Source organism: Falco cherrug, chromosome 3 (assembly GCF_023634085.1).
Source record: "Falco cherrug isolate bFalChe1 chromosome 3, bFalChe1.pri, whole genome shotgun sequence".
Classification (NCBI taxonomy): Eukaryota; Metazoa; Chordata; class Aves; order Falconiformes; family Falconidae; genus Falco; species Falco cherrug.
Genome location: NC_073699.1, coordinates 18,426,634 through 18,714,991, shown reverse-complemented (window position 1 = coordinate 18,714,991; position 288,358 = coordinate 18,426,634). Strand labels below are relative to the sequence as shown.

The 288,358-nt window shown below is 42.6% G+C and overlaps 5 protein-coding genes and 1 long non-coding RNA gene across 37 annotated transcripts; 2 read left to right on the top strand and 4 right to left on the bottom strand.

Moving 5' to 3' along the window:
* Positions 1 to 50,800: 50,800 nt before the first annotated feature.
* Positions 50,801 to 88,497, bottom strand: TMEM65 (transmembrane protein 65). Of its 5 annotated transcripts, none has more exons than XM_055704904.1 (8): positions 87,918 to 88,497; positions 84,627 to 84,866; positions 65,803 to 65,847; positions 63,556 to 63,623; positions 62,201 to 62,255; positions 60,962 to 61,004; positions 59,853 to 59,958; positions 50,801 to 54,513 (listed from the first exon to the last, which is right to left on the bottom strand). In XM_055704904.1, exons 1-8 carry the CDS (start codon positions 88,246 to 88,248, stop codon positions 54,502 to 54,504), a joined length of 900 nt encoding a protein of 299 aa, XP_055560879.1. In that variant the 5' UTR covers positions 88,249 to 88,497; the 3' UTR covers positions 50,801 to 54,501. The 5 variants fall into 5 exon arrangements, with proteins under 5 accessions (XP_055560879.1, XP_055560880.1, XP_055560877.1 ...); XM_055704905.1 differs by lacking the exon at positions 50,801 to 54,513 and adding an exon at positions 55,726 to 57,627; XM_055704902.1 differs by lacking the exon at positions 50,801 to 54,513 and adding an exon at positions 55,726 to 58,271 and having other exon boundaries at positions 87,918 to 88,492.
* A 32,987-nt stretch (positions 88,498 to 121,484) lies between these two features.
* LOC129735544 (uncharacterized) lies at positions 121,485 to 128,127 on the bottom strand. Its single transcript, XR_008731252.1, has 2 exons — positions 122,386 to 128,127; positions 121,485 to 122,168 (listed from the first exon to the last, which is right to left on the bottom strand). It is a non-coding gene; the product is annotated as an uncharacterized LOC129735544 (long non-coding RNA).
* A 139-nt stretch (positions 128,128 to 128,266) lies between these two features.
* Positions 128,267 to 135,778, top strand: RNF139 (ring finger protein 139). 2 transcript variants are annotated; one of them, XM_055704141.1, is made up of 2 exons: positions 128,267 to 128,708; positions 133,725 to 135,778. In XM_055704141.1, the coding sequence occupies exons 1-2, from the start codon at positions 128,528 to 128,530 to the stop codon at positions 135,533 to 135,535; spliced, it is 1,992 nt and encodes a 663-aa protein (XP_055560116.1). In that variant the 5' UTR covers positions 128,267 to 128,527; the 3' UTR covers positions 135,536 to 135,778. The 2 variants fall into 2 exon arrangements, with proteins under 2 accessions (XP_055560116.1, XP_014134839.3); XM_014279364.3 differs by lacking the exon at positions 128,267 to 128,708 and adding an exon at positions 129,071 to 130,065.
* Positions 135,779 to 136,296: 518 nt separating this feature from the next.
* On the bottom strand, positions 136,297 to 154,075 carry TATDN1 (TatD DNase domain containing 1). Of its 5 annotated transcripts, none has more exons than XM_055704144.1 (12): positions 153,997 to 154,075; positions 152,743 to 152,808; positions 152,110 to 152,159; positions 150,085 to 150,148; positions 148,746 to 148,889; positions 148,599 to 148,641; positions 143,064 to 143,149; positions 142,903 to 142,943; positions 141,445 to 141,521; positions 140,676 to 140,746; positions 139,636 to 139,762; positions 136,297 to 136,552 (listed from the first exon to the last, which is right to left on the bottom strand). In XM_055704144.1, the coding sequence occupies exons 1-12, from the start codon at positions 154,016 to 154,018 to the stop codon at positions 136,450 to 136,452; spliced, it is 894 nt and encodes a 297-aa protein (XP_055560119.1). In that variant the 5' UTR covers positions 154,019 to 154,075; the 3' UTR covers positions 136,297 to 136,449. The 5 variants fall into 5 exon arrangements, with proteins under 5 accessions (XP_055560119.1, XP_055560118.1, XP_027660002.1 ...); XM_055704143.1 differs by having other exon boundaries at positions 152,665 to 152,808; positions 153,997 to 154,059; XM_027804201.2 differs by lacking the exon at positions 153,997 to 154,075 and adding an exon at positions 153,812 to 153,835 and having other exon boundaries at positions 152,665 to 152,808.
* Positions 154,017 to 158,076, top strand: NDUFB9 (NADH:ubiquinone oxidoreductase subunit B9). The gene is given in 5 exon segments (XM_005438432.4): positions 154,017 to 154,101; positions 154,104 to 154,209; positions 154,617 to 154,809; positions 156,723 to 156,836; positions 157,825 to 158,076. Coding segments are annotated over 5 exon segments (630 nt in total). The 3' UTR covers positions 157,957 to 158,076.
* A 2,334-nt stretch (positions 158,077 to 160,410) lies between these two features.
* On the bottom strand, positions 160,411 to 287,492 carry MTSS1 (MTSS I-BAR domain containing 1). Of its 23 annotated transcripts, none has more exons than XM_027804202.2 (17): positions 286,752 to 287,492; positions 270,558 to 270,619; positions 267,721 to 267,794; positions 263,247 to 263,312; positions 195,660 to 195,744; positions 194,300 to 194,391; positions 192,454 to 192,528; positions 186,641 to 186,652; positions 181,293 to 181,450; positions 179,935 to 180,042; positions 178,910 to 179,007; positions 176,684 to 176,894; positions 168,865 to 168,984; positions 167,666 to 167,860; positions 165,161 to 165,325; positions 164,641 to 164,803; positions 160,411 to 163,374 (listed from the first exon to the last, which is right to left on the bottom strand). In XM_027804202.2, the coding sequence occupies exons 1-17, from the start codon at positions 286,821 to 286,823 to the stop codon at positions 162,680 to 162,682; spliced, it is 2,451 nt and encodes an 816-aa protein (XP_027660003.1). In that variant the 5' UTR covers positions 286,824 to 287,492; the 3' UTR covers positions 160,411 to 162,679. The 23 variants fall into 23 exon arrangements, with proteins under 23 accessions (XP_027660003.1, XP_027660005.1, XP_027660004.1 ...); XM_027804204.2 differs by having other exon boundaries at positions 164,641 to 164,800; XM_027804203.2 differs by having other exon boundaries at positions 176,684 to 176,891.
* Between the last annotated feature and the right edge of the window lie 866 nt (positions 287,493 to 288,358).

The following is a 288,358-nucleotide window of genomic DNA, read 5'->3' as shown; positions in this document are numbered from 1 at the left end:
CCCACTGGCTTTCTTGTAGGGTGAGCTTCTGGGCAAACCAAGAAGGCAGGGAAACTAAGTGTATCACTCACTAGAGAAAAAGAAAACCTTTGCTCTGCGGTCCTCCGTGCTCTGGTTGATGTTCCCACATTGCAGTTATTTGGTTGCATACAGCCTGAGACTCAGGATACTTTTCCAACTCCCTGCTCTTCTATAGACTTTACACCTGATCCTTAACAAATCCATCTGAAAGATGTTTAAGCACCAGAATTCCATTTATATCAACAACACTGAAACATCAAAATAATTTGGGTCATTATTGGGCTTCAGTTCCCATTACAGACACAATTATGAACCCTATCAGTTCAGAGTGTCCACAGCAATGTGAGGGGCATGGCAGAACCAAATGATGACCTTTGGAGGTCTCTCCCAACAGCATTTTGAACCTGCGACACTGTGAGCTGGTCAGTTTACACCAAGTTCAGACTCAAGAGTGAACTAACATTTTGGCAACTTGGATGGTCACATGAACCAAGACCTTTACAAGTCAGAAACACCTTGAGGCCTTCCTCAGGTTCGATACCTTCTCCCACACAGCTGTTTCTGTCTCACACAGCTTGGAAGGCTTTCTGGCCAGAGTTGCTCCCCTCTTTTTTCTCAGGGAAAATTGTGCCAGTCTTTCAGTATGGACAGGGAAACCAGTTCACTCCATCCTGCCGGGACACTACCACAGGCTGCCACCCAAACCATCACTACCTGCCCCCAGCTTTGCCCAGACTGTCAGCAAAGCTCTCAAATGCCATCTGAAATGAAATGGTCAGGAGCAAGCAAGCCCTTCTGTAACTACTGCAGGAGCCCTGGGGAAACCAGCGTAAGTCAAGACAACTCAGAATCACCCCCCTCATTCTGAAATATTCCTCTAGCACAGAAGAAGAGGCAGGTTTTATGCTGCCTTCTCCTGACAACTGATGGTCTCAAAGAGGAGGGAGCTCTGCCCACCTCACCTTTCACATAAAGCACAGAAGTCCGGGGTTTCCCAGCCATCAACCTCCACTCCTGACCCTGCCTGCTCTGACCTTCAAGATCCCGCAAGTTCCTACCAGGCCCCATCAGCCCTTCTCCTTGAAGGGATTTCAACAGACTCTCTACAGGCTTTAAAAGAAGGAAGTTGGTACAGTCATCCTTTTGATTTGTATCACATTCTGTTTAGCTTTGTATTTCTTCAGAGCTTTATTTTATACCCTTCTACTTGCCCCAGTAACTGTATCCCATTGTATGTGTGATATACATACAACTGCCCCCACATTTTCATTCAAGCTTTCCTGTTACTTTTCACATGTAACTTCTCCATGCACTTCTACCTCTTCACTACCAATAAATTGCCCTCTAACCATCAGCTCAGCTTTCCTCCACTCTCAGTTTCTAGTCTATTAGACAGGCAGTACTGACCGACCACCTGGCGTGCACGTTGGGGGTGTTTGAACACTCGAGTATGAGCGGCCATGAACTCACAAATTAAATACATGATCTAACTATAGAGGTAGCTACAGTCGTGTTGGTCATCCATAACTCCCTTTCTAGTCAACGTAGGTGTCTATTTGAGAGATCATGTGTAGGAATCACTCCTTCTCTTGGCTGACTATAAGGGACGGTAGCTAGCTCCCTGTGCCCATATCAGAGATCTTGGTCCAATTAATCCTGCTCAACATGTCTGCAGGCACTCCCCAACTCTGTTGGACAGAAGATCTATAGTTTATGTCTTGCAGGCTTCTGCTGCAAGAAATCACTTCTTTCTCCTGCTCTTGTTACAGCTCATTCATTTGCTCTATAGCTCCAGATACACGGCATGCATGGCTTGGGCTATTTACATTTCCCTGTCTGAGTTAAGAAAGAACAGAGGCATCCAGGATACTATTTTCCCAATCCAGCCAGAAAAACATTCTCTCCTGTCAGGAAGTGTTTGACAATATACACACAAAGGTCTACCGCTCTACTTAGAACGTTTGAATTTACTGCAGCTCCCAGCTGTGCTGAGTGGGACTGCAATTCACATGACCGAGAGAGTAGATCATAATTCTATTCTGTCCCAGACCGATACTCCAGATTGTACCCTTGCTCCATCCAGACTATGTCTTTACTAATTTTTAGTATGGTTATATATTTAATCTGCAGGAGAAACACCGGGTCAGAATGCATTTTCTGCATTGAGGCTGTTCTGAATTATGATGATGTTGTTATCACTAACAGCTCTTCAGTAACACAGTGTGCTGGGTACCAGACAGATAGGAAGTGAAAACATAGGGCCGAACCCCAACACCTTAGAGAAATAGTTGTCACACCCTGCAAAACATCACCCCCACTAATTACCTTTCACTACACAGCACATACAGGCCTGGGCAAACCGAAAGGCAGGATTTTGCTTTCTGTTAAGCTGAGTCAAGTTGTGCTAAATAGGAAGCCCTATTTCTGTTCCTGCTGCTTCCAATACATGACCGAGCCACCTGCAAGTTACCGACCTGTGCTCAACCACTGCGCGCAAATACTCTGAGATCTCACATTAGAAGCCATTTTAAAGGCATTTAATTATTAATTCAATGCAAGACTTCAGAAAATGGGAAAATAGCTTGGTATGTGAGGAAGACCAGCGGCAACATCGAAAACAGCTTGCTAAATCTAATGTGTAGCAGCAGAGGGGATCCAGCTCTGCTCATTGCTTTCTGTCCTGAGTTCCTCCAGGCAGCTCTCATCTCAGGGAAGGCTAAATCCCTCCGAGCTGAAAGCCATGTCAGGAAGGACTCTGTGTAATGAGACTGCTGCCAAAACAACAACTAGGGGATGGACTTCCAACCTTTGACAGCGGCTGGGATGACTGGCTTGGTGACTGAAAGTCTGTGGAGCAAGGGCAGGGAAATTCAGATTCCCTCCAGGGGAGTGTCTGGGCAGCTTCCTCAGATAAGCCAAAAGGCCTAAGTTTGCACAGGGAGGTTTTGCATATTTATGCATTAAAAAAAGTTTTCTAGCTTTCAGTATTAGGGGCCTAGAGATTTTTACAGAAGCAGAGAACACTGAGTATATGTTTAGAAACAGGATTCCTGGCATACCCTACTCACAGCACTTTGGAAATCGCCAAGATGAGCATCCAGCACTGTACGGCTGCTCGGCTGCTCCTGTTCCTGGAAAACAAGGGAGTGTGAAATGAGATCTTTCTGGGAAAATAGAAGGATAATTAAATTAATCTCAAATTCATATGAAAAAAACCCTCAAATGTGGGTCACTGAATCACCATTCCTGGCAAGCAGATTTCAGATCAGTTACTGGTTGGATGCTCTGGTTCTAGTGACTCGGTAGCTAACCTTTGGTACATAGCTGAGCTGCTGCCACCAGCAGAAGGGAGAGGGTACATGAAGCACAAGGGATTTTGCATGACAGAGGGTGTCCTTTTCCAAAAATGCCCATCTGGATGGCAGCCATGACCTCACATCATCCCCCTTAAAGAACACATACACATGGGAAGTACCACTCAGGTCCCTATTATTACTAGGGTTTGAACTCCTGAAATTACTGCACTGCAAAGCTTGTGCTTTTGTAGCAGCTATAAAATGTACATAAATACACATACAAAATGTAAATACACATATAAAATACATAAATAACACACATATTCCTTTGCTCCTTCCTGCCTGAGTATACTTTGGCCCAGTTATTTCTCCATGTCAGATGGTAATTTATCGGCAGCAGTAAGTAGAAGAAACAGACACAAAGAAGAAGCACATGAGGTCAGTCACTCCTGAGCCCCTAGGGAGACAAACCCAAAGCTCCCAGGGGGAGGGAGCTATAGGATTTGACATTGCTATATTGTACTGTCTTTGCTGTGTGGGGCTGCATACCTTGCCATACGTAGCTCTGTGTGCCAGGGCTTGCTAGTTTATTCTGCAATATGAGCCACACAGTTGCTGGAACAAACACAACATGTGTCCCTGATTTTCTTTCCATGCCCTGCTCTATAAACAGAGAAAATTGTGAGATGTGCTTGGCTTTTCATGAAAACAGAAAGAAGCCAAAATACGTTGGATGTGAAATTTTATTGGTTACCTGGCATCATTACCCTTCCTGTACAGCAGGAGTACATGAGGAAAAGCATCCTTGATCTGCAGAGCAGGGACCTGACTCCAGCTAGGGTGGATCTGCTAGATGTCCCTGCAGGGATGCTGCACACCACAAGCTACTCACACACCATCCCCAGCCCAGGCTTTGGCCACAGGACCAGGTCAGGGTCAGGGAAGGACAGAGGACAACAGGGCTAAAGAAGCCCGTGCCCTTGAGATTCAGCTCCACACTGAGCAGTGGAGCACAGGGCAAGCCTTGCCCAGGTCTCCTCCTTCCCCACCTCTGAGGTCCATGGGACATGCCTTGAGGCTCTCACTGAAGGGAAGACTTGTGTTAGTTGATGTCCTACAGGCGGTAGGTAGTAACATCAGGTTTGAGTATCTTTCCCGACATCACCACATTAGTTCCCCTGTGGTCTTCCCACTTGACTTATAGAAGGACAGAAGATCCTCCCTGACTTCCTGCTATATGATAAGTCCCACAAGCTCCTGCAGCCCCCGTGGAGGGGAGAGCAAAACCTCAGCACTCTGCTACGTGAAGGGGTAATTCTGCTTTGAGTTTGCAGAACTGGAAAAACCTCTCTTGTCTTACCATTTCCTCTGCATGGGTCTTGCAAAAGTTGCACTTCAGCATCTCACCAACAATTCAGTTTTGGTGTTGTCTTTTTTAACTCTTCAACCTCTTTTTTTAAAATATCTTTGAACATTGAAGATGAATAAGCTGGTCTGGGAATGCCGATGATACATGGCTATCCTGAGTCAGATGTAAACCAGTTCTGCTTGCGGTTTATGCCCATCTCTCACTGAAAATTCCTACCTGTTAAGAAAGGCATCAGACAGATGAACATTTTTAAACCATGTAATTTGTGCAGTATAATAATAGGCCAGACTGAATACTCAAGTTAAATCAGAGCACTGCTTTTGGCAGAATTACTCCTATTTACAACAACAAAGACACACCATGTGTATTTGTCATTATTCACAGCCTCTACTGCCTTCACTCTGCTCACCATCCCTCCCACATCTGAAAGTAAGCAACCTAAATTGATATTCATTTTGATTAATTCTAATAAAAAGTTAATCCGTAGGAAGTGTAGTTCAAATGCTTCTCATATGTCAGTCTTCACTGGGCAGCCACATGCCCTTGCTTAGCAAAATCCCAGGAGCATACCCGATTCAAGGCTGAGGTTTCTCCCATTGTTATTTGTGATGCATGACAAATGAGCCTGGGAGTTTATGTGAATTTTATAAATACATATATATATGTATTTCTAATTCAGTTCATGAGCTTTAATTCATTATAGGTATTTAATTTTACTAGCCATCAGTAATACAATCAATAGCATTTGATTGTATTATTGATACGATCGGATACAATGCAATCCATCTGAACCTAACCAACTGAAAATCTTTCATTCTGTCCTACAGAACGTTGGGATGGTCATTAATGGCTCTTCCCAGCCTTAAATATTTCACTCTTCAATGGGATTTTATAGCTGATTTTTGAATGTATTCCTCACTGATTCATTGCCCTGTCCAAGCCAGACTGAGCTATCAGAGTGCTTACCATGGGCTGGACCAAACCAACTCCTGTTGATACCAGCAAGGAGGAAAAGACTCCTGGTCCCGCTTGCAATGTGTGCCCTGATGTCTCACCTAGCTAGAAAGCCTGCATATCCAGTTTTCCTCTGTTAACACACTGGAAAGTTAATTTATTTACCTGTGCTGAGCGGAAACTAACCTGACAGTAAGCTCTGTTTTGCTGCACAATTAACTTAATACACAAGTGTGAATTTGTTCCATTTAATTAATGCACTAAGTCACCTGACAACCCCTGTTTGCAGAAAGGGCTTTTCTTGCACAGACACACAAAAAAGCCATCTGTTCACCTCTGCATAGAACCTAAAAAGATACGTGATAACTTCATTAGACTATGGGTCTACTCAGTCGAGTCTTAACAAAATAAATGTAACTGGTATTTTTATATTAACAGAGTGAAGTGCTACATTAAAACAGGATGGTGATTAAAATGACGAGGATATTTTAATGTTTACTCTTGTCCCTTTCTGCAGGTTTTCTCATATTTTTTCTTGTAAGGTTGTTGAGGCTTTTAATGGTCTCTCTGTTGCCACCAGGACTCACCACTCCTCAGTGGGGCCTCAGGCTTTTTTTAGCCTTTAGGCTTTGTTCTGCAGAAGAGATCCAAAAAGACCAGTTACACCCGCTGTTGGGTGAGATTTGCAACCTCCATAAAGACATGGGAAGAAACACCCACAGCATTTAGTTGAGATGCGACTCAACTCATCTAATACCAGCCTCAAATGATGCAGCCAGAGCTCATGAAACTCCTCAGCAATGATTTGCTTACCAGAGCTGCTCAACTTTTTCCTCTGTTACTTAGCCTACAGACTTGGGTTTAATCTCAATTAATCTGATCGTGTGGAAGTCAGGCTCTAGTCTGAGAGACCTACCTGAGCACCTCCCGTTAGTTGGTGGGCACTACAGGAAGCACTTTGAAGAGAGTATCCAAGGCGAGCAGATTTCGTGAGTTCCTACCTCTTTCTCAAGGTTATACTGGGACCATGGAAAACTAGTTTAGAGGAGATGGCTAACTCTTAGATAGCTGGAGATGGATGGATGCACTCCTACCTAACTGGTGGGAGCGACAGGGGCAGATAGCACCCTGGAAGGATTTAAGAACAATTACGTTTTCCTAGTAACAAGCATATGGTTGTCAAGGATCCTTCTGGGTTTCCTGAGTAGGGTAGAGCTTCATATAGGGAGACACTGCCCACCGCTTCCAGTTGGTGTGGGAAAGGAAGCCTTTCCCTTGCTGTCAGGAGAGCTGACGAGGCAGGCGAGCCTCAAGCAGAGGATCTGCCACCTGCTTTCTCCCAGCTCTTCGATCTCACATGTTTATGCTGTTAACTCTTTACAGCATGGGCCACCCTTTGCTACACACACAGGTGCACTCTGTCTGCTGCAGAGAGATTCCATTCCTACCTAGCACAGACCTCGAAGCAGTATGGTGGTTCTAACGATTAATAATGATGATGATGATGATGATAGATAACACAGTACACTGAGGAAGCTTGGGAAGGAGAGTCCTTAGAAGGTGGGCTACTACTGGGATAAGGCCATGTCCATCTAGCTTTTATCCTGAGTTCCTACACATGTGCTCAAGATCCGTATTTCAGATTTTGCCACCTAAAACAGCCAAATGACCCTGGAATGCCGACGATGCCTAGTGCCAACAAATCTGTAGTATAAAAGTCATTAGGATCTCAAAGCTTGTCCGACCTGTGGGGAAGTTGCTCACAGGGCAGGAACAAAGCACTGGACCAAGGAGATGCTTTTATTTTCTGATAGTGTTCTGGGAACAGAGGTGCCCTTCAGAGCTCAAAGGAGCTTTTTTCTGGAACACTGTTATCTTAGAAAATATTACTGACTTGTTTGCTAGGGATAGTAAGGAGGTCAGACTAGCTACAGAGTAAGTTCATTTATAACATCTTATGAAGGGCTTTTATTTTTATATGGCTTTTGACCTCAAATCTAAAAGAAACATCAATCCACACTGTAATGCGAGGTCCAGTGAATGGAAATGAACACGTCAGACATTGCCGTATCAGCTGCAAGACCTTTAGAAGTACACACAGACTATCAGGGCTCTCTCTCTAGTGCAGTGTAAGTTAAAGATAAGCAACAAACAGATTGCTTGTCAGCAACTGCAAAGAGAAAATCTTCCTGGCAACATTTTTCTTTGATTTGCCCAGGGTGAGAGACGAAGCATGAGCATGCAGACACCTGCAGGAGAGGAAACCTGGGGGAGGGCACGAACCGCTGTCAGAAGGTGGGATTTTTCAGCTTTGCTCTATGAGCTCAGAGAAACCAATATCCCGTTTCGGTTCTCCCAGCTTGGTTCATGGTCTTGTTTGTTTAGGTAACTCCCTCCTCCTGCAGGAAGCTTTTGGGCAGTGACCTACAGCTTTCCATTGCTGCTGGGTTCTCCTCTCAGTATGGCAATATTAATAAGCTTGCTGGAAATAGATTTGGTCAGCCCCTGAAAGGAAATCGGATTTTACCAAAAGTCTCTGTCTTTCACCCAGATGCTTTTATATGCCTGTAGCCTATCCCTGTAGCCTTCCCCTGATGCAGCAGGTGCTTCTGTGCCCCATGACCTGACCTTGCAGCAGTCAGCTCTTCTTCAGATGTAAAACTGAACACCACACTGCTATGTCCTGCAGAATAAGTAGAGAATTAAAAGCCGGGCTGTATCCTGTACGGAAAACAAGTTAGCCAAATTTCTTTGGTACTTTTCAAAAGATGATTTGTATTGAACAACATCTTGAAGTCCAAATTCCCTCTTACTGCAACATTATCCTCTGATCTACAGGCTGTTGACTGATCTGCTTACTTCTCTCAGAAAATTAAGAAACCATGCGCCTGGAGACACAGCATTTCCCCTGCAGGGAGCTGGGTGACTAGTTTCAAGACAGCCATGTAATTAGCAGGCAGTCTACTATCATCACACTAAAATCAGAGGTGTGATCAGAGGTGCTTAAGAGGAGACAGTTTTCTTCCCAGGTCTTCAATGCACTTGACATAAAGTCAGTAACTTTATTTTTTAATGAAGCAACAAAGCCCTCGGCATTCATATTTCAGAGAGGCAAACCGTCTCAGACAACCTGAGCTCCTAAAATACTTCAGCAGCTCCTAAAGACATAGCAGGGCTCTGGTTTCAAATACCATGCTTGTTTTCCTGGCTAGCAGTAAAGCTCAGAGAATTAAACAAGCAGGTAGCAATGTGTTGAAGGAAAGCAGAGGCTTTCCCTGGGGATGCCACGCAAGCTCCGGGCTGCTGGCGGAGGGCTGGTCCCTCTGCAATGGAACTGCTGCAGATGGAAGAACCAGGCACAGCGTGGGAAGGCTGGCCCCTACGCCTGACCCATTTCTCATCCCAGGAAGGCCAAGTACAAGAAAATGGCCTTGCAGAAGGAGCACTCTAGAAAAACTGAACTGGGGGTAAGAAAAAGACAAACTCTAAAACACACAAAAGATGCAACGGCAAAGCAGCTGCTGGGACTTGTTGAATGGTAAATTCGTGCTGCTGAAAGGAAATGGAAATGTTGCTTGGGGTTTATACTAAGATTTGTAAGTGATGATAAAAATAAGGCTTCCTTCCAAATACACAGCCGCAGCAGACCCACTACAATTTGTTCTGTGTGGTAAAAAGCCCACGTCTCCTCCTCACCGTCCTGGTTTATGACTCACCTTTCCCATAGTGCCGGGCTTTGTAAAGGCTGCCTGGCCCTGATACAGGACAGGGTGGCAGCACTAAGTGGCCCTTTGAAATCTTGGCTGCCAACTGAACCCCTTCTCAGCATGCTGGGAATATAAACAGATTTGTTCTGTTGCCACCACCACAAACTACCCCTTTCAGAAAGGCAGGGAAAAGGTGCTGTTCCAAACATAACCTAAAGCGGGAGTCACGGCAGCACCGAACTGTTCAGGCTGAAAGGACCTGATGAGGTCTCCAGCCTCTTGAAAAGAGGACAGAGACTGCACAGCCTCTCTGGGCAACTTGCTCCAAGCGTAGTGACTCTCATCATGAATACTTTTTCCTTACATCTAATTAGAACCTTGCCCGTTTCCGTTTCTGACTGCTGTCTCTTGACCCCCTGACATGCACCACATCAACAAGCATGGCTCCACCTCCTTGACAACCCCCTCACAGGCACTAGAAAGTGCTGTTAGATCCCACCAAAGACATCCCTTCTCCATGCTGAACAAGCTCAACTCCCTCAGCCCTTCCCCATATGTCACGTGCTCCAGCCCCAACCACCTTAGTGACCTCTGCTAAACTCATTTAAGTTTCTCAACATATTTCTTGTATTTGGGGGTCCCAAAACTGAATGTAGTATATTAGATGTGGCCTAAACACCACACACACTTTCCCAGGTGGGTTTGCTCTGTGGATATGTGACACCAAAGCCAAAAGAGAGAGAACAAGAATGACCAATGACCAATTGCTCCAAGGGCAAAAGTTCACCAAAACCCCAAACACATGTAGGTATGTCAGAGGGCACCTTGCAAATGTTTTTCTGGTTTTAAGCTGAGAGACCTCACCACTAACATTTAGGTTGGAGTTCACAGCTTCTGGTGGGCCTGAAAGTTCCTGGTCCTACACACAGGCAGAAGCAATTGACTACATTGATCCTCAATTGGGAACAGCTGGTGAAGGTGGCTCAGGAATGCTTTCAGCTGGGAAAATGGTAAACATCCCATTAAACATCCCACTGGTACACGAAAGCAACTTGCAGGCATGTGAGGTGTTCCTTGCACATGTTACCATGCTCATGGAAGGAACTAGCCTTTGCACCTTTGCACTAGAAGCTCTTTGAGTCTTTGGGACATCACTGGAGACACTTGTGTCTGAAAGTGGTACTAGCACTGCTGGAATTACGTCCTAAGCATGCCAGAGCATCTTCTTCCCTGGTAAATGAACCATCTGACAAACTGAAGCTTAGATCATGTAGCTCTTGCTCAATTTACTTTGAATTAATAGTACATTGTTCCATGCTCTACATCATCAGAGAACTGATCTCTGCAGGCTCAAGTTGCACCAGGACCAGGGGACCTGACTGACAGGACCGATGGCCAAGACATGAGACCAAGGTCTCAAGATGATTGTTGTTGGCAGAGAACTGTTTCCATCTGACCTCAGAACCTTCCAGTGAATGCACAATAATTTATCATACTCTAAGCCTTATTTAACAAAGATCTGGTTTAATTGGCAAATGTCCCAAAAGATGGTTGCCTGCATGTTTGCATTTGTTCCTATTTGTGTGTGCACACAGGGATGCATACATATTAATTTTTTTTCTATTTTTCAGTATTCCTGCAACTCAAATGCCTGCCTTATATAAGGCTTGCATCGTTTGCAGATGTCTGCTGAAATTTATTAGGAAGAGTTTAGGCTTTTTTTTTTAATTTAACTGAGATAATAACACAGTTTATCACTTCCAAATTTAATAGAAGTATGGAAAATTATTACATGGCCATTAAAGTAAATGCTTGTGCTAGTAGATTTCATGTGAAGAGAAAAGGTACAACGGAAGAATCAGATGATGGGTACAGAGAAAAGGTAAGTCAACTTTCCTCATATAGAAGATTGTTCTGACCTGTAATTTTTCATCCCTTCCAATCCACTGAAGGGCTATACTACAACTGCTTGATTCAAAAACTGACATGAGTGAGGTCTCTGGTGCAGAACAAGACCCAGGTGAGGACAGGATTGAGAGTCCAGCTGTACAGGGGAACTCAATTCAGTTCTGCAAAGTGCTGTTTTATGGCTTTTTCCTCCTAGTGTGAGAAAGGACTTTGCTTCGCTTTACAAAGTGACAGAGAAAGCTGTTTCTGAGCTGCCCTTCCTCTCTCCTGAGAGTCTGTAAAAAAACATAGAGCTCATCCAAGTGTGGATCAGGATTGATGATCATTTAATTGTTCTTTTCTCCCACTCCTACTCAGCCTTTACACCTCTTTTCTTCTTTGGCTGCTTTGCCTTCCTCTTCTCCTTTTTCATCCAACTCCACCTCCCTTCATGGCAGAGGTTGTTAGCCCAGTTTGGTCCCACAGCTGCCAAGACTTCCATTTTTATCTTCCACAATTAATCACGCATTGCATTTGCCATTAGGCTCTCACTGCTGTTCTTCCCTTTCCACTGCTCCCCACTGGTAGCCATGCCCCTACTGCACTGAGTCCACTGTGCCACCTTTAATGGAGATTTCATCCCTTATAGCCAGCTTTGGACTGCTCACCCCATCTTAAACACTTGTGGCCCACCCCCTCAGTCCATCCCAATGTTCAGCTCACAGATCTCACAGATAACAAGAGCTCAACGTGAAGGTTTCTCTGGGTACCTGCCATTTACAGTAGAGACACATGGGTCACTGGGCAATGTCCCACTATGGGATATCTTAATTCCAGTGTGAAAGAGCAAATGCCAATGGAGTGGTCTCATGTGGCTTACCTCACTCCGTAAGTCTTCTGTAAGTAGTTATAAGGCAATAGGTAAGAGCAACAGACTCATGGTTGCTTCCAAACTTGTGCAGGCTCACCCATTTGTTATCTAGCTTCCCCAGCTATGTCGTTCCAGCTGAAGATAAAGCCCTAGAACAGAAATGATGCTTTATGAAGCTGACCTCGTTACAGATCAGCAAGCTGGTGAAATCTGCAACAGGGTAAAGAAAATGAATGAACTCAGCGCACAGCTCTATCCAAACCCCAGCCTAAAGGGCCTCATGAGATCACATTAAGATGGCAATTTAAGTAAGATTTATGGCCTTCAAGCCCCTTTCTGGGGCACTGAGGGTTGTGGACGCTAGTCAGCAGGCTCGAAATCACTGTAAGTACCTCTGAGCTTCCTCTGTGTGGTCTGGCATAGAAGCAGCATGGTGGGGAGTGATTTGCAGCAGGGAGCTAGTTTATCATGCCAATGAGGGGAAGGATCAAAGGAAAATACATATCATCATTTATGTTGGCCCTTCATTCCTGCTAGCAGAGAAGTATCTAGTGGGGACCACAACTCCACCCCGGGACAGGTACTGTGGACTAGATCTGCAAATACAGAGATGCTAAATCCCCATTGGCATTTCTTTGAGCACTGGGGGTCTAAATACCTTTGCTATAAATCCAAGCACCTAAAAGTTTCCTATATTTAACCTCCTAAGTATGCCCTTGTATACCACTTATACATACAGATGCGTGTGCATGTTTGCAATTTTACCTCTGGTGATGTAAAGACATTCCCCTGCCTGGAGATCCCAACAGAGACATTCCCTGGCATGGGAACCCAATTTTCCATACTGTTAAATTGCTACCATAGTTCTGGTACATTTTTGGCCCCCAGGCCAGCAAGCACTGTCCCAGCTAATCCCCAGGCATGGCTCAGGGGTGCACATGGAGCCGACACCATTGCCAGCAGGCGGTCTGGATGCGGCCACACAACTCAATCTGAAAGTTTGCCTTGAAGACATGGGCCAGCCCACACTGACTGGTCCCAGCAGCAGGGAACAAGTACAGGCATGTGCCTTTAGCCTCATCCAGCCACAGACATTAAGCAAACTGGCCAGGGTCACAGCAAAAATCCATGGCAGGAGAGGAAACACTGGTGTCCAGGGCCCTTGCTAGAGGTGATCATTCCTATCATAGAGCCAGAGTGACCTGTGGGGTGGCCCAGCATCTACAGTCCTCAGTTCACCCAGACCTTCAGTGAGAGACTTGGGCTGTTTCATTTTCAAAGGCAAGCATCTTTCTTTCCTTCCCTCTATAGCAAAGCTCTGCTGCTATTCCAAAATATGTTAGAAACTGAAGCAGCCCTAATCAAGCACAAATGAAAAGGCTGATACTCCTCTGCCTTATTTATAACCCCTTTATCAGGAGGACTCAAAATGTTTTGTAAATGCGCCCTCTCACCTCCCGATTATCACACAAGACACGTGTGGGACCCCCCATGTCCTGAGCGAGGTGCAGCTACACTGGGGGGTCTCCCACTTCTTCAGGAGGTCACAGATGTTGCTAACCACGTGCTACCTTGCAGAGGTGCCCCAGCTGTATGGGGTTTGATGGCTTGTGTTTGACACCAGGGCAGCTGTGCTGGGGCTGGCTGCCTTGGTGCACGGCAGGGGCAGGGGGATGGGGGAGTGTTGCAAGTAGAGGTGAAGTGCCTGGGTCCCGACTCCAGATCTGATGCTTGAACCACTGAATAGTATTCCTCCATGTGGTTTACCTAGAGAAACTGAGTTCAATTGTTCTGTTCACACAGACTGCATTTGTGATGTCTTTGGGCAGCTGAAATACAGTGTACTGCTTGAATCAGCTGCATGAGTTTGATGAGATCAGCTGTCTCTTCACAACCCTGTATGGCTCCCATGTAAATGACCTGTCTGACCTTTGTATCACCACTTCTCTCCAACTTTCATCTTCTGTTTTCCTGTTTGCCCTTAGTGAAATTTCACCCCCCTGTTCTCCTCCCACCATGTCCTGGCCTGGAGGAACAAGCCCTGAATTGATACTGAGAAGGTGAAGTAGGGCCAAGTCACAGCTGTAACTGCAAGAACTACCCTAGGCCAGAGATCGTATAAGTAAGCAAGTGGTTTTGAAATCTTCATCTATTTCTTTTATGGCTTGTGTCACTCAGGACTCAAGACTCAAAAGTGCAGAACAAGCAGACCAGCATCGCTGAAGCCAGAGCGACATTACCCTGAGCCGCTGCTCCTGCCCATCCACTGCCTAGTCCACTGCAGAGGTGTTATAATATAAAGACCTCATCTAATACAGCTCCCTGCCAAGCTGATGTTCCCACTATGCTAAATATTTTTTAACTCCATTTAAGAGCTTCCCTGCTCCCAAAAGCTCATGGAAATTAACTGGCCCCTCAGTGTTTATACACCCACAATCCTATAGAAAATGGCAGAATTAGCCACAATTTGGGTCCCTTGACTTGATTGCAAGTGCTCTCACCCAGACGGCAGCGCTGCCACGCAACATGGAAACGATGACTCCTCTCCCATTCAAGTGATGTCCGGGCACCCTTTGACTTCAGCAGTGCAGGTGGAATAAAGGTGCACACTGACACAACGTTCTCAGGCTGTTGAGTCTCCTACCTGTGCTGGTGGGGCAGGATTGTGCCTGTAGATCTCACCTTACACCACCAGTAAGCACCTTCCTGGGAAGCACTCCCTCCCTGCCGCCAGGCTCCGTCTCTATATATAACTCCACCATTATCTGTGAAGTCTAGAGGAGGCAGAGTGAAAAAAAAATCAATCAACAGGAGTATTTTAACTGAATGTAAAAATACCTTTCAAAAAATTATTTTTTAAGCTGGGGGGAGGGGGAAGAAAATTTTGTTTATATAACATGTTATTTTTGGATTAGCAGATAATAATAGTCAAGGCTGGTTGTAGAGGCAAGCATTTTAAAGTTGGACTAGCTTTCAAGATTGGTAAAAAAAATCCATTCAGGTTTTCTGTTCAAGGTTATCCCATGTATTTTACCAAAGGAAAAGTAGGGAGGATCAACAACGCTCAGTGTTCAGCTGAAAAGTGAAGAAATTAGGGCCATAAGGCAGTAGGCAGGCACAAGCTGTCTTGGACATCATGCAGGTACACAGACACAGAGCAAGATCCTACGGATGCTGTCTCCACAGCCAGCTCAGGAAAGAAGACAGGATGAAGATTAATGGATGCAGGTGCATTCCCATCAGTATGTCTGCTTGTAATAATGGCAGAAGATTGACAAGGTGCTTTGCAAAATCTTCCCATTAGTTCAGCAGCACACACTGAGCTACCAAGCAAACTCTGCTGCTAAAGCTCACCCCTATGTATGGCTTCATATTGGGAAGTCAATTTATTCTACTAGGGGCAGGTGGCTGGGGTAGGGTTTTTCTTTAAATGAGTGCTGAGGTAAAAGCAAGTCTTTTGCAATAAACAACACCTGGTGTGGCAACAAAGCCGGCCTGATTTTCATTTCCTGATAAAGCTCTGCCCATTTTCTCTCCTTGCACTGCAAAGAATTTGCAGGATCTGACTCTATGGCCGTTTTAATTTCCTGGTAATGTGATTGCCTTATAAAAGGTGAAATGATGCTGAAAATATGTGCATAGGTTTTGATGTGTGTGTTAGATTAGGGGGAAAGTGCACTGCAGCTTTCTATTGTTTGTTTGAGATGATGTGTGTTTACCCACCTCTGTGCACCATTTTCCATATTTTATGGGCTGAGCACTTACAGCTACCGTCAAATTAGTGAGAGTTATTGGTGTCCTTCACACCTGAAAAAAGGAAACCCATTCCAGTATACAAAGACTTCATGGCAGCACAGGACACTCATCAGCTCCTTTTCCAGAGACCTTTTCCAGCAGCGACCCAAAGCACAGGTTTATGTGCAGGGAGCCAGACTGAGCTCAGGTACAGGCAGCAGCTTGTGGTGCAGCTCGGCCCACACAGATGACTTTTCTGAGATTCATCTCTTGCTTAAAAGGTAGTTTTCTAGGTAAGACACCAAGCAGGCAGCATCTTGAAACCTCCCCTGAAATATTTGTTTTAATTTCTCTAGAGTCATGGCTGTTGTCTGAAGTCTCTTTTCTATATAAAGCAATTCTATATAAAGCAAACAAGGACATCTGCACTAAAAAGCTTGCTGTATTGCTAAGCAGACCCAAATCTGGCCCACCATCTCACTGTCTCCCTTGGTTCTGCTGAATCTGCAAGGTGCTTTAGTTTTCTGAGATATTTGCCTACTACAAGAGGAACAAATAGACAAAAACTTGCTGTAACTTTTTTGGCAAGTGTATCAAAACCTTGAGAAAATACTTCCAGAGAGGCATGTTGCAAAATTCATGCTTTCTTACTGCCTTTTCCCATAAAAACAAGAGACAGAAGCATTAAAGGAAAACCTTGAATGCCATCATGTGTTGTCTTGTTGCCTTTGATTTCTGGGTGTAGCAGAAGTCCAGTCCACAGCGGCCCAGACGACTGAGCTCTTCATACAGCACGTTCTCAGTGGCATCTAGATGAAACAGCCTCGGAATGTGAAGGTGCCAGTCAATGCGTTGAACAAACGTCGGCGCCAGCCTAAGCATCAGCCCGCATCGAGCAGCGTCTGCTGCCCTGCCTGTGTGGCACCAGCTTCATTTGCTGCCGGAGTGGCTGAGATCGCTCCACTGATCGCTAACACGTGGCACCGTGCCGCAGAGGAGCCGCCACTTTCCTTGTGCTCATCCGATACTGACAGCAGGGCTGAGCCGAGACACACCAGCCAAATCAGGGAGACCTTTTCTGGCTAAAGTGCCCACTTAGCCAAGAGATCCAAAACTGGTTTGGGTTGACAGCATGTTGAACTGAGTCAACAGCCAAAAGGGCCAACCGCGTCCCGGGGTGCACCAAGCACAGCACAGCTAGCCCATCAAGGGAGGTGATGGTCCCACTCCATACTGCGCTGGCGTGGCCCCACCGTGAGTACGGTGTGAGGTTTTGGGCACCTCAATATAAGGACATCAAACTCTTAGTGTGGTCAAAGGAGGGCAACCAAGATGGGGAAAGGCCTCAAGGGCAAGACTTGAGAGGGGTGGCTGAGGTCACTTGGCTTGTCCAGCTTGGAGAACAGAAGGCTGAAGCGTGACCTCATGGCAGTCTACAACTTCCTCAAGGGGGGCAGTGGAGGAGGAGGTGCTGATCTCCAGGAAGTGGAATTAAGCTGCATCAGGACAAGTCCAGACTGGACATTAGGAAAAGGTACTTCACTGAGAGGGTGGTCAGTCACTGGAACAGGCTCCCCAAGGATGTGGTCAAAACACCGAGACGGTCAGAGTTCAAGGAGTGTCTGGATGATGCTCTTAGTTATGATTTAGTTTTAGGTAGTCCTACAAGGAGTAGGGAGTTGGACTCAATGATCCTTATGGGTTCCTTCCAACCTGAGATATTCAACAATTCTATGAAAATCTTGTATCTTCAGCCACTCATCGACTATAAACAACGGCTGCAAGCCACACACTAGACAGACACTGCCCACGACATTTACATTTACAAGCACATACAAAAGTACCTTTTTGAAATATATTAAAACAAAATTATCTGCATGAGGTCCAGCTGGTGCTAGATGAAAGCCTGAACTGCCAGATACCGGTGGCAAATATCAGCAAATATCTACATGGTACCTGAGAGGCAGAGGCAGCTGCCCTGCCCATGATTTGCCCCGTGCCTTCTCCAGCTTTATGCCTACAAGAAAGTCCCACCACTTGCACAGCTTCCCCAACACAGAGTCCACCTTCAGCATCATGGTCTGTGGGCTGGGGTTATTTAATTTGCCTGTAAGCACCAAGCAGGCAGCAAGCGCCTATTAAATATAATACTGAGATTAAACTCATTCCCACCAAAAGTATGAAATTATCTTGCTGCGGTGCTGGATCACAGCGAACCAACACCTTTAGTCAGCGTGACCTAGGAGATGGTGAGGTTTTCCTCCATGTAGAGAAGGGAATGGATGATATAACTACAGATGGAAGAGAATTGCAGGAGGAAAACAGTAAGAAAGGCACAAGAACTTACAGGCAAAGATATTATTTACTAAGCCAAGGAAAAGCTTTTCCTTTAATTTACAAGTGGTTTTAGTGATGCCATAAGGAGAGACTGAGCCATATTAAGCAAAATCTGTTTTGCAAACAAGCCCATAATAAATTTTTTTTTTTTTGGACTGGCTGTTCACTGGTAATAAGACACAAGGACGATTTAATACCTTTATTTGTTTAATGCTTCCTGCTTATTGAAACTTCTCCCTCAAAAGCAGTTTAGGAGCCCTGAAAGAAGCACCAGGGGCTGCATGTGAACCCTGCTGCCTGTCTGGAACATTATTCTGACGGTATTTTAATATGTTTCGTGTGGATAGATGACTGCTTTTACTGGAGAAATGCTATTTCAATTACAGGTCTTCATGGAACTTATACCTGGGGGAGCGTGGTGACTGTCTGGAAAGTCAAAGTGATTTTACAGCTTCCTCACTGCACCACAAGCTGCTTTGGGCTGTGCCTACAGTCAGAGTCAGGTACAACCAAACTGCAGCTTTTTGCACTAAAACATGTTGATTTTGATGACATTTTGACATGAAAATCTTCAGATCAGCTCTCATCAGGTTGAGATGTGTAGGTTTAGACAGACAGTTGCCAGGCTTGTTGTGTAACTGTTTAGCTTTTCAATTCCCAGAGGTCTGTAAAATATAGAGTATACATCAGTTACACCATGTAGGTACAGACTGTGCCATACCAGTCCCACACACTGTCCTGCCAGAGACCGTGGCAGAGGGAGGCTGCCCGCCTGTTCGGCCTGGGACCTGTGGGCCAGGCACCATCAATGCCTGAGCAAGTCCCCCTGTGTCTGGAGGGGTGCAGAGCCCACTCCAGGCTTTGGCTCACCCATGCCAAACTGGGACTGAAGCAAAAGGATATATTTAACTCATATGATGTTTGGTGAATGCAGTGTTCAACCCACAGGAGGAACACAGGAGGAGGTGAGGTGCAATCTGCTAAAATTCGCAGCCAAGAGCCTTAGAGGGAAGAATCAGAGATGTTTCAACATCTCTGGGGAAACCAGGGAAATCACCACAGGGCTGAAAAGCTGATGAAGCTCCCAAAGAGGAACGTGGTGACCCCAGGTGTTGCACATTGTAGGAAGGCTACCCCGGATCACTAAAACAACCCTTTAATTTAGGGTCTAGATCAGCAAATCTGAGGGGCCATGCTGTAACACAGCATAGGCTCGTGAAAGAAAGGTTCAGGCAGTTTCCCAACAAGATTACAGTTCTATACGCTATATATTTTCTTGGACCATTCACCCACACTTCACTGTTAGGTGGTACGTTGGTCAATCAACATGCATGAGGGAGCAGTAGGTATCAGAAGCAGGATTAGACACATTGAAGGCTGGCTCACAGACGGGTCTCCACGTGCACCCAGGTGCAGACCACACCAGAGGGGACATGTTTGGTGTAGGCTGCTGCAGAGATTGGGCTTTGAGCCAGCATTAAATAAATGTTTTGATTGTGATACAGGCTTTTTGCTGGTAAAATATGCCGAAGATAACAAGAACAGAACAGTAGCAACCAAGCAGGAGAATGGCTTACCTTTGCAAAGTGATCTGGACAGCTTGGTAAAATGGCCACAATCCAAAAAGGATATGTTTGAATATGGGAAATTGTAATAAAGGACCAGTTTCTTTATACTGGATAAAGAAAGCATATTTCTAAGCATGGCATGGTATCAATGGTTCTTTGATAGCAAAGCATTCAAAATGGGCTGACATCTGTTGGGTGTGAGAGGACAAAAGTTACAGCTATTAGAAATATTCCTCAGTACCTTGTCATAAACATTAGTTTCAAGGGTGAGATTTGCAGAGGCAACATGCTCCGTCAGAGAATGCTCCCTGACATTTTAGAGAAAGCAGGAAGGAGCAGAGCGCAGCCACCTGTCTTAATTCTCATTATTGTAATTGCCCCAATATTACCAAAGAAATACAGGATTTTGGACATACATTACACCAACAAAATTCTGATGAGGTTTTGACTGACACAGTTATTAACATAGAGAACTGAGAGGTGTCAGAAGAGCAAAAATGTACATGGCAGTCAGGGAAGATATTCTGACTAATAAGAAAAAGCAGTCTGGAGCACGATATCAATATTTTGATTTGCAAAAGCCCCAAAGGAATGACATTAATCTGACAAGAACAGTCTTAAAACAGCAATATTTTTAACTTAGCAGTGATTTGATCTATTTACTCTCTTCTTAGTGGAAAATAAGAAGTTTCCCAAGATTGATACCATAGCCCACATCAGCAAATGAACTATTACTCAATAAAATCATCATGCATATTTATTTTATAGGTATTTGGGGGATAAAAAAGCCTATTCCAGGCAGTATTTTAAAATACATGTTTCAAGGAGGCCAATGCCCTTCCTAAGTTATTGGCTGTGGACTTTGCAACCTTCTGTCTTTGCTAATACTGTATCTCCCACCCAGGAATCCAGGGTGAAACCGGAGAACAAGTCTTTAAGATACAACTTACTTTCATCTCAGTCTATCAAACAGGGTTTGGTGTCCCTGTGGCATCGAGCCCAGGGGCCCATGCCCTGCCTGGGGCCACGTGGCAGAAAGGGGCCAACATCAGCACCCAGCCCACCAGCCAGGCTGCACGGAGGGCTGGGGCTGCCACAGTCACCTGCCAGCATCTACACCGAGGTGCCTCTCAAGTGTTTGTTTTCTAGTGTCCCAGGAAATGCTGATGTCTGTGCATGCTTCTTCCTGCTCCTGCACATCTTCCAACAGAGCTTTGTATCTGCATCCATCCTCTCTGAGCCGGGTCTTAGGTACCTCTGGTACTTGATGCCTGTGGATGTCTCAGTGCGATATGAAGATGGCTTTGGATGTACAGTTATGGCTCAGCCTTGCTGCCAGCCCCACTGGCATCTCCATGGCCACTGGTTATCAGTAACGGAAGATGGGTTCTGCATGTCCACACGCGCAGGGACACACTGTGCTCAGATGGTGTCAGACAGCACAGAAAAATCTCAGAAATGCAGAGCTCTTCCCCCCACTCCAGGGTTCCAGGCAGTCACTGAACCACAACCCTTTGTGGTGGTTTATTTGCACACTTTTTTAAAAAATAACATCTTTCTCATCCAACAACACAAAAATCAAACCTACCTAAGTGACAGCATGCCTTAGAGCACCACTTTGGACTCACTTCATTGAGCTTCATGCATCCAGCATGTGTTGTGATTTAATCCCAGCTGGCAACTAAGCCCCATGAAGTTGGTTGCTCCCTCCCCTCCCCACCCCACAGTAGGATGAGCAGAAGAGAACTGGAAGAGTAAACATGAGAAAACTCATGGGTTGAGGTACAGTTTAATAGGTAAAACAAAAGCTGATCAACCAAGCAAAGCCAAACAAGGAATTCATTCACCACTTCCCACGGGCAGGCAGGTGTTCAGCCATCGCCAGGGAAGCAGGGCTCTGTCACACATAACAGTTACTTGGGAAGACAAACACCATTGCTCCAAACATCTCCCCCCCTTCCTTCTTCTTCCTCCAGCTTGATATGCTGAGCATGATGTCCTATAGTATGGAACATCCCTGTGGTCAGTTGGGGTCAGCTGTCCCAGCCGTGTCCCCTCACAACTGCTTGTGCCCCCCCAGCTGCTCGCTGGTGGGGTGGGGTGAGAAGCAGAAAAGCCCTTGGCACTGTGTAAGCGCTGCCTAGCAATTACCAAAACATCCCAGTATAATCAACAGTTTCCAGCAGAAATCCAAAACACAGCCCCATAGTAGCTACTATGGAGAAAATTAACTCCATCCCACCCAAAACCAGCTCAACATGCGACTCACTTCACGTAGCTTTATAGCTCTCATTCTTAGCTGGTTAGCATAAGCTGTCTTCACAGTCAATGGAGGGAAACAGGCACCTTTATCCAAACAATTTAGTGTAAATATCTTTAATTCTAAATATTTTGAAATGTAGTTTCATTCTAAAACTATAGAATTACATGGCTGGAATGCTGGAAGTGCCAGGTTTCCTCCATGGGCTGTAAAGGGCACTTAGACAACTCACTCAGATACAGACATTCAATTGGTGAGAAGAATCCCAGCGACGGGGTCCAAACACAATGCACACAGAATTTCAGGCAGCACATCAGCATGGCACATGCCAGCCAGCTCTGAAGCAAGCCAGGACCAGTCCCGGCAGCCGTGCTGCCCTGCACCGAGAAACAGCATCCCCCACTGGCTCCAGCAGATGGGGAGGGGGTGCGGAGGGTCCCACCAGAGCCTGGGCAGCCCTTCAGCGGGACTGGTGGTGTGTCCACTTCAGCAAGCTGTTAATGTTCTTGCACACCATCACAGGGTGCACTCACAAGCAGGGACACGACATGGACAGTCTTAACACCATGCATTTTTCTAAGGGTCTGCAAACATCTGCTGCTCTCTAAGCTCCCAGACCAGGCTCCCTCAGCAAACCTTCCTTTAATGCTTTCTCAGTGACATAAAACATGATGTTATCCCTAAGCAAATCATCCTCAGCGTTTCCTTCCTCCTGATTTCCTGCTTTTTGCCTCAGTTTGGTGTTACACTCACTCTCCTACACGGTGAGGAGACCAGAACCGATGCCAAGCTATTTGGGAACAGCAGAACTTCCTAAACATTTTCAATGATGCACACAAAGGGATAATAAAATGATTCCTGATTCCTGTGATAATACATTATAAATAACTACATCCTCTTCCGATGTCATACACACTAAAATGTGACTTTTACACTGCTCTTTTTTAACATGTTCCTAAGATGTTCATAGGCGTGCAACATCTCTTCCCAGCTTTTCAAGACTCAGGAAAATGAACCCATAAAAAAAGTGAGAAAAGCAACTTGTAAGCCTTGGTGTTTTCCCTTGTGTGTGTTTGGTTTGGGTTTTTTTTTTTTTTGGGGGGGGGGGGGGGTTGGTTTTTTTTGTTATTGTTGGTTGTTTTTTTTCTCTAGGTGAACAGGCTTTCTTGCACAGTCCCTGGGGATGAGATTCTTTTAACTACAGTATACATACCATTCAGTTTCCTCAGTCTTTCTTTATAGTCCATGGAGAGAAACGGGCACTTCAGGTGATGCTGCTGGAGGTCTAACCGATGGCAGCCGATCGCAGTGTAAGAACTGCCTGAGGCTCTCCACAGCCTACGGAGGAGCCAGGAGCCACCGTCCCACATGCAGCTATCTGTAGACAGTTCAGGCGGCTCCACTCTGGGTTTTAGACAACACTTGTGCCATGGTGGTATTGGTTGCTTCTGGCACTACGGAGCCCCATCAGCCTAACACTGAGCCTAGAAACCTGCTCTCCTGTGGTAACACTTCATTATTTTGCAAACGCCGCACTCCATTGCATCCCCATACAGCAAGGTAGAGCATTTGGCAGTTCTGGCTTTCACTCACTCTCCCTAGTAACCCTCAGGCTTGTCCCCAGAGAGCTCATTTCCCTATCCATTACTGAGAAGAAAGGCAGTCTGATGCATAAGTATGTCAGTTTGGGACTCAGAAATCATTTCCCTTGACAGGTTTTTGTGTCATTCTGCAGACAGACATTGCTTTTTGCATGCCAGATGCCTGGCTGCATCTGCAGTGAGGTGGTGGCCTTGACCTGGCTGGGACACCTGAGCTCTTCAGGGCCACATCATACTCCATGGATGAAGTGCAGTAAGGTGAGGACAACACAGGCTGAGCTGAGCCTGTCTTTCGAGTTAAATTTGTGGTCCTTGCACTCCAACACCGTTTCCCCTAGAACCTAATGGCCCTACAAACTCTCCACCAGGTAAACCTGTGGACAGCTGATAAATTTTGGCTTCAGCCTGGCTCCAGCCCACGCCTGAATAGCAGCACCAAAACAGAGCACCTACCTCCTACCCACACCGTGACCATCACTACTCGCACTGACCTCCGAGACAACAAACCACTCTCACCATCGTGTCACTGTTATAGATGTTTATCTATCATTAGCACTCAGAAACACAAAAAACACTGAGTGCCCCTTGTGCTGGGGGCTCTACAAGCTTAGGACAGAAGAGACATTTGCCCTCTTAATAAGGAATGCCCCCCTAAAATAAAACCCACAATCCATTTACCTAATAGTTTTTTAACAAAGAATACAGGCTTTTGAGCCTTTAATTAGCATTAAATATGATAATTAATAGCATTTAATAATATCATTACATTTTAATTTAATATTAAATATTTAATAATATTAATATTAATAAATGACATTAAAAATGCTATTACTCAGTATTTGAACGAAGCATGAACTGAACAAGAAAGTCTCCATCTCTGCTTACCAGAGATGTTTCCAAAATATAGAACAAAGTTCCCCTTTAAGAATGTGCCTTCCTTATTAATACCTTGCCATCAGCAAAGTAATTTCTGCCATCACAATTGGTTTTATGCAAAATTTTCTACATACTGCAAGGAAATGGTACAGTAATTACTTATTACATCCTTTAGCATTTACTTACATGGAGTACTCAGAATTATCCATATCCAAAAAGAAAGTTTGTTTATGTAATGCTATCCCCTTGATCAGTTTGCTGAAATCTCTTACATTCTAAAACCATCTTCCTTATCTGTATTTTTCAGTCTGAATCTTTTTGCCTAATCCTAACATACATACAAACTTGCAGAAAGCCTGTGCTTCCATTCTCTCCCCCTGCCCTGGGGGAAGAAAACAAGAATAGCTTGGGTTTATGACTTAGTTCAAGAAAATGTACCAAGTGAAAATGAATACAAATTTTGCTACTGTGGTGAATTGCTGATAAAATGAAACCTGAAGTTGAAATCTAGGGTTCGTCTTCATTTAGCATAAGAAATACTTTCTGCTCACAGTTCAGAATACATTTCTGCAGATAAGAATGTTTAAAACAAGCCTGCTCGGCAAGAATTTTTAAAGACTCTTTTACACCTGAATAAAGCGAAGTAGAGAGAGACAGAAAGAAAATTGCTGGTTTACTGTAAATCCTGGACACATTTCCCCCCTCTCAGTAGAAGCAGACAATGTGTATATTTCATATTTAAGAGATCCCTGGCAGATCTGATGTAAATTAGCATTTATATGCAAGTGTCCTTTGAGGGATTTGGCTACTTTACTGTTGCAAGACAAGAAGTAATAGGTCAGATATGAAATATAACTCTTTCCTGAAACTGTTCTAAAAACTGGTGACATTCATTGCTGACTTGAAGCAAATCCCATACAATTGCGCAGGAGCAAAGGCACAAAAGAAATCCTGCTTTTTCTAACAACCTGACTTGGTATCTTCTCTATCACCCGCCTACAACCCAAATCAAAACAGACTGTAGTTTCCAGTAAGAGTAAGAGTGTTTCCAGTGATGTGTTGAGCATATATATATATATATATATATATATATATATACATATACACACACATATATATAAAAGATACCTTTTGGGATCCTATGGAGCTGTTTTTAGGGAGGAGAAAATAAGAGGATGGAGCTATACATGCAAGAGAAGTGTAGGCAGCAAAACATGGGGAAAGTTTATATATATATATACACAAATATATATACATAAAAAAAAATATAGAGCCAAGGTGCAAACCAGATCTTTTCATTTAACTTGCAAGTGGCTTCTATGCCTTAAGAACAGACTGAGCCATATTAAGCAAAATCAACTTTGCCGGCAAGCACATATGTGTGTGCATTTCTGTGGTGCTGAGTAATGGCTGGGTGAATGCCATAGGACATCTAAGAACTCTGAATTATGTTTGTTTGCTTAATGTTTTCTGCTGACGGCAACTTTTCCCTTGCCCAGCTGCTAAGTTATGGGTGAACCATTCCCCACCCCAACACCTCTGGCACAACAGCCTGCAAAGAAACGGCATCTTGCCAGCTCACACCTCACCTCCCAAAAGGCAATGGCAGACACGCTGCCTTGATCCACATAATTGCATTGAGAAAACACAAATTCAGGCCAGAGGTGTTTCACTATATCAGTATTCTTACAATAAGTACAAAACCAAAGTCAGTGAGGCTCTCAAAAGTGCCCAGCACAGGTTTTTGTACTCTATTGAGTTCAAACAAATCAGAGTTAGCTCAATACAGGCTGAAGTTCTTCAGAGAGGCTCATTTCAACTTGGCAAAATTCAATTACTTTTCCAATCTTTACCTGACAAAACTTGTTCATCCTCTTCCAGATTTCAGAACCAGTATATGTACAGCATTTAGTAAATCAAGAGCCCCACAGTCCAGGGCAAATGCTACCACTATAAAATACAGGAAGGAGGATGGGTAACCATCATACGATTCATCTGAGACAGAATCAGTACAAATCAAAAGAAATACCCAAATGTAAAATCACTTCTGCCTCACAGCCTGTCATAAACAGGCCAGTTGTTAAAGGAGAACTGCCTCTATCTTTTTTGCATTCAGACATTTGCTGCTTTTCAAACATCCAAGTCCATTTGTTCTCTTAACAGTGTTGATTTGACACTGAAGATGGTGGGTTTGTAAAGAAAATTTTCTTTGTACTCCTTCCTCACACACTCCAGCCTGTTATGGTAAAGACAACACAGTAGAACAACCTATTATTTTCTACTCATTTTTTTTCAGCAATATCTTGGCTGCTGCACAAACAACAATTATTTTTATTACTTCTAGGTAAGCTGATGATTTTTCTGTTCTGTTGTTTGCTGCTGGAGACTATGAGCTGTTCTACTATTCACTGCTTTTATTTGTATTTCCAGTCAATCCTGAACATTGTTCCATTTATGGAGGTAACAATTTTTGTGTGGAACTGAGCATTTAATCTGTGGGATTTGCTGTTTCGGTCTAAATTCTTCATGGTGCTTTTGCAATGTAACACGTTTAGAAGCTGAAGTCAATACAGGAAGGCTGAAAACCTGATTTGTATGGGGAAAGCAGAGGGGGATTTCAGTGAAAGCATCTATAAACTTAAGTTTTTCAGGCAGGCTGTTCCTTATGGACAGCACCAATGTGCCTGAGCTATGTTGTCTCTCATACAAACCCAAAGGAGAAGCTGCATATTGTTAAAGTGCTCTTAAACTGCAACTGCAGATTTATTTCTAATAACAGGTTCTAGGCTTCCCAGCATTGCACACGTGTTGCACACACCCTCATCCAGCAACAGCCTCCCCAGATCCCCACGGGACTCTGTGAGCTGAAGAGTTTCACCCCTTAATCTCTGCCTGTAACTTCTCAGCTGCAGCATGTCCCGTGGAAAAGCTTTCGGTCCTGACTGGCAGATTTCTAGTGATGCGGAAATGATTTTTTAAAATAAAAAATTCACAATGCAAAAATAAAGGTGGATCAGGGGTGTCAGCTGCTATACTCATAATCCACCACTTCACTCTGCTACTGTAATCAAGATTTGTTTACTGTAATTTTCTGCAGCTCTTTACTCATGAGTAACCACAGTGGGGGGCGGGGGACGGGACGACACCACTACTTTTGGATGGAATAATGTGGGGCAATGCCCGTATTAAAAAAGGATAAAAAGAGGACTTCCCCTGCTGTTGGAGCAAGCCAGAGGCAGCAAGTCGAGAGGCAGGACCCACAGGAGACACTGGTCTGGGGTGCGGAGGGGTAGAAGCCGAGCACTTCAATGGTACTGTCTTCCTGCATGACTTTAAGCAAAACAATTTCATCCCTCTTCACCTCTCATCTGTAGCCTGTTGATATCAGCAGTTTCCCATCCCTCCTCCTATCCCATTTATTCGTACTATGAACTCTTCAGAGCCACACCTTGATTCTGGTATGTATTTATACAGTGCCAACACCAGCTTGGCCACATGCACAGAGCTGCATCAGTACCAAATCCCTGATGCAAACCAGGGAGGAAAAATCATTCCTGAGAGCTGCCAGCAAGCCTTCTCGCCCCACACCTGTGTCTCCCTGCCTCTGCAACGCAGGTAGCATGTAATAAAATGCTCTTGGACTTGAGTATGCATCCCTGAGCAAGTGTGAGCTATCTCCTCCTGCAAAAACTGCAGGGGACTGGAGGTTTTCCCAGGCATTTAATTCACTTTGGATTTTAACTGAACATCTCAAAATAAAGGCGAGAAGGAAAAAGTACTTATATTATAATTAGATATGCCCAAATTAACCTCACCTTTTTTCTGACACTGCTTAAATTAGTATTCACCGGGCATAAACCAATGTGAATAAGCTAATGAAATGATTCATTTGTTCATTTGCCTATGCGTGCTGATAACTATAAGCCAAGAATCCAAAGACTTGTTAACAGCATCATTTATTTTAAAGAAGATGCTCTCATTCATAAAGCATTGGCCACCTGCCACGCGTCCCTTCACCCTTCCCTGCTGCCTTCATAAATCTCTGATTAACCTCTCGAGCATCTTAGGCGTTTTTGTGAGGAAAACAGCAGCATCTGCTTAGAGGCAACTGCTGCTCATCTGCTCACCTTGCAAAGGTTTCTTGGCCCCTGCCCCTTCCCCTGTCTGTTGCATCCTGCTGATGCAGCTCATCACTTCCAGCCTGCACAGACATTTCTCATAGTCATCTGGCACTTTGCCGTTGCTCCGTATAGGAGGAGAGGAAGCCATAGCTCTCCTCCTCTCTTAACCAAGCAGCTAAGATTAGTCATAAACCAGATCATTTGCTCTCAGCATGATTTTGAACGAAGCTGTTAAAAGTTACCATTATTCTCCATTATGCACAAGGCGCACACAAGAGCTCCTCTGCTCCTGAATTTGTCGGGGAGGCCACCAGAAACCAGTGACTGGCAACTTTCCCATCCACAAGAACTGTCGGTGCTTATCCAGCCTCTCCGGATATTTCTGAGCATCCACGTGAGACAAGTGAGTCGGTGCCGTGATCTCATTTTATAAATGGGCACTTGAGGCATGGAGCTGAAATAACAATTCAAGGTCACGCATAAAGCCTGACCAAGAAATGGAACACGTGTTTTCCCCTCCCCTAGATTAGATCACATCCCTCCATTTTGGGGGGAAAGTGAGTATCCTGGCCCACCCTGCCCCTGAAAAGTTGCAGGAGGGTTCAGCAGGATCAACAGAGATGGGTCTGTCTTGGGAAAACCTCCCCTGCTTCCAAAGCAAGTACCTCAAGTTTTCTTTGTGCAGAACAGTGCTGGGGTCACTAGGTCATGCTATTTTGGGTTCAAAGGAGGTAACCACACAGCCCCAGTACATGCAGAGAAGCAGCACTTCTACACCAGCTGAGTAGGCAAGTCCTCTTTTTTCCCTATCATATAGGTCCTCTCACAGCCAACCTGCAACAGGACGGTGTTGATGAAAACAGTAGGCTCCACTTCTGCCACCACTGAGCGACACTGTCACCATCTGCCAAACAGTGTCACACAGTTACTCATCTTATTTTGCACTGCAGTAGTTTTCCAACTATGGCCCGTGTACCCTTGAGGTCTGGTTAGCAGCCTGTAGCTGGCAGATTTTACGTATTAAACCCTTACACTGACAAACTCATCAATTAGAAGTTGGATGCTATGGCCACCTGGCAGCCCACCAAAGCCTGCAAAGGTAATAAATGGGTCAGCTCCCAAGTGGTTTGGGATTGTCTGGATCCTTATTACTAACAGGAAAAATATCTGCATCCCAGTTCGTGTTCCAGGTCCATATGGCATGTTTTACGGAAATATTAATAAAGTACAAGAAAGACACTGGACTACCAAGAGGAGTTGAATGCATTACAAGGAATAGGAAATATAGAGCAAGGGTAGAAAGGAACCATAATGGTGGAAACCCACGAGACACTTGTGGGGTGCAGCTTTGACATTAGGTGAAGTGTTGGTTAAGTCCTATATTAGTATTTATAGGAAGGAAGATTATCCTGGGCCTGGATGACTTCAGGAAGTCACTCTATTCTTCAGGTCTCCAGAGTGAGCTCCAGGGCTTCTGGCCCTTTCCTTGCAGTGCCTTGGTGCTGCAGACAATCCATGCTTACGGTGGCTGCTGTGAGCCCCGCCATGGGAGGGCTTAGCAATAAGAAGCACCCTTCATAACCAAATTCATAACCAAATCGCAACACCCTGGGACCAGTTATAGCTTTTCCTGCTATTTTCCAGTTTCTTATCTAAATTGAAGCAACACATGTTCGATTACACCAGTGCATTAAATGGGCGATGACTCTAGTCTCACTAGCTTGCAAATGCAAGACTGATAGATAGCACTGAGATGATCTTTACCCTGCACACCTCTCCTTCGCATGGTGCTATCCCCCATGTGGGATGCATCACCAGGACATGTTTGGAATGAGAATCAGCAACTCGCACAATGCTTTCGCTGTTTGTATACCCAGGATGGGGTCTACAGACATTTGTTTCTTCTTCTGCCACCTTCCAACTAACCGATGTATGAGGCTTCAGAGGGAAAAATTGCTTCTGATTTAATTAATTATGTGTTAACCTGGTGTTGTGAGGCAACGAAAGGAAAATTGAATTGTCTGGCCCTTAGCATGTAACACGATGGAAGCAGATAATATTTGTGCTGCTTGGTCTTCTATCAAATAATACTGAAATCACTCCTGCACAGGAGCAGCAGCAACGTATTTAGTCCTTGATTCCCCTTACACTGCTCAAGCAGAGTTGCTCTGGCACATCCTCATATGGGCAATCAAAGGCTGTGGGCAGAATTTCTCTTATTGGCATCTTACAGCAGCAACTGTGTCCTAAGTGTAGTGCCAATTCTGCAGAAAAGTCTTACCAACATAATATGTAGATGGATCCCAAGAACAAATTCTGCGCTTTCACATATCCACATCCAGGCCCATGTCACCTAAGGCTGTCACTTACAGAGTCATAGACCAGCTCAGGGTGGGAGGGATCTCGAGAGGTTGTCTGGTGCAATCCTTTGTGGAAAGCAGGGCCCAGGTATGATCATCTACCACCCTGTCCAATCCCCTCTTGAAAACCTGCAGTGATGGGGACTGCCACATCCCTGAGGAGGTTGTTCCAGTGATTCATTGTTCTCACTGTAAAAAATTTGTTTCTTATATAAAGACAAAACATTGCACCATGACACTTGGTGACTGCCCCATCAGAAACCCACTGCTCTATTTATTTTTCCAGGGTGCTGTTCCTTCCGACTGACTTCCACCTCAGCACCTCAGAATCCTTGGCAGGCATTTGGGATGCTGAAAGATGCCAGTACCTGCTACTCCTGCAGCCAACCACTGGCTTCCTTCTCCCACTGCTCCTGCAGCAGCCAGTTTCAGGATGTGTGATGAAAACAACTTGCCAGTGCCATACCCTAGCATGCGATTTCTACAGTGACTTTACCACAGCTTTTTGTTATTTAATTTTCAGATATAAATGCTTTTGTTGATGGAAGGACTTGGACTGTCACTAACTGCACTTCATCTGCTCAGGGACAAAAACTCACCTGTACTCACCACACCTCGCCTCAGCTGCTTTCTAAACCTCTTCCTACTGTGATGCTTCACCTCCTGCATCAGTGTTAATGCTTTGCACAAGGAGTGAAGGGGAAAGCTCTTCTGGCAAGGGCAACAGCAGAGGTGCCAGGTGCTTGTTCACATCAGTCTTGTGCCTCAGGCCACCTCATTGTGTCTTGTCCCCTCCATACAGACAGTGACTCCTGCCTTCTGCTATTCCTCTTTGAAACAGGGCAGCTGTGGCTCTTCAGACATCCCTCCTCCGCCCCAGCACTGACCAGAGACTGACAAGGACCACACATTTAGGTTACAGATATGAGTTGTAGCCATCAAGTTAATACGGCTAAATGATCTTTCATCGTGAGCGATCAGGTGAGCCATACATTAATTACATCAGTCTCCTCCACCTGTCCCACTTGTACTCGTGGTTGATTCCTGATGCTGAACGGACAAGTAACTCACTGCGCTCTGGCAGAAAGGCTGTACCCTCCACCCAGGGTAAGCATTTCTGATTTATGCAGAGGGATATAGGTTTTACATCCGTGCCTAGTAAATCACAAGATGCCAGATGCTAAAGCAGATCATTAGAAAGTTAAGTATCAGTTTCGATATTTTTAGAGCTTCTGGAAGGATTCACTTCTAGGTGATAGATATTTCTAAGATATTTCCCAATTTAAGCAGCAGCGGCTGGACTTATGTTCTAAGCAAACTAACTTCACAGCAAAAAGAAAAGAAAGTACTGGCAAGGAGTTTCAAAGTCAATCCACTTCACTGTGGAAGTTTGACAGAAATAAAATGAAGATGTTCCTTTAGGTGGATCCATATAATTCAAGTCAAAATGTTTATACCAGCTACGTATCTGAAAGACAGAAAATAAACTTCTGCAGTTTTCTTAGATTTAATAAAATTCCAATGATAACCAAATTCATTTGAAGTGGGTATCAGTAAACTGCTTTTATATGTGATTCTAAGTGGAATCTTCTTTCACTTTGATAGCTAGATTTGCCTACAGGCAGGATTTACCTCACTGAAATTTGGCTGTTCCAAAAGACAAGCACAAGCCTGTCAGTTGTCTGGGCTCCCCTCATCAGAAGAGGAAAACGGGCTCCTCCAAAACCAGGTGCTGCCCATCTCAACACAGGGACTCATCCCTGAAGCTGTCTACCTTCCTCCACTAAATATGGGGGGCTGATGTGGCTAGACATCACAAGCCTAATTCTACCCTTAATTAAAAAAAAAAAATAATGACAGAGAGCTGGGGGGGTGGGGTGGGGAAGGAAACATTTTTTAGTAACAACAAAATGAGCTTGAGAAATCTTAACAAAGCATCTTCCATGAGAAAGCACAAACGAACCATTGACCAAAGGTGCACCGGCTTTTTTATTGCTTCGCCTGCCTCTGTCTGTCCTGTAGCTTTTTGTCTGAAAAATTTTAAAAGTCAGTGTGGTTTCCAGTGTAAAATAGTGGAAATGGGAACTGAAGGGTGTTCTCAGGTTTTAAATTACAGGGAGTATTACTTCGCCATCGTTATTACTGATTTAATGATGATTCATAACCAAAAGAGATTCTAACTCACTACAGTTAGCTTCAACCAACCAGATGACTTTTATTTAACAGCCTACAGAATTAAAAAGTGAGCTTTAAGGAAGTAATTTATAACAGATGTAGATTGAGTGTAAAAGCAGTTGATCAGATCGCCAGTAAGAAGGATAATTTCTACTTACAGAAATTATGCAGACTGAACTACCAAGAGCACAAGGCTAAACCAAAACAAATGTGACCTCTCAGGGTGACCCTTTCCTTCCTAAAAATTCTATTTTTTAGGAATTCTATATTCCTATTATAATCCTATATAGGAATTCTATATTCCTAAAAATAACTGCCACTCTTGTGGAGTTAATAGTGAAGGAGATGCTCCATGACACTGTCACCTGGCCTGTTCAGAAGCTGCCAGCAGCAGAATAAACTATTTCAGACAGTAAAAGCCAATATTACAGATTTTTACGCATATTACATCAAGAGCTTCATTTCCACACGATGACACCAAAGTCTACTGAGTTTCTACACCGGCCATCCTACTTCAAACCCCAGGTGAAAAAGGCCAGAACAGCCAAGCTCTGACAGACAGCAGAAGAAAACAACAAAGTCCTCAAAGGATGTTAACCCCGTAACTGCCTTTAAACAGCAAGGAACGCTCTCACCGTTCACTTTATCTCACAGTCTCTCTCCCCTCAGCTCACTGCTGTTGATGAGAGCAGCCAGAGGGTCCTGTGGCCCTTGTGGGGTCCGTGGAGGAGAGCACTGCAGTGGGGCTGGGAGGTGGGTTACGGTTAGCCTGTGGTGGTTGTCCCATAGAAGAAAGCCGAATGAAAAGTGATGTGCACTGGGGAAAGTCACAGCACATGAAAATGAACTGCATAGACACATGCTTCGTGTGTTTAAATTGTTTATCCAGACAAAAATAAAAATATTATCAATCTCGACAAGCAAAATGCTGGAGATCCAGACTCAGACATACACATTCAAGCCGAAGCTAAGAAGTTCAAGAGGGTTTTGGGTGGGTTTTTTTCTCCAAATTTCTGCTTCCTGCCTAATAAAAATGTGTCATGACAATATGTTGTGTTAAGATAGATGAAGAACTTAAGTATTTTGAGAAGCTGTCCTGGGAATCCATCAATCAAACTTTGCCTTTGAAATATTGAAGTGATTAAATCTAATATTTGATGTTTGCTCATAATTTTTAATGGCATAATAAAAAAAACATGATAGAAAAAAAATTATTTAATCTGAAAGGAGTTGGAAAGAGAGATAAATCAGACTAATAAGAATTCCTATCTGTACGAGTAATCACAGGAAAGCCAGCTCAGAATGGATTAGCTATATGCATGTTTAACTTGAAAATGTCATTTCTGAGATGCGTTTAACCTGTGTTCAACCTACAGGCATAAAAACATTTTTTGCTCTGTATTTTAACAACCAGTTTAGGGCCCACATGACAGAGCTAACCAGGGAAACTTAAAAATTAAATACAGAAAAAGATTTTGGCTATTTGGAATAGGTTTAGGGTGTAATGCAATTACCTAAGCTCCCAGTAGAGGATTTGAATCAATGCATAGAAGGGCATTTAAGGTCACCATCACTGGGGAGGAAATAAATAACTGCTGTTTTTGAAAAGGTCTTCCCAAAATGGCCAAGCTCCTGCTGGCCAAGAGGCTACTGAAAAGCTGAGCAATGAGATTTTTGCTTTAGGTGGGTGCCTCAGAGCTGCCAAGTGGATCTGAGCAATATACTGAGGAGTCTTGAGTGATGGCTGTTGTCAGAGTCATTGGAAATTCAGTTAGAAAGTATAGATTTAGCATTGTGTAAACCATTCCAGAGATAACTGCAGCACCTTATCATTGTGAGGAAGGCCAGTTACCGGTGCTGGCCTCAGCCATGCTGTACGCGCTACAGAAATCTCCAGGGGCTTCTGCAAGTGCAGGAATTTTCCTGTGCGACGCTCACCACTGATTAGGAATATGACAGTCAGGTCTGGAAAGGTCATGAATGAAATCCCCAGTCAACTGAATTTAATCAGATTTCTGCTGTGGCTTGTTTCAGTGAGCCTCAGATGCCACCTGTTAACAACAGGGAGGGCTCTGCCCTGGGAAACACAACCAGTAGATTTAGAGGTCTGTAGTGGTATCACTGTATCACAAGGAAAGGAAAAATGGATAAGCACCAGGGCTTTTTTTTTCTTTCTTTCTTCTGTTCAAATAAATTATTAACATGCAATGTTTTGACTCGTTCGAGAAATTGTATTGTCTCATCCAGCAGTGGTTTTCCTAGATAACATTTACCTCTGACCACCACACCAGCGCTCTTCCCACTAGCTCCATTTCCAAGTTCGATGGATTGCACACCAATGCCACTAAACACTGGGGAAACAGTTACCTTTTACATCAACCACCAGTCCAAACAGCCAATAGCCGGACCCAAAGTTGCATATTTATGCAGTTAGAAAACATGCCAAAGCTTCTGAGAAAGCAGATAGACATTTTAACCTGCTTTCATTATTTATGTTGTCTTTTAGTCAATGCTGTGTACGTAATCAGCCAGTTATCTTCTGTCTTTACAAGGAAATTCTTACAGCTGCATAGGGAGAGACAAGAAAACCCTTTCACAATAGATTTTAGGGAATTACACAGGGAGTCGGATGTTCATCTGGCAATGGGCCAGCACATGCTTCACATTAATTGCACAGTATTTATGCCAAATTAAGATGTGGCCCACTCTCCAAGGGAAGCTTCAAAAATTCAGTAACCCTGAAAATAACATGTAAAATCTTTCTTTTTTTCTCCCAAGGCATGGAGTTTCTCTTTAAAACTGTAAACCTCATTTGCAGGATAAGTAATTTTCAGTCTTTAACAACATATCTTACAATCTTAGGAAATGAGAGCTTCTTTACTGCTAGATAAATTAAACCTCCAGCAAGATTCATGCCACCCTCAGGACTTCCCGGTCTCCTGAGGATGGTTAGTGGCGATGCACAAACCACACGCACTATCCCCTTCTCACTGCCTGTCTGTTCACACAGACCTGAACCACGGTCCCCGCGAGCAGACACTGCTCTTCAAGTCACCTGCTGCCAGCGATGCTCTGCAGCAACACCCACATCTGCTGGCAGCACCCACCAGGCTCACTCTTTTGCCCAGGATGCAAAGAATGAGGAGAGCACCCAGTGAGGGAGCAGGGAGATGGCAGGAGCATCCAGTTTGTGAGCAGGGAGATGGCCTTGGTGTCTTAATCTTTTCAGGCAGAGAGGATTAAGAGATTTCCCCCTCCACAAACACACAGAACAGCCAGAGCAGGGTGGTCCTGCTGCCCTCTCAGCTGCCAGTACCTGCCACTCAACTTCCAGGCACCCTCCCCTGAGCTGCTGGGAATGGGGAAACTCGCTGCAATACACTATCTTGCAGTCATTTATCAAGAAAAGCCATTGATGTCTCATTCTACTCCTATTTTTATGCATCAAATATTTGTTTTCCCCTACCAAGCGTGTAGAGACAGAGCTGCAACAGCTAAAGGGTCCTGGTTTTGCAGGCTGTGGCATAATGAAAAAATAAGGTAGTGTGGTGATTTGGTGGAATCAAGTTTTCCACACTTGTTCAGGAACTCCTGAATAATTCAGCGGTAGCTTTGCTTCCTGTGAGTAATGTACTCAGTCTTGAACTCGTGCCAGTAAAAACTTACATTCCATCATTGTGAATCTTCTGCTGTACAGAACACTCGCGGTGACGCTTACAGATAAACATTTAATGGGTTTTGGGTATGAATTTGCTCTGTGTGTGCTCCAGTAAAGACCCAGCCTCATGAATAACAACTGCTTACTGTTACTTAAATGCTCACGTAACACATTCGACTACAGTTTTCCATATCCCAAGTTGGTTGTTAGCTTGATTGCCTGAGATGGCTCAGGAGTCCCAGCATTTGCTGCCCCATCCTCTTCCTACTAATTCCCGGGCACCCCAATTTGCCTTTTTGACCACTGTTGAGCAACCAAGCCAATATCTTCATCACACAAGCTATCATAACCCACGTATGCTACTCCTGCATGGTAACGGATAGTTTGGAGACAAACATTTTTGTACATGAAGTTAGGATTGGTTTTTACCATGTATATCTCTGAACATTTACACATACTGAACCTCATGTTTTTCTGCTCAGTCACCATGCCTCAAAAGTTCCTTCTGGAATCCCTCACATTTGGTCTGATTTATTTTACTGCCCCAAAAGTTCAGTGCTATTATTGTTCGTTCCCTTTTCAGTCTGTTATGAATAATAATGAAGCATTCATTCATAAATAATGAAGCATTCAGCTGCCTTAGCCATGAAATCATTCCCTCCTTCCACAGGTTATTCATCCCTCCCCTCCATGCAAGCTGAAAGAACTGAATTCTGGAGATGGTCAAAAGACAGAAATTGCAAAGTCAAGGTGTAGAAAAAATATGAGCAGAAAGAAAACTACATGAAAATACATACAGGTGGGAAAGGAGACAGCTTTCCTCCCAGCCTTACATTTATCTACCTGGGTCACAAATGGGGCTGGATCGGTCCCACACGCACCCCTTCCTGTGCCATGGTGGGACAGCACAGGGCCACCTCCCTGCGACCTGGCTCTACACACACATTCATGTGTGTCTGCAAAGGGGACAGCAGCATTTCAGCGTCCCCCTAAAGAAGGGGCTCCGTTTGCCTTAGTGGCACCACAGTCAGTGCCTGCTGCAGTGCCCAGAAAGGGGATTCTCTTGCTTGCCAGCAAGTGAGTTATTTTGAATAAATAAATCGACATCTTAAACCCATCCAGAGCCTGGCTTCTTTACAAAACAACAACATTTCTTCAAAAATAATTGCTTGAGGCTGATTGCTGAGCACTGCCCCTTTGGCACGTTAGGTCCCAAGCACGCAGGCCACAATTGCTTCTCAGCAGACCAGAGAAACACTGAGAGCAGCCACCAGCAATTGCGCTTCTGCACCACAGCTCCACTGCAGGGGGCCTGGGGCCCTCCTGTCATCCCCTCCACCCCATGGAAAGGAAGGTGGAGGTAGATGATGCTTTGCGACGTGTCCGAGACTCCTCCTCCGTGCCTTAGGAAAGCACCACCCTGCAGACACATCACCCTCCAAACCTCCCGCAATCATTCATACGTCCCCTCCTCCATGCCCCAGGGTTTATCTGCCATTTGTCTACCTCAATCTGTTCAAGCTCCGACACCCAAGCAATGCATCAAGTGTCAGTTTAAGGGAATAAAATACAGGGTTTAGAAGTGAATAATAAAATGAAATTCCAGGAGTCCATGAGATCAGACTATGTGATCTCACAGCTGCTCCAAATCCTTAATAATAAGGTCCCCAAATACAAATCTTAAGCTCAAATATCATCACAGCCAAAGTATATTGTGTTTATAATAAATTCCCCTAAAAAATGTATTATTAATCAGCGCATGTATTTCTGCTAGTATATCTGACAACAAACTTACACATTTAAACTTTTAAATGTACATTTCTTATGGAACAAACCCTGTCTCTGCTCCTTCTGGCACTTCTCATTCGCAGCTTCTCCACTCACTGCAGTAGAACACCGTATTACACTGAAGGGATTACAACGATCTCTTTGCAGACCTAAGTCTAAATGAAACACTTTGCCACTTAAACAGAAGACAAGAGGTCTTCCAGTTAGAGACCCTTAAAAACCAGCAGGTATCAGGTAAACATTTACATTTTGATGAAACTACACTCTTCACTGGGAAATTATTCCACCTGCAGATTAGATTTATCTTAGTTAATAGTTAGAAATATCTTTGAATTGCTCCAAAATACAGAATCATAAAAAATGCCCAGGTGCAAGCGATGGCTGCCATTTGGTTCTGGCCGTTCACCTGCATGGGACGGCCAGCTTGCAGCACAGATGTAGGGAACACCTGGATCATACCAGTGCAACCAGTCCATCATTCCCAAAAATGTGAAAGAGGCTCTCCACACCTGATTTGCAGGAGCGTGGTGGTGCCTGTTGGATCTGCCCCAAGGGCTCAGTTGCTAAGCAGCCCTGGTGTAAATACCGTTGTACTCCAGGAGAACCTGCAAGTGAGACCCAGGAGAACGCTCTCTCTTCCAAAGATACAACTAGTGGTTTACGTATTTTCATTTTACCCTCCTGTTTGCTATTTGTTTATTCAGGTTTATACCAAAAACCTCAAAAACAATGCCCGAGATTTTACAGCAGCCCTTCCAGAGGTTACAAAAAATAGGAATAAAATTTAATTGCTCACCAAGCTGCAAACTCCTGTCTGCCTCCAAATCATATTTGTCCTCAAACCCACCTTATCTAAAAGGCAACAAACACCACAGGCATCTCTGCCAGGTTAAACTCAGCAACACGTCTGTGTTTAGTGCACAGTGCACCAAGGACATCCTCTCTGCCAAAGAAGTGATGCTCTGAAAGTCTCTCTTCACCTGGCTCCTTTGCCTTCTCTAGGCTTTCAAGACCAGGCTGTAACCAAGCTACTGGCAGACGGGTGACAGCATACTTCTCTGCCACAGCTGCATGGCTCGCTAGACACCCGTCTTCTCTCTCAAACAGCAACTGAGTCTCAGCATTCTCTTTTCTAATTATCACAGCCATCTAAATACTTTTTCTTTCTTATCAGGGTCCTTACTAGAGTGAGAGGGTCTGAAGAGGTGGTTCCTGCTCATGGTTTCCCTGTGCTTAATGCTTCCAGTCTCAAGGGCTTTCGTTTCTGGTGATGGGTTTAAGCACCCCCATCCTCACCATGATTTCCTTCTGTACCAGTCACCGACCTCTGCTCATCTCTGGTCTTTGCATTTTCTCAGTCTTGACCAGCACCTGGGACAGGTACAATGACAACCTGAAAAGCCTCTGTGCAAAGGCACAGCAGATGATACCCCAAATGGGAAAGCCTTCATGAAATGGCAGGCACCAACAGCCTGAAGAACAGACTGCAACACAGTGTTGATTCTCTCTAAGCCTAATATTTACGTTTACTTTTAAAAACACAAGACATGTACCTGACCCCCTATGATCTCCTGTTTGTTTACAAATTGTCACAAAAACTTGTTAAATGCTGGAAAATTGTTGCTGACAAGACCAGCCTCATTTCATGCTGAATTTTAAGTGTTCAGAGTCCAAGGCATCCTCAGAAGGCAGTAAAGGGAAGAGGCTCGCTCCAGCAGTTCAGCTCACATAAGACAGGACTGAACTTGCAAAAAGCAAATCCCAGCTCTTGCCACGGCTGCTGAAGGAGTCTCACACTGAAGCAGCTGTGTCATTGAAATAGAGATGGCCCCTGGGAGACTTTAAGGACACACACAAAAGCATTTGTTAGAAACAAAGAAAGTCTTTGTACAACTTACAACTGAGACACTTCTTGGGCAAATCCTTGATTTCTCTGGTTCAGATACTGCCTGTATCTGCAAGTTTGCACACGAAGCACCCTTTCTCTGATAGGGTCAAATTTGCAAGCATCAATGTTCTGGAGGTAATTTGCCTGTTAGGTACAGTTCCTCCAAGTTTCAAAATTCCCAGAAATCTTCAATTTTCCTCTAAATTTCAGTTTTAAGTCATTCCAGACATCCAGACATATTCAGGATCCAACCCTGACCCACCCTAAGTGAGTCTCCTACCAGGCCAACTATTATTCGTAGCAGTCATCAACTGCCACACCATCCTCTGTTCTTCTCCTGTGTTTTTTGGACCCCGACTCTTCCCTTTTGCTATTCCCAGTCCTAGCGCTTGGTGAAAGCCTCCAGCATCCAGCCTGAGCCCAGAGACAACGGCTCTCACCAGCTCCCTGTCAGCCTGAATGTTATTTGGGTACTGAGATGGTGCCATGCGTTTGAGCATCAGTGCAGTCTGAGGAAACACAGGGAAATGAGCCCATCCAGAATAATTTTTGGCTCTGTTGGAAATGACTCTTCGTCACCCATCCCTGGAGCTGCTGAGCAGGGAAATGCCAAGGGCCTGCCTTTGCCATGAGCGCTGTGAAAGTCAGGGAGGAAAAGGTAAAGAAAAAAAGAATCTACCTCTTTGTCTACACGAGGCAGCAGGATTTCTTTCTTGACGGAGTAATGCAACCCTGCATTGCCATGGGTAGGGATCAGCAAGAAGTTCCTACTGCTCACCCGGAAAATCCTACAGAACAAGCATTTGCAATACTCCCAACATACAGGTTTACTGCAGGATCTCTGCTCGGACTCAGGTTCTGGTATAGAGAATTCACACTACTCTGAAAGGGGCCCAAAAGTCTTGCCTGCAAAAGAAACCCGAGATCCAGGGACCTAATGCAGACAGCTGGGAAAAAAAAATTTAAATGTTTTCATCGTGTCAGTCTCATGCATTGCCCAAGGTCACTCTGGGTATGACAGTTTAACCAGAACTTGTCAGTGCACTGTCTGATGGCCTCCCCCGGAACCCACAGACAGTGTAAAGCAGCAAGGAATGAAAAGCAGGCCTATTCAGGAAAATCAGGGTTGATTTGCAATTAAATAACAGCCTTTATGTTTTCCAATAGTTCTATTCCAGCAGCTTTAAAATCTCATTGTGTGCAAGATGTGTCTCTTACCTAATATTTGCATAAAGCTGATGATGTGCAACAGCTTTTATTAAAAGCATCTCCTCTCCAGTTTTTTTATTTACAATGATAAATATATTTAGAAGGAAAATCTTTTCTCCAGCTGCAGTCCCACAGCCCACTCACACATTAATTACACCAGCAATGCCTGGAACCCAACACCACTATTTAGCAGATGGTATTTCAGAAGCTCCTGCTGCTAACATCTTTTTCACCTGCATTACTGCGGGTCTTTTCCTTACGCCCACCACCCATCAACTGCAGATTACATCCAATCACCAGCCATTCTTTAAACTATAAATACTGAGGATGGTTTAGAATAAAATTCTTCAGTTTTCATCCCTCCCCTACAGACAGAAATGCCCGCTCCCACTGCTGTCACCTCCAGCTCAGAGCGAGCCCTCAAAATCTGCCAAGTTATTCTCTCCCAGTGACTCTCCAGTGTTGATGAGAAAATAATGGCTTTCCAAAGGAGAACAGATCAGAGGGTAGGGCTTATATTAAGTGGTTGCAATGAGATAAACTTGGCCTGTAGGAGAAAAACTATTTCATGCCAAGCTCTGCAAGCTGCAGAAGGATTAGGCTGCATTTCTCACATGCGTTCCAAATAACTCATTCCAGAGAGATCATGTCCTGCAGCTGTTGTACCCCCAGCCTGCTCCAAGCCAACTGACCTGGAAAGCCAACACCTTTGGGGATAACACACACACAAAGAGGAGAGAGACAGAAATAAGCAACAAATCAGAGATGCATTTTAAAAAGCAATAGAAATCCTGGTCCTGCTCTACTGCTGGTAGGGAGGCACAGAAGCAGACAAGCTCTTCTAGGACCACCACCCCCCTCCAGCTGTGGTATGTCAGACACAAAGGTAGCACCATGTATGTGGTATGCTTTTTTTTTTTTTTTCCAGGAGCTTCTCCCTACTAGGAAATTCAAAGGCCCTTCTTCCAAACCAGGTTTCAACCACCAAATCCATCCCAGCATAATTCAAAACACGCACCCTTCCTTCTCTGACAAGAACTGAGAAGCCTGTAAAAGATAAAATGTGGGCTTGACCACAGCGAAGTTTCCAAGTTCTACCTACCAATGAACTTTTACCTGTACCATGCCTGTTTTCTCATATTTTTCACCAAAACCCTCTGAACAATTGCAGTTTCATTCCAGTGAAGATTTTTTTTTTTCCACAGGATAATAAAAATATATCCTTCGTACAGAATCGCATCATGGCTGAGGTGGGAAGGGACTCTAGAGATGGCCTAGTCCAACCCCTTGCTCGAAGTAGGCTCACCTACAGCATGTTGCTCAAGGCTGTGTCCAGTCAGGTTTTCAGTATCTCCAAGAATAGAAACTCTGCAACCTCTCTGGGCAATCTGCTCCAGTGTTTCAGCACCCTCACAATAAAATGTTGGGGTGTTTTTACAGTTAAATGGAATTTCCTGTCTTGACACTGGGAACCACTGAGAACCACCTGGCTCTGCCTTCTTCACACACCCCCAGTCAAGTATTCACACATGTGTAAGGTCCCCCTGAGCCTTCCCTTCTCCAGAATAAATAATCCCAGCTCCCTCAAGGCTTTCCTCATACAACAGATGCTCCAATTCCACCTTTGTTGTCTTACTGGACTTGCTCCAGCACCTCCATGTCTCTCCTGTACTGAGGAGCCCAGGTCGGGACACAGCACCTACAGGTGTCTCACCAGGGCTGAGCAGTGGAAGGATCACCTCCCTTCACCTGCTGGCAACGCTCTGCCTACTATAGCCCAGGGAGGCTGGTGGTTCACCGTTGCCACAGGGGCACGTTGATGGCTCACGGCCATCTTGGTGTCCACCAGGACCCCCAAGGGCCTTTTCTGGGGTCAGTTCCAGCCTGTAGCTGTGCACCGGGGCTACTCCTGCCCAGGGGCAGCATAGCATATCCCTATGCTGGACTCCATGAGGCTCCTGTCAGCACATTCCTCAGGCCTGCCCAGATCCCTCTGGACAGCAGCACACTTCTCTGGTGTATTAGCCACTCCTCCCAGTTTCTTATCATCTGCGAACATGCTGACAGAGCACTCTGCCCAATCATCCAGGTTCATTAATGATGTCCCAGTATCGACCCCTGGGTCGCCACCAGTGACTGGGCTCCAACTGGACATGGCTCTGGGCCCAGCCATTCAAGCAGTTTTCAGTCCACCTCATTGTCCACTTGCTAAAGGCAGGATAAACAACATCCATCTCCCTCCACTTGCCCACCGGGCCTATGTGACCTGTAGAACGCTATCCACATTCTCAGTACTGGATTCACTACTGAGAAATGGCATACGTGTAGCACACGATAAACTAAATATTTTAAAGTTCAAATAAAGATGATCCTTGAATTGTGATTCACTTTACGCGCTCATCTAAAACAACACACGCTTGTGCTCTGCTTGTGAACAACTAACGTAACATCAGTGTGAGGTCTGTATTATGAACAGTCAGGTGAGTAGCTATTCCTGCCCATATCTGCCCTCGGAAAGTACATTTGCTGCAGCTCCAACAGAGATATCAAGATAAATGTGCTCTTTGGTGAAAGGAATACGCCACAGCCATTCATATGCTGACTTAACCTCGTAGCCTCTTAAGTTAAATCCATCATCTATGTTAAGATTAATGAAGATTAAGTATGTGTTCCACAATACTCATGTTAATGAAGGTGGCTTTGTTTGAAGCCAGCTGAAAGGGAAATTTTGTGACTTCTCTCTGCTGTTGAGCTATACAGATTATGTCGTCCCCCCCCTGCCTCCCCCCCAGTTTATTCTATTTCCATTTTAAAATGCAAAAACCCTGTATCTCTCTGCTAATTCAGTCATACAACATTTGCAAATCCCCTGCCCCGAAATCATAAGTAAAAAACATGCAGAATTCAAACCTTTCAAGCAGGTTAATCAAAGCAACAAAATAGTCTCTCAAGCTCATCAACAGAAGCATCTCTGATTTTCACAGCAACACCCACCACCAGAGCTCAAAGAGTACTGGCTAGGTGCATCCCTGCGGTCCTGCTGCCCGCCTTCATATCCATAAAGGACCACACACCCCCACAGGCTTTTAATATAGTGGGTTCATTTGATAAGATTTTGAAGCATCTTTACTTATTTCTTGCTTTCAGTTTCTTAGAATTCTCAGTTTTTTCATTTCCCTACCCTCTATCCTGCTGACTCATCATCCCCCCTCCCCACCACCAGCCCAGTTTTTAACACCCAAATATTTTCTCTCACACTTCCCTGCTTAAACCCCCCATCCTTTGCACTCTAAAGCTCCACAGCAGCAGGCATCTCTCACATACACGCAACATCCCTGTTCAAAAAGGCTTTTTACATCCCATTTCAACAACCATGACATTCATTGCAACCTTCCATCCCATCTCCCCTTCACAATTAGGCTCCATTCCCTTCCCCTTTTTGCCACATGTGGGCTTCTGGCCATTTTCCAGGCCCCTCTCCCATGGCACTGAGGGTTCACTATGAGTAGCTGAACTTAGCGCTGTGCTGCTGTAACAGGGATTTTTGCATCCAGTGCCAAATTGATTTTTAGAAGCATCACAGGCTCCTACCGCGGATGTGAACCCAACTCTCTGCTGGTGCCAGACCTGGCGGGTATTTTGTGCCATCACTGGTGCTGTCCACCAGCAGCTCCCTCAGTCCATGAGCCTCTCCAGCAGACTCCTTCCCCTGTGTGACTGGAGGCCAAACATGGGGCCAGCCAGCGGGTCTGCAGCCCCAAGACGATACCTGAGGGTATCAGACAGGCTGAGGACACAGCTAGACAACAGGGGTGAAAACTTTCCACAGTGTCAATATCATGCCAGAATCTGTCACGTTTGTGACAGAAAAAACAGCTGTTCGAGGTCATAAGGAGAAACCTGCATTATGATTTGATCAAAATGATTCTGCACACACAAAATGTTCTCATCTTAGAGTCACACAATCATAGAACCACGTAGGCTGGAAAAGACCTTTGAGATCATCAAGGCCAACCATTAACCTAGCATCACCAGTTCCACCGCTAAATCATGTCCCTAAGTGCCACATCTAAACATCTTCTAAATACCTCCAGGGATGGTGACTCAGCCATTCTCTGGGAGAACAGACCGACCCCCCCCTGCCTACAGCCCCCTGTCAGGGAGCTGCAGAGAGCGACAAGGTCCCCCCCTCAGCCTCCTTTTCTCCAGGCTGAACACCCCCAGCTCCCTCAGCCGCTCCCCATCAGACTTGTGCCCCAGCCCCTTCCCCAGCCCCGTTGCCCGTCTCTGGACACGCTCCAGCCCCTCCGTGTCCCCCCTGCAGTGAGGGGCCCAACACTGAACACAGGGTTCCAGGTGCCGCCTCACCAGTGCCCAGTGCAGGGGGACAATCACTGGCCTGGTCCTGTTGGCCACACACAAGCCAGGATGCTGCTGTCCTTCTGGGCCTCCTGGGCACACAGCTGGCTCATGTTCAGCCGGCCATCACCAGCACCCCCAGGTCCTTTTCCCCCAGCTGCTCTGCCCCAGCCTGTAGCACTGCATGGAGCTGTTGTGACCCAAGTGCAGGACCTGGCACTGAGCCTTGCCAAAGCTCACACAATTGGCTTCAGCCCATCGATCCAGCCTGTCCATATCCCTCTGCAGAGCCCTCCTGCACTCAAGCAGATCAACACTCCCACCCAAACTGGTGTCATCTGCTAACTTGCTCAGGGTGCACTCAGTCCCCTTGCCCAGATCATCAATACAGATACTAAATAGGACTGGCCCCAGTTCTCAGCCCCAGAGAACATCACTTGTAACCAGCTGCCAGCTGAACCTAACTCCATTCACCACCATTCTTCGTACTTCGGCATAAAGCACACCCATCGGAGCCACGAGCAGCCAGTGTGGGAGACAGTGTCAAAGGCATTACTAAGGTCCAGGCAAGCACCATCCACAGCCTTTCCCTCACCCACTGGGTGGGTCATCTTGTCACAGGAGGAGATCAGGTTGGTCCAGCAGGACCTGCCTTTCATAACCCCATGCTGGCTGGGCCTGATCCCCTGGTTCCTCTAGGTTAAAGGAACATTCACACCTAACTCAGTGTTGGTGCTGTACCTTGTATACTATGAACTCTCTATCCAGAACATTTTCTGCAAGGAGACACTGAACAGTACTTACATATGTACTTGGATGTTAAAAGCTCATGTGAATTGATAAATGGTAAACGTACGGCATTGCAGAGGGCAGGAATCCACCGTTATCTATGGTGAGATGCTCTTTGTCTATGCAGAGATCTGATAGGCCCTATCAACTTTTAGTTAAAGAAATAAATTGGTGTGGCCTCAGCACAGCACAAGTTTACCCCAGGTAGACATGTCTTGTGCATGTGATGGATACTCATCCTGTGGCAGCTGCATCTTAAGTCTGAAGTTTAACCAGGGCTTATGCTCCAGGAAAAGGGGCCTTCCCAGACATCCATCCTGTACCCTATATAAATACTGACCACTTCTAATAAAACCTATGTATCTCATATGGTGGAGAATCAGTAATGGCTGAAGCCCCGTTGTCAGTTCAATGAATTTCACGTAAGTCTTTGCACACTTTCCATTTACTAGTGTAATCTAGATACAGCCCTGCCAAATCTGCATCAAACTGCCCCAAAAGACCTGATACACCATTACCAGCATCTGTCCTGGCCCGGTTTCCCACACTGTACAGAGAACTCGAGACTATAAGAACAGCTTAGCAAAGAATCTGAGCTGCTCTTCCAAAAGTCACTTGATTTAAAACATTGAGGCAAATCTCCAGTACAGACAAGGAACTCTATTTCTCTCAGGCCAAGAATATTAACAGCCTCCCTCTTTTCACAGTGAAGGACAACAGCTTTTTTGTTGCTTGCCAACAGAAATGTCAGTCTGCCAATCCCACACCACCACCAGAAATAACACTCTTATTTTCAATTTAGCAGTGTCTAGTCCTGAAGGTGAAAGACTTTATTATAGCTTTGAGTTTGCTCCAAGTTTGGAGCCTGGTCACATTCAAATAAATTGCCTCATACACCTCTATTATTCTTCTCTTCACTTACACCAATTGCAAAAGTCACTCATCTTTCAGACCCTATTAGCCATGTATCAAAATCAGCCAGGAGTTACAAGAGTCAGGGAAATGAACGTGGGACAGCCCTAGGAGTTACCTGATCTGCAAATGCCTGTTTCACCGGGCTGGGTCCCTGCGGTGACTCAGACGTAGAGTGGTCTTTGCTGGCTTGTCTTCTCCCAGGATGCAGAGGACTAAGCAACAAACCTCCAAACCCAGCCCCACAGCCCACCGCACGATGCACCATGAGAGCAGGATCCAGCCCCGAGGAGCCAGAAAGCTGCATGCCCTTCAAAAGCCATAAGGTGCCAACACTGCATTCACCTCACCTCCACCCCCCAAGTTTAAAGTCTAGGGCATAATTTACAGTTGGTCAGCTAAGCTTCCTCTTTGGAAGAAGAGAGACACAAGCATCCTCTGGAGATGTCTGTCTGACCCTCTGAGTGGCTCAGAGGTACGTGTAACTTCTAGAAAGCCACGCTTAAGTGAGACAAATCCTACCCCTCCAAACAGAACAACAAGCTCATGTGCCATAGGTTTCTCCAGCAACATTACTGGCAAAACTACCAGTTTCTATAAATTGATTCACTGTTTCTAAGATCAGAAAGAACAGTTTCCTCTTGCGGGTTGAGCATTTAATAGTTCTTGAAAATAATGAAAAAAAACCCCCACCTAGAAAAAAGACACGCACAAAGATTGTAAAACAGCAAAAAATATTAACGGTGTTCTCTGCACAGGCAGTCAGCAATGCCAAGGATAAGGAGTGTTTGACATAATCGGCATTTAGAAGACAAAGCAAAAATATTGCTGTTAATAAATAAATATATACACTTTTCCCTCAACTACTGCTCACACTTCAGCTAGCGACAGGATACTGTAAGAAGGATTCAAAAACGTTAAGAGGAAATCCAAACATTTTTAATACAAACTACAATCTAATTGCCCATGTAGAAAAAAATCTGGGAACAACTATTTAGTGTTAGTAGGGCTGGAAATTCGGAGATGAAAGAAAATGAAGAACATCTCCTTTGTGCAGTAATGAAAGCTGAGACAGTTTTTTGCAGACAGTAATATCAGGAGGAAGAAAAAGTTAACAGCCATAAAATTTTCCTATTTGTTATAGCTATCTCGTGGCAATCCCTGAAATACACCACCCTGTTTATAAGCACAGGAAAATGCAGTTTTATTTACTTGCAGAGAGAATGGTGCCACATGAGATTAATAGGATATACAGAAAAGAGCACTGTATCTCAACAGTGACTAAGAGTGGTTAGAAGAAGAGATATCTTTTCAACATATGAATATTTTTCAGTGTGCATATACACCAACCATGGGGAGGAATTACTTATATGACACACTGCGGAGTACTAATTCAAAGCAGCAAAGTAGATAACAGTTAAAAATGAAGGTTAGGGAGAAAAAAAAAAAAACAAAAAAAACCCACTACTGAAATCAAAATATACCAAAGCTGTAGACCACAGTTTGCAAAAGAACTACGGTATTACCATGCCTGCAACATCACAGACACGATACTGGCAAGCATAGCCAGAACAGTCAGTCAGTCATGGACAGCAGCATCAACAGCTAAGGGTGTTTTTTTGTTTTGGTTTAGTGGTTTGGTTTTTTTTCTTAATGTTTACACATCTCCATAGCATCCATGCAGAGAAAAAAGCATGTTGAAAAAATGCAGAAACTCGTCTGCCTTTCATTCTAACCCTCTATGCCACCACCACTTCTTCCACATTTTCTTACGGTCTGGAAGAAGCAAGAACAATTGCTCTGTCACCAACATATCCAAAGGAAGCTACCAGCAAACTTTACCCAGAATTAGATGAGGATGTGAGATAAAATATGCAAAACCCACAGTGCATAGAAGTCAGGGACTGCTCCAGATGTAGGCAAGATCAGAGGACACTTCATCAGAAGACACCAACATGTCACTCGTCCTGCAGCAGACCATTTCTTTCTTAAACGGGTGCCTCCTGGCAGCAGGAGCTTTCCAAGCTCCAAGACTCTGCCCTTGCCCTCTGGTCTCTGCTTTTACAGGCACAAAGCATGGGCACTGTCCCACGAGGGACCCGCTCCCCACTGGAATTACTGTCAATGACTGAGCTGGCTGGAGCTGTCAGTGTGGCAAGGCTCAGGGCACGTGGTGGCACTGGTGCAGTGTGGTCACCATGTCTCCTGCGCTGCCGTGGCCAGGCTTACAGACTGCATGTGGGCATCAGAGTCCCAACCCATCTGCTCACATTGCTGGATCGGACTATTTCCTAAATTCTTCCTAAAAAAACCCTACAGGAACCGAAACAGAGATTCATTTGACTAGATCAGATCACACGTGTGCGTGAATCAGAGCATATCTTGGAGACATATTTAAAGGGCTTTCATCAGAACATTTTTAACTCTATTTGCATGAATCAATGAGACAAGCCAGATTATTTTGATGGTGGATTACACTGAAAAAGTCTCTTCCACAACATCCAGGGCCACCTGATCAGGATATGTAAACAAGATCAATGCCATTAACAGAAAGCAACAGAAGGCTGCACGTTTAGTTCAGAGAGCAAGCAGCAAACGAAATTTTTGAAACTCATATGGTAACCACACAGTGAGCAAGTAGCTACCATTGTAGCTTCCACTGTGGCTGGAAAGGTCTTTTAAAGGAAAACAGCCAAATCATAAATAAAGTGTACTAATAATTGCCATCAGCTAATCAAAGCGAAACACAGACTACCATTAAGGGGGAAAAGAACGTGCACCCTAGTAACTTTTTCCATTTTAGATTCAGAGTGAGAAAACAGACTACTTGTTTACATGTGATGCATTTATCCAGCCAGGAGCTATATGATAATAGTTTTAAAATATGCTGAGTATTATATAGGGAAAAAACGCCATGCACAATTGTCCTCAATAATTTATAATAACAATCACAAAACAAACAGCAACTCTTGCTCTTTCACAGCCTGACTGCACATATGGGGAGCACCCTAATATAATAAACTAGAAAATTAAAAGATTAAGAAATAGACCACGCAAAATCCATAATTTCTGTTTATTATGACTCAGTTTAAATCAGAGTCAAGTCAATACAGAACTTGAGCCAAAGTGGTTTTTGTCAGCTGGAACTCAGAAATCTTCTAGCTTCTTTGTAACCATCTGTGGGACTGCCAGAACGAAAGATACCAGTTTAGACCAAAACAGTGCTATTGCTTTTTTTTCCAGATATTTTAATGAAATGAATAATTTGTTTGTATTTCGTTGAAGGGAAGGTTTATTTCCTTTCTGTGTTCTCTTCTTTTGCAATTATATTCTTCGGTGTTTCATTATGTGTCCCCGACACTGGCACCAGAACCACAAGTGACTCAAGGAGACACAAGCAACCCCAGCATCGAGAGGAAGCAGCTGCACAATATGCATGAAAATCAGCATTTTTTCATAGGCCACAATTCTCTTAAAAGATTCATCAGTAACACTTTTTGCTGTATCACACCACTGGCCTACTTGTGTTATACCGACTTTCAGCAACAGCAAGCTGACAGCATTTAGCAGCGCATTAGTTACAAGCATGCTATTAAATTCCTTTTTGTTGGCCAATCTGTTTATTTTAATAGATTACAGTTTTCAAGCAAAGTAATTTACAACGGAGAGCCCCACTGCTGTGCAACTTGTGACATTTGCATTGTTTGTCACAGCAGCTGAAATGCAAGCAAAAAAGCTGTAATTCGCTACCCACATGGAGCGTCCCACAGAACAGCCATCCAGAACAGAGCAGCTCTTCCCTGCTGGAAAGTTTTTAAAGAAGTAATTTGTTTCCCTGTTACCCCTCTTTGCTACCAAGCTGCTCCACTTGCAATTGAAGTAGGTTTGCTTTACTACAATAAAGTTTCCATCCAATGAACTAGTTATTTCATGTTGAAATAAACTCTTCCATTTCCAAGTACAAGCTAACTAGCATATGATTTCACTGACCAAAAACAACACTGCATGGGCCAGGTCAACCAAAACCTGGGCAAACTTTGGGCAAAGAACAGGACTGAAACTCTTAATACACCCCAAATACATGGCTTATCATCAGCCTTTTGGTTTTGGTGCAGAGGCTCCTGCCTGCAGAGCATGACCCATCCCATCCTGAACTGGACACCTACAATACATAAGACAAAATATATTCTCTGGTGGTGTTTCGAACATACACAAGGGGGTCACGGTGTATGTAACCCAGGTGAAGTTGCCCAGCTGCAACATGGAAAGTCTACATTTAGGCAGAGAAATCCCATTTCAGGAATCCTCCAAACTTGTACGAAAACTGAGGCTTGAAGCCTGCAGGATAGCTGCAAGTGACCAAGCTCACCAGTACCCAAACCATTCCCACGTCATGTGGGGGACACATAGAAACATGACATACAAACGGATTTTGGCTTTCCCAGGACTTTGTGATCTGAAAAAATGTACAGCCGCAGGCCATTTATCTACTGCACAGAGAAGATGTTAAGGTTTCCAATGCAGGCTGGGAAGAGTTTCTTTATTTGGGTTTTTTTTTTAAAAGTCTGCATGACGGATTGCCCTGCTCCCCAACATGTCAATATAACCACCCTTGGCGTAAACTAACACAATCCAACAAAATAATTTATTTTCCCATAGGAACCATCCTCCCACTGTCTGTCTGCCTTTACAAGGGAAACAAGATCCTACAAATGAAGATGAGCCTGCTCCTCACACCTAGGATGCTTTCCTACAAGCAACGGCTCTGGTCACAGCCTCTCTCCCAGTCCTGCCATCCCTTAGGGGTTTTGATGCCCTCATAAAAGCAAGCGGGTAGAAGGAAAACAATGCCCTTCAGCATTCCTACACAAAACGGAGCAAGTAACTAATCAGTGAAAACCACAGAGAGAAAAAGTTACTTGCAGATTCTGCATGAAAGCCTACCTGAAACTTCACCAAAAGGGGCTTTTTTCCTTTTAAGATCCAACTGGTTTTTGATGTGATCTTTCATAACTAGGCAGTTGTACTGCAAAGCTAAATCAAGTGTAATCATTCTCCTCTTCCTATTCAAGGGCTCCTGTGTTCAAAAGGGGGTATTTCTGGGCTATTTTTTTCCTTTGACAATTCTATGCAGGGATTATTGGCAGCTCAATAGCTGAGGTGTGCAGAAAAGCCACCCTGGGGGAGGTAAGCCTCATCAGCTCTTTCTTCCCATCTCCCAGCATGTTAAAAGCAATCTGAGGCACAGAGGACAGCAGGAAAGTAGCATGAATGCAAATCACAGGGGTTTTTTTTCTCTCTTAATGGATACTCTTATGCATCCCCATGTAGGGAAAATGACCTGGCAGAATCCCATTCTCCTCCCTTTCCTCCTCATTCCTACCTGGAAGCGACAGATAAACATTTTCAACAAAACTGCACAGCATCACCATGGTGCAAACAGATCACCCTGCCAAACCCAAGCAGCAGTGCTGCGCAAAGACAAGGCAGCGCTCCGTGTTATCACACTACCATCCTGCTCAGTGGCAACCCTCTTCCCAACGGGAACGGCAGCTGTAGGTCCAACACAGCAAATCTTACCTTGTTTTCTAAGCAGTCAATGGTGCCATTCAGTATACTTCATAACCCATTGCAATATAATCTCTTTATGGATAGATAATACTGATATTTACAGGTTTGGAAAGGCTTAAACCCTCTAGGCAAAAGCATACGGCCTTTTTCACAATCAAAGACATATAGATAAGACACTTTGATAAGCACAGCATCAAGAGCAGAACACAAAATGCATCGGGTTTAAAGTCTCAAATAATTTTGGTATTTCACAGCAAGTCAAGCCTTTGCCCACACAGACAGAACAAGCAACCCATGAAACCAGAGCAGCATTCATAGCTGCATCAGTATCTAAACCAACTGCTTAGATACCTATGCACTAAGGTGAAGACTGTTAAACCAGAACCCTCTCCTGCCAGTCCTCTTCACGCTGCTGCAAGAGGCTCATCTTGGCATCATCTACTTATAGGAGAGACACATTAGCACTCCACACGCCCTGTTGCTGCCCAAGGTCATGACTCTGAATTACATACCTGAGGCTCACAGACTGTCCTGCTCAAATCCTAGTGACTTGGGGGAGCAGGGCCAGCAGAGCTCACAGGTCTCTCTAGGTGGTGGTGTTTGTTTTGGTTGGGGAAGGTAGTTTTCCAAAACAAGCACAAAAAATAATATCCTTCTGTGTTCTACCACAGCTGGCTTTTAAATTCCAAGTTTGCCCAAATCCCTCCACTCCCCCAATACTATTTTGAAGCAACACTCTGGATGCCAAGGGTCCTGAACACAGAGACAAGTGTTCTTAACAGAGCTTTAACAAATATCAAATACTTTAAAAAAGGAGCTTGAATTCGTGTTGAGACCATTAACTGCAACCTGGAGTAGCTCTTGCTATTTTCTTAATACTTTAGGTTAAAAAATTCCAGAGGCTTAAGAATTTCAGAGCAGGATGGTAACTCCTCAATACTTTATTAAGGTCTTCAGTTTATATACTACTGTTCTGTCAGCTTGTCACTAGACCATGTAAAACATCAGAGAAGAAGGAAACAAGTTGGTTAGAAGTGCGACAGGCTCTTGGAACAGTATTAAGAGTTCTACTACACAGTGCAATTAGAATAGAGTAAAATAACAGCCAACCTATACACGTTGTCAAAATGAGATGAGACCATCCTTCCAGTACAGGTGTTTTACTCACAGCACTTCTTTATGCAGACATTCACAGAAGGGACTGAACAAGGAGTGGAAAAAATAAAACAAAGTGAGGATCTCTGAAGTTCAGGGAAGTTCAAAAAGGCTTAGTTTGCATACAAAACCTCAGTTAATTCCATAAATTCAAGTGCAAGTGGACTTCCGACTAACATGAATCACAAATGCCACCAATTTACCATGCAAATATTTTAATTGTTTAAATCACGCTCTTCCAAGCACGAAGAGACAGAAGTACCACCCCACGGTGGTATCTCCAATGACAATGACAAAGGACCACCTGCTTGTAACTTAAATAATAAATTCCTGTTTTGTATAACTGAGGCTGAATACCCACAGGATATTATTAAGAATACCCCTCCAGCATCTAGTCTAATAAAGAAACACAGAACAGCTTTGCTGTAGTACAAAAGTTTACAGAAAGTTCAACGACTTAAAGACAATACAAAGCACGTTGTCTGATTTCAAATAATTTATGTAAAAGTACATGCATGAGAAAATACTGGCGAGAAGATTTGCATAACCATATAATCAGATGCATGTTCTTTGTCCCTAGAGATAACATACAGTCAAAAATACATTTATATTTTAAGTTACAATAAAAGACAGCATTTTAAAATAAACACAATTTCAGGTCTACCAGCCCTTTAATGTGAAAGATCCCTGTTAACCCAGGACAAACTGATAGAATAAAAAAAAAAAAATGGAGCCATACTGAAGTCTCTGAACAAGCCTGTAGTGTTTGGTTTTCCTTTTATCAAGGAAAGAGGAGACAACAGAACACAGAGGAGCATTTTGTTAGTGCTCTCTTCTCAGTTACGTGTTTTAAAAAGCATGATCAGAGCATAAGGGATTACCTTCATCCATATACTCCAGGAAAACCCACCCTCCTCATGAGGAGACGGTACAGATCAGGCACAGATCTTCCCTTCCACATGAAGTAGCACCACCATCCACACAAGAATGGATCCTGCAGGCAAAGCAAGCTACCCTTACTGTATTCAGGGTGGCAGCTTGGCCCCAACAAGCACTTTCTCTCAGCCTCTAGCAAAGCCACTGTTCCTCTCAAATCACAAGTTATTTCTTCACGTTTGTCAAATATTGAAACTCCAGAAGTCACCTTCTTGATTACAGTATCAGACAACAGCCTGAAACACCCAAGATATCTTACCATGTGTCACTTGCCCTCCACGTTTTTGTGGTCAGCTAAATAGTTTAACAAGACGACACATGATTAATTTCTTCAAAGATATTTTAGTTCATTAATTTGACAAAAGCATTGGTTGCAGTACAATAGTTTGACATACAGTAACAGAACGTACTCAATTTACATGCACAAGCTATTTAACAAGAATACATGATCTCTCCTATTGCCATTATAAAATTAACACTACTATGACAGCTGACAGCCTTCTGATTGTTCTCATGAGCTCTTAAAAAAGTGATGGAAACAGCGTTCCAGTTGGTACGATGGCAAAGAACAGAGATTTGGCCACTGCTGGAAGATTCCAATGAAGATGCCAGTACCGTAATGGGAAAGTGTTGGCATTACTGTAAAAACTGCTACAAAAAAGCTATGCAAAACTGTTCTGATACGTACTTCAAAGAACATATGGGAAATACTTACAGCTTTGTATAGAAACATAACAGAAACAAAAAGTACATGTAGGGGAAGAAACGTTACGAGTTTAAGGCAAAACAAATGTGTGGATGACTAAAAAAGCCTGATCACTGAGGTACTGTAAACCAGCAGCAATCTGTTGGGGAAGGAGCGCATAATTTTCTAGCGGAACTGGGTTTTGTGCATATCTTTTGTGGTTGGAGGGGTTTTTTTGTTTCTTTGGTTTGTTTGGTTTTTTTGTGGTTTTTTTTTTTTTTTGTTTTGGTTGGGGTTTCTTGTTTTTTTTTTTAATAAAGCCTTCAACTTTGAAAACGCAAACCAAAACTCCTCTGCATTTGTGTTCTATGCCTGGCTGAGACTTCTTTCAGGTTTACAGTTCGGTCAAGATTCTCATGGTTTAACATACAAAGTACAGTATGTGCTACTAAGGACTGTATTTTCCAAGTCTGCTTTTCAAATAACAGATACAACACTGTCACCTTCATTAAACGTGGATGTTAAAAGATTCAGTACTGCTGTTAAAGGGCTTCTAGAAATGAGAACAGAGAAGTCAGATTTATGACCAAGAAAATAAGCAAGGAGCACTGTAAAACATACACGTTACAATAAGACTTTTCCTATAGCAAATAAAAGTCACCAGGGGACTTAACTTTTTATTATTTTTTTAAACATTTCTTTATAGCTTTCAAAAGTGCTAACAATTCCAGCAATAAAACTTTCCAGGTGCCCTGGCTGTACCTCTCTTTTTAGTATCTTTTCCAAATAGTATTTAAACCGGTACGAAATCCTCCCCTCTAATCAACAGTTATCAATTTAACATTATGCTCCTGCAAGTCTGATCCTGAAATATGATGAATACGCAACAGTTGTAATGAATTTATTCATGATTGTATAAAAAAAGCACAGTTAAATGTGACTGCACTGTCAGACCTATAATACACCAAATAAGACTGCAAAAACAGAAGGCAAAAAAAGGAAAAAGGCCTCAAGTCTCCTTTTTTCTGTTGCTTGGGTTTCTTTACTAATTCTCACGGCAAAAAAAAAAGTAGCAAAGGTTTAATCTTAAATACAAAGTTATAATCTGCAAATCAGGTCCTCTAATCCAGACTGATGTTACATTTTTTTTTCAACTGAACCACCCGTGACAAACCTGCAATGCCTCCACTTATTTACACTCCAAAGTGCTCCCCAGCCTCATCCACCCGATGAACTAGTCACACTTTATTTTAAGCAGAACAATAAAAGTTATTTGTGGTTTTGAAACAGTTGGTCTGAATTCTTTAATACCACACTCAAAACTCAGGAAGACAAATTTAAGAATCTCTCAACTCAATTCTCAAAATATCGTTCACAAAGGGGAAGAAAAAAAAGAAAAAAAGAGGCACGAATATGGACGTACAGGTGTTAAAACACCACTAAAAAAATCAGACTTGATTAAGAGCCTATACTGGAAACACTTACCTTGTCAAAGCATTAAAATGATCACCTCGGAAGATAATTCAGAGACATTCAGAACTGTGAAAAAAGGCAAACTAAACTGTCATAGATCGCTGAAATATCTAACCTAAATGCAGTGTAAATTGATGGCTGGTGAAGGGACAACCAGTCATCTTGCAAAACGAGGGACTTCAAATTACTCATCACCAACCTCCTGTAATAATCTGCATTGAAGGACCTGATGAACAGCAGTGAAATCTTTGTCATGCAATTACAACTGTTGAGCAACCAATATGCAACTCAAAGAGTGATACTGTCATCCATGATGGATTATTGAAGTAATAATCCATTAAAGAATAAGGTCAAAGGGAAAGTGGTAAACATATTGCCATAAGTGAAAACACTTCAAAAATTTACAATTAAATAAAAAGTTAGATGATATCTTATAAAAAGAAGTACTGAACACAACAAAGCCACAATAAATTAGTGTTTCCATAAAACGACATGCTGAAGGTTTTGTTCCCAAGTCTATACATTTTTTTACTGTCTGTTAATTCCTAAATATTGACAGCATAATTGATAATTGAGGTACAGTAGTTTACATTTGTATACGTCTTGTAAAAAGGTTAATTTTTTTCTTCCAGTTTTTCTTCCTCATCTCCAAAGAACAACAAAGGAAACATTCCTAAAATGCAGCCAATGGTCACTCCAATAGCTTTACCCTAGAGAAAGGGGGGAAAAAGTTTCTCACTGATCAGTAGTTACTCATTCGCTGTGTTGCACCAGCACAACCAGGAAAACAGACCCTTTGTTCTAGTTTTCGGTTGGGAGCCATATTTTTCTTAGCATGCAGACCAGAAACACAATCTATGAGACACACACAGGTATGACAACGTTGGATATAGCATGTGCTGTGATAAAAGACAATTCTGAATAAAGGGGAGGGGAATGACCAATGAAGAGCTGCACAGGTGATAACAGAGGAGACTGATTCAAAGGATTAGTAGGATGGCCAGGAAAGTGGAAGGGGGGAGCAACACTACACCAACACCCCCCCCCTCCCCCCCCCCAAAATGCTACACACATTTTCGGTGCAGTTAAAAAAACAAGCTTGTATCTGGTAATGTAAATTATCAGAGTCAGGAATGAGGAATTCCTTGCAAACATGATGGCTTGCAAAGGCACAAGGTGAAGACAAAAAAAAAAGTAATTGGAAAATATTTTGCAATTGGCCTAGAAGTAAAAGTCAAAAGCAAAGGAAAGACAATGGGCAACATCCGAACCACATCACCAGCAGAAGGTGGAAAGTATTGAAAAATTTGAGACAGCGAGCGAGAGAAAACACTACTGTACAGGCAAAGGTGCTCAGACGTCTTTTCACAGAAAAATGCTGTGAATGAACTGCAGTGCAATGACAGGCTTTTGCCACACAGACTCCGCTTCCACAGAGAAGACTTAATGTCGAACAGACTAAAGGGCAGCCCACAACATGCTAGTTTTTCCCTGCTCAATGCTTTGATCTAAAAAGTGCACTAAAAGCAGACTTTCCCCCCCCTCCCCCCAACTTGTCCTCAGAAAGTGCTATTTCTCTCCCCTTAGATCTGCAAAGGTATTTTTCCCCAAGAAGGTTCATTCTGGCAAAGTGAAAGAAGCACCTGTTCCTTTATTCAGCTTCTTATAATCTGTTTCTTTAATCAAAATAAACTAACACTCTCATTGCTGAAGTGGGACTACTTCAAATGTTTAAAATGTTAATTAAGTAATCACCCTGCAAATGAATTTGCAAGATTAGTGTCCCGCAATTTTAAACCCAGGCAGTGAATATTACTCAAATGCTAAAAGTTTACCCAGGGGAAACTAATTTCATATCCAAGCTAATTATAGAATATTAGAAATTAATATATACTAGAACAGGTATAGGAATAGCAAGCACCTGACAAAGAATGTATAGGAGTAAACTTCTATGGGGTCATAACTTTCAAATAAACTATCCTATCACAGTAGGCAGAGCTCAGCCCAGGCACCTGCACAGCATACATGAAGTCATTGCAGAGACTAATCCATGTTACTAGACACGCATGGCTTGTTGCATACAAAAAACACACCCAAGCTCAGAACAATCCAGTCTCATGATGCTCCCTGACATAGGCTCACAACTAAAGTTTCCAGGAGATGTGCAAAATGGTGGTGGTCAGTAAGGATTTAATGGCAGAAGTGACAAAAAGGATTTATCACATACGATTCAACAGAAGTTCAAACAAAAAAAGCTCCACACAAACAGTGCCTACCTAGAGCATACTCACCAAGTGTGCACTGAGACGCGTTTGCCACATATCAGCTTGTTTGGGTGTCAGATCAGGGATAGACAGACCCAGTCGTGAAGCTAAAGCTTCTACATAACCTGCAAGACTAGAAGAACAAGAAAACAAGAACAAACAGTTTTGGATCTGACTGTATCTTCTAGTGAGGATTTTGAAATATCTGAAGCACTGAACTCAAAATGAATAGAGCTTTTCCTTCAGCATACTGATAAAGCCATCGAGAGGTAAATATGGGGAAGTGTTCAGACTTCTGATGGTCACATTTTGCAGTTAGTTAACTATCCCACCGATTTAATATGCAGTATTTCCAGAAAAAAAACTTGATTCAGTAAGACATAACTGGTGTGAATATTACTGTGTTTTTGCAGAGCTGGAGGAAAGGTTACACAATCACTAGTTAGTAAAAAGCCTTGTTATTCGCAGAAAAAAGAAATATCAGAGGGACAGTAGGGGAAAAGAGATGCAACAGCCAGCTTTACTTTCACTAATTACACAGAAGCTTCCTTTAATACATTAAAAAAAAAACCCACATCAGCTGCATCTGTTTATATCAGAAATAGGTATGCCTCGATCTGAAGATACATAGTTGTTTTATCCAGGGAAAAGCAAATGTCTTCAGATCTAGACATAATCTGAGGAGGTATATTAGGTCCATTTTATCACACCAGGGTATTATATAACAAAAAAAATTATTTTTCCACTTCATATTTTAATGGCACACTTTGTAGAAATTCTAATACTTCTTTAAAAGCAAGCATTACCTACAGACTACACTGAATCAGGTTAAACAACATCCCAATTCCACCACTTAAAATATATAATACCATAATAGCGAGACTGTTATTCTGTTTCAGAACTATCACATGGCAGTTTTAAACTTGACAAGAACCACCTAATATTCCAACTTTTTCTCAGCAAGGACAGAATACATTTCTACAGACATACAGTTTACAGAAGCAAAATTCAAGAGCTAGGAAAAAAAACCCAAACAAATCAATTTCAACAGTTTATATGTTCTAGCTCAGTAGCACCAATAGTGTATGGAAGAGAGGGGAAAAAAAAAAATATTCTTAATACAAGTTCAGACATACCCCAGTCCAGCTAAATCTGAAACGAGGTTTCCCAAAGCTGCAGCTGGAGGGAGGAAGAGGGAAGAGAAGGGGAGAAGAAAGCAAAGTAGTATTTTAATAACAAATAAAACCAACCAGCTCCCGTCCCTCACCCCCTGCAGCGGCCCTTACTTTACTCAGTATATATAGCACAAAAGATTACTAGAGGTTTTTTCTGACCTTATTACAGTTTGCAATAACAGCAGCGGAATAACAATAACAGGAAGTCCAACTATTTTTCTGAACTTACCTGAAGAAAACTTGACAAATACAAATAAAAACTTGACAGTGACACCTGAAAAAATTCAATGTAGTGACTTTTCAGCTCAGAATTAAAAGCAGCCATGTATGACTGCCAGCTTCACACAGCTAACGCTGGACAGCCAGCAAGGCTTTCCAGTGCCTGCAGGGGCACTGGAAATAGAAGGAGCCGTTATTCACATATGTAGCATTGATAAACACCTCAGTACACCCATGAGCTGTGTCAGTTTAGGCATAAATACTGTACTTATGATGGAATAAAGTCACACACTTAAAACACAGGATTTTACAGCAGATCTGGTTGAGATAAGAGTCACAAGCAACAGAGGGCTGCAAATCTCCGAATTATTAACTCGTTCTGCTATATAAATTTTCATTTAAGCTATCTGCATGCTTTTGAGCAATGCTGCACCTGCAGTTGGTGGACCCGTGAGCAGGGTTTTTTCCCTGGCATTGCAGAGGCACCAAAGCTGTTGAGCAGAGCTTATCAGTTTTGGCCCAGTGCAGGAGCAGGGGGGCTGCCTGGCCCTCCCGCAGTATCACATGGAGGCAGGGGAGCCACCAAGAACACCAGCCAACACAGCAAAAGGACACCAGCACCAATCTTCACATAACACTGCAAGCAAACAGCAACTTACAAATGTGTATATACACATACATAAATAGCAGATCCTAGGGAATTTGGAGCAGTTCTATTACAGAAATGCAAATATGCTTTAAGTGACCCAGGATTTGAACTTTTAGATTAAAACTGGCAACAAGCATTTCAAAAGCTATTTGAACTGAAATTCCATTTCTGCAAATGGAGTATGTCCCTGCTTCAACTATATGTTGTTCTTTATTAGGAAAGGCAGCTGCAAGACCAAGAAAGCAACCTTTACAGCCCTGTGGCCTGCTTTCAGCCTAAAATATAGGCATGTGCCATGTTAAGTCTACACATACTGCATTTTTATTACTTGCCTGCCATAGTTGAAATTCCTAGGACAACTCCAATTGACAATTCTATTTGGGTTCCCTGAAAAATAAAGAGTTTTCTTATTATTTGAGGGATTTGGAATTAGAATAGATTATATTGATTCAACTGGCAAAAGTATTGCTTACTGCTTGTTTATGTTAAAATTAAAAGGATAAATAGACATTACTTCTACTAGATCTGCACTGCTCCTACCCTCCTGGAGTATATATTTCCTGCTAAGACAAGAGCCTACTTCTGATATTCTTTTAATATTTTATAGTTTCATAATGCCCGCCTAATGGAGAAAACCATAATGCCTATCTCTGCATACTATTTTCCCCACTAATTCTCAGCTGAATGTACAGCTCTGAATGCAAACTTCTACAAATACTGAGCAATCAAATAAAACACAGTATTGTAGCTCCTTACTTTTTCAGTTGAAGAAACAAAATCACAGTGAACTGCAGGATGAAACAGCAGTGTGTAGTCCAAAGATGACAGACAACGTGCGTGAATTAAAACAAGACATGTTCCAGTTGGATATAAGAAAACATTTTCCACTGTGAGGACAGTCAAGCATTGGAACAGGTTGCCCACATAGGCTGTGCAGTCTCTGCCCTTGGATCTTCTCAAGTCCCATAGGATAAAATGATCAACAACTTGGTCAGGCCTTACAGCTGATCCTGCTTTGAGCTGGTAAGACCAGTGACCCTGAGAAGGTCTTGAGCAGGAGCAAGACTAGAGACCTAGTAGGTCCCGCAGTCCTTTCCCACCTGAATTATCCCATAATTAAGATCACACTATCAACAATGATTCTACAGGAAGAAGAGTTATGTTTGACCTTTTATAGACCTTCCTGTTCCACTAGCCCATTTAATCTTCCAAATAAACAGGAAAATATCTCAAGAGCATTACTCAGGAATGCCAGACTACATCAGTACAAATCAACATCAGCACTAACAGTGCCTGCATCACTCAGAACAAAAGGGACACATCAGTAAAACCCCTGAAGGCCTATTAATCACACATACTTATCACATTATAATCAGTCAGTACAAAAATATATCACCTTCATGATTATAAATGTGCCTTACAGAATAAATTAGGAGAGGGAAAAAAACTCCCAAGCCTCTTAATTCAGTAAAATTTATTACAATACCAGCTTTCAGAAGGAACACTCCTTTGCAGAATGCAAAGGCTGAACAGAGCATGGACATTTTCTTTAAAAAAGAAAAATTAAGAGAGAATTTAGCAGGTTGATACAGACTGAACAGAATCTTCCTGAAACTCTCATAGTCTAGTCTATTCTGGTTGAAGAACATAAATCTAAGTTGATCAAGGAATTAAATAATGAACTTACCGCAGCAATCATAATTGCGTTATCCAAAAATCCAAACCCTACAAAAGGTAATGCATTGTGGAAGAACACTAAAAGAAATAAGTAACAAAGAAAATAAACATTTAGAAGAGTTCACTAGTTCACACTAACAACTGAAATGTCAGTCTAATACTGCCTTCAAGAGGAACAAAGACAACATACACAAAATCCCTTTCCTACTACTTCTACCAGTGACCTTTTTTATTTCTGGCAGGTTTGGTAAAGCCCTTTGCCACATGTAAGTGTTACTAATAGCTTGTGACGAACCAGTTAAAAGAACTTACTTTGCAAATACTCTCACAATTTTGGATAGAAGCCACTTATACCTACTAGTGGATAAGAGAAATACTTAAAACTATGCAAGTTTGGTACTATTTACAGTCCTTCCAACCAATGCTGCAGTATTACTGAAGATTGCCAAACTGTGTTACCAGACTCCCTGCATTCTTCTCTTGCTTGAAATAAAGCCCTTTTCTCTGCAAGTCCCTCTTTATTCCTGTGCAAGAGGAGCTCCATCTTCACATATTCCTAAAACTTCGTATTTTAAAAGTATTGCCTTGAGCTAGGCAATTCTTATCAAAACTCCCCCAGCTAAATCTGCAAACGCTAAGGTGGTTTTGGCCAGCATGTCATACAGCATTAACTACCTCACTATTATAACCCAAACTTCTGTATCTTGATTTTTTTTGGGGGGGCACTATGCTGGGAGCAAGTTAGACTTGAAGCTGCTCCTCAATACACTGTTCAATCAATACAATCAATCAATACAATCAAGTTTCGCTTTTTATTTCATGCGTTTTTTCTTTTGATTCCTGAAATTCCAAGTAAACTCTATTTGAAAATATTTTCTATTGCAGGAACTTGGAGCATGCTGGTCTGCATAATTTCTGACAAGAAGCACAGTAATACTATATCATTCCCTTTCTGTCCTGCTCCATTTTCTCTCTCAAGTTTTAGCTTGTAAGCTGATGGAGATGGGATTGAATTTGCGCATCATTGCCTCCAGCTGAGTTTCAAGGGGCTAGCTCCATAAAACTAAATACAGTACTGAGAGCAGACTACATGACTAAAAATACAGCTTAGAAAGTTAAACTTTTCTATTTTTTTAATATTTATCATGCATCAGCTGTTTAGGGTTTCCCACACACACACTTCACATGGGACCAACAATTCCTATATTTCATAAATTTATAGAGAGGCAAACACAGGAAGAGGGAAGCAAGAAGCATGCATGAACCTTACAGTCACATGACAAGAAACTGGTATGAGTCCCTTTTGGATTGACCTCTTGTAGACAGCACGAATCCATGACCATATAAAAAACAAAGCCACACGCAAGAGATCTTCCATGTTTAGATACTACAACATGTTTGGATTTCTGTAACTACTTTGTAAGAATACACATACCTTCTAAAATGCACAGGTAAAAGACTAAAGCACAGAATGTATGAAATTTTCCAATTATTTTTTTTTAACCATCGCAGGACAACTCCCCCCCCCAAAAAAAAAAAACCAAAAACACACTATAAGTAACAAAAAAGCACATAGATATGTCCAGTATTTTCAAAATGTGTGTACCAAACCCTGGAGCTACAAAGGGAGCTCAAATTCCTATCAAAACTGACAGAATTTTGGAATCCATGGAGTAAACAGAACCCCAGGGACCAAGCAAAGAAAAACAAAGAAAAATAAGTGTAGATACTTAGAACATGAAGATATTCAACTAAATACATTTGCTCACTGAAGGAGTACAAAAATTACAAGAATACACTGATTTGGAAACTAAATCAGAATTTGAATGACCATGGTATTATAAAGAATACCAAATCTATTTCCAATTTCTCCTCAATTTTATCCCACTTCTCATTCCATTTAAAATATAGGCAACTAGAAGCAAGTCAATAGTTTTAAGCTTAAATACAAAAAAACCCCACAAGGTACTGCAGCACCAACTCCACTTGGCTTAGGAAAACAATGTTTGCTGCTGCCTTTGAACAGCACGCCCTCATTTGGGTTTTCTGTCCTACTTTTCACTGAATGCTGCACATTCTCCAGCTGAGGTGTTACAAAATAAAGAAGGCAGGGTGACTGTTGGTGCTTGCTTTGGTTTTCTGTTACTCCATACAGCAGGGATGAGGACAGACCAGCACTTGTAGGAGAAAGATGAAGCAATTCAAAAGACAGACTGCACGAGTACTGAACCACATTCAACAAACATTCTTCTTTTACCATGTTTCAGTTGTCCTGGAGATGGTGGTGCAACCTCCAACTTCTCTAGAGAAGTCAAAATGAAACGAGAAAGTTAGCTAGTTCATTGCAAATTCAGTTTATAATAAAGTGTCTACCAAATTACTAGCAGGCAAAAGAGCAGTTAACATTATTTAACAGCTTTCAAATTTGAAGAAAAATGCTTCACATCTACTTTTTTTAAAAAAGATATATTAAAAGCCAAAAATTCTTACAATATTACAAGATTAAAGTAGTATAAGTGATTATGCAAAATAACAGCACACATTAGAAGCAGCCCAACAGCCATCTTTATTACTGAAAATTAGAAAAATACAGTAAAATTAGAAAAAACAGGACATCTAAGGAGAATTGTATTTTATTAGGTTTTAGAGGTCCTCTAAGCATGCAGCAGACAACCTTCTTTCCTCCAGAGACAGTCTGCAAAACACCCCCTACCATTTCAGTTCTGATAAAAATCTTTTAACAGCTAGTAGAAGAATAAAAGAAAAATACTACGATGACATTAGAGACCACTGATTTCAGCAACAGCAGATCAAGTTTAGTCATTTGGTCATGATTCAGGTATCCTGGCTTCAAACCAGTAAGACCTTGGAAGGACCAGGCCATCATTCCTGAGCCTGACAGAGTACTCTATAGGAGACTAATGCAGTCTGTTAGAGGTGACACACAGAATGCAGCAGCAGCAGCAACCCACTTCATAAGGCCAAGGGAAAGAAAACAAGCTACTTTTTTAGGCTTGTTGTGGTTTTTTTTTTAGATGTGGGTATTGAGCACAAGAACTCTTTCCAAAGCAGATAAAAATGTTGCCCCAATACTTTCCAGTATTCTGAACCCTTAGCTTTTGACAAGTTGCTTCCATACTTATGATTAGGTAACTTCTACAGGCAAAGGTAAAAAATGGTAAAACATGAGAGGAGCCTACAACACTACCTCAGGTTTTCAAATTTGACTTGGGGCAGCCAAGAACATAAAAAGACAATGCTGCAAACACAGGCTATAAATCATTTCAGCATGTCTGAACAGTGCAGACCAGAGTGATTATCCCTGCATCCAAACCACTCCACATTCAAAGCTACTGTAAAGGAGAAACTAAAATATTCACTTGAATTAAGTTTGGGGAAAAAAGATAGTGAGACCTTAACACCAGTATTCAGCCAATCAGGACACCTACTTCCAAAATAATTTCATTAATGTAAGGTCTTAAACTGTAACAGCTTTCAAGCTTTAGCAATTATTGAAGAGATGCTTCTTCCCTCTGCCCAACAGATACTAACTACCTAAGGTCTACAAACACCAGTTGTACTCATCACGCAAGCAGTAGAACTACAGCCCAAGTATTACAGAAATAAACATGATGCTAGAGGAAGAACAAAAGACCATTCCAGGGTAAACAGAGGGGAGACCTGCACGGGCCAGTCTTCCAAAGCCACGGGCGTCACTGGTGCCCGACAGCCAGGAAACATCAGACCAGAATTTTCAGCTTGTGTTCAGGAAGGACGAGACCAGGGATGAGATGCATGTTCCCCAACACAAACTTCTGCACTTGTCTGCATATGGTCTCCTTCCTTCCTAGTTTAAGTGAAGCTTTTACTGAAGAACGGGGTAAAAAAAAAAAAGAGAGCTATCTATATACACCAGCACTGCCCTTTCAGCAGCTTTTCTGAGACAGCAAATTCATACAACAATGGGGAAAATCAGAGACACTTTGAACCGAAGAGATTAACAAAGGCCACCACTGCCAGAAGCTCAAGATGCCCTGGGGGTGACCAGGCAACTTAAGCCAGCACCCTCACATTCCTGATGAAGCCTTCCTAGCCTCCTCTTGCTCCATCCTGCTGGATGCCAGGGAGAGAATGAAAACCCAAAATCATGAACTCAAGCACAAGAGGTCACTGAGAAGGTGCTGCCCTCCACAGCTTTCTGCTCCAACGGGAAGCTATCACACTGACCAGCATGGTTCCTTCGCTTCATGTGACACTGCCACTGAAACCATCCCTGCTGAAGTACCACCTGTTCTTCAGATCTAGTTCTCCATATACAAGGGTTTCATGATAAAAAGCTGTAACAGCATGAACAAACTTCCAGAAAACACTCTGTTCCCCTCTGAGGAAGACAGCTTTTCATAGTTTGCCTTGGTCATGATAACCAGTTAAGTGTTTAGGGTACCAACACAGAAGACTATTCGCTTTGTCACAAAATACTACAAAGCTCAAGAAAATCAGTCTTGAGGATTTAGCCACAACTGATTTCCGAGTTTGACAGCACATGACAGTCTACATAATTACACTCTATTCAGTGTAGCTAGAAAGCTATTTAAATTAAAAAAGAAAAAAAGGTAAAAACCAGGGCATAATTGATTTTAGAAAGTTATTATCCAAAGGAGGAATTGAGGGCGAACGTTTGGTAGGAGGAAAAAAAGCACTAAAGTCTTTCACATCTATGAATAATGGGAGTTTAAATCACATTAACTACACAGGACATTAATCTCTTCCTTCAAACATAAGTCAAGGACTATCTTGGGATGGTTTAAAAAGGAGGGAGGGCTGGGGGACACTACTTTGGGGTTAGAGGAAAGATGAGTTGGTGCAAGGTAGAGGGAAACAGCAAGGGATCAAACATAAGCAAAAATTACATTGACTAAACCTGTTTCAGTATCGTAACATTCCTGGTAAATAGCCATTTTATGAAGCAGGACACCCAAGGTGCTTCAGCACCACTAGGGTGGTAACTAAGGACAGAGTGGTGCCACCATGCTCTGGAGACCAGACAGCTCTTGTCCAGCCATAGGAAACTCCTGTGTAGGTAACAGCATCTTCCTGACGCAGCCATAAGAACTTTCTTTTATAAAAGAGTCTTGCTAAATTCATCTGGAAGCATGCCTGACATAGTTTTTATTTCAATGATGAGGGACGCACTAACCCAGGAAAAGAATCTGGGATCACATGTATTAATGAGACAGAGATGGAAGTCTGACAAACTTCAGATAACTAGTGCAGGTCAACCCTTCTCACACTCCAGAGAAGGAAGCTCCAACCCTGACACCCTCTCTGCCGAAGCCAAGACACATCTTTAGCCTGGGGAGGTTATCTAGTCCCACCCCTGCACAAAGAAGGGCCAAATCAGACCAGGTTCTCTTCAGGACCTCGTCACATGGCACCTGCAGGACCAGGCTCAAGGGAAAAGCCATCACTCATGGAGCACCAAAACCAGCCTTTAAAAACAAAGATGACTTCGCCGACGGCTGCAGTACACTCCAACACAGAGATACAGAGCACTGCCCGCTATGGAGAAGGGGGCTGGGCCAGTTCAGCTCCACTTGCAGAGGCCAACGCTTAGTTTAAAGCTGGGACACTGGGAGAGGTGGGAGGGGGGAATAAATAAATGAAAAAAGAAAGCAGGAAAACTTAAACAATTAAATAACCACTGTGTCATGAAAGGCAAGAACCTTTTTACAGCACCACTCCCAATATCACCTCTTTAAAGCATAATATACTTTAAAACTCTGCAAGATACAAAGGCACCTGGGGAACATATCTCAGAGACAAAAAGAGTCTTTAAAGCAAATTTTAAAACTCTTGACAGTGTTTCAGAACAGTGTATTTACTCATAAGAAACTGTCCCAACTAATCAAATTTTCAGGGCTTAGCAAAAAAAAAACAAACACAAAAAAAAACCCACAAAAAAAATGTTCAGAGAGTACAGCAAAGGAAACATGTCCCTTGCTTGTTTTACTGGAGGGAAAACAAAAATTCAAACTGCAAACCCCCCTTTCAGTAACAGAATTCAGTCAGAATCCAACAGTTCAGAGTGTAAATGTCCAGGGAAAAAACTAAAGTACTCCAGTATTGCATTTCACAACAGCTATTCACCAGCTTGTCCTGTGCCACAGTGCTGAATAAGACTAGCATTCATCTTATCATAGAAGGAATAAAATGAAATGGCAGAGTAAGGAATACTGCTGTTTTCTAACAGATGTTCATTACCATAAATGAAGTTATAAACCAAAGTTCAAATGCAATACAGGTCATGAGCCCTGAATTAGCAAAGCCTAGGAAGCAGAAAAAAAAAAAACCAACAACAACCAAACGGTCTCTTAAATCTGTTCTTGATCTTTTTTGAATTTACAGTATCACTTTTTTGCTAACTGAACATTTACCCTTTAAAAAAAAATAGAGAGAACCTGGGGATAATCTAAAATTGTCGACATAAACATAACCATTACCCACAACTTGGCCCAAATCCAGAAAGTTAACTCTGCCAACTGCAGCCAATTTAAACCAAGACAGTTATTTGCAATTTAGTTTTAATATTACTATTCTTAGCTGACAACTGTACTGACAGGTAACAGGGGTGCATTTATTCAGATAGAAAACAAACAAACAAAAAACCCAACAAAAACCAAAACAACCAAAACCTAGAAAGCTATCATTACCAGGTTTTGAGTTAACAATTACTTTTAAGGACTGGCCTACAAGCAATCTTGCAAGCGTGAAGGCAGGTATTATTACCTTTTGTTCAAGTTGCAGCTAACACTGCCATAAAATTTTATAGCTAAATCTGTTACTGTCACCCAGGGGCAGAAAACACATAGCAGTGGTAACAGGTACTGTGGCTAGGACTATGCTAGGAAGATACGTGGCTACAGCCGAGTACTGTTAAACCCAAGACAAAAGTATGAGCACTGTTTTATAAATAGTGACCAAATTGTTAAGATTAATGACTTAACAATTAATATCAAGAAGGCAAGGAAGAGGAATATGAAGATTATTAATAATTTAGATCCATTCTAACCTCACTGTAGGCTGTAAGGTTAGTATCTCATCTGGAAGTTAGGGAGGGGTTTCTCTCAAATTCATGAATCTGTTTCCTTCAAAAAGCCTGTCCAGGTCATTGCAGCAAATCATTCAGATACACATAAAGACAGCAAAAGTTCTTGCACAGAACAAGAAATCAAAGCAATTGTTGTGTCTACTAAGAAGAGGTAGTCCTTTACGTGGCGAGTTCATAAGAGGATCTTCAAGCCCAAAATTCTGGATTGGAGCCTAGAAATGAGGTGTGTATTATTGCTTTGTTCCATATCTAGAGGTGGATCCTTAATAGTAAATTCTGACTATGATGTACAAGTTCATGCAAGGAATAAGCTCATCAGGCTCATCCCCAACATCCTTTGTTCCTATGTTTTTCTCGACATTTTAACAAAAACTGCAATAGTTTCAGTACGTACAGCAAAACACTAACTTGAAAAATCATGTCCACTGATCTTCAATTGGATTCCCTAAATATTCCAGATGGGGAAAAAACAGTCCATGAGTTGACAGCAAAAAAATATTCTGCATCATTTGTTATAACTCACAAATGGTTTCCTGTTACTACAGCAATTAAAGCATGAAAGGATGCTGACTTGTGCAGTGCTAAAAATAAACTTGGCTGTTAGCCCGTTCAGTCATATGCACACAAGAGAAAGCTGAGCAAAGCCTTGTAAGACATGAATAGACAGAGGACATGAGAGAATAATTTCTCCACCACCTCTGAGAAGGTAACCATGTTCAAACAAACATTCTAGATGCATATAAATAGGACACTGAAGGGTTTGGGGTTTTTTATACTCTGTAATACTGTAGAAAGTTACACAGTGATTATGTTCCATCTCCCTCCTTGAAACACCTTGCAGTAGCAGAACAGATGAATTATTGTCTTTATTTGAAACTACTGATATACGTACTGGAACAAGGGCTGAACAAGCTTTGCAGGAGTGCCGTTGTTCCCCTGCCATCAACCAACCAACCCCCTCAGAACAAAACCTAGGAGTGATTTCAGGCATAGTTCATTCCTGGGGTACGCTCCAAGCAGGTGAGCAGCCCAGACATACGGGCCCCAGGACAAACCCAGGGCTAAGTGCCACATACAATGGATGCAGTCAGCCTGCTCCAAAAGAAAAACCAAAACAACCTATGATTTGGAATATAACTACTCTGCACTACCTCACCTAATGGTCGTTAGTTACTCCCTAGAATGGATGCATTTAGCAACAGAAGTGTACATTTCCCATCAGATGCAGGATAGTCTAGATTTCAGTATCATAGAACTTAATTTGAACTTTATCTGCAGCGCTGGATATTCACCACCAAATATTTTTAGTATAACATACACTTATCCTATTATCCCTCCCAAAACCATGATACATCATTCATATCCTTTTAAAGATGTTTAATGAATCACAGAGTCCTAAGGTGGAAACCCAGACTGGAGATCTAGGAGAAAGCATAAAATGCAAACAGGTATCCAGAAACTCAAATCAGTGTCTTCATCGTTAAGAGGGTCTTTTTCCTGATCTAATCAAATTCTCTGTCAGTGCCTTACAAACTTAGAAGGTCAGCCTTTCATTTCCACTCAGACAGGTTCACACCAAACTAGGGTTTGCAATGGTTTGCTTAACAAGGTCTCAAACTGGAGCTGAAAAAAATTAGAAATAAGATACCTGCCTAAAGAATCAAGGGGGTTAATCTGCTAAAATAATGACAATGCAGAAACGACTTGCAGTTTTTAAGAGATGCATGGTAAGGGTAGAAATACAGAGTTTAAGCTGTCTCCTTCAGAGAGAAATGGAAAATGTCATTAAAACAGCTGAAGTTTTATATAAAAATGCCAGAAACACAGTAACATTGACAGGAGAGTGAACAGGAACAATAATGTGGTGTTCTGATCTGTGCATTCCAGAAGTGAATCATTATATATTAAGAAAAAAAAACCCCAACAAACCTAGGTACTTGAGAGTTGCCAACAAATAAACTAACTGTAGCAATTCCCTAACCAGTGAGCCACCCCCGGAGTCAAAATTCCGTACCTCAAAAAAATCAAAAACTCATCAGCCCAAAGGCAGGCTGGCTCTTCTTCCCCTCTTCCATTTTCAGTGCTCAGGGACTGCAACGAGTTCTCAGGAGCTGGAGGAGGGACACCTCCCATAGCAAATTCTTCGCACTCTTCTCCCTTTGGATGAACTAATCTTCCCCTGGGATTATCAACACCCTCTCCACTAGCTATGGAAAAAGACCAGATAAGTACATCAAAGTAACATCAGACCGGAATGAATCTCATTCAAATATACTCCCCTGTTTAAGTAAGGTGAGGTGTTGGCAATTCTGTATCAGCACTGATTTTTCTTGGGCCTCTCTGGTTCGAGGTAAGCATCTATCAACTATTTCACTGCTTTGCAGTTGAGCAGAGCAGCAGCTCAGCCACAGCACCGAACTGGAAACAAGACCACAGTACCTATGTATCATCATGGTGCGAGATTAGGGTTTTGGCTGTCCTCCGTAGCAGGTTCACGTAAGAGGACAAGCAAAGCAATTCTGTGGGACACCACAAAAGATTTGTTAACAAGAATTATCAGAGTTCTGCACACAGCCATAGAGATCTGATCTAGCAGAAGGCTTTCGTCACCTTTAAATACAGCAGTGTTAGGCATCACTGATGCCTACATATGAGTGTTCATGAAATATCTGGGGAGTTATAGATACAATTATAATATTCTTTATTTAATCATTTTCCCTCCAGACCACGTTTGAAAAGAAATCTGAGAAGGTGGTGACAGATGAGTTTATTCCCACCCCTCCTCGCACCTGCCCAAAACCACACTTGTTTCTCCAGGAAAGAAGGGAGATAGGGGAAAGGTAATTTATGAATAACAGGGAGCAGAATTGGCTTTCAAGCCAGGGCACATGATCTTGTGCTTGCAGCCAGCAGCGGATCCCCTTGGAGGGCAAAGCTTACTTAAGACAGTCTGTGCAGCACCCAGGGGGGAACCAGGACACTCCCTCCTCTGCTGCCCTAGCACAAAACTGAGTGTATGAATAATATGGGGAGCTTATGCCACAGAGTGGATGCAGTGGACCAGGTCCATGCTATACTCACTGGCTTTTTTCAACACGCTTGCTGTTTATATTGCCATTCCCAGGCACAGAATGTGAGATTTTGCCTTCTGCAGTACTCAAAGGTCTTAAAATGAGAAAAAAGTGGCTTGGTTACTATCAAGACAAATGCTCATTGTAAGAGCAAATCCAAGGCTGGCAACAGCAGTGCTTCCCACAGTCCCTGGTACCAGCAGCACCAGCACCTCGACTCAGTCAGACAGCAACAACCCTTCCAACAGCCACCACCACTTGCAGGCTGTTACAGCAGTGCAGTAACACACCAGGAGTGCAACTGATAAATTTGATGTGTCTGGTGAGATTTTTTTTTTTTCGTTTAAGAGAACTCTGCTATGATCTTTACAGAAAGATGAAGAAAAACTGCTATTAAAGCACATACCACTAAGCACCAGCTTTTTCTTAAGCAGAAAGTTTTGTTCCCTGCCTGAAGACAACCTTGGAAGCAAGTAAGACTGCAGAAATAAGCTTCCCTCTGAAATAATTTTAGATGCATGTAGGATTTATTGCTTTTCATCTGTCTCAGAATTAAGACAGCTACCCAGAATGAGACGGAGATGACCGATAAACTGAATGATGTTCAAACATTTTGTTACAGACTCACATTAACTGTAATTAAGCTCCTCTTCATTTTTCACTGCATTAGGGCAATAAAGACAAAAGTATGAGCTTCCCTGAATTCCTTAAGAAACTATTCATACCTGTCACCAAAAAAAATACCATAAGAAATCACTGACAATTTAAGTTCCAGACATAAATTACACTGAGATAATTGGTACCTCTCTATGTAAGTGCCTAATGAATACAGAACGCAGCAGCAAGGAAGCTATTCGTAGCTCTTAAACCTAGCACTAGAGGCAGCACAGTGGATTCATCACCTGGGTACCTTTCTTCTTCCCTTCCGCACATAACTTAGCAAAGCCTCTGGCTACATTTGTGGGACCAGTCAGACTTTAACAGCTGACTCTGCATAGCCAAAGCGCAACGTCAGCTGTCTTTAGCAAACGGCTGATGGAAAGAATGCGCTATAATGTAAAAACAGATAAAATACACTTTACGTGGAACTTTAACTCAAAATGTTCTCTTTTGTCTTTTATGTTGTGAGAATATAGGATATCTGCTGGGTTATTCTGCAGCTGCGTTATTTATTAATCTATTCTGCATGTGAATTTTAAGTTCTAAAAAAAAATTACTCTGTTCATGAAAATAGTCTGAAGTTACTAAGATTGTTGATTTCGTAAATAAAGTCATATAAATAAGGAAAAGCAGAAGCCAGACTACTGTGTTCTACCCTTCCTACAAGTGAACAGTTCTAAGTTCACTTTTAACTCTTTCTAGCAATTGCCCTTATTCTGCAAAACAAGAAAAGGAAAATTCTTCTCCCAGTCAATGTTTCTGCCCTCTCTCAGGCGGATTAACTAGCTCAGTTTCAAGTGCATCTCCGCAGCTTCCAACCGCAGAGCTAACACAAGCTTAAGCCCACGTCACACCACTGCAAATCACAGCTGTGCACACACTCCCTCTAAAGCCACTTCAGGACCTCTGCTCTATGAAGTACTACACGCCTGGTCCGTTTATTTAATCCCAATGTTCCTTTAATCTTCTCAGGAAACTACCCAACACCAGGTTATGAAAGACAGGGTTCTGCCACTTAGCACAGTCTTTGTTTTTCAACTTGGCACATTTTCCCTTTTCCAGTGCTAGGGTTTTGGGTTTTTTTCTTCCCTGTTCTTCGGTCACAATTTCACTGTGAGCATGCAGCAGACTCCCATGAGTGCTAAAACTATATCCTCCAACTCCAGTTCTGATAATCAGCTTCAGAACTAGTAAATTACAAACACAAAACCACAGCTGAATCCAAGCTTTCCTGCACACATCAGCCTGTGCTGTTTTCTACACGGGAGGAAACATGGAACCTGATCTATTGAACACTTTTCCCCTTAGCAGTGAAAAATATGCTGTGGCACTAGTGTACTGCCTGCATCAATGACATACCTGTAATGCCAGTATTTTCTGGAGACCTTAACGAAATTTGTGCTCGCCTGCAATATTTTTCATGCTCTGTGATGGGGGCTGATCTCAGCATGCCTCTGGCATCCTTCCCTCCTGCATTCTCATCTGCTTCTCCAAAATCTGGGCAATGTTTACACCACCTCTTCTCCAGCAGTGAGAAAGGCGATGGATTCAGGCTGATGATGCCTTTTGCAGTGCTTAAGCAAAGTGATACAGGGGAGCAGCCACTGACCCCAGGAGGAATAATCCTGGGTACAGCACCAAAAGAAGGGAGAAGAGAGACAGCTCCCGACCTAGGCAACAAGGCAAATTCAAGGTCAAAAATGCATCCAAATATAACTGCAAGTACTTGACAATACTAAAAAAGTAACCTGGGAGACTGAAATAGTATTGCTCACTACTGATTCAATACTTTTCCTCCCATTCCTAAACTCCCTCCTGATCATTTATTTGGGACTCTTCCTTTACTCTAGCACTTGAGCTCAGCCTGATGTACAATCAGACCCAGAGAAGAACACTAGCATGGAAAGCAGAAACGGGACTTTCACACCCAGAGGTTTCCAAGACATGGGGGAAGAACAGGACGCTTCCTTTGCAACAACATGGGTAAGCCAACAGTAAATCCACACCATGAAGACAGGTCACATCCACTACACATTAGCTTGTCCACAGCTCATCTGCGCATGCTCTTATCCCACGGTGGGGAAGCCATGTAAATGTTTTTCCTCTGGGGTTGGGAAAGAATAATTAAAGTGAGCTTGCCTTTTTTTTTTTTTTGAACTGAGGTTTTAACACAAGGTCAGACACAAATCACCATAGAACTCTGCCATATTAGCATCCAGCTGCAAAAACTCATCTAAGCATGGGAACAAGGCTGATACAATAGGTTCCTAACATCCAAACCAGAGAAGTAAACCAACAGTGAAAACACTACAAATCCAAAGACCTTTTTTCTTTCTGATAAACCATAACCAATAAATGAGTAAACAAGTCACATGTATTTCTCACTGGAGCCATTAATCTTCAACACAGGCCATTTGTGCTGCATCAGAACCACAGACACACCTTTGTTATGTTCCTTCCATGCAGGGAGAGGGACACTGAATCTCAAGAAGCCTGTCCGACGTTTTCAAGAGGAAAAGGCCACTGGGCTAATTATTTAATAAAAACACTGCCACTTTCGCAGCTGTTTACTTTACTCCATAAAATAAAACGGCAAAGGGGGGGGGGGGGGGGGGCAGGGAGCTGGATTTCAGGCTGCCCTCCCATCTCCCATCTCTTCTCTTTGGCAAAAATCTTCTATTAGGCAAGATGGCTGTGGATCTAGCCAGCAATTCTTACATCTCTTCCCCTTGAACAAAATGGTTGATTTTACATTTGTAACAACACAGCTATACTTGTGCTTTGTTAAAAATCAGCCTGTTGCCAGGACTTAATGAAGCAAAGAAACAGCTGGATTGAAAGCCTATTTATGATCTGAAAATACAAGCTGGTGGCACTTAAAAGAGCAGTGGGCTAAAGAAATTGGTTTATCACATGCACATTTCTCCCCAGTCTTCCATGAAACCAAATAAACCACAATTTCTACCCATTCAGATTGCTATGAAAGATGGGGTAATATCTTAATGGAGATCAGCGATTCATACTCCTAGTGTAAGATGAGTTACAGCAAACTGGCCAGCAGTAAAGGATTGATCACTGCATGGAGTCAAAAGCTATCAAGAGCAAAAAATTGAAAGCCACAAACAAAAAAAGTTATCCTAACAGTACAATAACCAGAAACTGATGATATCTAAAAGAAAAATGCAGCAGGTCAAAATGCAACAATTGTTGGCTCACAGTAAGCATTTGGACCTGAGGAAAATACTAGAGTTTTGTGGCAGCGCAGCTTTATACACATCAACGCACCCCAAAGCGGACAGACCTCTGTCCATGGCATGAAGAACCACAGACCCCGTCCTGTGTCTCCTGACTCTGCCTGAAGCTTTCACAGAAACTTTTGAAAGAACTGCTGGTGTCCAGCTGACAGGTCTCAGACTAGCCTGGGCCACTGCCAAGACTCATGTCTCTGGCGCTCCTCTCAGTTCAAGTTGACTTCACTGTAGAAGCCTTTTTCTCTCAAACTTCTCCATCCTTTTTGACATGAGAAAGATTTTTCCAAGGCTTCATCCTTCCCCCAGGGTCATGCAGGAGCCTTTCATGAGGATCACTGCCAAACAGTAAGGCAAGTTTTAATTCTGGAAATGTCTGTGCTCCTATCTGAGACCCTAAAAGCTACAAAGTATTTAGCAAGCATGTTGAGGAAAGGTTTTATCCTTGGGTACAAGCAGTAGGAGAGAATGAAACAAGCCACTTGCTCCTTACATCTGCTTTAAGGTGATAGGAGAGTTGATACAGAACATGCTGTGTCTCCAAACACATAATACTGCAGTCTTATGTATGTTCCTATTTGCTTTTTATTATCTAGAGAGAAACATGCAGGTTAAAAAAAAAAGTCCTGTCAGGATTTGCCAAAAGCTGAAGGATCTCAGTTTGTCAAAATTAAATTTCAAAAAAACCCCTCAAGGAATACCCCAAAAGCAACGAACATGATGAGCCCATCATACATGAACAGAAACTGGCAAACGACACAGCCAAAGTATACAGAGTATCAGTATGTATTACAGCTGCTAGAGTGGATATTTTATTAATAATTAACATCTAAGAAATATCTAAGAATCCAAAGTAAATGAACACTGGAAAAAAGCTATGAATTCATGTCCCATAGTTTTGGATGGAATATACACTCCGCTGTGTTAAAAATGGAATTTTGTGGCCTTTGCCTTAAAATGCTCCCAGTGTTTCAGGGGAAGCAAGGGTTTTGTTTCAGGCATGGGTTAGTCACATCCCAAAAATTCCACGGGGCTCGTTCAGTGTTAAAGGAAGTTCTCACACACAGCAACAAAACAGAAACAAGAACATATGCTTTCAGGTTTTTGAAATAACACAGTGCTAATTTAAGGAGAAAGAAAGAAGGAGGGGGGCACAAGAGAGCCCATACACACAAGTTCAGCCCTCCCCAATACGAGCCACTTCTTGTAAAAAAACCCACCAACCACCACCAGAGAGATCAAAGAGAGCTTCCTTAAGTACTCTGTTTGCATGGCACACATCTCATTTTTCCATTTCCTACTAGTTTTTAGAAAAGATTTTCTCCCGGACACACCAGCTGCCTCAGTAGTTCCTTATTTGGATTGATTAAATAATAAATAAGGCTGACTAAAGCTACAAGTTTTCAGTTGAATGAGTAAGCTTTAAATAATTTCTTAGAGAAACTGGTAGACTTCATTTTAATTTTGATTACATGCTGAAACAGTACCCCTGTGTTCACAGAATAAACATGATCCATTTCATTCATGCCTATTACAGAAGATCCAAGTGTTTCAAATTATCACACTGAAAGGTTTAAGTTGTACTGTAAGTAAAAGTTGCATTTCTAATGATCTTTCCTAAAGACCTAAATCAAAAGCACCGCTCATACCAGACGAGATAGCTAAAAGCATTATCTGTCTCCTAATAACTATAAAATGTATTATTTTACACAAGACACATACAGTTGAAGAACAATGGCTCAAGGTTTAGATATTTTTTTAATTCACGATTTAGAAGTTGTTCATGCATGACCCCTATTTTGTACACATCACATGCTTAAACACATGCAAATGATGGAAAACATTTTAACTGGAGCAATCTTCTATCTTATGTCTAAAACATTAACTGCAGAGAAGAGCAAAGGCAGCTAACTAAATAATGATACTTTTAAACAGTAATATTACTTCTGCATTATGTTTGGACCATGTAATTTAATGCACAACACCTTTCTAGGAAAAGGCGTAAGGTAGATGACACTGAGCTTCAGTAAACGAAGCTGTTTCACAGTTTGAAGTCTCTGGTTGAGTATTATCTAGATACTATGGTATAGCTCAGGAGTTCCCGCAAGACTTGAAACACTTCTTTGGTCACATTAAGAGTAAGTCCCTGGAGTGCTATGGGGATCACTTAAATTCTTCAGACAAAAGCCTTTGTATTAATAAAGAAAAACTGTACTTTTATTCCTGGTAGCAATACATGCTAACTGCATCAAAACAAGCAAGCAGAAAGTCTGTCAAACCAGCAGCCTGCTGGCCTTATGCAATGCCACATCTTAGCAAACACACTTTTTTGTAGTTTGTTTGGGTTTTTTTTTACTGTACCAAAAGTACTGGTCGTCTCTGGTGATACTACCTCCTTCGCTGGCTTCTCAAGTGGCACCAGTGGTTTAGGGTATCTGGACGCTACAACAAGTTTTCAAAAGCAAGACAGCAGTAAGTCATTATTTTAAAATCTTCCGATCAATACTGGAGTATCAGCCAGCAAGGAAAGAGCCTTTACAAATACTAAGACTGGATTTCTCTGACACCGATTCCACTTGAACACTTGCAGGCTCTCCTCCGCAAAAAACACACAGCAAAGATTCTGCATTTAAGCAGAGAACTCAGACTAGAACCTGCTTTAAGTGATACGAGCACATAAAATTTCAGAATATGAAAGAAAACCAGCCACAATAACTAAACCAACATGTCTTTCAGAAAACAGTACCTTGCCGAATGTGGTTCAAAGGTTGGCAGTTACAGTAACATTTGACATTTTCAGAGAACAATTTCAGGTTAGTTTTACCACAAGCGACCAAGCACCAATTTATTGTTTATGACATTAAACCTCAGCCCCTTCTAATACTTAGGTAATATACACATGGCCCTGTCCCAAAATACTATTTGTACTAGCACAAACAGAATAAGCCTCACAAACAGGATTTAAAGCAGAAAAAGAGAATTACCAAATTTATTCAAAGTTAAAATTTTATGAAAATTTCTATATATAGTTAACATTTCCATAAGATACCATGTGTGCAATGAGATGACATGATGAAGAATCCAACTTTTGTAAGCTACCTAAATTTGCAGTTTTACTGTTACTCAAAAAAGGAAGTCCAAAAAGATCATGCGCATCCACTTGAAATAAAGCTTAAACATGAAGGAGCACTGCAATAAAAACATGCAATGTCTGACGGACTAATGCAACACATTCAAGTGCTACAGTGAACACCAGAAACAGGTTTTTCTACTACCCAAGAGCACACTTAGGAGGTGAGGTTTTGTTCATGCACTATTTTTTGCTTTGAAGTTTGGAGATTCAGTTGAGGTTTCTGTTAATTGTTTTGTTGGGTTTTTTTAAAACTATACTTTCACTTCTGAAAGGTTTCTTGGGGAATGGGGCACACCTCTTAAAAGGACTTCAGGAGTATTAAATCTTTTAAATAAGGCACCCCCATGCAGCATCTAGACCTTCCCATGCACTTCATCTTTTCTGATAACGGACATCTATATTCTTGAAAAGAGGCGTAAGAAGAGAGAATCTAGAACAAATTTAACTGAATTTCATAAGTGAGAACCCAATCTATGGATAAAAAGGAGGTGGAACTCCTGCCTCTACCTGTTACCCGCCAGAGTAGCTGCAGGGTTCACTTGATCAACCAGCCTTATCCTGGGTCACAACATCTACATAATCACTGTCAGCAGAGCAGGAACCCAGCTTCCCCCAGCCAAGCTCCATCCCAGCTCCCCGAAGAAGGCAGAGCCCTGCTTTTCAGCATCGAGGCCCGGGAAAACCAGATCAGTTTTATGCATCAAGTATTCCAGATATAGAAGCACATGACAGCTACAGGGCTGAATACAGCTTCTGACTTCTCCCTCTCTTCACCAAGGTTTAGGAAAAATAGTGTCAGAACAACTAGAAAAAGATACAACTCATTCCTCACTCCTCCCCCTCCAGCAAAATGGCATCAATTCAAATAAATGGCTAAGATTCAATATTAGCATTAACTGACATTTAGGGTGAGAAGTCTTTTATAAGTATATTTTATCCCATTTAATAAAATATTTTGCATTACACAGGTGACCACCATTTGAAAACAGAACAGTTCCAAATCGAGGCATTAATGAAAATGATCAGTAGAATCTGCGTAGCACTCTTCCTTCACGAGGGCTGCATGACTGGAGGGAGGTGGGGGTGTGTGCAAAAAAAAAAAGTTTCAGAAGCAAAAAGAGAAGTAGCATGTGTTTCCATCTGAAAGACTATATTCTTCTCACTACTGAGCATTTTTCGCTCAGCGGTCAGATTAGCAATAGCCCTGGCGTATGCTCTGATGATCTAAGACGACAAAGGGACTGCACACCGACAGGCTAGCAAGAGTTTGCCATTTTAGCAGCTTGACGGGGCACTTCAAACTTGCAAATGAGATGCTTGCCAGCGGTCTGCCAGGCAGCCTTTTCCTAGAACAGCAAACACTGGAGTTTAAAAGTTTCTGGACCTAGGTCAACAGCAAGGGAGAGGTAGATGATCCTTCTCCACACACAGCTCAGAGTTCACGTGCGTATGTTGAGTCTGTAGAGGAGAGAAGGAGAGAACACCATCCCCACCAGGTGCCATCATAGCTGCCACAGCATGCTGCCAAGACTGCTCCCTCTACCCCCAGCTCAGCAGGCTGGGTGGTCCTTGCAAGAACCCTCACACTTGCACTGTGAAATCACTCTTCAAACAGGACAAGTAGTTCCATAAGGATCAAATTATGCTTTGTTGTGTTAACACAGATCAAGTTCTATTAAAAAGGGGTACTAAAATCTGAGTGGTTCTAAACCACCATGGCAGATGAACCGGTTTGTTCATACTAGCAAGAAGCGTCTGACTCATGCAACAAAGGGAATCTTATTCATAGGAGATGGTGCTTGGAATGCCTAAAATCCACAGTGAGATCTGTCTGTCTTTGATGACATCTGCAGTCTTCTGGATTAACTTTTCTTTTTGAAGTTGTGGAAGTAGAGGCACCTAGGCTCAAACACTTCCTAAGCTATCCCTTCACAAGTCTGAACACCCAATCATAAACCATAGGTGTTTCTTCTGACACCAAAGTAAAAGCTTGCAGATTCCCACAGAGATCTTGCCCCAGCTGTCAGCCCTACTGAACACATGGAGGTGGTGACCTTTACCTGCACACTAACTTTTTAAGCAGGGATAAGATGCAGTAACTTGAAATTATGAACATTTTCTATCAGAATGCATGCTTTTGGTCAGATTATTTATAAAACCATGTATGGTTTATGACATACGTGCCTTCAGAGAGAATCTAGCTAGAGACTGAATTCTCCACGACCTGCAAATTAAACCAACAAAACTAGCTGTCAAGACTGCACTGCTACTGGGTTTCTGCAAGTTTTCCAGTTAATATACAACCTCAACAGGCAGAGAAACAAGCAATTACACTTCAGAAGGCCTTTTATTAAGTGATCACATCACAAGCGCCTTCCATTTAAACTATAAAATGCAATGTGGTGCTTTCAAGGAATTGTGTTCAATGTACATACATTACATGTTAACATACATATATTTTATATATATAATACACAAAGGTATATATTTTTTAATATATTCTATGTATATGTACAAAAAGACAGGAAAACAGGATTTGTTTTCCTGTCTTTGCAACAAAAGATGGGAAAATAACGGATCCTCTCACTATTAAGACCTGAGATTTCTTACAGGCCCTAGACAGTCATCGTGTCAGTATTATTAATGGAAAGTGGTTACATCTGGGCTCAAGAATATTTTAACAGCATAGATAAGAACAGTACCCTTAGAAGAAATGAAGACACAGCAGACATGCTAAGTTTAGTATTTCTTACCTAAGCAAGTCAAACCCTTCAGCATTTTTCCTCGTTACTGGGCTTGCTGCACTGCTTAGAACTGCTTTCATGAATCACTTCATATCATGCACTGAAAACTAAAGGTAGGAAACCTGAATATAAGCTCCTTAAGAAAGAAGTTACCTCATCTTTCTAATACCACTCTTTCACAATGGAAAATTGCTATAGAGGGTCAGAGGCATTAAATCATTCTTCACACTGCCAGTAAGACTTCTACATTTTCATCTCCCCCATGCAAGAAAGGAGCATCTGACAGGAAGGAAGATCTGACTGACTGTTGCCAACAAAACTAAGCTTTGATTATGAAGCATCACTTTCATGAACAGGAAAGCAGAACTATCATATTTAACAGAATTGGCCTACTTGCTACTTCAGTGTTCCCGTATTTATGAGAAAGAACAATACAAAATGTTTGTATTCAATTCCACATGCATCATCTTCATCTGGTGTGGCTGACATGCTTACAAGAAACACAAGCTGAAATTTAAAAACTTTGTTTCAAACCTTTTCCTGGGAAAATGTGAGACCTTATTCACAAGATTGGAAAAAAAACCAAAACCAAACCAAAAAACTTGAAAAAGGAAAACTAAATCCAGGTGAGAAGGTCTTGCAGCTGTCTTCAAAAAGAGCAATTTAGTGATATTTTGACTAAACTTTAAGATAGTAAGATACAGCTTATAGTCTAAATCAGGACAGTTCTCAAAGTATCTTCCATCAAGACTCAGTTTCATAGCCCTCCCCCCAGCTTCTCCTATGCAAACCCCATCTATTACTTTCAGCTCAGGCTCCCATCCTTTATCACTAGCTCACAGATAGAGCTCTGTCTTCCAGCTGATGCACAGAAGAATCTCTGTGTTTATTAATAAGCTAAACTGCTCAAAATGACTGCTAGTGCTCAGCATCTGGGAGCATTAAGAGCCCAGACATAAACATCCTGGTAGGACAGGTGACAATGTGATGGCAGGAATATATTCACGGACCCCTCCTCACCTACAACTTTTGCGACTACAGTGCAAGCAGATGTGTTAAGTTTCAAAAACGCTTCAGACTCACCTAACTTACAGGTCAACAGCTACGACTCACCTACCTGAGGACCGTCCTTCAGCGTAGCAGCCGCAGCAAAAGATGGGTTTCCCTGTAGCCTCTGCCATTAGCGGAGGCCACAGATAGTGTGGCCTGTCATATTTCGCGCTAGGGCAATTAGTTGATGGAACTGCATCCTTCTGGTGGTAGGCCTGGGAATGGGCTGAGGAACAGGCCCCAGTTGGTTCTTGCTGTGCCCAGGTCTCCCCATATTGCTGCCAGCTTCCCCTAGCTGATATGGGGTCTGTTAGGGCACAGAAGAGGCAGTGAAGGAAGAAGGTCAAAACTTAACCCAGTAAGGATTGTGTTAAGAAGGGTACGGACTAAGACCTCCCTTTCCATATGGAAGTATGAAAAGATCACAGGCACAAAACAAGCTTAAGCACAGTGGCAAAACTGCATAGACATTTTCTGATTAAGGAGAGACTGATTCTCCAGGCTCAAACAGGACACAGGAATTTGCTCAGTGAATTTGAAGGCTGCATTTGGATCACTTTCATTGGAAATGAAACACAAAAGTAGAACGAGCAACCTTACATAAGGAATAAGTTACTAGGAGCCGCAGCATGTTGCCATCAAACGAGAAGATCGAGAAGAAACCCAGCATCTCTAAAACCATCTCATCTTGATTGAAAAAAATCAAAAAGTGACACTAGTAGACTGAAGGAAGTACTTGGAAAGCAGGGCACAAATACCTCTAACTACCCATCTGCTACTCACAATCACAACCTGTCTACCTGTTGGACCATTCCTACACAGTCAGCATTTCAACAGCAGGAAAGAGCAAACGTACAAATTATTATCTAACCACAATAAAGCACGTTAAGTACAGAATATCAACATCTAGGCCAGAAATCATATAATTTTCTTTCAAGTGCAGCCCTTCTAGCCACTTTGCCTTCTGGTACTCCGTGGTGTTGAGAGTGATGATACACATCCAACGCTCCCCAAGAGCCTGGCTCTACATTCACTGCCTTTCTTCACATAAAATCTGAATTCTTCGTTATCAACCCTCAAAAAAAAAAACAAAACCAAAAAAAACCCCACACAAAAATAAAACAACCCACCACAAACAGCTACGGGCAATCCATCCCACCCAGGGATTTCTGGCATTACCGTTCCCTTCCTCAGCTCAGAGCAGCTTGCACACATGCACACCAAAGAGGATTCAGTGCTATGGTGGGTGCACCTAATGAAAGCAGAGCACTTACTTCACCAGCACTGAATGATTTTCTGGGCCACGTTTCCTCTTATTCATGTGGTTTTAGTTCACTATAGTATCTAGGAATGTACAAAGGTCCATGCTATAGTTTTCAGATTTTTATTTCCTCTGATTTTTTTATTCAACAGACTTACCAGAAGCCCTCCTTGATTATGATTTTTCATTTTCCACAACACAGGAAAAAAATCTCATTTCTTAGAATTAAAAGAGCTGACAGCTATTACCATGCTGCAGTCTGGTAAAAAAAATATGAATGGAGCCAGCTAAAGGAAAAGGTTACTTTCAAAAAAGTCTTATCAAGCTATAGGATGGGCTGCTCAAGAATCTGACTCCAAGGACAGAGGTCTGATGGCATCACAACACTGCACGCAGCCCTCACCTGTAAGACTACAATGCTCACAGCTGAGATTTTGTTCAGTCAGTCTCTCCAGTGGGATTAGTGCTCGGTTTCAGCACAAGTGAACTGCAATTTCCAGTAGCAGAATAAATTTGCAGTTTACTAAGAAGATCCCATGCAGTAAAGTCTCTAAACTCAAACTAATGCTTTTGTTACTCCTTCTAAATCCTGAAGCATCAGAAAGTCACAGTATTTTACAGAAACAGACTTTCATATTATAGCTAACAGTAACCGAGAAACAAAATTAAATAGGACCATCTGTTGAACTATCTCCATGTAAACTTTTAAAATGCATTTCAGTATAATGTCTCAAAGTCTCACTTTGATATCCACCGCACCATCCTCCAGGGCCACAGAAGCAGTGCCAGCAGTCCAGTTTCACCTGAGAAGTAACTGCCAAGATAGAAACCCACACAAAAACCTCACGGCAAGAACCCTTCAGAAGCAGAGAAGGCTCCATTTAGGAAGAGTATTAGTTGTTAGTATTCAAAAGTTAGTGTCAACTTACAGCTCAAAGCATACCTCCCACTACACTGGAAAACACACACAACTGATCCACGCTCTGCGAATCAGAAGTGCTGCTCCTAAAACAAACTGCTTAAGCAAACTACTCTCGATCTCACTAGAACAGTAGCGTTCATGTGGTTATCGGCAAAACCAGAGGTACCTGCAAAGGTTTTGTCTCTTCACAAAAGTAGCTCTCCTATGGCTGACCCCTGGACCTGTTCTCTGCCCACCGTAAGATTTCTTCCAGACACGTACAGAAGCGCCACAGGGCACAGAAATGCCCTTCCCAAGGGCACAGCACTACCAAAGACACAAAGAGGCCCAGATCAAATGCACACTGATCTCCTGAGTACCCGCCACCACCTTCGTCGCAACAGGGGCTGTAAATTACGGTTGAGCGTCAGAACCAGGAGTACTGAGGTCGCAACTAAAGAGGATTTGGCTTTGTCAGGTTTGATTCGTTTAAGGAAAAGCGTCAAGTTGGCAAGAACAGTTGGATCAGTTGGAAGAAAAAAAGAAATCACCGTGAATTATTTTAATTAGCGTGGCACAGCACTACCTTCAGAGACACATCTACAAGCCTCCCCAGCACAAGGCACACCTTCCCGCAGAGGAACCAACACTTGCAAGAGGTGATGCCGGCAGCTCCCTGTGCAGGGAGCTGTAATTCATGAATGAGCTCTCAGAGAAGCAGCAGCAGCAGCCGCCCCGCGCCTCCTAAGAGGTCTGAAACCAGTTTACTGCTGCGCTGGGCGTCAGGGGGATTTTAGAAGACAGGCTTTTCCACTGCCATGCCCAAGAACGGACCCCCGGCGCCGTCCCCCAATCCCTCGGGAGATGCCAACAGGGCCAGGAGCGGGCACGGTGGGCCGTCTGAAGTTCTGAGGGTACTGCAGATGCTTCTGGAAACTAAATTTCAGGTGGTGTGCCTCGTCTACAGCCGGCTACGATGCAACACGCGCTGCCCCGTCCTGCCGGAGCTGCCCCCTCGCCCCACGGAGCCGCCCGGGCCGAGCCGGGAGCACCCGGCCCGGCCGAACTTGGGGGCTCAGCCCCGGCCCGGCCACCCCCGCCCAGCCCCGCCCGCCCTCGGCGCGGCCCCGGGGCGCGGGGGAGGGGGGCGGCGGGTGCCGGCCCCGGGGCCGGGGTCTGCGGGCGCCGGCGCTCACCTTGGGCGATGGCGATGGACTCGAAGCGGTGCAGCTCCCGCAGCAGGCAGCTCCGCTCGGTGGAGTGCAGGCTGTAGATGAAGTCGCGGGCCCCCTGCGCCGTGTTCAGCGCCTCCATCGGCTCCTTCTTGGGGTGGGTGCCCAGCGCCCGCGACCCCCGCGGGAGGAGCAGCCCCTCGGCGCCCCCCCGCAGGCTACCCAGGCGGCGGCGGCGGCAGCAGCAGCGCGGCGGGCCACGCAGCGAGCCCAGGCAGGAGGAGGGGGCGGCGGCAGCGGCGGGGCCCCCCGGCCGCCCCAGCAGCAGCGCCGCCCGGCCGAGCCACGCCGACATGGGGCAGGGGAAGGGCGCGGCGCTCGGGCCGCCAGAAACACGCGCCGCCGAGTCCCCGGAGCCGCGCTCCCGCGGCTTCCTTCCACCGGGCCGGGGAGTCCGCGCCCAGTCACCGCCCCGCGGCCGCTCCCGCCAGCAGCGGCGGCGGCGCCGCGCCCCGCACCGCGCTCCCCCGCTCCGCTCCGCGCCCCGCCGCGCCGCTCCGGGCCGCCTCAGCCGCTGGCGCCCATGGCCCCGCGCCGGCCGCAGGGCGGGGCGGAGGGCGGCCAGCAGGGGGCGGCGCCGCGCAGGCGCGGGGCGTGGCGGGCGCCGCGCGGCCTGTGTTGCCCTCTCAGGGCGGCGCGCGCGGCGGTCCCCCGCTGCGCTGAGGGGAGCGCGGCCGGCCGGGGGGCGCGGGGCAGCGCGGGTTAAGCACCGGCCCCGGCCTTTGGCAGGGCTTCTCCCCCAGACTCTCCAGTGCTGCATCTATTGTTAAGGTACCCGTAAGCCCACAGGACGCCTTACAGCGACGAAAGGTGTGGCCCCGGCCCGCGACACTCCGGCATCGTACCGGAGTAACAAGGTTTTCCTGGTCCTTGCCGTTTCCCAGGCCCTTTGCTTTGGAGGACTGCGGTGTTGCAATACCCGCTGTCTGGTTCAGTCCGCTTTAGCTGCGTGTAACGTTTGTATTCTTTAATTAGTTAGCAGGCATTGTGTTTGAGCCACCCAAAACGGTTGCATTTTTTTACATACACCTTTAGGATGCAGATTATATCTTTCAGGAACAGAGTATGTTCAAAAACCAGATTTAAAGTGTTCTGCCACTTGGTCTGAACACCTCCCCACTACCTACACCATCCTAGGGAATAATCCAGGTCCTGTTTTTTCAAAGTACTATTCAAGAAGTGTTAGATTTTGTAATGAGACTACACAGAACCTAAATAACCACAACCACAATCAGATCATATACCTAGCTCATTTAATACTAAGATAAGTGATTTCTGGAGGCACTCAACATTTATTGCTATGTGTCTTGCTCTTTTTAATACCACAGGTAGCAGACTTCTGGAGTGGGGATGTTCGTCCAGGGAGTTTCTTTGGCAGGGGAGTCTGCTGCTGCCTTGGAGGGAGGCAAGCAGAAAGTTTTAACTTCTCCTTGCTGCCTTCTCTGCAGGGAGAAACTAAGACTTTACGTGCAAAAGCAGTGTTTTCGCTCCAGTTCCACTGCTGCAGAGTTACTGCATGGTATAAAAAGACAAAGATCTTAGGATAAGCAGAGGTTTCTTACCTAGAGTGTAAATTCAATACGCATATTTATATATAGTATTGGTACTGTAGAGAGGGAGAAGAAAGTGAGCACAGAAATACAGAAAGTATGTCATAAAGGCCTCATATACAATGTTTTAATTTTTACCTTGTTAGAGAAATAGTGGAGATAGATGGCTGTTGGCTATTTCCTGTTAAATGTGTTTTTGCCACACATCTAATAGATCCTGCCTCTGAGACGACATTTTTTACAGTTCTGTAACTCTTCCAGTGCTTACTTCTGATCCTGAGCCACTAAGCCTTTGATGATGCTCAGAACTGTACTTACCTTCCCAGGCATTTTATTGAAAAATGGTATCTTCTGCTGCTCTTCAGGGGCAATGTGGCAGTCACTAATAGTTTTCAGTTCCAGAGAACTGTAGCGACAGAGTTCATAAAAGTGTTCAAAGATGCTGTTAACATTTTCTTAATCAGCTAGCTTTTAAAATAACAATAGATGCTTCTACGCAGAAATGCAGGCCATGCAATGGGATTGCCAAACACCTGAAAAAACACCACCTGAAAAATAAGGAAAAAGCAGGCTTTCCTGATGCCAAAATTCTAATACTTCAGTTTGATGTATTTCTGATTACCTATGTTTTATTTTATTTTCTATTCACACAGCTTGATTACACTAGACTACAAAGACAGGTCAGAGAAGGAACACTGATACCTGGCAAGAAAAGAGACTTCCTGCCTTTCCCACCAACGCTGCCCATGCCATTCACGCTGTACATCTATTGGAAATGATGATTGCATTTGGATTATTCTTGGGGTGTTTTGACAGTACTTGAAACATCACAGGTGTTTCCAGACGCTAAAGGGGAGAGCTCCTTTGTCTGGAGGGGCTGGCAGTCTTATCATGCCAGTCTTTAAAGGATTTCCTTACAGACAGGACCCTGTGCCAGTGTGGATCTCTGATGAAATTAATATGAAATTAATGACAGCAAATGGGGAGGTTGTAACATAGCCTTTAGGTATTTGTTGTATAAGAATATCAACCATATGGAGAGGTGCAAGGGCATTATTCAAGTAGACATGCTGCAATACTACTACAAAAATAAACTTATTACTTATATTCCAAGACAGAGGTCAGGGTTTAGCAGACTAAATTCTTCTGTGGGCAGCAAGTGTGGCTTATGCCTTTCCAAGCCTTTAAAACGCCGTTGAACAAACTGGAATAAAAATGTCTTTGGTGGGTCTGTTCTGCAATGATGGGAAATTAACTAGGCAACCTAAGAGTTTTTTTCCATAATTCTTTGTTGGAACATTTATTTTGTGAAAAAATGAAATTGAAGCCATTGGCTAAACTGACACTTTAATTAATCAGACTGACTAACTCAATTCAGCAGGTGGTGTAGAGTGACTTGCGTTAGTCCCTGACACTCCAGCAGAGCTTGTGAAGCTGCTGAAATGCCTATTCCTCACAGTGTTCTGAAAAATGCAGAAGTTCCCCTTTATTTTCTTGTTTTCTTGCTGATAGGTTAATTTTCTTCTAACATGATTTCATGAGTGACCAAACTAATAAGAAGTAGGAGGACATTGTTTAAAATACTACACAGAAAATTCAGCGATATTTAGCCCTAAAAGCTTGAAAAATACTTATGTAGAAATCAGCTGAAAAGTGCCAGCCACCTCAAACAGAATTTCTGCAAGGGCTTCTAAGGACTGCAGAGCTGAGAAACAAGTCTGTTCATGGAGATTGGCAGGAAATACTAGGCAGCCCTCATCCTATATAAATTTTGGGTGCACATTTGATAATTACATTTTTATGTGGTGAAGTAAGAGAATATTATTCATGAAGGAACTTTCTATTAAGGACATAACATGATTCCTCTGCCCAGTGTAAAGGTAAGTATTAGCTAAAGCAAGACCAAGGTTTAAAGGTTGGTAAACGTTTGATACCATGAATTGCAGCTATGTACAGTTTGTGTTTTACCGGTTAAATACTATATTTAGTCAGGTAAAAATTTCTAGAAAAGTTGCAGATAAATAGCTCCAGAGAGGCATGGACAAGCTACTTTTCTTTTGCCTTGCGTATCTGGAAAAGATGTGGCTTTTCTGGTCCTGCTAGCCCAGCTAGGGTCTGGTCCTACAGCTGTTTGTGTGCTGGCAGCTGGAGGAATCCACAGAGAACGCCACATGATGCTCACTTAAAAAAGGAGCCCTGAAGCATGTTGACCACTTGCTAAGATTCAGATTCTTATCTACAGTCTAAAATATGAATGTAGGGCAAGACTGGGAGCTTAAAATATCATTACTTATTTAAATAGTGCAAAAAATGAGTAAGATCTTGTCATTTTGCAATAAAAGAAGTTACGGTAATCTTGAGAAGTTGTAGGAGATCAAGGGCAATCAGAGGATCTTTCTGACCATCACAGTTTCTGTCCTTGTACAGCTTTGTACAGTCATATCCAGTATTATATTGATAAACACGAATTATTTCAAGGCAATCTTTGCCTTAGGATCCTGTACTGGCTTTGGCTGGGATAGAGTTAAGATTCTTTGTAGTAGCTGGTGTGGGACTGTGTTTTGGGTTTGTGCTGGAAACAGTGCTGATGATAACACTGATGTTTTAGTTATTGCTGAGCAGTGCTTACACAGTGTCAAGGCTTTTTCTGGTCCTCATCTTGTTCATGTAAATTATTCCATGTTTTTAGCATTCAGGAAGCAGACAGGCACATTTTAAAAAAATGTGGTTTAAACAAAGCTGAGAATCATGGCAGATGATCACTGAAGTATGCTTGCTCTGGAACACTATGTCTGAAAGGGATAGTATGTTTTTTGGATATATAGACATGGAGTTATTGAATACAAGATGAGAAGGTACACTTTTTCTGTCTTTCAGGGTAAATGCTTTTCAAATATTATATTCAGCTACAGTTTCCTTAGTCTAAATTGCACATAGCTGAAAAACCTGTTAGGAGAGTTATTAAAGGTTTGGGAAAACGCTTCTTAGGAAGAGACTGCAAAGATCTTATTAACTGGAAGTCTGTGGGTTTAACGTAAACATAGTCTCTAAGTAACTTGCTTTATAAAAAAACATCTTCAGTACCTAAGAAAATTATACGTAACAGGCACACTCATCAGTGTATATTGATGCACAGCAAGTCTTGAAGCTGAAACTAGGCAGAATCAGACTACTGCACAGAATTTTAGCAGAAAAAAAAATAACAACTGGAAAAACTTTCTAAAGGTTAACTTTCTAAAAGGTGGGATCTGTTTCATACAATAAACAAGCCCTTAGCTCTTCTTTTAACTTAGAAGAGCTAAAAGCAGGTGTTTACTATCATTCCTCCCACATTTATAACATACGGATACACAGCATTTCATCAAATGAGTCCTGAATTTTTCCACAATAAATATGATGGAAAACCTTTCTCTTTGTCCCCCAGTATTTGTGTTCCACTTCAAAAAAAGTTTCTGACCTCACATCCTTTGAGATCAGAAAAAAGATTTTGTTAATAAATCAGGTAAGATGAGAGGGCTGAACTATTCCAGTTAGTGAACTGCATTAAAATGTATCAAGGGAAAGGTATGAAAAAAGTTAAATATTCCAAAAGAGAATAGGGAATGTCAAAGAAAAGCAGGATATAGAGCTTACATTTATTGGGCCCACTTAGCCATTTTCTGTTGTATGTTTCTCAGGAAAAGGACTAGGTGGTCCAAAATTATCTTTAGGCATTTCCACTGTACAGAGGGTATCCCGCATCAGTGTAAAGTGTCATCAGGGGGTACCTGAACACACTTTCAGGTCTGTAACATTCATTTTTGGGTATATAAAAATGGTAAGCATGAACTAGAGTGGCTGGCCTGTTGTGAGAGCCGACAGCTCCTGTACAGCTCTGAAGTCAGGTGAATGCACAGGTGCTGCAAAGCACCTTTGCCCGGAACCTTCATCCCTTCATCCGACCCCAAAGCGCCAGGGTAGTGAAACACGCAAAGCATATTGAACCATTATCTTTCCTTTGAAGCACAGAAAAAAAAGATAAAGTTCTCAAAGCATTACAGAGCAGCTGGACTAGGACCTTGGAGACATTCACCATTTTGCAGTGTAAAACGGGCAAGGTGACCTGTAGCGACACCATCCTGATAAATGTTTTGATGTGCCTGAAGGAGCCGTTCCCTTATGCTATACAAAAAAATTTCCATCAGCATTAACTATGTTGCCCCTTGATCCTGTTTACCTCTACTGAACAAAGCTAATTAGTGACAGAAGATAAGAGTTAAATACCACTGAAAGGGCAACCCAAGCGGTTGTTTGGTCTATTTACAGAAAGAAAAGATGAACAAGAGTTTTGTTATCTCTCAGCAGAGGTTTTCAGTCAGTTTTACATCACAGATTTCTCAGCCTTCCTGTTTTTTCCTGTTCATAAGTTACTTGATTTCTCTTACTTTCTCACTTTCTACTCTATGAGCCTTCCACCCATGTTGTCCTGTTAATACTAATACTCAGCCTGGCTGTTCCCCATCTGTAGAAGAATGAAGGCAGTGGGCTGATTAGCATTGATAACATGCAGATGTGGCCTGGCCTCCAGGCGGTGGGTTGATCGACATGGATGATGTGCAGCTGTCTCTGCTAAGTAGTTAAATAGCCCTAAGGATTATGTGAGAGAGGGTTGGATAGAGGAGGAGTAGTGTGGTCTGGCCTGGCCTGGCCTGGCCTCTGGAGGAAGGCGAAACAGCATGGATAGTAGGCTCTGACTGACAGTAAAAACCTTGTTGCAGCCTACTAGTTTGTTAGTACTGCAACAATTGGTGCCCTGTGTGAGGCTGAGTTGAGCTCTGACTACAACTGGTGCCCAATGTAGCTGAGACAAGTGGGAGAACCTGTGACCCGTAACAGATGCTGAGAGGTGAGCCATTGACAACTAATTGATATGGGTGCAATCTCCATTGTCCATCTTAACTCAAATTGCAACTTTTGGTACCCAACATAGATGGGGACTAATTGGTATGGGTACAGAAGATGAAATTCCGCATTAACAATGCTTATAGATATATTTGAAAAAAGAAGCATAAAGTATAATAAGGCAATAAGAAGACATGCTGAAAAATGTCTCTAGTGTTCAAACATGGCAAAATGCTAGAAAATTACTTTTGAGGCTGTGTTGACGGGGGCTAAAATTGCATCAGTATTGCTAACAACATGGAGCTTAATCTTAAACTCACTAGAACAATTAAATGTGGACAGGGAGATAAATTCTCTATTTGCAATGCTTATGGATATATTTGAAAGAAGAGGTGTAAAGTATGATAAGATGACAATAAGAATTCTTCTGTGGTGGTGTAAAAAGGATGATTTGCCAGTTACAGTGAAAAATTCTCCAGCATTCAGGTATGGCAAAGCGCTGGAATGTCACTTTTTGGAACTGCCACGAGAGGGGACAAAATTGCTATGGTGTCATTGACAACATAGAGATTGATCTTAGATTTGCTAGAACAATCAGAAGCTGACAGGGAGACAAAGGCTGCAGTTGAAATAGCCACATCCCTGTTTGCAGAGATGATGCCCAATAAGGTACCTTTGGTGCCATCAGATTCTCTGCCATCGGCTGATTCATGCAGTCAGGGTCAGATAGAGGAGGAGGAGTGTGGCCTGACCTCTGGAGGAAGGAGAAACAGCATGGACAGTAGAATTTGACCGACAGTAAAAGCCTTGTTGCAGCCTACTAGTTTTTGTGCTGCAACACCCATCTATTACTTTAAATGGGCCTGCAGCCTATTTAATTTGGAGGCTTTCACCAGTCCATTGTTGCTCCCTGCTGGTCCCCTCTTTTCCCAGTGTAAGTCATTCATGCCAACCCTGCTGAAGTCCTCCAGCTCCAAGATTCAGCCCTTTCTCCTCTCCAAGAACTACACTTATCCTTAAGTAACCTGTTTTCCAATCTAACATGCAAATCATTTTCTCAGTCCTACCTTCCTTCTCTTCAACCTATGTATGTTTTAGGTTTAGGCCTCTGGGAAGCCTACATGTAGGTCTGAAGCTCATACCTTGTATACGAGTCCACAACCAGGCAGTATCCAAATGGCTTCCCCAGGATTTCAGCGGTGGTCGGTCCCTCTTTAGATAATGCTTTTTTTCAGGCTAATAGTACTAATACTTCTTCAAGACAGGAATGAAGATAGACAAGTTCCTCTAAGCCATGCCACAAAGTCCCATATTGTGGCGTGTTTTCCTTAGAGGAACAGTGGCTTTTCTGTGCTTTGTGAAATTGCTATTTGGGTGTCATAGCAGCAATTGCAGAAAATGCAGAGCAAAAGAAAGACTAAAATAAAATGTTGTCCAGGTCTCAAGCAGAAGTTCTTCTACCCAATGCCTAGCATAGATTCTTGTAGAAGCTGGTACACCTCCTTGGCTCCTCGAAGTGCAACAGTGTAACACAACAGCTTTCTCTACAGTAAATATTTAGGAAAAAAATTGCCAGTCTGTTTTCCTGTAATTCCTGTTTACCACTTTTCACCATTGAAATAATAGTCGATATGATCATTTTCTGAGTGTGATGGGTATGTATTTGAAAATCCTTCTCCCCCCTTCCTTGTGGTTTGTCAGGAAAGTATGCTGTGGCTTAGTCTTCCCATAGTTTCCTTCAGTTACCATGGTGGGTTAAATACCTTGTTCCCCAGTACAAGATTTTCAATATCTGTTTATTTATTGATAAGTAAGTTGCTATTTGAAGCTTCCTTGTTGTACAAAAGCAGATGCAATTACATTCCATGATAATGTGGTGAGCCCTCTCTATAATTGTAAAATTTCATAGCTTCAACTAATTTTTAAAATTCAGTTTTTAAAATGACATATATTAAGTTCTCTAAATAGAGATTAGGATGCCAATCAATACTGGTTCTATCACACAGATAGTTTTCAAGTAGGAAAAAAGGTGTGAACTGCCAAAAAAATTCAGTATCTTAGTGTAAAATTATCTGTATCCTTGTCTGAAAGCTTGAAGTTCTTCTAAACCAGTGAACAAACTTTTTTCTTAGAAGGGTAACACGCATGTGTCCACTTAAATTTAAAAAAAAAACCCCAAATCAATGATCAGAGTAGATTATAATGCACATTTAGAACTTTTCCGATGAGTAGCTGTTGTGCAGATTTAATGCTGAATTAATTCATTAGGAGAGTGGCAATGAATTTTTAATTGCTATCTGTTTACATTTCAGAATACTTGCACTGTTCAGGTGAGGTCTCCAAAAGTTCTATTGCATACAAGATGCTAGGTTTATTTAATTGTTTATAGAGGATCTTTATTTTAAATAAAGACAGGTACAATAAGAAAGGTGAAAAGGAAAGAGGAGTAGAAACAGATGGTGTATAAGATTCTGATGGTAGCTTACACTAATATTTCATTTGTTGACGGAAAGAAAAAGCTCCAGGTGGTTCATAGTAACCGCAGACATAGTCATCTCCCAAGCATGCAAGTGACTGTCAAATGCCAAGCACACCATCACACCGAACTGCTTTTAACACTTGTCATGTTATGGTGGTTTTGTTTTTAATTAACCACTTAATTTCTATACAGATGAATAAATATAAAAAAATTTAGTCTTGTTTCCTCTTTCCCTTAGCAATAAGAAAATTAAGTTCCTAAGAATAATGGTTACAAGGTAGAGAACTTTTTGTAGTAAATTGGCCACTCGCAGAAAAGAATTTGAATATGCATGTTATGCCTGCATGACTGTCTCCTGTGCAGATAAAATAATGATGAGTAACTCCAGACGACTGTTTTTAGTACTGCATTCAACCTAATACTGAACTGGACTGTGAGAGGAGGCAACTAGAGATTGTTGATAAAGAAAAACTCCTTCACTTCTAGAAAAGCAGGTGCACATGCAAAATATATCGGTAATGACCAAAAGTCGCTGCTTTGCAATGGCTGGACCAAGTATTACAGCCTGAACTCATTCCTGGATGACATAATTTTATATAAAAACAGAAATGGTCTTAATTGTCAGATGTCTGGATACAGAGACTGATGTGCAACCTCACTGTTAATGAGGGTTTGCTGCTGGCAATCCCTGCGGGTGTGCCTGCTGCACCGGTGTGCACAGAAAGCAGTATTAGCAGCGGCAAGGTGTGAAGTCTGGACTTGGCACTAAATTCAAAATGAGCCGGTGAAGCTGGCATCTGGCTGTTACAGGAAAGTTACGACTATTGAACTTCCTTTATAATATTGGCATGTGTTCTGCCAAAGTTAATATCTGTTATGTTTTAGTACTTTAGGTGATAATTATAATAATTATTAATAGTCTCTAAATAAACAAAAGAAAACCTGGTTTCCTTCCCAAATTTGGATACACCAGCCTTATATAGGAGACCTGGTCGAGTAGCCAAGAGATGGAATTTGCTTCCTCATCTCACAGGCAGGGCCAGAAAACTGGCTGTATTCATTGTAGCAAAGTGTGAGGGTTTGGGTAGTATATCTTGCTCCATGCCCTGTGTTCTCTCAACGTCCATCCTCACTTTTTTCTTTTTTTTTTTCTTCCCTGTGCTGTTGCTGAGAGTGCTGCTATAACAGAAGATACAGGGTATGAAATCTGTCTTCTGCAAGCTCTTTAAGAAAATGCTCTGAGCTAAAGAAGAGTCAGAAACAAGGCAAGATGCTTAGCAGAACAGTTATCAAAATTAAATGTGAAAAAGTTGGAAAGGAAAATGAACACTGAGTCAGGACTGAAGCCAAACTTTAGTCACAAGTGGCTTTATACAGAGAGCAGGTTATTCCATACCCACCTGTTGTGGGGTTTCAAAGGTCAGATTCCAATCACTGTCAAAGATGAGATTTGTGAACTAGAGGGGCAATAGGCTACACAATGTCAAAACCAATGTTTCTGTCCCTCTCGCATCCTAGGCTATTTGTTTGAAAGATGTTACAGAGGATACACAAGCAAATTGTTCTCTGTAATAAAGGAAAATGCTCACTGCCAGTCATCTCTTTCTCACTTCACAGCCAATTGAACATGAGCCAGCAGTGTGCCCAGGTGGCCCAGAAGGCCAGCAGCATCCTGGCTTATATCAGATACGGCGTGGCCAGCAGGACCAGGCCAGTGACTGTCCCCCTGCACTGGGCACTGGTGAGGCGGCACCTGGAACCCTGTGTTCAGTGTTGGGGGACACAGAGGGGCTGGAGCGTGTCCAGAGACGGGCAACGGGGCTGGGGAAGGGGCTGGAGCACAAGTCTGATGGGGAGCGGCTGAGGGAGCTGGGGGTGTTCAGCCTGGAGAAAAGGAGGCTGAGGGGGGACCTTGTCGCTCTCTGCAGCTCCCTGACAGGGGGCTGTAAGCGGAGGCGGGGGGGGGTGGGGCGATCTCTTTTTTTCCCAGGGAACAAGTGATAGGGCAAGAGGAAACAGCCCCAGGTTGTGCCAGGGGAAGTTTAAACTGGGTATTGGGAAGAATTTCTTCACTGCAGGGGTTGTCAAGCATTGAAACAGGCTGCCAGGGGAGGTGGCGATATCACCATCCCTGGAACTGTTCAGAACACACGTAGATGTGCTGTGTAGAAGCATGGTTGAGTGGTGGACTTGGCAGTCCTGGGTGAACAGTTGGACTTTATGATCTTAAAGATCTTTTCCAACATGAATGATTCTATGATTCACTTGTGAAATCTGAGGATTTACCTTGCTTTTGAATGGTTTATATTTCTTTTGAAATTTTCAGCACTTTGATAACATGTGGAAGAATGTGGTGCTGAATAAAGTGACCTATGACAGATAGTTGCCCCTGTTGAGGGTGGCTGAATTGTTCATTGCTTGAATTTTTTAAAGAAAAAAGACAGCTCAGCCTTGAGTCTATTTTTTACCAATGCAGTAGCCCATTACTGTACTGTTTTTCTCTTTTGCTCTCAGTGTACAGCAATGACTCTTTGAATTCATTTCTTTTCAAATATGGGTTGAATAAATGTACAGAATATGCATGTGGGCATAAAACCTGCTACAGTATCTGCAAATGTTTATTGATTTATTGACCTGTTTTTCTCAGGTACTTCAATGCCATACAGGAACTCTTTTCAAGAAGTTTTCTCTGTTAAATAACAGATGGGGAGGGAGTGAATTGCTGTTATGGGGATTTATGTGTTACATAGATAGTTGTGTCTGGTAAACAAACAGGGTTTGAGCCAAACTTTTAGGTGCCTGAAGATAAATGGGCTCAGTGGAGCTATGACGCTTCTGTCACCCAATGTAATACCCTATAACCATTTGGTTTACAGTGTTGCTTTAACAGGAAAATGAACTGCGAGTTTACATTTCTGTTTTTGTTTTTTTATTCCAATGTCTTTTTATATGCTTGCACAACTAAAAGAGGTAAAGAACTTGTGTTAAAAAAACAAGCCCTTGCCCCAACAATGCTTCTTAGCATTTAAGACTGCTTGTCCATAGCAAAGACAGCCAGAGTCTGTCCTGTCTGATTTCTTTATGACTATGTAATCCAAGAAGCTATCCATTTTGTTTTATTACTCTGCTACAGTATTGCCCAGACCTCAATGATCTCTGCCCAGCATGTTTCTTGCTTTTCAGCTTTGTGCTGAAGTTTACCTCTTACTCCCTGAAGCCTACATGATCTGGATCAGCAACATAACACTTTTACAGTTTTGACTCTGTGTTACCCTGGTACATTTTCTATCAGTCTCCTTAGTCTGGCTGATCTGTGGTTTCCCTTCTGGGCTTTACTGCCTGAACTTCAGATTTCCATGGACTATGAAGAGAGACTAGAGCAATCAGTTCAGATCTAGACATCTAGCTTTTTAGATGGATATGGTGGCATCTACAGAGTAGGTGTCTGTGTGTAGGTGTCTGGGCTCCCAATATAGACAGGAAGGGATGCAGACATCTCCAGAAGACAATTCGCTTATCTTAGAGGTACCCTCTGATGATGAGCTTAACCACACTCTACTCATGCCTGGCTATCAGCATGGACTGTAAAGGGAACTGGGAGTGACTATGACTTTAAAAGCTTAACTTGCAGATGTATAAGCTTTAGCAGATGAGTCTTACTCAAAATGACCTTTAAAGCACAGATACACTACCTTGTCTTCAGATGCTACTTTACTTTTATTTATGCTGCTTTTTCTACTGCAATCCCTGGGTAGGATTTAAAACACAGTCACAGTGTACTTGCTCTCCAGCATGAAATGAACCCACAGGACAACAGGATGTGGGCTCAGTACATATGGAATTTCAGCTGGTCTATCAAGTTGTGTGGAATAAGGGTTCCTGCGTCTTGTATCAGGCATGTGGCAGAAGGTAAATCCCACAGTCTAGACTAGCTTCATCCATATTTATCCTGTTCTTTTTATACTCTTTACTCTCAAATTAATCAAGAATATAAACTTGTCAGTACAAATTATTTTCTGAAGTACAACTGATATTTTTCTCAAAACTCTAATACCTTTTTCCTGGCCAAAATAATGGGCCTTTGTGCATGCAGCTGAGGGAGAAAAAAACCCTGCTTTTCTAGAAGTTACTAGTCAAGATGCACCATAGGAACTATTTGTCAATACCAAGCATTGTTATTTTCTGCTCTATTGCCAATAATAAACGCGATTAAGTGGTTTACAAAATTATCCCTGTGGAGGGTTTGAAAACATGTTGTACTTGACAAGAACAGGTGATAATGTGGACACGATGTTAAGGACCCAAGGCAAATGTTCATCTGTAGACTTGTTAGGGACAGGGTGTTCTCCAGAGAAGTAGCTTCCAAACAGGAGACTGCAATGCCACTTAGAAATACAAGTGGAATCATGAGCAGTTTTGCTCTTGGTGTTGCTACAAGCAAAATAAATGATCAGTAACATAGCAACTGGTCTTACCACTGCTGCAACACAATTTTTCCAGATTTGTCTCCCATATGCAAACTAATTCTGTGATTATATAAGGAGAAAGAATGAACTCTTCAATATCTGTGTCAAAAAAAGGCACTGATGTTCACTTGTGTTCACTGCATATATCACCTCTTCCTTTTTGCAATTATATTAGCTTACTATGCTCTTTTTTAAAAAAAAAATACTTCACAAGGCACAGATACAAATGAACTTGAGATTTAAGACTTTGTTATTTAACATGGCACATAACCCATAAAACTAGGATATGAGATTTTTTTAAATATGCAATCTGAAGTCTAGTAATGAACAAGGACTTTTTTTAGTAAATTGGCAGTGTAAATCAGGCACTGCAAAATGTATGTGAAGAGTTCCAGAACAGGAGAATATTGGATTCCCAACAGTAGAAATTGCCTTTGGTTTTCCACAGCACAGAAAGCTGCAGTTGTTGCTTCCATGGCTGGGTAATTTCATTACCAAAGTCTGGCTGGCCAAAGATCGATAAACACACATACAGGATTTTGCAAGTAGATTACAAGAAGAACGATTTGTCAACTCATCTATATCCTGGGAATAGTTTTAGAGAATTAGCATCAATATACTTCTATGGCTTTTTTTATTCTGATCCAGTCTGTCAGCGATTTCCCACTTACCTATAGCTCTTGCTATATGGAAGACTCTGGACACTTAAATGAGCCTACAGCCTGCACCTACATCCGAGATTTACTTGGTTGTACTGCTTCTCCTTTACAAAGCACCTTCTAGGCTATGTTCCTTTTTTTATTATTCTTTGGGAGTTTGGGGCTTGTAAAGTACATTCTATTAATATTTTCAAGGTTTTTATCATAATCACAATGACTAGAAACTTCCATAAAAAGACACAGTCTGTTGTGTAAACTTCAGACTTGAGCTCTCAAAACCCCCACTCGATTGTATCATGAGAATCATTAAAGCTGTTAGTGACACTGCAGTCTGGGCAATCGCTATATGGTAGGGAGACCTTGAAACTGCTAGCACACAACTTTTAGGTTTGCTTAGTGTTACGGTCCTCATGAAATGACATTGAGGGGGATCCTCAGCACATCTGGAGATCCGGTGGCAACTGAGACACCAGAAATTTAGGTGTATATATACTCTGGTCAGAAGTACTTAGAGTAACCTGGTAGTACACGTGCCAATTTTGACTTTACAATGCTATTTTAATCAAATCAATAAATTAAGGTTTCCAGAAGTGTTTTGAACAAAGTATACCAAATTTCCAAACTGTCTAGATAATTAAACTTTCCATCTTAACACATTTCTGAATGCATTTGATCTTAAATACAGATCTAAGATTTAAACACTGAAATCAACCTTTTACCACACACACTGCTAGTGTTTGGGAAAAACAAGGTCAAAGGCTTAATTTTTTATTGTGATAAGGCCCCTTTAAACCACCTTGACAATGTAAAACATGTACAATTTGGGAAAATGAGGTCTATACCCTTCAAAATCCCTATTACTCTGCTATTGTGCAATAAAAGCATCTTATTGTGAAAGAAAACTTAAGGGCCAAGAATCTAATTGAGGAAAAAAATAAAATCTTCATGAGCTCTTAAGAGATCTCTCTGTAACTGTAACACAATCAGCCAGGAACATTTAGAAATGTGCATTTCTCATATAGAATATGAAATTATGTATAAAATGTTGCAGAACTTGTTTTGAATTCTTCTTACATATGCACTTTACCTCTGGGCATGTTCTCTCTTGTTTCGGAATATCTGACAAACTTCTTTTTTTTTTCCATCACATTCTCAGCAAAACATCAGGAAGTGAAATGCTCAATAGCAGATTTAACAGTCAAAAATAACAGGCTGTGTAGCTTTCCTTTGTAATCATAAAACAAAAAAAAAAAAACCTTTGCTCTGTATATAGAAAGATATTCTATAAGGATATACCAAACAGGTGACGTTCTGTGGGTAGAAATATGGGAGAACATATGTATTCATGAGTATGTAATACATAATAATCTGTAAGGATTAAATTACAAGCACTATTTTATAACTTGTTTTACTGGGTCAAAACATCCGCAGCAGTATGATTGCTGCAGATGTTGAGGGAATAAGGCCCTGACTCAAAGAGCTTTGTGCTAGAGAAGTCTGGCATTGACTATCCCATCAATAACCTCGATACTGAAACCATTATGAAATGCTAGTGATAAGAATGCACAGCAAACAAGAATTCACAGGTAAATTTTTCTCTTGCTGTTCTGATAACACATTTATATAGCACTTTATACTTCTAAAGAAGTAGAAAACATCAGTGAATTAATTCTCACTAGAAGGAGATGCTTCCACTTTTACAAGCAGCGAAAACATTTTCATAGTGAATCACTGATTTAAGACCTGCCCAGTCTCATGCACTGCATGTGTGACTTACTCGTCTGATTCCCTTTTCATCATCCTCTCCTGTGGCACTTCTAGTTCAGGTGCTTGCTGTACAGCTCCATCGACTCCTGCTTTCTGATCCCACACACTGGGTGCTGTGGTCTGTTTTCCAGCTGCATCTTAGATCTCTACCAGCTGCAGCTTGTGCGAAGGGGCAGGTGAGGTGCTCTGCTCTGCAGCTGTGGCTGATGCCGCGGAGCCCTTCCAGACACCAAAGCCCTCAGCTGTAGATTTGCATCGTGATTAATCATACAGGCTTACCTTCTTGTGGGATCTGGCACACAGGTTTACAGCCCAGACTCAGACCCACTGGACAGACGGATAGCCCTGCCACGGGCATGCAGTCCCGTGTTGTATTAAATGAGCAAACACAGGGGACTTCCATACAGGATTGCAAGAAATGCTAGACCTTACTTGGAAAATCTAGCGTAATATGAAAAATTCAAGCCAGGTTTGAAAGTATTTCAGCTAATCCTGCCTTTAAAGTTGAAGTCCCACTGTAGGTCATGTCCCAAGCAGCCTGAACTGGCTTTAAAGCCTTCTAAAAATGGCTTTTCAAAACTCAGGAGAAAAAAAAAAGGCCAAGGCACCTGAAGTTTTGTCTGCACAATAGTTCCAGCCGAGTTTTAAACTGAGAAAGCATCTCCCCAGTGCGCAGTAAGTTTTTAAAAACTCTGAGAGCAGCAATTACCCTACCCTGAGGTCTCAGCTTTGTCAGTCATACAGAGCCCGCTAGAGGGCACCACCTCTCCGTAGGAACAGAGGTGTCGGGAACAAACATGCAGCATCGTGTGTTAGGTAGACTTCAAAATATTCCCGTTTATTTAAGTATGCTTGAAATTCTGTATCAAAACTATTTAGGTTAGTAATGAAGTAATGAAAATGGATACACTATGGACATCATCTTTTATCTTTTTGTATGTTTACCAATAAAAAAAAAAACTTCCTAAGACAATGATCAAGTAACAAAGTCTCCTTTCCCATCCTTAGAGAGAGATTTGTTCCAGCCATGCAGAAGTTCTCTGTGTGTGCAAAATATGGTTTCGTTAGCAATGTGAACTCTACCTCTTTGCTGAAATAGCCCCTCTCAGCTGGTTACTCTGAATCCTGCAGCAAATGTAGATCTAAAGCCCATCTCCAGGCAGCTATCCAGCTGAACTCAGTAGGGCTTTCTTAAAACTGTGGCAAGGTTGAAGCACAGCTCCTTCCGGAGGCGGTTAAGGGTAGCTCTCCCTAGCAAAGCCTAGCAAGAAAAAGCAGAGCCTTGAGAGAAAGGGTGACAAAGGAATGCATTTCATTAATTTAATTCATTTTTAGGCTTGTTATGGTTCCATTGTGGGGTATACAAAATCAATGCCGTATGAGCTTGGGACAGATACAGGCAAAGGAGGAGCAGCTTCCATTAGTGTTCTTCAATACAGAAAAATCACGATCTTAAAAACTGTCAGCCACCTCCAAAGAAAATACTTATTTACAAACACAAATTAAAAGGGTACAGCATGTCATACAGTAACACTCAGAGCCAGGCCTTTTGCTGAAATTTGGAAATTCCTCTCTTTTTTTTTCCTGATTTACTTTAAAAATCTCTTCTCTGATGTTTGCTATGCCTATAATAAAATGAGGGAGATTTTGGAGAGAAAGCACATGTGCTCTTAACTGTTAATAGAGATTTTCCACTGGGTTATTTTTGTACAGTCATGTGATGATGATTTGTAGACCATAAAGCTCGATCATTTCCTCCACAGATGTTAGAGAAATCTACATTATTTTACAGGGAGCACATGCTTCTGCATATTGATAGTGGCATTTCAGTACAGCTACAGAATCGCAAGCTCAGATACAATGAACTGTCTGTAAAATTTCATTTCCAAACTGGCTGCTCTCTGTGTTCCTCTTTAATTTCAAACTAAAGTTACACTTGACCGCTAGACACCTAGCTCTTCATGCAATCATTCAAAATAGCAAACTTGAAAGTTTGCATTACTTGATAAACTTGCAAAAATAAATCATTTAAATGAAAAATCAGTTACATTAATTTAAAAACTTGTTTCTAGATCCCCAGAGAATTTTCATACTAAATTAGGCTATACCAGTTAGATACTTGATTATCTTGCCCAGTGTCTGATTGTCATCTGTGAGAAAGATATTAGGCAAACACATGAAAAAGATAAATGTCGTCTTAACCATGTACCATTGATGGTTTCTTCATCTCCTGAAACATAAAGCTTCATATCAGTTTTCCATATTCATATCCATGTCCAAATCCTCATTCACGTAAATAACTCTTTTCAGCTGAGCTGTTTCATTCAGTGTCATCTAGCAGCAAAAATATATTAAGATAATGCAATATGATATGATAATTATATAATTATAATGGGAGGAAATTTAACAAGTCCAAAGGCCAGATTCTGCACCTACGGTGGAGTAATGCCAGGCACAAGTACAGATTGTGAGAGGAGCGGCCCAGCAGGAAGGGACCAGGGGGTGCCGGGTGACAGCAGGCTCAGCGTGACCCAGCAGTGTGCCTGGGCGGCCAGGAGGGCCACCCGCATCCTTGGGGGCATCGAACACGGCATAGCCGCCATCAAAAGGGGTGGTTATCCCGCTGTATTCAGCGCTGGTGCGGCCTCACCTCGAGCGCCGTGGGCAGTTCTGGGCCCCACCGATTAAGAAGGGTGTGAGGGTCCTTGAACGTGTTCAGAGAAGGGCAACAAAGCTGATGAAAGGGCTGGAAGGAATGTCCCATGAGGAGCAGCTAAGGACTCTGGGCTTGTGTAGTTTGAGGAAAAGGAGGCTGAGGGGCGACCTTATCGCTCTCTACAGCTTCCTGAGGAGGGGACGTGGAGAGGGAGGTGCTGATCTCTTCTCCCTGGGATCCAGTGATAGGACTCATGGGAATGGTTCGAAGCGGCACCAGGGGAGGTTCAGACTGGACATTAGGAAGCGTTTCTGTACCGAGAGAGTGGCCAAACACTGGAACAGGCTTCCTAGAGAGGTGGGGTCGGTGTTTAAGAGGCATTTGGACAATGCCCTTAACATTGTGCTTTAAGTAAGCCCTGAATTGGTCAGACAGTTCAACTAGATGATCATTGTAGATCCCTTCCAACTGAAACAGTTTATTCTATTCTGCTCTATTCTATAATATATAACATAACGCAATATTTACTGAGACTTGCTTTTCTTTGACCTTATCACAAATTCATCTGTTCCTGCTGTATATAACTCTATTGTGCATGTATAAAAACTAGGGAAAGTTCTTTTCAAAGCCCCTGAAGTCCATAAATGCAGACAATTTTCTTTCCTTGACATATAAATGAGATTCTTGCAGTGACTGCCTTTATGCAACTGCTTAGACGCAATGCAGTAGTGATTGAACTCAGCATCTTTCTTAACATACCTGTCCCCTCACTTCTTTTATATGTGACTAATGGTGTCACTGTTCTTCCTGCCACCCACAATTTCTAAACCGGGTGTCATTTGTTTATTCCTTTTTTGGAGCACTTCCTTTTCACCATCATCTTCATTAATATAAAATTTCTCATCCTCAGCTTCACAGCCCTGCAGGATGCCCCATTAAGCTTCCTTTCCCCCTTCTTCCTACATTAAGCATCCCAATTCTTTTGTGTCTTTTCATTCTCACAGTCCAAGACTCAGCATTGAATCTTAAAGAAGAAACTCCGCCATCACACCAGGGCCTTTCTCTGATGACCTGCTCCACTCACGCTTCTGGCCCGCAGCATTAAAGGAACAGCTAAATTTAGAAACATCTTTTGGCTTGCATGCATCATCAGCCAGACACATGTGCGGGCAATAATATGTAAATTGATGTTTTATGTGGCTACAAATATTTTAAGAACAGCAGTTCACCCTTGAATTATTTTGATGTTGTGCTTGACATGTCGTTATTTGTGCTAGTTCTGGAGGAGGGAAGATGGTGAGGGGGAGTGAAACCTACTGTCAATATTTTTCCTGTGAATGTTTGTGGCATCTTTACCATTAACTGTCTTAAAACACTTTTAATTTTGAGTAATCACTTTACTGTGCATAGTGGGCTGCAAGGAATAGTATACCTTCATGCAGATTTGATTAATTATTATGAAACTCAGAAGCTTATTTTTGTAGTGTAGTGGAATCAGACTCACTGGTTCTATGAATTTCCTTGCCCTGGCCTATATTCTAACATTGGACTTTCACTGCCAGGTTTTTTTGTGGACTCTTATCAAAATCAGTAAGATCCCATTAATGTGCCATTGTTCAGACTTAAGTTTTTGATGTCATGGAAGGATTCATTAGCACCTCAAATGAATTCAAACGAAGAAGAGGAATGTTGGTTGTGTGTGAAAATGAGGCTGTTAAACAAACAGGAACTAAGGTAAAACTTTTAGGACACCCCTGTGGGGAAAGAAAGCAATTTTCTCAGCCTTTGCTGTGGAAGTTCAGTTTTACAGATTCTAAATTTGTGGAACATGCTCCTACTTGTTTACTGTCAGAAATACCCCATAAATTAGTTCACTTGAAATCTCTTCTTCCATTAACTGCCATGAATCTCCAGTGTCCCAGTCAGTGATACCATATTAGCAGCTCAAATGGCTTAAAAGCAATCTGAAAATGTGGTATTTTATACAAATTTAGTCTTTCTACTTCAAGTGGTTTTCTACCTATTTCTGGGAAAGCAAAAGAGGAACTTGAATATGTTACATTACAGTACCTGTGGCACAGGTGAAGCTGCCAGGTGATACTCCGCAATAATTTTATGCACAGTAAGTTAAGGTTAGCCTCATGTTACAATGGAGAAAGACCAGCCTTCTCCATTCAGTCACCTCAGGCTGAGGCTGTTCCATACAATTCTGTTCAGATCCTGGGTGAGTGGTGGAGATACAGGAGCAAGGAGGATTACAGCCTGGGGTCTTTCAGACCCCAGTACAAGCCTGCAGCAGATGAGACGCAGAAGAGGCTGGACAAGGACTTAAAAAGATGCAGAAGCTTGTGTGGGGCATATCTAAAGGTGTCCAGTGCAGACAGGTTACTCCACTCTTACGAAACCAGGTAACAAGCCAGTGTGGACACAGCTACCACCACACCCCTCAGATGTGTTTCTATCCCCAGCCTGCAAAGCCCAAACAGTCCGCGCCACTGCAGAGCGCTGCGCCGGTACCTGCATCCATCAGCCATCCACCAGTGGCTGGAGACACCATCTTGAAGCCTCGGAGCCCAGCCACTTGGGAGCCACCGTGCATGTTCCTCTGCCTTTGTTTTATTTTAAAAGCAAGTATAGCCTTAGTACAAGTTTAGTTTTCTCTCATGTCAACAATCCACAGATGTCACAGTTTCTGCAACACCTGGTAAGTTAACAAAGAAGAAGGGTGAGAGGCATTGTTCAGATCTCTGTGCAGCCATTGCGCTGGCCTGGAGACATCTGTCTCTATCAAGGGCATCTGTCAAGGAACCACACCACACCAGGAGGTATCAAAGCTGCAGCTGCAACCCTCACATCCTTCCCCCAGGAAACACATGCCAGCCTGGAACTGGCTCCAGCAGACAAAGCAAGTGCTAGGAATGGAAGAAGACATTAACACAAAATCCTGCCCTGGTGAATTCAGTTGCAAAATTCTCATTACTTGAGGGGACCAAGGTGTTACACCTTGCACGCAGCTATGGGAGTGTTCTTCTTAAAACGACAAGGAGAGGAAAGAAATCACTTTTCATAGCCCATTATGAGATAAATTAATCCTAAAAATCTTCTGGCTCCTACCTCTTGATGTAACTGCTTGCTTAAGCTAATCTTCCTGCTTCACGTAAGTGAAGATTAAAGAGGATGGTAAAAAGCAGCTAATAGCTAAGGAAGGAGGTTTTCTTTCTCCTCCTGGTTTCAGTTCAGCTTATTTCATTATTTTTTTTATGATCTCTAATGATGTCTGAACACACATGGAAGTGGGGGTCACTTAGGAAACAGCGAATTGTTACTTGCCGTGACCAACCACCTCTCTGCATACGCAGCAGCAGAGGTGATAATGTGTCCCAGAATGGGAACTATATGGACTTACCTGGTGGAATATTACTTTTCAGGGACAGAGAATTGAGAACATGAGGTTTCACAGGGCTAACTGCCTAAATAATGTAAAAACTAGATGAGTGTGAAAACAGCCTGAATAAGAAATTGTGCAGAGGCAAGGAGAATAACTGACTGCCTCTCTAACATAACAGTGAAAAGCTGCCAGGTATTTGGTGCTAGAAAGCAACAGTTAGGGTATTAAACTTTGTAGCAGTGGCTGGTTAGAGGCAAAACCAGCTCTGTGAAACACAACATTTACTGTTGTATTCTGAACGTTTGGCGGAATGGAGAACAATTTCATACTTATCATGTGCAGCTACTTAGTGTACAGTTACCATGTAAAGCAGACATCTTTCTGGGAAATGAAGGGTGAAATCTCTCTCCACATAAATCACTGGGAATTTTTCTTTCAACTTCAATGAAGCAATCCAAAGACATCAAGAGATGAAAAAAAATTAGCATAATCAGCTCATGTTGTTTAATCCCCCTAGTCCAGCCCAGGAACATTCTCTGTGTGTTATTGGTTAACACTTTTATCCCAGACAGGTTTATATGACCTTTAATTTCCCTATTCCACCAACTGTCGTAACTGTCAGACAGCTGACAATGTGTATCTTGGATTTTATAGAAAGGTGCACTGCACACAATATATTTTAGAAGTATAGTTATATTAAGTCTAATAGAGAAAGGAGAGCACAGAGAAATATGGGAGCTACAAAAGAAAATGCTTTTAAATCTGCTTATTTTATACAGGTATAATACACACGTATTTTTTATTCCTTCCTTTACAAAAAAAGCTGCTAAGATCTGATAGTGACTGAAGCGATGGCCAGGACGGAGATCAGTGATGGATGACAGACCGAAGAACACAACAGGAGAAGGAGGGCTTGTAGTAGGAGATCTATCAGAAAACTAAGGAATCTGTCAAAAGCTGTGATGTTTCCAACAGACAGCATGAGCACTGAAGCTCAGGACTACCGCAGGTAAGAAAATCAGCTTCTCTTCAGCAAGTATTTATGTCTCGCTTAAGTAATGCTTGGCATCGTCACTATAGTGTTTATGTCTGAGACGTAAAGTCCCCTCGGACTTGATTTCAAATAAAAGAGCTGCAAATTCTATCCCTCAGTTCACTGTTTCCACTGAGTAAGGTGAAATCACCCACAGAGAGCTTCCATCTGAAATGAACTGTATATGTAGTTTGCAGGCTGTGCAGTGCATGCCACAGCATTACTAGAACAGAAATTTGGTACAGATTACTGATATTAATTAAATGTTTGCCGTTACAGTAGAAGAAAGCAAGTTAAATGGCAGTTACTCCTATAATTTTTTCTTTAGAGCTGAAAAAAACCATTTGGATTTAGATACTTCTGCTTGATTTTGTGTCATTGAACAGAAATAATGCCAATTCTGTAGAAACTTTCCCCCTTTGTCATGGACTCAGCTGGTTTCCTTAATTCCACTGTGCTCAACAATATGACAGCAGCTGATAATTTGGCCTTATGACCAAATGTTATTGCATTATATAAAATCTGGATGTTACTCCAATACACAAAATCTGAAAGAGGAAAAGGTAAAACAGTGTATTATGCCAATTGCTGAGACAAAAATCCTAACAGAAATGGAATATTGATTAAATTGGGCAACATAACTTGGTGGAAACAGGAACGGGTGGCTCAAAATGGCTCTAGGAAGGCTAAACAAAGATGAAACAATACCAACACTATAGGTGGTCCCTGTATAACAGACTCTGGGCAATGGCTACAATTATTTTGTATTTGCTAGAGATTATTTTGGCTTTGGAATACGCAAAGTTCTCACACACATGCACATACCTAGGAATCATTTTTCACTGGCACATTTATAATTCTTACAGATGTTCTCTTCCAACACAGAAAGAAAAACATTCCAGTTATTACATTTTCTATTTTTGAACTGGCTTCTGGAGAAAAACAACAAAAAAGCAAACAAAGTGCTACAAAAATCTGCAGCAGAGAGACAGAATGATAATGGGCTGGGCCACTCAGCCCTTGATAGTCAGATGCGTTACTCTGAGGTCTAATATATCCAAGCTCTTTCCATGGCTTTCTTCCCCTCCTCCCACAATCACCAACAGCATGCATGGTTAAGAGTATGAGCCAGCCAGATCATATGACACCTTTTTTTTTTTTTTTCCCTGGGAAGAGCATCATCAAAAGGATTACAGGGGTTTTTCAGGGTCAAAGTTTTTTTATTCCTCTATTTTGCTTTTGTTGAAAAGTCCAATTCCGACTCCAAGAAGCATTCCTTCCAGGTGAAAAAGATAATGCAAAAGTTACTGAGGCTCTTAGCTTCTATAGTTACAATCTTTACTCTATGTGAACTGCAAGTTTGGGGACATATATAGTGAAAAGCTGTGTAATCAAGTTTTCAAAGGATGTTCAACACTGTTCAGTAAGGGGCATCTGGCTTTACCCTTGCTTCTTGTGCATGATCCCTTCCTCTTCCTTAGGCCAGCAGCTGCAATTGTGTGTCCAAGTTACAATCTAAATCAGGGAACTAATCTAGGGGATAAAAAAAGTGTGCTTAGTCCATAGCGCGGTTCATTGTATAGCCACATGAACTCCATGCTGGGATAAAGGGAGGCCACTGAGCTGTGTTGCCAGGAGATCAAACAAGGGGCCACCCATTTCACCAGCAGCACAACAGTCAACCAGTTCAAACAGATCAAGAAAGTTTACCCAGATGGCCTGATCCAAATCCTGCTAAAGCCAGTACAAACTCCACATCATCTCCTACTTGGAAGGATTTCAGACATAGTTGACCAGAGAGAGCATGACTCATACAGCAGCACTAGACACCCTGGCCAAAACACCTGGGAGTAGTAGGAGGGGGCATCCAGGAGGCAGAGCTGCTCCTGGAATCATCCATTGCAACTCTGAAAAGGTTTCTCACAGATCTGAGCAGTAGGGAGTGAATCCAGTTTAATAAGATTCCGGGTAGGGACCAAGAATTTGGCTCTCAGAAAGGAAAATATGGCATATTTTTTGCTAAAAATGCAAATAAAGATCCTTTTGTAAGGATTGTCATGCCAGACAAATATATATTTTTGTAGCAGATATCTGAAGACTTTTTTATACGGGGAAAACTGAGGGTGCAATTCCAGGAACATTTCTTCAAAAGCAGTACTGGCACATGGCTTGTGTGGAAACTCTGAGCTGGACTGAGGAGCTGCCCATCCAGTAGAAGGGAAACATTTTTTGCCTTCCACATCTTTTTTCCAGCAGGATGCCTTTTCCAATTCAGCGCATCATGAAATGATGCTGGGTAGCAAAACAGAAGGGAAGGGACGGGACAGGACCACATCATGGTAGCATAATACAAATGTCAGAAACACTCCATCATTTTCTATGTAGATATTATTTATGAATGCTTGGTTAATACTGATGCAAGTTATTAAAATTAGTAATTTGAGTCAGTTTACCATCTGCTATTATCAGAAACATCAATATGCAAAGTTATTTGAAATTTATAACAACTATCCTTACTCTTGCTATACTAAGGTAAAAAGCATCAAGAATATTTCTTTTAGCTATTTCTCTACCCTGCTCTTACAAAAACCATCAGCAGTAGAATTCCCACAACTCACTAGGAAGCTCGTCTCTGTACTGAGCTGCCTTTGTAGATGGAAAGCTTTCTGTAATACCTAATCGAATAATCCTTTATTGCGTATTATATCATCCTTTTTTTTTTTTTCCTGCCCTCGAAGGTAATACAGGAAACATGATCACCACTGGCCATTTTTTCCTCCGAAAAATCAACTTTTATATGGGTATTTTTTGGTTTGAAGGCTGCAGCGCTTCTAACTAAAAGAAATCTTATCTTACATGAAGTAATGAGGATGAGGGGGTTATGCCTTCCTCCTCAGCCTCATGTATAACACAATCCTTTGCAGGAATATTTGAAACTTCTTGCAAGACTGCAATATTTTCAAATAAGCAGAAGAAATCTATCATTCCTGTACCCTCTCATATACTTCTGAGTACTGACACGTCTAAAGCTTCTGTTTCATTATCACTGTTCATGACATTCCCAGTTGCTCAGAATATGCATGTGGAAATCAGGTTAACAAAGTTTTAGCCATAACCAAAATGCATGGGGAAAACCCCTTTCCCCTCTTTGTGGTATGTTACATTCCGTTTGTGTCAGCCTCCCTTCCTAAAAATCTTTTTCCACTCTCAAGCTCCACTGCAAGCAAAGTGATTGCATAGATCGGAGTTTTTGGACAGCATTAGTGTTTCAGCCCACCCTGCGCAATGACAGAAAGCTGAACTTGCTACAGCAGATCCATTCTCTGCCTGGTCCGTAAGTGAACGCAGCCCCTGGGTGACCTGGTCCAATGATTCCAATTCAAGCGTTAGCAGTACTCAAACAGCACACTGCTGCGCTGTCACGTACAGTCACTGTGGTGGCTTAGCGTGTGCGGGTCACAACGGACATGTAGACCGAAGCCCACGTACCGTCTGCAAACAAGGTCGTGGCAACAGAAAACGTTTTGAGCCTTTGAAGCACCTGTTAAAAATGCACATCCACAATTAATTGGATTCTTAAGACTCTTAGATTCCTCACTAGTAGTAATTTCTCACATAGCTACATCAGCATTACTGTCACCACATCCACTGTCACAGAAGGCTCATTCTGTCCTGGAGAACAATGACTTGGTTTCAGTTATTCAAAATCTATAACATGTCAGCCAAATTACAGTGCTATAACACATCTGGCCCTAAAACTTTTGACAAGTGTCTGTGTAATATTACCCCATCTCTTCACAATCCTGTCCTTTGCTCCCTATGCCAGCTTCCATTACAAAGTGTAATTACATTGAAGACCTCTGTCCTGACCTTTTGGGGAGCTGGTGACCTGTCCCCGGGATATCTGAAAGATCAGCTAAAGCCTACAGATGAAAACCACTGCCAGCAGCTCAGCTCTCTATTGGAGCGGAGTAACTCACAGTTCCAAAGCTCCCTGGTCTAGAAAGTCACGCTTGTGGTCCTGGTCCAAAACTATGAAAACGATCTCCCGTAAATTCAGAGACGTGAGCATCATGACATTTTGCTCTAAGTGGTAGGTGTATTTCTTCAGCTTGGTCTTCTCTGTGAACACAAGAATATTTCCACACCAGGGAATGCCAGGTCAGTGGACAGGAGCTTTGTAGAACCTGAACATTCAGCACCGACTGGGAAGCAAGTACTTTGCTTTCCTAAATTTGCACTTCTAGACAGCTCAAAAATGAGTTGATAAACTGAAAGAGCTTTATCCAGTTCCCAAGGGCAGGAACATGAGGCAGAATTATTCTACTTCTAAGAAAGTGAAAGGACTGCTTGCACTTCTGGAAAGGATTCAGAAATTGCCAGTCTTCGATAGCCGAGAGGGAAAAATGTCAGACTGTAAAGCAGTATCTAAGTTCATTGCATGCTACTCCTCACCCCTCCCCATGCCAAAGTTATGAAGGAAAGAAGGAACCACCAGCAGAGCAATGCAAAGAATTAAAAGCAAATTATCATTTACCGTCATTTCATAAGGCAAGAAAAGACATCTCCTGCCAGTTGCGAGAGCGGATGCTGGATCAGAAAGCCCAGAGCGGGGAGGATAGTTGTAACCTAATTACGTGGAATTCTTCCATGGGTTTTCCAGAGCCGTGCGATTACAGAGCCAGACATACGGGCAGGGCAGCCCAGGTGCAGGACTAGCACCGTGTTCCATCTCGCAGGAGCAGGACCCGCAGCAGCAATGCCAGTGGGGCCGGAGGGCCTTGCCTCCCCTGTACCTATGGAGCTGCAGATTATTGCAGGTTGTGTTTTGTTATCTTACAGTTCAACCATGACAAGGACAATGAAAATAATGTTAACGTTTCTAGTCTTGACTGTGAATTACTTGATTCTTACAACCAGAACAGCTGTTTGGCAATGTTCCTTCCTTCCACAAAACACGCCTGCCATCTCCTGGCCAGGCCACCAAGCATCGGGGCCGGCTGGAAACGCACCTTCAGGTGTCGGTACTGAATGGGCTTCTCCAGTTGTTAACACAACCAAACAAGCGGGTCGAAAATAAATTTTGCTTTGGGATGTGATGTTCCCCTATCCCAGAAGAATTTAGTTTTCAAGCTGTGCAAAAACTTATTTCTCTTGATTCATAAGGATATGCATGAGTTTTTCCTTTTAACTTCTTACCTGCAAATATCCTGAGAGTTTAATTTATTCCAAGTCTAAAGGAGACATTCAGCCAAAAGAGTCATTATTACACTGCTTTTACATTTAAATCACAATTTTTGGTGGCTTTTACAGGAAACCAGCATCGCTTAAAACTGGAATTATGGTTTTCATGAATATTTATTAAACACCAACATTGCAGTGGAACAGGAGGCTGAGCAAAGTTCGTGTGGTGTCGGGTTCCAATGCAAATATTTGATGTGGCTCTAATCAAAGCCAATGCTAGAGTTTCCCATCACCTTAGGAAGCTTCAAGGAATTTGCTAACTGGGAGTAAAACTTTGTTTAGAAGCCAAGCATTAAGTTGTGAAAACAATTCTTTGGTCCTTGCGATATTCAAAACAAAGCTGAATCTCTTTCTGAAGAATCTGAGTTATTTTAGGTGTAACAACTACTGGATGATATTTCACAACCTGCTATGCAGCACTGCAGATTGCATGCTCATAAATACACCCTTCAAAGGCTATGACTAACCCACAAGAGCAGAATCCTGAGGGTTTTTTTTTCCAGGTTAAAGCCATTCTGTAAGAAAAAGAAATCCTATCAAAATCAAAACACTTCATGAACTGCATTGCGTTAATGAACTTGAGAGAAAAGGGGAAAAAGGTTATGACAATGTTTTCAAAACAGGACACTGATCTGTGTTTTCTTTTAAAGATCACATGTAGTACAAAGCATATCTTTATAATATATGCATATAACCTACATCTTACATGTATATTATACATATACATACTATACTTATCAATGCAAATGTTATTGAGTCTTAAAACTAAATACTTTAATTGCTCAGAATTTTTATATTTTCAGTGCCTCAATATTAAAATATAAAACTGGATCATAAACCAGAAATTCTGTGCTCCACATCACTGGCAGTTAGGAGGGATAGGTTGGGAGCTGGAGCCACCTATACGAGCATGTAAAACTTCCATCAGGCTAGTTTCAGCACCTTCCCCAAATTTACAAGATTTCTTGTGTCATTGATGGAGATTACGCTGTTCAGCCCTTAGTGGTATACATCCCCCACCCAACTGAGGGGAAATGAAGGGCTGGGAACCACCCGGCTTCCCTGTACAGGCAACGAGAAGATGCCATCTCTGGAGAAGGATTCCACCTCTCCAAGGACAAGTGTCTAAAACAGTGGATGTGTGGTGGGTTGACCCTGGCTGGACATCAAGTGCCACCCAGCTGCTCCATCACTCCTCTCCTCAGCAGGACAGGCTGGGGAGAAAATATGATGGAAAAGAACTTGTGGCTCAAGATAAAGGCAGTTTAATAAAGCAAAAGCGAAGGCTGTGTGCAGAAGCAAAGGAAAACAAAAGATTTATTCCCTACATCCCATCAACAGGCAACGTCCAGCCGCTTCCCAGAAAGCAGGGCTTCAGTACACATAGCAGTTGCTCTGGAAGACAAATGTAACAAAAAATGCCCACCCCCGCTTTAGCCTTTATTGCTGAGCACACGCCATAGGGTATGGACTATCCCTTTGGTCACTCTGGGTCAGCTCTCCTGGCTGTGTCCCCTCCCAAGCTCTTGCCCATCCCCAGCCTGCTGGTGAGGGGGGTGAGGTGGGAGAGACAGCCCTGATGCTGCGGGAGCAGGGCTCAGCAGCAGGCAAACACTGCTGTGTTCTCACTGTCTTCCTAGCCGCAAAGCACAGCGCCGTGAGGGCTGCTGGGGGCGAGTTACCTCCGTCCCAGCCAGACCACGTACAGGGTGTCTGTCCCACTTCATTTACTTCTCAGGAAGCCTGGAGTGTTAGAGCAAGCTTTTAGACAGCAGTCACCTGGCAGGAATCCTACCCACAGAGTCTCGAGATGGTGATAAAACCAAAGAGCTGAAATGTCTTTGAATGAACCTGTTTGTCTCCATTCACAGAGGAAGTGAGGCTGACTCCATGCCCAGCTCCAATTCAACATCAGGCAAAACTCTGCTAGACGTTAGTCCATCAACACTGTCACAGCACTCTCAAAACCATCAAGCTGCAACAAGGTCTTTTACCATCACACACCAGCATACTCTTCATGCCAGTCCCTCTGCTGTGCTGCCTTCTCCTAGTCTCACCTCATCCAGGGCACGTATTTTCTCTCTGCTTCTTCCTCCTCTCTCTTCCTTGGCTGCTCTCCCTCCGTTGGCTGCCCAACATGTTAACTTAACCAGCCACAGCTGCACCTTGTCTACATCAGCCACCCCACCCCCTGAAGCCAGCCCACAGCTGTATGTTACCAATGATAATAAACCCACCTTCATTCCTCTACACGACACCATGAAGTTTATCAGCATCTGGGTTGCCCTAGGACAAAAAAGGCGAGACTGGGCATCACCCTGAACCCTACAAATCACTTATGCTCAACTTCACGTGAAACAAAGCTGTGCTTCCCTCTTCTTCCCACCCCCCCACAATGGCAGCTAGGTGCAGTCTGAATTACACCAGCCCCCCTAGCCCAGCCTCGTGCATGGTTAATACTCCGACCTGTCTTTTTGCTGACTAGACTCAATGATGTACATACATGTCGCTGAAGGCTTTTCATGGGAGCAATGTTGGGGTCCTCCTCTCCCAGGGAGGATCTTCTAAGAAGACCATGTTTTCTGCCATGGCAGGTCTGATTTCCAGTATCATTTCACATTCTCTCTACTTTTGTCTCTCACATGTTGCCTGTGAACAAATATCTCCCAGATCAGCTCTTCTGAAGACTGAAATCATCATGAGATTTGTCAAGACACATCAAGAGATGTGTCAAAACTAAAAAATTATTCTTTCCAGTATGCTTCATTAATAATAATAAAACAAAAGCTGCACCACAGAGCAGCTGACAATTGTTCTTAACTAGTTTAGCTAACTGGTGTCTCACTGGTGACCAGAGTACACTCCAGGCCTGCGAGCCCTTTTCAGTTATCATGAACTAGGTAAATTTAGTAGCCCACAGACTAGCAAACAGCTCCTGTTTGGGACTGTGTATGCAAAGGGCAGCGGAACTAGGGGCAGGGTTGTTCTGCGTGTGACTTCAGAAAACTGAGCTTTTCCACCAAGATTTTTTGCCGCTGAGGCTTTGTACTGGTAGTGGATTCAGTGAGACTGGCAATTGCAGTGTGAACCTCCAGACCGGTGACGCTGGACACAGCCCTGCTGAGAAGCGCAGGAAAGCGCTGGCAGACAAGGCTCAGCCCAGTCACAACAGGGAGATTAATGTGTCCACTGCTGGCATTTCCTCTGCAAGGCAGGATTTTTCAGGAAGAACACGTTTTCTGCTGTGCTGTGTCTAGTTTCCAGTGTAATTCTGATTCTCTCCACTTTTGTCTTTCAGAAAACAAGTTGCACAAATGGTAAAATGAATGTTGAGCCCCAGGTTGAGGGAACCTGCCTTGCTCTTATTTCACTTGGTAACTCAGGGGTTTCCACATCTCTATTCCATATGTTGATAAATATCTGAGAGAAAGTCTACAAGGCCTTTGTTTTACATATGTTTCATTAGAATAGCCAGAGCTTGCCTTTCAGCTGTACAGCTCCCCGCATGCAGCCGTGCATCACCTCGTAAGGGGAAAAATAGTTGACTGTAACATGTAATTACTTTTGTTAGCTGAAAAAAACAACATATAGAGCAAAGTTCTGTATGTACAGCTGCTATTAAATATGTGGTTTCAAAGGGAAAATCTTCATTAATGAGGTTAAAAACTAACACTGGATCGGCATTTTATTTGCTCCACTTACAGCTGTATAACATAAAGCATAGCTGAGGTCAGAGAAACTGCTGTGATGGTACCGTTTGCTCTTCCATATGCTCCACAGAAAACATCACCATAATTTTTATTTCTCCCTCTCAAGCAGGCACACCGTTTCTGAACCATTGTCTGCCATTTGAAAAAAAATGAAAAAAAAATTGAAAAAAAATGACCTGCACTGGCTGTTAGGATTTTCCAGCATCCCACCTTTAGCAAAGACACATTTTTCTTTGAACAGATACTGAGCTCACAAGAAGCAATAGCCAAGAACAGCTATAGTACAGAAACTAGTATTAAAATCCAGGTAAATGGTGTTTGTTACAAGATTTAAGGAAAGTAAACTATGTAATGGAGGGAATGGGAGCCCTGCAATCAGGCATGCCTTCCCTGATGATGATCCCATGAAACTGGGACATTTTTGTAATTGATTTTAAAGATTGTTTTTTTCAGTATTCCTTTACATGAAGCTGATAAATGTAAATTTGCTTTTTCAATACCTAGCAGAAACAATATGACTCCTTGTAAGCGATACCAATGGATGGTGTTGCCGCAGGGTATGAAAAACAGTCCTACTATATGTCGATGGTATGCAGCAAAGGCATTGTCACCTGTACAGGAACAATTTCCACAAATGTATTGTTATCATTATATGGATGATATTCTTGTATCAGCTGCAAATAAGGCTGAACTTCAGCAAGTGTATGCAGTTTTGCAGCAGTCATTGGCCACATTTGGGCTATGTATAGCACCAGAAAAGATTCAACAAGCCCTGTGGAAATACTTGGGAGTTAAAGCGCCAGATCAAATGCTTGAGCTACAGTCTATCCAGCTCCGAGTAAATGTCAGAACCCTAACTGATTTGCAAAAATTATTAGGGACCATAAATTGGGTAAGGCCATACTTGGGCCTTACAACAGAACAATTGAAACCACTCTTTGATGTATTGAAGGGTGACACTGATTTAACGTCTCCCCGATCACTAAGGAAGCCAGCTTAGCCCTAGAGAGGGTGGCCAATGGTCTGCAACAAAAAAGGGTACACCATGTAGACTTAGAAACTCTGGTAAGTTTATATATTGTCATTACTAACTATCATCCCATGGGATTGTTGGGCCAATGGAATGAGTGCTGGCAAGATCCGATACATATCTTAGAGTGGTTATTTTTATCTGTACAACCACGGAAGACAGTAAGCACTCAGACTGAACTAGTATCAAAAATCATCAACAAAGGATGTACACGGTGCGTTCAGCCCATGGGCCAAGATCCCAATTACTTGATAATTCCCATTGAACGTGATTATGTAAGCTGGTGTTTGGCAAACAGTTTACCATTTCAGTTGGCTCTGGAAAGATTCAAGGGACAAATATCCTATCATCTTCCCAGTCCTAAATTATTACAAACTTATTTGGACATACAAATACTTCAAAAGCTGCTGGCAGCAGACAGCCCAGTGCAAGGCCCTACGGTCTTTACAGATGGTTCTGGGAAATCGGGAAAGGCAGTGGTCACTTGATATGATGGGAAGCAATGGCAAGAATTGATACACTTGACACAGGGATCACCTCAATTGGTTGAACTTAGTGCTGTCATTGTTGCCTTTAAATCATTTTCTCATGTGCTGTAAACATTGTTACAGACTCTGCTTATGTTGCAGATGTTGCGCGACTCATTGACCATGCATTGCTTAAGGAAGTAAATTCAGAACGACTATTTTTATTTAAAACATTATGGGTAATAGTGAGTCAATGCACACATAGATATTACATCCTGCACGTCCGCAGTCACACTGGATTGCCAGGATTCATCTGTGAAGAAAATGCCCGTGCTGATGCTCTTGCAGCTCCTGCTTGGACTCCTCCAGTGCTGGATCTGATATGACAGGCCCTCGTGTCTCATAATTTTTTTCATCAGGGGGCTCGGGCATTGGTCCATCAATTTAAAATATCTTTTGCAGATGCAAAATCCATCATTGCCGCTTGTCCAGAGTGTCAGCGATTGGGTCCTGGACTAACGTTTCCACGAGGGGTCAATTCACGTGGCTATCAGTCCTTGGATCTGTAGCAAATGGATATCACACGTGTCTTTTTTTTGGTCGTTCACAGTATGTTCATGTCTCCATTGATACCTTCTCAAAAGTTCTATGGGCATTGGCCCATACTGGGGAGAAGGCTCTGGATGCCATTTCACATCTTCGACAGGCTTGGGCTGCTCTGGGGGTTCCTAAGCATCTCAAGACAGACAGTGGACCAGCATATATTCATCTGCACGCATGGCCAAGTTCTTGCCTCTTGAGGGGTGGAACATGTTAGTGGCATCCCGCATTCCCTGACTGGCCAAGCCATTGTGGAGCATGTTCATCATACTTTAAAACTACTTCCTGAAAAACAAAAAGGGGGAAGGGGTTCTGAGACTCCGCATGATTGTCTATGGAAAGCTGTGTATACATTGAATTATTTGACTGTGCCGGCTGGAAAAGAACGTCCTGTGATTATCTCACATTTCTTGTCTTTGCAGGAAGATCCTACTATCTGAGCAAAGGTTTTAATGAGAGATCTACAAACGGAAAAATGGACAGGCCTGTGGGATTTAATTACCTGGGGATAAGGGTATGCTTGTGTCTCCACAGATGCAGGGCCGCGGTGGCCGCAGGAGTGTTAAGCCTGTTTTAGATCCTAGAATTGACAAGAGGACATCAGATACTGGCTGTTCCACAGAACTCTTGAGAGGGGAGTCAGAATATCTGGGTGACCCTGATGCAGAGGCTGAATCAGACGTAGCTTTGTGCCTTCTTAACTCAACCTAAACAGCCTTTCCACATATCCTGCCAAGGGCCCTACAATAGATGATAGACACAGCCTTTCTGGTTAAAAAAAAAAAGGGGGGGGTCGGGAATTGTAGAGGAATGAAAGCAGTGGGTTGATTGGCATTGATGGTATGCAGCTGTGGCCTTGCCTCAGAGGCAGTGGGTTGATGGACATGGAAGACATGCAGCTGTACCGCTAAGTGGTTAAATAGCCCTGAGGATTGTGGGAGAGGGGTCGGGTGGAGGAGGGGTATGGTTTGACCTCTGGAGGAAGGAGGTACAGCACAGACAGTAGAATCTGACCGATGGTAAAGCCTTGTTGCAGCCTACTAGTTTGTTTGTACTGCAACAGCGACTTGTGAAAGACAGACATTTCTCAGTGTGGTGCTTGGAAAATGAAACAACAACAAAACCAGTGTAGGTGAAGGATCAGGGAGCAGCAATCTGAAGTGGTGCATTTCCCAAAGGCCCCAGTGTGGAGGAAAAGCAGAGCCAAGAGAGCCAGAAGTGAGTGCTGCCCTGAGCATGGCGCCTCGGGCAGGAGCTTCACAGCAGAACTGTGGCTGGCAACCCAATGGTGGTGCCCATGTCTGCCATCCTCACAGATGGTCCATCTGTCCTGTAGCCAGAGAGACACCAGGAAGGGCGCTGCAGCCCTCGGACACACTCCATGATCCCTTTTCTTGTCTCCTTGCTAAGTATGCTAGTCATAGTTAGCATAGGAGAGAAACATGCCTGTGAGCAACTGTTAGTATAATTCCCTCTCTTACCACCCTTTTTTTACAGAAGGCAAACCCCGAAGGCTCGTTCTCTGCTGTTCTATAGAAAATTGTAAAGCCATAAACAGCAAGTTTATGCATTTCTTTGCAATCATCTTTTTACTTTAAAGAGAATGAGAAAGTTTGTCATTAAAGGAATACGGGGGAAATTATAGAACTAAGAGATTTGCCTCATGCAGATGATGCACTTGTATGTAAGTCTTGTCTCCTGTCAGAGATGACCCAAGACTCATCGCTGTGTTTTGCCTCTCTGATGTGTGCCTTGCTTTGTCAAGACAGAAAACCCTTTTTGAACTTCCCCAGTGAGCATTCTCTTCAAATAACAAGCATAAAACCAGTATCCTCTGTCGAGGGAAACAGAGCAAGTGCTCATGTTATGGACATTGTCACTTCACACAGATGTGAAATCAGAATCAGTCTTCCACACAACAGATTATCATCATTCATTTTGTCAAATGTTTACTATGAGTAAATTGCTTTCTGCTTTCTTAGCTTCTTTTAAGAAATGCTATCTAAGCCCATGGCATGTAGCTGTAGAGAAGGAATAAAACCCAAACGTAATACAATAACTAATCTTAAACACATTAATTTTTACAGGGAAAATCTTAATATATTGAAAAGGTCCCTATGTCAGTAACAATATTTACAGGTTTTACTTTAGCTTTTCAAATGTTATCTTAATTTGCTCTTTTTCTCTTCAGAAGAAGAAACAGATATAAATATTCTTGGATGAAGACTACCAGTGTCTTTAATGATAACATTAATAATCGTCACATGAATGTAAATAGTTTCCATTGAACTTTAAGCAGTAATACGTGAGTCTTTAAATATTTTGTAAATACCACACTGGCAGTGCCACAGATGAAAGTCTGTCTATATTGAGCTGCAGAACAAAAGCTAGCCATAGGAAAGCCTGTGCACCTATCTGCATTAGCTAGCAATTTGTTGTCATTAGCAGCATGCAGACTGCCAAAGCCCCGGCCCCTGCGTGCAGGCAGGCAGGACTGATGACACAAGCTATCCTCCGCACGACAGAATGAGCAGCTTCACCCAGGCACAGCTGGGTGCCACCCACATGCCAAAGCCACCAAAGCCTCCGTTAATGAAACATTGATATCTGGCTTTTCAAAAAATGCAGATTGGTCTCTTTTATGCTAGAATATCGTCTTAGGAGAAGAAAAGCCACTTTAGGGCCCTTTCATGTCTCTTGGTTTTTGTTTCAGTCCACAACATAGATGCCCTTACTGATCGCAATGAAAAAGCTGTTATAACAAAATGAAAGATGTACTGTACAGAGCTTTACCCTTATGTAAGGAATGCAAAATGGTATTGGGTAATTCACAGCAGAAGGTATCTGGGGAGGAGAAATGAAATTTGGAAATAGTTAATGGATTGCTACATTCATTGCGAACTGAAATGAATTTTTGACGTGCACAGTGTGTACTGTTTTTCTTAGCAAGCCAACTGTTTTCGTTCTTACAAAATTTATGTTATATTTCAAGGTAAATGTATTGTGTGTATTTAAAGCTTTTCAGGATCTTGTCATCAGAAAAAAAATTGTACTCGAAAACCCTCCCTGCATTTTTATTTTTTTTACTTATAAAAATGTGATTTTTGCAAGATCATGTGATTTTATGGTATCTGTAACAAGCACTGGCATTAATCCAATAAAGCCTTTGGCTTGAAGGGCTCATGACAGCACTTATGCAAAAGGAGTAGTTTTACAAACTCAGAGGTTGTTTTGCCAAAGAGTAGTTTTAGATGTGGCCATCATGTATGGGCACGGACCCTAAACATGGCCTTGGCAGACTGGTTTAGAAAATACGTGGTTCTACCATTCTGTATGTGTTCTACCATTGTGTTATGTCCAGTTATTTCAGTGCATGCTACTTAGTTGTAGTTGAAAGAAACCATCAGAAGCTGCATTTGATGATTTGTATTAAAGCAGTTCCTCTTGATCTCAAGTTGAAATATATTAATAGCTTTTGAAAAAATATATGAAATTTGACCACTCTGAGCTGTCAAAAAAACAAATCATTTTTACATGACTGAAACTAAAACCCCAACCTTCTGCTGCATGGCTCTGTAAGACATCAAAGAATTCCAGTGACCTATAGTTGTTATCGAAGTAAACTGATCTGTGACTTCCTGACTCATAGCGTGATAGAGGAGGTGTATCCATTATTTGGAAAGCATTTTCAAGTGTTAAGTTCTTATTTATTATGAAACAGCTCCCCCGGCTTTGTGCTGCCTTGCTGTGGGGTGTAGGCTTGACATTTGACATATTTATCAAGTCAGGTACACACAGCCACGGTAATACATGGAATCACCTTCACCTTGGAGTTCAGGACTATTTGTCCTTAACAATTAATCTAGATGGACAGATAAAGGCTCTTTATGCTTAATTTGTATGTCAGTTTATACACAAGAAATTGCAGAAGTCCCCAACTAAGAAAACTTTTTTTTTTATAGGAGTAATAACATGAATATACTTGGAACAGGATTTGACCCCCACATTTACAAAGACGTTGAGACTGCATTTAACCCTACAATTAATATATACCGATTTCCTGAATTGGTATATATAACAAGTGAATTCAGTAGCGATATACTCATGGAACAAAGTCGAATTTGGTTTATTATTCCACATTTTAAACTATGCAGTGCAAATTGCAAAATTAAAAATATCCAGTAGGTGTCATCTTCCTACATATTGTATGGATGATAATAAAGTTTAAGTATTTTTTTTTAAATTGAACTTAAAAGTAGGAGTCTCAAACACTGCAACAGGTTTTCTGAACATGTGTAAAAAATGCATTAATTTGATCTGATAAGCTTTACTAACACTAGGATTTCTGGAATGTTTGACACCCGGAACTGTTTATGCACAAAGTAATTTGCAGATATCCATGACTGTACTTACATGCCTGAATAACAGCTGTAAAATATGCCTGTAAATGCCCACATTTAAACCTGAAAATCTATTTAATGGATTCCAGTTAATCCACATCCTTAAAGCAATATAAATATGTACTACAGCATTGCCTCTGATCCTGAAGCCTGCACAGCAAAAATAGGTTTATGATCCTCTTTACTGATGAGGATATTAAATGAAGTTTGAAGGGCTTGGAAAGGGCAGGGAATTCCATTTCCATAAGTGGTGTTTTAAGTTATTTCTTGAAACTACACCTCATATAAATAAATATTTTCATGTGGATTATTGAGAATTAGCAAGTACCTGGATCTGCTTGATTTACATTGCCATTCATTTTAAATCAAATACTTTTATTTATATTCAGCAGCTTTATACATAGTTGAGAAGTAAAATTACCCAGGCAAATTTGAATCCCTGTGATTCAGCCATCTTCCAACGTAAGTAAAATAAACACTTTTCACATTTTAAACCCTAACCTCTATTATTTGGTGTGGAGATACTTACTAGGTCAGAGTTATGCCTTTCAGCATGTGATTAAAACATGCACTTTGTCCATGTCCATGGATTTTGTAACACAATCCTTTAGCAATCTGGCAACATTTCTGGCTTTGTTAGTGCAGGGTATTGCTTAGGAAAGTTCCTACACAATACTGGGTTTGTCTGATCCAACATCCTTTGAAAATAATAGAAAGCCTTCCAAGGGCTTAAGTCATGATCTAGTCAGGCTCATGAAAAGGCTGAGCGACGGCAGGTGAAGCTGGAGGGCTCACACCGGCAGGAAATCGCAGTGTGGCAGATGCCAACGCACACACAAGCAGATTTCAGCCGTGGCCTGAAACCTGCTTTTAATTTGCACAAGCAACGGGGTGGGAAATGCCCCCAGTTCAGACGGACTAACAACGATTACACAGTCGTATTTAAATTTTATTTTATTTTTTAATTAAGTCACCTTGACGTTTCCAATAGTCCCAGTACGTGTGGTTTCTGTGAAGATGCACGAGGAAGTAAACAGGATTTCAAAGGAAAACGCCTTTTTTCCATACGATCCCGGTCTACGGTTATGCATCGAGTAAGGTGCTTTTGCATCACACACGAAGGAACAGGAAATTCTGCATAACCCTCCGCTAATTAAAAGCTCGTTAGTTCTTTATGGTGAAGTACTCAACAGCCAGGAAACGATTACCTTAGCGCTCCCGCCACCCGCACGCAGCCAGGCTGTGACAGCGCCGGCGTGGGGGGCAGGTTCCGACTGGGAGAGCGGGAGGCGGCTGGCGGAGCGGGGGGGGCTCGTCCTCCGCCGCGCCCAGCTCGGCCGGACCAGCACCGCGCCGGCGGGCGGGTGGGGAAGGGGGGCCCCACAGAGCGCGTACGCTTTCCTGTAATTTGAAAAGGATTGTTTGTGGTGGTGTTTGTAGGGATACGAGGGACGAATCCACGCTTATCTTTGGTGTAGTAGCAGATGGAGCTTTTTTTTTTTTTTTTTTCCGCTTCGCTACCGCAGGCTTGCCAGAGGGGAACGACGAAGCCTCGCAGGAGCAAAGCGGGGCAGGGTGAGCTCCCGTGCTGGCTCGGGACCACCACCCGAGCCGCCTGCCGCTCCCACAGCCCGCTCCTACGCGCCGCGTACCTTCCTCCGGGGCGGGGCAGGGCCGCGCCGGGCCGCGCCGCCCGCAGGGAAACCGGCCCCGCCGCCGCCGCCCTCGCCTCAGCTATCGCCTCCGAAGCTCGGCTCGCTCACAGGGCGCAGTCGATGCTCAGGGGCACTGGCAGCGGCCGGGCTCCCCGGGGCCGGGCCTGGCGCGCAGCGAGCCCCCGCCGCCTGAGGGAGCGCGCGCGGCGCCCGTTCCCGCCTCCCCGCCCGCGGCCGTTGGGCGCGAGGGGATGAGGGGAGGGGGGCGCGGTCGCTCGCGCCTGCCTGCCCCCCCGCCCGCCCCCTCCCGCGTGGGAGCCGGCGGGCGGGGCCGCGCATGCGACGCCCGCGCGGCCCGGCCCCGCCCCCGCGGCCCGGCTGCGGCCGGCGCTGCCGAGGGAGCGCAGAGCAACATGGAGGCGGCGGCGGCGCGGCGGGGAGCGCGGCTCGGACGGGCGGCGGGCGCGGGGCGGTAGCGAGCTTGCCGGCCGCCTTCCCCTCCTCCCCCTCCTCCCCCTCACACCCGCTCCCCCTCCCCTCCGCTCTTTAAGAGGCGGGAGGCGCGGGCTGCCTGCCCCCCTCGCAGGGGATGGCGGCCCCGGGCCCTCCGCAGCTCCCGTGGCTGCGGCTGGGCCCGCGGCTGCGGGCCGGGCTGGAGGTCGCACTGCGGGTACCCAGCCTGTTCCTCATCGACGCCATCTTCAACTCGTCCCCCCTGCCGGGGGGCTCCCTGTGCGCCGCGCTCCTGGGCGTGCTGCTGCGGCTGCTGGGTGAGAGCTTCCCCCCGCCGCGGGACGGGGCCCCGCCGCGCAGCCCCGGCCTCCCTCGCCGGCCGGGCGCTGCGGGGGGTCGGCACCCCCACCGGGCCGGGGCCGGGGCCCGGGCCGCTCCTCGCTGCCGCCTGCCCTCGCTGACCTTGCTCGCAGGCGGGGCGGGGTGGCCGCTCCTCTCCCCCGGCCCCTCAGCCCCCCGCCGCCCTACTGCCGCGGCCTGTTTCCCCCGGCCCCTTCCCGCCGCTTCCCCGAGTCCCTGCGCGGCCGCTGGGGGTACATGACCGTCCCGTGTCCCCCCCGCCTGCCCCGCTCGGTGCCCGCTTCCTCGCTCCGCCCTCATGCCCCCAGCCCCCGGCGGGGCCCCCCGCGGCGGTGAGGCCCTGGGGGGGGCGCGGGGCCCGGGCGTGGCGGCGGACGGGCCGGTGCTGCGCGCCATGTGCGCGGGGGCCGGGGCTGCGGGCCCCGCCGCGGCGGGAAGCGTGTGGCGCCCTGCCTGCAGCTGCTTGCTTTATTCTTACTTAAAGCCCTTTGCATAGAGTGATTCTTCCTGCAACACGCCGTTAAATCCTTATTTTAGGGACAGCAGTTCAGAAATGCCGGGAATTCGGTTCCCGAAAATAAGCCTCTTGAAACTGGCCGGTGGTTGGTTTTAAGCGTTTTTAATTTATTTTTTTCTTGCTTGGGATGAAGGTTGAAAATCGCTGGTGTGACTAGGTGATGGGATTTCCAGTGTTGTCTTGTGTTCCTAACATAGCCTAGGCCAGGTTGGAGCCCCGCTCTGCAAAGCGCTGTACTGGCGATGCTGCGTCGTGTATCGCATCTTGGCGCTGGGAATCCTGAGGCAGGAAGGAAAGGAGAATCCAAAGTACAGCAAGAGTTGTTTTGCAGGCCTGCAACATGTTGATTTTGTGTTTTGTTTGATGTTCATAGTGGAAAAAAAGGGGGGGGAGGGAAGGAAGTAAGTGGTAGGGTTGTTGGGGTGAGAAGCTGAGACGAGAGGTTAGAAGGGAAGGTACACAGAAGCGTAGTGGTGACGCACCGCGGAAATTGAGGAGCGGAGGGTAAAAACAAAGGATAAACTATAGCAAGGCAGTAGCTGAGAGGAGAGCGAAGGGAGAAAGTAAACAAAACAAAGTAGGTGTTTTATTATTTGTGCTGTGCCTCCTTTCTTAAAGGGTGCCTGGGGGAGTCGCCGCTCCTGTGAGAAGGTCCTGCCTGCCTCCTCTGCCTGGCCCTGCAGCTGGTACCGACAGCTCGGGGATGGGGATGGGGAGGATGGGGTCTTCCTCCCTACTACCCATTTTCTTGACCCTTTGTTCCATGCTTCTGGAATTGCTAAGGGCACTTCTCACTGGTAATTCCAGTAAAAAAAAAAAAGACATGGCAGTGCCTCACCAACTTAATTTTAGGAGTCCTTCCTCGTCTGATACAGACGCTGTAGGAAGTGCCATGAAATTAATCCCACGTAATGTGAAAATGGTGCATGTGTTATTCAATGATAACTTTTAAGTGTGTGATATTGGGATTAACAGATTAAGGCACTTTGCAGGATTGCATTTATATGATCGCTTTTCTGGAAGAGTTTGGGGAACCAGAGGGTAATCCCTGCCTCCTGCAGAAGAGGGTTGGGAACAGTTTATGCCAAGAGATTTATCTTGTACTTTGAGGCAAGTGGTCTGTGGTTTTTGGCTTTCCAAAATTACAAGAAAAATAAAAATGTAACTACTTAATGTCAGAGACCTTCCATGTGGTTCAGACAACAGAGTGCTTTTGCATCTATTTTTTCCTTGTATGAATTCAAGGATTACAGGGCCGGATTTCTGCTGCTGTTAGGATAAAGCAAAATACTTACTTTGGATCGTACTGTATTTAAATAGTGGGGAAGTTGCCTTTTTAGTTACCGTTTTCAGGCTTTGACAGACTGATCCAAATTTTTCCTGTAGCGCAATACTATTTAGCATAGGATAAACACAGAACTTGTATTCTGGATACAAGGATTGTAGCTTTGGGGAGATGGTTAGCTTTTGGGGGTGATGTAGAACAGTTCTGAAATGTATTGGAAGCACAGTTCTTCAAGAATATTAATAGAGTTCTGTATGATTTTTTTTAAGAAGTTTTACTGCAGTACTACTTGGTCTGATTCTTCCATCGCTTATTTTCTACACAAGTACATAGCTGTACGCGGCACAGAACCAAGTTCTGCAACTGGAGTGCAATTTGTCTTTAATCTTTTTGATTAGCCTTGCATCGTTTCCAACAGTGTTTGCTGTTCATAGCTGCGTGTTTTTTTTCAAGTGTGTCGATGCCAGCAGAACCACCGCCCCCAGGAGTGTGAAACTTCAGACAGCAGTCCCTCCTGAGCCAGGACACTGGTTTTTGAGAGGGTTACTATAAATACTGTAGTCTGTAGAAAGATGTGGAAGCAAGTAGAATGGCTGGGGCTAGGGAAAAAGTAATTTGGCAGTTCCGTATGATTAAAATACTTGACTGAAGATAGCCGAACCCTGCAACTGACTGCAAGTCAGATCCTAGGTAGTGTGCGATTATAAAGAAACTGACAAATTGCAGGAGGTAAAAGAAGAAATGAGAGGGAGGGATTCATTGTAATGCAGGAAATTAACTTTTAAAAGTAAATGCTTGTGATTAAATGTTGTGTTTGGAGGCTGTATTGGAGACAGCTGGTGATAGGATGGCCTAAGTAGGAACAGTAAAGATGAGCAGCAGTATCTACAGAAACATGAGAGACAAATCAAAGGACAAACTGCAGCATTTCCTATCGACAGGAAAAATGGGAAAAGATTCACTGTTTGGTGAACACCTTGCAGGGCAGAGCTAAGTCTGCTGTGGCAAGATGGGCTGAGTGACAAAAATACAAATGGGGGGGAGGAGTGCTCAGCTCACCTCCCCTTCCGAGATCCGAGTTACCTCCTGTGGCCTTTGGAGGTTCCTGTGCGGGGTCCTGACTTTTCCACACAAGTGTTGACAGAGAAATACTTTACCTTTTGTTAGTTCTTCTTTAGAGGAACCAGTAAGTCAAGCTTCTCTATTGACTCTCTGTAGTGCTGTTTTTAGGGATGTGTCCTGCGTGTGAAATGCCGGTGTTTTAAGATGACCTATAGTATCTAAATACAGTCCTGTTACTGCAGCTGCAAGGCAGAAAAATAGCTTTTGTTAGCAGGCGTGTTTCAGGGCAGCCTGCTTAGTGCAAAATGCATCTCGTCTGGCTCCAGTGAGCAGAATTATGTAAATAATGAGCTTGTCACACGCATGCGAGCCTTTTCTGTGACTTCTGAGAAAAGACAAAGGGTACAAACTTGTTGGCAGCATTAGCTTTCCCAGAGGTGTTTATGGTGGTACGCATGAAAAGGCAATGAAACTGTCAAGCTGATTTTTACAAATAAGTGCTGTACGTAACAAATATTCAGCTTTTCATGGAAGAACTGAGCTATGATACAAGGCACTTCCTGAAAACTGGTTGAGGCTTTTCCTCAGTCTGCTTGACAAGGTTACTAGGTTAATGATTAGTTAAAGATAATGTTTTTATATCAGCCAATGCTGTTTGCAAAAAGTACTGTTAAGATGCATTTATAACCTGGTTTTTTTGTAGTCTGCCTTGTGCTGTTGATTCATGTTGACCCTCCCCCTTCCTTTTCAGTCCTCTAGGCTGGGTGGGGGGGTTGGTTTGGGTTTTTTTGTAATACAAGCAGCTGGCAACAATACTGGTGGAATCAAATGCTGTTTTTTAGCAAAGTTTTTTTTTTATTCCCATGATCAGGATACCACAGCTGAAAATATTTTTTTAAACACTTGATTATGGAGGATTTAGAACAATCTGAAATACAGTCGTCAGAAAAGACTGATGCTGTCCTCCAGTAGAAAGAGGATTACTTGTGATGTCATTAATTGTAGTACTGAGATTGAAAGCAACTTTCAATCAAATGTAAATTGTAGAGCTCGAAGTATCTCTACACTGGTTTGGATAAGAAAGCAGTTAGGTAGACTGGAAGCGGATTGAGAAGCCCCAAAACAAAGGCAGTGTGTTTCCTGAAAAAAAAAAAATGTTTAAGGAAGTGAATCTAGTGGGAAGTGCTATTTAATTTAACACCTGTTAGGGCACAGCCCTTACCTATGTAGTACATAGTTATGAAATTTGTAAGCATCACTACAGAAGGAGTTTACTCCAAGGACATAAATGTATACCAAAGTACTATTGATGCTATGATAGCATTTCTTACAGGAAGGTGCAGACTTTTCCAGTCGTGGTCAGTATGAGGGAAAGGTTAGAGAACAGGATTGTCAAGATTAAATCTGACTTCTAACAAGATGCAAGTTTGCACTGGCATTGGAGAGGCAATTGGTGCAGGTTTGGATTTGTGTACAAAAGCTTTATATTGCAGAAGGTCTTCTCCAAAGAGGCTTGTTTCAGGATGCCTTATCAGAAATGAAAGCAAGCTGGAGGGAATTGGAAGAAGAGTGCTACCCTTCCTGTTTTTAGTAGTCAACTACAGTAATTTTTCACTATTTTCCCATTAAAGGGTTTAGCTGAACTGTTTTGATGACTGTTATCTGTAGTACTCCAGCCTGGACATCCTTGCTCAAGTGAATTAGAGGACTTAATAAATTTTGCTCATTTAGACCTTACTAACTTTGCCTGTAAAGGTGTATTTGGTAATTCTTTTTTGCTTTTACAACTTGTCAGCCCTTAAGATTTCCAGACTAAGGCTGAAAGGCTTAGAGTTGTCACTGCTGTAGTCTGAAACTGCAGGTGAACTTAATAGAAATTGTGACTTAATGCTTGCATTGGCTTTGCATCTCGGCTACAGCGCACGGATGTATTCGATGCAGAGATTAAGTCGTCCTTACCTGTTCTCTGAAAAGTGCACCATTGGTAATGCAAAGTTAAGAGTGACTAATGGGAAAGCGAGACATTAAATAAATGTAGCTCCAAAGCTAAGGGTTAAAATCTGTTGTTGAGTTTCTGCTGAGAACTAAACCATTTCCATCTGTTTTCAGGTGTCTTTGTGTCCAGTGTTGTTCTGGTCTTACAACAGCGAGCACTTTTCAAGTTTTATATGATCGCCTCAGCATTTCTGCTGGCTGCAACTTCAGTGTTGGTGAATTACTATGCTTCTTTGCACATAAACTTCTACAGTGCCTACTACACAGCTGCGTTTGGAATCCAGATCTTCCCTCATAAAGGACCTTCGCTATGGATGGCCCTTTCCATCCTTCAGCTTACCTTTGGAATTGGATATGTTACACTGCTGAATGTGCAGTCCATATACTCTCAACTCATCATCCTGGATATACTGATTCCTGTAATTGGCTTGGTTGTTGAATTACCTTTAAACGTCCGGCAGATACTAGTTTTTATTTCAGGCCTAGTTCTGACACTAAATACCACAGCCATTTTAGTTACGAAAATTAAATGGTTCTATTATTCGGTGCGGTATGTTTATCTGCTGGTGAGGCACATGTATCGCATTTATGGATTACAGCTATTGATGGAAGATACATGGAAAAGGATTCGATTTCCAGCTGTACTGCGCGTCTTCTGGCTATCGAGACTTACAGCACAAGCTGTGGTATTAACGTATGTTGTCAAGATGGCTGAAACTAATACAGAAGAAAAATTCTTCTTGATATCGTGGGATAACTGTTGGGAACTGATTTGCAGTCTGATCATAAGTGGGTGTGACTCTACTTTAACTGTCTTAGGCATGAGTGCCGTCATTTCCTCAATAGCGCATTATTTGGGACTTGGTATCTTGGCCTTCATCGGATCAACCGATGAGGACGACAAAAGGCTTGGCTTTGTAGCACCCGTCTTGTTTTTCATCTTGGCCCTGCAGACTGGTTTAAGTGGACTGAAACCAGAAGAACGATTAGTTCGCCTGAGTCGAAACATGTGCCTTTTGTTGACCGCAGTCCTGCATTTTATCCATGGAATGACAGACCCTGTGCTGATGTCTCTCAGTGCCTCCCACGTGTCGTCGTTTCGCAGACACTTCCCTGTACTGTTTGTTTCTGCTTGCCTTTTCATCCTTCCGGTTCTGCTCAGTTACATCCTCTGGCACCACTATGCACTAAATACTTGGCTTTTTGCAGTTACAGCATTCTGTGTAGAGCTCTGCCTAAAAGTAATAGTTTCTATCACTGTTTATATATTGTTTATGATTGATGGCTACTATAATGTGCTATGGGAAAAACTTGATGATTATGTCTATTATGTTCGTTCAACTGGCAATATTATTGAGTTTATATTTGGAGTAATCATGTTTGGAAATGGAGCTTACACAATGGTCTTTGAATCGGGAAGCAAGATTCGTGCGTGCATGATGTGTCTGCACGCGTACTTCAACATCTATTTGCAAGCAAAGAATGGCTGGAAAACTTTTATAAATCGCCGGACTGCTGTTAAGAAAATAAACTCGCTTCCAGAAGTAAAAGGAAGTCGGTTACGTGAAATAGATGACGTCTGTGCAATCTGCTACCATGAGTTCACCACCTCTGCTCGCATTACTCCATGCAACCATTACTTTCACGCACTTTGTCTTCGGAAGTGGCTGTACATTCAGGACACTTGCCCGATGTGCCATCAGAAAGTGTATATTGAGGACAAAGAAAACACCAGTATCTCTAACAACAATGGCTTTGTGGCACCAAATGAAAATCCTGTACAAGCTGCAGAAGAAGCTGCTGATGCTGAAAATGAATTAAATGAAGATAACGACAGTTCTGACAGCGATGAGGAAGACAGTGACTGTGTGGCACAGCACTTGAACGAGACTCTTAATGTCGACTCCAACTCTCTTGGTGATTAAGATGTCCTTTAAGCCGTGAGTTATTTGTTCGAGATTGACTTCAACAGAATAAAAGTATCACTTTGTAGTTATTGTACTTAAGCACAACAGCAGTATCTCAATGTTGAGTCTGTGAATGGTGGTTGTTTACTGTGGTGTGTGCTACTGTAAATATACCTCTAATTTTTGCTGGTCTCTTTAATGACCACCTTAAAATTATGTACATTATTGTACATGGAATAAAATGTTTTCACATGTTTTTAAGATGGTTGGAAAAACACTCTTTAATTGATGTAGTGATAATGCTGTGCCAAAGACTGTAGACCAGTAATTCCCGATCAATGAGTTCTGGATGCAAATGAAAAATACTGGTGAAAACAGACTGTTCAGCAGGTCAAATCAGAAATGAAAAGCCTGAGCCAAAGCAGCTTTACTTACAAATTCAGTATTAGCAGAGCTTTATCGCTAAAAACTAGTGAGTTGTGTTTTTAAAAAATAAATAAATACTTAGGTTGGTAGACTTAATGTTATAGCATTTGCGTATGTGGAACAAAAGATGAAACTGCTAAGCTTTCTGGTAAAGTAGTAAAGCATGCCATTGATGTGTTAAACATTCTGAATTGCCAGTAGTAGCTTCAAGTGCTCTACATGTGAACTCGGCAGCCTGGTATTAGCCTTGTAACGCATACAGGTATTAACAAGAATGGCTAGCTTGGGCTATCCTGGAAATCGATCCTGAATCTTTATGAAAGGGAAACTGAAAAACTGCACAAATGCAGAACACCTTTTTCAAAAGCAGCTTTAATCTTTTACCATTAAAAAAAAAAATCACTACATATTGGCTTCCATTGATAAGAATTTGCAGATATGTTAATTTTTAAGTTTTTGCAATATATTTACTAAAGTTATGCTGAATAAATGTAAGAAAACCAACTTTATATATTTGGAAAGAAGACTTTAATAGTGTTGTTATATAGAGTATTGGCCAACTCAAGCGGGTCATCTTCTCTTACTGCTGCCATTATTTCCAGTATTTGACTAAAAAAGAAAGATCAATATTAGAAAACTCTGAAACTCAGTACTGAATATACTTCAGACTGCTGCATGTGTATGTACAAGTCACTTAAGATTAACCATAAAAACCAACGCTGAGAGCAACAGGGCAGGGTGCTCAGATATGCAAGTAGCTTCACTTTTAAGTCACTAACTGCCATTCCCTTTACACTGAACACTGGTTGCTCACTGGTACAGATTCATCTTTGGTCTTTTGACTCTTGTTTGGAGGTAATTAAACAGCTTTCTGTTTCAAAGAAAGTGTCATTTTGTGGGTGTCTTTATCAATGGTCTTCATTTTTCAGACTGAAATTTGTTAGCCTTTCAAGGCTAAAGCTGCAGGATGAATACAGTGAAAAAAACCTGGTCTATGGCAAACTCTAAATTCCAGATACAGCCTTACCTGACAGTATAGCTGCCATAGTAACTTACTCCTACTTCCCCCTTCTCTAGCTTAATTGTGATTAATGCATTCAGATCTTTGCAGTAAATGTTAAATGAGAAATCTTGGAATGCCCATAGCCTTGATACAAACCAGGAAAAAGAGGCAACAGAAATAGGATGAACAGCATTAACACTAAGGAACAGAAAAACAAGCCGCTATCTTTCGTCTAGTTACTTTCTTGATTTTCTGTCAGTCTTTCTGGAAAAAAAAAACCCACCAGTATTCCACATAGTTCCTAAGATGCATCACGCTTTCATATTTTTTTTTCCTAGTAGTAGAAAAAAAAATTTCTTGGTGAAGAGCAAGCACCTCAAGCTTGGTGGTAGGATTTAGTGGTTTTGGGTTTTGGATCTTGCCTCTTAACTTACGCAATGGCAAAACTGTCTTTAAGGAAGACAGAGTAGAAAAAGTTGCTCTTAACGGTTACTGGAATGCAAGTATTTTCGTAGATGCAGAATTAGCCCATTTCATAACCACTGTTGTGCTTTGCAGCCAAACAGCTTCTTGATTTAAGGGGATGTTCCAGATGAGATGGCCTGAGATCTCATCTTACAGAAACAAGTAACAAATACCAAAGAATTTCACCCTTGAAGAGTCTTGGTAGGTCTTACATATCCATCCCCACTTGGATGCAGTTGCATGCTCCATGTTACTCTAACACTGTGTATATGAAATTGCTGAAGGAGGAAAGGAAAAAAAAAAAGCCTCTTGTAGCTAAATTTTTTTTAAAAAATAGCTTCTAAGGTAAGCAGTGGAGTTCTAAAATATATATAAAGCAGAAACATACCCATCAAAATTGAAAGGTGTTCAGTACCATCAAAAAGATAGGTGGAAAATTCTTCCTGCCAACTGAGCTACATTAAACAGTATATATACCCTAAACATGGCACACGCTTTGTGGCCTGAGTCTTAACTTTCCCCTCACACAGATCTTGCTACTTGAAAAGTCACAAAATGCCAATTCTCAGTTACCATACTTGGATTTTTCTGAAGTTTAAGAGGTTCTCAAGTTAGCAATCTACAATTAGTATGGGGTAATGTTAAAGGGACAGTAATTTTGAAATAAGGCTGAACTAAACCAAGATTTTGTTTTATAAAAGGAAGCAGAAGCTGAAGTATAGCATTTGTGTACTGCTCTAGGACAGACTCTGTGCATTTACAGTTCAGGGGTTTCTGAAACGCTTCTGTAAGCTACAACTAGGGCAGCAGACAAAGACACAGGGGTGGTTTTAACACCTGCACGCTTGCTGAAATAGCCTTGTTCAGTAACATACAGGTCCTCCACTTGTGATCAGGGAACTGTTCTCAGTTAATCTCTTCCCCTACTCCAAAATCATGGACTGACCTTAGAAAGTCTTAAAATACTGATTGAGTCCTTCCACGCTAATGTCTGCACTTCATGTTTAAAATGCAAATAAAAGCAGTTTCAAAGGAGTACTACAGTTGACATACTGCATGAAATATACCTGAATGCTAGGAGGTGTCACCATGTCAGCTTAAACTATGCTTCTAGCGTGATCAGTGGTCTTCCAGTTTTTTTCAGGTCTCCCCAAAAAGCAGCAGAATTCCCTTCAGTTCTCAAACTTTTGTTAAAGATACCTTGCTGAATACATAGATTCTTTAGTACTATCTCGAGCACTATTTCATAAGCTAGTTCCAAACAGGTAGTTTACACAGATCTTCACAGAAGTAGATATTTCAATGAAAAAAAAAAAAAGTGAAAAATCCCACTTCTGATCAAGTAAACAGGCTGTGCACCTGGATAGGTACAGCTGTGAGCTTTATTTGCTGAAAATTCATTCATGTACTACACAGCAAGAAGAAACCTGCCCAAATTGCTTTTTCTTTTCAGAGGGTTGATGACGAGAAGATGACAGAGAAGACTGGCATAACTTACTAACCAGACTTCAGTAACCGTTGTGAAAATTCAGGCATTTCATCTATCAGTGCTATTTAATGGAGAGAACATTTTCACTAGAACAATGATAACTATTCCTGCTTATCATACCTCTGTGAGAAAGTGTGTAAAAAGGTGGCAGAAAAGCTGCTTCTGTACTTTCTGACTGCCCGTAAGGCCCTGGAGCTTGCTTTTGCTGTTCTGTATGTTGAATGATGTTCCTTGTATCTAAACTTCACCAGATCTGGTGTTTTTAAGCCCATTAGTAGAATGAAGAAATGACCCCAGCCAGACTGACGTGGCAGTTCATGTCACAGGCAGTGCGATAAGAGGCACAGGGACTACTCGGTGTCTCAGTACTGCTGCTTCTGCAGAGGGCTGTACAGCTCCAGTGCTGTATCAGTTGTAAAAATAACTAAGCAACAACTGAGTGAAAGTTACTCAAGTCAGGTTACTTTACAGGGTTTAACCCCTTCTCCCAGGTATCAAGTGAAAAGACAAAACCAGTACTGGTTTCATTTTCAGGGAGCTTTTTATATCCAGAATTGCAAGTGGGAAAATTAGCCTTTTTAAATTTTTCCACAGCCTATAAAGCAAAACCTTCCACAAGTGTCAATATATTTAGAATTCATTTCTATTTACTACATTTCCAGTGAACTGATTTTTTCCATTTTTTCCCCTGTGAGTTTTTAAGTGTTTTAAATAATAGTACAGTAGTACACTTACATTATGTGGCAGGGTTCATTTCTGTCCTTCAAGCAGTGCCCTATTTCCCATTTCTTTTTTGTAGGAAATGTAGTTTTAACGTATTTTGATCCAGCGTGAGTATTTTTCACTCCACACCAAGGTGCATCTAGTTTCATTTGGAAAACACAAAAAAGAATTAGGAGTATGCAATCATTTGAGAATAGGATGAGATAGTTTAACCAACCACTTCCACAGACCAAAGTTCTTGCAATCTCTTTCTAATGGTGACTTCCAATTCAAAATGGAATCCACGAGATCTGGGCAATTTAATATCTTATAATCTTTGGATTTCCACACCATTACCTTCAGGATTTTACATTTTTAAAATATCAGCAACAATAGTACATAACACTAATTTCCTCTGATAAAGACAGCTAGATAGACTGCACGTGTTCCACAGAAACTTCCTGTATAACAGGCCTATACTTCGTGTGCAAATAAATTCAAGGATTTAGGCACTTGGTGGTTTTCCCAGACTTATAAGTACAGTCCTTACTGCCAGTTATTGATAACTGAAACGAACATGCCAAAAAAAAAAAAAAGAATGCATACCTAGTCCATTAAAATCACTGCTTATTAGGCCAAGAGGGGAATTCAAGCCGCCTTCTTCCTTACTCCATTTAAAGAGTAGTTGTTTCCAAATGCCACTACTGCTACCAGTGGTAAGCTCATAGCCACTGCCCTGTGTCTGGCACATCTCCAGCAAGCTAGATTTTAAAAGATATTCAAGCAGGATTCTGGCACCTAGGTACATTTAAAAATGTGGCTTTGTCAATTTGTCCTTTTCATCTTCCCCTGCAATGTCAGGAACTGACACAGCAGCTTAGTTCTTCCAGCAGAAAGCTAGAAAGGAGTATTTCTGGAACCTGTACACTGCTTTCCCAAGTGGAGAAACAGCCAGTCCTTTTTCTACTCTGAACTCCTTAGATCTTGATTCTGCCTTATCATTGTTACACAAGCGTATCTCGTTGCCCAACAGTGTTTTAAGTCACAAACTGACCGCGATAAAAAAATCTTACCAGTCTCTATCATTAATCGTTCGCTAGGAATTGATTTCAGTGTTTCCAAGTTGGCTTCTGTTTTCAACGAGCTAGAAAAATCAGTTTGGTTAAAAAAAAAAATTAAAAAGCATCCAAAAATAATTACTTTGCCTGTTAGAAATGTTTTGCAGCAAAGGCAGCTTTCTAAATAATTTCGTTTGTGAGTAAAATTTGCTTCCCTTTTCAGAAGTACTGCCTGTACATTCAAACTTTGCAGAAAACAGCAGATTTGGATAATTAAGTCAATGAAGCCATCCTACCCCAGTAAGCATGCAGAACCCCTGCCTGCACTGCCCATGCTTGCCTGGCCTCGGCAATCCATGCAGCTTATAAAGCAGTGCTGGCTGGCTTTTGGCCAGGTAGCTGCTGAAAATTCAGACTGCATAACCAGCAGATGAGAGGCTGCTCAGGTTACATTTGCATTACTCCTGGATTTCACATGGCAGCTTAAAATGACACCATTTTTTAAACAGTTCTCAGGACTGGTTCCACGTTCAACAACCTTATTTATTTACAAGCAAGGACTGACCTGAGGGTAGTAGAATGGACCTAAGACTAGATTAACTTGCTGAGCTGTAATTTAAGAACTTTTTATGGCTTACAGACTAATGAGTGCAATTCTAAATCTGTCAGATGATTAAGAGTCGTGAGCTTTGCAAACTTGACCTCATTGTTTAAAAGAAAGCAATGAGGTCACTACACTACAGCTGACATTTTACAATAGTTTTATTTCTTGTAAGGAACTTACCAGCCATTTATTCCAATATAAAGATCCAAATCTATCATAGCTGCTGCTTCTTCCTTTGTGCCATCAAAAGAATGTACCTAGAACATATATAAATACAGATGCACACATACATACAAATATATGTACTTCATTTAAAACTCCGATCATTTAAAGGTACGTATTAGGCTTTATTTGTGTCACAAATACCTTTGATAGCATGCATTACACATCAATATGAACATATATATGGACACGGCTCAGTTGATTCTGAATTTGGGCACAGTTCAGGCTGAAGCCCCTTGAATACTGCAAAAGAAGTGGTTATCGTGTCTTTATTAGTGATAAATGTGTAGAAAAAGCCTATCCAGTGGTACCGCTTTTGCCCCAGGAACTTCCTGTAGCTGATAGCTGTGAGACCATACACAAGAAATAATCTTGTGCACACTGAATTTTGACATTCTTTCCTCAGAATTCCCTGCAGAGCACTCTCAGGGACATAGTAACAGCAGCGTTACATTCTCCAGAGATTTTAGTCCGCTGAGCTAGAGAGACAGTCTATTTGGTCATGTCAGGGACTAAAGAGGCAAGTGGCAGGTCTACAAAGAGCGTAATGCATCTGGGAACCACAGCTTCTCAGCCTGAGTGGTGTAAAGAGACTGCCTGCTTCCCCATGCTGTGAGGGGGACAGTCAGCTGCAGAGGGTGCTTGTCAGCTCTCCACTAGTCACCAGTTTTGCAGAAAAAAGAAAGGAAGGAAGGAGAGACTATAAGGTATTACGTAAGAGCACAACATGCAAAGTACTGAGCTAGAAGGTTTTTGTGGTAATGAAGGGGAAACCTGGGGACTGAGGTATTATTGTAGGAAGTATGATCTGATGTGAGTATGACAGAATAACCCAAGCATTTATTACTTTTGGAACCCCCCCGCCCCACCATAACGGAAACCTGAAAGAGCATTGCTGGATTTTCCTAACCATTTCATCCAAATTTTTCCAGTTACGCTTTCAAATTAAAATACATGGTCTGAATATCTAAAGACATAAAGTAATCAAAAGTTACACCTGGATCTAATTTGAAAATTATGTCCAATATCAGAAGCAAATGCTTGAGGTTACAGCTTCCACTGGGAACACGCATCTTAAGTTATCTGTGGTCTGAAAGGACTGCAGTTACAGACACTGAAGAACTGGGAAGAGGCCAATGTCAATTATAAGGTGCTTAAACTGCCCTTCTGGACAGGCCAAGAAAAACTGCTCATGTCAGCTGCAGAGATTTTTCTCAGCCTATCTTCTTACCTTGCAAAAAAACTGCTGAATAAGCAACAAAAATAAAAATACTAGAAGGGTCTCGAAAACATTAATTAATAACTTAAACAGGAAGAATACCCAGATTCTTGACAAACAAGAAGTTGCGTATTAAGCAACAATATTCACACATGTGCAAATGTAAAAATGAATGCTACACTGAAGCCCATACTTACCACACCTCCTACAAATCTATCTCTGTTTCTTCTCACTATGTCTATGAAACAAAACAAATAAAAATGTTAAACAGCTTTATAACAAAGGTGAAAGATTCAGGCTTCCAGATTTTTCATACTCAGAATTTGCTCTGAATATGAAATTCTCAAACAAAACCCACCTAAAAATTCAGCATGTGAGTTTCTACAGTGGAGAAACATGGGCAGCTGCGTCTGCTCTGACAGGTCAAATTGTTTTTCAAAATACCTGTAAAATAAAAATCACCTTTAAACAGCAACTCAGTGTAAGAGCAAATAGACAGCAGAAGAGTTTTTTCCAGCTTTTGTCCTCCAGAACTAAAGACTGAATTAATGGATTTGCCATGCAAAAGCTGTTATTTGTGCAAGGATTTAAAAGGAACTCTTTCCCATGGTATATTCGCATAGTAGTGATCTATGCTGGAAGACAGGTAAGTGGCCAAGAGCATCACTACTGAAGAATGCACACATATATATGCTAAGCATGTACTCTTGTGTAGTGTGGGCGGTGGAGTTCATTTTTATCTATTTATTTTTAATGAAAGAGGAACGGACTGTTCTTCCCACAAAGCTTTGAAACGTCAGGAATTGGAGTGCAGATCACACAGAGACCACTATTTCAAGAAGCACTAGTAAATGGGGGGAGGGGGCAAGTGAGGGAGCACTATGCGTGCTTCTATAGCCTCAAAGGGCCAAACTGCATCACAGCTGGCTGACCTCTACAGTAAGAATCCAGAGGTTTTGTTTGCCTTTCCATGAAGGTCAGTCTTTCCTCTCCTGGGGTGGAACAAATACCAATATTAGGTATCTTACTTCTGCCCCATTCTGCCTCCTGTCTTCACACTTTCAGAGTCTTCCACTGTTCCCTCTCCTCTCCTTAGTGTGCCTGCATCCTCTCCTTTTCACTCCTTTTTCTCTCTCTCCTACTTCCTGCTCCTAGTATTCCCTTTGAAAGGGCAGTTAACAGCGAGGCTGCTATCCTATGAAGAGACATTAAATGTGGGCAGAGGGAAGGTTAACTGGATAGCCAGTCTCCCCAGTGCAGTTTCCAATGGAAACTAATCAGCACTGAACTAACCCATCACTTGCCATTTGTGGCTAGTTCTGCTCCAAAAGCATTATCGTTTACCATTTCTGTCTGCCACGCTACACCCAAGCATGTAAATTACCAATGCTCTGGAAACACAGTAGAGGAATGTATGCATGGCAGAAGGCCAACAGTGCATAGGTGACTCAGTATCCATATACGATTTGAAATATGACATTATTTGGACAAGGCAGGAAAACAGCATTGCCTGTCCCGACAGGCTGGGGCTATATGCACATATCTGATTTCTTTATGTGTTGCTGTTAAAAGCAGTCCAGGGCACTGGGGCATTTCCATCATCAAATATCAGTCACATTTCAAAGGCAAATCAAGCGCCCACATACTGCTGCGTATGATTCACATAACAATCAGGAAAAAGGAACATCAAGCCTTTAGTTTGATGCACATTCCGCACCCCACCCCCCAAAATAAAAAGCCAATACAACTGGTCATTTCATTTTGTGTAATTTTCACTATCTTCTGTACATTCTGTACATTACAGTTTGATACCTCTCCGATAAAAATTACCTTTGCTGTTTATCAGTGCAGATCTTTGAGATAAAACAGGTGGAACAGAAATCAACCAACATTAAAAACTGACATAAAAATTCAGGAGAATGAATTGCACATACTTTGAATCTTCTTTGTCTAGATACTGTGCTTAGTTTAGCTTGTTTGACTAAATATAAATTTACTTGCAACTCATGATTGCTCTTGTAGCTAAACAGCTAGAGGTGCTTGATTATTGGTGTGGGTTGTTTAAACAGAAGACTTGCTTCATATGGGAATGAGGTTTTAGAGACCGAGCTGCAAATAGTTTCCTAAGTAACCTACTGGCCAATTTCAATCTGATCTGGAGAAGGGCTGTGGTCCTGAAAGTACAAAGTTTAGTGCGCCTACAGACGGAAAAGCAACTCAAGCTTCTTCTAATCCTAGCAACAATAAAGCCTAAGACATGCTGCTACTACCCCATTCACCTCCCCTCTTTGACAAGGCAAGTTCCTGAAGGGTGAGGTGCAGAGAAAGAGCATGAGAAACCCTGGAAAAGCATGAAGAAACCAGACATACAGTGATCAGAATGGTAACAAAGTAAGTCATTAGGAAACTAAACCTTACTAGTTCCAGTGCTTAAGGAACAAGCTTTCTCTTTGGGCAACTAGACTGTCGTTCAATATATGCTGGTTCTGTGTTGGTTCTTGATAAGGAAGTTTGGAAATACTTCTGCATGGTTGTTTGCAGGTTTAGTTTTGATCATCAAGGTCAAACGCTGTGGGATTTTCAGATTTGGGATCAAGACACTAAAGGAGCTGAAGCAAACCCTTGCTGAGGTAGATCTCCAGACAAACAATTATGGAATGATGTAAGAGTTACAGTGCATGTGATGTTGTTCGCCCCCTCCAATTTGCTTAAGAAAACGCCTGTTACTGTGTCACTACGCCCCACAAATCCCTCCCAGTAGTACAGCAGAAGTGAAGCTTCCATATTAGTCCATTTATAGCGTGACCTTCATCATAATATAAAGGCGGTACCTTCACCTAACCACCATTCAAATCACCATTTTCTGTTGGAAAAGTTATGTGAATGAAGAAAAATTCCGAGGGAAAAAGAAGTCCTCAGGTATGCTACAACAAAGGAATTTCATCTTTATCAGCTTTTAGATCCCAGAAAAAACGATAAAACACCATGTTCATTTTTACAGGTGAAAATTATCTGGAAGAAAACACGGCGTAACTAACTAGAAAATAATGATTAAACATTAAACAAAACAAAGGTCACGCTCAGATACCCACTGGGAAACTGCCATACTGCTCTTCCACCGGGTAACTGTGCAGCTGCTTGCTAGCTATCCCAGTGACTGCTGCAGCACCTGAACTACAGATCAGCTGAAACCCAGGGAACTGCCTCCATACATTTCACACTATGCCCTCCTTTTTTTAGTTCATTTATCAAGCATACATGGAATATTGATTTAAAAACTCACTACCCAGTCTGCTAAAGGTCAGGAAAGCCAGACTGACTCCAACTCTGTAGGTTTCAATTAGTAGAAATAAAAACAACCCCAAACCTTGACCATGTTTCACAAACATGGAGGACGAAAAGCAGAGAATGCTGTCCTTTTACAAAACACAGAATTTACAAACACAGTGTTTGCAGGCATCTGTCCTGGAGGCTTTCAGTATTTCTTCACTCCCGCATATTTCTTGCTTTCTGTTTTTTTCAATCAGTCCTGCCAACTGCAATTTCCGGCAAGGGCTCTCAACAGATCTCTTAGACATTAGATTTATGTATTTCATATAATTTACTGAAATAGCTCATATAATGATAGAAAGCCTTTATCAGCCTCAATTAGAAAGGACTCACCTACCACTTTAAAACTGACTTCTCTTCTACCCTGTCTCCTCTTTCCTTACAACCCAATTTCAGTACACCCAATTAGAAGTTCTTCACTACAGGTCTTCAGCTTCAGTCCACTGGATAAAGGAAATCAGGTGGGGTTTATTTCCTCCCAATAATATCAAGGCAGTATGTATCTTAAAATACGATATTCCATCAGTGGTTTAGTTTGCCACAGCAAAGAAACAGGTTGCGCTTCAAGATGTGCTTTGCTGAAATTTGTGTACACTGAATTCTACCAGGAAAAATTCTGCCCACTTTGCTGAAGGTTTTACTGTATGACTGTAGCATTATGAAGAAATTAACTCTACCTACTGCTAACCTGTAGCAATTAGAAAAAAATGCACAACTAACCACTGCCCCCCAGTGACTAATTTACTCAGAACAATAACCTGCAAGTGCAGTCCATTAATCACTCCTCTTAAATGAATTTACCACTTGTATCTTTCAGTCAGTTCCCTCTGTGGACAGAAGTTCTCAGTACAAGAATGCCAGCTCATTTTAGGGGCTGTGCTAGCTTCTTTCCATTCAGCAGCTATGCTGCTCTTGTGCTGCACTTCACCTCCTCCCCTGGGCTGCTCTAGGATCTCACGAATCTTCGTCAGGCCTTGGCCTTTGAGTCACGAGTTGGGCAGTTAAGCGCCCCTTGACTGTACCAGCACCTCTTGCATGGCTGAGGTGGAGAATGGCACTGATTGTACCAGGAACTCCTGGTAGGGAACAAGAGTGGAGATAATCAGTCATTTCCCGATAGCCCTGGAACATTCCTGACACAAATCGCTGCCCAAGTGGAATGGTACCATTGACACTGGAATTTTGAAAAACCTACCAGCTCAGGTTATGGCCAGGATGGAAATTTATGCATGACTGAAGCCAATCATCTCTAACCCTATGAACAGTGGTCCTAAGTGAGACCCTTTGAGCTCTTCTGGACTGCAGCGGGCTACAACCAGCATGTGGGACACCTCTCAGAGCTCATGAACTCGCAGGTTTGTGAAGTTTGGAGAACCATCGCTGAAAGCTGATGGGGCCTGGACTGAAACCCCCACTCGTTGAGGCTCAACCCTTCACTGGTTGAGAAATGCCAAGGTATTCAAAGTCAGTATTTCACTGAACTAGAGGGGAAATTTTAATAGGTATACCTTTGTAAACATAAGAGATCTCTACACATTTTCCTCTTTATGTCTGTGTGCATTTGAACTGATTTAGATACCCTATCTATAATTAAGTTACTGTTGTGATTGCAGTAAATCCTATTGATTCGCTTTGTAAATGTTAAATTCATCAATGATTAAGTGTTGCTAAAATCTTGAGATCCACCTTAAGCTCTGAATAAACCTTAAACATCCTTTAGACACAAACCATTGACCAAGTCTGAGACTAAGATTCGACCTAGCTGCACCTAAGCCCTGTCACGAGTTTACAAAGCAAGGGGGTCTACTCTGAACCTCATGACTAAATGCGAGGGTCTCCCTTACCATTTTGTGTCTCCAGTCTGTATCTAAATTCTAGCTCAATTCTCCTTTGTATGTTTCATCCATGCAATAAGTAATAGTGTGAACTTTGCCACTGAATCTCTGAAGTCACACTCCCACAAATTCATATTAAAACTATCTTCACTAGTAACATTGATGGTGATTCTTTAAACAACCTAAACCACTCATCCTCAACAGCTGCATATATTACTTCAAAACACAGATCTCTGCAGCTCCTAAGACTACCTTTATTGTCAGCTCTCAATTACCTGCTCCCAGCTAACACCTGCCTTACTACAAGCCCATTTTTCCCCACTGCTGACTACCCTTTTTGACAGTTCTCTTCCCTTCCCCATGCATGTCACTGAACAACCCAATTCTTCTGTCATTGAAGTGTTACAGTTATTTTCCCCATGAGTCTCTAAGAGTTCTCACTATTAGCAAGAATGAACATCTGTCACACCCAGAAATCCACAAATTCTGATCACTTTTACAGAAAAAGACATGTTAAATCAACACCAGGCAGGTAGCAAAATTTAGCACATAGCACTACTTGAATGTAGGCATTTTTCTTTAAAGTCCCATTTTTACCAAAAAAACCCCAACATAACCCTGCAAATTGCATGTCTATACTTGACAAAATGCTACATGGTAGAACACAAGATAGAAAACACTCCTGTAAACTGCTACAAGTCAACTTATATTCATTACAAGTTTCTTACTTGAGTTGGATGTCCTTTGGGCAAAATTCTAATCTATCAAAATCTACAAACAGAAAGAACAAAAAAACCCACTTAGTATTGCAGGATTTTTTTAAATATATGTCTAGAAAAAAAAAAAAAAAAAAAAAGTACTACGACAACACTTACCCAGGCCACATTCTCCAACTGCTATTACCTTTGTCTTATTTTTTTCAACCAGATTTTTTAATTCAGATAAATACTGTTCAGGGCTACTCTGCTCAAATTCTCCACAGCGGGTAGGATGACAGCCAACTGTACTGTAAAACATATCTAAAGCAAGACAGTATTAGAAGGTTTTAAGAAAAAAAACCAACGAACAAACCACACACACAACAAATTATGTAAGTACAGATCGTAACTGTATATGGACTTTTTTTTATTGCTCATAATTTTAAAAGAAAATTCCCTTTGACCATCTTTATCTTGGTAGCGATTTTATTAGACAGGTATTTTCGGCTTTAAAAATGTCAGACAGTATCTCTAGTGGGGTGTTTCTTTTTAGCAGACATTTAGTGTACTCCAAAACTGCAACTCAAAGCTGAATTATATTCTGGTGGAGCAGCCCTCAATAAATCATACAGTTGTTGAGGCTGGAAAAGACACTTTGTTCAAAATGCATCGGGTTATCCTCAGCTGTACAATTTGCAGACAGCATGCTATTTCCCTCATGTGCCTCTACATTAGCTGTTACAGAATTTCCCAAGCAACATCTAGCCTGATTTAACAAAGTATCTAATCTAGATCACTTTAGTGCCAAAACTAACATTTCTCTTAAGTGCCTTTATGGAGAACCTAAAAGCGTGGGGGGAAGGAAAGACTACGTAGGGCCCTGAGCAACTTGACCTAATATTAAAGCTAGTCCTGCTTTGATGAAAGTAGAGGTAGATTGGGTTGGACCAAATTACCTCCTCAGGTTCAAATTATTCTATGGTTCCGTTCACAGATTACACTTCAAATACATATTTGAACTAAACCACATTAAGTAATTAGTGGAGTGATATTTGCCTAAGGAAAAAAGAAGAGACATTCCTTTCCACAGGAAGAAAGGGAAAACTTGGAGAACCAGGAAGAGAAAGATACCTCTCTTGTTCAAGCTGGTCATGACAGACTGGTAAATAAAAAACAAACAAAAACACACCAAAAAACATATATTCCACACCATATTAGCATCCTATCTTATTTATAGAACAGACCCTCATAAAAAAAATTTTATTGCAGAAATTTCCTGTAATTTCTATTTTATTTAGAAGTAGAAACTGCAGGAAAGACCAATTCCTTCCAAGACACATGGCTCTCAAGAGCAACACACAGAAACTCATACACAATGCATTCATCCCATTCTGAAACATAATTTCTCATTTTAATCTGAGATTCTGTAAAACCCCTCCAAGGGCAGGGTCCTTCTGAACTGTGAGTGGAGAAGGTTATATTTTTGACGGACAGTATAAGTTCAAAATGAAAATACCATTTGTCTGTGCCAGCTGCAATGCATCTTTACTATCTTGTAGACTCCCACCTGTAATCAAAAACTTGAAAGAAGAAAAGTACTGTCAGGAAGTATGTTCTTCTTTGAACATCAAACAGAATGTTTAAGAAAACACTAAGATATAAGTAAGAATCTAGACAGAGAACATCAGAATACAATTACTATTACATATATAACAAAATTTCATAAATCAGTAACAAACCTCAATGGTCTTCAGTAGCTAGTAAATATACTATGTACCAAAACCTGATGGTTTTTTTCTTTATCAAGTATCTTCTATGCTAAGTATTTAAACCATTAAATGAGTAAAATACTTCTATTTGCAGCAATGTTACCTTCATTAGACAATGACCCAAAAAGCTTTATTTGTATTCAAGAAATAATATTCAGAAACATTCTCCCTGTCTTACAGGTGGAAAAACTAAGAACTCCCAAACAACCAAAACAAGACATGAGCAAGCAAGCAGATAAACCAACTAAGGAGTCTGTATCAAGACTAAGTATTACAGATTTAGGAATTTCTGGCTCTGATCTTTTATTTTTACCTTAAGATCAAAGGTTATCACACCAGAATTGTTGCTTCCAGTGCTTTTTGAACCACCACTTGCAGAATCTTGCACCCTAGGTCCTAATAAATCATGACTACACTGTTCTTGGACAACTCTTATCCCTACACACAAAATACACCAGCCTCAGTCAGTGCCAGGCCAGACATTTCTGCAGTATGCTTAGTTACACATGGTTGCATCCCAACAGCATCACCAGAAAAATAAACTAAGCTGAAATTGGCTCAGTGTACATACAGCACAGGGCAAAACTTCACAAAAAATTACCATAAATCAGAAGCTATATGGAAAAATAAAGTATTTTCAAGTAAACAGATTAAGTTTCTAGGCAAGTAGAAACAGTCTGGGATGGAACAAACTTCTGACACCATACAGGCCAGTAGCAAGACTGAAAACAGGTAAGGACAGGCAATTTCTGAATTCCATTTCTGTATCCACCGTGCATCTTCGAAAAGTTACGTGGCTAATCTATTTTTGATGATAAAATAGAAAATTGCCACTTACTTTCAGAGGGTGCTATAAATATTAAACTGTTCTTATACAACACATATAAACGCAGTAAATGTGACAATGATTCTGTATATGCTGCAGTGTGGTAGCTTCTCCATCACTGGAGTTTCTTTTTTTTGTCTCCCAGTTTATTTCCCACTCCTCAGATGACAGTCTTTCAGGAAACTTGTCAGATGTCTGTTCCTCTTCTAGAGGAGGATTTATTTCTAATCCACCAGCCTTATTAGTACAGTAGAACAGTATGTGACAGTATGCACTGTATTCTATTTTAATTCATGTTTTTGCCTTGCCAATTTAAGAAGTTGAGAGAGATATATAGGCAGGCTGTACTAAAGGAGTGTGGTGCACAGCTCAAAATACCAATTTCCAGCTAAGAATTACAAACCTGCACATAATGATGAAGTTTTAATACACATAAGCCGGTATTTACTAGCAGACATTCAGATGTCTCAACTGTGTAAGAGTTTATGGGCACTCCCAGCTCTTCTGCAATTACCAGTTTCCTTTACAAATAGAAATATCTGAAGTATCTCGATCAGAAGAATTTTTGAGCTTTGAACTGTAGCAATTAACTGTCAGGTATCACACAGGATACAAGGAGGAGTGGTACCCATAATACAACATGGAAAATCATGTACTAGTTGATTGCAATAGGTCAGAGGAGAACATCTTTCTGTTGAAACTGTACAAAAGAAACTCTACATACACATCAATCACATAGCTCTGAACTTCAATAATCAGCATTTAGTGATCTGTGCAAATCAAAGACAACACTATGCACAGAACACTAGCTTTACGCTATCGAAGGAAGTTACTGCATTTTCCACTGCAAGTTCCAGAAACATTTGTTTTAATAGGGGAGCACTCAAAAACCAAAGTATTATAAAGCAGTTTAAAATATAAAATTAATTTTATTATAAGAAATTACCTTTTTAACACCAACTTTGACTGCTCTCTCTACCACATCCAAGAAGTCATCTGCAAAAGTACATAAAGATGTCATAAATTGAACTTGAGGTTTCACAGCATAATTTAACTACTTTTCAAGTAAAAATCACTTTCATGCAGTCAAAATGCCTATCATAAGCAATCTTTAAACCACACTTGACTGATCTTTTGAAGACAATAACTGAAGACCCAATTTGAATCCCAAGTAAGGAGATGTTCTGGTTTTACGTCTATATCTAAAGGCCATGAGAGCAAAAAAAGCATGCTATAATTAGTAACTATGATTCAGCAATGCAATACTTTGATAGTTTATTGTTCATATTTTCAGATCAATTTTTCCATGCAATCCTAAAATAAATAGATCAGCCACTGTTCATTTTGCTCTAGAAGCAGAGGTACCTGTATAGCAGCTTAATTACAATTAAAAGAATGTATTTTGATTAGAACATCTAACTTATTTTATCACACTTTCTTCTTCAAGCACTAGTAAATAACAGGCATCCAGTTTTTGACGAGAAAAAAGAAAAACTCTAACCTCATGTTCTGACATGCAAGAGGTTTCTATCTTAATGAAGGTGATCCTGTCTTTCAGCAGATGCAAAGAAACATTCACCTTGATGTTTTTGTGTTCCCCTGTAGATTCCTCTGAACATAGGATCTGTCAGGTTAATACCAATATCTATGAAAAAACAAAGACAGAAATCAGATGTTACAGTCGCTCTACATTTTATTCTGAGCATTAACCAACTAGCGTATCTTAATAGCCCCCAACTATCACACTGACAGCCCACAAAAAGCTTAAGCATGAGTCTACTTGCATAACTTGAGTTTACTGCTTCCTAGAAGTAACAGAAAAATAAAATTTGGCCCTCTGCGCAACTCCAGACTTCTACGAGTGTCTAAGATGCCCTCAGAATCACCAAAGCAAACACACATATACTGTTTTTCGCAAATAAATCTGCTTTCCATGTGAGAATACAGGTTTACTCCAACAAGCAGTAACAGGGAAGGAGAAACACAGCATCTGACACACAACCTTTACATGGGGGAAGCAGCAGACCACCTCATACAAGCTGCCCGTTTTCCCTCCCTACTGCCCAGGACCATCCAGCCTGGGAGCTGCACAAGCCAGACAGCCTGCAATGCAGTCACGGACCGAGGCTGCTCCAGCCTTTGCCTGGCTCCCCGGGCTCTCCCTGGGCTGCAGCCTGGCGAAGCAGGACTGAAGCCCGGGGTTCAGGAGCAGCCACCTCCGCAGCTGCCAGAGCCCACGTTTCTAGCGAGGTTTCTAGTGAGAAGGGAAATTTTCCACGTAGCGTTAGGCTGCTCAGTCACACGGAAACTTCAACCTGAACCGACCTTCTGAAGTTATTCACATACTTCCCGCCGAATTCCCTAGAAATAGCAACATTTTCAACGAAGCCAACTCCATACAATTAGAAACCGACCACGACTAAGGTGCCAATGCCAAAAAGGGGATGAGGGGCGGCCAGAAAACCCAGAGTTTCGGGATAAGTTTGCGGAGCCACGCAGCAGCCCCTCAGCGCCCTGCGTGGAGCCCCCAGCGACGGCAGAACCCTTCCCAAACACTTCTCGCAGGCTGAAAGGCAGCCTGCATCTCCCCGGAGCCACCGAGAGGGACCACAGAAGGCGACCAGCCTTGGCTGAGGGGCAGGACCTACCCAAGAGCGGGCCGCCCCCCGGCCGCCACGCTCGGCCCCTCACTGAGCGGGCGGCGAGCACAGGCGGCGGCGTCTGCCTCAGCCTGGCAGCGGGCGGGGTACGGAAGGCCCTAGAGGGGAGCAGCCAGCCCGGCCGGCCGGGGCACAGACATCCCCCCCCCCGCCGCCTCTGCCTCTCCCCTCACCGATAAACTTGGCGCGGCTCATGGCGGCGGCGGCGGCTGCAGCGCGAGCGACGCGCCTGCGCGCGGCCACGCCCTCGGCCTTCCCGTCGGCCCCCGCGCGCGAAGGTGAGGCGTAGGGCAGCCCGGCATGGCGGCCTACCTGACGCACCGGCAGAAGGTGCTGCGGCTCTACAAGAAGTCCCTGCGGCACCTGGAGTCCTGGTGCATCCACCGGTGAGAAGGACGAGGGGAGCGGGCCTGGGGAGAGGGAGGCCTGGCCTTCCTGGGAGCGGGGCCTCTCAGCTGCCCGCGTACCCGGGGGCGGGCTGGTGGCCGGCCTTCCCCGCGGAGACGGGGTGTTGAGCTTGGCAGGGGCTTTGTCCTCGTCCCTTCCTTCCTTCCCTTCCTTCCCTTTCTTCCCTTCCCTTGCCCTAGGCGTGGTTGAATGGGTGAGGGAAAAGCCTTGAGGGTCACTTGCCTGTGCCTGTCGTAGAAAAAGGACGGTGCACCAACAGGAGCTCCTCAGAGGCTGGTTTTTGCGGTAGGGGTGACTGGTGATGTTGCCAAGTTTGTTTTTTTTTTCCGTATGTGATTAGTGTTTTCCTCCAACTTACATCGCTGTGTGTAACCTCTGTCTGTAGACACAAGTACCGCTACTTTGCCTGCCTCCTGAGAGAACGATTTGATAAGAACAAGGATGTGAAGGATATGGTGAAAGCTACAGAGCTGCTGAAGGCAGGTGAGGTGGAGTTCTGGGCAAACCAGCATCCTCAGCCGTACGTCTTCCCTGACTCCCCTGGGGGCACTTCCTATGAGAGATACGAGTGCTACAAGGTAAGGTGGCCTATAAAGTTGTGTGTTACTGTCTTACCTCATTCTTTTAGTGAATGTAGAATGCATTAAGTGGGCTTTCATAGGGCTGCAGCTTCACTCAGCAGTATCATTTCTCTAGTACAGCACTGCTAAACATAGTGCTGCTTGCATGGGAGAAGCTGTCCTGCTTGTCTCATCCTTGAAAATGGAGTTTATTGGTCTGTCTGAACACAGCTAGCTTCTTTTTACTGGGATAATCATCAGCTCTTTTGCCAAATGGAAGCAGCCCCACGGTGGGTCAGGCAGGCATAGTGAAAGAGTTGGAGCTGAGCTGTGAGAGTAAACAATGCGGAGGAAGCTGTGCTGCCCGTCGTGTTGCCATCTGGTCACAGCCTTGGTTTTTCTCTGGTCTTGTCAGATGATGGCTTGGCTGTTAGGGGACTTCACTCGGTCCCATCATTCTTCCAGCATCTTGAGTAATTGAACAGTTTATCATTTCCCTTCATATGCTGTAGTGCCAGATACATATTTTTTGTATTTGTTGTGTTGCTGTGTGATATGCAGTATGCCTGAAAATAGAAGCCATATTTTTAGAATCTAAGGCACTTCTAGAGGCCTTTTTTCCCCTGAGATTCTTCTCTTTAGGAGTAAAGAAACAGGTTTTGTAGAAGAACACAGGGTTTTCACTTCCTTGGCATTGGCTCCCTTAATGTATTACAAGAAGTTGATACTAAGCTAGAGAGTGTATGCACCCATTTTCTCCTGAATTTGAAGAAAGTGCTGACACAGGAATAGATCCGATGAGATCTTTATGCATCAGAAGCCACGTGAAAGGAAGACTGTAGATTTATCAGAGGCAAAAAAACCCCACATATGAGTGAAAAAGGGGAGAGGAGGACTTAAGCTTATGCCAAAGTTGCAGGTCTTAGCAGTAGTAGAGGTAATAGTGAGAGAATCTGGGCAGAAAAACAGCCATTTGAGCAATAAATGGTCAAGATTAGTCTTTATATAAAAAACAGAAACTCATGTATGTTCTCTGTTTGCCTTGTTTGATATGCTAAAACTGTCCTTTAACAAAATGGCTGTCACAGGAGTTTGATGCGTTGATATATCAGTAACCGTCTGTTGTGGGTGCTGCTACAAAATGTAATTTTTAGATCTCAGGCTGTTTGATAATTTTAATTCTTTGGGGTGTGTGGATTTTTTTTTTTTTTTAAATATTATTATCAGGCCTGCTATTTCTGTTCAGTCAAAGGTTTACTCGGTGATGGAAATCACAGCAGGAAACCGGAAGTGTAAATGTTACTGGATGAATGATGGTATTGGAGCAACTTTGAATTCTCTTTTTTTAAGAATTGTGGTTTTTGGTGGGGTTTGGTTTTGTTCATAATTGTTCCTGTCTTTAAAATGTTAATATTTAGTGATACACTGTTGCAGAATTTTAAATTTCACTTTTTTCTTGATTGGACATGTTAGAGGTCAGGCTAATACAAAGATCCTAAAGACCACGAATTTTTCAGTATAAATTAATAGTTGGAGGAAAGGATCTCTAACCTGCTGTCTTTGGGAGAAGGAGAGGAAGAAATGAGATCTTCTCTTCCACCTGATGGAATTAATTTGAGAACTTAGAACAAACTGACGTGACCTGGGACTTGTCTGTGCTATCATTTAAGCCAATCACTATGTTGTCTTCCTATGACTTAGGATAATGTGCGAAACAAAGACTAGAAGTACTGACCTCTGCCATGCAGTGCCTTGAGATTAACAACAGCCAAGTAGCTATTTAATGGTGTTTTATATAGTACTTTATTTCCTGGTTTATTTATCCATTTTAATAGTGGCTTCAGTGATTGCGTTTAGTTCTTTTCTATTTGTATACTATATATAATTCCATATATAAACCTGATTATATAAATTAAATTTTTCTTGAACAGCTTCCTGAATGGTGCTTGGATTACTGGCATCCATCTGAGAAGGCAATGTATCCTGATTACTTTGCCAAACGAGAGCAATGGAAGAAGCTGCAGCAGGAAAGCTGGGATAAAGAGGTCAGTGCTCACTCGATGCACAGTAAAGCCTCTTTAGCACACAAGTATTTTGTGTGGCATTTTGATGGGTTCTTGGAAAAATTATCGAATGCTTACTGTGGGCTCATTTAGAATCTGCTTTATTAGAACTCTTGCCAGTGTGAAACACTGACTTGACCTAAAATGCCTCCAGAGGGACCACAGTTAGAGCTTCTTGAAGGCTTTGAAGGGAATGGGAAGTTAAAGCTGAACCTGCAACCATGTTTCAGGTAGTACAGAGCTGTTGTAGCAGTTTTTTGCTAAAAGAAATTCCAGAGTGGGATGAGAGGAGATTAGTCACCAGAGAATTTCGCTTCTGCTGCTGTGAAACTGTGACACTTGGTTGCACCTTTGCCAACTGACAGAACACTGTGGCAAGTCACTTTCAATCAAGTCTAATTTCTGGCCATCCTAAACTGAGATTCAGTTGGGAAAAGCTGATGTTCTTAGAATAGTTCTTTAATTCAGTTATAGAGAAATAGTCGTATGTAGTATGGCTGGTACTCATTAGAATTAACACAGTGGCAGCCAGCACTTGCGCTGCTTCAAGAAAATTGTATTGAAAAGATCTGAAGGGCTGTTGGTGGCATGCAGAAATAGATGTCTCCTATGGACTGGACTGGAAGTTGTTCCAGAATTGTATTATGTGGCAGCTTTCCAAGCAGCAAGAGAATTCAGTCTGTTTAATGTAGCAATGGTGGAAATAATGACCTTTTTATGTATAATTTCTCTTGTAAATCGCTTTTTACTCCTAAAAATTCCTTCTCAATTAGGTAACACGAGCCTGCAATGATTACTGAGTTTAAGTGAATACTGGGAAACATGAAACCTGTCTCAACTGAAGGCATTAGTGTGGTTACCCCCTTCTGAAATGGGGGCCATTTTAGCTTACTGCCTGGGCACAGAATGAAAACTACAGTTTGGAAACGTGCATTTATGTACTAAAGCGATTTTATGTCTCGTCTTCTAGATTAAGCAGTTAGAAGAAGAAACTCCAGCTGATGGTCCAAAAACTGAAGCTTTGCCTCCAGCACGTAAGGAAGGGCATCTGCCACCCCTGTGGTGGCACTATGTTACAAGACCTCGTGAAATGCCGATGTAAAAGCATTATTTCATGTGAGAATTGAAGCAGTTTATCTTCTGTAGGCAGTTGACATGCCAGTGATCACATGCTACTCTAAATAATACAAAATAAACGCAAATAAAGCAGGAGAAGGCATTATTCTGACATACTCTTCTTCTATAGCATGCGCACGCTTCACTTCCAGTTTGTGCAGTGTAAAATAGATGGCTGTTAACATATACCATATCTACACAATATACCTAAAATGTCAGAACAGTCAGCAGCCTGTGAAGAAGTCTTACTGACCCCAGAGCAAGTTTTGTTGCAGCTTTCGTAATAGGAGTTGGAAAAGTCAACTAAGAGACTGAAAAAATTGGCCACATAAAACCTCATGTTCCCAGGGAAGAGATATGGATGTAAAGGGGTGGGAGAAGTGGATTTACTGGGGGGCTGGATGGCATGGTAAGCAACTAAACTGGGAATACCTGTGGCAAGAGCTGGTCTCCCACTGTGGAGACAGTGGGTAAAAACCAGTAATTTCAGCCCCGTAACTTGGAATTTGACACTACAGGTGAGGTGTTAAAGCTGGAGTTTCACAATACTGACAGCAGCAGCTGTGGGCTTTGGTTGCTCCTGCAATGAGCCTATTTCTAGCCTTGCATAAGAATAAAGACTTCTTGCCCTCCTTCCCCGCTGTGTTGGACTCTGCGCTGCATTTTTCACTTAGGTATCAAATCTCAGAAGACGTAAGCCTTCCTTACAATGTTGTGCGTTCTTGCTGGTGTGGATAACATTGCTGTAAAGCACCAGAAGAAAGTTCATCCCCATGTAAATGGAATCCTAGATAAGTAGAGAGCTGTATCAGAACAAGTGGCCTGCTGAGCAATGTGGCTCTTGCATGCTCATTGACTGGTCACAAGCAGTTCTAGAAGGCAACGTGGTACAAGGGAGTAGGTATAAAAAGCTGTTTGCTTGTGGCCGCAATCCCAAAACATGGATATAAGGCACAGGAAATTTTACTAATGCTTTGACTAACTGCCCTGTAAGAGAACAAATGGGATATAGCCACCTAATAAAAGCTCGTAGGAAAACCTTTCTGGCTCTTCTGCTGTTCTTCCATTTTTAGGGCTGAAAGAGAGGAGATTTGGGCTACCTTATCTGGCTTCCAGATAGTTATTAATTACATAAGTTATTTGTACTGTATTTAACCCTAGGGCCTAATTTTTCCATGAACTCCAACTTAAGGCTTAAAGATAACAAGAGATGGCAAAGGCACTAACTTCTGTTTTGAGGACTAAACGTATTTAGCTTGGGTATTAGAAACTGCTTTAAAGGTGGCTGGTTTTTTAGAAATCGTACATGGCTCTCTCCAGTAAGCCTATGTGCTAAAATACACCTGAATTTTGAAAAAAAACCGCAAAAAACCAAACCCCCCAAACCTCCAGGAAAACAGCATCACATCTTCCACTGCTGAAACACTCTTGCCAGGAAGTGGGATCTGTTCTCTGCACTCCGTTAGCCCAAAGGCAGCAGCAGAATTGTAGCATGCCCTTCTCCAGTGCCGCTGTTGAGCGCATCCCTCACCTCCGGGCTGGTACCAGCTCCGCTCTGAGCTGTGCCTTCTCTCCATGTGGGTATTGGCGCTTTCCTCTGCTGTTTTGCCACACTGAAGACACTCATTTGTAGGAAGAATTCCAACCTGTGTTCCTTTTTCTAACTTGTTAACGGTTTGCAGTACAGGGTCTGCACTACAAGCATGGTGTGTCCCTAAAATAAAAACACGGATTTGCTTTAGCATCTACTTGCATTAGCCTGACTGTGAAAGGCCAAGAGCAGCCGTGGGCAAAATTCAAAGGGAAATACACCACCGCAGGGCAAGCCCAGCCCCCCTGCCCTGCTCCCCCCGGCCCACTCTGCCATCTCCCAGCCTGGCACAAGCAGCCCTCGGCTCAGAGGGACAGTTGCAGTGGCAAGGAAATAAATTGGGCCACTGCGTAGTAGCTGCAAGTGGGAGCAACATCCTCCCTTTCTACCTTTGCTCCTGAGAAAGCTGAACAGAAGAAACGCCTAAGTCACGCCGGGGCGTGTGGGAGACGGCACTGGTGTTGAGCCTGATAAACTGGCTTTAAGCGTGGGCAGTGTTGGCAGCAGCAATTCTCTGAGAAAAGGAGCTGCAGTCCAGCACTGAAGCAGATGCGCAAACGTGTCCAGTTATTTGTGCTTCCTGGCTAGATAACAACAGTGAGGGACAGGGAAATGTCATCAGTTGTTACTTGATGGGAATTTCCATCATTAGCGCTGCATCTTTGTTCTGCCACTACCCTTCCAGTGCACATCAAACACAGCTATATGTGATTTTATTTACTTGCTTGTTCATTCTCTCTTGCTTCTGTTAAGATACAGATTCCATGTGATCTTCAGAAGTCTGAATGAAGGACACCACTGATACCCAAAGCTCTGGAAGCAGAAAGTCTTTTTAAGAATCGAAATACAGAAGTTTTCCAGCAGTTCTTTATTTATAATGTAGGCTTAAGCAATCATTACAATGTAGAAGGGAGACACACTTACAGCAATTATTTATACCAGTTTAGAACAAAAAACTGCACAGGGAGAGGTCAACTCTCAGTACAAACTAGCAACTAAACCACAATAATTTACCATTAGAAACATTTTATTTTTTAGCTGTGACACTGCTTTTACAATATGCAAAAACACAAACAATAGAACTATCCAAAGTGTTTTGTCACATTCTTTCTACATTGAATTTGGCAACATTTTATATTAAATTTTACCGATTATACTAACGTTTAAGAACTAAACAAGTGAAAAGCTGTACTCGGGTACAGTTACATCCATTTATTTCAAAGGTTTAAATAACACTTTTTAACTATTGAGATTATCTCCTAGCAGTTTTTGTTTATGCAAAAACCATCTCAAAGCCTCATTTGCACAATGCATCAGCTACTGTATCAAGATTGGTGGGCTACACCACAGGCACTACTGTTTATTATATTCTGTAATAAGGAGCTTGTTTTTCAAAGAAAGGAAGGTTTAATATTTTCTAAGAATCATGCCTTTTTTTTTTCTTTTTGCTTTTAAGCCATAACAAAAAAAAAAAAAGGTTAGCAACCACAGCAGTGTAAAATGTTATATAGAACACAGTGACTACACAGTTACTAGAAGTTTCACATCCAATGCAGTTATGTATTAAAGCATAAGAGGTTATGTAGGCAAGTAGAGCCAACAGAAATCTGCAGAGCGTGTGGTGGAACCTAGCCCCTTGCATGTATTATTTGGTGCATTTTAAACAATCTTGGACGCGCAGGTCTGGTGTCCACCCACGCGTGGGTCTGCTGTGGGTGGGCAGACGGCATCCTTCTGGACTGTCTGGTCGGGAACACGCATCCTGGCCCTGGGTCTGCATATTTCTATCAGCTTTAGGAGACGGGTATTGCAGCAATAACTTACTTTTACTTTAAGGAAAAAATCCAACTCTTAATAATTCTATCAATAGCGTTCCAAAAAACATGACTTAAAGTACAAAAAAAGAGAATATAGTGGTCAGACTCACAGTATTATCAAAAAAACCGTATCTCCCCACCCCCCACCCTTCGCCCCTTTCTTTTTGGTATTTAAGAAAAGCCAATCAACTGCCATTTAAAAGAAGTTAAGAAAAACAAGCCCCTGTATTGGAAAGAAACATTCTCAGTTTATTAGATCACAAGCTGGTTACACCTGTCAAATTTTTAAGTGTTTTCTCAAAATATTTGGGCTTTCCAAGGTGCCCAGCCTGCTGGGCACAGTCAGAAAAAGGCATTTTGATAATATCTAAGAACTCCCTGCTTGCATTTTAAAAATGTTTTCACATTTGTAACTGCCTTAAGCCTGTCGTCCTTGTTTGTTTTCAGTGAAAGGATGAGTGGAACAAAAAGTCAAGGTGGAAGAACCAAGCCTACACAGTTAAGGCTGCATGCACGTGACTGAGAGTTGTTGCTGTGCAGTCAAAAAAGAGATGTGGAAAAACCCCAGTCTTTAAAACACCCTACAGAAACAAAACACTGCAATCCAATATGGCTTATTCTGATGCATTTACCATGAAGCTACTAGTAATTAATCCTACTAGGCTACTTTTGTGCAACAGCATCTGCTATTCTGATGGCATCTCCCTCCCCCCACTACCCCCCAAATACTCTATCAACTGCAGGTTTCTTCCTTGCATTATGTATTGCTTTTATTGTCAATTTTTATTCCTGCTTTTCAAACTTTTTTTTTTAATACTTAAACGAGGATCTGTGCCTTACAGCTTGACTTAAACTTTAAAATAAGTCCCATTGTTTTGTTCTGTTTTTTAACCTCACTATTACAAGGCGCTCTACAAAAGCTTGCAAAAAAGCCAGATTTTCATTAAATCCCTTTGCTGAAGTTACCTACTCGACATATTTTTTTTCTCCTATGATTTAAAACTTTACAAACAGAGTTATAAAAAAGGTAAATGGGATTTGGCACCTTCAGAAAAAATCAAAAGTGTAACTTAGATCAAAAAAATGCAGAAACAAAATCATTGATATTTACAAATTAAAACACCAGTGAAAATTATGTCTTACTACGCTCTTTCACCTTGATTTCTCTTTTAGAGTACTTTCAGACTGTCTGTTACCGAGTATCTTAAAAAATTCATTGATTACAGATTGGAATGGATAGAGACAAATTATTTTCTCACAGTTCCTCCTCGGCGGCTAGTACTCTGGCAGCTTCTCCACTCCTAGGAAATACGAGGTGCTGAGCGATCATTCGTGGTCGTCTTCTTCAGTTTGACACCACGCCGAATGGCGTTCAGCATATCTTCACCTTGCGGGACGTCCCCGGGACTCAGCTCTCCGGGGTCAAGCTCTGGCTGCCCTGCGGGTGTGAGGGTGCCGACACCATCCCGGTCGCTTTCCTCCCCCTCGCTCTCGGGAACTGCTTGTCTCTGCTCGTCGGCAGCACTCAGTTTCTGGCTTGACGGCGGAGGGTTGACAGATGCTTGTCCGCTCCACGACGAGGGCATGCTGGTGACACCTTGACCACCATCTCCTGCTGCTGGAGATTCGGGACTTTGCTCAGGACATTCTTCTGTCCCAGCGAGGGTGCCGGGCAGTCCCCCTGGGATATCAGGGACAGTTGGTGTTTTGACAGGAATCACTGGCGTCTTGATCGGAATGGGACCTCCCCCTATGGTACCGCGCCTGACTGAAGGCTTGGTGGAAGGGGTCCGTCTGATGGTGGCAACGCCGGGGGTGACGATGACTGGTCCAAGCGTGGTTGGCAGACCTGCGGTGGAAGCAGGACGCTTGGTTTGAAACATTCTGCGATAAGACTGGCTAATGTCGCTGTTTCTTGGGATGGTGGAAGATTTGTCAAACTCTTGTTGCTCTGCCTCCTGGTCACCACTCACAGAGAAATAATCATAATCTGAAACTGATGCCAAAAGACGGAGTTAGGAACAAGCTGGAGAAGGCAGCTGAGTCATGTCAGTAAGTCTAAAATATGTATAACTAAAAAAAGTATATCTAACCCAAAAGGCCCAGAGTTCAACAGCAATTAAGAGAGGCTTCATCTTTAGGAGGGAGGAAGCCTGAGTGACCAAGATTCTCAGACTGTGCAGCTGAAGGCAGGCACTACATCAGACCGACCCTAAAGCTGCAGGATGCCCACATCTCTTGTGAAAGAGAAGAACGGCACACACTCAGTACCTTCTCTGAAACCAACTAATTAAGGAACTAAGACTCAGCATTTGTCGCCAACATGAAGATACCAACACCAGCATCCTGCAAGCCATATGCTACCACTTGCAGATACAAATACTTAAAACCGTCAGTGACTAAAACCTGTTTTTTAGACTAGGCAATGCAGGGCTCAGGGGACTGTGTACCACTGATTTTAGCAGCATTTGTTTATTTTGCAAACAAAGTAAATCCCAGCTGTCAGCTCCAAAAACTCAGCCTCAGCTTTAATAATTGCATCGGGTTCCTTCCTTTCCATGTAACTGCTGAGCCAAGCTAGGCCCTCCGCAAGCCTCTTGTGATTGCACAGCACAACCAACCTCAGCTGAGCAAACAAGGCAGTTGCTGAGCTGCAACACCAAACTTGGTCCCTCTCTTCTTGCTGCTGGTTCTGAAAAAGGGTACAAACCCCAACACCTTATTGCAGCTTCCCAGGTATGCCCAAGTTAAGGTCTCCAGTGGATTCTTTTTCCAATTAAAAAATTTCTGCTTAGGTAGGAAATAAAAGGTCACAAAGGGAAACCAAGAACAGATTCAGAGTACTGATGGAACAAGAAAACAAAGTTCGTGGGTGTTTATCTGCTAAGACAACAGCTCATAAAGGACGCTACTGCCACAGTAAGTGCAATATGATGCAATAGCAATACCAGCATCATTCCACTTAATCCATGAAGAATAATTCCAGCATCTTCTTTAAAATGGTAGCACCCTTCAGCTAAAGCTCATTCTAGTAACGCACAAGAAAATACTATTGTTCAGTACACTATGCAGCAATACAGGTTTCTATTTAGTTAATAAAATCGAGGCTGCGTTCCAAGCTGCAAAAAACTTCGCAACAGCAACATTTACCCCTTTCTCCCCAGCTGACTAGCTGCTGGAACACAGCTGCTTGGCACCGTGTGGTGAGTGTATGATGACCAGGCTGGGAATGCTCTGAAAAAGAGCATCTCTTGGATCGTACCTTGAGATGGGATTGTGTCCTCTGAACAGCACGGAGTTGTTGTCTGGGTGCTGTAGCCACTGGAGCACTGCAAGGAATCCCGACTGCTCCTCTGGGTGTCCAGCTGCAGCCCCCTCGACAGAGCGAGCGCCAGTTCCTCGCAGGCCTCCATCTCCTCACCCTGCTGGTTACACATAGCAAGAGACTCATTACGCCTAGAAGGGTCAGTCAATCCTCACCGACTTTTAGCTGTCTCTCCTCCCAGGCAGAGCTTGCCACCATCACAACCCAACAGGATTTGTCCAACCATTTACCAGGTCTTAGAAACAGACCCTTCTTTGGATGCAGCTGCTCTGCAAACGCCAATACCCAATGGCATATTCTCTCCTGCCCACGCAATTTCCACTGACCACACCACCACCACACCGGTACTGCTCGCCAGGTTAACACGTGCCAACATAAAGCACGTCCACAAGTACCGGCAGGAGCTAGCGCATCCACCTCCTTTGCACCAAATAGTGTATTTGAAATCGAGCTTCACCCTTGTGGCAGCTGACACCGTCATGCTCCGAGGTCTCTGGGCCTCCTCGGGGGGCACGGCTGGTCCGCTCTGAGCTCCTCCATTGAGATCTGGTTCGCGCTTTTCTTTGCGACGCTGCAATGTGTTCACCATTGGCTGATCATATGGACCTGGTTTGGCCCAGTCCTAAGGAAAAGTGCTTGTTAGTGACAGCTTTCATCAGTGCTTGTGCTCTAGTTACACATAAAACTAAGCAAAAGGGCAATTTTAATGCAAACAATTATGTATCAAACTGGATATGCCTTTCTGAATAAGGCCAGAAATAAATTAATTTTAGGGATATTAAAAAACTTCACTTAAAAACTCTTATCTCTTTTATTTAAGGGAATCTAAATTTCCTATTCTACCTACGTGTTCTTACATGAAGACATTTAACAGATTCATACTATAGTTATCTCTAAATTAAATTCTATTGTGTTAAAGCCTATATTTTCAGAAATTCAAACGCAAACATCACTGGCACACAGCAGAAAATATACATACATGTCCAATCAATGATGTAACTGTTCTAGATGTACATAAGTTCTAGTATTAAGGGCTGTTATGTGTGTCTTCAATTCTGAAAAATCAGGCTTGAATGGATTTTTGATATACGTTAGAGGAGCAAGTTACTCTGAGTGATCTCCTAAGTTTATTTACTAGCTGAAATCTCATTTATAAGAAGGATCTGTATTGAAGACGACTAACTTCACCCAGAACTACTGGTGCCAAATTAGAAACAGAAATTCCTCAGGCCCATGAGGGCTACATTCACTCAGGGCTCTATTAAGCAAAGTCCTGAGGGTGCCCAGAAACCACACGTTGCACACAAGGAGCAGGACTGGCCAGTGACCTGTGCTGGGACACAGAACTACCGCTAAGCAGCAGTGACCCACACGCGAGCTGCTGCAGGGGCAAGCCCAATCCCAAGAGAGTTCTCCTTCACCAAGACAGGTGTGCTTTAAAAATAAAAATAAAAGAAACAACTTGTGCATGAGAATGGGCCACATACCCCACCACTGGCAGCAGCTGGCTGCTGGGCAGCCTCCGCACAGCCTTCCAATAAGTAATTAATGACAGGCTAAGACCACACCATAGATTATTACTGACATGTGTCTCAGTCCAAGGTATGGCAAGTGCAAGGTAGCTGTACTGACAGAAGCCCCTTGTGCAAACAGGTATTTTGGTTCTATTAAGGCACATGAAACTCTGCCTTGCCTTCACAGCTCTGTCTCTGCTCTTAAGTGTTTTGCTGTGAAATATATTGGCGAAGTACTTCCAGCATAGCCACAACTAATGACCCTGAAGCCCCAGGACCGCTGTGGTCACCCTGTGTGTATCTCAACAGCCTCTAGCTGCTGGAGAGAGAGATTAGGGTGATCTTTAACAAGGTATTTCAATTTGCATGTACAAAAAGATCCCGTGGTGCATATACAGTATCATATAACAATCCACAGGCATCTAAGACCTGTGCAGCTACTGTCAACTGCACGTCAGCCTTGTGAAGATTCAGGGCAACAGACAAGAGACCTTCTCCTCTTCCTCCGGGGCAGAGTCTCCAAGGGGAATCACCTGGCAGTGATGACAGTCAAGGCTCTGGCAGAGCAGAGATGTTTTGATGCTAAGGAACATCCCTGCAGATCCAGCTGGAGCAACTGAAAGAAGTTACTGCGCTCGTCGCTTTTTCGGTGGTCTCACCCAAGAGAGCAAAACAAGTTGGGTGAGCAATTTCCCTCAGTGGCAGTAAAGCTAGGATAGCTTCAGTCATCGCTTAGGTTCACCCGGTGACAAGCACCTTCTTAAACCACTCCAGCTAGATCTACAAGAGCACGTCTGCCTATGGCCAAGGTGGGGAGGGCGAGCAGAGCCGCCACAGTGAGAACGTGATGTCACTCAACATACGGTGTCACTAAGCCGCCTGGATGCCAAGCCTGCACTTCCCTGCCCAAGTGAGCACTCTGACAGTGCTGAATAGCTCTTTCTCGCTGAATAGAGCCCAGAGTGCTTTCACCAGTGTTCCGGAGGGAGAGGTTGTCCAAATGTTGCTGGGTTCGGATAACGAGCTAGTAGGTTTGTATGTCTTTGAGACGAAGTTTTCACCTTATCTGTGGAGGCCCAAGCCCCCATGGTGGAGCCTGAGCTGACTGAGGTGGGGGAACTGCACTCGCTCACTGACTGGCAGGTTTCAGAGGCTTCTGAAGAGGCAAGAGCTGGATGAATTCTGCAGCATAAAACTATCCTTTCCTACCTAGGCCTTGTCAGCTTTAATGCATTTTAGGCAGTGCCAGAATAGACAAGGTCATTCAGAAATATTCACGATTTTAGCTCTCTTATTATCGCCATGCAGTGCCCGTTCAGAGTATTACACAGAGTATTACACAGAGCAAATCAACGAGTAATTACATGGACTGAAAGGTAGCAACAACTGCCGTGCGCACACAGTTGGTATGAGAAGGTGAGGACTGCCACAACAAAAGGAACACAAACCTTCCAGCTAGGGATCTTAGATGATGGTAACATGCCTGGCCCAATGGTGTAATAATGAACGTAGTCTGGAAGGAGGGCCGAGGGAGCCCGAGTCCACGCGCGGGAGACAGGCGGGAAATGAGGGAAAGGACCTGCACCAACTGAAGCTACGGATGGGTCACTTGATAAACTACAGTGATAAAACCCATTAGACAACTGGAAATGAAACAAATAAAAAAAAAACAAAAACAGAGAAATTAATATAAACAGAATGAATATGAAAATATACTGCGACTGATGTTCTAGGGAGAAAAGTTCTGTATCTTAAAACAAAAGAAAGAAAAAGCTTAGCTTTGCAGCAAATAACAGAAAATTGATACAACACTTGGTTCAGAAGTGAGATTGCTTGAAAATTGTTATTTTGTGTAACAAATTTCAGACATCAATCTAGCAGTCATTGTCTCCAGGCTGAGCAGCTCTGCCTTCTGTCCATGAAAGCAGTACACTGTGAAAAAGCCTTTGCAATTTAGGTACCCTGCAGACTGCGGACATAGAAACAAAACATTTCCAAAACTGGATGCATTTGCATTGGTGGCATTTATTCTGTGTAGCTGGACAGAGAGGAAAAGCATACAGCCCTCAAACATGACATGTTCTGACTGTACGATGACATGGAAGAAAAAAACCAGAACAAACCAACAGCAAGGATTTACCAGATGAGAATGGAGACTGCTGTCACTTCCCTGATTCAGAGTGTATCCCACTTAATTTATTCCAACCATGTGTGTTTTGTTTTCCTTTTTGTTTTGGTCAAAACCAAACCCCAATTGCTCAGTGGAAATGTGTGGTACCTAATGGGAGACAGGGGAGAAGCCACAAACAGTACCACCTGGGCAAGATGCTCTTTGTTAGGCAACCAAGCTGGGTCTGGGCAGCGTGCTACAATCTCTTTGAGTAGAAAAGGCGGACAATGAGCTTTTCTTACAAAATTACCTCTGTAAAATGCCCAGTTTGTAGCTCCTCCCTAGCAGCTAGTTTAAAGGCAAGTGTTGTCATGGTTAGATTCATTTCTAAGGGAGCGTGCAACAGTTCCTATTCTCATCTTCACAGAGAGCTATCCTGGCTGCATCCCATGCACAGGGTGGGAGAGGTTGTCCAAATGTTGCTGAGTTCGGATAACGAGCTAGTAGGTTTGTATGTCTTTGAGACGAAGTTTTCACCTTATCTGTGGAGGCCCAAGCCCCCATGGTGGAGCCTGAGCTGACTGAGGTGGGGGAACTGCACTCGCTCACTGACTGGCAGGTTTCAGAGGCTTCTGAAGAGGCAGAGCTGGACGAATTCTGCAGCATAAAACAGCACCGCAACGCAGGGAAAGGATACACAAGCCACCAAAAAAGAAAAAAAAAAAAAAAAAAAAACACACAAAAAAAAAGACAAAAAGCACATACACAGAGACACACACAGGAGAGGGGGAAGGATGAGAGAAGCAAAGGGTTAGGGTTTTAAAAACCAATTAGAAACTGCTCAAAACCATTGCTAATGTTCAGGAAATCTGAGAAACAAAATAAGCCATTTGCTTAATGTGAGAACTTGCCACGCTGCTTGAGAATGAGGGAATTGAGGGAGCGATCTCAACTCCTCATTGCAATTTCAGCATCTCAATTCTGTTAGCTGTCTCAGAGCAAGAAGCTGAGGGAGCTGAGGGCACCTACAGTCCAAACATGCAATATACTGAGACAACTGATTTATACAGAAAAGCAGATCATCAGTACTTCAAAGACACAAAGTTTAGATTTAAAACATGGAGCAGCAAACGTCACTTACATTCACAAGTTCTCGGATATTCTGATCTGAAAAAGTGCTTGTGAAAAGCTCATCTGAGTTCAAATAATATGGAACAGAGAAAGAAGTGATACTTACCAAAACTGGAGGTTTCCAAAGTGCATTATTTGTATGCACGTGCCTCTGCAGGTAGTATGCATACACCAGAAAGCACTCTGACTCAAACTTTTCTGCCCAGCAGCCCGTATGAAGGCACATGCGCTCTGCTGAGTGTGTAAGTGGTGGCATGTGCTTGCCACCTGCCTTCCCCTTAACAGCAGAGAGGGAAAATAATGGGGGCTTGGATGGAGAGCCAAGGAAAATGCAGGACCATAAGGTGTCCATCAAACACCTAAAAAAAATCTTGCTCCTAGTTAGGAACTTCTCTTCCAGTTTCCACTGCATGCCTTTATGCACATTTGCTGCTGCAAGACCTCTACAACAGCAGCTAATTCACCTACAGGCAGGCCAAGGTGAATAACCACGTGGACCATTTCACCAACTACAATGCTCTGATTCACCTCCCCCCCAAAAGCGGTATCCCCCTCAGTGGGGGTGTGTGTGCAGGTCCGACCAAGTGCTTGGAAATGGTTAAGAATACTGGCAAAGCTGTCAGGGCAGTACTAAGCTGTATTCACTGTCAGGAAATTCAACACTAGCAACACTTAATTTATCCTTTCATAGTTCAAGACCGGTGAAGCAAGTCTATCTAAGGATATCCCCGACATTTTATTTCATGACAGCAGAGAGAATGAGCTCTTTGTATCAAGTTTGTGGAGCAAAGCCTCAGATTTCAAGGAAAGACATTTTGAAGAGGAAGGGAAATCTGAAATAAAATTTCATCAGTTAACCTTAGATAAGATCTTGGGATGAGTTTGCAATAAAAAGCTGGAGAAGAGGCACTGCAGAGAAGTAATTACTGCTAACATCCAGAAGTTGTCTCACTGCTCACCAGAAGCTATATATAAGGAATGTATAGCTAACTGCCTATGTAAAAGGAGATGTTGGTCTCCTCACACAGAACACCATCACCACAAGGATTTTGGTGAGGACTACTGGGGCTCTTAACAAGTCAATACTGTATCAACATCTTGAGCTTATTAGAAAACTGTGGATTTAACTGAAACTTTGCAAAGGCTGTTGAAAAAATTTTAAAAGCATGTAATGTGGTGGATTATTTTATGGAAATAACGCATATCCCATCTTATGCTGACATGAGATCAGATCTGTGGGTGACCTGTCAAATTTGCTGAGGGTACAGGTAAGCTCAACTAACAAGGCTCAAACTCAAAGTGCAGTAAGAGTTGAGGTGAATGTAAGATCAGAAGAAACTATAACAAATGACATGTAGCTGTTAAGGAGAGAAGTGAAAAGCACGCAGTGGGGTACTTGGTGGTGCAGTGGCTTGGTGTTTTGTGGAACTTGTCACATTCTTGATTTAATGCAACTCCTTTCGCAGGAGAAAAACCTCTAAAAATAAGAATACTGACAAACATGAATTGCAGTTGACTCTGCCGTCAGATATAACTACAGTACACTAAACAGAGATGAGTTTATTTCTTCTATGCTTAAAGAAAAATACATTATAGAAAATTAGCTTTTACAGTAAAACACCAGAGTTCTGCCTGACATTCCAGGTAGCCCAGCAAAAGGAACTGTTGGAGAAGGCCCATGAGAACACTCACATCACTGTTACGCTTTATCCATGACAAAAAGAAAAAAAGAGAGAAAAATGGCATCACAGAAGATGTTTTCTGAAACCTCACGCTTATGGCCTGGAAGACCCTCCTGGGTCTGCATACCCTGCACGTGGCAGGGCAGACACTGAAAGGTCTCAGTTCCAAATACAGATTCATGCCACCTTGGTTTCTGCAGATGCCCCAATGACGACAACTGAGAATTTGGAGTTTACATCTGAAAAGACTATTACTGTTTAAAAGCCAGAAAGTTCACAAGATTATGTCAAGTAATGGTAGAAATTGGTCATAAATGAGAGTTATTAGCAACAAAGCTGCATACAGCAAATAGGTAGAAAAAAGCCCAAAATGCAAATTCTGAAGGTGCAAAGAATTTTTCAATTTACTTGGCATACGGGGAAAAAAGACTGGAAGTGGTGAGCTTACTTTTGCAATAACGTGACTCCAAGGTGGAAAAAAAAGATGAAAAAAAGCACTCTCCCACTAACTAACTCTCCCACTAACTCAGCCCGGCTGTTTTCAGCAGGCAAAGCTAGACAAAGGATGAACCAAGACCGGGGCAAACACCTTGGCAGCTGAAGGAAATGCCAGAGGTGACGGTAGGGAAACAATCTCCCCATCTTGAGAAACTTGCATGGCACAGGGAAGGGCAGCCTCTGGTCTTGCTGAAAATGGATTACAACAGTGAGAAAGCGATGGAGAGGGAGGCAGAAGAATACTGAGCTCCTGAAGGAAAAGTGTAAAGAAAACATGAGTGGCAGCACGTCAAAGGCCGCCTGGATCAGACCGCAGGCACAGTCCTGAATGGTTGGACCTGGGTGTGGGAAGCACAGACCACCCTTCATTTTTTTAGCAGAATAGACACAAGTGGCTGAACACAGAAACTGCACAGTTACTGCTTGGGCAAAAAGTCTCCAAACTTTTGAGTGCTTGTTCTAGATGCACACCCACTGCATACGCACTCCTGGGAGCACACACACAGGCAAACACCAGGCAGAGCAATTTCTACTCCACATCCCATGGAGTGAGAAATTTAACTATTGGATTTTTTTCAATTTATTTTAGTCGACCCCTTTTTAAAATGATTGTTTAGTCTGAATCATTTTAAAATTAGCTCTTTCATTTTAGCTATTTTAACCTTCGCAGATTTTTTTTTTTCCCCACCACAGCTGTGATAATGGTGGTTCTGCTCCACTCTCAAACCATCTCTTCCGAGAAAAAGTTTAAAGTTAACAGAATCAGCAGAAAGCTAGAACTGTGCTCTGCATAGTAACGACCAGTTCCTCAAATGTACTCGATACATATACAGCTTGGTATCTCCACATTGTGCCATGGCTTGTTCTTAGATAGTGTCCCGCTGCTTGGTGTGGTATGTATGAATTCCAGCAAGGATATGAAAAAAAAAAAAGAAAGCAAGCTGTATTTTTGGCTACTGGACTGTGTGATCATGTTTTCCATCTGTTGTCTTACTAACCTATAAAAGAACTGTGGTTATCTTGGACCGCTTGCATCCTCTGCTACGTTTCCCATTCAAATATAGTATTGCTTTCTTAACCTCTTTCCTTCCTCAACTACTAGACAGAGCTTCCCGGGCAAGGGTTTCCCAGGAGACCAAATCCTAATGAAGAGCTTGGTCCAATGCCCTTTTCCAGTCACTGGAAAACATCTCAGTTACCTTTCAAAAAGCTTTGGATAGTGACTCAAGGTCACCTCCTCAATTTGTCTCGCTTCCAGGAACATGGCTCTACTCACCCCTCTTTTCTAGTCAGGGACAAACTGTTGGCGAACTTAACTTAAACAAGCAAGTTTAGGAGAAACAAATACAGGTGCATTTCAGTTTGCGTTTTTTTGGTGGTCTTTTTTTTTTTTTTAGGTCTGATTTGGGAGCACTTCTTAATTTACACAGAAAACTGAACAGTTGTAACAATGTATTTCCCATTTCTAACTTCAAGCTACTTCAAGCAACGGAGTCCCCTCAAAAGCAGAATCTTTCCACCTTGCTAATCTGCATGTGCAGAAGCAAGTTCACACCAAGTTTCCCTCTTCTTCACTGGTTAAGTGATTTCCAGAACAGTCTAACAAGAAAGACTTAGTGCTCTGCTGTTTGCAGCACATCAGCAGGTTTTTTTCTCTTAATCTGCTTCTTTCTCTCCCCTTGCTTTCATCCCCACAAAGTCATAAGCAGCCTCTAAAATCCAACTGTTCAATTGCTTCCCCACATGTGTTAACTCCAATTCCAGTGGATACTTCTATTATTATCCCCCTAACTCAGATGTAACTGTACTATTAGCACATGCAAGATACTCCCAGACGTCTCCCAGTTTGTCTACTACATAGGGCAACATGTGAGTTCAGCAGCACCAGCCACGTTCAATGTTCATTGAAGAGCTGCTCTGTGCTCCCAGCAGCAGGTCTGTCAGAAGGGCTTTACATGGTGTCAGTGCATGCCACGGGCAATGCTGACCACAGCTGACCTCAAATCTGGCATTTAGAGAACCTGTCCTGCTCCAGAAAGAGACCTGTGATGCTTTTTCAGCTGTACTTGCTTAATGAATATTAAAGCATTTTACAGTGACCTTTCCACATGTACAGCTACCTGTTAGAGGCTAATGCTTTTACTTCCAGTGATTTTAACAGCAATGCTGCAGAAAAGTGATTGTACTAAACCAGTGTAGAGCAGAGGCTGGTGTTATAATTGCTTTTTCCTATCTTCTATGCAGAGCATAATAACTGTGAAGACTTACTACTCAGCAAATGCAGGCTGAAAAGCAGCCTCCATTTTGGCAGTCACCTCGCCTCCAGTATAGTCTGTACCCTGTTGAAATCTTTACTTATTCCTCATTTGAGATTTCCCCCCACCCCTTCTGTGATTTTGAATAAATGCAGTTTAATTTTCAGTGACGCTTGTTTAAAATGTAGGTGAGAGCATAAAGGCTTCACATAGCTCATATAATCATGCATTCTCATTCCTGTAATATGGGAATTTTATGTAGCCCCTTTCTACTTTTTTAAAAAAATCCAGTATTAAAAGCCCCAGCAGATGCCACAGCATGTAGCCAGCAAACCTCAGCCAAGTGTCCACCTGTGCAAGACATATAGCTTTCAATTGCCTTTTGTTGACTCCAGAGCTTGCTTTTCTGCTTTCTCAGTGTCACTACCAGAAACAATGACATCAGTGTTTTAGAAACAGCAGCTGATACCGCTGCTCCTCCCCACCCACCACCGAGCCTCCAAAGCACAACACAAGGAAGATCTGTCAGTTGGTTAGAGACACACAACATAAAATAACGCTGTAAATTGAACAGCTTCTTGGTAAGCTCACGATCACAATTATCTGTCAGCACAACACACACCACTTACTTAGTGCTGAACATACAAAGCAAGACACTTAAGCAAAGATGAAGTGGCCAGGCAATGATCTGTTACCTTTTCCTCTGCGTAAAGGTATACAGAACTAGAGACACACAGAGCACATACCTATTTGTTATACCAACACACTACACTTGTCAAATCAACGCCACACTGCTGCAGCCTTCTACAGCTCATGGATAGCTCAAGCGATGCTTGGATCGGTTTGCAACTTTATGGACAGTTTCTAAAGTGAAGTGAAAGCATAGAACTTAGCTGGTGTAAATCAGCATGACTCCCATTAACCTGCAGGATGTTCTGCCAGCTGATACCGGCCTAAGTTCTCTCCCCTTCTTAACAGGGGAACTTGCAAAGAGAGGTGTTGGTTTTTTTCCATGCTAAGGGCAATTGCAAAGTTACATCCTCATCTGCAAACACAGCATCATCACGCAGGTTACCGCCCTTTTATTCAGGTGCAGTGAATACTATGAAAACCAAAGATGATGCGAGTATGTATAACTGATGCATGTATCTTAGAAGTCAACTTCCTTACCTTGTTACTATTCCAGTTTACTTTATTATTGCTCATTTACTTTTTTGCATTTCAGTTAGGTTAGCCATAGCCAATCGAAACAAAACATTCATTTTAGTAGTGTGCACAAAGTTCTTCAGGATGTCATCTATAAAAAAATGCTGATGTGTCCAGACTGGGGACAGTGCAGAAGATGTATTCATTTGAAAAGAAACCATTTCTATTAAAACGAAAGAGGTAAATACATTAAAAAAATGTTGAGCTTCCCTTGAGAACATGTTCCAAGCCTAAATGAACCAGTGTTGTTTTGGATGATACTCCAAAAATTTCACTGAGGGTTCTACTTACTAAATGTTCTGCATGAAGTAAGGGTCTGTGGGCTGCCAAAGGTGGTGTAGGAGTAGCTTAAGCGTGCAGGTGATACTTGGTAACTGCCAACACTGAAATTATTGGCTGCTTGCTGACTCTAAGGATTAAAACCATCTACCCCCCAAAGCCATGCCGACAAAACCATATACTCCCCAACCATGAAAAAGGGGTGCAACTACATTTATTAAACTAGAAGACAGTCTTCTCCAGTGACCTCAGGGTGTATTAAGAGTGAGTGATACTCAAAACAGGATATAAGGTCAACTTCAATTTGTAACTAAGATTTACGATGGGATTTACAATGTGAGATGGCAGTTCACAGCCTTGTTTAAAAAATATTGCAGGTGCCATGTGATTTGTTAAATAAACCCAAACAAATCAGGAAAGAGAATGCAGGTCGTAGAAGATACATGCCATGGAGGCATGCAGACCTCTGACTGCGGGTGGCCAGTTAGTTTTTACAGGAATGATGCCATGAACAAACAGAGCAGCACCTTCCTTCTGCAGACCAAAAGATGCTTTGGAATAGGTCTTCTTATATTTATAGTGAAATCCTCTTAGCTTGACTGGTTTCAGGACATTATCATATACGACTACACAGACACTTATAAAGTGTTCCATAAAGAAAAAAAAATTCCTCTCATTTTCATGCAGATAACTTATTTCTGCAAGGTGCTCGACTGACAGTCAAAAAGAGCAAGCCTACCCACAGAAAGGGATGTCATAAAAAATGGCAAAACCAATTTCATATGATACCGATAACGGCATGTTGAGCATTCCAGGGTCTTGGCAGGGGAATAAAAGCAGGCTCTCTGATGCCAAAGCCACCAGTGTCAATACTAAGGCTGTCAGAAGGCTGTTCCGGCACAGATATTTGTCTATTAAACAGTAAACAGCCACCAGATTATTAACAACTTGCCTCAGCGGGTAACGTGAATGTTATTCCCCCCTGTAAAGTGGGACTTCTCGCTCTTTCTCATCTGTATATATCTAAAAGTTAGGCATCTAGGGTCCCTCCAGGGCTAGAGTGAAAACCAAATCCCTCAAGAGTGACTCATCCCTTTCTGCAGTGTGAACTGCAAAAGCAGCATAAATCACTCCAGCTAGAGGCCCAACTTTTAGATGGATGAAGTGCGGTGAGATAAACCTTACCCTCAGTGTTTAACCTGACTCCAAGGTACCCCAAAACCACACCAGATCCTTTTTGTGAAAGGTGAGCCGAGTTAAGAGTCCAGCTCACACTCATGTTTTTGTTCTCATGCTTGCACGTACCTGGTTAGGTGCTTCTGGTGGCATGGGGGATGGCGATTTGGACTGGAAAGCATCCTGGGACATGAATCCAGAATCATGGGAGGACACACTGGACAGCCTCATGGGTGCCTGCTGAGGCAGATTGGAGCTGCGATAGCGATAGTGTGAACTAGGTGAGTGCGAGTGCGAGCCACTGGACCGGGAATCACTACTGTTAACGCTGTTCAGACTGCTGTGAGAGACAAAAGGAACAAAGAAAGGAAAGGGGAGAGGAAAAGACACAAGGGCGGGGTGGGGAGAGACCCATATACAGTACAATTAACATTCCACATGTCTCTAGCCACAGGCAGCATAAACCGGAAAAGAAAAAATGTTGACAAATTTGAATATATATATATGCACATATATATCAGTAAAGAACCATAAGCAGCTGCAGTATCCCTTGTGATCACAGAGAAAATGGCATTTTACCTTGAATTTCACTCAAATGATCAAACCCTGTAACCACTTAAGAGTTCAAAGTCAGGTTAGGGACGAAGGGATTGCTACACACCCTCTCTAGCATTTGCACAGCACTTGCACAAAAAATTGTCTGCTGCCCGCTCTCTCCTATTCCTGACTTACACCTTGTTGCTCTTGCACCATGTCCCACATTTTCAGTGGGATATCTCTAGCAGGAGGTCCAAAGGCACTGCAGTTCACCTGAAGGTCTGCCTCTAGGCACACCACTGCAGTCAGTCAGCAAGCTAACGTGAGACTTTTGAAAGCACCACAAACCCCCCTGGCTTCAGCGTACTTGGGACAAGTTTGGCTCACATGAAGGCTTTCTGCCAGAAAAAAAAGCATGTGAGGGCACACTGAGTGAAGCCAAGCCTCTGGGTATGTAGCTTTAGTTAGTAAAAAGGTGATCAGAGAATTAAAGCCCCAAATTAATTTCCATGAAAAAAAAAAGATACAATTTTTCCAACAAAGAAATTGCATTTTTAATCTCCAGTATCCATGAATGAGAGCAATGACATGCCAGCCGCAATGTGGACGCCTTTGAAGCTTCCTGCTGGGGTGGCTGAACAGGACTAGCAGGATGCACCAATGTGAAAGCAGCTTCCTACCTCTGCTGGCAGAAGCCCACTGACTAGCTGAAGGGTGGGCTCTAAAGGATACCTGGGTGAGGGCTGCACCTCCTGTTCACAAATCAGAAGATGCACAAGTCTGCCTGGAGCAGGGGAAGAGGAGCTCTTGCTTATTTTACCCATACACAACAGTTTGTTGCCATACAGGATTTACTACACAAGAAGATGAGGTTGATTAGGCACAGATGGTGGATTTTTTGGTTCTTTTTGCCATTTTCTTTTACAGCTTCAGGATATTGCATCTTTAAGCCTGTGCTCATTGCTCTAAATATGCATGTTTTCACATATATATATAAAAGCACTGAAAGTTTTTTTATATATATCTGCATGCAGAGACAAGTAGGTACATAGAAGAAGTCATGTTCATTTGTTCTGACATGCTATAGGTAACTTTGCTCATACACAGGGAACCTGTAGTACGTTACTCAGGAAGCAAACTAAAAGGTAATCATTTGAGAGCAGCTAGAAAGGTGTTGAGCAGAATACACAACAGGATATCTTCCTTTTCAGTAAAAAGAAAGAGTAAATGTAGACACCAGGGTATAGGGGTAACATGCTAAGAAACTGTTTCATGAGAGAAAACAGTTTTTACGGAGAAAGCGTAGACAGAATCCAGTGTTTCAACATATTTCAGGACAGCATTAGACAGCATTAAACAGTCAAAAAAACTTGTATCAAAAAAAAGCATTTCCATCTACCAGACTGATAGGGCAATTGCCAAGGATGTTACTCCTTTTCAAACAGTTTAACTTACTGATTAGTAACAGCTACTTAGAGTAATCTAAAAAGTCATCAATATGAAAAACAGAAAAGGAAATTATGAATGAACAATCTCAGAGCTTAGATCAGTACAGTCTGCTCTTTGATCTGAAATGGATTCAAGAGAACTGAATCAAAAGCATCTTCAAGTTGTCTTGAGTTCAACAGTTGTTCAGTCATGCCCATCCTTTTCAATATTCCCAGTCACACACTTAAAACGGATAAAGACCACAAGGGATTTATTTCACTAAGAGTTGTTATTTAAGATTTATGTATGCATACAAATCCATACCACAGTTTGAACCTGCCTCCCTTTGCCCCCAGACAGGTTAAAATTATGTATTACCAGTCTACTTACCTGCAAACACTAGATTTTCTGGACATGGTAGTACTGGGAGAGGATGGAGGAGTCTGATAAGACCAGCTGTAATCAGAACCTTTCAAATCTAAAATTACCTGATGAAAGATAATCAATAGCATCAAGGACGTGGAAAATTTTTCCCCCCTATTAACAGAAAGCATCTGCTTGACATACAACATTTGTCACCACTACAAACTTTCAGAACCAATTGACCCAGTCTCAGTTCTCTTCCAGATTTACACTGTGTATATCGCACACAAGAGTCAGCTTCAGCCTTGGCTTTCCAGGAACTACCATACTTCAACACTAGGGCTGTTATCACAGAAGGAAAGTTCAGATTTGAACAGAATAATCTTTAAAAAGTAAACTGGAGATTTCTTTTATGCACGTTGTAAGCTGCTTTGGGTCTTCCTTCCCCTTAAAAAAACCTATTACAGCCTTAGAGTTTAAGAACTGTTGCATTTTAAAAAAATAATCGAAGATGCAATATTCAACCCCAGCAGAGCTTCCCTTTTTTACACTTCTAGGTCAATGACAAGGTGATTAAGGTATGACAAGAAAACTGCAGGGCTGTAGAAATAGGTCCTACTTGGAGTCATTTAATGATACGCATTTTCCTATGCATTTTAAGGACAGCATGGAAAAGTGCTTGAATGTTAGACTCCATCAAGCCATCTAATCCCAGCAATCTTGCGACCACATAAAGACAGGGATGCTCAAATGTAGGGTGAGAAGATGACACTCATTCCTCATGAACTCTCAGCAGAAAGTGGGCACCTTCATATACTTCAAAGTGTACTGCAACAGCTTCACGCTGGTCTCATCAAGTACTTCAGGAGCACTGGGTTGGTACTTCCATTTTTTTTTAAATTGCTTATGTTAAAAATGACCTTGCTGCAGTGAAGCATATACCAAACACAAAATTTAGCCACTAAATGCTAGCAGTCAATATTCCTCACAACACAGAAGGAAAACTGGTACAAGCCACAAATGAAAATGTTTTTCAGGTAACAAGAGCTAACCTGTTCACTTGAAGACGGCAATTTGTGTGGATCCATGGTGAGACTTTTCAGATCATCTGATATGGTTTGTAAATGGGTTATTTCCCCTAGCATTGATATTTCTTCTTCCTGAAAAGACAAAAGAGCAAGGCTAATCACAGCCTTGGTTTTAAAAATCAGGCCCATAAGACATTACACGACCTTTTTATTTTTGCTGATGACTGTGGGAATGCCCAACGGAGGCAGTTTTTCTTTGCCCATTAAGCGATCACTTCTTATGAAAGAGGGTTGAAAATATTGAGTTCTATAACTACTTTAAGACTGCTGTAAGTTCTGAGGTCCAGAAATCTTTTCTCTCATCAATGAGACAAATGTCTTGGCCTTCTTTTTGAGACATCTTCAGAAAAAGAGTGGAATTCTTGCCACATTTCAAAAAGATTTAACTTTTCTACATGTAGTCACTGATGTGCCCAAAGGATTTTAACATTGAATGTAAACAGGGGTTAAACCCATGCTTTTTGCTACTTTTTGAGCAACTTTGAGATAAAGGCACTATGCAGGTACAGAGCGTTAATCCATCTATGATTCATTCTGGCTCAAGTTACATCAACAGCTAACTGAGATGATTCCTGCACTGTAAGTTACCATAGTAATTCCTTAACTACCATGGTAATTTCATACAGGTCCTCAGAGTCTGGAATTCACCTCCTCCTGCTCAGCCATAACCTCCCTACTTCTCTAGTCATGGTTTTCTGCTGAGACTGATGCTCTTTGTAAACCTGCATTAGGTACATTTTCCCAGTACACTGGAGACCCTTCAGAAATGCATCATGCTTGCACAAAGCCACAAGCAGTTCATCACCAGGATTCAGACAACCTGAGGTGGTGAAAATATACTCAAACCTTTTCAATGAACTGAAAAAGCTGTCAGATACACGGGAAAGAGCTGCCAGAAAACTGCATGGAAGCAGCCTGCAATCTGTCAAATTCTACACACAGGAGAGGTCTCGAAACATTTATCAGTCCTAGCACTGGAGTAGGAGTACAAAAGATTTATAATAAAATGTGATGTTAAGAAAAAAAGCAGTGGAAAAAACTGCTCAGGTCAGTATGCATAGGGAACTCAAGCCCACTTAAAGTCTTTGCGCCCACTGTCACCCCGTTAGCCATCTTCAAAGTATTCAGTGTCTTCGGTGGCTGAATTACTCCAAATGCCTGCAAGAAAGGTCCCAACTCTCACCACTTCCTAGGCAGAGAGACAGGCTGAACACTGGCTCTAGAAATTCATTCCTAAGACATAACGAGCTACTATTTTTAGAGGCTTTTGGCCACTTAATCTAACATGTGAATTGCACCAACTTAAAATCGAGAGCTCTTACTATCACAGGCCGCAGCATCGAGATGAAAGTACAGAATCGACCACGCTCCTCAATCAGAGCTTTTCTGACAGCTTGCTTCTCGGTTTCTTCAAGCAGCAGGTACTTATCATTGACATCTTGTAAAGCACTATCCAACTGGGGCTGAATGTCACCCCGTCCTGTATGCAGGAAACAATCAAGAGTACATTTTGTCAAAACTGTGTATCTCCGTTAGAGGAAGACCTTATTTTAAGCCAGCACTGCTGCTGGATTGTACTTTTGCAATTCCAAGTCTCAACCAGCATCGTCCCTTAATTCAAATTAGTAAGGTGATTTGGTGATTTTCTTTTTTCCCCAATTAAGTCAAGCACTTCACGGCGTTTATTTTTTTTTTCCTCCTTTTGCACAGAATAGAAAGGCAGCTCAATTCAAAAGGTTTCAACTAGCCAAAGAGCATTTCACATAAGGACTTCCTCAAAGTGTTAGCTGTAGAAACCCTTCACATCATCCTTGCACATCAACATCTTACTGAAAGAGCATTAATCACTAACCCCTAGTGCATTGCCTTTCCTTCCTTTTGTGCTCATGACAATTTAGTGGAGTAACTAAATGAGTGAATGAAACTCCTATGTAAGACAGTACTAAGGACATGTTACGGATCATTGGACCATTGGATTCAAGTACTCTGCATCAGCAACTGCTAAGACAGTTTTCTTCATTCCAAAGTCCAAAACAAAACCAAAATATCAACATATCAAATACATATTAACGTCCAGTATTTGTCTATGGAAATAATAATAAAAAAATCAATCAAAAAGCTTCACTGTGTTAACTATAGTCATTTCATAATAAAACCTTCTGTGACATTTAAGTACCTTATTCTGCTCCACCTGTTTACTGTGCATTGTGCCAAAAATTTATTCCTCTAGGAATGAAGAGCTGCTGCTTAGCCATAGTATTACTGAGCCAAGAATGCTGCAGCTTCAAGGTGCTTTCATGCAGCTTACGCCCCTGAATATTTTAAAGAATGCCAGTTGTCTAAATTTGTCTCAAATCTCCCAGAAACACCGTTGCATGCAAATTAAGTATCCAGGTATATATTCATGCCGCTGCTGCTACATACCAGGAAGATAACATTGAAAAATGTTGAGTGAGTTACAAGCAACTACCCAAAATCAGTTTTTATGGATAATAACCTTTCTGCATGGAGGACTTAAAGCTACAAGGAAGAGGAAGAAAAAAGTCTCTTGATGCATGCAGTTCACAATAAGGATGACTCAAGGTCAGGGTTCCAAAGGAAAACCTTTGCCTTTTTGTTGTATATATTTCTTCAATACTCCAGAGCGAGGTGAAGTCATCAGCTCCCCTGCACTGATACACAGCCAGAGCCGCAGGAAAGAAAGCAGCGATGGAATCAAAGCGAATCACGCTGGCTTAGCAGCATTACAGATTGGATGTAGCCAAATGTCCTCTGTACAAAGTCAGACATAGTCCAGATACCCACAAGCAGAGCTCTGCAATGGATCCTGAAAAGAATCATGTGCAACACAGGCACGGCCACCGCCAAAGCCACCTGGGTACCAAACTACCAGCAGGAACACCCCAGTGTCTGATCCTGTATATTAGCCTCACAGGTGTAATGTGGTCATAAAACTGTTTTGGAAGTAAATAACTTTAACAATAACAGACTCTGAAGTTGCAGTTACCTGCTTCATCTCTCAAAATTAGCATCTGCCAGAAACAAGTTACAGAAGAGGTTTGGATAACTCCCTGAAGGTTCTGTGCTGCCTTCTCCCGTCACCCTGAGGAGACAAACTGCACCTTTCTGCCTGAAGACTGTTCTGTATATTTCAGACCCTTCCCCATACTTTTTTTTACTATCATATAAAGTGATTAAACATTTTGTACTTCTCTGGAGTTGTCCTTTAAAATTCCTTATGAAACTAAAGATCTGCATTATTGCTCAGACCCCTTATTCTGAGAGCTGACTGGAAATTACACCCGGTGAAATAATCTCCTGTTGTTCAAACCTAGATACTGGCTCACTACCATGGATGTACCAAATGTAAGATACATTAGTTGTAAACTAAATGACACACTCATTAGTTCAGCTCTGGAGAACGGCTGTAAATGTTCAGCTGCTCCACCATATGATCATGCACGTAAGGGCAGTAAATCCTTTTTAAATGCATTTGCCTACACAATGAGAAGACGCACTCTTAGAAAGCAACTGGATTCCACTGATAAAGCAGGTTCAATTATAGTGAATTTTGGTAATTTATGTGGCCTTCACAGAGTACCACATCGTGGGCCAGAGCAACAAGAGCACCCAAAACACGGGGCAAAAATAAACCTCATTTACCCCTGTGTAACTCACTTAATTCAACAAAGTTACCAGGATAACCTTCAGGCTGTGTATTTTAATCCTTAGGCACGTGTAAAAAAACTGCACTGCTCTCCAACATCCCCTGTACCTCTACGATGCTTCCATCTTATTCTTTTAAGTGAGTCAGGACATTAACAGACATACCGGCTCCTCACTGCTACTTTCACAGACCCGTTTGACACAAGCTATCTGGGATATAATTCAGAGTGGGAAACAAGCTTAGGTGAATCATTTAGATGAGGCTCTGAAGCCAGATGTTTACATGGTATGGATACAGCTCTCTCCTGACATCTTGCAACTCATCTTTCAGGAGCAGGAAAGCTTTATTAACATCCTGTGAAAGCTCCACAATGCAGACATCAATTTAGCAAGCCTTTTGAAATCAGGCGTAGCTCTTCCCACTCCCTGCATCGCCAGCTGCCTCCCATGGCACTCAGACAGCTCAGGAACCTGAGGGATGAGATCTCTGCCCAGTTTAATCAGTCTTCTTTGTTAAGCACAGCAGAGAACATCCTCTCAACAGCACTCCTGCACCCAAAGGGTGCCAAGGATGTGAGGGCCAACTGCTGGTCACCTCTGCTCCTCACCCACTGTGGGTCTCTGCTAGTTTGAATCCACTGCTTATCTCAGAAGGGAACATCAACCAATGGAGAGCAATGCAGTTCTTTTCCCCTTTGAATTACGAGGACGTCATTTGTCTATGGCATTCCGGACAACTCATTGCACTATTTTTGCTGTGGACATGAGGCACACTTTGATAAGGAACGTCAGCAATTGATTATTCTCTCTAGCCCACATTCTCTAGCCTTCAGGTTACCCATTCGGAAATATTTCCAAACCTACACACCTATTGTAGTGACAGAAAACTTCCAGAACAGTCTCATCACAAAGCAGCTGTAAAAGTCCACCTGGAAGGACACTCCTACCCCAGCTGCAGACAGGTTTGAATGACCCACCAAAGCAATCAGCATCAGCACTGGTCAAAAGCATCAAATGCAGTTCACAGGTCTCTGGTCTGCAACCAGCCAGACATGAACGTGATGCAGGGATAGTTCTGCAGAGCACACCTGCTTGTACTTGGAAGAACAAGTCAACAATCTGAAAACTAAGGAGAAATTCAAATCCAGCCTTTCTCAAGGTGGAGCTTTGGTGCTGTTGAGACAAGCAGAGATGCAAGACCAGAAGTTGTGGGCAGACTTCTCCAACAGCACCACGCTCCAACAACCCAGGGCCTTGTGGCTGGACACTGGCAAGTAACAACTAATGAACTGCAGAGAGCTCAACTGCTTCTCATCAATATTGACAACAATCCACCATTACTCCAAGGACAGTCTTAATATGTCACCTTCAGAGCAGGTGCTTCACATCATGGCATGCAAGAGCTTTAAATGACCAACATGCATTAAAACCTCAGTTTTACAGTGTTCTGTGTGAATCCTGACAGCCTCATGCAGCTTCTTAAATAACCATTGTTCAAAAAGAACTTTAGTAAAGGAAACATATTAGGGAGAAGGAAAAAGGTCAATCTTAATTTTCAACCCATTCATGCCTACATTTTATAAGACAACTTTAGCAAAGCTGTCAGCAACAGCAAAAGGAGAACAATGATTTTTAAACGCTCTCAGTGCAAGTCTGACTGCTAAAGTTACTGCTGTTACTGACAAAGTAATGCAGCAAATATTGGTGACATTATTATTTTCCACATTCTTACTTAAAAGACCGCTCCCTTGCACTTTTTAAGGGGGTCTGCACAGAACCTGAATATTCAATATTGGATACTTTACAGCAGAGTGGCTGAATTTACACTGTATGAGACAATGCAGAGCACACCTCTGCTCATACAAACCAAAGCAGGTTCCAAGTCATTCACTCCCAACCACCTTCTTACAAGAGCATACCTGCTTCAGCTGCCCGGACGAACCACCCCTCTCAGTCCTGCCACAGTAAAAAGCAAACAAACTAATATTGGTCTAGGCTGAGAATTCTGCCACTTTCTGCCATCACAGAAAGGTGGAAAACCTCATTGCTGGGGTTAACTTCAGACACCTTCAGCAACCAAATCTGAGTCTTTCTGGTGGCCACTGGAGATCTGAATCAGCTGCTAATGCTCAAAAGTGCTAAGATGTTCCTTAAAAGTTCCAAGTTACCAAAGGAAACTTCCAGATTGAACCACGAACCAGGAAAAACACACAGTGTGGTTTCAAAAAAGGGGAAAAGCAGCAGGCACCACAACGCCCAGCTCCAGGAGCCCTGCTGAGGCACCTCAGTTGAGTCTCCCAATCTAATCAATCCAGGCTTCTGCAAAGGGCAACACCTACATCATTATACTGCAAGTGGAGGTATGATTATTTCTCTCAAATTCAGAAACACTTTGTTTCATTCACAAGAAGATCTCAAGGCAGGTACTTTAAATTTGCAATACAACTGAAACAGCACTCCAATTTAAACAGATTTGAGATGTGATCAGGCAGCAGAAGAGGAGACAATTGTGATGCTGATTTCCACCCCTTTCCCAGCATGAAGTTAAATATAGTGGTTTCTTATCTATCAGTTAAGAAAGGTGCATGCGATTTTCAGAAAAAAGGGGAACTTGGATCACAGGTTTACAGAGAACAACACTAAGGACTTGAAGCTCTAGACTTTAAAAGTCATATTGACAATAATATTCAATTATCACCTTGATGCCGTGTCTGTTCCATTTAACTTCTCTCCCCACCGTGACACGATTTATCAGTCCATGTTAACCCCTTTCTAAAATAAACCAGAGGTTTATCTACAATACTGATTTTCTTCTTTTCAGTGTTCCAATTAGGTGCCAAAAGAAAATAAATCAAAAGATGGTTTGTTCGTTAAGATTAGGCAATATTTTAATTTCATTAGAAATTAAAGTCTAGGCAGTTAGTGGAGACCAGACACCATAAAGAGGCCACAGCAAGGGCTACAATAAACCAGCCACCAGGGTTACAGCATGGCACAGACTTACCCAGAGCCTCAGCTGTCAGGCAGGTGCGCATGGTGAGAAATTGCAGGACACAAAATTGACACAGAAAGGAAAATAAAAAAAGTCAAACTGGTATTCCAGCATTCCTAGAGTTTAGACATTATCATCAGCGCCAAGACAAGACAGCGAGCAGTTTGGACTATTTTGACTTCTTCCCGTTGCTGATAAAGACAAACCCATTAGCTTTGCTTCCTGATGAGCTGTTGCAAATTAAACTCCTGCTTATTTACCATACGGTTTTATTTTAAAGACTTAAACCAGTTTAGGAACTTTGTTTAGCTTGCAGATTCCTAGGCGAGAACATGTTAACCCGTGCTTCAGAGAAAGTGCACAACACAGACAACTGTCAAACTCTGGTCAAGCTGACGAAGTGGCACGAATCTCATCCCTTCACAGGGAAGAGGGAACTCAAACTTGCAAAACTCTAGGCTGGTGCTGCATTAGTAACCACAGTGCTTTTTGATGTTCTCTACTGCAATTACATTAATAGATTGTTAATTAAATTAAAAGCTAATTGCTGATGCAATGTGGAAGAACATCAAAAAGATTAACCATGATATGTGTATTTTAATTAAAAAACTTTATAAATAAAGTTTTGCAATAAACCTGGCTTGCTGTCAGAATGAGGGGAACTATCAAGAGGCATTCAAAACTCAAGGAATGAAAATAAGTCAAAGAACTACCTCTGGCCACTGATTTTGCAACATGTCTTCACTGAATTTTTATAAAGGGAAGCTTACATTATAAGCTGGGGGGGACACAACGACGATACACCAAAAACATCCTGCAGGCACCACGGCCTCATCCACAAAGGATTTTTTCCCGGCAGCTGGTAAGTATACCCTGCTCATTAGCTTCCCTCCTCCTGAGCTGTATCATACCGACTCCACAGTGACTCCTGGCTCTCACTTCAGTCATCGTGCCGCACAATTTAAAGGAGTAAGACTATCTCCTGGCGGAGAAAGAGTCTGGCTGGGCGTCCTCCCTCCCCAGCCTGGCATTCCAGACAATGCAAGCACCAAGTATAGAGAGAGCGCAAAATACTTGAATAAGGTCAGCACTTGCTTTAAGAACTGAGATGTTCTGCAGTGATAATTACGTTAAGAGGTTTCTGTTTTTCAGTTGAGTCACTGGGTTTGTGCAATCATCCTTGAGAGGAGTGTAACAATATTACAGTTTCAAAGACCAGAGAGTAACACAAAACAGCTGCAAAGGCTCTAAAACACAAACGGGTCATCTTTGCTAACCAGGAGGAGGGGAAGAAAAAGCGCTTTTTGGCAGTATTACAGTAAATTAATAATCATGTTCTACTCTCTCAACTTCATTAAAAGTAAGAATACTTTCCAAAACTGCTGCATACTCAGAAGTAGAGGTTGTGAGTTTGGATACTCAACGTTGATGGGACACAAGAAGAAATGCTGTACTGAACGTTAAGGGCATTCTGCAGAAACTTCTATGAACGACTTAAGAGTTAAAACTCAGTTTTCACTTAACATGTGTTATATTATTGGGAGTGTTACATACAACTCCTTTTCACAGATCTGCTTGGATTTAAACATTTTTCTCAAAGCTCAAGAGTGTCACACAAGGAACCTGAAAATGAAACCTACCAGTCAAGTTATAGGCAGAAGGGAAACCTGTCTAGTTAAATCATTAATACCCAAGCTGAATACAGAAAATGAAGCCAACATGCACTCCAGATTTTACATATACACACATTCAGTTATATGTTAAGTTAGTCAATTGATGCTTTTTTTAAAAAAAAAAACACCCTAAGAATCATGCATTTTGTTAACCTTCCAAAACGGTTTACATGCAGAGCCACAGCTGCTGTCTCTCCTCTGAATTCAATACAGGATCAACAGCTTCTAGCAGCTATGGATCCACGTATGGAGCCTTGACTCAGCAGAAACCTAAACAAGGCATTTATTTTAAATTTATGCATAATTATTCTGCTGACTCAGGTTGGCTGGGCTGACTTCTGTTGTCCAATGTTTGTCTGAAAACAAAGAGCAATTTAAAGATGTATGCAGTTCCATGCACTACATAGCTTCATTTGTTCAGACAAGAGCTAAGTTTCAATGCTGGGGTGGGCAATACGCCCTGCAGGCCTGTTCCCCTTGGAAGAACAAGGGTGTAAAGAACAGGATGCACCTTGAAGATCACCATGACACCCAGAGGGACTGCATGGATCTGGGAGGCGCACCAGGATCCTATTTAGACTACATATATTTAGATTTCATTTGGATTTTTATTTTTTTTTTTTTTTTAGGGTCAAAGACAACAAAAAGAATGAAAATTATCCCTGTAAGGTCCTTTGAAATGCAAGACCTTCATTTACACAGACTCGCCTTTTTACCGGATACACTCTATCAAACTTCCAAAAAGGACCCCTAATACCTTTTTGTTTAGTTTGGAAAGCTTAATGTTTTCTCTGTCACTTCAAGCTTTGGAAACACCTTTACAGCAATTAACACACCTACTCTGCAAACGTAATTTCTAATAAATGATCTTAAATGCCCAGCCTGAACTTTCAACTTGGCCGCATGGAACCAGAACAAACAGACCACGCAGAAGCCAGAGAACAGGCAAACCCCAATGTATTCAGCCCCTCAGCGCTAAGGTGGGGTGCCCAACCTGTAGTGTTCCTGCCAGGACAAGCCACGCAGCCCATGGCCCTCTCTCCCAAATGTCCTTGGGATGCAGGCAAGGAGCAAGGAGCTATACATGCTGCAGCCTTTGGCTACGAGAGGGAGCCTCTGCAGCCCAGTGCGGCAGGGAGAGAGGACACCACTGCCATGATGCGAATGAGAAAAGTAGAGGGTTATATTTGAGTTCCTAGATCTGAAGCTGCCCAAAGCAGAAGAAAACCACTTTCCCATCCAGTCACAGCAGAAAAAGCTTGAAGGATGTTTTTAGTAGCATGCACAGTATTTGAGCAAATCCAGAATTCCGCAAACATCTCACTTGCCCACAAATGATCATAAGGTTAATTCAAAAATATTCTTACAAGTGCTAGGAAGGGAATGAATTGGTTGTTTTACAGTTCCCATAGGTGAGTCAGTAACTTTACAGAAAAATCAAAGGGACAGGTCCTGCTTGACGAAGAACAGAACAAAAAAAGTAAGTCTGAGCAACAGGGAAACAGGAGAGTTGGAAGATACAGTAAGACATTCATGCACTCAGCCACATGCCTGCCAGGAGGGTTTGACCCAAAAGTTTCCCTGCCCATAGTTCAAACTTCATTTGTAACCTAAAGCAGGTTCACTTCTGCAACTTTATCATTTTATAAATAAACCCCTTCTTGATTATTTTTTTTTTTTTTTAAATCCCTCAGTGACAGCAAGAGCAACACGCTTCACCACGTAGCACATTAAACAGATCTGTCAAGGGAGGTACACAAAATTTAACAACATTTGACACTGCACTCATACCAATGCTTTATTTCTTCAGGATAGGGACCAAAAAGGCAAAGAGGGGAAAAAGCATCTGCTACTTTTTTTTCTTCTATATTTAAGCACTGTAGATAACTTGCAAGAAGACAGGGAGAACTTCCTCCCACCTCCCACCCACTCGTGCTGGGAACCCACAGGGTCAGCAGCTTTGGGCGCTCACTCTTGCAGCCAGATGAGCCCCAACACCTCACTGCATTTCTCCCTCCCCAGGGGCCATGAGAACAACTCTCAGCTCCTCAAAAATATGGCACCTCCTCCTTTCCCCTGTACTGGCTACGTGGGAATCTTCATCGCTTTCACCTTCCCCGTACACATCCCTCTGCGACCAGCTTTAACCCCACCTGAGTCCCATTGGGTTTGTGCTCTGGACCCAAACACCATGTGTGTGACAGCAGTTCCAAGGGGGACAGCACAGAAATACAGCAAGATCATTAACAACTCCAAAAGCATGTTGTAACAGCAAAATTAAGCAAGGGAATGATATTATAAAAAAAAAAAAAAAAAAGGGTTCAATCATAGCATGGCTGCTATAAAAATGACAACAAAACGAGGCCTGTTCCACTCCTGGCTCAAAGATGTCTAATTGTGAAGTCCTTACAAGACACCAGTGTGCTGACCCTTGTCACTAGACACGGCACACATTTGAGGAGGAAGACAGGAACCCACAATATCCAAGAAGAAAGTCCACTTGCTTTAACCACTGCTGACAGACACCTACGGTGACATCTGCAGTATGAGAACAGTGGGTTGTTTTTTTCCAGAAGGCTTTTAAGTGCTTCTCTCCCCTCTTCCCACCTTACAGAAAATGCTGTCTCCTCCTCCAAGATTGCAGATTTATTTATTCAGTACTCAGAAGAAGGATAAAAGGGAGATGGAGCCAGTTAGCTGTCAATTCACAGAAACAGGTTCAAAAAATGGTTCCTTCTTCCCAGATCATGGCACGTGTTTTTCTCAGCTCTCACCTACCATGCATTGAGGGGCTGTCTTCTATCACACAGGGACAAGAAGCGATGAGATTATGGAAGGTGGGTGAGAAAGGAAAAGAAATGGAGGGAATATCACAGACTCTTTAACGCTGTTGGGTCTGAAGTCAGACGATTTGTCACAGAAAACGAGAAACAAGTTTACACATCATCCAAAATTAAAATCTTATCACAAAAAATCATGTCACCCTAAAGATGACCACTGCAATTTAAAACACTAAACTTTTCCACAGACAGACAGTCACACAGCGCCTACTGAGCAAAACTCCCTCTTGCTGGCTTCCATCTCTCTCTCCCTCTCTCACCTAAAGTCAGCTAAAATTCAAGAGCAGTTTTCCAGTCATGTGGCTTTCTATCAGCATAATTATTGATTCACCTATTAGGAAGGACAGTTAGAGACAGCTCACCTGTTCTGGATAACACACAATTTAAAAAGTTAAGAAACTCCCTGCTCCAGCATTTTTTTGCTTGTCCCTGGGCTCACAGTTTTTAAGGAGAGGGAAAGGACAAGCTGCAACCTGCAGGCTGAGAGCTGTTCAAAGCACACTTCCCACCCAGCTGGGACGAGCCCAGTGCAGGAAAGGGAACCAGAAAGTCTGCTTCTGTACAATCTCTGTATCATTTTTCCAAAGCCTGATGGGGTTTGCACTTGGCCAAGTAAAACCCTTAGTGATGGCGACGCTGCAGCTATCAATGATGCATGCTTCCATTAACGTGATGATGAAACTCCTGTGACAAGATGGTGGTGGGAGAGCAACAGGAGCAGGAGATTCAGCTGCTAAAAAGGACAGATTGCCTTTGTGCAGAACTCCCTTTTTTTTCTTACTCATCTTTAGTTTTCTATGGTTGTCAAGCGCCCTCCCCCTGACAACAAACCATGCCACCTTCTCACACTGAGGAATAATGTAAAGGTTTATGAGATTACAGGCTGTTAAAAAAAAAAAAAAAAGTGGTAGAAAGGGAGAACAGTGAGAAACGTTAATAGTTACAGAACATTTACATGATGACTTTTTTTATATTATTCCAAAAGATTCTACAAAATTTTGCAGGTATCTGCACAAGTCATGTCACAGTGTCAACATTCCTAACAGGAGTAAGTTAGCAGCAAGCAGTTTATTTTAAAACATGATTAACTTTGTACCAACAGCTTTAAGGCTTTTGTATAAGAACATTAGACACTAGCTTCAGAATATGATGTAAGTGACACATAATAATTGTACCCAGGTGTTCAAGTATGTACCAGGAATACATTTACAGGGGACTGAATTGTTACGACAGAAAGTCCTATCGCTGTTCCATCTTTGTCAGTGAGCAAAGCACAAAAGGTTTTTAACAGTACAAGTATGAAGCAAGTTACCTTTCTTTGCTTTCTTCTGTAGCTTCAGTGTGTCAGACGATTTCTTTTTTATCTCTTGGCGGGCTTTTTTATATTCTAAAAAAACACAGTCTCTATTATCAACATACTCGATGTCAAAATGAATGTTTTTCACAGAAAAGCCTATGTTTAAAGACATTAGACTACAAATTTTAAGAGGACAGCTACTGTTAATCAAAGCAACTTAGAACTCACATTTTGTAGTGCCTATATGTTTGGCTTAATATAACATTCCAGGGTGTGAGCACATTCACATACCAAAATCTTTCCCAAATAAACAAAGCCTTTACAGAAATAACAACTGAGAACACAGTACAAAATTAGAGTGCTTTTCATTTCAGAGACTCATCCACTCTCAGGAATGGAAAACAGAGATGACAGGTTTCTTGAAACATCTGTGTTCAAAAACAAGTATCCAGAAACGGCAAGGCACAGAATATCCTGTGATCCCTCTCCAGCATGAGAGTCGGGCAGAGGAAGAGGGTGTTAAAAGTTTGCCCAAGGAAGGGTCACATTGCCAGCTCTTTCTGATGAAGTGCAGCACACTGCAGTTGTCCTCATTTTCAGATGAGCTGCAAATCCCAGGAGAATTAAAACCCCAGAACAAAATATTCTACCTCTAGTCCAGGCACACTAAAGGTACCAGATATCAAAACTGATACGTAAAAAAAAAAATAAAAAAATAAAAAAATAAAAGGCATGTATGCATCTATATACATATACACATACACTTTAACAAAGGAAGTCAACGTTATTACTCTTCTATAGATGCAAAACCAGAAGCAGGCTGGTGGCAGGCACAGAAACTGTACCAGGGCCACCTGCATCCCCAACACCCAGGTCTACCCACTAAACCCTAAATCTCACTGCCACTTTGGCTGGGGTCACCCCTACCTGCAAGAACCCAGGTGATTCCTCTCTCCAGCTCACCACCTACTTAACACTCTCCACAGTACAAGGTGGAAATTTTTTTCAAGAGCTGCTGATTTAGCTGCTTCTACTTGAGCACAGTAATAGTGGGGCAAGAAGCAAATCCTCTTTTGGAGGCCAAGCATACTCATTCCCATCAGTTCTCCCCCTCCCCAAAATAAATTATGGTGATAATGCTTCATTCAGACATAGCAAGCGTCTTCAATTTTCAAGGGTCTGTGGTTAACTGCAACCTGCTTTCAGCACCCATGCTAGAGGGCCATCATCCCCAGTCCAAGTTTTGCAAAGCCAAACACATCTGCCAACATGCTCTTGCTGTGCAAGAAGACTTTGCTGCCTCCTGCTCATTCCCCCAGGAAAGCCACTGGAGCCGTCATCAGCACTGCAGCTCTGAGCATCCCATGTCCAACGACACAGCTTTCCTGTTCCCCAGGTGCACATTTCTGTATCACATCGGATATAAAATAACGATGGTAAATGTTTTACAGGGCTGTGCGTTCTCTGGAGGATGCTATGTCTGAGACATAACATGATCTTACAGTTAGCTTTTAACTACACCCCAGGGCTTTTCAGGGGTAGATGCAGCATCCCCTATCACTATCACTCAGCACTATTGGAGACGATACAGTGAGAGCAGGCTAACAGAGTTAAAATTAGTCACTGCTTACTAGCCTAGAAAAACAACCCATCCCTTGGGGTTCTGCAAACTAAACCTTCACAATGTAGACGGAAGGGTTAAAAATCTGTTAGGCACTTTGGGAGTGGAGTGGTTTAGAAGAGAAAAGTTGCTTTACATTTTTAAGCATGTTATTCAGTTCCCCAGTACAAACATGAAAAGAGGAAGAAAAGCTGATATTACAATCTTACTCCTATTAAAGAATTCTTCCTCTGTAACTACCTTTTGCATGGTCTTTATCCAGTTGATTGGCCACTTTCTTCCACTCTTCCATCTGTTCTTGAAGTGGGTTTATCAGACAGTCAATTAAAGCACTAATTTTGTTGAAAAAACACAAAGAGCAATCAAATCCTGCAGATGCCCCTATTCTTATATAGAGAGCCAAGGTCAATATTGGAGTATTTTTACTTTTTGCTGTGACAGCTACCAGTGTCACAATGTAAATATCAGAACATAAAAATGTTTATGCTGGAGAAAGCAAAAGAAAGGACTGGATCAGAAAAAAAAAAAATCCACATCACAAGATAACCAGAATTATTGCACAGAAGTCCAGGACAGTGAGGAACGGAGTGTAAACTATAGGAGTGACCTGAAACAGGGCCAATGTAAACAGTTAGATGCTACTCATCTGCCACACAAAGAGCAATTTAAATGGATACTCTGGATACTGGAAAGGTTCATGCAGCCATGAAGATTATGAACTTAAATAACACATGTATACGCACAGGAAGACAGAGCAGTTTTACAAGCGAACAACATCCTGTCCACTGATGTGCCTCACCTCTCACCAGTGGAGTCCATGATACAGCAGTAGTAATGCTCCACCAATTAATGAGGTTGGGATGAAATCATTTAAATAGTTAACTCTGGGCTAACTAAAGACTAAAGTTGTCTCCTCACAGCCAATTTCACAAATATCTTTATTTCAAAAGGGGAAAAAAAACCCATACCAGGTCATTCAGGCAAATGGTGAAGCATCATTTTGGTTCACCTCAGGTCAAGTATAACCTTTAAGTCTGGTTAAAAAAAGCACACGTGCAAACTACTACTTACTACAGAAGTAGGTTGTTTACGTATAGCCCAGCTTACACAAGTTAATCCTCTCCCATTACCTCTACAGTCTAACTTTAACTGTAAAAAGGGGATGAGAGGATTTGCATTTTCCATACTCGTTTACCGAAAGTTCTTCTCTTGGCTGCAAGCTATTTGGGCTCTCAGTAAGTTGAGGAAGCAGCACAACACTTGCTGCTGCTTTAGAACTTAGGGACAAAGCTTAACGTCCTGAAGCAAAGACAGGTCGGTCACACCAGCAGCCACCAGCTCAGCACTGAGCAACTGGAACTAATAGTGGAAATTTGCAGCATTCACAGTGCTTTCAGGCGACAAGCCCAGTCCTGAGAACATGCAGTGAAGTCCTGCATGTTCACAACACCTAGTGTGCTGTTGGGGAGAAACCTGCTGTTCTCAATGATATGGTCAGAGATCAGCTGAAAAGCCACTGCTGGTGAAACAGCTTTAGGTTCTCCCCAGTAGCTAATGGAAGATGAACCTCGAGCTCCGGGCCAGGTACAAAGCCACTCACCTTGAGAACTGCCGGAGTTTGGACTCTATACTTCTGTGCCTCATACACATCCTGGTGAGAGCAGACCCAATCTCTCTGGTACCACCTGAAAAACAAAACACGAGGCAGGTGAGATCCCTGATGAGATTCCTGCCTGTAGTGCAGAGGCATGTCAACCAGAGGGCAGGTGCCAAGTCTTCCAGAGCAACTGCGAAACAAATTCATAGTAACTAGAGACCAGGCTATTAACCTGGCAGACCTCAGGGGTATCTACCACCTTGGAAAGAGATTAATTCTTGTTCATCCAGAGACCACAACTGCACAATTAAACAGGATTAAAACACAGTTCTTCCCAGCAGCTTTATGCGCCATGAGGCCCAACTCCGTGGCAGACGATTTAAAAGGGTTTGAGATGTCAAAAGACAAGAAGCAAAGCTGGCAAGCAAGTGGGCATCTACAGACAGTTTATTTCCCCATTTTGGAAATAAACCTAAGGGGTTCAATCCAATTTTCCCACCTCTAGATGCTTTAGACCCAATGCCTCAAAAGGATTTTGCTCCTCCAGAATACGTAACTAATTCTACATATTGCTTCCTATACCGCAGACACATACCGTCAGTGTCCCGCAGGTACCGCCACCTCAGCTCACGCACGTGTTTTGGGGACACCGCCAGCAGGTGGCGCTATTTGCTCTAGACCCTCGCTCATCTCGCGGCCTGACGACGGCGTGACAGCAAGAAAAATTTTTTCTAAAGGTTCCTCCTCTGAAGTGTTCCCTTTTAAAAGCACACATGCCTCCATTTCCCACTTTAAGCAGCATTATCAACTTTTATTAGCCCATTACATGTCAATATAATTTTGGTTTGCTTAGTGTTAGTTTTGATAATTGCGCAGTTCCTACTTGCAAGCCAAATCGACTATTCTCAGGGTACACACATCACCCTTTGTACAAAGCTTTTCCAAACTGTGGTATTCTCCAGAACGGCGAAGGTATCAGCTTCTAATTAGAAGTCTCACTTGATTATTAAAATAACCTTAAACTTGTAATATACAGTAAAATATCTTCCTTAGGCTTTAACAATGGTATTGCATAAGTAACAAATACTTTCCTAGTAAAGAAACTTGAAAAATGTAGTCATTTTATTTATTTTTTAAGCACAAAAGCAAGTCACCACCTTCCTGCATTCTTGTAGAATTAAATCCTGTGCCCACGAAATGGCTCTGGAACAAAGACACTAAATAACTGGAACAAATTGTGGCTATTTGGTATTTTCCATTGTTCAAAAAGATAAACAGAAAGTCCTTTGTCACTTGCCCAATTACTCATGTTTTTATAAGGAGCTTTTGAAATAATATTTGGTAACACTGAAGAGCTATAGCCTTGCTGCGTATGGGTGGCTGAGAAAAGCATACGGACTCCAGCCTGGCTCCAGACCCATCTCTTCCAGCAATGCCATGCTTGCACAAGCTGCAATAGATATAGAAGATGGGGAAAGGTGTAACGGAGGGAAAGCAACTGGAGGAAGAGGACAATGCCCACAACAGTAAGTGGATCTCTGTCACAAAACATGGGCATTTTTCCCTGAAGCCGCTATCAAATAGAAGTAACTCAAGAGCCTAATGCAACACAACCATTTACAACAAAATGGTAAAGGTGAAGAAATGAACCAAAAACTTCCACAGCCATCGGCAGAGCAATTCCCAATAGCGTTTAAGCAAAAGGCAGGGGTTTTTTTAGGTTGAAAACTCACTGAAATATTGGAATATTAAGGACTGTCAATGGTTAAGTGATACTGCTTTCCTAAGCCCATTACATGAAAAAAGAACAATAGGAAACAAGGCACCATGTGTTCTGGAGACTAGGAAACAAGGGTCAGTTACTATTAAATTGCAAGGCAGCAAAATTTTCACTAAAACCCCAATAACCAAAGTGTAAATATATCCCCTCAACATATAGTGAAGATGGATGGGCAAGGTCAGCAAAACAGCTATACAAAGTTACGTCTATACATCAGTAGTTGTGCTTGTTTAAAAAAGAACACAACAAAATAAATGAAGCCTGGAATAAAAAGATTATGCCATGGAAAAAAAACCAAACTCAACTGGTTGGGGATGAGGGGGTTACACCCAGTGAGGTGACCTGAACTCCCACAGCAGCAGCTCTTACCAGCTATTCACTGGGGAAGGTGGTGCTCAGCTTTCCCTACAGAGCGCAAATCCCTCCCAAACAGCGCTCACATTATGAACTCAACCTGCCTAAAAATGAAGCTTTTAGGGAGGACTGGGAACACCTTGCTCCAAATGGCTATGAGAAGAAAGGATGCCCGTTTCTTTGCAAAATCATAACTCGCTACAATCAATAAACTGAGTTTATTGATGAGTAAACTCAGTTTACAATAAACTGAATTCAGAATAAACCAAGTTTAACTACCTTGGACATGAGATTTCTGCAGTACTGCAAAATATCAATATTAACACTTGCAGTGAACACGCATCCCCTATACAGTCTTTACAGCTGTCCTCTCTGCTCCTCTTGCCATAGGACCATTTAAAGAGGTCTAGAGCCTCCTCCTGCTAGGCTTACAATGCTGTTGGACGCAGACAGGACCGAGCTTGTTTTTATTCCTCAAAGCCAACTCATTTGTAGCCCGCTGCCATCTCACAGCATGCCGGGCAGCTAATGGACACACAGTGCATCCAGCACGGAGGGGGGCAGGTGGCAGGCGCCCACTGAAAAGCTGTTGTGTGCCAGCAGCTTCCCCAGCCAAGGGGAACAGGTCTCTGTTCAACGTGTGCTGCTACAATAAAGTCACTGTGCATACACATTTCCAATTCCCGTTTAAAAGCTAATGTTACTGGTGTCTAATCAAGCGTAGGAGAGAGAACCCTTGCAAAAGGACAAGGGGCTTTTTAATTTTGGCCCTTCATCAATTAGCAGAAGCAGGAATGGTGTCCGAGTGTTCCTATATACCTACCCAGGTGAGACAGCCCACAGAGGTACCCCCCGCAGAGTTTCTAGATGCTGAAACAGCAGCAACAGCATTTCGGAAAGGATGATCTCCTTAGATATAACTAAATAATCTGCATTTTGGGGATGCCTCAGGAATTCATTGTTAAAAACCAGTCAGCAGACTGAATGAAGGACAGGACCAGCCCACCTCCTCCTACACCTCAGTCCCACTCAATGTATTAAGTACTCCAACAGCACCAGAGTTAAACGCATCTTTACCTCCCTATCCCCAACTATATTATCTGTGCTTCCTGAGAAGGCAAAAAAATTAAATACAGGCCACTCACCACCCCTTGATTTATTGAGTTGGAGCATCACGGCCATTTCTGATGCCTTCAACAGTCCTTCCAGTCCAAGTCTCCAGTGGAAAGGGTTTACCTCAACTGCCAGCAGGTTTCTGTGAAGGCTGGTTCCCACCAGAACTGCACTGATGCTCCTGTTTCCAAAGGGCTGGGATCAGCTGGCTACACAAACTGGCAGAAGGGATCTACTTTGTACCACTGTAGTGGTTTGAAAATGTCCACCACTACCAAGAGACAGTAGTTTGGATTCATTTCTTTTACCCAGTCTCTGTCAGACAGTCTTAGTGAAGAGGAGTAACACATGCTTTATATGAATTATCATTTGACGTTACAGTAGTAGTTTACTCACAGAAGGAGCAGGTGCCAACAGGCACACAGAGGTGGACCTCACACGTAACGTTAATGCATGTGCAATTCTTGGCATTGGCTGTGCAGCTGAGTATTCAAAATCTGGTAAGAAGTTCATTGCACTGGGCTATGCCACAGACAGAACTTGCTTCAGCCTCAAAATTAATTTAGGGTTTATCTTTCCAAAAAGACTGGCTCCATAAGTGACCAATTGCGTCCTTACTCAAGGACAGAGCCATGAGCCAGGTAGGCAGAAGACCAAGTGGAGGTAACTCCTTTTTCAGTGCTATTAACCTGCAGACGTGGCAAGAAGAGCATCTGAAACAGAAGCACGTCAAGAACATGCTGAAAGCACTGCCTGTCTCCACTTCACTTACAAGCAGGTCCCTGGCAAAAAGTCATGACATTCTCCAGTAGCTATAAACTCCTGAAGAGAAATACTGAAGCCACATTAGCAAACTTTTCATCAAACCAACAGTACATTAGGTGGGTGACCTGGCCTCCATTCACTGCCCTGCAGCTATGCAAGTTAAACTACTGTGCCTCGGGCTCTCAGTGTATAAAATCAGGCTGTGAATTATCTGTTTCTCTGACATACTACAATAATTCACCCATTAAGGCAAACAATGCTTAGGAACGGTGTAAAGTAATACTTGGAAACTGGAGACAGAAGCCATATTCATCAGAATTCCCACTCAGAGAAAGCAGTTTAACAAAACACTCCTGTCAAATTTGATAAGAAGGCGGGTGATAACATCAGCCTTATTTCTCATAAGTAAAAGGCAACTCTGCAAGGCAAAATGTGCTTTCACTCTCACCTTCCCTGCTTCTCCCTATTCCTGCCTAAGCCTGTAAAAGACCAAAAACCTTTTTAATGTGAGATAATTAAATGAAAGCCTGTGGATCATGACACTACAATGAGACCACTGTAAAGGCTTAAATGATTTTCTTTCGATGCCTGCTTGTCACTCAACATTACAGAGAGACAACAGGGAGCGACTGTAGGAAACAGACTCAATTGTTTTATTGGAGTCATTATGTTCGTATTTAATAATGGCCGTATATCAAGGAAATTATTATTTGATGAAACATGCAGCTGTACAACTGCACGGCCTCCATATACTCCAAACAACCCACTACAATCAACCTCTTATCTTCCTCCTCTTGCTTTGCTGTTGAGCAACCCCAGAAAGCTCACAAGATGACTGCCTTTCAGGAAGTGTCTTTAAGGCTCCAACTTATTAACGAGCTCATCTTTATCTTCAAGGGCAGAGTCCAAACGAGCCAGCTACTTTCCACTTTCCCAAAAGAGAGAGAATGATGACAAATGGGTGTAATGCTTTTGTAATTTCAGTTATCAGAAGGGGCTTCCATTTTTGAGCAAAGATTAAAGCAGGAGTGGAACAGAGGCTAGATTATTAAATACAACTCTGAACAGGGAGGCTATGACAGGATGACTAACAGTAGGACATTTTAAATTAATGGTCATTACTCAACCCTTATCCAAACTCACACTGTTAGAAGAGCAAGCAGTTTCCACCACTGATTACATGGGGCATGGACCTTAATCTTGCAAAACTGTTTATGCAGGTGCCTCCGTGAAACTCAAGGATGATGGGGCCAGTGCCAGGGTGCTACAGCAGACAGGGAAAAACCCTCCTTTCTTCTCTAAAAGTGACCAGCACAAGGGCTGTAAGCATTACCACTAGGACAGAAACCTGAAAGCAGAGCTATGGTTGCACTTCATGTTTCAGGGTGTCAATGGCCTGCAGGTAAGGCTTGTAAGTCGGAAAAACACATGAAGAACTGCAGACAACAGAGGGATGTTGCTCAGTATCTAGCAGCCAGGAAAAGAGAACGGGACACCCTTATTCCTACATCTATCATGAGCCTTTTTGAGCAGTTCTCGGCAAAGTCTATGAAAGTTGCCGCTCAGAACCAGCAAAAAACTATTTCCCGAAATATTAAAAAAAAAAAGAAAAAGTTGTAATTTAGACATCTTCCAGAGAAGACTGGATCAACAAATACAGATTCCAGGTCAAACGCATCTAAGGAGTTTAGATTAACCAAATTTAATAAAACAACTCTGGCAGCCCATTGTCATGTACCGCATCTCTGTGGTTGTCCTTGCAAATGAACAGCTTGCTTGCAATGTTCAGCCGAGCACCCTTTTGGGCAAATTACTTGGAAAACATATTTATAGAGGCCTGATACGAAGCTGTCACATTTGCTAGAGCCCCATGCAGTTCTGATGAACCCGAGAAGAAAATGTGGTTGGTGGTTTATTTTCTCTTTTGCAGAAGAAACTAGTATTTGTTCATGGATGGGACTAGCAGGATCTCAAATTGCATTTACATTGATTTTAAAGGAGGAAGAACACTTAAGAAGTGGCAATAGCAGCTAGTTAAAACAGTAAAGAAGCAAAAAGAACAGGAAACCTGAGCCACCCCTAGCCCACAGCCTGCCCTGGCAACCGCCAGCTTTAGAAAGTCCTTAAAACAGACTATGATGATGTTCCAGTCAGTATACTAAAACATGCAAGAAAGCTCTTATGACTTCTTCTGAGCTAGCTTAATCCTCTGGTAAGCAGCATTTTTGCTTACCCTAGCTGTTCTCCTAGCAGAGCACTGGGCAAAATCATTACCCCACAGGAGTCACCGCATTAAGCAAGCTGGGGCAGAATTTCACTCATGCACAGAGAGGTCACCACACAGTCCATCTGACATATTAAATACGGTCATGAACCAGCCCTGCTGTGATCTTTGGACAATTTGGGTTTAGTCAGCCCTCAGGGCATTCTGAAAAGCTCATCTGTGGCCCCCGGCTTTTAATGAGGATGCCACACACACAGGTGGCTGAAGATGCTTTGGGAAAGTTTAAGTTAAGTAATCGTAGGATGCATTGATTCAATTTCTGAGAAACTAAGAAGTCTGTCTCGGTTCACAAATTTGTAGGAGACACAAAATGCATCACTGAACCGTGACATCTTGTTAGAGAGCAGTAAAAGTCCAGGCAGAAGTGTTTCCCAGTAACAAAAGCCTCAAGTTCGAGCATGTTTGTATCAGGAGTGTAACCTGCTTCCTTTCCCTTTCCTAGACTGTGCTGCCAGGACAGAGAGCAGCGTTTTGTTTCTGGTGATTTCTTTCAAGAGTTAATATCCATCCCCCCTCGCAGGTGCTTGTTGCTCATTTTTACAAACCCAGAGTTCTGCATCAAGGGTTTAATGCCACAAAAATAAAGCATCATTAGAAAAAGATTTGCTTAGAAGAGCAAATACACACACTTGTGTTTTCCAAAGCCCATTATTTACATTTTACTCTTTGGAATACAAATAATTTCATTACTAAAAACATACAGAGTTTACTAAACATCTATACTCAAAACAAAGCTGTGCCCACTACTACTGTCCATACCTTTTCCCCATTTCTTTTCAACTTTATAGTTGAATGTATTTCCAAAATCATTCTATGAATAGCTACGTAACCTAACGGTCTTATTCTGATCAGACCCAGCTGCATTGCTCCAAATGCTACACCCACTAATGGCTTAAGAAAGGCAGGCAACGTGAGTCATCAAGCTCACTCTCAAAAAAAAAAAAAAAAAAAAAGCATGCTATTAAAAAGGACTCTCTAACGAAAAGGGAATTCCTGAAGCTGCTGAAGAACATGAGGCCAAGCCGATGCAGTATTTCAGAGAAACCTCCCACCTATGCAGCATCCCAGAGCTCAGCTGCCAGCCGATGGGTATCTAAAGGCCAGCTCCATCACCCAGGGATACTTGCAGCACCGAGGAACACGCTCCACTACATGCTGCAGATGGTGAAAAGTCTGAGATCCGGTTCAGACCTATTTGATAGCCAGACTCATTGATCTCCGTACCTTCATGAATATGGCTCTACATGAGCACTTGTTGTCAGCCTGATGTGTGAAGAAGGCAGTAACTCAAGATCCTTATGTTCTTCTCGAGTACAGCTCTTTATGTCATCTGGGCACAGCTATGAACTGCGATGTAATCTGATTAGACATCAGTAATATTCAGCGATGGGAAGGGCTAATACACTTAGAGCAAACGGCTTGGAACACAAAGCGCAATCCCACCGCACGCACAGCAGAACACGCATGGCTTGTTTTGAACTAGCAACTTCCAGAGGCTGTGAAAAGCCTACAGGTACCTCTCCTATTTGTGTTTAGCTGTCGGCATTGCAAATATCTCTGGCCCCCAAAATCAAAAGCTCCTTAACTCAGGTCTCCCACCCACCTGTGCTGCTGCTCCCAATCCAGCATGGATTTCAGCTATGGCCAAATGGCTGCTGCCTCTGAAGCACAAAATCAAGCACCACCAAGACAAACAGGTGCAAAAAGCAGAAGAAAAAATTATTTTTAAATCCAAGTCAGCTGATCTAACTGAAACCCCACAGCAAGCAGATCTGCAGAATAAAGCAGTGCTATTTTTACATGCTGTCACTTCTTCCAACAGAGCACGCTTCCTTAATGAATGAAGGGGAAGATCATGGGCGGGGGCAAAGGGAGGTAAAAATCATTCAAACCACCTTAAGAAATTATCAGTTCAAGAAATTTTAGATAAAGTCCATTATGTTTCAGTTAGTTATACAGAGATACAGCATCATCAACACATCAAAAGACTCAAGGCACACCTAAGCATTGAGCACAGCCACTTAGTCCCTGGGCACAAGGGGAAGCTCTGCCCCTGCCCCAGGTGTTCAGGGATGTGGTTCCCTCTCCCTGAGGCAGCCTCATGGCTTTACTCAGTGTTCAAGAACTCTAACTGCAACTGGCATTACTGAGGGAGATGCTGGTGGTGATCCTTCAAAAGGCAATATGACCTCTTTCCAGTACTTTCTCAAGGCAGCTGCTCTGTGTGCTCCAAAGGCCATTTAAAAATCATCTCAAATATGTACTGAAATACCCATGGCTCAACTTCATCCCCCCTGATTTATTTAGTGTGTCTCCAAACTAATTTCAATGTGGCTTGGTAGAAACCTAGAGTTTAAAAACACATTGACTTTGCAGACTTCTCCAAAACTCAGGAGGCTCGTTAGCAGACACACAGAGAACCTGCACACCTCTTCAATGGAGTGGCAGATAACAAAAGGGTAGCAAGAATCCAGGGCACTAGTGCTTACAGTTATCCAGATCCCTCCAAAGCTCACTTTGCCCAGTGCTATATATATAGTTGTGCTGTTCACCAGGTCAGCTCTCAAACAGTTAACCAGTTTTATCCTCACTGATAGGCTTTTTTTTTTTTTTTTCTTATTTTCAACTTGTTCCTCAGCCTTACTACAAAATAATGAATTTTCACAAAAGCGAAGGAGAATGTCACCGCATGGGTTTGACACCAGCTGACTCCTTAAGCCCCCAGTACGAAGGAATTTGATACACAACACTGAACTCGGCTTAAAAAAACCCACATAATATTCCACCTGTTATAGAAAGCGAAATGAGGACAGTCACCTCCGAGCAGAGAAACCAGAGGTCTTTGTGCTTTTGGCCACAAACTCAATAAACACACACTCTGAAAGACACAGCAACCTCTGTATTCATACTTTTGAATCTGGAAAAGGTACAGGAATTTTCTCCTTTACTTGTAAGCAGCAAGTGAAGCAAGCTTCACACAAGAACAAGGTTGCATGCAGATCAGGTGAGACAGCTTACAAGCACAGGACTGCACTCCCCAGATCTTTGGCTGCTTTGAATGCACAGATTCACATGCTCCGCAGGCAAACTCCTGTTTATCCCACAAATCCTTCCAAACAATCTATGCTGTCAGGCTGCATTTAAAGTGTGCCTGCTTAAACCACGAAGAGTGCAGCAGGAGAAAAGCTTCACAAGTCCTTTGATTCACAAAAAGAAAAAAAGCACATCTTGTAGAAAAGATCAAATGAAGCTGCAGAGGTGCGTGGCATTACAAACATGGCATACAGCAAGACACTTCGCAGCGCTGACTGGCATGCAAACACCAAGGGCATGCTTATCTCCTTCTATGAGAACAGAGCAACTGGATTTCTTCTTCCAAACAAGTTTTGTTGGACTGTAGTGAAAACATATTGAACACTGAACAGCAGATGAATGTAGTTCTGCTGCACTTGCTCTCTGTGATGCACACACATGCAATGCACACCAGATTTGTAAGATCTGTGCAAGTAGACTAAATTTTAAAATATCACTCAATCACCCTTCGCAAGAACAACTGTAAGAAGCTTCAGGAAAACGGGATTTCAATCAATGAAAAAGACTAGAAACCAAAAGACAGAGGGAAAACAAAGATGAATTAAGAGCAAGACATTGCAAATTCTGACATTTAAGCCTTGAAAGGGGAGCAGAAGCTATCATATGCCCACAGAAGCTGCTTTACAGCACTGCTTCTCCATCATTTTAGCTGTCCCTTCACTGCACTACAGAACACTTTTTGTACCTCCCTTCATTGAACAGCCCCCTAGGAGAGGAGCAGGAAGGAATTTGCACTCACACTCCACGCAGGACAAAACTTCAGAGCACTATGACCATTCTAGCAAAGTCCTGCTCATCTTACAGTCCTTAATCACGAAACCAGCTGGGGCTGGGCAGTTTTAAATAAGGCTGTGATCCATATACAGTGTGCTGCTAAGGCTTTTGTAGCAATAGCATGAAAAACTATGTCAATACCCTGCTTAGGGGATGCCCCTCTTTCCATGGTAGGGAAGTCCATGTGCCTGTACTGCTCCGCTCCAACTGCTAGTGTAATATGTTTCGTTACTGGTTTTTTCCTTTCAGCATTTCATGCATAAACCAGGGAGACAAAACTGGAAGGGACCTCAGGAGGCCATGGGGTCCAACTTTGATGAGGTTCCTAGGGGTCTGTCCAGTGCAGATTTGAGTGTCTCTAGGGGTGCAGAATCCTGGGCTCCTCTTCCAGTTGCCAACTAGTGGCCCTGTGAAAATTGTTTTCCTTACCCAAAAAATCTAGAGTCCATTGTCCCAGCAGTTCAAACCCACAGGCTGTACTCCCCTGACATTGCTTCGTCAACGTAACAACAGTAAATATATGTAGAAAGTGTTCATTGGTTTTACCAAGTAAAAGCTTCGATGCCAAAGGAGTTCAAACACCCACTTTATCACACAAAACAGCATTATCACAACCCAATCTGGGAAAAAATTACATCGGTGGTATTTTCAAAATGACACAAAACCAATTAAAGTTCCCCTACAAAAAGCAGCCAGCCTAAACACTAACTTGTTCAAATGCATCCATGAACATTTGCTGCAGTTCTTAGCATTTCTCAAAAAATGAATTCACAGTACTTCATGATTAAGCTGATTGTAGTACAGAAACATTCATCTGGTTATTTGACATCTCTGGTAATGCAGGAAATCCATCTAAACCTCACAGCTCCTCACACGCTCTGATGCTCCCTTGTTCTTCTAAGAGACCTCGTCAACCTGTACCTACAACACACAGTTGGCTGTGACCTATTGCTATTAATTTGTCTATTAAAGACAAAAGGAGGTCAAAGTTGGATGGAGGATTTCTGACCTAGGCTTTAAGCACTGTAATGGCACAGGACTAGCATATAAATTACAAGTTTAGAGGAAAGTGCTCAGAGAGGGTCACCTATTTAGAATTTATTAACTACTCCCCCCAGAGACCACCCTGATTTAGTACCATGTAACCCACATTCTCACATTTCACAGTGATATTGTTACGCAAAAGGTTTCTCTTCCATCCTATTCAGCCATGTGAAGCAGGAACGATCAACTCACCCAGCTCTTTTCCCAAAGACGATCAACTTGAGGGACAGGTCGCTCAGAAATTACAAACACACAAACATGCACACTGTACAGAGTTTGAGGAAACCCACATTTGTAACACTGTGCTGGACATGCTGGGGAAGAAAAGCCTTGGATCACTCAACAGAAAGTCATCTTGCCATGTGGTTTCAAAACCAGTTTGTAACACACAGGGCCAACAGAGATGACGAGATTTTATTTTGCTAACCAAAGTGAGAGCCACCGGGTTTTGGAAGCTTTACGACTTGGGCTCTGGTCCCAAATCCCCAAGCGTAAGCTTGACTCAAATCCATCTGCTGCTCACCAGCATGTTCAGCTCTGTCGTAGACTGAATGGCAGAAATCTTGCAAGACAGTGAAAAATATAGTCTGCAGAATAAGGATGCAGCCGCTCTAAAAAGGTGTGCAGGAAAGATGCATTTACTGAATTGCCCACCTTCCCCAATGGGTAAGTAATGCTTTAAGGCACTGATTGATGAAGTATGTTTTTCGAGATGATGGCATGTACCCTACTGCAAGTCCACAGGCAGTGCAAACCCCAGGCTGCCATACAACAGGGTTGAGATCATGGCAACCAAACACCGTACAGAGCAAAGCATCTTCTCACCATGCACCCAACAACGAGCAACCCCCACGTGAGCTGCTCAACAACACTCGCGTTCCTATATTTAACATCTGCACTGAGAAGTAATTTATGGTTTTATTTAACAGGAGCTTCTCAAAAGGGGGCAAAGGTGCCTCAAAGTGTTTTCCCCAGAGTAAAGTGCGTCTGCAGACAGTCCTTGAGGAGCAGCTAACACACGGAGTTTAATAACACGATATTGTTCTCATTCCTTGACATTCTCCTGGGCATTGCAGTGTCAATGCAAACCAAAACTTTTCTGTATTTAAAGTCACAGTTAAGAAGAAAAACACGCACACACTTTTCACATCATTTATAGACCAGGCACAACTTGTTCCAGAAAGAATCAATCCGTTTCTCCCACTTATATCCACCAACCAACTTAACCACACTGAACAGCCAAACACGTGTACTGGTAACTGGTTTTGTTAACACAACACGCCAAAGTAAAAAGGAACCTTAATAATGTGATACAAGCAATATTTTAATATATATATATTTTTAATGTGCTCATTTTTAATGTGGTCAACTTCAGCAGTTACGCTCCAGTAAGCATGATGTATCATCATTCTTAATAGACTTCCAATGCAACAGCAGTTTCTGATTTATTTCCCCCCATCTCACATCCTCTTCAAAGTCCATTTCTATTTCAAGCATCAGTACCCAATGCCTGCAACATCTGCAGGTTGCCAAGCCAGTTTATCTATGGAAAAATGGATATGAACTACTTGCCAACAGAAGAAAATACACCCTGCGCTGAAAACCGACTAGCTTGTGCTTTTTCCATCTATCTATAAATATGGCAATGCCAACTGCTAATTAAAGCAGACAGGTTCAAAGGGTGTAAAAGCTGTAATCACAATATGACACGTCTAAGTCTCTAAATATATCTATTAAAAAATGAGGCTAAAAAGCCCTCCAACCAAAACCCTGTAAAGGGATAAGCACTCCCAGCTTTTTACACTGTGTTAAGGAGAACGAAGCGCTGCTGATAAAGGCATCCCTGTGCAGGAAGCACAAGATATGCAGCGAGAAGCACAGCAAACACAGCCCATGAGATCTGTTGTTACATGGTACTGAAGCCACACTCTCCTCAGGCTCCCAAGGAGCCCTTCAGCTGCCGAAGTATCTGCTCGTGACGTAAGCTGACAGTAACTGCAATGCAGCACTCGCACAGGCACTGAGTATCTCTGAATTTGTCTTCCAAGGCAGCGGCACTGTCACTCATCGTGAGCAAACTCAAGGGCATGCCTTCAACAGAAATAATTGCCATGTTTAATCTGTCCAGCTGCAATCAATTTCAGATACAACTGCTTGCAATAGGCTTTAGCCTAGATTTTTGTAACAGTTTGTTTAAAGTAGGTAAAATAAATGATTCCATTAAAAAGATTGCCCCCAAAGAACTGTTTTTTGGTACAGGAGTAAGGACGGTATAATTGGGTCTTGATGTAAGCAGTATTTCTCTGGTTAAGAAAAAAAATCTGCCCAAATAAAGTAGTTGGTGTCATTAAGCTGCCATTCCCAACAGGATCAAAAGGCCATGAAAGGCACAGCTTGTAGGTCAGACTACGATAAAAGAACAATGTACCTCAGTTGGCAACCCAAGGAATACACAGTTACAGGTGGCAAACCAGTAATACATGTGGGACAGAATATGTTGGCCTTATTTTCCTACCTGGGAGATGTGGCAAGACCCTATGGCAGCAAAGGTGGGAAGCACTAAAAAAAATCCTGCAGAGACTGATGCATTGTGAACACTATAAGAACAGAATCACATTCAAGGAGCTCCGGTTTTATCGGCTAACAAACCTTTACACCAGGTTTGCTGCAATGTAGGCAAGCTGGGGCAAATAGACAAAAAATAATTTAAAAAACGTATTGAGCTCCAAAGAGAGACAGGGTGAGTTATCTGCTTTGAAAGCAAAACCAAACCTAACACTATTCTAAAGCACTTATGAAGATGACTGAAGACGAAATAGGTACAAATCAGCATCAGCAATTACCCATCCGATGACTCCCCTCCCCTTACTAGAGTCAGCTCTTGGAAGTCCAGTCAGCAGTCCTGATGGGCAGGAGGAGGGAGAGGATCCCCAGGGACTTTTTTTCTAGCATGAACCAAACGCGAGAAGACTGTGCTTTAAACCTGAAATACATACAGAAGGTGGTACAATACTGCTTCCTTTGAAGTTTGACTGCCTTTTGCAAAAGGAAGCAAAAATAGCATCAAAAGAAACGAGCTTGCAAAATGAAGGTGAAGAGATCTTTTTAGCAGACACTTTTCCAAGAAGGTAGCACCTCCCTTCAGCCTGACCCCTGGGTGGAGCAGCCTCCAGGGAGTCACAGGGACAGGTTGCCCCTCATCTGAATGTAGCTGCTGGCTACTAAAAATGCATCCTTGCTTTTAACAGAGTTGCACTGGACACATTTCAAACAACTGTGATGCTGCTGGGCTTTGCCAGGCAATAGTGTGAAACACCAACCTACCTCTAACCTGGAGAAGTCAAACTGGGGTGAACTACAAATGCTTGGGGCATAAGACAAGCACTGACCTTAGCCATCTCTCTGCCAAGGCGCACTCCAAGCAAAAATGTTCTGACAAGTAGAGACCAAAAGTAAAAGTCCTGTACAGTTTGCTCATTTCAAAATATATCCCTCATCAACTTATTAGCGAGGTCAAAGGTCAATCCAAAAGCTAGGCAAGCCACCAGCCCTCATGAGTGAGGCATCCTACTTTCTGCAGCCAGCAGCGCTCAAGCATTTGATAGACTTAACATCTCAGTCAGCTTCCTTCAGCTCTCCAGCCAAAGGGATGTGGTGGATTTGGAGCAGGGCTGATCAGGGACAGTCTTTGGCGCAGTGCAAACCCAGGGACCAAAATGTGGATCTCTGAATCTGCAGCAGGACACTGTTATCCACCCTACTCATTTAGAAGTTTTGGCCCCTTCTGTCTCTATGTGATTGGCATCAACATCTCCCATAAACAGTTCTGTAGCCCTGGAAAAGGCCACTAGTGCATCCAAGGATCCCTCCTAAAAATAAGAACCACCACTAGAGACGAGAACACCTACCAGCAAGATGGGCATAAAGACAGAAATCAACACAGAGCATTTCCCAGCACCTCACTGGATGCCAGACCAAAGTCCCCCCTCTCTCAGATCACGAAACAGCTGTCTGTAGCCCAGAACTCTTCTCTAAATACAGTGTTGCTCAGCTTCGTATGCTTGTTGGCCACCAAGGTACAAGAACTTGGCAGCCAATAGGAAACATGTTCTTCCGTCACTGTGCTCTCTCCCACCCATTCCAAAAGCAAAGAAACGGTCAAGCTCAAAACACGCCAGTGGCCTACTGATTTAGTACAGCAAACACTTCCAAAAGCAAAAACTTCCAGGCTTAAGGCACATACCGCCTTTAACCCAGGCTCTCGAACAGGCTAATTCATTTATAGCAGGATATGCTTCCTGCCGTAAAACATCCATATGCAGAAAATACTACAAACTTCCTTCAAAATCTGTATTTAAATTGGAGCGATAACACACTGCTGCCATCACTGCTGATGCTGCTCATCACTGACTTTTGAAGCAAGCTAGAGGTTTAAATGCCTGTTAGCACAGCTTCCTGTTATTTAATCCGCAAGTCTTCCTCCATCACCACCCAAACGCTCCTCCAGAAGAGCCGCCAAGACAGACACCACCTGTCCTGGTGACTCACGACAGTGAATTGGATGCGATCTAAGGAGCATGAATCATTGAGAAGAGCTATTTAAACCAAGTCCAGCATTTTGATAAGAAAAGCGTATCACCTTTATCACCTGGAAGGCTCTTTTACAGCCAAGAGCATGGGAAGATCCACCAGGCAAAGAGCCAAGTCCTTTCTCTACAAAACCATCCCAACAATTGCTTTGGTGACCGCAGGGACGGGAATCATACTCCTGGCGAAGTGACACAGTTCCCCCACTCACCTGCATGGACATGTTAACTCCAGAAAGAAACAGCCTGCCCTTTTCTCAGCCAACAGACTAAAACTAGAGAGATCTACAGTCTCTTTTGGCAGAATGAGGAAAATCCTGTTTCCTGTAAGACACTCTTGGCCCCGTGAACAATAAAGCGCTATTAAATAGAAAATACTGAACCTGCCTGGTTGTGGGAATAGGAGCTCCAGTTTTACTCCTGGAAGTCCCTGTAATGAACAAGAACGAACCCCCCAAATACCTGTGATTCAAATTTTAGGATAATTTGATTCTCCACAGAACACAAGTGCCATAGTAGTGGTGTTTTGGGGAAATTTGTGCAGTCAATGCAACGTTTTTCAGCATGGCCTCTCTCACAAATGAATGCATCAAAGTCCACAGTGTGAGCCTGAAAGATAAGCGTGCTGAGCCTCATCTTCAGAATACAGATCTCCAAAGAGCATCTTCTCGATTTCCCCTAGTAACTTCAGACATAATACTCAGAAGGGGGGGGAGGGGAAGGCAACACTATTACAATTTCTATGACTATGACCTTTAAATGTTTAACTAGCAATCTATTCTTCGCAGTCAAGATAAAACAGCAGGTGATTAGCTTCACTATGAGTCACTATGCCCCTGTAGTGCAATAATTCAATTAGACACTTTAACAGCCTTCAATTTTGTTCAGGGCTGCTTACTAGAGCCATAGTCCCCTAGCTACAATTTTGTTTTGCCTCGCAAGCTAAGCAGGGTCAGTCCAGGTCAGTGCTAGACTGAAGGAGAGGTCTCACAGAAATTCCCAGATGCTCCAAGAAATGGGGCTGATATTTCCGGAGGACGCACTGCGAACAAGAGCTCTGGGAGAAGGTCTGGAGCTTGTGCCTGTATACAAGCTGTGAACTTTCAGTGAGCTACGACAGAGACCCTGCCCTCTCTTACTCGCTGATACAAGTACTTCACTTGCTCAGGCTATTCGCTATCCTCTAGCTACTATTCTTCATCTTCTATCGTAGCTGCTGCAAATGTACTCTTCGGGGGCAGTCTCACATCTCCAGAAAAGGCTTCAATGTGGTGGTGTGTGAACACCTATCCATCTTCACCTTCTGCCTGTTCCACTCCTCAGCTGGTGTTACAGTATCAAGAAATTGCTGGATCAGCCAAATAAAGTTTTTCCTGTAATATGTAACACGCAACTTCACTGTCATTCAACCATACCTGCATTTTATAAGGTATACAGGAAAGTACATGCAAGCTTGAACTGTGTTCTTGACAGCCAAGGCCCTTCCCTCTCCACCATAGTAATTTCTTTTTCCCCAACAGCTTGATAAGCAATTCTGAAAAGGAAAAACATATTTCCCTCCTCCCCATAGCTGAGTCAGCAACAGCAACAGCAAACTCCCAGAGCGTGCATGTACCCTGCTGACCTCTGGACCTGAAAATTGTTTCGCTTTCCCTCAGCACTTGAGTTCTCTAAGTCCAGGCACAGGCACAATGCACTCAAGTTCCACTCGTGCTCGCAGGACCAGCCCCTGATTTTTGTTCATAGCCCAGAGGGTTACCAAAATACAAAGAAAAATTAGCAATAAGAGCAGATGTTCTTTCCATCAGCCCATGGCCAAATAGACTTACCAAGAATCAAACTACACACACTACCTCCTGTTCTAAGCCTGCACCATGGGGCACACAGGTTAAGTTTAAAAATTTACTTTTGTAAGTTTTAGCTTAAAAATTACCTTTGGTCACCCTTTACTGACCATTTCATAAAGCTTAGGGACCTGTTACTGGCTGCAAGGCAATAATAGATAAGCGCTTTACCTCAGACAACATCTGCTCATGGGTTTTGATCCAGAGATCCTGGGTTCAAACTCCACTCCTGTGTTCTGTTCCTTAGGGTTGTTCAGTTGTGATAATTGAGAAAAAACAAATTACAAGCTTTCACAGAGAACGATTAAAACTTTTTGTTCTACAGCAGGTAGTTTGATCAAAGTATTTTATTAAATATTCTTCCACTTCTTAAACCAAGCCTTCTGCACTGTGGAAAGGGTTATTTTTAGCTGCCTACCCTAGTTGTATTTATAAGGCCATGTCTAGTATGATATATGTTTTTTTAAATCCAGGATTAGACTCACCAAGACCCTTACCAAGACATCAGTTGGGGGTTTGCAAGGAAAATATTTGTACCATAAGCTCCAGCATGTATGCACATAGCTTCATTAACATAAACACATTCATGCCAGTAAAAACTGCATTTTCATCAGGCGTTGCACTGCTGTTCACAGAAGTGTTAAAGCAGCGTTACTGCTTAAAGGGCCTGGTATTACCATGACACAGGAAAGCCTTAACAAGACTCCTGCAACACTATTGCAAAAGGGCTCCAGGCCCATACAGCAAGAAGATTTACATCAAAGACATCTGTACCTCTATGAACAGCAGACATTTAGTTTTACAGGGGTAAAAAACTAAAACCGTGGCCTCGTAATAGAAAGTGGATCAAGACAAAAGAAATTCATCTCACACAGCAAGAAGATAAGCTGGCAAAAAAAAAAAAAAAAAAGCAGGCAAAAAGTAAAGTCATGTATCAACCTTGTGACTAGAAAGCAAGAAAGATTCAATCTATTTGGCTTACACTTAAGTCCAAAATCTCATATTTCTTTCTAAGAAGGCTTAAACTGAGACGTTTATCTGTCACTATAATCTTGTACTTCGGTTTGCACAATAACAGTAAAGGCACAGCATGTAGGCACCATGATCTCTTTCTGTTTCCAACTCTTCTAAAATCACTTTCAATGCTTCCACCTCTCAGCACTCCTACAAGAAAAATCTGATGAGTTACCACAAGCAACTGAAACCCCCCAAATACCTGCGACCTGTGCAGAGCTGAGAAGCTCTTCTACCTACAAGATTTCACCTTCCCAACGGACACTAGCTGGTTTTGAGATGTCATTAATGCCTTCAAAACTTGAACTGGTGACTTCTGCCAGAACGAGGTATGCCACAGGTGTCACAAGTAGAGGTTTACTGGGGGTAAAAGTCAGAATAAAGCGTATATTTAACAGCTGCGCTAGGAGAGGCCGTAAACCTTTCCTTTTTAAAAGCAATGCAAGAAGCACCACCACCACAATGCAAGGAGCGTGGAAGCAGATATGTATGTTCCTGGCATGGTAGTCTGGGCTTGGTATGCTGTAACTTGAGCAGCTCCTGCCTGTGATGGGTAAAACGTAAAAAACACCACCAGCCTAAAAAAAGACACGGGCTGTACTGTTGTACACTCAGCACATGGGAGATGGTCCTTTCCTTCAAGGAGCTCAAGTGACTGACGTTTGGTCAGTTAGTTCTCTATTAACATGCAGCCTTGGGACCTGGTAATGAGAACATTTTTTTCTTGATTTGATAGAAGAGATATTGAAACATGTTTTAATCTGCAACACAGACTGATAAAACCAGCTGCCCAGAAGACAGTCTCTTCCACGAAGGCTTAATTCTCCTCAGAGAGCTCAAGAGCAGCTTTACTGCCTGTCAGATAAGTCATGTTTACAGCAGATCCTCAGAGCTGCTCAGCCTCCTGGATGAGTTTACAAATCAGACCAGAGGGTAGATTTGCAGAGCAGTAATTACCACAGGAGACGATGGAGAAGCAATGGAGAAGAATAATTTAGTCTGTGTCAACATAAGGCCAAGGTCCGGGGGCCCTGTCCAAACTCCTGGGCAGCTCATGGGGAGAAAGGCAGAGAAGGATGAGACGAGTAGTATCTGCACTCTGCAAACCCAGCTGCTCCCCACAGACTAGCTTGAGCAGCCTTAACTAGCTTTGCAGCTCCTCTTCCTTCCCATTTCAGGTTGGTGGGTCTGTGTGTAAAAAAAAAAAAAAAGGCAGGTAGTAGGCACCTCTGACAGGCAGTACTGCCATGTTGCCACAGCCTGTAACAGCACATGATCTGCTAGCAGGCAGAGTATTTCCCCATTTTTGCCTTTCTGCTAATGAGTCAGCAAATGCCTTAACTTAAATAACAGGCCACCAGCTCGATCAGGCCTGTTACTGTGCAATTGCACCCCAGAGCAGAGCAGATGGGAGAGCTCCTGTTGTACCAGCTGGATTCAACCCCGCTACCCTCTAAAGCCACTTCCAGAAAAAGCCAACATAGGTAACTCCAGCCACCATTTGCGCAGAGCTCAGCATCATCGTTTCCGTCTCAGATGGACTGTATCAGCATTGAAACAAAATAGAGAAATCATTAGACAAAGTAAAAAAGATATAAATATGAGATAGAGATATAGGCAGACTTGCTTAAAACAAAACTCAGATCAGAGGATGGCCAGGAACCATTAGGCAGTGCAGCTCCTTCTGGGTTCTCTGGATCCAAAACAGAACCACAACACTAAAGCTCAAACATTGTCTCCCATGTGTAAAGAGACTACAGAATTTGTCAAACAAGTTTCTGTAGGGCTGGTTTATTTGTGCCTCTCTCCATTCCCAGGAATTAAGCATAATTATTTTTTTTAAGTCAGTCAGAACCTATTACTGGCATTCTGGCTACCGACAAAAAGCAGTACCAACAGTGTCAATACCAACACGTACTCCTCCAATTACTCCTAATACATTTCTACTCCTGGAATTAAATTCGTGAATGCAAGTCTTCAAGTACACACAATAATTGCACATGCAACAGCACAGAAACGAGCAAAAATATTCATTTACCTTATGTAAACAAGACTGTTCAAATCTCCTTCTTAGACTCCAGTATGTTAAACAACACATGTGGTTTCCCAGAAAAGCTAAATACAGAGTCATGGACAGATCAACTAAGAGGTGGACAGGTCTTCTTGCCATGAGTATTTATGCAATTTATGAAAATTGCAAACATGCATTAATTCAGGAAGTAAAAAGTGGTTCAAAAGAAGTAACAACACAAGCAAAAGGAGGCCAGATCCAGCCCTCTCCAACTTCCAACTGCCCCTGCCCTCTCTCCTAAGGCATTTCCCAGCCCTTCCTGCACCTGATTGAGACAAGCTACTGCAAATCAGACCCAAGAGACAGTCTGCGTACTGCTTCCATTTAACGGAGGTACAGTAATTCCTGAAAAAAAAAGCAGAGCTAAGAATAAATCCCAGTGGCCAAAGTACACGAACTAAGTACAAGGCACATGTAAGAAGATTTATTAGGTCTCATGCTGTAACAGCACCATGAATCATAACGATGCCCTATTTGTTATCCACATGTGCCTTTAAGTCAACGATAAAAGTTCACTTGGCACAGAAACATACCATGCAGGGTTTCACGTGCAGTGTTTTACTTCTAGCCCTTCCCAATTCACTTGTGTTAATCCAAAAACTGGCTACTTTTGTGGAAAAAGGTGAAGAAGTCCTGTAGTGCCTCCAAAGTGGTGAGCACATAGGGTTGACAAAGCAATTTGCCAGGCTGGGACTGCCCCACTAAACCCAGTAAATTCAGGATACACATTAGACACACGAGTGAGCTGGAGATCATGGGAATGCTAACAGCAGGTAATCTTATCTCCATGATCTCCTTCTCATTGGGAAACCGTGATCCAAACCCTTAAAAAATCAAGGCAAGCGTTACAGGAATTGACACTGGTCTTGCCGTTCGCCAGTCTGCAAGTGCTGCTGGATGAGGTGCACTGGAGGAGAAGATGGGCTGTTCCTGTGAGTCCTGTTTGCAAGTGTCCCAAAAGGGCCAGCAAAGGATGCCATAGAGATCATGCCATGAAGGGCAGGACTGTTACTACCAGCGGTAAACGGTCAAAGTAAACTACAAGGAGCAACAGGAGGAAGGAAGAGGGGAAGGAAGAGCACAAAGCCACTGATGGTAGGTCTGGTTTTGCCTCCTGTTTTCCACACAAAATGACTACACACCTGCCATCACAACCAGACTCCTTTGCATGGCAGGTTTGCCATCTCTCCTCTTGAAGCTATAGAAGATCTAGCAATAGAGTTTCTTACCTTACACCACAGAGCACATACGAGCCCTCTGGTGCTAAGTACATTCCGTACTGGTGACAGTGACCTTCTAGGAAGTCCCGCACCACCGCCCCACACCCTTTTGTACAACTTGGCTTTCAAGCCTAAATACAGGCAGTAGCACAAGCTTGTTTGCTGCGCTCCACAGGTCTCTGTCTTACTCTTGGAAGCACCACCACGACCACATTTTATCTAAAGGGATATCCATGCCTTCAGTTCACAAGCAGATGCTTGCAGTTAATGGCAACTTTGGTGCAGGCTTCTCTGCTGGGAACATGTATCCAGCGCAAAAAAAAAGACGGTAACCAAATTTATTTGCACAAGCCTTTGGAGAGCCTTGAAGGTGAAGCAATATTCAGTCACCACCAGTGTGCTCCCAGTTAAACTACAAAGTACAGCCAAGTATCCTGCAGCCACGCTTCATCTCCTAAATCACTAATTTCCTGACAAAACATTAATTTGCGTAAAACAAAAGATACTGAATCCGTAATTGTCCTTCCCATCCAAACACACCTTGCTGGTCTTGCATCCCAGTTGTAAGAACTTGATCATTGGGGAAACAAGTGATCCCAGTTGTAAGAACTCATCTAGGATCATTGGGGAAACAAATGGGAATGTTAGTTCTGAGTCTACATATTCTTTCCATGATGAAAACAGTCCCTCCAGGGCTGGTTCAGACACAAAGTACAGGAGGTGAGGAACATCCTGGCTAATGCCCAGGGACCTGTTCACATTCGCTGCATGTTTCCTTAGTACATTTGCCTAGAGTATCTCTTATTTCACAACAGGTCCTCCTATTTACTTGTACAAACCTCATCTAACTTTCACTTGCCAAGGACAAACAAAACCAAACAGAATACCACAGTGCTCCCAACCAGCTAAGGCACAGCTTTGCCTTTGTTTCTCCTGATGTGTAAGAGACGTAAAGGCAATGGGTTCACGTGAGCAGTTGGGGAAAACAGTCATCTCCTCTGGCACGCAGTGCAGGCTGCAGCTCTTGGAGGGACCGTTTCAGCTGGAAACCTCCAGATGCTGAATGGAGAGACAGGCCTCAGAGCAAAAGGCTGAAAGAAGGTGAGGGGGTTTTGCAACAGCCCTGTGTAGCCTGAGAGCACCAGGGCTCGCCACAGAGAGTGGCTGTGCTTTGCATTCAGGATTATTGATTATCCTCTCCTAATCCCATGACTGAGTGCCCAGGGCAAAAGAAAAAAAAAGTTTCATATTATATACAGATAGATAGCTATTTAAAATCATTAACAGAGATTTATATCTCCGAGCTAGTCTTCTGTTCTCTGGGGAAACCAGACAGCTGCATAGTAAGAGACTGAAAGCTACAATAAAATGAAGAAATGAGCTTCAATAAATCATTAAGCTGAAGCTCATAATGTTTATCTGCAATGTCATGTTCCTGCAATCTACAAAAGCAGATGTGTAACTTTTTGTTTTTCTTTTATCAACTATTAAACTGTCATGTAGCTATTAGAGAAGATTGAAACTTCTTTTTAAAAGCATTGAGCATCAGGGATTGCAGTTTCTTGTCATGGAAGGGATACTTGCATGCCAATTCATATAGTACAAGAAGAACTGGAGATAACATAAATGGAAATAAACCTTTTAAGAAGAGGCTCTTCAGCTTCTGCTGATGCTCTGGCAGCTAGAAACGCCCAAAACTTAACAAGGCAGCTCCGTGTGATCCTTTTTACCAGTTCTGCTCTCCCTTCCCTCATTTATTCTTCTCCTGGTACATCCCATCCCTGCATCTGCAAGAGTATTATATATACAATGAGGCACAGGCAGCATCAGAGCTGGTCCGAGGCCCCCCAGCAATGCCGGCAAAGCCCTGTGCAGCCACGCACTTCTGCCCAGGGAAGGCAGGAGGGGAGGGGACGTCAAGCAGAAAGGCTGGAAGAAGGCAGAGCCATTTCAATAGCAGGAGGAGGTTTCAGGCTCAGCAGTCACTTTCCTACAGCCTCCCTTGCAAGCAGCACTGCTCCTTCCCCAGCCAGCCGTGCTCATCCTGAGCCCCCATGTCCCCGATAATTCTGGAAGTGCCAGGGCTGGGGCACTGCTCTGCAGGAGCAAGAGCGCCGAAGGGAAAGGACAGCCCTGGAGACATCCCATCAGCGCAGCCACCACAGGGCTAAGCTGATAGCAGATGCAGATAGCTGTGCCCCTGACATCATCCCCAAGAGGCTGGGGCAGGTGGCATAGAGAGGGGCAGCTGCAGCCTGACGAGACACCTTGCCATTTCCACAAGACTCAGCGGTGACCAAGAAAGGGAGCAGCCAGCGCTGTACCAGAGCAATGTGCTTGAACAACCTCTCTGCTGAAAGCTCAGAGCTCTTCCCGCTCTGGGTACCTCTGCTGACATTTCCCAGCCTTGCACTGTAACACACTATGGACACAAACCTTTCACCTCTTTCTCTGGAGCTCTCCTACAGCCACCAGCACAGAAGAAGTAGTCAGCCTTAAAGGTATTTCAGGGACCCCAATATTTTTTTAAAACCTCATTTCCTTTTTTTTAGGAGAAGAATAGAGCAGGAATGCTCTCTGCTGCCTCAGGCTTGACATCCAAAAGTTAGCATTTGTTTGTTTTACAGAACAGGACTTGCTCTATCCAATTTAGACCCAATCTGTTAATCTACAAACAAAAGCAAATAAATACTGAAATTATGACTAAGGGGGATTTCAAGAGGCCTACACCTCACTGTGTTTTTTTGAGGTATTACAAATAGAGTCTTGCATTTATTCTACTGTATTTCCTGCTGGCATGAATGCAAAATTCAAAACTGCTGTACTGCTTTTGTCTGCTGCTGCTGCTGTAAAGAGTAACTACATGTTCAATCCAGCCTGGAAGGGCTGCTCTTTAAAAGCTAATTTGAAGCGTGATTGTCAAAACCCTGACCATATGAATCCACAAGAAAATCTCTTGTCTTATTCTGTGCAAGCCCTCACGTTACTGCTATGCTCAAGTCCGTGAAGTCTACCAAATTAACAAACTCAAGCCCACATGACTAAGGTTCACAGAAGTTCAGCCGCAGCTTATGTAACAGATAGAACTGGTGTGTTTGCCTTTAAAAAACCCCACCAAGATAAATACTGGGGTCAGCAAACATGCTGTGCAATATTTAACAAGAGAAAGCTGGGACCTTAACAGGATTTGCAGCCTAAAACTGCTCCTGAAGGCAACAAACATGACATGATCATTCTGACAGCTGTGACAAATCAGGTTTCATTTGCCTGAGAGCCAGCCATGTTCATTTAACTGCAATTACTGGCACATCATGATCCCCAGGACAGAGAACGCACCCAGCCATCCAGCCAGCCAGAGAAACAAAGCATCTTGTACAGACCAACCTGTTTAAATGGTTCTTCTGTAACAACACCAAGTCTTCAAAGAAAACAACCATTTGTTAATACATGTCAATAGCTTCTCCAGGTGTTCATTGCGGTCCCTCTGCTTTTTTCAACCAGCAGAACAAAATCTGGTTAAAATGCTTTTAACTCTGCATCCCTTCCCTGCATCCCTGGTTGCTGAATACACTGCTCACAAGAGAACATGCCATTTAGAGATGTTTACTCTGTCTGGTCTAATCCAGGAGATTTGAAAATTGTTTCATCCAGCCTGAAATACTATTTTGAAAGACTAAACATACAACTTTTTTTTTTTTTTTGTAGCTTGTCTTTATGCCTGAGAACACATCTGGACTTTGTGATCTTTAGAGCAAAATCCTGCACACACATCTACAATTTCGAAAAAACCTTTTCCTTATCCCCTTATACTTTAGCTTCACCAAAGAAGAAAGCTTCAGTCAATTATACATGCACCATTTCAACATATTAAGTTGGTGAGATAATTTAAGGGAAAAAGAAAACCTCTGAGATGTAGCCATCAGCTTCCTTAAAAATTCCTAGATAACACATCCACAGCGTGTCTAATCCATTTAGTCACACCACAAAACATCACTCATTTTTCTTCAAGACAAACTATTTATTCCCAAGCAGGACTTTACAAGCCTATGTGTTCTGTAGGCAGGAATGCAGGAGCCCTTGTCCATCCACCCGCCTTGTCTGTTTGCTGTTGAGGCACCAGCTGCTGGCAGTAACAGGTGTTTTCTGGTTTTCTTCTCAAGAGAAAGTCCCAGGCACTATCTCCGGTGGAATGCAAAAAACCAGTGCGGCATGTAGGGCCCGACACGGAGCCGCATTCCTCTGCGAGCAAGCAGGCAAGACTCCCTCCACCGCAGCACCACTAACTCCGATAGATGCCTTCCTGGGGAGTAAGCTGCATCAGGCTATATGCACTCAAAAATTCTGCCAAATCATCACTCGAAAAGCAGTTTTCCCCACTTTTTTTTTTTTTCCCCCCCAAGGAAAAGCTAGTTTTTCCAACAGCTGCAGAGCACAGCACATTTGTGCAGTGCAACATTAACTAACTCTCAGTACACCATCAGCTGAGGCTGAAGACTCTGCCCTGGCAGTAGCTAACTGCTATTCAATGTTTTTATGCAGGGAAAAATATTTAATTATTCTTTTCAATAATCTTTTTTTTTTCTTTTCAAACACTGCAGTGAGCCAAAATAGCTCAAATTTCTGAGAATAAGATCTGCAGGAGAAAAAAATGTAAATAGTGGGATTAAGAAAAACAAGTGGTGAAGATGAGGAAAACACGGAAATGGACTTTTGATAAAAAAACTGCAAAATAACCCATGACCAACGCAAACAGCCATGCAATGTGCCACCAACATCTTCTGAGGAATACTTGGCAGCGAGGCATCACACAGCTGAACGCAGATTTCAAAATTAAAGCAAACTTGTTTCTGATCTTCAAATGCTTATAAATGTGTTAACCTTTACTCGCTCTGCGTAGCCCTGCATATTTACAGTGAATTAAGCTAAACACGGGCCTAAATAACTGTAGGATTCCAGCTTAAATCACTCCTACATGGAGCCCTCCTCATCCTGTTGTTTACTGGGCGTTTTTAGATGGAGCTTTCTCATGGTGGAGATGGACAACAGCACCTAACATGCTCCGAATGGGAACGTGACCACAAGCAATAAAACACCCACTCAAAATATCATCACATTGCCCATGTTTACAATGTAAAAAGTTATGTTTATCCTGATAAACACAGCTTTTGAAAAGGTTATTTCCCTCCCCCTCTGCAAACAGAAAAGGTTAACTTCATCATCCGCTGCATACATGTCAAAATATCATGCAAAGGCAGGCACTGCAAAGAGCAAAGTCCTCACACCAAAGGATCTGACAGAGCATCCCAGCAAAACACCCAGAAAACCGTCCTAAAGTTAGACTAACCGGTCTCAAACTCCTCTGCCACAGCCTGCTTGTTTAGTATACTTAAATTTAAAGCAAGCCTCTGAGGCATGGGTTTTACGAACAAGTCCCCAGACTGGTAAATTCAGAGGTAAAACCCAGCCAGCTTACCTTTCCATTTAGTGTAGTCATTAAAAGCGAAGCGACAGAATTCCTCCTTCTGTCTGCCTTCAGATTAACCCCACCAACACGGCTAAAACACAGAACTTAACTTACTCAGAAGCGAACACTTCACTGCTGAAAGCTGACTCCAGATAGTCTTTACTCATATTCTTTCAATAACTATTTTTTTTTAAGATAGCACAGGATGCCAAGAGGGACATCAGTACGGTAACACTAAAGACAGTAGCACTCACATGCTAAATTGCTGCCTACGAGGTGTATCAGCAAAGTTCAGAACAACCATTTCATACACAGGCAGGCGAGATGCTCGAAATGTAAGAGGTCATTTCAGCAAAGCCCAGAGATGCAGGAGCCAGACCTCCTTTGACAGCTGTCTGGCAATGCTCCGTTATCTTGTATTCATTTGTATTATTTTTAATACACTTACACTTATCCCCAGGTCTCACCCAGGGTTCTTCCCAAACTGAGTTCAGCATTTTCTGTCGTTGGGGGGTGTTTGTTTGCTTTCTACAAATCTTCTGGAAACAACTGAGTTCTGCTGAAAAGAGCACAAAACTCAAGAGCTTTCCGAGAGCGTTTTTCGAACAGGCCATCCGCTCCTTCCAGCCTCAGTTTTGCATCACAACATGCATTTTGACAGGCGGTTTCCCAACAAGTACCTTTCATGGCTGCTACCTTTCATCAGCATCCAGCCAGACACTCAGTGCACTTCATGAAGAGATGGGCTGCACAAACTGTATTAGCTAAAAATATCAGTTAATGGGAAGCTACTGTAATATTAAAAGCATTTTTATGCATAAAAAGCATTCAAGTTTATTCCCTTGTCAATAAAAACAAGGCAAACTTAAGATTCAAGAGGACCTTGACTTGTCACTAGGTTTTCCAAATTCAAGAAAAAAAGTTCAATTATTCATTTCTGGGGAAAGAAATCTCCCCCTATCTCACTTCCCCACTTAAAGAAAACATAATCAGTGTCCACAGAAAAAAAAAAACCAGCTTAAAGCCCTTTGGGCATGTTTTGAAGAAGCTATTTAGAGTAAGGAACATGGGCATTCTCTATCCTTGTATTTATAACGAGGCTCCTCATCCCCAGGAGCTAAAGCAGAATGAAAATGGGTCACGTATCTAATTAGCACTATTGAAGCATGAAGCTCAAACACCCCTGAAATGTAATAGATTTTTTTTAATAACTCCAGCTTTATTAGAATATCCCACAGTCACCTATGCTACATGCCAGAAACTTTAAAAAAGGGTACCATAAAGCAGACATATATCCACCATCATGCTGCTTTATCACTGGGAAGGGAAGACATTGCTTTTGACAAAATCTAATCTGTTAGCTAAAACATGAAGCAATTAGTCAATCAGCCTAGCACAGCCTGTTCTTTAACTACTTTTTATTATTAAAAAAAAAAGCAAACACCACCACCACAACCCTCTTGACTACAAAACCAATATACAGATCCACAGGTGTGGATGTGGATGGATGAAGCACGTCCAACAAGGGCAGTTTCTAAAGTAGACAGCTGGACAGAACCTGGTGGGTTCCCACTCTTTCTCCCAGTAGAGATGCCCACATGCCGTCCCACACCGCTTTGCCCCCTTCACCACATTTATTGGCAACCTGGTAAGGGCTCCGCAGCAATCCCCCCACCCAGCTCTGCACTTGGCTCTGCTCCTCATCCACACCTCCCTCCCACAGGCAGGTATCACACCATCCAAGTGGCAGACACCACCAGGCACGTGGGGCTGTCATAGACAAACAAGTTTAAATTACAGGTGTGTGCACTGGCAGAGAGCACTGATGAGCTTCTCCTGCACCTGCCAGAGAGAAGGCACAGGGAGATTGCATAGGGTGGGTGGAAGGGAAGAGAGGCAGTGGAGAACTTTTCCTCGGGTGTATTTACAGTACACAAGGCTCCAAAGAGGGTGCATGAGCACCTGCACGTCAGGCTGCTGCACTTTGCTTTCCCCTTTGCTTCCGTAGCCTGCTGCTTGTTCTCACCTCCCTGGGCTTGCTTTCATTCCAGGCAGGCTCAGACTCCTGCAGCCAGCACCCATAATTTCATTTGCTTTGGGGGAGACGAATGCCTGTGAAGCTATGGGGAAGCACCCCAGGGAAGCAGCCAGCAGCTCAGTCCACCCACCCGAAAAAGACACCCGGTGAAGACTTCCACGTGCAAAGCCGCTCTCATTGTGAACAGGACTCTGCGCTTCATTTCGATCAAAGCCAACAAGCCATAAATGCCACTCACCCGTGAGGGTTTGGAAGTCACTACAACCTTCTGGAAAAAAAATACTATGAAAAAAAAAAAATCAGAGGGGGGAATTAATTGAGCCTGCAGCTGTCTGCTCTACATATCAAACATCACAATGTTCATATTGCTGCACAGGATTTTTTTTGCACAAGAGATGAACAGGCGAAAGTGGCACAAAATCCAGAACAAAGCGTTTACTCTGCCCATCCATGAGCATGCCTTTACCCCACAGGCAACTGTCTTTTGTGGGACTTGGAACGTGAGCACTTCGATGCATCTCCTGCACTGATTTTGCATTTCTGCTTATTACAGTGAGAAGATTTTGCCTTTTTAAAATTTTTTTAAAGTTCTTTTGTTGCAGTGAAGAATGAGGCACACCACTGCGTGCAAGTGAAACGCATGGTATTTTATTTGGTTTAATCGAACAATGCTCTTATCTGCAAAATGAAACAAAATCAGACACTCACACTTTGATTATAGAGATGTCTATTAAAATTTGCATCTTTTTTTAATGGTGTAGCATGCCAATTCACAAACCAAGCTCTCCCAAACGGCTCAGATGCAATGGAAGTTAAAGCAGAGCAAACAGCGATGGATTTTCTCACGTTAATAACCGAGACCAGCAAAGGCTGGAGACCACTGCTCCAGAATCTTCAAGGCCAGTCACACTGTCACTGCTGGGGTAACAGTCACCATTTTTACCGCTTGTATTGGTAGAATTTCAATTACATTACTAAAAACACAGCTTATACCAAAAGTTACCCTTCACAATTTCTTTGGTAACCAAAACTCATTCTCCATCATTTCATTGTAATGTCAATATTAATGATATGGCTGTAAGGAGACTCAGCCACCAGCAATGTCTCAGTGGTTCAAATTGTATAACGCTTGATGCACCTGCTTTTTTACACCCCACCCCCCAAGCAAATTGCCCAACAATTGGTTAAAGTGGTTCCAGAAGTCCTGAGACTGAGTCTCCTGAGAAGCTGTTTCCACTGTGGCGCTCTCTCACCAGCTGAGACAGCTCGTCGCTCTGCACACCGTTCTCCAAATGTGGCCTCTTGCTTAAGCACCTAGCTAGAGGATAACCTGTGATGTGCTTTGCACCACGTTCGATACTGGGACCTCCGGGTTCTGAAAACTGCCTTTCAGGGGATTAAACCCATATGCCCAAACCGTCCTCCCTGCAGTCCAAATTGCACGTTCCAAGTTTCTCACCCATAGCGATGGACACAGCCTGTGGAGAGCCAGGAACAGCGTCCAGAGCTTCTACCACCAGAAAGCCCCATTTATTATGGAACAGAAATAGCAGAGGGGAGGCTTTCAGTGGAAAATGTGATGAGAATAGAAAGCAAGAGAGTAAAAGCCCTGTCAGCACATTTCATAGACAGTCTTTTTAATGAGGAGATAAACAGATAAAGCTTTCAATCCATGTATGGAGCTTTTTCTTTTTCTTTTTTTTTTAATTTGAAAAGAAGCTAACCAAGCACACGGGATTCAATAGAAAACAAAGGCTGAACAAAACATTTTCTGACAAGGCCTAAACCATCTGAAAAATGTCAATTCTAGTGCCACAGAGAAACCACAGGTTTCCTCCACTCCCTACCCACCCTATTTATTTTAATTACCTCTTCCTTTCAGGTAGCTGGCTGTGCAGTGAAGCTAACAAGTACATACAAAAAAATAATCGGCAGTTCTGCAAGGGACCCCCAGCACTGGAAGTCGGAGCAAAGCCTGGGAGCAAGCTAACCTTCCCTACCAGAAACAGGTCCAAGCCACGCAGTCTGGATCCAGACCTCCCTAGATGCCAGAGAGCTCCACCGGTGTGGCAAGGCTTTGTTCTTATTACACAGTTGCTGGCTATAGTATCTACCACCCTCTACAACTATTTGATGTGCAAAGCAGCTGTCCTGCCAATAACATAACTGTTTCTTAAATCTGATGCAACATATTTAAATCAGGCGTGTAAATGGAAAATCAACATACAAAAGCCAGCCTGAAGCTATTAAGCAACAAGACAGATTTCTTCATATGAAGATGATTTTAAATACAGACTTTAAGGAACATGAGATGGGACCCAGACTAGCAACTTAGCAAAGTAAAGCCGCCTTCAGATGCCACACAGCAACAGCAGTGTGCTCTCCCATCAAGGTTTCTTTCATTGTAACCTGGGATGGTAACCTCAGACAGGGGGGTGCCACTTTATCTTCAGTCACCCCTTCAATGTCCCCCTGCTTCCCACTGACACTTATCCTCTGGGTGGAGCCTTCAAATGAGTTCTCTCCCATGTGAAAGGAGATTATTAAAAGCCAGCAGACTCCAATGAAAAGCGTTATACCCTCCATGCTAAGCTCTCTGGGGGAGCTTGCAATAACCTCCAATTTCACATATGGCATCTTCAACAATAAGTGATTTTGAGGAATTTTCAGCACAATCAGAATCTGCCCTGCAAGTACCACCACAGCTTTACCCCTGCTGTTGTAAGAAATGCATACATACATAACAGCTACAGATATTTCCCTAGACAAGGTGACACACGTCTGCACAGTCCCCAAACTTAAAAATGGAAACAAAACCAATTTAATATAAAGAAATCCAACTAAGTGACAATCATACTCTTGAATACTCAAGAAAATAAATCTTGCTTTGGGGTTTTTGTGTTTCAAAGATTGCATCTCAGGTTACCAGGAGAAAACCATATCCTAAAGAGCCAACCAGAGAAACGCGTTACAAACACATCTACACTTAAATATGGGACATTGCTGCCAGACATTTTCAACAAACTGCAAATTTACTGCATATTCAACCATCCTCAACAGTCCCTGGGGACCATTTTCTGTGGTAACATTCAAGATGTGCAAGTGTCACCATGTATGAAGCAGCACAATCCTATAACCTGTTACCCAGGTTGTATACACGGTGCAATTCAAAGCACGTGGGTTTTTATTTTGAAGCAGTGACACAGGGCTAAAAACTGCCCCTGCATGTAGTTACTAATACAGAAAAGTAGAAATAAATCATTGCCTACATGTCAGATGAAGTCAAGTCTAATGTGCTTTCTAATTTACAACAGCTGGGCCAAAATTACCTCTAGACATGAAGGGTCATAATCAGAGCAGCGACTACACCACCACAGACCTCCAGGGTGGTATTGCAGGTCGCCTGCGCTGCGAGGCTGGTAGACCCTGGCTCCCTGTACAGCAGAGGCTGTTTTCAGACCCGCTGGTACAATGGCCTAACTCAGACACTGTGCCTGCCTCTGCCCGCTGCCTGCAAAGGGAGCCAGCAGCCCCATTCAGCAGGAAGCCCATTTTACTCCTTGTTCTCTTGAATGAAGATGCCGTGGTACGTGCCTGTATGCATCTTCATCACCATATAATGCAGTCTGAATACAACCACCCCAACTCTCCCTTTCTTATCTGGATTCGTTCAAATAGCTAGTTGGAAGGGAATTCTTCCCAAGCGACAGTGTAAGCGGAACATTTGAGTTTGTTTTACCAGTTCTTGCTTTCTCACTTCTATTTTGCAGAAGCAAGCTGGGCTAGATTAACCAGCGTACCAAGGGAAGCAATAAATTCATCACCACTCAGACTTCCAAGCCCACTGAGATTCAAACAGCCTACCTGTACGTTTTGGGCACAAGCTTTCCATTCACACCAGGGAGATCTCCTCACAGGAATTCCAAATGAAATTCTCAGTCTGAATTGAGTAAGAGATCAGATAAGATAACAAGGACAGAGGCTACTTTCAAAAACCTCCTCAAAATATGCATGCTCTCTGTATAAATGCAAAAGTTAATATATCTACCTAGGACTACAGATGGATACATCATCTGCACCAGTGATTGCCCCTGAGATCACAGAATAAAACCAGATAAATGGGAAACTGCACAATGAAGTACTCACAGCAAGGCCAACTATCTAGAGTACCCCAATTTTAATAGTTGGCCAATCCAACACAAAGTATGATCTTTTTCTTGCCTCATAACCCTAACTTTTGAAACATACCCTGTACTGCCTTCATCCAACACCATTTTTTAATTTGAAAGCAGAGTCTGGTACTGAGAAACCTGAATGTGTTACTTTTTAAAAAAGAAAAAGGAATTCAACAGTTAAGCACTTTTTTTAACTGGATATTTCATCTGGTCCAGAGCATTCACCTCCCGCTCCCATCAATAAAGGAATTTGTTAATGGACTTTGCTTCAGTCCCACTCACTTTCATGGCATATATCTACAGCAAAGAAGTTTTTCCACAGATGTCAGATTTCCAGCATTTTCTTTCAGGCTGCTCATCATGAAAAATACAGATATATTCCTTAAATATTACATGAATCAGAGCCAGAAATAATTACCTCCTCTGGACAACACTCAGCCACCCATTCCCTCCTTCCCCAGCCTGCCAGCTGCCTTCAGCACAAGCAGCCATGTTCCTCCTTTTAATTGTCCACCTATTTGTTTCTTGTGGTTTAGACTTTTCCCATTTTCCCTCCTCATTCTTCCCACTCCAGCTTTTTGCAGCGGTTGTAGAGGGCTCCATCCTGAGATTTTTTGCTCTTTGCACTCTGTTCAGCTTCTTCCTGGAGGACCAAACTTATACTGAAATAATTTTATTGTGATCAGCAGGAGTGCAGCATCCTCAACCCTTGGGGAAAAAAATATATCTGTATTTTCAGTATTCTAAAACTTAAACATAAAACAAACAACTTTACATGGATGACTCAGATTAGCTCTCCTTTTCAGTCTTGCCCCACGTCTTAAACATCTTTGATCACTTGCATTTTTTTATGTTCAGGCATTACTTTTTGTGAAACACTGCCAAAAAAAAGGCAGACTCAAAGCATGTTCTAGCCCCATTTCCTGATCACTGGAGACACAGCCACCCAACTGACAGACCCAGCTATGGGGGGCTGCTTTCTGTTTCTCCAAATCACTACGTCTAGGCTGTGCTTGTGGATTACTTCTGAAAAGCAACAAAGGTGTTTTTCCCATCCATCTTAGTAGCTCGTAGCTAAGTTTGGGTTTTGGTAATGCTACTGCCTCCCTTTTTGATATATGTATGCTGTTGCTTTGTTCAGACTTAGCTTTCCTTCCCCTGGTCTAGCTTTAGCAATGCACTTGAAATCATTGCTTTCATTGTGGTTTTGGACTTCTTCAGTGCCTCCACCGGGCTTATGCTATTCCAACCCTCACACACTACACCGTACTACTGAAGCGTCAGCTCCTGTCTCAGGTTGGCCATCCCATCTTGATGTCATTGATCATCTGGTAAGCTCTCAACATACACCGTCATGATTTTTTTTTCTAATGAACTAACCATTCATCCTGTCACCTACTACATACATCTGTCTGTCCTCACAGCTTTTGCTGTGCTCAATCAGAAATTTTTGGTTGTTGCCTATCATCTTGATACTGTTGTCATGGTTATACACTAAGTACAAGGTAGAAAAAAAGCTTTCACTGGGTTCAGCGCTGTGCAATCTTGACTCAGTACAAGCCAAAGTAACCCTGCCTTTATTAAAAACTGGTCACAAAATAGCTCAAAATATTCCCAAATATTATTATAACTGAAAATACTCCCAACTATTTCATAAAAAACATTCCTTGCCCAATTGCTGCTTTTTCCTTTGGAAGTCAGTCACACTAAAAGCAGCACTGATACTAGCATATGGAACAGAGTGCAGCATGTTAAAGTTGCCAACAAGTTTAAACAAACAAATTGCAGAAATTAAAAGTTTAAGCAAAACTTTCTTCCCAGAAACAAATACTGACACTGGATACAAAATATGAAAATGCCAAGCCAATACAAACAATGCAGGAGACAAAACAAAACCAGGCAGGAATTCCATGTTGGCAGAAGTAACAACAGTTTTCTATCTGGATCAAAAAAGCAGCATTTTCACTTCTGAAAAATGAAGTGTCTGTACCCCCAGGTAGGTAGCGAAGCGCTCGGCAAGACTGGGGAGGATGACGCAGAGCGCTGCACTCCTCTGCCCAGTGACTCACCAGGTAGACACTTGCCAGATCTTTTCTGGTGGTGGTTTAATTGTTTCACACAGGGCAGACTGGCAGTTCCCGGGGGGTAGCTCTTCTTAGTAAGGACTACACTGGCAGATTACAGACTCCACCAGTGGACAAACCTTGGAGGCAAAAACCTGGGTGTGCAACTTCAATGATAGAGACTGGTTTTGGTGTGACCTACAGGATTAACTGTAATGCAGGTGTGACGAAGTATGTTATTTGCGACCTTTATTGCCCATGAAGGAAAATTTAATGACACCCCTACTTCTTTTCACTCTTCCAGGCTAGCAAAAGACTGGCCGAAGAGAATATGCAATATACTTAGACCCTATTTCACAGTAGCTTGTTACTTCTTCCCCTTGTTTGGATGGATGCTGAAGCAAAACTTAAAAACTATCAAGCCATTAATAAAAGAGCAATCCAACTATCAAGAAATTAATAAAAAAAGCAATCCAGGCATCCTTGTTAGTATTTCCTCTGAACAAAAGGCATTCTATCATTCTCAGCTCCATGTGAACTGCTGCCATGCACTAAAAAAGCAGCTCTGTTTGCCTAGGCAGATATTGTGTGGACAGAATGGAGCCCTCTTCTGCATGGAGCCCTTTTAATTTGAATGGCTTATGTTAGGTAACTCAAACATGCATAACAAAAGCAACACAATCTTGAAGCGCTGTCATTACAATTCCAAACCAAAATGCAAAAAGCTATGCATTTGAACAGTGAACTCTGGCTGAAGTAACCTATTGCCCAAAAATGCTGCTTTACAAGCGTGCTGAATGTAGCATCAAATTTTGTGAACTTTATTTTGCTACAGGACACAATCACTTCAGACTAACATTAAATTTGGCCTCTGCAAAAGAAACAGCAAGCAATAAAGCCCATTACAAATAACCAAATCTTATCGCATGACCTTTTCAATCAAATGCTAAATAGCAACTTATCTGTGTGGCAGATCATTGGTATCATCACGGTTGCTCCATCAAATTCTTCCTACAGTCCAGTCTAATATTACATCAGCAAGTCAACTGAGGACACAGCCACTTAACCTTCTCCTTTAATTGAGACTTTGCAAAGGAGGAGCAACTTCTCAGGGCTTTTTTCTCTCCTCAGAAGCGGCTATCATATTCACACTTAACTAGCTGTAGCACTTACAGATCTAAGTGGTCCAGGACCAGGTTCTCTCAAAGACATTCCCTATGTGTGGTTCTATGCCATTGCCCATGCTGAGTAGGGTCTGGGTACTCCACGTGGGGCTAACAGTATCTCATCCAGATGGTTTCATTTTAACATCAGCATGCAAATGACTCTGGCTTCTGTAAGTCCTTTCTGGCCATACTTTCTAGAATTAACTTCCAGAATTTGAGGCAGAGCATCCTATCTATACATACCCTGGCTGTGCCTCTGCCTGAATGCTGCGAGCCGAGAAGTTTTGGTTGCACACACTTAAGCAGTGGATGTGAAACCAATCACTTCAGACAGCACTGCACCATTGTTCAAAAGCTATCCAGATAGCAGCAAAAACCAGGACCGTAAGAACACACAGGCTCCTGAGCCCTGGCAGATACTTTTCAACTTAATTGCTTTTCCTGTTCTACAGATTACCCCAAAGTAATTTGTCCCAGTCTGCATTCCTTCAACTGCTTGCTCATGGTAAGTACCTGCTTACTTAGCTGTCCTTGGTCACGTACACAGCTCGCACAGCTCCCTGCCTACGCTCTGCCTCGCCTGGAAATTAAGCAGCTCCTTCCCAAGCTGATTTTGAGTAACACAACTCTACTTCACGGCTGAAAGCAAAGTCGTACAGAAGGTCTGACAGGTCACAAGACCGTTTAGTGGAGGGAAAAACAGCAACAACCAGGGTAAAAAGGCTAAACTGCCCTATAAAAACATTTTGCAAACTCCTAGGAGGAAACCTCTGTTAAGTATTAGAATGGCTTTAAGCAAAGAGAGATCACATGCCTAAATAGCCCTGTGGAGTTGAACCCTCATGCCAAGGCTTGAAGGTTTTAGCCTTACATTGCAGCATAACTGCCTTGTGCAATGGCAGACTGATCCCGGGAAGAAAAATCAGTTGTGCCCTACCTGTATCTGAAAACAGGAGGTGCTCTCTTTAATGGCTCAGGTTCAAACAGCCTCACAGAAGTCTACCTCAGTAGCTCCTATGAGAAGCTATAGGATTTCCTCAGTATATATTAGTCTATTATCTATTACAGTCAATAATGTGAAATTCAGCACTGTGTTTACAGGAAGGGCGCTGACTATGCAGCGGGCTGCTCTCTGGTGTTCCCAGCAGTCTGAGCGAGGTACAAAATACCAACTGCTACCCACTTCTGTCCCTGGTAAAACCCTCGAGATCGGAAAACTCAGAATCCATACCTTTGCACTTGATGAAAGTCGAAGGATGATTCATTCATATGCATCTACTTTTTTTTTTAATCAGCCTCATACGGCCATTTTTGCCACACAGCCCTGAATAACCTAGGCACAGGAACTAAATTCAGTTTCGCTTCGCACTTGCTGTTACTCAAGTCCTGCTATTAGTCTGATGTCGAAACTTCATTTTTCATACAAGTGCCTGGATCCTCATTCCCATTCATAGCACCCCAGTGGCCACAGCAGCTACATAAGGACCACCAAGGCAGAGAGGACAGAAAACTTTGGTACTGCTAACACACAGCCCATCAGGCATTTTATCTAGACTAAACCACAACAGCTACAGCAAAACCCAATATTATGCCCATTTATCACTGCCTGCATTTAAGTCTGTTGCAGCCTGTCAAGTATCTGGAAGCTCTTCCTGCCATCTGTTTCCTTCCTCCAAGGGCGCTGCAGTTTTCCATCACTGCTCTCTCACAAAAAAAAAAAAAAAGTCTTTATTTCTGCAAAGCTTAAGAATTATTTTTTTTAATGGGCTATGTATTTTGAATCTGCCTATGCAGACTGTAACAACTGCTATTTGATTGGACTGATAAAATTCACCCCGTTACCTGTCTCCATCCCCATCAAGTCACACCAAAATCTATTTTCCCCACCCTTGCTTTGTGAACTGGTAATATTAAACCCAGCCAGTTTACATACCAAGCTGTTTCCAGAATGCAGTGGCTTGCTGCTGCCACAAAAAGCTGTCACACCAATTACCAAACCAATTAACAGCAACTAAGCAAGGAGACAGATTTGCAGAAAGGCTTGCTTGAGCTTTAGTGCTGACTGGTACTTTTATTGTTGCCCTTTGAACACCAAAGTTTACAACAGATTGTTAATGGTACCTCTTCTTCAGCACTGAGGTTCACCAGATGAACACCTGTCTCCTCTCTCTATGTAAATATTGCCCTTTTCCTCACTTCCTACAGAAAGCACCTAAGGATTTTACCATCTCAGGAAACAGGCTGCCCTAAATATTTCAGGATCCTTTTGGAGTTTTAAAGCAAATAGCCCTAAATGTACATAAACATCTAATTGTAGTTATAAAAAAAAATCTGTTTTTTTCCATAATGCAGGAGGTATATTACATAGCAAACTGTCCTTAGAACAACAAAAAATAACCCAGCACCTTAAATTACAAGCAATACCCTTGAAAAAACAGCGAATTAAAAATGCAGATCATTTAAATTATTTACTTTCTGCAGCTACTAGCTTTGATAACCAAAACCCGGGGATGGGCTGGCTACATAGCATTCATTTTCCATTTTGCTTTATACCACAGCCCTCTTGCAGAAAGAGAAGTATGGGATTTCTCACAGGAAAACATTTTCATTTTAAACTTGAGGTTAAATGACTTGTAAGGGAACGTTTACATTAAGGATACCATTGCAAAAGAGTCAGCAGAAACACTGTGGTGTTAATATCACATTTGGAAGTAAAGACTAAAAATCTGTTTAGAGTATAGCTCGCGATAGGACCTCAGAAAGCAAGGGGGGGTGGGAGCAGTCCTGCACCAGGTGCATCTACTGTATTTGAGAGTTTTATAATAACGTCTTTAGATAATCTCAGTGGAAGACACCAGGCCAATCTGACCTACATGTTTTAAATAACCTGCTGCTTCTGCTTTATGGAGAAGCTGGTATTAAACCATTAAGCTAATAGTCAGAGCTGGCTACTGTTTGGGTTTTAATAAGATCTGGCCCCAGCTGATAAAGTACAGCGAGAAAGAGCTTTGCAAATGGAAGCTTCACATGAAAACCTGGTCATGGTAACACCAACTCAATTTCCCCTCTTTAAAAAAGCCATAAAGCTAGCACACACTAAGCTGATTTGCTCCATCTATTAAAATATAACAATATCCACCCATATTCCAGCAGGTTGTGGAAGCAAAGGCATTTAGGGCATACGGATGTTTCCCAGGAGTGCGTACTCTTTGCTGTTCACATACAGAGAGCTGAGCCTTACCCATATTCCCCATGTTTTGAATACTGAGGAGCTACTAAGCATGAAGGACCATGTGCCATGCTATCTGCTGAAGCAAAAAAGGCAACAAAATTCAGCACTTCTGTCTCCAGAAACTGCAGAAGTGGTTGTTAAAGCCTGAGCTGAAATATCTGTAATTGTGAAATTGTGCAAGAAAACTGGGAGGAGGCTATGTTGACATTAAAGAAAAAAAAATACCCAACACCCAAGCATTCTTCACATTAACTCCAAACTGCCAGGCACTTCTTGCCTCCCTTTTTCCACCCTCACAAGCTCTCCACTGTGAAAGAGCAGCTTTGGCGCAGCCACCCCTCTGTCCTTCCCCATGTATCAGTACCAAGGGTGTTTGTATCCTCCAGGTCACCACTCCAGCATCACTTCTTTCCCATGAACAGAAAACAGCAGTAATTCACTGCATCACTAAATAGCATACTGGGGTATGTTGGACAAATGAGGGCTGTTAGACTGGGAATGCTGCAGAGTGCAAGATGACCCCCGCGATTTGGTATGTGACCATGGATGGGTCTGGCTGAAGCTGCTGCCTCTACTTATTAGATGAAAAGGCTCTGTCTGTTCTGTCCTCAAATTTCCTTCCATCTTCTACCTGGTCTTTATCCAAAGCCACCATGATTCTGGACAGCAATGCCTTAGATGTTTCTCAAGGGTTTTGTTACACAACAGCTCCCAAGTGCTGCATCTGAACAGGCCCGAAAAGGGAACACTGAGCTGAAGGCTCAACCTTGCTCAATTCCATCATTTTTACAGCAAAAGCTTATCTCGACTGCAGCACAGCCAACATCAGTGGTAAAAAGGTACAACTTATGAAATTGAGCTGTCTTCTAGTTTTCTAATGTTTACAGCACATTCAGTTCATGTTTTCAGGTTCTCCTGTACTGAAGAAGCTGGAATTCTTTTTAATCAAATATTTCGTAAGAGCCACAAAAAATTTTGAAAAATGTGGAATACATGATTTGAACACAAGCCCAGTAACATGCTGCATTTATAGCATCCCACAAAGAAGATCTCAAAAAAAAAAGTCCTCTCCAAAACAGCAAGTAAGTACCATAACACTTTTAACTCCTTAAAGGTAGATTTGCTATGGGTTCAGACGTTTGGGGCAAACTATGCTGTCTGTACAACCCTAACCATTGCTTGCTGTCTAGACTTCCCTTGAGGAACATAATTAACATCAACTTAAAACCCACCTCCAGCATCAGGGAGATAATTGAAATCCAGGCAGTCCCAAGACTCTTCTCAAATTGAGGAGTTGCTAAACCAAAATGTAAAGCTGTAGTGAGATGTTTATATTAATTATACTAACCAATCATCAAGGGGCTCCTATCTGAGGGCACTTTTCCATGGATAATTCATGGCAGCTTTTGAATGATGGTCCATAATACACTGTGCATTCCTCAGAACACAAACAAGCTGTTACAGCTACTTCAGGCTTCCAGTACGAAAGTGCAGTGACTGCTTAACTCCCCAAAGGAACTAATTTCTCAAACATTATCTTGCAGTGACTCCTTTGTCAAAATGGAGGGGCATTTCATGGTTTAGTTTCCAGCAAAGCACTGCCTTGTAACACCCTTGAATTATCACCATCCAGTGAAGATACCTACGAGCTAACAGTTTGAAATTTAAGGCAAAACCATCATTTAAAAACAGAGGTTTTTAAAAATACCTCAGAGTTCAACTGCTTTTTGCAATGCATTCCCTGTAGGTTCTGGCCGCTTTGGGTTTTCCCCATAAGGCTCTGCACAGCAAAGCTTTTTGAGATTTCTCTATATAAAACTACACACATAATAATACCGTGGGTAAATATGTCCCCCTTGTAGAAGTAAATCAATTTAATTGACTAGCTACAAAGTTAATCAATTAGATTAACGGTTGACCTACTTAAAGATAGGGAAAAGTATCTGATACTTATTTTCTAGAAAATAACACGCAATACAGCATCACCACATAAATAGGCAGTCCAAAGAAAGCAGGCTGAAGGCTAAGGGCATGCACAGCAGTGGAAGAACATTGGGCTCAATGGGACACAAAAGACTGCATTTTACATTGATGTATTTACATGAAGTTCACAGTCTTGGGGGGGGGAAAGCAGCAGGACAAAGGCTCTCTGTGAAATACAGAAAGCTATCTGCTCAGCACACCGAGCTTTTCCCAACAGGAGCAACTCAAATGATCAAAATTTCCTCTGGATTTTCTCAGACCTCTTCAGAGTTTGGAGTTGAACGAGCAGAGGGGAAAGGAAGCAAATGCTACAACTCCCTGTTCCATGGTCAAGTTTGCTTTGAAAACCTCCCTCAAAAAGACAACCACGTGAACTCTTGTGAACCCACATTTCACACTGTTGCATCTATGTCCTTGTAAGACATCTATTATGCAGCAAACTACAGGAGAAGAGGTTTGTCTGCATTCACCCTCAACTGCAGTCAGCAGTTACCTCATTGTACGTGAGGCTAAGAGCCCCTACCTCTGTCTAGAGATCAATTTATTGGACATCTGATTTTGCAACCCACTTTTTCCTATTCTGCTGAGGATTTTAGAGACATACTGTATTAACAGCTGATTCTCCCTGTTATTCCAAACTGTTTGTTACGTTGAGGTAAAGGTGCGGGGCACTTGTTGCCTTTTTGATTTTAGAATACACAGCTTCACCGGGAGAAATGGTGCTTCAAAGGTTATGGGTTCATGCTCCACAACAGGGCAAGCAACAGCAGCTTAGCGAAATCAGTCTCCACCCAGCACTACAGCTTCTCACTCTGCAGGGTGGTATCATACTTGCATCATTGGATTAAGGCAGTGACTACAGAGTGGAAAGCCCATCCGAGTCGTTTGATGAAAGGCTCCCGTGACAGTGCCATGCTACTCCAAAAGACCTATTAGTACTGGAAGCTGGAGCTAGTGCAATCCTGGTAAGTCATTCCTTCAGCTACTCGTCAATCAACAGACAGGTACACTGACAGAGGCTGCACTGTCTACTAGTGAAACACGCTTTCTTCCCGGGCAGTCAATCTGAATGTCGTAATTCTAGTTCGTATCAGACTACGTGTAACATCACTTATAATTAAAAAACCTGAAAAGCAGCAAATAATTCTGAGAGACAACTGAACAAATGATGTCAGGTTTTATGACAAGGTAGTTGCGCCAGAGGCAATGCATCAAACAGCTACATGACACTGAACTTTCTTCTCAAGAAACATTCACTTGCTCTCTTAATTTATTTGGTATTTAAGGACTGACAGCGCTGAAAAATGTGTCATTCCATTAGACAGACAGCTGTCCTGCCTCCGGTGGCAACACCATCAGTGTAATGGAAAGAGATATAAGGCTCACGTGCCGTCAGCCTGGGTCTGACCCGACCAGCTGTTCACAAACCCCACACCACCATTCCTCAGGAAACCACAGACTCAACGGCACAGCCAGAAATTTCCAAAAAAATGAAAAGAATCTGTCATCCCTCAAGAGAACGTGGGTAAACAGAGAGAAGAACAAACACGGAGGGGAAGCAGAGGGAACAGCTGGGAGTCAAGGCCAGCTTCTGCTGAACATCTCTTTGCATGAGGCAATTCAAGGCAGGAGGACGTAATGAGAATGACTGCTTTGCAAAGTAAATCAGGACAATTCACTCATGGTTTTTGCAAATATGTACTTTGAAGGGAGTCCAGCACTTTTCATTTAAACATCTAATATACACAGAAAAAATATTATTTGTATTCTTATTTGCTCCCAAGAGTCTCCTTTCCTTCCAGTTATGCAATAACAAAGAAAAACTGTCATTTTGGCTGACGATTCTTTTTTTCCCCAACTTTTCTCCCTACTTTCCCCAGATGCTTTTCCTGAGAGACACTCAGTCTTAGATAGCTTCAGTTGCATACTTTGCCCTCAGTAAGTTTTAGGGCCTCTTCCTGCGATGTTGTCACACAATTTAGTTCCCCAGTCATCTAAACAGCAGCACTGTAATAAGGACAGCAGCAATCCTTGAGATGGATTAATTTCACCCTCCAAGAACAGCAATTTTAACACCCTCAATGCAAGATGAAAGCTAAGAAGCAGAAAAACAAATGCTCAGGGGAACCTGATTACAGGGGAGTCCAGCTACTAATGCTGTAAGAGGAGCCGCCTCCTGCCATTTCATTTTGTTGATATATTCGGTGATGGCATATCTTCTCCCTGTCCACAGAGAGGGCACGGCTACTCCCTGCTGAATGGGAAGTATGCGAGATAAGAGATTGCAGCTATTGGGTTGCAAATTTTACATTATTTCCTAATCCTTTCAGACAAACTGACCAGGTTGTTACTTTTCTGATGCCTGGATTTGTTTCCTGGCACATACCTATTCCCTAGCTTAGAGGTGTGAAGAAAGCTGGGTTTGATATCTTGAAAGCAGCATGCCAGTACTTCTCAGCCCTTCCCCGACCCCTCTATCTCAGAAGCAGGAGTGTTGCTGGTTGAGTGCCATCCCGACCAGCTGGCCCTCTCAGCACTGTTCACAACTGTCTAATATCTTTGTGTGACCTTCACGGCACTAACCAAGCACAGAGAGGACCAGGCAAACAACTCAAGAAAGGAGACTACATATACCCCAAACTTGCATTAGTCACAGGACTACAGCCCTGCCGAGAGCACAAGTCACCGCTCACGTTGTCTCACAGCCCTGCTTTTCCAGCTCAAAGGGATCTGCACATCAAGAAAGCTCCAAACCTTTTGTTTAGGTTATTTTAAAATGGCAGCGAAGAAATACACACAGATCTTCACCGCTGGGTTTTGTCCCATGACTGAATCAGAGTATTAGGAGGCAGCTCACTGATCCCAACCAGTAGTGGCATAATTCAACATTCGATAGCTTTCTTGCGCCTGTGCACCACCACATCAAAGCTCTGCCATGGTGAGTAAATCTCCCGTGATTTACCAAAACCAGGCTTCCTTTCCACAGTTTGTCAGAAGACTCAGTGGATGAAAGTACTTGCTCAGCCCTTACCTCTGAAAGATACTCACGCAGACATGGAAACGAAGCCCTACAACCTCAATACTGAGCTAGGGAATACCAGGAGCTACTGGGAACAGCCCAAGTGGATTCAGTTACTTAATTCCCATCTGGTTAAAATAAAATGCAACATTAAGGATGGATGGGAGCTAAAAGGAAGTAAAAGAAAATAAATTATAAGTTCCCAGGCCAGAGAGGGTTCCAGGGATTAAAGGGTGAGCAAAACATCTAAGACGGGAAGAAACTGACAAATGGATATGAAACACAGCGTGAAAACCAACTTATCCACTAATGTGAATGCTCGCCTGCAATGAAACCCTTTCACCACTCACAGAAAAGCTGGTTATAATAGAAAAAACATTTGTATTTTCCCCTCAGTTTTAAAGCATCCACTCACAGAAATGCCTGTGCCTTTCACCAGCACACCAAACTTCAGCTCTCTTTTATTAACCTCAAGCCTTGCAGCCAGCCAGTGACCCACAGGCAGGCAGCCTGGAGGAACAGGACTGTGTGGGTGCACAAAGGATGAAAACCCCCTTTTCCCCTGGGTTTCCCAGCAGCTGGTGCTGTGGAAGGGAGGGCCAAGGGCAGCTGCTGTAGGACATAAATAGGCAACAGCTGTTTAGCCATATGCTCAATGGGCTCCAAAGGGTTAAACTGTCACCACCTGAAATCCCTGCACACGGGCCCAAGGCAATACCCTTGCCTCTGCCTGCAGCATCACCGCTTCCACCCTTTAGGGTACTGGGGTGCAGATAAGAAGGAAAAATGTTGTGTCTTAATTTCTCAAGATTTTTATTTTGGAGACAAGGGCAAGGAAAACTTCTAAGGGAAGTGAAAGTTCATTAGAAAGTGTACTGAAAGTCATTGCTCCATCTCATTTGTCACATGAAGGCACTAATGCAATGCTGCACTTGAATTTGTTGGTCTGAAATAATACTGACAAGTGCATTTTGGTGCACCGTGATAGTCATCTTCAAATACAGAGCACACTTTCCCCTGCTATCACTGCACAGCTGGAAGCAGCTCTGAACCCCAGAGTGCCTCTCTGCTCCAGTGCACGTTCACAGCACACAACTCAGCCTTGCAGGCACAGCTGCCAGTTCCCCACTGAAGTTTGGAGTTTTCCTTGGCACCCTCCTCTCTTCAGGGGGCTGATCGTGACCTTCCCTCTGCCTGCCACCACCATCCTCAACACTCCAGTTTCTGTGGAAACAGTCTCCTGACTAAGGAACACAAAGGCAGCGGCTCTTTATGGAAACAAACTCCTCGAGAGGAGTTGAGAGCAACCACAAACAGCAGTTTCGCAACAAAATATATCACACAGCCTCAGACTGGCCTTCCCGTCAGCCACGAGCACAAGAAAAGGAGCATTTTGGGGGGGATCCTCTCAGACTGGGGCGAGACAGACTGACCTGCCGGTACACAAATTTAGCAGTGTATGGAGTGTTACAGGGGCAGAACAGAGCCTAAAGTGGTTTTTAAATTGTGAACTTTAGTCCTTCTCAAATCCTTCCACTTCTGCTGCAAGAACAGCTTATTTGCTGTTGTCTAAGTAAGCAACACAGCCCTTTCCCCCCAGCTTCGCCCTTCCCATGGGGCTGGGATAGGGCAGACAGAGCTGCTGCCACAGCACACCACATCCAGCCATGTCACTTACTATCCCAAATAGTTTGCATTCTGCGTCTAAGGCCAGGAATGCATTCCTCTCATCGCGCAGCAGTCATGGAAGATTCAACAAAGACACACACCACACCTGAAAAAAGTGACTGGAAAAGGGATGAATTATTTAAACTAGCAGTGTATCTCTTATGCCCATTGAGAGCAATCCCATGAATGCCCTCCTCTGATACAAACCCGTATCAGATAAGCAAGCACCAGCTTTCTGGCACAGAGACTGAGAGTGAACTCTAGTTTTTCCCCAAACTAGTTCTGATACAAACATTAAAAAAATGCAGCCTCCCAGCCATCACAAAGCAAGCAACACAAGCAGCCTCCTCCCAGAGCAGTGAGAAGGAAGAAGCATGGACACAACAAACCGCTGTACATTTACTAGAGATGCTATTTCTGGTAGAAGCCTGGGCCCCTTGTTTCCTTTGACCAATAAGGATAATAGTATTTGGCAACAAATCAGGGCTAGAACAAAAACAAGACCTAAGTGTTTATATAGGGAATTTACAGCACATTTTGGAACCTCTGCAGATACTGATTTCACCAAGCCAGTAACATCCCCACTGCCACCGATAAACACAGATCACAGAAGAGACACAGTGAAGCAGAGTTAGGGGCTTGCAGGGCAAATTGGGCATCACACTACAGGTTTACACCCAAGTAAAGCAACTCCATCCCACCATTTCCTTACATGTTAAGTTCAGTCGCAGTGAAAACTTTAAGGACAAAATGCTGCGCAAAGAACCACCACGCATTACCAAGAGGAAAGGGAGATTTCCCCATATCACCCCAACTTAACATGAACTGTGGGACATGGGCCAAAGCTTCAGTTAAACTAGGTGAGGATAAATAGTACTGCAATGTTCCCGTAAAAGAGGCCAGAAGAAAATGGCAAAGTGCAATGGATAGGATTTGGCTATGATTTTTCCATTTACTCCAATGATGTCACCTCCATGAAGAGACCCCATTTATCTCATCGGGCTATATTTGGAACATTGTATCTTATGGCAATCCATAATCATAACTTAGAAAACCACAGAAGCCAAAACAGTGATTCTACAGGAAGAAGGTAAGCAAGCTCCTATTTTCCAGGGACGTAAGGGAGATTTTAAAGTCATCGGTGCAGCGAAACATCTCCATTTGCTAAATCTGGCCAAGATAATCTACATCATTCTTAAGTGTGGCTACACAGAACTGTCAGTCCCAAAGTTAACGCCTAGATGCAATAAATAAATAAAATCACGTGCTATTGCCTAAGGTGGGATTCCCATGCAGCAAGTGTAATAGCTGCAGAAGAACAATGACAGTGCTGTAGAAATCACCAAATTACATACTCACTCCCTTGTCAGTACTATTTCACACTAGTTGCTATGTTAGCCCACCAACCAGAACATACAGTTCTGCAATAAACACCAGTGCTGTTTATTTTGGTGCTTTTTCTATTTTGGGTGTAAACATACCCATAAGAACCTGATCACACAAGAACTGTCCAGCTTTGTAAGTTTTTTAGCTTGTCCCTCTGAAGGTACCTGGTGCAAATGACTTTGCCAAACCTGGATTTGCAGTAAAACCACAGCACCAAATCTGTTTATCTCTAATCAGGCAGTCCACAGGTATTTATCTTTCCCAACCCCATGTCCTTAATCGAGTACAACTCCTTTTTAATATATTTTTAAAAGTTAATTAAAAGTAATGGGATTCACTGCTCTAAGTGCATGGACCAGGCATGCTCGCTATCCCTTATGGAGAAGACAGCCATCTTCAGAAAGTAAGTTAAGCAACGCAATAAAGAATATCGGGATACATTAAACTATATAAATCAAGTTCTGCTAGTCTATAGGAAGAAAACAAGATAGTTAGATAGCAAAGATTTACTCTTGCTAAAGTATACATTTATACAGTTTCGCTGTTCATTGTGTTGCTATATTTGAAGGCACTGGGAACAGTTTAACCAGCTAACAACCTCCCAGGAGGTTACAAGTCAGACCACAGACAGCTGGTACCGGCCATTTGGCAACGGCGCACACATGCATTTGGAGGAGCCAAAGCTGAGCTGCTTGGAGATAGGCAAGGATTTTCCCTGGGTTCTTCTTGAAGTGATCAGTCTCAGCAAGCCAAGGACAATACACTTTCATGGAAGCCATACAGCCTATTTTAATCCATTTGAAGTAGAAGCCAGCAGTATTTCCTTACAGTTCGTCGACAACAGGATGCAGCTTTCTGCCAGCAAGCACTAGTTACCTTTGTCTGAGGGATATCTTCCAGAACACGTTTCATGCCATTTAAGCATACATTTAGATTGATGTATTCTGTATGTCCCATTGTTGAATTATTTCTCCATAGCTTCCTTCCCAGGAGTTCATTTTCTTCTTGAAAACAGTCACAAGAAAATAAAATGCCCCCACAGAACTAAAGAGATATTCAGTAATTGATCCACAAAACCAGAGACTATTTGAAGCCCCCTTTTCAGCATCTGAAAACAGATCTTTTCCTTTTATGAATTAACTAAATGGGCAGTAAAAAAATGTGTTTTTTTTTTAAAATACTACTGGAACACTTACAAACTGTAGTAATGGTTATCAAGTGTACCTTTTTATGGTAGTGAAAAAAAAAGCATTCCAAACTACAGAATTAATGCTGCTATTAGACACTTGTTAGGCTTGAGAATTGAATAAAAACCCCATAAACTTCCAAGTGGCCTTCTGTTTGAGGCTTGGGTGACTAATTATGTATTCAGATGCTGCTTGATTTAATATCTACTCAATTCCCATTCTGTTTCTGTGGGAGACTCAAAACACTTTGCAAGAAAGTTTTCCTGACCATGAACTAGAACTTTATGATGCAGTTATTTTAGAAGGAAAATTAGATTTCAGAACTGGAGCAACATCAACTAATCTGCTTCTTGGCAGAGGAAGCAGAAACGTTTCTGTTAAGCAACATGTGAAAATGGATAATGATAGCAAAAGCTGAACTACACCCTAATCCCCCCGCTCCTGCTTAATATTAATTGTGCCACTGTGCGACTTCAGCGTTATTTTAGTAAATGTATATGAAGAACAGTAACTCAAAGCCAGCTACCTCAAAAAAAACAGTTTCCCTTTATTCTACTGAAATATCAAGGATTTCAGATCTAATAGAATAATGAGGGAAATGTGGGGAAGAGCCCAGGTCCTACAGGACCTTGAAAATTAACTTGAGTTTACATCAGACTACAAGGATTGAACATTCCTTTTACATGCCTGGAAAGCCTCCAAAGCAATCTCCTAAATTTTGTTTCTTTGTCACACAGTTTGATAACAAATACACTCTGTCCTGCATGACTGATGTGAATCTCAGCCTCCCATTCAAGCTTTGGTTTTCAAGACACTCCAGAAACCCATTTTTGGTTGTTCAACGAGTATCCAAAGCTAAAATCAGGCGCCTATTATACCTACGTGGGTGTGCAAATACAGCAAATACACTTTTCTGCAGGGACTTGCCCCTGGAAAAAATGTAACCTAAACACGTCTGTTACTGGCTACTTCACTGCAAATATTAAGTTTAATACACTACTATAATTAAATGAGTAAGGGCAGAACAAACCAACCCTTTAAATCTTTAAAAAAAACCCTATTACCGCGACGTTCACATATCTGTTTAACCCTTCTTCTACCATCACACGAGGTTATATGAAACTTCTTAATCTCCCTTTCTGTCTCCCCGTTTAAGATGTTGATAGATTTGAACTTTTACTCTTTTACATAGGGAACGAGAAGTCAAAACAATTTGTATAGTCTTAATTATACAGTAACAGATTTACATTCTGCTTCCACAAAGCCTGAATTACAGCATTTCCCCCAAAACTAAGTAAGATACAGGATGTCAGATTCAGTGCTTCTTTATGGACTGTCATTTATCTCTAAAAATGGCACCAGCAAACAAGGGTGTGGCACCAAGGCAAAACCCTGAACAGGTGACTTATTAAGGCCACATCTCACTTGCACACACCACATCCACTGGCAACAGCTGGTGCTTCATCCAGGAAAAGACAGGTTTAGTCTTGAATTTTAAACCTTTACTCCTACTTACTAATTTTTTAAAAAGCACACGCAAACCAATTGAGCCAGACTTGCTTTTAAAGCCACGTGAACTTCAATGAATTTAAACTTAGGAATTTACTGTTGAACTCTCCTGTTTTCAGTGCAGATTGGACTGTGTGATGTAAAACACACCCCAAACAGTTTAAGTCATTGCCTATTCCAGTGTTTCCTCTCTGGCAATTGAAAAAAAAAAAAGTCATGGCATAAAACATGCCAACCCAACTAGAATTTTTTTTATTCTCTCAGGCACTCCAAGGAGAAAGTTCATTCTCAAGGCAAGTTAAAGCCAACGCCTGCAATGAGTCTGCTGCCACCCAGAAGTCTTCAGCCTCTCATCCAAAGGTTTGTTTGAATCTTGTTTCTTATTGTGTTCAAACACTGGAAGTCCTGAGGTCCTCCTCCCAGCTTCGCCCTACCTCCTCAGACACTGCAAAGACCACAGCAACAGTCGCTTGAATCCGAGACGCTCATGTCATCTCTTGGCATGTGTTCCCAGGTCAGCTGCGCGATGCTGCTTCCTCTTCTAAGAATGAGGAAATCTTGCCAATCTCTTTTCCTCCTCATTTTAGTTGCTATTTCACAATTAAGCACAACCCTCATGACATTTAAAAATAAAAGTGTCCAACCATCAATTTTCTCTTCCTCCCACCCGTTATATGTTTGATATGTTTACTCAAATATTTAAATTATGAGGCTTTCTTGTGCCTGAAGTAGTGATATTTGAGCATTACTGGTATTTTTACAGGATGCAGATGTACTCAAAGCAATTAGCAGTTAAACACAGATTCACCTTTTACCAGTTATTAGGAAACAATAAGCAATGCTATTTAAATTGGTAACATCCTGGTACCAAGAAAATATGATTAAAAATGTATGCTAGTGAAAAGGGTCTGATATGTTATTGTAAAACTGAAATAATGGAAACAATAAGCTCTGCAAAATGTCCTTTTTTAAATACAGACCATGTTGAATGTAATGCAGATTATCTGTGAGAATATGCAGATATCAGAAAAGAAAGATGAGATAGGAATTTTAACTGTGACAAAGAAGATTTAGCAAGAATTTAAAAAATAGATTCTTTGTCAATTGAGAGAAAACTGAACAACTCTGGCATCTGATACCCGTTCAAGGCGATTTGGATGCTATGGGATTCTCCTTTTTGTCTTAATTCTGTGTTAGAGACCACACAAATATTCTTCTACTAAAAGCATTTGTTTTTTAAAGTTATTATTAGCTATGAAGATCTAAAGCAGATCTGTTCTCAGCTACATTCATAGCCCAGATGTGGATATTGTGAAGACTGCATGAAGAATCAAAGCCAAGATTCCAGAGTCCCATACAAGAGGACCCACAGGAGATGAAAAGAAGGCTGTCTTCAGCATTTCCATCCTACAAGCTATTTAGGGCACTATGACTTCATAGTTGTTTGTTCTCAAGTAGCACAGATGTGCTCTATCAATTCATAGAGTTGGAAAAAAAAGATGTGTAGGAGCATAAAGAAAAAAAAATATCACTTTTGCACCCAAAGCTGCAGCAGCAAAAACATGGAACTGATAGGATTTACTGTATCATCATCGGGGCAGAATATTTATTTACATAAATACTTTCATTATATCTTGCCTGACCATCATGTCCGAAGAGATTCTCAAGCCAACAACAACAAAAATCTATAGCTGGAAAAAGTTATTTCATCCATGTTCTCAGCTCATTTAAACTACAGGAACAAATCCTGTCTGCATTAGCAGCAAGCCTTTCTTTTGACATGTATGCTAGCTGCAAGATACCCATTTTTGTTGAGGGTTTTATTTATGAATCAAGAATTGTCACTTTTAAACAATGCATCCTGTCATCAGAAGTTGGAGAGAAAAATTTAAACAAAACCCAAGCATCCTCTTTAAGAGCAAAGATACTAGCAGGTCCAGAAAATTGACATGCTGTTCTATAACACAACTTCCAAGTGTGCCAGAAATGGTGTAGTAAAATTTCTTTTTATGTTGCTGGAAGTTTGCAATACTTTCTGCCAATAATGTTTATGGGAAAATACTTCATAAAGCAACCAATAAATTTCCCCTTCCTTATGATTTTTCCTTTACCTACCACATTTCCACCCTCCTTGCACACATGAAAGTTACATTTGCCACCAACTAGAAAACATAAAAAATGCAAGCACAAAGATCAAAATGTGTGATAAATTCAAGAATTTCCATTGGGATGTCCCTGAAGACCAGGATGCTGCCCCCAAAGCCATCCTGATTTCATTTGAGTCTTCTACAGAATGTCACACAGCATCGCTTAATCATAAACAGAACTGCCAAAATTTAAGGGATAAATTCTCAGTGCACTGCCCGTATTCCAGCCAGTGGTACAAATTAACAAGGGAGGTTCCTTAACTACAAAGTGCTAAATTTAGACATGCAACTTATTATTAATCTCAAAGGGTCACAGACATGTTTATTCCAGCAGCTACAAAAATCCACCTCATACTTTAATGCTGTGTGTGTTACAGTGTACGATTTACAGCAGGTAACATTTAGTTAAAAAAAAATAAAAATTGCCTCCACAAATGTGAACACTCCCTCCCATTTCTTTTTCCTCCCCCACTCTCCCACTTCCATTTAAATGAGGTTAACTAAGAAAACCCCTATTCATAAGAATTAAGAGCTAAATATCCAGTCCACTCTTGCAGTGAACAAGTAGCCTCAGTCAGTGTCCACACCATAAACCTGCTCTGGATGTTTATAAACAGGTCCCTGTATTTTTTAATTTGCATGAAACATGTCTGAGCTATTAGAGATACCTGTACTGGTAAGATCTACTCAAAAACTGCAAGACTGGCATTTTATATTACCTTAACCTAAATAAAACTGTTGCTTTTAGAAAGAAATTAAGTCTCAAGAATAATAGAAATTGTGCTCCAAGACTAAATCCCTACATTTTCAGTTACTTCTGTGGTACGTGTGGCGGGAATTAGAAGAGCTAGGGGTTCTCAAGCTGTTACTCTGATGGTACCATGAAGAAAGTATCACCTGCTGATGCTCTTGTTCGAAGGCAAGCCCAGCCACCTACACAGTGCTGAGCATGCAGGCACTGTTTCAAAGGTCTTGAAATCAGAAAGTTCATTAAAAACACTGTTAACTATTAACCTCTGTAGATCTGTGCAACTCCTTCTTCAGCCAACCAGCAGGTAGAAAAAGCTCCTCTAACCACTGGTATGATCACCGCTTACTGCCAAAAGGGTCCAGCATGCCAAAAGAAGCAAATTCTGCAGGAAGGCCATACTTTCTATTTGTCACCACAAACCTTGCTCATGGAGAAAGATGATGGTCCAGCTGGGTTACAGGTATGCTGGGATTCTCCATGTTTTACATACTGTCTCAGTGCCCATTTTCTTCCTGCCTTTCACAGTAATTAATCCAGCATATCCATTAAGGCACCACACCAGTCATTTCCATCAGCTAACTTGCAGGAGCAATACATCCTTTCAAAGAACCCTTAGAATAGCTCATTTCCAGTCCCTTTACAGCAGGTGATGGCAGGTCATACCACCTGCAGTTTTACAACCCATTGTGAATGTACAATGTAAGACACATGAAGGTCACAGGCTGTTGTACAGACTAATGGTACAGGTCACAGGAACTGGATACAGACCAGAGATGTAGCAGTTGAAGTTAATACTGCTTTAGCATCAAAAATATGATGCCACTGTAAGACAGGCTCTAAAGAGCTTAACCGAGAATACTAAATGTGCAGGACAAGAAAGTAGCCTTAAGATACTATTTCAGATGTGATATAATAAAAATATTCCTTGCCAGTCTGGCAGCTGCATAAAAGCACAAGCAAAATCTGTGAGGTCTAAGGCTTTTTTCTCCAGATAGAGTGGACACATCCAATTGAAGTGGTCTGGAGTGCAAATCAAAATTGCATGTTACAAGCTGCAGGACATCTGTTGCCAAATGATCTGTTAATTCTTTTGAGTCTTCTTAAACAGAAAATCTCTCACCCTCTATAAAAAGACAAACCATCTAGCAGCAGTCGACATAATTCAATTTAATTCAATTAAAAAAATGCCCAAACTCTAAGACCACCCCATAAATATGTAAATTTTGTCATTATGAAAAGGCTAGTCAATCAACTCCACGAACAGATACAATATAAACAAGTTACTATCTCAGTAAGTGCCCATCACTTTTATGCAGATAGTTGAAATTTCAATTTGCACATACACAAAGCAGTATTTCCTCTCCCCCGACCCCTCCCCCCGCGGGCTGAATAGAGACCATCATCTCATTTTTCTCAATTTAGAAAAAGAAATTGCTGAACCATAATAAGCACACTTTCTTTCTAGATGAGAATGACACATACAGTCAGTAATGCACTATGCTGTATTAGTGGTCTTAAAGCTGCTTAAAGCCTCTACTTCCAAAAGGAAGCATCTCAAAAGTAGACACCAGTGAACGTAATTTGCCCTATGCAAATCTCTCCAACTTGAAAAGAAAGCTAGTTCCCTCGGTGCCTAGATCCTTCTTGTAGTGCAAATAAGGAGGAAAAAAAGAGAGGAAAGACAGCATGCTCAGACTCCCCCTCTCTGTTATTTCAGGATGCCTTTTGGGAAAATAGCTGCTCAGGCTCTGGGTTTTGGAGTAGCCTGCATTACCCCAGCCGCCAGCAAAGGGCTTCCCTTCAGCCAAAGATCCTGCTGCATCCACACACTCTTCAAAGTTCTTTCTACTGATCCTCATGACCGTTCCTGGAAACTATTATTTGTGCAATCCAAAGCGTGGCTCCAAGTACATCTCTCTGCTCAGAACAACACACGCCTAACAGTGTTACAAACCACTCTGCACACAGTATGAGGGAATCCACGCAGCTCCAAGGCATTTTGTAAACAAGCAGGCATGCTGCATACCAGACAGAAAAATTTAACAGCATACAAGAACTAGGAATTTAAAATGTATACAGGACATCACTGACTTAATTATGGCAACCATCATACTTTTAAAAAAAAAATGCTTGAGGTTACTTACCCTACTTATTTAAAGTGTCAGCACATAGGCACAACAATGTGTACTAACAACATAAATAAGCAAAGCAATATGATGCCACTTTTCTCCTCTTCGTACAATTTTAAGCGAATAACACCTGCAACCCTTCTTTTTCTCCCCATCTTCTAGACAGCAGAGGATGGACATGCTTAAAGCAACACAGGAAAAAGTACCCGAAAGATTGAACAGACTACTGAACAGACTACGTTCATCCTTTAAGCCTGATGTCATTTCAACTCTTACATTTTCACAGACTTCTGGCTAAACAGCAAGGCAGTAGAAACTGGAAGAAAGCTATCTTCAGTTACTGTTATTTTATATTCCTGCTCTCATTTCTAGGCAAGTGGACTGCAAAATAACATATCACAAAGCATCACCACAGATGGCAGTTTGGCATCCTGCAGCCAACCTCACACCTGCAACTTCCATGACCCCTGCTGCAGCTGTGCTTTTTGTCTCCTCTCATCCCAGCACAGACAAAAGCTGCAAAATATGCAAGTGTTAAGTGACCCGCTGCCACCATCTATTTCATTACGGAAGTCAGTCCATAGGAAATCAAGATGCAAGCCTCCACTCTTGGCTCTGCTCCCACCCATGTAGCCCTGCTTTTACCACAGAAAGAGGTCATCTTCAGGCAGTTCGGTCAAGATCATTTGCTGTAGGAGTGGGAAGGGGTGAGTTATTTTTGAATCTCAGTCCGACAGAGGGAGGGGGGGGGGGAAAAAGAAAGCCTATAAAATTGACAATTCTGAAAAGAACCTGATGGTCACCTACACCAGCGCAAACACAGGAGCTCTGGGCTAAACAGGGTGTCACGAGCCCTACAAGGACAAAAGCAGACCTCTTCACTGCAGCTTTATTTAGACTCTTGCAGCTAACCACAGCAAAATGGGAATTACCAGCTCTCTCCATGACACGTTACTTATTCCTGGCCATGACATTTCATTCCAGGCCATGGCTTGGCACAGCTGTTGTCATGAACACCATGAGATTCACATATTATAGAAGGCAGTATGTCTTCCTGCCCTCTCTGAGATGTAGCAAGATCTCTCCCATCTGTAAATTTTATGCAAAATCCACAGATGATAGACAACACCAAACCCAATGTCTTTATTTCTTTCAGGACTCAAGTCAAGGAAGGTAATCCAAGCAAGGCTTCTTGCAGGTACTAGTTCAGTTAAAAGTTTTTTACATATATTTTTATACAGAAAAGATGCAGCCAGAGCATTTTCCAGGGCATCTGCAACTCCCAAGAAACTGCTCATTCTCACGCCTCTCTCTGCTGGAGGGCTGCAGCCATGGCTGCATCCAGCTGTGCTAGACTAAGCCTGGACCAGTCTTCCAGAGATAATCAGGTTAGATGATCTAATGGTCCTTCTGGTCCCTAAAAAGAAAATGAGCTGTGAGTCACTTCAGTGCTTTGAAAATTTGGTAGTTTCTTCAGCAGACTAAGACCAGCCACTGCAAGATGAATCTCAAATCAAAGCTGAGTTTTACTTTTGTGGTCAACATCGCATCATTGCAGCCATACATATTTCAAAGCCAAGGCGAAGCAGATGACCAGGGAAAAGAGGTGAAGCCAGACTGGCTGCTCTGTCTGCAGACAGGGAGGCATTCAGTTGGCTGAGAAACAAAAAGGTAGGGAGACAAGGAGCCTGAGGGACTTCCTGGCCTGATGCTTTCCATATGTGAACCCAAAAATGGCAGTCATGGGTCTGCCACCATTCATTCACTCACCCCTAATTATCAAAGCACAGTTTGCTCATCAACTGGCCAGAACTTGCCATAAATGGAGTGAATAACTTACCCTCTAATCACGTTTCACCCTTAATGCTTAAAAAAAAAAAATCTCAGTTATGCACTAGATATCTATTAATAAGGATAACCCAAGAGGCACTTTTTTTTTTATAACTTGGAAACTACTTTTTCTCCAAGATCTACCTGTCCAGTTGACCATTCGGAGGTGGCTCAACGATATTTAAATCGTACAAGGCCATCACTGGTTACCGCTCCCACAGAAACCTCCCCAAACAGATTTAATTAACTGATGCTATATTAGGAACATATCTATCCAACCTAGGGATGCTGCTCTTCACGTTTCTGCCAAAGCAACTCTACTCCTACTCTTCCTCCAGCATAACTGAGTCTAAAAATAGCCTTATAAAAATATTAAAATGGTTTTCATCATAGCTTAAACTAGTGAGATGGCTTTGACAACTCTTCCCACAAAGCAAACTCCCTGTAGACCTTTTTTAAATATCCTGAAAAGAGTTGCAGCTCTACCTACAGAATTGAAATCTACAGTACATGAGCAGAAAACAAAAGAGGAGGTCAATTATTACAAGTGAAGTGTTCATTGCTGCATGGAAAGGTCTTTGTCCAAATATACTGCATTTAAGAAATTTTAATATAGTGTAATTAAAACCTGAATGAATACGGCCAGGGAAGTGGAGCTTTCAAAACAAGGCTTTCAGGATTGTCTAGTCTGACACCTGCTTTACGTGGCAGAAACAAGTTTGTCTGCCTTAATCCTTCCTATACAACCACTGAGAAAGGTCTGTAAGTGTTGTAAGAAGAGTACTTGAGGTTTTTAGGGAGCAAGAAAGATTAACAAAACTGCAGCTATGCCTAACTCCATTAAAAAAATAATCAAAAATACTGCATCTTGTTCATGTCTTACCAGTCCTCTTGCAAAACCAAGCTGTTCTTCAAGTTACATAATTCTGTGTCATCCAACTTAATGCAAATATGCTGAAAATGCTGCAGGCAACATTTAGTGCCACAGAAAGAAAGGGAAAAGCATGGAAACCCACAGAAGTTGAAAACAAAAAACCACAGGTAAGTCTCTTTCCAGTAAAAACAAGCACTTCCGTCTGCAAGGCAGAACTAACTTAACCAGACAGAGAAATCTAGACAGACCCACAAATCACTGGAAAATGTTACCTCAGACTTCTTGCAGACAAAAAATAAAAATTAAAAAAACAGAGTGTGTGTGTGTGTAAAAAACTAGTTGTTGCCCCCCAAGATTCTGTGAAGAGGTATCCACCTGTTCAGCCTCAGTAACACTTTGGGGTAGTTCCAGGCACACAAAGCAGCATATCTAGGATCCTAAACATTACTGAGGAAATTAGACTGTAGGAATTCCAAACTTTACATTTCTAATGTAGCCACTTTGCACGAGTTACTTGTTTTGGAGATCTAGTGTGAGATGCCATGTAAATCAGTAACTTGCACAAACTTTGTAGCTATTAAGACCAGAAGAAATTCTCATTGCTATAAATAGGTCATAAAAACCAGATGCGCCTGGCAATGTTTGACATTCAAGTCCTGTGGTTAAACTACCACTTCACACCTCCATCCCAGGGGACATTCAAATCTCTACAATCCGGGACTATTCTTGGAAGTCTTTATTTTATTCTCCCTTTAACTACAACTAAATCTCCCTTCAACAAGAAATCATTGGAATTATGTAAATTGCTGTTATTGCATTGCTTGCTTTAAAAAAAAGCCAACACATCAAAAATTCAAGTTATACTTGGAAATTATAAATTCTGTGCATCTACATACTGAACCTATTGTTTGGGATAAAATATGTCATTAGAAGAAGGAGCTAAAGGAAAAGACACATCTTTGCCTTGTGTCCTTTCAACCTTTCCTCTTTATAACTGTTGGAAGCAGTGAATCAAAGGTAAAATGAACTGACTTGCCCCAGTTTGTTTCCATGCAACTTAAAGCTGCATCATTAATGTTTAATGTTTACTCCCATTGCTCATCACAAGCTTTTTACATGCTGAATGTGTTTCACCTAACAGAACTTTTCTTTTAAAGAAAAAAAGAGAAGAAAGCTATTCATGCATCCTTCAGCTTCTGGGGAGATCTAAAGGGCACAGATTTTGAGTCCAACTTCTTTCTTTTGACAAATTAAAAAAAAAAAAAAATCACACATGAAAATAACTTCAAGCCAAACTGGAACTAACTTGAAGGAAACAAAAGTTAAGCATTAATGCGAAAACATACGTTGCTTTATCCATGACGATCATGACCTCAAAACCCAAAATCTAGAGAGGTGGAAATTCTGACCATTTTCAACTGAATAGGCAACAGTAAAAATAGTACATTAGATATAGGGAGCTTTGGAAAGGACACTGAATAGTTGTACTTTTTAACCTGACCACACTTTAGCCTTCATTAACCAACCTCTTCACAAACCACAGGACAAACTTCTTGCCACTCCGGTTCAAAAATCCCTTGGCAATATTCATGATGGGCAGATGCACACACTTTTGAAGGCATCAGCTTTTTTCCTGTGAAAGAACCCATTAACTAACACAAAGCCTTCACAAGAAAGCTTTATCTATCATGTACATTTGTTTTAAAATATTTTATTTTAGAATACTCTGAACATTAAGTTCAGTTGTGCAGTGCATAAAATCACCCTACAATAACATCAGCACTTCCACCCTAGTTGGGAGCATGCACCAGGCTTTTTCTCCCTCTCTATTTTGGAAGCTATGTTAAATTAAACAAATAAAATACACTGTAAAGAACAGTCTCTGAAAACAGCAGCTTCAGAGAGAATAGCTAAACCCCTTGTTAAAATGCAGCTGAGAAACATGGAGTTTATAACTCCTACTAAGGTCAGCCTCAAGTTTACGATGAAAGATTAAAATCCGTTAGTCTAAATCAATTATCCACCCTGAATGCACATAGTGCATTTGAAGTGCGCAGTCTGGAGAGGGCTTTGCATCCACGGTACATACCCAGTGACAGCACTCATTTCCCCAGCAGCGAGCTAAATTTCAGCTTAATAGCTCATTCCCTTGACTATATTCATAACCAAGGCTCCTGCCTCTACAGTTGCTACACGTGAACTCTTTACCTTTGAGCCAAAGTGACTAACGCTCACACTGAGCTGCTATTCTCCACGCAAGATAACCTAGATTTAAAATGAATACACATTCACAACAGCATCAAAAGGAAATGTGTCTACTGGACTCCGTGATTTTGCAAACTAGCAGAAAATGAACAAGCATTAAAACCAGGGATAATCCATCACAATATGCATTTATGTATTTACTAAATGTACTCTGGATTTCATTTATTTGTAACAACTCAGTGTTCCAGACCTGCACTGCTATATTGTGTAAATATAAAAAATTCTTATTCTAAGACGTTATTTCAGCATTCACACAGTACCTGCCTGCAAGAAAGGGAGATTTTTTTACTTCTACACAAGTATGCAGGTGAAGATGTTTTCTCCACAATATCAATAATTATATTCTTGAATGGTAGTTTCCAATCCTGCATCTCAAACTGTTAATCTGGTCATATCTCAGTATCAAATTATTTTAAGATTATTCAAATGCATCATTACTCTCTTGATGCAACTGGCTTGATAATGAAAAACATTGGTTTTCATCACTGCAATACTTTTTACTATGGACTTGCATATGTAAACAGTGAATATAAAAGACTACCTGTCTGAACAATGTATTCTTTTTTTAATAAAGCCTCATTTCTTTATGAACATGTACCTGATGTCGCCCAACTATCCTCAGCACAACACATGCAGCTCCTCTTTGTCCTCCATCCACTTCTTCCTCAGCCCCCTCCAGCATCCCCAAATATCAAACAAATACGAGGCTGCTCTTGGGGTGGCCACGTCAAGGCTCCCCTTGAGCTGGCTGAGCCAACAGCACTTCTCACTTAACCAGGCATGTGCATGCACACATGCGTGCATGTCTATAGATGCAGAAGACATACAACAACCCCCTCTCCTCGAAGATGCTTCACTTTTTGGGGGAGAGGGCTTTGGGAGAGAAGTGCAGAGAACACATGCTCATACACACCTCCATTTCTAGCACAGCCACAAAAACTGACCTTCAATCATACACAAAGACATCTTCACACTTCAGACTGTTTCATCAACGCTATAATATTACTTTACAGTTTAAGCTTGGCTTCAGTACTGGTCTGGGGAACTACTCAGGGCAGGTGGGGAGACCGCAACTATTGCTGCCTGACTAGGTCCAATTTCTGTACTTAGAGGAGGTCTCTGGACTCTGGTTCTGCATTCCTTCCCCATCTCCATCACTCGATGCAAGTTTTAGTCTGAAAGTGATCCTAAATGAAGATTTAATTCTCATTTTCATGCACCTGACCCCACTATGCCTTTCCAGACTACCTGCAAACCAGGCTTTCCATATTGCCTGGCACCCTGAAAGCCCAAAATCTACAAGCCAAGCTTCAACTCTCTCCATCCCCTTCCCTGTTCAACCCCACAAAATAAATACATTTAGTAGGTGTACCTGGGCCTAAGTAAGGGTAAAAGCTGGTCCTGCAGATGAAACTGCATTAACAGTGCTATTTATTATGCTCTGCAGAACGAACACCAGCTCTGCTTCAAAACAGGATAGTGGCGACAGCAATGCCTGTTACTCTGGGGAGAAAATGGACCCAGTTCCTAGGTTTATGTTTCACTCTGGGGTAGTCTGAAGTGACTCCAGAACAAATGGTCTGTGACATATTCTTCAGTACTTCAATTCAGCAGCTCTCCCTTAGGGGGGTGTGGAAAGAGAGAGAAAAAAAGACAGCCACCGCACCTCACCTCCAATTCCATTTTGCAAAATACTTATTTTTAGACCTCAGTGTACATGCAGAGGTGCACAGCACTACTACTGTAGCAGTGGCAGCCACAACCTCCAACTTCTTGTTTGTCATCAATCAAATACTCATACAGGATCGCATCGAACTGCGAAATACAGCTCCAAAGTGAAGTCCCAGCCAGCTCCTTGATATTAGTTACTATAGAAACCAGTCCCTTGGCACAGGCGCTCACAGCAGGAAATCATGCAGATTTCAATTTTACATAGTAATAAGTGCTGCAGGAGAGGAGAATCTCACAACAATTGCAGGGGTTGATTGTACAAACCCAGACCTCTCTACCCCATGACACCACCACGCACGCTGCAGATGAACGTGCGCTCCTCCCCTCCCACACACACAATTGCTGTTGCTGTTAGTCCTGAAGTGGTTTCCACACAGCCTGTGTTGGGATAGCTGCTGCAAAGGTTGCAGCACTTTTCAATGCCTTCATTAGATTAGAAAACATACGCATTTTTACATGCAAGAAAACCCAGGTGAAAACAATAATAAAAGCAAAAATTGCAAAGCAGTAGAAAGATCTAAGCATATATAAATTTAAGTACACCACGTCCCAACGTTTTAAAGGAAGTACTGTCAGGTCACAACCCAGAGCTCCTTTGGAAACAGCCCATCTTCCTTTCCTTCTCCACCCTGTCCAAAAAAGCAACACAAATGGAGGGCAGGTCACGGATTAGTTTGTAGGAAAAACCGCTGTAGAAAGCACAAAGCCAAGAGGAGGGCTCTGAGCCCTGAAGTGGAACAGTGTTGTAATTATATTATTTTAACTTTTCAGAAGTAGTTCTACAGGTTGGACTTCATCAGGCGTGGGAGCGGAAGAGGAAGACACGCAGCACAATGAACTTCTTGTCCTAGACAGATGCTAATTTTCCAGCGAAATGCAAGAACCGGCAGGGACTCTTCCCCACCTCTCAAAATGAGCCCGTAGTGCCCAAACAGTGTAAGTTTTGCTACCTCAACCAGGGAAGATCAGGGAACTGCTACACCAAAGAAAACTAACACGTAGGGGAGGAGGGAAGGGGTGAACAGCTTGCACAGCAACAGGGACAAACATTTGTGCTGGCAACACCTGACAAATCATCGAGCAAACAGAAGGACAAGAAAACGAAGGAAGCCGGTCTATTTATAAGCAAGACCTCATTATTACCATGACCATGCACTGCTTCCCTGGAAGCAGCAAGTATGCAAGCATCAGATGAATCGTATCACCAAATAAATCACCTGGCAGTAGGAATGCTAGTTTGCATGGACACACGCAGAACAAACATATATGATCTACTGTCCTGACACCTCCAAAAGCACATGGAGGAGCACCCTTCTGGGAGGCAGACTGCATTATGGAAAGCAAAAAAAAACACCTGTTAGTCAATGCAAATGCCACTGATGCTTCTGTTAATGACTTTTGTTAATGCTTTTGTTAATGATTAGACAGAGCTCCATTGTTCTGAACGCTCCACTCAATATTAAGTCTACTGGAGCTTGTTATTTCACTTTTTGTATACCTCTTACATAATTAGAAACAAAAATAATTTCTGTCCAGCCAGGGCTGGAATAGACTCAGGGAGTTGGAGAAGACAACCCAAGTCCAAGTACATTTTTTTTATACCACAGACTTCACACAAATTGCCTTGCTGATATAAAGAAATGCCACAAGCAGCTCATGGGATCTAGGATGCAGTGAGGCTGAGGTAACTGCCTTGACTCTGGCGAGGTCCATGCTTGTCTCCCTAGAGGTCTGGTGAGTTTGCATGAAGCCAGCGGACATCACCAACCTGATCCTTCACCAACACATTATCTCTTCTTGGAAGCTTCCTCTGAGGTGACCAACAAGAGGACAACCACCGAATCTGCACTTCCAGACAGCTCTAAGGCACAAGGAATGAGGAAGCAGAAGCAAAGCAAGTGCTCTGCTGCTTCCACAGTATGTTACGGCAAGGTCCGCAAGGCAAGAAGCATTACCCTACTTTACAGAAACCTAGCTTAGTCTGAACTGCTTTTTTAATTCTCTTCCCACAAAACACACTAGCTCCCTTTTGGTTTACATGGCAAACATACTAAATAAAGCGCAATGGAAACAGATCTTCTGCTACCTTTACTATCCGACTGGTGACATTAAAAAAAATAAAATAAAAGCTGCAACAGCTCTCTTGTTGTGGTTACTACAGAATTGTTGCTATGTGCCAACTAGCAATTTATCACATCAAAAGGCTGACTGAATTAGCCTGAAAGGGGATCTCCCACCACAGGAACATGTGCTACACTGGGAAAACCAACCGCCAGCCAAAACCTCAGCCTCCATTTTCAAATCCACATCCCATTATCCAAAGGATACTTTTGCATCTTTGCTTCTAACCTAATAAATTATCTGAAGGAAATTCTCAGAGCTATTTATGGTTTATCCTCTATTTCCCCAACTGGACATTTAAGACATCGCAAGTTTGGTTCCATAGCTAAGGCTGAGAAAACTCTTTGGAGCTACAAAACCAGTATCTAGTCATTGAAGTGTAGGTGCTCTGCATGAAGATGTCCACAGAGATAAAGTCATCAGGCAGTCAGGAACAACCATCAATCCATCCATCCCAAGCCTGCAGAAAAAATGAGGCCTTGATATTCTACCCTACTGAAAGCAACACAGCTGTGTAAGGAAGGGGAGAAGAAGAACTTCAACTAAGACTGAGTATACGAAAAGTTAACCCTGTGCTCTTCCGCCTCCCCACACTCCCAAAGACTTCTGATTCAGATGACACTAAGTGGATTTACATTCAGTCATGGAGGGGAAACCAAAACAAAACAAAAAAGCAGCCCGCCCACTCCTTGGATGAAGTATTAAAGCAGCTTATTTGTTTCCTCCCCCCTCATCCTTTTATTTTTCTCCTTCACAGACTTTAGCATTGCATTCAAATTTTCTCTTTGTTAGCATACACAATCACCTGGCAGTTCTACCCCTTTTCTAACCACACTTCAGTCCCTTAGCAAAACACCTTAAGCTCAAAAAAAAAATAAAATACTAGGTTGTAGGGCAAATTACAAACTCTGCTTATGCATCACACTGTGCACTGTATCAAGTGGTAGCTGACTACCTAAGTTATTATAGCAATTATTTTTATCTACTGTCCTGAAAATTTCTCCTTAGGTAGAAAAATCAAAGGAGCGCAAATGTTGCCAACGACCCTGAGCTGAATTTCGTCTTGACCACAAATGTTGCCAACGACCCTGAGCTGAATTTCGTCTTGACCACAAGGAACAAAAAGCCCAAAACAAATAAAATTTCTTTATGCTGCAATGCACGCTCTCACCCAAAGAAAAGGCAATGGAATGTTTTACCTGCAGAGCAGCCCTTTTAATCCCCTAAATATAAAATCTAGCCATTAATAACCGAACCACTTTCCCTGTGTTAGGGCATATAAAATGTTCGTCCCATTCTGACTCTCCAGCCAAACGGGCTGACATCAGCAGCAATTCTCAGTGTGTCACACCTTTTGAAAGGCATGGACTGACATTTGCTACTTGTCTAGAGAAAGAGGGGAACATGAAAACAGAGAATAACATAGTGCTGCCCATTATATATGTGTTTTGTAGTTTTAGCACTTGTAAGCAGCATTTCCAAGTCTCACTTCTCAAAATGCAACAGATGTGTAATATGCATCCAGCTTCAAAATTATCTGCCAACGATTCTGAATTGGTCCTGTGTTTTGAATCATCTTCATGCAAGTATAATGGAAGACTGAATGGCTCATTTAAATAATTTTCTTCCTGATTATTTTATATTTGAAAATCCACAAAGAAAAAGCCTGGACTGTATTATTTTACTTCAAAGACTCCATGGGAGGAATAAGTGTTTATTACAAAGTCTTATCTTAACTGACAGGAAGCTCAAACAAAGGTTTTGTTATTTGAGTAGAGCATCTGAAGTTAAAGAGGAGTCAGAAAGACAAAAGAATTGGACAATGAGAACTCCTTTCCTCTTGTGCCCTGCTTTGTTTTCACTCTGAAATTATGCATAGATCATCACTACAGCTCCCCAGTCCACAGCCAGGAGCATAGGAATTTATTTCCAAAACATTACACAGAGTTTAGGTCTACTGCTATAGACTGTGGTGTCCTTCCCTATCTCAGGCTCCCCTTCCCCCAGCCCATGACAATAAATAAATAAAAAAACACCTTTCAGTGCTGTCCATAGCGTTTTCCTGTGGCACCAAGGATTTATCCCTGGGGTCACACTGTACCTTATTTGCAGTGAGCAAGACACTGGTTCAGAACGCCTAAGCACACTTACTTGGGAGATAACAGATGCTAATTCCAGCACTGCAACACTTCATGCAGCTTGTCACCTTGGAAAAAACACTTCAATACATACCATTTATATCCTGGCTAAGATGACAATGAAACACCCAGAGTAAGGACTACCTGAAGGTATACACTACACAATATCTGGAGCAACACGGATGCAGAGTCTGCCCAGGAACACAAATATGCAGCAAAGGTACTATTTTTAAGCAGTTTTATTAAGTGTAAGAGCAGTCACTGAATACTGCAGTACAAGAGCTACCAGAGGCAGACACTCACAAATATCAATCAGATTTAATTTTGTAACTGGAAGCATTAAACTATATTTACATTTCTGCATGTTGATAAAGTTTAATGGGGCCTGAAAAAAGTAAGATACCTTAATGCAGCACCTGTTCCAGGCTGATACACCCTGCTCTGCCCCTCAAAAGGCTAACGTTAGAACAGCTATGCTGGTTTTGGTACCCTGTCACTGCTGCATGCCATACAGGCTCAGGCTGAGTTTTGCTTCCAGGTGTGATTAGCGTTCCCTTGTAGCTGGCTGACCATCCACAGCTCTTCCCTCCCCGACCTCAGATCGTCTCTGCCCACCAGGCACCCTCAACCGGTATTTCCTGCAACTCTTATCAGTAGCTCTGCATTGCCTTAAAGTCCTCTCAGACATCTGTAAAATGAAAGAGATTTAAAAAGTAAATAGCACCAACCAGCATGACAGAAGTCAAAATTGCCAAACTCGGGGAAAACATACCTTTAGTAGCACTTGCCAAGTTGAAATGAGGCAGCTTCAAACAGCATAACAATCCATGGAATCCAACTGGCCAGAGAAAGCCACGTGATAAATCACTTCAAGATACGTTTCAGTGTAACTAATTTGCTAATATCAAACACAACTATGTATATGTAAAACCTTCAATATGAATAAAACCAAAAAAAACACAGACTGAATATCAGCTGCCTCATTAAACAATCTCACTTTGAAAATCAATTTTAAGCTTCAGGGTGAATCAAAGCTTTTAGATCATCTTTCCATAAATTGTAATTTATATCTGTGAAGATGCAGGTAGGTAAGATTGGGGCAGAGATTTTTTTTTCTACCAAAGCTGCTGATGGTGCATTAGTAGATACAGAAGAAGTGTGCATCTCTTCACAGTAATCTCCCTCATAACACAAGGATAGTTACTCTTCTCACCTACTTTTTTCAAGTTCCTGAATTCTAGCACTTATCTACAAAAGACATTCAAATGCAAAAGAGGCAGATGAATACTAGCATACAAAGAGAAAAGCAATTTATAAACAACCTTTTAAATATTGTTCAAACCCAACTTACAATATGTTTATATGTTATATATGTTTATATTTGGGATGCACAGTTCTTGCTTTCGTAAGAGAATATTTTTTTAATGCACAAAATCAGGTAAACAGCTGTTCAAGGAAATCAGGCTTAAATATCTTTCAGGCTTCAGTTAAGAACCAATGCAGATAAAAACATTCAAAATTTCAGATATTGAAAGACTTAAGCCATATGAGAAAAATTCAAACTAAAAGTCACAAGCACACACCTCCCCAAAAGAACCTCTAAATCCCAGTGAAGTTATCCTGAAGTACCTATTTAATTTAATATTTTTTTGAGCATTCTGTTTAACAATCATAGTGAGAAATACCACCAGATTCCACTGCAGACTATCAAGTTCTGCCAAGCTGTATGCTGAACAGATGTAGTTTGAATAATATACACATCTATCTAGCAGTTTGTATCTTGTCAGAGCTCAACAGTCAAAACATCTGAAGGAATTTTGGTTTTTAAAAATCTCTGGTACCAGCAAAAACCAGCACATACTGCTATATACCTAGCATTATTAGAGAATTAGCAACATAACTTGACAGTCTCCCATCCAAATGATGTTTTTCAGATTATCAGAGCCACGGAAATAAAACGAATAAAATCTTTGGTGACAGATGCATCAGAACTACTTTCCCCATGTTCTTCCTTGTCAGGCTGCAATCAAAAAGCATTGAACTGAGGAAACTGAACTGAACTGGGGGAAAAAAGAGACGCTAAACTTTGGGTTGATACATATGTAAATGGAGAGGGAGCAAAGATGAGAAGCAAAAGCTGAAATGAGCTGGCTGGGAAATTAATTTGTCTACTGAATCACCACAAAACACCAGGTACTTCACATTCAGGGTTTTTTCCTACTTCAGAAGCTACAAACTGAAGAAAATACAAAGTACAGGTTTTCCGACTCATCCAACCATCATAGGTTTTACCACAGGCAGAGCTCCCTCTATCTGAGCTCCGAGTAGTAATGTGAAGATAAACATCATTACCGTCACAAAATTGGAAGCAAGTAAATGACATAGAAAGACAGACGCATCAGAAGGGAAAAAGCCAATGTTTGGGAACAGCAGTAATGGCACACGAAGTAGAGAAAGATATCAACTGGAATAACGACTGGAGTTCATGGAAATAAGCTCTCATATTTGAGCACTTGGTGTCTGCAAAGATAATTAGCTCCTCGCGTGTGTGTGGACATGTACATCCATGAAAACCCTTTTTCTTCTTTCAAAGCTAATGCTGATGCAAACAGATTAAAGAGTAGCCAGAGAGCTCTTCCGCTGACTGCCAAAATGCTTTCATCAGCTAGACCAGAGGGGTCTTAAAATAAAAGGCCACTTTCTCTAAAACTGTAAGCAATTACAAACAAAATGCAGCACCCAGCTTCACAACACTTCAGTCATCCTACAAGGAACTAATATTGTCCCTCCGGAACAGGCATCTGCATCAGCATTTCCACATAGCTCCCAGAAGAAGCATTTGGCTCGTGCAATGATAAACCAGTCTTATGATTTAAAATATACCAACCCTCCCTGCCTTTTATCATGGAAAGTGCTACACAAGTCTCGCATATACCCAGAAGTTGAACATGACCTCTGCTGACTCCAGTTAGATTAACTGAGAACCTTCTAAAGAATGTGAAGCATAGCCAGGTGTTTGATTAGACTATCAAATATATGATTTTATAAGCTGGATAAGTAACAGGCAAAATTTAACAAAGAATTGTTCCAAGTTAGATGACTCCTCAAAGGGAAAACTGGGAGCCCATTAAAATCCCCACGTCAGAGAAGAAAAACAATGTCTGGTTTTGTTTTCTGAATATAGTTGTTTATACTAACAGCAAAATATATTTTATGAAGTTATGCCCTAGTAAGTCATAGGGAGGTTTGCCATCAACTTCAGTGAAGTCAGGCTTTTATCCCTGTCCACAGCAAGCTAAAAGGATTTGTATTTGTCATAGGACCAATGTGCAACCTCAGAGATGCTTCAAGGCAATAGACTACCTAAATGTAAATACTCGAATGGGCATGAGTGGAAGTTGGGTTGGGAAGCAGATCAGAACCACCAACTAGCTTGGAATTTTGATTCTTTGCCCAGAACATCACTTGCTAAAAATAAAAACAAAATTCCCTTCTATCCTTTCAATCAGGGAAGACAGAAAGACAGAACAGAGGAGCCATACAAATTTGGCAGGCCTGGATTTACAGAGCTCCTTTTGTAAAGGATGTGTTCGAAGAGATAAGAGACAAGACTCGACGCTTGTTGGACATGATCCAAATAACACAGCAGAAAGTGCAAATACCCTTCAAAACCCACACAAGCCATTTTTGTTTGAGAGTGGGAGAGTTTCATTTGTTCTGGTATCTAAATGCAAGTTCTATAAGCCTGCCAGCACAGCCAGAAGACAAGTCCCAAGGATTTTGGTAGGGAAGAAGAGAGCATGCTCAAAGGAAAGACACATCAGAAATCCAAGGTAAGGTCTGCCTTGGGTCTTACCCTTAGTTTATTCTACTTTCTGGAGCATTTATTATTTTGCATGAGTAGATTACCCATGATTTTATAGAATCATAGAACGGTTTAGGTTGGAAGGGACTTTAAAGATCATCTAGTTCCAACACCCCTCCCATGGGCAGGGACACCTCCCACTAGACCAGGTTGCTCAGAGCCCCATCCAGCCTGGCCTTGAACACTGCCAGGGATGGGGCATCCACAACTTCTCCGGGTAACCTGTGCCAGCACCTCACCACCCTCACAGTAAAGAATTTCTTCCTAATATCCCATCTAAATCTACCCTCTTTCAGCTTAAAGCCATTCCCCCTTGTCCTTGTAATGAGGAACTTATCAGAACGTAAATGTTAGCTTTAAAAAAGGAAAAAATATTGCTCCTTTTTTTCATTCTATGGCTTGATACTTGCTCCAGCAGCTGCTATTACTCCTCTTAGCCAGAAATGGAGGGAAACAGAAGTCTGGCTGAGCTTGCACACTGCTAATGGAAATATGCACTCTTCACATTAGCAATATTACTTTCTTACTTTCCACGTCGAATGCCAAGGACACATTAGGACTTTCAAAAAAACGTTACAAAACCTCTAAGATTAGAGGTAACCAAAAGCCACTCACTCAGCAGTGATATATGCACTTTGGATTTACTCCTCAGCAACAGAGCCCAGGGACACAGTGACCATGGGGAATGCCCTACTGCTGCAGGGACATCTGCATGCAATGCCTTGGTCACTGGCATCCAACATCAGAGAGAAGCAGCCTTTTCTGTCCTTCCTACTCAGCGGCCAGAAAAGATTGCCAGTTGCACTATTACGGCCTCCATACTCACCAACAAGCTTAGACTTGCTCAGAGAAGCCCACAGCCCCGGAAAATTAATTTTGACCAGTAACGTCAGACTTAAGAGGAAGGACAAGCAAAGACTTTCCTCAAACATTAAGTACAGGCTACTATCATCATTATCCACAGATCTCAAAGGTCATAGCATCAGCTGGTATTGCTCTATCTTCAGCAACCCTACACTTATTTAAACCAGCTGAATATCAACCCTTTTACATTTACGTAAGGTACAGAAGCATCAGTGAATACAGATTTCAGTAAATCTTGCTTTCTAAAATATTATTCATCAACATATAATTCAAATGGTAATTAAGAAGTGTTCACATGATTGATGACACATTTAAATTACAGGTTTCCAGCATTTTTTTTCAGTAAAGAAAAGACGACTTCGTTTTTCACGTGCCGCTTTTTCAAAGTGCACGTCCATCTAACAGATGTCTCACAGATCTGCTCGTCAATGTAACAAGTTAGATTTTTTTATTATTACAACAAATGGTATAAACCACATAGCATTCTGTTAAACTCAACATTGACACATCTGCTTACCACGTGTATTAGTAGCCATGTCAGCCACTTTCTGAAAGGCATCCAAAAAGGCAGCAGCTGCTACTACTGTAGTCCTGAAACGCATACAGATAACAAAACATTAGCAGTGTCTCATTGCTGCCTATTTAATTATTGCCAAAAACATTTAAGCTTAGAAAGAATACCACTGTGAACTTGCAGAGGCCACAAAAAAATATCCTCTTTTATATCTGAATTTAGCCTTTTCCCTCCTTCATTTCTTAATCCCTTCCTTGCTTTGTGTTAGCACTATGGACTTGGAGGCAGCCACGCTAATTCCATACTGTGAATTGCACAGGACAGGTGCTATTTCAAAAGAGCACAGCCATCCCCCTTCTAGCTGATTTCCCCTGATGAACTAATATTAAGCAGTCAAACATGAAAAACAAATCTAACACATTATACTGCACCCATTAGTGTATAAATTACAGACACTGCTATTGCCATGGAGCATGTATATTTTAAGAATAAGGATGCAGGACTTCCTTTTATCTAGGAACCTGACCAAACACTTCCTGAATTTCTTATCTGAGGAGCATGAGCATCCCTTGAAACAGAAAATAGCCACTTCTTGGACATCAGACTGGTTTGGAGTTCTTGGGCAAATGGAAAAGAAGAAAAAAAATCTCAGCTTTCGGGGGTGGGGGGTGGGGTGGGGGTGGGGGTGAGGTGTGGAAACACCAAACACACACAAAAATCCCAAGCCCCCAAAACAAACAAAACCCCTTTCTGACTCACTGGTCCTCCAAGCAGGCCTCTTCCCAAGAGATACACCAGCAATTTCAGAGATTCCACAATCCAGTGTCAACCCCATTAGTCCCATCTCCCTCCATGTTTGGAAAGCACATACAGGCCACACAGCTGTTCCAGTGGGCAGCAAACGTGAGTTACAATTTTCTGAACACGTCTGTTCTATATAAGCAGGCCCTAGAGCCCTAAACACCTCAGGTCGGTACCAGATTTCTGATGGTTTATGGTCTGGCTGACCCAATTTAAGTGAAAGTAGGCCAGGGCTCTACAGGTAAACTGCAACTGTGACCTCCCCACAGTTACCTGTTTCTGCACATCTTTTGCAACAGTAACTCTGGTTCCCTCTCCTGATGGGAAGTCAGTCTCCCTAAGCAAAATCCCGATGGAGGACCATCAACTTCACTTTGTTTCAAGAGCTCCTTGCTACCCTCACAAAAATCCAGGAGACCTGCAGGAAAGCTGATCCTCGGCCAGAAAGATGACAAAACTGCTTAATTAGGTCAGATTTTATGCGAGTCTCACTCCAAATATGCTCAAGATATAGAGGACATAACTGGCAGCATAGTAAATGGACTACTGACAACACAAGAGATTTGAACACAAAAAAACAGGCTTGAGAGGACTGACCAAATGCAAAAGGACTCTCCACATGCCCCAGAGATTAAGGGGAGAGAAAAAAAACAAAACCAAAAACAAACCAAAAAACCTCAAACCCTCACAGCTAGCTAGCAATATTGCACCCTGGAACAAGATAACCTTTTTAGGTATTTTCCTTCACTGTGTTTGTGTTCTTCATCTTCCAAACTTGTGGGTTATGCTGTTATTCGTGTACCACCTTGTTAATTATTAATTAAATTGCTAATAACAAAGTTCCAGTTCTCCGGTAACAAGATCCAGGAGGACCTGGCTCCAGTTCAGATGACATCTGCTCTCCTTTATCATAGAGCACACAGAAATGAACCAGAGGCAAAAGGCTCACATTTGCTAGAAATGAACAGCAAATCCTCGAACACAGCCTTTCAAGCTGCCTGCCTGCACGTTCCTGTAGCTAGAAAAGCACTACATTGATTGAATGCAATACCACAGGACTGGGAAACAAACAAAACTATCCCTCATGCCTTCCCAGAAGGCCTGTGTTTAAAGAGTACAAAGGGCTAGGAAAGTTCTCCATTTCTCTTCTTTCTCTGTTTCCTGTGCTTCTTCCACACTCACTCAATGTGACATGATTGCTGGAAAAGGAAAAACCACATGCAAGTGTGGTATTTTAAGCACAGCGCAGCAGAACAGCACATGCCAGCTGTTTAGGGTAAATGAGCGTAAACCCTAGCTTCTTCAAGAATGGTTCACAACACAATGCAGAACTGCAAAATAGACTGCCAATAGCCATACCTGTTACCAGTGCCGCTGCTGTGAAAAAAACACCAAAGCTCCGGAGAGCGCAGCAGAGATTGTGGTTTGGAGAGAGTTGTGAAGAAGTGGAGTTTGGATTCACATTAGCAGAAACAAGTTTTACAAGTGAATGCATTCTAGAGATAGCAGAATTGGCCTGAGTGTGACACTTATGGCACTTATTAAGTAATCCAGAATGCCACTTGCAAAGTATACCTCAATAACGTAAGTTTTAATAATCACCGAGAAATGATCCAGCACAGAAATGCCCCTCATTTTTAAAGGCAAAAGAAAGTGCTATTAGGATTATCAAGGACTCTAATATTTTGAGCCATCTTCTAATATAAACCTGCTGTATTCTACTCTAATAAAAAGGACAACTTGGGCTAACTCCAGTTGTGTGTTATAAAATATCTCTCCAGTTTTCCACCAGAAGATATGAACTCTATCTCATTTTATGTTTATTATGTACAGCTGATGGTATATTACTTATTTTCCTAAATACACTAAACCAGCAGTAGTATCATGTGAAAACTTACATGCATGAGTGCTGACTATGAAATATGTCCAGTTTTACTAGGACATCTTAGCAAGTTATCCTGGCAGAAGCTGCATTTAATCTTAATGTTTGTACATACAAGGAATTTTAAGGGGGTCCTGACTGTGTAACAGAAACTTACCGAAGCTGAGACTGCAATTTTCCAGCTTTATTTATAAAATCTTCCCACACTGGATAACTTCCCTGCAAGAAAAACAAAACACAATAATGAGTATTTAGTTGGGGCATTCTATAATGAATACTTAATTTGAGCATTCTGCTTTTGATACTCCAGATCAAATGAAACCAGAAGTAAAACAATAACTAAGACTTTACTAAATCCTAATCCATTAACACCAAAACATGTTTTTTTCCAGCAAGTTCTCTCTTGCACCCTTAGCCACCAGTCCCAAGCAGATGGGATGTCAAGTGGTTCTCAATCCAGATGAAGCAGTAGGCCCTCTGAGGAGGCTTTACAGATTTTCCGAATAGAAAGACTGGGTGAGAAGAAGATTTTCAACTGAAGCAGAGAAAAGAAACACCTTACTTTAGATGGATACAGCAAAACCAGACCTATTAGAAGTGGGTTGCCAGGACATTGCAACAACATGTACAGAGAAGCTCCCAAAAACACAGGCTGGAGCATCCCAGTTGTTGTTCTTTACAAATGGACTATCTGTGTCGTTACCAGGTTCCAATCCTCTTTTTTAAAAAAATAAATAAGTAAAATAGAATTATTTTAAAAGTCTATATTATAAAGATCTGAGTTGTCCAAAAGACCACTTCAAACACTGTCTCAAGGTCACTGAGCAATCGGGTACAGAAAAGGCAACAAACTTTCCCCAACAGTTGCCCTATAACTGCAAGACCTTCTTCTAATACAGTCCCCGAAGACCCTGGAGATGATTTCTGATTTGAAGCTGATAAAGCAGTGTGGCATTGAGATTAGTTTTTAAGAAGGTTTAATTCTTCTTGACTCCAAATTTCCTATAAACTTTTTTTCCATTTTTCACAAATGTGTTAAAAGCCCAGGTTTCCATTTAGAACACAGACACCAAGTGTTCTTGCAAGTTCTGATCTTTATTTTCCAAAGTTAAAAAATAAAGTGCTAATTTTTATGGTTAAAAAAAATAAAAATCATCCTTTTTAGACCAAAGAAAGGTTAACTAGCTACTCTGCAGAGCAAGTGCAATTTTTTCTGTTAACAGCAAAAACCATGGTTGAAAGAAAACTCAACATTTCCCTTTGATTGGAGTCTAGAGAGTAAAATAAAATATCCCTGCTCCCTTTAATAAAGGTATAAGACTTGCTGTTACCAGAGCAACAACACAATAAAACCCAGATAAGGCAGATCCTCAAGGCTAACATTACCCCAGCTCTGGAAAAGGTTGCAAGCAAGTGCAGTTGCTTGTAGCAAACTCAATCCACCCTGATAAACTGGTCTGGTTTTTGTAAGTAAAACAAAATCCATTGCCCATGCTGCCACAAGAGGCCACGTCTTGTTCAGGGCAAGGACAGTCCCTTCCCCAAAAGCTCCTCGGTACACCCCGGCTGTGCAGCTCCCAGACGTTCACTGGGAAGCCTACTCGTACTCTACATGGTTTTTTTCTTTTATAAAAAACCTGCAAGCCTTGCTGAAAAATAACAAAACAAACCACAAGAATACCCAATGTAAAACAGTTGTTCATAAAACATCATCATACCTACACACGACAGAGACAGTGGGGAATGTAGAAGGGGAAAGAGAAAACAGCAGTTATCTACACGGTGAGACTTAGAACGTAAAGTGCTTTGTGCTAAGCAAAAAGTGTCAGACATTTTAAAAATGAAAGAATCCCACCAATTATTTGAAAGGGAGGGGAAGCTATTTCCTTAAACCTATTAGTCTTACTGAAATCCCTTACTTGGAACCCCATCTCTCAATGTTTGTCTGCATGCCACATATGCATTATGCATGTGTATGCCAGGAGCCCTGAAAGCCCTGACAATTAACAGCAGGGCCTAAGGCTTTACTGGATTCTCCAGCAAAACACAAGCCGGCAAGCAGAGGATAGATACCAAAGCAGCCTGATTATGTTTCCATCTCGGTGGTGTATTATCCAGCTAAACGTGCTTGATGGCATGCAGGAGACTGACACCAGCCTTACGTTTAGCTGCTTCACAGGGAAGCTTAAGCCACTCCTATCAGAACACAGCTCGGGAAGAACACACTTTTTTTTTCTTGTGGCCAGCTTGGCCCAAAGCAAGCAAAAATTGGAATAGTCATCATGCATTTCCACAACTATTTATTCTTTGTCTTTAAAAATGTTGTTCTCTTCAAGCCAAGCCTATTTAAATAAGCTGTAACAGCTCATTTAAATAGTTTGCTGTGTTTGGTTGGTTGAAATCAACACAATCTCTTCACATGGGCACTCCACAAAGAGCACCTGATCTCATTTTGAGCAGTAGAAAAATGCAGCTTTTTTTTTTTGTCAAATGTCACTGCATGAATAACTTGAGTGGGGGGTTTTGTTGGGTAGTTTGGGTTTTTTGTTTGTTTTGTGGTTGAGGTTTTTTTCAATTGTTGAAGAAAACCTTTCAGCAGTTTTGCACCAGTGACATGAATTCCTGCATTATCTGCTCAGCTTGCACTATCTTGATCTTTTTTCTGCAATTCTGAATTCTCAGCTGAAAATTCAGAGGAGTTTACCAGCAGAATTTGCTTTCACTTTTCCCTGATGAAGCCAAGTTTAACTGTCTCCCTCAGTAATATACAAGTCTTGCACACTAATTCTGTCCTGCCTTTGAGCCTTTCCAAAAAAACACTTCCACCACCACCACATCCCTGCTGAAACCAAAGCTCTCTTGATTCCTACCTACAGCAGAAGTGCACAATGCCCATCACTTCACAGGACCTAGTAAGTAGGGGTTTACCCCATCTCCAGCACCTAGGATGCAAGGACACCATTTAGCGATGCTTGTGGAGACAAACCATGGCGATAACACAGGAGTCAAGCTAGTGCTCTAAATACTGCAAGGCTCCAGTACCCTGGCAAGCAGCTCCTTCTCAGAGACCTCTTTGCGTGCCACCTCAAGCACAGCAGCCCCGCTGTCCCTCTATGTCTCACCTTCACATCCACAACAATAGCTCTTGCTGTTGTCAAAGCGACCGTCAAGAGAAACGTTAACAGTGGCGGAAACCACACACTAAAAGACCCATAAAACTTCATCCTTGATTCAATATGTATTACTCTCTCAATTTAAACACAAAGAAACAGCAGGTGGAATTCTATGTCTTTGTCCAAGAAGCGCTTTTTCAACATAAAGCCACTTTCAAAGAGTAATAACACAGTATTTTCAAATGCTGTCTCTGCTCCTTTCGTAATTTCCAATTTCAACCAGCTGATAAAGAAAATCAATTTTCCCCCCTTCAAATGTCAGGGTTACGCAAGCCCTGGAGTTACCTGTGAAAACAGCAGGCCTCCTCCACCTCCAGCCTGCCTGGAGAAGAGCGACTACAGGAATGTCCATCACAAATCCTCTTTTTAGCTCCTCACGGGTTAAAACAGAAATCAGTTACACTGCAACTTTGTTTAAACAAAAAAACTTTTTTTCTTGAAAATTGTTACTGGTTTAATCCAGGAACTCTTTTCCTCAAAATAACTTTGCGCCTAATTATTTCTTCACCATTCCATGAAGAAATTTGATGTGTTTTCCATGAAATGGGTGCTCCACCATTACTGGGCAGTACTCCATGGTGCCAAGTCCCCTCAAGCTGCTCAGCAGGTCCCAGCCCTCAGCGGCTCACCCACCTGCCCATCGAGGCATGTCACCAGTAAGCCATAACATGCCATTATCCTACCCTATTTCTTAATTAGTCAGTTTACAGGTGATTAGTCACCTGGTCACAGGGCCCAGCTCCAGCTAATCTGCACTGAACACAGGCAGGGAACCACCTTTCCACCTCAGGGCTAAAAAACAAAATGGTGCCTTGTGCCTGTCACCGATGCAGCCAGTCCGCAATTAGGGACACAAAACAACTTTCCCTCAGGGACAGGCACCACAACCAGTGTTTGAAAGGCACCAGGCTGAGTTGGCAAAGCACTTGCAAGTGCCAGACACCAACACCCAGACCTGCCAGCATCCAGCCAGACGGCGTCCTCCATAGCCGCAGCTCCTGGGCACAGCTCCCTGCCTGCTGCTGGGGTGGGGAGCACAGGGGGACCATCTTTAGCCAGGGAAATCCCATCCAACATGCAGACCCACAGACAGGGGCAGATGTTTTAATTTTTGTCTGTCTTCCTCACCATTCAAATTACTTTAAGTGGCAATAAGTATCACCTTCCCCAGTGAAGCCTGGTTTGTTCATGACAGTAACTGGTAAGTCATCTCCTTGTCTTTGTCTCAACCCATGAGCTTTTTCAATTCATGAGCTTTTTCATCGTATTTTCTCCCCCATCTTGTTGGGGAGGAGGAGGAATGAGAGGACAGCCAGGTGGATGCCTGGCAGCTCAGCCCACCACACCAGGAAAGAGCAGGCAACGATCACTAATGGGCAGCTTTGGAAGGAACACTTAAACCCTGGAACCCTGGGTAGATAAAGAACTGAAGATTTATTTTTTTTATTTTATTTTTTTGGTGAACAAGTACAGCCACCCTACACAAACTCAGCTCTGTACGAGATTTATTGAAGTTTGGTTTTCCCTTCCTTTCAGGCCAGCAGTCCTGCTAGTAGGAGTAAGAAGAGACCCAGATGAGAAACTCCGTGATTTCTCAATAAAGGAAGGGCAGACTTGCAGCAAAGGATCCTATTTACTTAATTTGTTATTGATTATATCTAATAGCAAGATTAGGAACCCAGACTGTTGTATTTATCTAAGATTACAACTTTAGTATCAGCAGTCTTGACAGTTTAAAACCGTTCTGTCACTCCTTCTGCTGAGAAGTTATGATTCTTCTTTTTCCATTAACAGAAAAGACACCACCTTTAATGATATATTTCCATGCATCCCAGCTCCCACAGACAAGAGGCATCACATCTCCTAAAAACCCTCAACAGTGTTCTTTTAAGTGCTTTCATGTATCAAAGCTTTCCAGCCCTATTATCAGCTCTTGCTGGGACACTTGAGTACAAAAGCAGCAAAATCAGTTTGGTATTTTATTCACTGCAACAGCCCATCTAAGCCTTGGGACAGGGGAAGAGAGACAGAGAGCTGCTCTGCAGTAGAACAAATTCAGAATCTTAATTTTGGCTGGTCCAGCTAAAATGGTAGAAGAGAAAGGGACCAGGTAACCAGTGCCTTAGTTTTATCTCACCGGTTATCAAAGCAAGAACTGCATGCTTTCCACAAGAGTACTGAACAATGACTACCTGCAGACTTCAGTAAAATGGGGAAAAAAAACATTACACAGGCTACAGGAGTTAGGACTTCTCCACCTCACTGTAAATCACTCAGCTATGGCCACGTAAAAAGCCGAGTCTCAAATACACGTCACTGTTACAGAACTTCACACCCTAGTAACACATCCAAATACATCTGTTTTTGGAACAAAAATTGTAACTTTGCTCCAGCACGTGTCCCCCTACCCCTCCAAAGTAAATTATGCTGAAAACAGATTTTTTGAAATATAGTTTTATCAGATATCAGAATCACAAGGATTATTATGAATATCTCACTTCTATGGCATTCACTACACTACCTCCAAGTAGCAAACAGACTTTATCATGCTGGACACCACACCAAGTCATAGATGTTACGCACCAAGGATGGCCTGGACAAGCATGTATGGTTTGCACACAGAGACTATCACTTTTCCAGGGGGGCGCTCAACAGGCAAAAACAGGAAAAAGTGGAGGGGACAAGAAAACAAAGACAGCCTGAAAAAAGAAGAAAGGGTTCTGGTCACAGATGTCTCAACACATGGGAAGATGCAATGGCTGACAATCAGTTTCCCTTTCCAGCTTACATCTGGCACTGGAAGTTTTTCCTCTTTTCTAAAAGAATTAGTAGTGTACTGGGGAAAAAGGTACTTGGCTAGCCACAACTGCAGGAGTTACAAAGCGCTACCAAACACTAAGATGTTCCTCTGGGCAACTCACAGATATAGCCAAGTTCATGACTCATGAACAGGATTGCCTAGCCTTTTAACAAACCACAAAACTCCTGTAACACACAGGTGAGCAGAGAATGAACATCATCTTACACAAAGTTCATAATTGCTCTTCTCCATCAAAAAAAATTCTGCTTGCTGGCTCTGCCTCTTTCTAGCTTGAAAAATAAACAATTCAAGAGCCTACCTCATGAAGCTTTCTAAGCTGCATCTGTTTCCCAATTGTTCACCGGGATAGTCTCAACCTTTCAACGGACTGAAACGTAAATTTTGCTGGCAACAGAGACTTCAGTCTTCATGAAGATGCAGAGACATCTATGGCACCTATGCCATGACTACTTTGGTTTAATCTACCTCATTTCAAATATACAGAATTATAAAATGGTTTGAATTAGAAGGGACCTTTAAAGACCATCTAGTCTAACATGTCCTCTCCACAGCCCAGTTTTATGGTTTGTAAGACGAAGAAACTCAGCTCCAAAGCAGCCACTTCGTGGTTTAAATTCAAGATTGGGTAATTAGCAATTTTCATTAGATCAGGTTGTTCCAAGTCCCATCCAAATTGAACATGAACACTTCCAATGATGGATCATCCACAACTTCTGGCAACCTGCTTCACTGCCTCGCTATGCTCATAATTAAAAAAAAGTATCTCTGTCGTGTCCAGTCTAAATCTACCCTCTATATCTACCCTCCATTTCTTAAATTCAAAACCAGAACTGAATCATCAAAGTCCCAATACTGATTTCAAGAGCATCCCATAGACTGATGTTGTCCATCAGCTGTTTTCTAGTGGTGCAGGACAAGAAACAGTCAGTTTTGCTTGCAGCAGAGAAGTTTCAGGTCAGACAATCCATCCAACTATAAGACCAGTTAACAGACAACTCTGAAAGGTCAGGGAACTTCCTTTCACTGGAACTCCTTAAGGAAGAGTAACACACTTATACAGAGGTCTTCTAGGAAAGCTTCATACTCCCACAAGGCATGGAAAGGGACAACCTGGCTGCAAAGCCCCTTCTGTCTTTCTAAGTCAAAGGTCTTGCCATGCACAGGGGAAGTTTGAGCTTAGCTCCAGAGCAAAAGAGACTCTCAACTTGTGCAGAATGTTTGCTGGGCCGGGAATGAAAAGTCATCAACAGCAAAAGACAAGACATGAACTTCACAGGACTTCACAGCAAGAGCTGAACGCACACATTACTGAATGGAGGAGGAGACAGGTACAAACTGAGGGTTTGAGAGATTATAGTGCATGCAAGTGAAAGTAAAAGCTTGTCAAAGATCAGATTAAGATGTCATTTAGCCTGTAACTACCCTTCAGGAAAGAAAGCAGGGGCAATTAAAATCAAAGTCTTGTATCCATAAACCTATTCCATGATTTCTGCCACTTTAGTGAACGGCAGGGTTAGAAATGTGTTTCCCTCAGCATGCACAGTATAAATAGGCATGCCAAGCTTTGCTTTCACAAGGTGATACATTATCACAACATTGCAAATTATGCAACAAAACACTACCAAAGACATCTCATATGCTATTAAGAAAACTGTCAACTGAATATTTCCTCTATGCATTGCAGAACTACTCATTTAGTATTTTCAAAACTGGGTTTCAGCCTCAACAGAGTATTAGGCCACTGAGAAAAACAGATAATAGCATGATACCTTGAGAAAGTCAAGACTGAAATCCAATTGGGAAAGTCCAGAAAAAGGTCATCACCCCACTGGGGAAGATACACATAGGTATCAGTTATTTCTACACTCCTACACCACCTGATGAGCTCTAAAGAATGCCCAGATCCCTGAGCACTGAAATGCAGCACTTCTTAGAAAGAACACAGGTGTTTCTTAGACCTCACCAACCATCTAAAGAGGGAGGGAGCCTAAGTCTGGTATCATTCTGTTGTTAGAGCTCTAGAGTCTTTAATTTGTATTATAATAAAGCCTGCACTGCACCATCCCATATTAAAACATTCCCAGTGGAGGACACCAGTTGCCCCATGGTCGTGACTTCAATTTGTAGTACAGCAAGGACCCATAAAAACTCATCCCCTTTGGTTGCTGTATGGCATCCTGGCTTACAACACAGCTCGTGGGCCCCCTTGCTACATCAATAGGGAACACGTCAAATCTGTCCTGTCCACAGCCCAGTTTCATGGTTTGTAAGATGAAGGAACTCTGCTCCAAAACAGCCACTTCGTGGTTTAAATTCAAGATTGGGTAATTAGCAAACAAAAGTTATACACATACTGTGAGAAATCATGCATAAACCTACAGTCTCTCCATCTCTATAAACACAGGAAGTTATTCACGGGGCAGGGAGAACAAGGAGCCACAGCTTCTAGAGACCTTTTATCCCATGCTACATTAAAAAAAGATGGACATTAAGTAGTCTTCCAGAGGAAGCGTTTAGTTCCACGTTCTTCCCTGCAGGTCTAAACATGTTTGCAAGTCTGAATAGCAGATTTCTCCTCAGAGACTCATCAATACCGCCTTTCATCCACTCAATCATTAAGTGGCCACTGTGCATACTCGGCAGCTATTTTCTAAACCCACAATATTTCAGTTGGATCAAAACAAAGATAATTAAAATATCAGGAGGCAGTCATTGAAGTGAATGCCTGCACAGGACAGCCTCGAGCCAACAGCTCCGTGTTGGTAATGCCACCGACACCACCAACATCTCATCAGTTCTTCCCAAGCAAGGAGAAACCCTAATTTCCGAGCATTCACTAAACACAATCTCCATCACACAGTCAAAACAATCTCAAGGACCCAAGAAGTGGCAGTATCTATTGCCAAAGTACTGACAAGCATCTGAGTTGACCACAGAAGTATCTCACTGGGGAGAAGGCAGCAGCCAGGTACCAAAGTTTTTAGGGCTTGATGAACTTTGGCCAGACAGTAAAGCGCAACTACACTTGTCACAGGCTACTTTCCATTTCACTTATAAGAGAAATAATCACTTTCAAGCTCAGAGTTAGATATTTGGTTTGCTCACGGACAATAAGCATTCATGAGGTTTGCTCATGGATGATTTTGTTAGGAGGCATCTCATCACAAATAAACCTTTATTAACAAAACATCCCAAATTAAGCCACTACACAAACGGCTTCTGAGATGTAAAGCACACACGTGACTTATGTGGCAAAAAAAAATAATCCCATGCTTGGGTGAGAAGCATGGTGGTAGTTTGTGTGGAAGACAAAAATGGGAACAAGTCTGAGCCTTTTTGTACCATGAGCCAAATGTCTAGTTAACACACTCATCGCTAGTATTGCGCACACCAACACAAGTTCATTCCTGCAAGTGTTCTTTTTAAAAATATCCAAAGTAATTTGTTAAACAGTGTTTATACTCCAGCTAGCATCCTAGAATAAAAATGAACTACACAACACCTATGGTTGTTGACCAGAAGTGTTGACCATGCAGAGCTCACTCACCAGCCTCACAAGCCAAACGGCCAAATTCTTCATGATTGACCTATGGGTAAGATGCACCAGTCAGACTTCTCCACTAAGAAACTGCGATGTCCCATAATTTCAGTTACAGAGGAGGAGTTCAAGACACTTGTGTTGAGAGCTGACCAGTCATTTCTGAATGTCATCTCTTCTGCCTGCAAACACTAGGTTATCACAAGGGCGGAACAGCAATATGTCTTAAGCAGTAACAACAAAGTGGTATGTATGTGCAGACAGAAACATGTATTGTACTGGGAGCTTAAAAACCATCCCCTCATTAACTCCATGCTCTAGATGCACTCAATTCCTTCTTGTCCTAGGGGAAAGGAGTAGAAGCCACTGAACCTGAAGCCATAGCTTGCCCTTCTGTAAAATGGGAGCCATTCTTTGGATCTAAGTCACACACAGAGCACTTTGAAGATGAAAGCTGCTATAGTCTTAACCACAAAGCTACCAGACATTTTGTCTCCAATCCTTCGAAACATCTCAGCATTCAAGCTATCTCACAGCCCAGCAGGAAGAAGTCAATCAACATCCTTAAAGGTCTGCACAGATGTCAGCGAACAGGGCAGTGTTTGGCACCGTCCAGTATCAAGGCAGACAATTTTGAAACTGAAAACATACACTTGAAGGGGGAAGTACATTTCTATATGTAGTCTTTTGAGTAGCCTCTTTACAGTACTAACTCAAACCTCTCTGTACCCATCTTTGCATGCTCTGAATGAGACCAAAAAGCCTTTTTTAGATACAGTTCCTTTTCTGCTCTCTGTCATGTAATGCTTTCTGCTTATCTTCCAGACCACACCGTCTCTGGGTAGACCATGAACCTTAAAAATGTTTTCCAGAAGCTGAAAACACACAGGCCGTTAAGCAGAAGATGCTATTTACAGGAACACTCCATCAACTGTTGCAGCTTTTGTACTTTGAATAAAACATAGCAAAAAAAATTTGGGGTTTTAGGTATTTTGTATCAAAGATTTTGGTGCAGCTTATGCACACTCAGAACTGAGGAAGGAAGCGGCAAACTTCCCTGAATATCACCCTCTGTTAGGTATTAACCCGCACCGAGTCAGTAATCCACACAGACTTCTCGTCCTCCAACATTTGTTCAGTCAATTGTGAATCATGCAGCGCTGTACAACTCCTTCCACACTTAAAACCTTGCAAACCCTATTATGCAGATCTTGGCATCCTGCCAGATCCAAAAGGAGTACTCTTAACAGACATTAAAGATCCTTGCCCCAGGTATGCCACCAAATAAGCCAGCCTCGCACACACTTAGGTAGCGAATGCTCGGCAGTTGTATAAATTGTTTACACTCACACAGGAATATTTGGATCAAGAAAGAATGTGTCCCTAAAAAATAAATTACTTGTATGTATGTTCCCAGCTATGCCTGTTGCTTGAACTCCAGCATGTAAGCAGGCATGCAGTGGCTCTCTTCCTGCACTATCATTTAGCCTTTGCTGCATGTCACTCCCTTGCCTTCCAAGATTCCAAGATGCAGAACGATACTGCAGCTGCTTGGAAAAGGCAAGGAATTTCAGTGTATGCAAACCATTTGGGCGAGCAGGTTGTTGGGAGGCAGCAGGAGTAAGAAATCAGTGCAGGCAGCTAAGCCTGAAATACCTCGGTGGGAAAACCTTTAAGGAAATAAAAAAAAAAAAAAACACACAAGGGGGAAGAAAAGCTGCATAGAGAGGAAATGAACTCATTTCACACTTTTTGGCGAAGGGAAAGAAACATCAATTTGCTAGGTTTGGAACTGATCAGTTGCCCTCAAGACTGTCATGCAAGGGACATGGTAGTGCAACACAGCACACATGGGAAAGGGAGAACAGAGATGTCCTTTCCTCTCCAAGTGTACCTGTCTGTTGCATGTGAAACATTTGTTTTCTTTTACAATAGTTATCATCCTTCACAGCTGGATTGAGCCTAGACCTTAAAATCATTGAACTGAACATTCCTAATCTCCACAGAGATCCCAAGTTTCAAACAAAGCACAGCTGCAGAAGACCTGTTGTATTATGGCATGTCAAGGAAAAACAAATTTGCCCAGATTCTCTGATAAGTATGGGCTGTCCCTTGGATTAACACGAATGCAGAGGACCTGCAGCTGTACTTCCCATAGTAACCGTCTCAGCATTTCTATTTGTTCCATCAAATATTTTTTCCACTCAATTTATATTATTCATGTGAATAGTGGAAGGCCATCCCTCGCAAGCAAATCGGGCCAACTTAACAAATGGCTCTTAGACCTTGAAGTGGGCACCTTCCAGCAGCATCTTCCACAAAAAGCAAGATTAAAACACTGCTGCTCCCAGGTTGCTTCCTAAGAGGAGATAAGGGGCTGCAAAACCACAAATGTTTCTCATGCCCATATGCTCTCTTCTGTTTTGACCAAAAGCTTTGCATGGCTGAAAGCAACGGTGCACCACCGCCTCATCCAAGAGTCCCAGCAGCAGCAATGGAGTGAATGGAAGGGTTCACCTCCTTTATAGTATTAAAGTAGAGGTTATTACCAAAAGCAAAAGGTTGATTTTATTGAGTTTTCAGCTAAACAACTATAAATGAGGCACATACACTTAAAATAATTTTTAAATTTTCTAAAATTTCACTCCTCCTTTAGGAACCTTGGGTTTATTCACCAACAGGATGATGTTCGCAGTCCTCCTTACACCTACACGTCCCTCACATGCAGGGAGATGAGTGAAACCAATTGGTAAATCTGCACCAGACCCATAAAAATTTAGTAAATTCTCCTGCTTCGTTTAAATGAAGTCCCAGACGACCTGAGATCGCCCAGCTGCTCATTATTCATCCTCCCCTCCATGCCCACCCTGAGGATGTCGCGCTGTGGAGAAACAACAAGCCCCTGACCTGCCAAAACACATGCTGACAGAAGAGGCAAGACAAATAAAGAACATGCAAAAAGCAAAAGAACCAGCATCAAGCAAGTGATGAACTACAAGCACTGCCAATCTCAATGTTTTCAGAGGTGTTTTCTTGTTTTCCTTTTGCCTTCAAGATAGCAGAGAACAATGTGATTAAAACGAATGGAACAATCAAGGCTCAGAAGGAAAAGCAGCATTAAAGAGAATCTGATCTGCATGAGAAGACAAGACCTTTCGAAAAAGATCCACAACAGGCCCTCCCAAAAACTATGTGCACTGATTTGCTTTGCACTACAAGAAATACTGAAGTTAACAGCACGTTGCAGCATCTCACTTCTCAATTGCCAGAAATGAGTTACAAACCATTCAGATCAAATGCTCCCTTCCCACAGGGAGCTACAGAAAGTATGCTGTGTTCAAAGAGAAACGCGCAGTGCTTGCATGCGGCACACAAAACTACTCCTCTGAAGGGACATACACATTTTATTTTTGCTTTTATAAACTTTGATTGCTTTGAAAAAAAATCTTGCATAAGAATGTTACAAATTGTAACTGCCACGTACTCAGTGATGTATCATAGGAAACACCAGGGCTGTGACAATGGACCAAAACGTAAGGATGGGATGGGCTGAGTTTTTCTCACCTTTATGATTCTTTAATCTGATCCTGAAATCTCAAAGCATTGAGCCCAATTCTAGAGCACAATGGCCAAGTACAATTCCCACTGTGGACTTCCCACAAACAACCCCGTCACCATGTACACCACACACCACTCAACAGGCGTGAGCCTTGCCTTGCACGGAAGGCATGGGTTTCCCTTGTCAGGGAACTGAAGTTCCAGATATAAAGTGCCGTATAAATGGGATGTTTAGTAACCATTCTTATATTTAACTCAGTAACATCATTCCTCTAAATCACTTAGCTTTACGCTGAATTATTCTGGAGCTCGTTCTGTTGCATATTAGCCACAACATTATTTTTAGTAGAAGATGGAGAGAAATTTGGGGTTCCTGGAGAAAATACTAAGGGCAGGTCAAGAGACCTCTGCATGCAAGAGAGAATCTTGCTATCAAAAAATGTGACGTGTAGTCACACTGGCATATATTGCCCCCATTAAGTTTTAAAGTTAACACAGTATGGAGACAAGCGGAGACAATCACATTACTCAGGATTATAATTCCAGTTTCTGTAACCTTGTCGAGATCAAGGAGAGCTCAAAATAAACAACAGGTACACCTGAGCTAGTTCTCTGTTACTGCGAACAAAGAGAAAAATCAGTCCATGCATACTGTATCTTCATCACCTTGGCTGCAGCACCCATCTGCATCCACTGGCAAGACTTCAGAGTAATTTTAATACGCTGTTGATTAACCCTGCCATCCTTACAACTAAGTTTAAGGCAGAGCAATGCATATGATAAAACAAACCTGCAAATTATTTAGTTAAAAAAAAGGCAGATGCTGCAGCAATTCCCTCAGCACTGCAGGGCATGTGGGGCCTTGATCACAGCCTGTGATGAGAAAGAAGCACAGATAGTGCGCTTGGGTATGTGTGGGCAGACCCCTACGCAACATCTCCAAGATTCTGCCAGAAGCCTGCCCACACAGACCTGACTACGTGAAACAGCACTTAAAATGCTAATTTTCACTTTACTACTAAAGGTATGATTACTTGAAAGGTTCTGGTTAGCTGTAAAAAATAGCTACTTTTTCTTAGAAATTGTCATGATCCTTTGTGCACTATTCACAAAGAATCCCAATGCTTCATCAGCAGTATGGCATTAGCTGCATCAAACTGAATAACAGGTAAAAATTATTTGTTCTACTCATGGTAAATAACGAGCAGATTTTTTTAAACAGCAACAACCACCATGCTGCTAAAGATCTGCCATGATTCCCTCCACACCTCTTCCCACTCTCAACACCCACCTCACCCCCCACATCCCTGTAATTGCCAGTTCACAAAACAGGTTCCACTACTATGGAGGATTAAGAAAAAAACATTCACACCTGTGCCCATCTCCATAAGCCCATGTCAACGTTTCTGATGAGCAGCATTCCCATGCAAGTAACAATGCGTAAGGGGAAAAACAAACCCAACAACCAACCCACACAGCAAAGGCCCATTTGCTTAAGAACAAGAAAAAAATATCCAATACATCACTTATGGAAAGAAGCAGAGAACAAACACACTCGGTGTCCCTCTGTGCTGAAACCCAAACCCATACTTTAGCTGGAACAGAACATCTCCTGCATGCTCCCTGCACAGCCCACTAAAATGATTCCAGGATTTCTGATCATTTCCTGCTTTTGGGGGGTGTGTGTGTGTGTTTTATTTTAAAGCGCAGCATTATTAAAAATACAAGGGGGCTGAGAGCCTGAGGAACACCACCACCAGGATTGCAGCATTGTCTTGACAGCTACACACACACACACTCCCCCTCCTCTCGGCAACCTGCCTGCTCTTTGACAAGCCATGCTTTTAATTAAATGTCTCCTAAGATCTGTTGAGAGGAAAGTGCATATGAAACCTTGCCAAAAAATAACTTCTAGTGCAAACAGCTTCTCCATCTCCCCAAAAAATACAGTACAAGCCATTCACCTCTGCCAGGCTCCCTCCTGGAGCAGACCCCATCCTCCTCCACCACTACTTCGTGGCTTTTTCTCCCGCAGCCCTCCCTGCTCATCAGCCCCGCAGATTAAAACACCCAAAGAAATTCCATGCCCCTGGCTGGGAGAAGCACAGCACGCACAGTCGCTGCCTTTAAATTACAGAGGTCCCCCCATTATCTGCTACATCCCTCAGCATCTCCCAACAACCGCATCCTTCCCAGCCAGCCCTGGGAGGAAGACAAGCTGCCCTTGTCCAGGGGAACACTGCAGTATTCTGCAGTACAGCCGCATGCCAGAGGCAGGGCACCTCAAGCCCCGGGTTTTGGGGAGGCATGACTGGCAGAACACAGGAACGCTGTTACGCTATTTATTTCCACGAGCGAAGGGCAGGAGGCACCCGCTCATCCAAAGAAAACCCTGCAGAAGTGCCCTTGGCTGCCAAGGATAGATTGGGAGCACCTCTCTCAAAGGGACCCTTTGGCAGAAGGGGTCGGCGCAGTCCAAGATTTCTGATGGCTGGTAGAGAGGAGCGCCCTGGCAATTTGAGACCTTTGCATTCATGTACAGAAAGCAGCAAATACCACCCTCATGAGAACACACAGCATGAAAATAATACCATGTAACTGACTGAAAAGCAATTTTAATCTAGGTACGAATCAACTTTTGAGCATCTCCAGCCTGAGATTATTTAATTTTTTTGCTTCCATCGCACCCATCAGCATGGCACAGCAATCCCTACGTTGCCCTTTCCAGCCCCACCCCACAGCTGACACGCACCGTGCCCATCTCCTCCACACATCGTTCCCGCCTCACTGCATTTATTCTGCTAGTGATCTGACAGCCCAAAATAGGGGATGGGGGGGGAAGAGGGAAGAAACGAAAATATTAATAGAAATTAAAAAAAAAAAGATGGGTTTGGAAAATGCTGACCCTGGTGCAAGACAACAGCTTGCATGTTTGAACAGGATAGAGAAAAGAGGGAAGGAAGGAGGGAGAGGTGGTGTCCTGCAAGCAACTCACAAGCCCCAAACCACAGCAGGGGTGTGTGTGAAGCATTTCCAAGGGACTTGCTTTCACCGGGCTGCTTCCAGGGTCGTGGGACACGCACCCAGCATTTGGGGCAGGGTCCCCTGCGGCGGCAGCCCAGGGCCGCGGTGGGGGGTGAGGCCACCACCCCCTGCGATGTGGCTGCATCCCACAGTGCAAAGTTTCACCGAGCCAGGTGGGGAGAGGTCTCCTCTCACCTGCACCCCCCCCACCCCCCCCAAGACACTTCAGTCTCTTACCTTCATGTCGCTTATGATGGTCTGGAAGAGCCCTCCAAGCGCACTACATTCCTTCTCTATCACAGCCTCCATTTTCCTCACTCGAGCGCACTGGAGGCGGCAGAAACTGCTGCGATTTCACTACTAAGCTAAAGAAAAATTAAGACACCCCAGTTTCCCACCTCACGAAAAAAAAAAGGGGGGGGGGGTGCGGCAAACAAGCCAATCTAGGCAAAAGGGGAACAAAAAACCCCACCAACACACCTGAACCCCTATCTATCTACACCTCTAAAAATATACAGATTGGAGGGGGTGGGGGGGAGGATAAATAAAAATCCAGTGCTACGGTCGCCTCTCCTACACACACCTCCCCGCCCCGCTGAGGAGCACCCGGGGACTCAGAGCCGAGCGGGCACTATCCTCCCACGCACGGGCAGCCACGGAGTCCATCTCTGCGCATAACGGCCCGAGCCCCGGCGGTGGCGGCGGCCCCGACCGGCCCCCCGGCGCGCTCAGGGCAGCGGCAGCCCGCAGCCCGCCAGCTCCGCACACCCCCCAAAAAACAACGTAAAAACCCCAAATGTAGCTATATAAAAACGGCCGAGACCGCGCGCTCAGCCGGTCCCCGGGAGGCAGCCGAGGAGGTGGTAGTGCCGGGGGTAGTGGTGGTGGTGGTGCCTGTACCGGCCCCGGCGGACCAGCCTGCAGCTACCGCACCCGACCCGCCGCCTGCCCTCTCCAGAGCAGCGCGGCCCGCCCGCCCGCCGCTCCCCCGGCGGCGCCACCGCCCGCCCCGCCCCGCCCCGCCCCGCCCCGCCCCGCCCCGCCCCGCCCCGCCCCGCCCCGCCCCGCCCCTGCGCGTCACCAGCGCGGCCGCTGATTGGGTGCCGGCGCGGCCGGGGCGCGAGCGGGCCCCCCCGGGGCGCGCGCAGCCCGTGAGGCGATGTTCCCGCCGCGGGGCCGTGCCCCCGTTCCCCCCTCAGCGCAAAGCGCCGCCCGGGCTGGCTAACGCTAGGCTGAAGGGTGTGTTTCTCCCGAAACTGTCAAAATGCGGCTGTTTCTGCTGAAGAACATCTGCCTCAGCCTAGCGCTTTAGGACACCTGAGCTCAAACTGCCCAAGCGAAGTTACAGGCAACGGAAGATAAAGCCCCTGGCGTGGTACAGCCGACAGGGGCTGTTAGTTTGCTCTGGCCCACGAATGCAAGGCGGTATTGTGGTGAAAATTTATTAAATTGATCACTTATGGAAAGGTCTTTTGTTTTTAATTAGGAATCGTTTAACTTGGAGAGGGAGCTCAGGGAGCTCCAGGGCAGCTTTAATGAGCAGGTGGTGTTTGCCCTGAGCCCCCTGAACAAGCAAGACACGAGCAGGCACATCAGGCAATAAATACTGTGCACAGCTATGTCACAACGGTAACCCACACGCGGGCATCTGACCAACATCCCTAGCATCTGTGAACCTTACAAACCACGGGCATGCCTGCACTTAGCCTAAATGTAAAAGTTCACATACACTAGGTGGTAAACTATTTTTATTTTTCACAGGGTATAAAGGTGGGCGGGATCCAGGACTGGGCCAGAAGCCTCACCTATGGGGTGAACACACTGCATAGGAAATTTCCCAGTTA

Excerpts from the sequence above, each read along its gene's own strand:
- TMEM65 (XM_055704902.1), bottom strand. The coding sequence starts at position 88,248 with ATGTCGGCGTGGCTCGGCCGGGCGGCGCTGCTGCTGGGGCGGCCGGGG. Across the intron at positions 84,867-87,917 it reads GTCCATCGCCATCGCCCAAG|ACCCCATATCAGCTAGGGGA; the intron begins GTGAGCGCCGGC and ends GTGCCCTAACAG. Across the intron at positions 61,005-62,200 it reads AGGAATTTCAACTATGGCAG|CTGCAGCTTTGGGAAACCTC; the intron begins GCAAGTAATAAA and ends TCCTCCCTCCAG.
- RNF139 (XM_055704141.1), top strand. The coding sequence starts at position 128,528 with ATGGCGGCCCCGGGCCCTCCGCAGCTCCCGTGGCTGCGGCTGGGCCCG. Across the intron at positions 128,709-133,724 it reads CGTGCTGCTGCGGCTGCTGG|GTGTCTTTGTGTCCAGTGTT; the intron begins GTGAGAGCTTCC and ends ATCTGTTTTCAG.
- TATDN1 (XM_055704144.1), bottom strand. The coding sequence starts at position 154,018 with ATGAGCCGCGCCAAGTTTATCG. Across the intron at positions 142,944-143,063 it reads CTCACATGCTGAATTTTTAG|ACATAGTGAGAAGAAACAGA; the intron begins GTGGGTTTTGTT and ends TTTGTTTCATAG. Across the intron at positions 141,522-142,902 it reads ATAGATTTGTAGGAGGTGTG|GTACATTCTTTTGATGGCAC; the intron begins GTAAGTATGGGC and ends TATATGTTCTAG.
- MTSS1 (XM_027804202.2), bottom strand. The coding sequence starts at position 286,823 with ATGGAGGCTGTGATAGAGAAGGAATGTAGTGCGCTTGGAGGGCTCTTC. Across the intron at positions 194,392-195,659 it reads AAACTCCGGCAGTTCTCAAG|TGCTTTAATTGACTGTCTGA; the intron begins GTGAGTGGCTTT and ends CAACAAAATTAG. Across the intron at positions 163,375-164,640 it reads GGACACAATCCCATCTCAAG|TTTCAGATTATGATTATTTC; the intron begins GTACGATCCAAG and ends TTTTGGCATCAG.